At 33.5% G+C, this 275391-nt stretch overlaps 1 protein-coding gene and 1 long non-coding RNA gene across 26 annotated transcripts; one reads left to right on the plus strand and one right to left on the minus strand.

The window, feature by feature from the left end:
* Positions 1 to 22127: 22127 nt before the first annotated feature.
* On the minus strand, positions 22128 to 166756 carry LOC140439960 (heterogeneous nuclear ribonucleoprotein Q-like). Of its 25 annotated transcripts, none has more exons than XM_072530159.1 (13): positions 166446 to 166754; positions 121215 to 121413; positions 116617 to 117048; positions 115571 to 115812; positions 96769 to 96904; positions 83313 to 83524; positions 79773 to 79916; positions 78844 to 78989; positions 77783 to 77883; positions 64779 to 64927; positions 54729 to 54785; positions 43372 to 43531; positions 22128 to 24559 (listed from the first exon to the last, which is right to left on the minus strand). In XM_072530159.1, the coding sequence occupies exons 3-13, from the start codon at positions 117044 to 117046 to the stop codon at positions 24396 to 24398; spliced, it is 1941 nt and encodes a 646-aa protein (XP_072386260.1). In that variant the 5' UTR covers positions 117047 to 117048; positions 121215 to 121413; positions 166446 to 166754; the 3' UTR covers positions 22128 to 24395. The 25 variants fall into 25 exon arrangements, 19 of the variants coding, with proteins under 19 accessions (XP_072386260.1, XP_072386259.1, XP_072386262.1 ...); XM_072530158.1 differs by lacking the exon at positions 166446 to 166754 and adding an exon at positions 165270 to 165414; XM_072530161.1 differs by lacking the exon at positions 166446 to 166754 and adding an exon at positions 165270 to 165398 and having other exon boundaries at positions 121215 to 121338.
* LOC140439964 (uncharacterized) lies at positions 164584 to 225176 on the plus strand. The gene is made up of 3 exons (XR_011950770.1): positions 164584 to 165063; positions 191079 to 191348; positions 224598 to 225176. It is a non-coding gene; the product is annotated as an uncharacterized lncRNA (long non-coding RNA).
* Positions 225177 to 275391: the final 50215 nt, after the last annotated feature.

Here is a 275391-nt window from a genome sequence, read left to right on the forward strand (position 1 = left end):
CTGTCTAAATGAAACAATATGGAGAAATAAAAATATCGGGAAAGAAACGAAAGGCAGAATTTACAAAACAGTCATCAGACCAATAATGACATACGCGGCAGAAACAAGACCTTACACAGAGAGGACAAAAAGTAAGTTAGAAACAGCAGAGATAAAAACACTTAGAAAAATTGATGGTAAGACACTATGCGATAGAGCTAGAAGTACAGATATACGACGTAGATGCAAGGTGGAGAACATCAAGAACTGGGTAAAAAAATAAAAGAGTAGAATGGAACGATCATATAAGCCGAATGACAACAAATAGAGTAGTAAAGACGGCAAGAGACTGTTCCCCAAGAGGAATACGATCAGTAGGAAGACCACGAAAACAATGGAACGACAACTTACTGGAGGCACATTGAAAAACAGACAAAGTCATGTCTATATAAAAATAAGAAGAAGACTTCTTTTTATACATATCTAACCTCCAACCCACGTGTTTATTTTCAAACCGTATACAGTTAGTATCTTTGATATAATTTAACTAATTCATGCAGTAATAATTATATTCATTTTATCATTACCAATTTGCTATTTTTCATTTAATGTTTTAATTATCTGTAATTTTCATATGGTAATGAAATATTTAAAAAGTTATGATGTTTCTAACACAAGGTTTATTATTTTAGTTTTTTTGGTCATTCATTTTTTCGTGTGCACCTTTTGGTGAGAAATACCCTTACCACATGGGTGGAAATTCCTGAGCCTCGTGATAGGGGAGAGTATTGTACATTTGTACAAATTTCATGTCGTTTGGATCAAAATGTTTAAAAATTGCTTTATAGCTACCATTAAAGCATACAGAAGTAGATACAACCTTTATCTATAAATGACAAAGTATAGGTCTATGGATTCGTTTCAGTTACCTTTTAAAAAAAATGAAATTTTTTTGACAAGTCGTCCAAAGGTACGACACTGTGTTGTACCTTTGTCCACATTATTTGGTACCTATGGTCAGAGAACAAATTACCTTCGATTACAAATTACCTTTTAAAAAAAATGAAATTTTTTTGACAAGTCGTCCAAAGGTACGACACTGTGTTGTACCTTTGTCCACATTATTTTGTACCTATGGTCAGAGAACAAATTACCTTCGATTAAGAAGAAACAACACAAACGAACGGAATCTTATTTATTACATGAATTATAAGATGACAGACATGATTACTTTACATTGTATGTATCAAATTTAACATTAAAGGACATCATATTTTGTTGACGTTGTGATGTTCCAACCAAATCTGGTGAAGGCAGTTTTTTTTATTATGTCGCCTTTGGAGACACAAGAGACTTCCTCATCTGAATAGACAAATTTATTGTTTCCAATAACTGTTTTTAAATATTTGACCATGTATTCGTCATCTAAAACCTCAACTATCTTGGCAACATAGTGTGCAATATTCTTTTTACTGGCCAATTTTACGAGAACAAAATCACCTCCTTTTAATTTAGAAGAGCTCAGTATTTCGTCACTTTTCTGTTGCTCTAATGAATAATTGTTATTTTCGTTTGCCAAAAAAGTTTCTAAATCCTCGTCACTTGAATCCTTTGTTATATTTTTTATCTTTTCATCAGATTCATCTGAACTATCGCAGGGAACCTTCCTTTTTAATGACTTTGGTTTTTTCACCTTACTTTGCAATAGTTCCTCTTTCTCCGGGGTGTCTGTCAAAATTCTTGTTTTATCACGCTTTCGTCCCTTTTGAGAAGTCTTTCGAGCTACGGCTTTGGGGAATGGACGCACTACAAACGGGCTTTTGAAGTCGTTATTTGCCTTGTTGTCATTAGACTGCAGTGGAAGTGCAAGTGGAAGTGGTGTCAAGTTTGATGTTGATGGATTAGCGGATAGTTGAAGGCTAGATGAGCAAGATGCCGTATTAGGATTCTCTTCCGATTCTGGATTTGGGCGATCTGTTGCATAGGACGACAGATATTCGTGGTCGCCAAATATATTTTCATTAACAGGCCATATCCCTGTTGTTTTCAAATCCTTTGGCAATGTTTTCAGGGGTAAATGCTTTTGCAAATGTCTTGCCTACGAGTTCAGTTACGTCATACAAGCTTACATGACGTCCAGGATGGGTCATCATCCACGCATTAGCTATGGTGTTGTAGTAGGTTTTTTATTGTCCAAAAACAGTCCTGTCCGGAGGTTAAGTTCTGTGCGAGGTGTGTGTTTACAACGTTAATAGCACAATATTATTTTCCTTCGCCAAATCAATCACGGAAACTGCAATATGGGACTCGTAAATATCGAGTATTAGTAGCACTTTTTCTTGCTCTCTCGGCTTAGCGTGGGCTATAAAATGCTGCAAGTAGTGTAAAAAAAGCTTCTCGTTTGACCATCCTGATGGATTTGCGCCTCCAATTGAACCCGGTGGTGCACCATATAACATGTGGTCCTTGAAAAACACGCGAGGGAATATCAACATGGGCGGCACATGGTTACCGATGACATTAACCGCAGCAATCAAAGTTACATTGATCCCTCTTTCTCCGGATGTCATACTACCCAGTTGCTTTACACCTTTTAAGGCTATTATCTTAGGTGGGGCATGGACTGAAGAATTCCCGGTTTCATCTAAATTATAGATATTGGCAGGGAAAAACTCATAGCGTGATATTACTGTTTTAAGATTGCTGAAAAAAGCTTGGATATTTTCTTTGTTAAAACTGGTTGACCTTGCCAGACTTGTAGCCTCGGGTTTCCTTAATGACAATGATGGATGCCGATTCATGAAGTATATTAGCCATTCTTTGCCTGCAGTTGCATTTGAAGTCCAATTGTCTAGTGTTTTTATCTTGTTTTCACGTGCGTATTGAAATGCTAAGATTCTTGCATCTTTTTTTTTGTGAGCCCATAATGAAGCGACGCTCCCTGTGTCAAGTACTGCTGCAACTGTGACTCTTGTTCAAGTGAAAACCCTTTTTTAACATCGTTGTTCGCATTGTATTCGAATGTAGAACGTTCTGAGTTTACATGAATTCGAATATGATTAGATAAGGTTGATCGACAAATATATTTTTTGGCAGCTTGTCAAACCGGAATCTTATTTTCGAGGACGTCTTCGACAGCTTTCTGCAAAGCACCTACGTCCACTTTGTCTCTTTTTATTCCACTTTTGCTTCGTGGCATTTTTTCTGTAAAGAAGTTTGGTGTCAGTTTACTTGTTATTTAAATAAAAAAGCAATAAAGTTCAATTTTGTAGAGTTTATTAGCCGAGTGCAGTGAGGTTAATAAATCACATGTGCGATAAAAATGGCCTTAATGCCGCGGTGTATATTAAAGCAAAAAGACCACTGAGCTTCCTCTGATTTGAAAATTATTTATTGCCTATGCATTAAAAACACACGTCAGTGCCGATTTCGCCTTACTTTAGTGTCTACTTCCAGTGAAATTACAGATAAATTAGAAAAAGTAAAATTTTTTCTCTTGTTGTACCTTTGGCCCCTGCCAGTTATACCTCTGGCCACGCCAAAGGTACAACAAACGTAATGTTTCAAAGTACAACAATGTTTACGACTACCAAAACACATTAATTTTTTAAGGTTATGTAAACTTTATGGATTGGTGAACACAAGTTTTAAATAGCAAACATAGTATATTTCTTACCTGGGAAATTATAGATGAAACCAGCCACAACTTTGTAACACCCCGAATCTTTATGTTCTCGCTAATTATTTACTTTTAACACGAAAAATTCACAAGCCTGACTAAATTACAAAGTCTGTATATTTATGAAGCGAAACTATTGTACAGGAGAAAACAACAATTTTAACGACAGTGTCCAGAGGTACAAGCGCCCAAAGGTACAACACTCTCCCCTACCACACAGGAACTTTCTGAAACACATGCAATAACAACTGCAGCTGCTATTCAGAACTCAATGGTCACCTGAATATACATACATGCCAAACGCCAGAGACAAAAATGCCACCAAACCTCTAAAAATCATACAAACAAGCTGATTTTTGCTGAGAATGTCAATTTTGGGACCCCAAAAAAGATGCAAAAAAGTTTTCCACTCCTACCCCGGGAAGAGACCGGCGATTTTAAATGTTAGTTACGCGCGTGAATTCAATTTTTTTTATTTGTATCAACACTGCGGTAAAAATTCGATATTTTTTATCATAGTATGTGTAAGTAACTAGGTTCAACTACTTTTAATGTTTATCACTGATGATGGTCCGACTGGACCAAAAACATTTTGAAGATTTGTAACCCTTTTGGATAATTACTATTTAAATGGGAATAAGCCACAATTAAAGATTAAAGTACCTTTATTGACGTTTCAATTTCCACTTCGGAAATCGTTCTCAAAATACAAACATGAGTGATTGTATTTTGAGAACGATTTCCGAAGTGGAAACTGAAACGTCAATAAACGTACTTTAACCTTTAATTGTGGCTTATTCCCATTTAAATAGTAATTACTTTAAAATGCCACAAGAAAATAGCTTCAGAACAATATTAAGAAACCTTTTGGATATTTTTTTTAATTTATTTTTCAATACATAATATAACATTATACACAAGAAGTTCTGACTACTGTTCAGTGGCGCACCCAGGGGTGGTTTTGGGGGTTAACCCCGCCCCGCCCCCCCCCCCCCGACCCTATTCCGACACTGTTATTTACACATTTTAAGGACTCAAAATGGAGGTAGCATCATAAAAAAAATTCGGTGACCAACGAAACCCCTCCCCCCAGAGGTAAATTCTAGGTGCGCTACTGCTACTGTTTAAGTTTTCTAGAACTATGGTATACAGCTAACCACTGAGATTTTCCCCTTTTACTTTGTTATCTTTAATCCTGTTCTTTCAAACAGAATGCTAAGTGAGTCTCTCATAAAAATTGTATCTTGTAAATGTCATCCGCAAACCTCATATTAATCTTTCTCCATCTATATTGATGCACATATCTTGTCATTAAAGTGTTCTTAAATAACATAACAAAAACCTACATAAGAAATACAGTGTATAATAAATTCAGAATTGAATACATATTGTGTAGAACCTGTATAAGTTAAGATAATATAACTAAAATCTTTAAAATAGCCCGAATTTCACTATTTTTTAAGAGCGGCTGGTTTACAATTTCTGTAATGTTATATCTTGAATAAATCAATAACGTAGTTCTAAAAATATTAACCTGTCACATATAGATGTCGCTGCAAGTTGAATATTATAGAAGGAACCATATTTAAACTAAAATATATAAACAATTCATTTTATTCTTCTTTAAGTCTTATTTCCGTATTTTATAATAATTTGGATCTTGTTCTAAAATCTATATATTTTCAAAATAAAAATAATACCTACTTCTAGAAATGTAGTAGTTAGTTTACCTATTAATCTATTTTATATAAAACATACGGTTGGCCACGGGATTTATTTTCAGAACCAGAACAGATATACTAACAAGAAAAAAATTGCACAACTAAATCTTTCAAGAAGATAAATTTATGAAGTATCTTGGAGTTTAAAAATGACTAGTAGGTGGAGCAGTCTACAGTGAAAACGGGCTATAAGAAGGAGTGGAAACGATGGTGTGCCTACTTTTCAACATCATATTCAGCTTTCAAAAATCGCCACTAGAGGCGTAAATGTTGCAAAGGGTGCTACAAATACATTAGTGCCTTATAAACTTATTTATTATTAAATTCATGTTTTTAGCGTTATTAGACATTAATTTTTTGGTTGATCAGTGCCGAATATGTTTTATGTCATAAATAAATTATTTCAATATTAGAACATATCGACGTGTAGTCAAAAGTGTATTATTTGTATGCCAAAGATGGAGATGTGAAATCAAATTTAAATTTGCCATTAGGTACTCTAATTTGGGACAGCTTATTTTGAAGCCGAAATATTTTGTCACATGTCACATTATTATCTAACTGCCTTATTTATATAACAATGGAATTTTAACTGCAAATTAATTTTTATCTTAACCAAATTATATTTTTTCAGTAGCATCTTCGTCTGATTTTGGGGATAGGTAGTTATACAGTCAAATCTAATTGATATTTCGTTATATTGATTGACGACGGCTTATAGCAATACTTTACACTTTCCTGTAAGCATCCAATTGCGACTTGAGCAAATTTACATAAGTACCTACCAAGATTAATAAGTAAATCTGAATTTTTACATACACACTTTTAATTTTATAAAGGGCAACGGAAATGGTATATACAGGGTGTCCCATAATTAATTGGACATTAGCTAATGGGTGATAGCTGACATCAAAATAAAGCGTTTGAGCTCAAATTGCTTAGGAAAAATGTTGCTAGTTTTCGTTCTACAGGAAGATTCATTAATATTTTTTTTATATTATTTTTATGGATATATTGAAAACTATTCAACCGATTTAAGTGAAATTTGGTATCTTGCTATTATTTAGTATGCTTAATAAGAAAATGATATTGGTTTTACCATTGACACTAGGTGGCGCCACCTACTGTAACATGGTTACTACACTACTGTTAACTGGTTCATTAATGGGGCCATAATTTTTTTGTCCGCCCTGTATAAACATTCTAGGAAAAAAACATGAAATAACATTCAATTCTACACAAAAAAGGTATTCTTGTTTCAAATCAAAAAAGTACACCGTTTTCGAAATAAACGTATTTTGTTTTTCGCAAAACAAGCAGGTACCTAGGTATGCTGTGAACTTAATGGCAAAGTCAGGGCGTAAGTACGAATTTGTTGACTATTTGTTGTCAAAGTGCAGTGCGAGTCTATTATTAAAAAAGAATATGTGTGTACTTTGTACGCAGGTAAGAAGTTATACTTCTATTATATGACTTCAACGAAATTAATATATTTTAAACAGTTTATTTGTGTTTTATTTAAATATTAAACTAATTTTTATACTTACAAGTTTCCTAAAAATTTTCTTAAATAATACCGAAAATAAAAAAAAGTAAGCAAGGCAATAACATGACATGTTATGTTCCTAAGCGGTCACCCATCCAAAGTTTGATCCCGGTAGACACTGCTAGTCCAGTTACTGTGGCATTTACCCTTTAAATTTTTTATAACTGCACCGATTTATCTGAAATTTTTACAGTGGGTAGTAAATTACTCAAAAAATATAAGTTATATGGTGCCGATGTGTTCTTCTACCCCTGGGGTGGTTGGCACCCCATCTAGGAGGTTGAACTTTTTACACTCAAAATAACCCCGGGTATTGATATAGAATAAAATTTTAAACAAAAAATGTCATATAAATTTTTTTCGCTAAATTAATACTTTTTGAGTTATACGCACTTGAAAAAGTAAACTTTTCGTAAAAAAGAACATGTTTTTCAATGATTTTGTACGAATAACTCAAAAACAAAGCGTTTTATTGAAAAATCTATAATGAACAAAAATAAAGCTTATAAAAAAACAAAGAGATTGTTTTTTATTAAGTTTTATAAGTACAATACTAAGCGATTTATAATTGTTTGAAGATGACTTTTTATTTTTGGGATACTATACTCGATGCATTTAACATCAAATATCGGAAAATGGACATCTTTTTTGATAAAAACTCATACAACACTTTTTAAAGAGCTAGAAAAAACCTATAAAATGAGCTATGTTAAAAGCCATTTTAATTAAAACAGAGCGAAATACGAAGGAAAGAATTTGAATTACTCTAGCGTTTTAAAAAAAAACGAGCAGTATACGTAACACTATTTCAATCAGAATTGAAATTAAACGTATATCTTCTACAATTCATTTTATTTTAGTGTTATTTATAAGTTTTAAAAGTTTAGCCTGTTTAAAATGCGTATTTTTTGAAAAAATCATGTTTAAATTAAAAAATCTTTTTTTATAATTATCTAAAAGTTTACATTTGTTCAAAATAAACCGTGATACGTGAAAAATAGTTATATACCAAAATGTAGTTTTTTTCTTAACAAAAATTATGATTTTTTTATTTTTGTTGTAGCTCGAAAAATAATAGAGATATAGCCAATTAAAGTTTGAGATACAGCGGCTGACACACCTGTAATCAGCACTTTGGCCCTTTACTATTTAAAAAGAAAGAATTTTAACATATTTTAATCTACTTAGTCTTGTAGCTTTTGAAATTACCTTCAAAATATTTTTTTAATGGACACTGTAGCTTAAAAATTATTCTAAAAAAATTTTGGAGCATGTTATTTATATTTTGGAGCATCAACTTATTTTCTGTATATATAAATGTTTTATTCAAGTATATTCTAAAAGCTGGTAACAGACACACTAACACTCACACAAATATGTATATAATACATACATATATATATATATATATATATATATATATATATATATATATATATATATATATATATATATATATATATATATATATAATATATATATATATATATAATATATATATATATATATATATATATATATATATATATATTATGTATATAATATAGGCACCTCTAAACTGAACATTTGCTTCAGAGAACTAACGAACACAGAGAAGCGACACTCCTTTGAAGTTGCGTGGGCAAGCCGCCAATGACAGGAGTACCTACTTCAGATCTCGAAGACATTTTAGAAGCTGGGAGATACTGTACAATTTTGCTGTATGGCCTTGCCAAAGACACCCACATAAACAAAATGAATAAGGTCGAAGATTATTCATCATTACTTGAACAAATGCGATACGAATCGTTTATTAAAGCCACAACTAAAAATAGTGCAGTTAAATTATCATCTCGTGTACCAACTGTAAGTGCCCTGAATGAGCATATCAAAAGAGTTTATTTACAAACTCAGATATGGCTTGGAAACAAAGAGATTGATATAACGGATTGGGGATGGTTCAAGAGTGATGATATTTTACAACCAATAAAAATGAAAAGTTCACCTGCACCAGAAGAACTATTGAAACTGATTTTTTGCAATTGCAAAAAGGGTTGCGGCTCAGCGTGTGGCTGTCGTAGACTAGGTCTATTTTGCAATGCTACGTGTGGAACATGCTCTGGCGACAATTGTCAAAACTGTCCTGCAATAGACGAAGAGGTGGAGTTGAACACGACGAGAATGACGCTTCAGACAATGAATAATTTGATATATTGTAAATAATTTTTATTTTTGTAAATATATTTTGTATACTTTCTAATGTAAAGTATTTTCATGCATAATTTTTTACAATAGATACATCATGAGTATACTTAATTTTTTTATTTAGACATTTACCAAAGGGGAATTTGTTTCGTGAGCATAGAGGTGGTTTTTAAGGGTTGAAAATAAGCAACCAATCAAAAAATATTTTATTGATAAGAAAGGAATTTTTGAATATAAATGTACATTAAAAACTTTTGAAGTTGTTGAAAAAGATTTTTTTATATATTTTGACATAGGGGGTAGTTTTTAAGGGTTGAAGTGTTGCAATCAACCAAAATTATTTTATATAAGCAGAGAATTACATTGTAGATGATATAAATGCACTACAAAAGCGTTAGAACCTGTTAAACGATTTTTTACAATAATTTTTAATAAAAGGGGTTGTTTTTAAGATTATTTAAGGGTTGAGAATGTACAAAATTACCATTAATATAATTGACAGTATTTCAATTACCTAATTTAACACGATTTAAATCCATAAAATGCTTTAATATAAATTTTTTTCATTACTTTCAATAAGGGGTGATTTCACCCCTTAAAAATAAAAAGCTCACCTATCGCATATATAACTTTTGAAGAAGGAGGTAAGATAAGCCTAATTCCAAATTATTAGCAGAATCGATTCAGTTATAAAAAATTTAGAGGTATTGACCTTTTTTCATCCACAGTGACTGGAGTATGCTTGACTCCCGTTTTCGAGCGACAACTGGTGTAGCCAGTGTGCTATGGCCGTAAAATTCATACTAAAGTAAATTATTTTGACAGATTATATCTACAAATAATATTAAGATTGCCTTTTAATCTTCTTATCATCATATTTTAATATCTATTATCCTATATCCGACGAAGACAAATTCAAAGACACAAAAATTATAAAATATATTTTTTTCACATTTTATTTGCACTGATACATACGTAAATTCAAAGATTTAGCAACTAGCACATTTTTATAAAAATTCACTCTCAACATTTTTCCCAATTGCACCTAAAGAAGTATAACTTCAAAAACATGAACTAACATTCAATTCTACACAAAAAAGGTACCTAGTCTTCTTTCACATAAAAAAAGTACACCGTTTTCGAAATAAACGTATTTTGTTAATGATGCATGTCTCTATTTAATTTTTTGCAAAACAAGTATGCTTTGAACTTAATGACAACGTCAAGACGTAACTACGAATTTATTTATTATTAGTTGTCAAAAGTAACTACGAATTTATTTATTATTAGTTGTCAAAGTGCAGTGCGAGTCATTATTTGTCAAAGTTCTATTAAGTTTTTTATAAACCACTTAAGATAAAGGAAAAATGCCACGTTATAGTGAATTTTCTAATGTAGAAATGCGCGATATGATCTGTTTGTATGCCCAGGAAAATTTTTGTTCTCGTAAAGCAGCTGAACTCTATTTCGAACTTTATCCCAATAGAAGGCAACCAAACCATAAAACTATTAGATCATTATTCGACAGATTAGGCGAAACAGGGTCATTTGATCCCAAAAACAGGAATGCTGGAAGACCGAGAGTAATTGATGCGGATATGGAGAATGAAATTGTTGTGCGTGTTGCACAAGATCCAGAAACCAGTACAAGGCTTGTTTCTGCGGCCACTGGTATAAGCAAATCTACGGTGTCAAGAATAATATGGACAGAAAATCTGTATCCGTATCGTTTTACTCCAGTACAGAATCTTTTACCACAGGATTTTCCAGCAAGGCTCCGATTTAGTCAGTTTATGATGGGGCGGCATTTAGACGATCCAATGTTTTATAATAAAATTTTATTTACCGATGAAGCCACATTTACTAGAAGGGGTGTATTTAACTGGCGCAATAGCCATACCTACGCGACAGAAAATCCTCATGCATTTCAAGAACATCATTTTCAACACGAGTTTTCCATAAATATCTGGTGTGGCATATTTGGGGATTGTATTGTAGGACCATTCGAATTACCAACTAGGCTTGACGGAGTAACGTATCTAAATTTTTTGAGAAAAGATTTACCAACTCTTTTAGAAGACATACCTCTAAATTTAAGACGGAACTCTTGGTACATGCATGATGGTGCACCACCACATTATAGCCTAGAAGTTAGAAATTATCTAGATGAAATTTATCCTCAAAGGTGGATTGGTAGAGGTAGTGTATACCCATGGCCAGCACTCAGTCCCGAACTAAATCCCCTAGACTTTCACTTGTGGGGCTACCTAAAGTCACTTGTTTATAAAAAAAAATAAATAACCGTCAAGAGTTATGGCAAAATATTGTAGAGGGAGTTAACGTAATTAGGGCCCAAAGAAACTCATTATTTAAAATAAGACAAAACTTACACAAAAGATTTAGATTATGTAGTTTATCTAATGGTGCACATTTTGAACACTTATTGTAATTTTTTTTCGTTTCGTTTTGAATTATTCACTTTGTTAATTGTTTTATATTTACTTTGTTATATTTACTACATTGTTTAATTTAATTTCTGATTTTTTTAAAATTTGTTACTGAGTCAAAGGTTTAATAAAAATAATTGTTTCAATCATATGCATTTTGTTTGCAAAAATTATCTACTACTAATACATTTAATATTTACTTTTATTTAAGACCTTTTGAATAATGTTTGAATTTACATAGTTTTTGTAAAATTTTTTTATTTTATGCACGTCTCTAAAAAATACGTTTATTTCGAAAACGGTGTACTTTTTTTATTTGAAACAAGAATACCTTTTTTGTGTAGAATTGAATGTTATTTCATGTTTTTTTCCTAGAATATTTATACAGGGCGGGAAAAAAAATTATGGCCCCATTAATGAACCAATGTTATAGTAGGTGGCGCCACCTAGTGTCATCGGTAAAACTAATATCATTTTCATATTAAGCATACTAAATAATAGCAAGATACCAAATTTTACTTAAATCGGTTGAATAGTTTTCAATATATCCCTAAAAATAATGCTAGCTGTTCCGAAATTATATGGTTATGGTAAAATAAAATTTGTATACAAATCCACATGATATAATAATAATAAAATTTGGTTTTATCATTAACTTTGAACCTATTTTGGAGACTTCAGAATCAGTGCCAGAACACTTAGTATCAACTGTTTCAAAAGTATTAGAAGATGATGAAGCAACCACCAGTAACTCGGGTAAGGCGTATTTAAATTTTTTGTAACGAGGCTAAAATGCAAAAAGATAACGGTGCCTTTACAAATGGTAACTAAAACAGGACAATGACAAATAATTTTTGTTATTTCTTTTCAGATCCAAAACAGAATTTTAAAGATCCAGCCCTTTGGCAAGGTTGCCATAATTATGCAGAAATGATTCTAGAAAAATGGGTCGATCAGAATCTTACAGATATGGACGGAATGTCAAAAAGAAATTTCGGAGAACAAAATAGGTATGCCAGTAAGCAAATATTTTATAAAGAACTGGTTAATGGAGAAGTGGCTCGCCGCGATTGGACAATTTACTCCGAAAGCACTGGCAATATATTTTGTCTTAGTTGAAAAAAAAGAACCAATTTAAAACAGGAATTCATTATGGAATAAAAGTAAGGAAAGATTTGACGAAGATGAAATGTCCAATCATCATATAGATAATCTGAAAATTTATACGACTCGCTTATTAAAGCAAGGAAGAGTTGATGTAGAACTCGAAAAGGAGACTAGCACTGCGAAAAAATATTGGGTTAAAGTAGTAGAAAGAATTATAGGTGTAACAAAGTTTCTGACTACCAGGGAATAGGAATTTAGAGGTACTCATGAAAGAATTGGCGAAAAACGGAATGGAAACTACTTATTGGAACTATTCTCAGAATATGATCCATTTGTAAAAGATTATATTAATAAACGAGCAAATTTTTGAGATGCTGCAGCAACAAAGGAAATCCCGTGAAAAGATTCGTGGGATTCTATAAAAACACTGGGCATTGCTCACAATAACTTGAGAAAACAGTTATTGGGATATTAAAGTCTTTGAAATTAGATATTAAGAACTGTAGAAGCCAGTCTTACGACAATGCCAGTAACATGAATGGCAAGTATTCTTGTTTACAAGCACGTATTAAAGTTTACAATGATTTAGCTTTCTTTGTACCATGTGCTACTCACTCTTTAAATTTGGCTGTCCAAAATGCAGCAGATTGTTGTTTGGAGTCAGGGCAGACACCTAAAAGAGTGAATACAACCCGTTGATCTTCTCGTTTTGATGCCACAAAAGCGTTAAAAAGCAATTACGGTTTGATTAAAATATGTTTGATTGAAATGTCAATGGATATAAATGAGAAAAATATGAGTTGAAGCAGCTTCTCTATCGGAAAAACTTGATTTGTTGGAAAACGGAATAATTTAATCATCTGGTTTGACGTTTTACAAAGGGTTAATGAGGTTAATAAATCAGTACAAAAGGAAAATATGGCTTAATCGCAATCGCTCGTTGTTAACAGGCAATGAAAATTATACCGAAAAAGAATTATCAAAAAAAATTGCAATTAGAATAAAAGAATTCGGATGTAAGTTTAGGCCAAATATAATATAAGCCAAATAAGAAAAAACAAAGAAAGGAAAGCGATAAAAAGGAAATACCACTATTATTAGGTAAGTAACATATTTAGGATACATCATTATTTATATTTTAAAATAACATACATAAAAATCAGAGTTTGGTGTTAATATTGAAAGTAAACTAAATGTAGTCCAAATACTTACCATGTCGGGATAGTATCGCGAGGTTTTTTCCTGATTTTTCCTCATGGTTTACTATGGTACCACTAAAAAGAGAATTTTACTGTCATCGTTGAATATGGTTGTCTGTTTAAAGACAAATCACTTGCTATGATTTTTTCTGATGGGTATTCGTAAGCTAAAGTTAATTTCATTTAATCGAATGAACTATCTTCTAGTAAAGTCGCCCCAGGATCGCAACTCAAATATATTGACACCATAATTTTAATCATCATAGTCATTTACTTTAAAATGTATATGTCTAAATTGTCAATAAGAATTAGTCAAATAAAATTAAATTATTAGAAGAATTTTTTCATCAAGTAACAAAAACAAAATTTGTTTAATTTATTAATGTTTTATTAATGTATTTTGAGAACGATTTCCGAAGTGGAAATCGAATTGTCAGATAAACTTATATTAAAATAAAATTGTGGCTTATTTCCAAAAAAAAATAGTAAAATACATTCTAACCATGTGGCCTTACCATCGCACCTGCGCTTCAATGTTCATTTCAATTGCTTGTACTCAAGTTCTTATTACCTCTTATTACCTCGTTCCGAATTCTGTCCATTCTGGTTATACTTTCCTCAGGTACTCACCATCATTAATAATTTAATATAATATACCATTCAGAGTTTATTTTAGAAGCATAGTCACGCCATGGGTAACATGAAAGGAACCCATGGGAAGATTGCAAGTTTATTTTTAGTCTAAAGCAATCAAGCGTCCCCTGCAATTTATTTCACTATCGGATTGCCAAATAAAACGACTGATCAGTATCCAACAGTGTTTTTCGAAATCAACCTTGGTCGTGATAAACTAAAATGATAATATAAAAAATATGAGAACTGTTCGTTGAAATATTTCATGATTAGTATTGAAGTGCAATTTTTGTTAGGCCACGCATAGACATATCTTGTGCCTTTACTTGCGAAAATAATGTCGAAATTCACACTTTTTGAGATTAGGATGTACAAAATCATCTGTGTACAAACCACTAATACCAAATTTGTGTTCCAAAGGCAACCACTTTCAGTGGTTCAGTGAGAAAATTTTGGAGATATTAGTTAGACTTTTTGGTTTGAATCGGAATCAGCTCGAACGGCTGACGAAGTAGAATTACTGAAATAACTTTTATATCGTTCTATTGATTACGATTCAGACGTGAAAAAAGTAAAGTAAATGACTGACGTCGATTACGATTACTTAATTGCGGATTATAACACTGTCAACCACGAAAAATTGTAGTATAAATTATAAGATGGCCAAGGATTTCGGTTTAGTGTACTTGTTAAAACGCTTTCTTCAAAACCCTCCATTCTACGTTACCTTGCAATCTAAGGAAAGTCGCTGGAAGAATAAAAAATGATCCACCTCAGGAGGGTGTATGGGTACTCCACCTTGAAACAAACTACGTATCGAGTAACTCTGGAACGCGATGATTCATATATGCTGACGATACGGCATTGTCTGCCCAGGGAAAACGTTTCAATGAAATAAAAAAAATTTGCCGGCCCCTCCAGAAAAGCTAACAGAGTACTATATCAATAACTGTCTAAAACCAAACCCTTCAAAAACTTAAGTATTCGTTTCAGGACCTCAGCCCTAGCTTTGTGTTTCTCTAAGGCTTAGCTTCAGTTTGATTTCGCTCTGCCCACACTCGTCACGATAATCACGCTGTTAAACTAGCTAAATTATATTGGGGTGTTTAAACAGATTCCAGTGTCGTAAGATATACCATATAATATAAATTTCTCACCCTAACATCAGTTCAACAGTGATTTTTTAAATTGAAGAAACAAGGTTTGGAGGAAAACTTTGTTCGTTGGTGTCCTAGATTACAAAGAACTGGTTGCAGGTTACCAATTACCTTATACCAAATGGTACACCATTGATAGGCTCGGAACCAGCATGTTATTACGATCCCAAATTTGAAACGGTGAGAATACTACAAGATGACAGATGTGTAGGTGCCTATAGTTTTTACATACTTGACACAAGAAAAACAAGGGTTTGCACTTTATGGTTTACTACACACATAATGTTTTCCCTTAAAACCAGAGACTATGTTTTAAATATTATAAATAGTGTATTAATTCCCACATGTTCAATTACTGGTTTGGAATTTTCTAAAAATCCGGTAAATGAACACTGTGTTCATTCACTGCATTTTACACAAATTATTTGTTTAAGCAAAAGTCGGCTTTAAACATACCGTAAATAGAAGGGAACTGGCTTAAACTATATTATTTTTAAATATATGCTGGCAAACCAGTAAATGAACAGCATTCATTCAACGGTCTTCATTAAATACACGGAGGAAGCTTAAAACTTATAATTTAAGAAATAAAGCTTCTTCTAAATATGCCATACCGAAATCCACTTTACATAACAAATTACCGGAAAAGGTGCCTTATATCCGAAAAATGGGACCCTCTACCTACAGTCATCAAGTTCTTATAAGGACAATAAATTAGTGAATTGGATGTTGGCAAAAGCCAAATTGTGATTTCATATGTATCCCAATAAGGTCAGGGATTCCGTGCAAAAGTTTTTAAAGAATCTCCCAGACAAAATAATTTTACTGATGATCGACCAGGAGGTAAATGGTTAAAGCCGTTTCTTCAGAGACACCCAGAAATTTCAAAACGAAATACAGAAATTATCTCCAAAACTCATGCTTCCGTCACTGAGAATGGAATTAAGTAATGGTTTTCAGAACTTAACGGACACAAAAATATTAGATATGATGTCTGACCCATCAATCCAAAGATATGAAACAAAACTCAAAAACTCAAATTATACGACATAATTTAAAGTGGATATTGACCAGGACCGTGCATTGCTCACAACTGATTATACGATCCAAAAATCAAACAAGTTTGATCGTCTCCATATCGAGTCTTGAAGAGAATTTTTAATCTTATTTCAGGAATGTACATTTTTACACGGAGCATGGTTTATGAAAGCGTGGCTTACGTTCATGATTCACTACCAATGTCAACGAGGCTTAATGCGGATGAAACCGGCATAAACATGTATGACGTCGGGTTTAGTTCTGGGAGCCTCAAAAACGTTTAAAAGCCTCTATGAAATCGCAGGTGAGAATGAGAAAGATTCAATCACAGTACTGTGTAATTATGCAGCTAACGGTATGACAGTCTCACCAATGATTATTTTCTCCTATAAGAGAATTCCTAAAGAACTGGCTCTTTTGGGTCCAAAAGGATGATCCATTGGAAGGTACGATTTTGGTTGGATGAGCAGTGCAACATTTTTTGAGTATATTGCAAATGTATTTTATCCCTGGCTAGTAGAAAATAGCATACTATTTCCAGTAACTCTTTTCCTAGATTGACATAATTCCCACTATAATCTGGACCTTGTGAGTTCTGTATCAAACACACAATCATCCTTTATTATCTGTACCCCAACTCAACACACATACTACAACCTTGTGATTTCAGTATATTTAGACTCTTAAAAGTAAAATGGAAATCAGTGTGCCGCCTTCATAAACACAAGAATAGTACACCAAGTACTCGCCACAATTTTAGTAAGCTTTTTAAACAAGAAAGACTTTTGAGATTTAATTTTAATACAAGGCCTCTGCCATCCGCTTAGGCGTATGTAGACCTTCTTAGGTCTCCTCACTTTTTTCTCCTCACAATTTTATTTAATTTTTTGTTTTTATTTTATTTAATTTTCTTTAATTTTATTGAATTTTATTTAATTTTATTTAATATTTTTTAATTCTAATACTTTCGTTTAATTTAATTTTGGTAAAACATTAACATATTTTATAGCGTTGTTGTTGTTGTTGGTATATTATTACTGTATACCGCAAGTATAATATACTGTATATTTTGTATATTACTAAATATGATTTCGGGCCCAAATTACTCTTAAATCAGGACACGTATTTCATTTTAGAGAGGACACTTCAAATTGTGGAATGCGATTCATTATACATAGTAAGCACACACAAAATATAGTTGAAATTATTAGCGTAAGCCCGAGGATTATATATCTAATCTTCAAACTAAATGCAAGCTATAACCTTAAGGTAATCCAGACATATGCTCCGACGACTACCCACTCGGATGAAGAATTTTATGAGGACCTAGAAACAGCGTTACAAGCCACGTCAGCATGTTATACAACAATTATGGGCGACTTTAATACGAAAATGGGATTTAAACAAGATGATGCAGAAGTAGCAATGGGTAAGTATGGCTATGGCGAAAGAAATGAACGAGGGCAAGTATTGCTGAACTTTTTACACCAGGAAAATTCATCCACGATGAACTCTTTTCCGATAGAAATCCTCAGTGTAAATGGACATGGATCAGCCCAGATGACAATAACAAAAATAGAATAGAAAGAAAAAAGATGATCTTAAAAACAAGAAAAAAGAAATGGATTCCCCCAGAAAACAACGACCTGTATGAAAGTATATCTTGTTACCTACCAGGTTTTGTTACCTGCAAAACGAAATAGAAGATATAGATCAAACAAATGATGGCATAACAAAAGCTCTAAAAGAAACGGAAAGGAAGTGCTGCTCGACCGCTCTGACCCATAAAGAAAAACTAAGCCAAAATACCAAGAGCTAATAGGTAAAAGAAGACAGCTGACGGAAAAATACAGCTCCAACTACACAACAATGAAAAAAATAAATAAAGATATCCCCTGATCAGTCCGAAAAGATATAAGAGAAAACAATACAAGAGAAATAACTAAAATAATTCAAGAAAACAAAAGTTTAAAACTTGAGGCGAGTAGTGCATCTACCAAGGAAAAACTACATCTTAATGGAACAATGTGTCCGTTATTTTATTACACACGCAAGGAAACAACAGATCTAAAAAAAACTACCGTCCTATCAGTTTGCTTTCACACATATATTAACTTTTCACAAAAATTATCAAAAAAAGACTGGACCTAAGTTAAGGCCCGTTTTCACACTACGTCTTATTGTACGTTTTGTGGGTCATATAAAACGTACGACAAAATGTACGTTTTGTCCAGTGTATACACACTACGTTTTTCCTTCCGTTTGCTACCTCATTTCTAATTCAGAGTCTTGAGTTGTGTGAAGTTTGTTTAGTGTTTTTTTTTTATTATGGAGGAAACACGGCTGCTTTCTTTTATTTTTTCAACTATAAAGATACTACGACTGAGGAAAAAGGGGATGGTCAAGAGAGTGGGCTTCTAAAATAATATCCAAACCAGCGTTAAGCCAAATAATTCCTGAAACCTGTAATGCAATCTACTTGGTTTTAAAACAGAACTACTTAAAAACTTTTATACAATTCAATAAATTCCCCGAGAAAATCGTGGATGCATTGCCGCAAATCTGACATTATTAGGCTTTTTTTGGGAAAAATGAAACGGACTGCAGTGGAACTAGTCGTCAAATAAGTCAAGATAGGACGACTTGTCTGAACATGTATTTTCACGTAACGTTTTATCCTATCAGTTCTCGCAAAACTATGCTTCTCCCATCATTTCTACGATCTGACCTTGGATTTCATTTCGATTCGACCGGACGTACGTTTTGCTGTTTACATGCCACGTTTTATTGTATAGGATTTGTCCTATCCAACAAAACGTACAATAAGACGTAGCGTGAAAACCGGCCTTTAGAGTTCTATCAGCTTAGAGAACAAGCTGGATTTAGGTCGGGATACAGCACTACCGACCACTTACTAGTAATAAAGAACCTGATAGAGAAGTCTGCAGAATACAATAAAGGTCGATTTATACATATCCGTACCGTGTCCGTCGCTTCTCACTGCTGAGTCCGGGTATTTTTAATGTTATATTTACATACAACCGCGTTGTAGCAGTGTGCGTACCGGGCCGAATAGAGAGGAAAACGTTATTACATATTTCTGTGTAAAAGATAGTAGAAAATATGGCGGCTTGGATAGAAGATCTCACCGTGTTGGCATTATTACTTGATGAAGAGCAAGAGCAGAAAAGGCGAAAACAAAGATGTAGTGTGCATTTTATGTGAAAAAAAAAGACAAACCTCATTAGAATTTAAAATATACAGAGAATTATTGGACGATGAAACAAAATTTCACAAATATTTTAGAATGTGTTATATATAACATGTGTTATATTATATTTTAGAATAATTTAAATTCTGTAATACACATAAAAAACCATAACACACTAACCGCATAACATCTCCTGCTTGTCTGTTTACCAGCACTCACGTTCACAAAACAATAAAACGGAACAAAAATATCGTTTGGTATTAATTTGACACTTGACGGCACGGATATGTATAAATCGAACTTAAACCATTGGCACTGATATTTATGGACTACGAGAAAGAATTCGATATCATAAGCTATCAGAAAATGTTAAAAGCTTGACAGAATGCCGAATAGACCATTGCTACACTAACATAATTAAATATATCGGTTGAGTTTACCGAAAGTACAAGCTGAATATAGCCGCAAATGTCAACCAAGAATTAAAATATTTCGGTTTGGCAGTGTTGGGATATTTTTAGAATGCATCTGTTGTATTCTTCAAATAAAAGAGAGAAAGCTTTTATGCTTATGAATTCTGCAATTTTTAATTTATATGAAACAATAACCAGTAAATATTTGTCTGTTTCGAGATTATTTACAAATATCTGTTGCAATCTAACAACTGCTGATTTGACGATTGCCAAATCTATTCCCTAATATATCAAAGGGTAATTGCCACAAAAAATTTCTAATAATTAACTGCAATTAATCTCCAAAGAAACAAATATTTACTCATTCTTGTTTTATATATATCAAAAATTGAAGAATTCATAACATAATATAAGCAAAATGTACTTTTCTAAAGCTTTATCTTTTTATATTTGAAGCCTACAGCATCTACATTATAAAAACATGCCAACACTGCTAAACCGAAATTTTTTGTTCCATGTTTAACATTTGCGGCTATAATCAGCTTGTACTTTCGGTAAACTCAACCAATATATCTATCAAAATGCCACAGCTAGCGTAAGAATATCTGAACAAGAAACTTGTAAGGAGGCACATCTGAACTAGCATGGTATCAACATAAATGGAGAGAAGCTCAGTCATTTGAGATTTGCAGATGACATCATCCTTATAGCCGATCGTATGGATGATGCAATAATAATGTTTGAAAAATTATATCACGCTTCCTTGGAGGTCGGACTAAAGATTAATATGAACAAGACGCAAATAATGACTAATCTGGTGCTAAATCGAAATATTGCTGTTGATGGAAGGGATATTGTGCAGACTGCATCGTATAAGTACTTAGAACATGAAATTCGGTTGGGAAGAGATAACCAGACATGTGAGCTCCCACGTCGCATAGGATTAGCCTGGGCAGCGTTTAGTAAATTAAACTATGTATTTAAATCGGACCTACCCATATGCCTCAAAAGGAAAATCTTTGACCAGGGTGTGTTACCTATACTCACTTATGGAGCGGAAACATTAACACTCACAAAAAAAATAGTGAATAAGATTTGCGTAACTAAGAGGGCTATATAGCGCCAGATGTTGGGGGTATCTCTGAGAGACCGAATCCCAAACGAAAAAACGTCGTAGAAGAAAAACAACAGATGCCATCAAAAAAATTGCGTCGCTAAAATGGAATTGGACAGGAGACGTCGCCAGATTATCAGACAACCGATGGACAAAACGTATTGTCGAGTGGAGACCAATACAAGAAACAAAGTAATACGGAGCAGAGGACGCCCAGAGACTAGATGGACTGACGACCTGAAGCGTGTTAGCAATAACTGGATGCAAGCCGCACAAGACAGGGACAGATGGAAAGAGCTGAGGGAGACCTATGTCCATCAGTGGACGCATACAATTACAGGTTGATGATGATAAATATTTAATTAGACGGCTATATTATTAAAACTTAATATAAAATCGACAACCCCGCTAAAAGCAATAAGTTTATCATAATTTTTAATGTTCGTACTAACAGAGTAATGTTTATACTTTATCTTTACACAATTATTGGCTACTGCAGGTCCTCTAATTGAAAACTTATCTAATTTGTTAATTGACTGGTCGAGTGACCCATCTGTAATCTTAATAATTACAATTATTGTGGCGTACTTCCAGAAAAAATGTAGTAGTCAATTGTTTAACTTTAAAATATATGTATTTAAGGATTGTTGGTGAGGAAATTCGAAGGAAGGGTATCGGTCTAAAAATAAAAACAAAGAATTAGTAAAATTGTAATACACATACAACTGTTTATTGAGACATTATAAATCATCAGTCCTCTCATAATTGATAGATGATACAAATAACAAAATGTCTGAAGCAGGCAAGGGGCTTCGACTAAATTATACCAATAATGAAATACAGTACAGTATGAAATTGCATAAAACGCATCTCAGGAACACATTCAAAGAGCACCACTCGTACCCAAAAAGAATTCATTTTTGTCCAGATGTAATTTTGCGCCCGATTTTAGAAAACTTCTTAAACACGAGGGTCTTCTGCGAATGCTTGGACTCTTTACAGTAGTATGGTTTTGTGTTGTATTAAAATTGCAAAAACGTGTTACTATTTAGGCATTTATGGTACAAATATTGAAAGATTAGCTACTTCACACTAAAATCGAAAAAATAATATAACTGAAAGTTTCTTAGTATTAATGTATCGGAGAGGGACAAAATACCAAAAAAGCTTAAGCAAAAATGGATGTAAAACCAGAATTAAATTAATATAATAATTATCGTCATAAATGATTCTATGATTGCAAATGAAAGTCTTAGCTGTAATCCTCATCGGAGCCTGCGACCGCTTACAAAAAATAAAATACATGACAATATAAAAAAAGGTGAAATAAGTAGCTCCTATTTTGTCCCGTTGTTACCTACACATTACTATTGCTTTGCTTAATAAAAGAAGATATAAAAAAAGATCAAAATGGGAACTACTTTACTTCAAGCAATATCGCTATTTTAACTTTATTAGTTAACGTTACTAACTGTGCCGGAAAACAGAAGTATATGCTTTGAACTCCATAAATTACTGCTAAAATACAATCATCACAATGCAAAAATGCATTACCAAGAATAAAATATATAATTATATTATACATACAATAAAACTTACTCTGTCCATGAGGAACGATCTTAATGATGCAGGAGAGACTAAAATAGATTGCAAATCATTTAATGCTTTCCGATTTATCTGAAAATTTATATTTGTATACGTTTCCTACAAAACCAGCAAGTGCTCGCTGTTTTAATCTGTCCTGCATTTAGCATGAACCGAGTAGAGTCCCTCTATGCCAGTTAGAACAGTCGATTCTCCAAAACAAACAAGGAACAATAGACTGTCGCCAAAGTGCCTCAGTGCCAAACCCATGCTTTTATCAGTTATTAACGAATTCAAACTATATAATAAAAATTAAATAATAAAATTGACATATTAAAGAAAACGAAATGACGCAGTGATGTGACACCTTGGAATACATTAGACCGCTCGTTTTAATTCAGTAGATAAAAAACATTTAAATACGGCGTAAGACGGGGAACAAACCGCTTAGCCGTTTATAATATAAAAATAAGACTATCAACGAATAGGCACATGCGCCCCGAGGTTAATTATAGTAGTCGCCAGAACAGGGGAACGCACTTGGCCCGATAAGTCAAAGATTTTTAGAAAATTTTTAACAACACCCTCGAATCAAAGTCACAAAATTTGGGTTATCTAAATAATAGTTCCGTTCTAAAAATCTCCGACCCCAAAACAACAAACACATAGTAAAACATAATGCCAAGTAACTTAATCAATTTAATTGAATAAATTTTAATTCCAAAACAACAAACGTACAGCAAAAGAATTTTGAAAGTACCAATAACAATTCAAAAATTTTAAAATTAATAAAAAACGAATGCAGAATAGGTAATAATTAACGTAGTATTGGGGACACCATCAGCTATCAGGCTGGCGCGCACTACAAGTGCTTATCAAATCTGCCGCAATATGACTCCTCCTGAATTTTTGTGGCATCTTTTCATCAATAAATAATTTTAAATATATTTTCGAATAAATATAGTACCTAAATAGAATTTTATCATTTCGTTTGGTCTTTAAAAGATATAAATCACATCAATAGTACAACAAACTTTTTTAATTTCAACAAAATCAAACGTTCCATTAAAATTTCAAGTGATATTACTAATAATTTAATAAGAGAGGTATTTTTAAATTTTTAGAGACCAATCTACCTCATGCGAACAAATTTTAATTAGATTTTCAAATCTAAAACTGCGTTCAAACGCTACATCATTTTAAATTTATCGATCACCATCCTCTTTAAACAAAACTCGTTGCCCAAGAATTCATTTGGAGTTATATTCAACACCCTTCTATAGCAGGCACTAGAGGGTGTGCTCTGGCCTTGTTTATCGCCCTCCTTTTTTGACGTAGGGCCACTCACACTCAGTCCCACTGCGGGCGTTTAAGTCCTATCACTTAGCTCCAGGAGCCGTAGGAATCCTGGTACCATGCCTGCTGTTCACCGTTCACGTCCGCCCCCAGCGGCTGTTGTGAAAGGGGCTGGCTCCCCCAGTTGCTCTGGTATCGGCGCTTTGTCTCCCCCTGGTTCTGGTGACCCCCGTCAAACTTTCGCTTACCTGCTGAAATATTAAAATAGTTAATACTTATTTTTCAAAATAAATTTCCGAAATATACAATTGTTTTGAATTGTGTGATCTTGGGATTTATGGGCCAGTCGGAAACTATAAAAAATAGCTCTTAACTTGGTTGTAGCGAGTCTGACTTTGGAATTTTTGTAGAAATTCTTTTGGAATATTGTTCTGAAGCTATTTTCTTGTGGCATGTATAAGTAATTACTATTTAAATGGGAATAAGCCACAATTAAAGGTTAAAGTACGTTTATTGACGTTTCAATTTCCACTTCGGAAATCGTTTTTGAAATGGAAATTTCAATTTTGGAAATCCAAAATTGAAACGTCAATAAACGTACTTTAACCTTTAATTGTGGCTTATTCTCAGTTAAATAGTAAGTTCTTCTGGAAGTTGTACAACCACGATTTAAATATTTTCTAGGTGAAAAAAATTTGGAAAATTCAGAAAACTATCAGAACAAAAAATTGACGCAAAAACAATCTCTAGTTTTTAACTTATATTCCAAAAATATCTCCGAAAATGTTATATTTAACACAAAATTGGAATAATATTAAATGCAAATAAAATTTGCCTATGAGAAATCGGTAAACTCTGAAAATTTAGTATATAAAATTTAAATTATCTGAGAGGATGCTAAGATGTAGCTGAGAGGATTTTGAACAAAAATGCTGATTAGCGCTTTTTGTGAAAAATTAAACTCGACGGCAAAAATTTGTTATCTTTTGATCAGAGTGTCCTATCGTCAAAAATCAAAATGCGTTTGAAATGTGAAAAAAGCAGGTTTCGTGTGCAATTTTTGCATTTTGACGTAAATGAAGTCAGTTTTTATAAAATTCTTAAATAAATAAACGTTGTGAAATTTTTGCCATTTTTTATAATTCTCATAAGATCAATTTCAATCATCATACGAGGGAGTTTTAGAGGAAAGTTGGGGGTAGGAATGGTAAAATTCTTTACATACTTTTTGCCCAAAATTGATATTCTTTGCCTAGGGAAAATCGGCAAACTCTAAAATGTCTGAAACTTAAGGAAACAAAATTTAAGTTATCTACAAAATAATGGCGTAAAGAAAAAAGCGATACATTTTCTCTGTTTTGGCATATTAACCTAACAACCCAGCACTCTCTGGAATATTTGAGAATTTTCTGCATGGAAAATTCGTTGTTATATAAATCGCTGTTTTTTGCATATAGAAATGCAAACAAACTTTCAAACCCATATGTTTTTATTAAAATCGGATATTTAGGTGAGCCTGGTGTATTTTTGATGACAATAGGAGTGACACTGTCACACAGAATGAAAATGGAGTTTGTCGAACCACATATTCTCGAACCATAAGTAGAAGCTGCTATCAACAGCATTAATAAGAGAACAGCCACAGGGCTTATAAAAAACATTAAGGAGCCATCTTCTGAAAACGTTTTTAAAAATTATGTATAAAAGAATATATAAAAATTAAACAAAAGAATAAAATCTCGAGATATGACGAACATGACGAGAATAAAACATAAGGAACTAATGGAAATATTAAAATCTCTTGGTCTAGACACCAGAGACCGCTGCCACCGTATAATAAACAATATCTATTACGAAAAAACTGCAGCTGGTAAAGTTGGAATAATTCAACAGGCGGCATAATCATAAAAAGAAGTGTGCGACAGGGATGTATACTGTCCCCATTATTATTCAATGTATATTTCAGTACACTATGAACTTGGCATTAACTGAACAACATAAGATACACTGATAATACTGTCATTTTTGCAGAGAGTCTGAAAGGTGTGCAGATGCTTGTCTCAAAGGTACAATAGGCGCCAGTTACGAATATCCAGCGCAAATCCTTATTTTCGTACCGATATTATATAAAGGAACAAATTATTAGATCATTTTTAATTAATAATTTAGTGTATAAATCATTGATCGTCTTAAGAAATTTGAATAAAAAAACACTACCACTTTTATAGTTCCTTTAAAAAATTGTTTAGGCTAACCTAATTAACCGATTTTTGTTCAAAGTGTGTTTACATTTCTGTACGTCAAAACAATCAGCCATTTATATAACGGAAAATTTTCAGCAGTTTTGAAAATTTCCGAATTTTAAAATTGCTGTGCAGGAACAAAAATACAAATATACAAATGCATTTGTTTTAACTTCATTCGTTTGAAGATAACTTTCAACTCTTCACACCTTCAGAAACTACAGAGTTGTTCAATTTCCCAAAACGTTATTGTTGCAGTTTTTTTTGAGAATTTTCATTTTTTCCTTTTTACATTTTTTTTGCTAATTACACAAGCACCTTGATAGGTGCTTTCTTGATATAGACGTGGCACTTTTCGAAATATTCAGGAAGACGGAGGGATTTTTCGTTCTAAATTTTTTAAAGAATTTTTACAAATGTTTGTTTACAAGCAGTTTAAAGTCCGACTCTCTACAACCAACCCTAAACAAATCCCGACTGAGATTTAATGGGAATATAATTAATAGGAAATGTAATAATATTCTCTACTACATACTCGGATTATGATAATAATGTGTTTAATAATTACATCAGAGTATGTTGTAATATAAATGAAAAATAAAATAAGGCCAGTTGCGTAAATGCTCTTAACTTAAATAATAACATTATGAAGCACAAATGTTATCTTATCATAACACTGGTTATGGGATTAGAAAATAACAATCACGTTGTGAATAACAACAAAATATACTGTGACTGTGATTTCGGTCTTATTCTATGTCTGTTGTTCTTGATCACTAAAACGTGATGTATCACGTTCTCGTCTCACTCGCAAAGTTATGAAATGAGAAACGTGTAACAGGATAACAAGGAACGAGATAGAGGTAGTCGGCGCATCGGAGCTATTGTGAAATCTCTTTCTAATGAGGAATGCAAAGGCAAAAATAATTATATCGTCGTTGCAGAAATATGATTAGTGTAATATTAGTACGTAAACAAATATTTGAAGAAAATGAAAAGGGTATTTAGAATTTCAGTTTATTGAGTTTGTGTAACTCGTCGTATTTGTATCGATATTCAATAATTTTTATTCTCATACATTTTGAAAATGCCACCAGTGCCAAATAAAAAAAGAAAAGTTTAACATACGCATACAACTATTGCGTTGATCTGTTAAATCACAATCACAGGTAAAAATCACAACGAATAAAGAATCACGATCACAGTTATACCTGTGATTGCAGAATCACAGTTTAGCCCATCACTAGTGGGCTAGGTATTGGGTCTTTTTTTCCTAATCGTTATTATAAGTTCTAACACTCTATTTATGGTATTTATGACTGAGCAATTTATATAAATTTATCACAATGAATAATATACTGATGGTCAAAAAAAATTTGTATACGTTTATTTATTTGGATCCAAAATATTTCTTTATAAGGTCTATCTAAAAATATATATGTGATAAAGCTTTTATCTCTATCTCTTCTTTGTTATCTCTTGATATTTTTAGTCATTCGGCATTGTTTTTGATTGATCCAAAAAATTTAAAATGACTATGACCATGAGTTCGTGGTCGTCGGTAATTTGTTCATTTAAGCGACCTCGAAAAAGGACACATTGTAGACATGAAAGAGGCCGGTTTTGGTTTACGGGAAATTTCACGAAGAGTTGAAGGTTACCCATAAACAGTGTTAAGAGTTTGAAGGAGGTAGTCCAATGATGAGACTTATCGGCGTGGTGGAGGGTCCGGACGTCCTAGAATATTGCCGTGATTTGTGCCATCTTAGACTTCTTGCTTTTAAAAATAGACAGGGAATGTACATCAAGTAAGAAATTATATAGAACGGTAGTCTCAAGAAAAACAGTTAACTAAAGATTACTTGGAAAGGGACTGAGAGATTACCGTCCATTTTTGGTTTTACTTTTGACACCACAGCATAAGACCCCACGCTTAGAATGGTGCAGAGCTCGGCAAAACAGAAATTGCCAATGGAATTTTGTCTGCTTCAGTAATGAATCTAGGTTTTGTTTGGGTGGCTCTAATGGGCGCATAAGGGCAAGATGTTTTCGAGGTGAGAGACGAACTATATAGTAGAGGATCGGATATAACAAAGACTTTTACCGATCTGTTTAAAGAATAAAAATTATTTGACACGTAATTTAGTATGTTAAAAATTATAAAAAACAAGGTGCTTGATGTAATTTTATCCAGACTATAATTAATTAAAACATGACCTTTTTTTAAATTCTGCTAGTGAGTTTAACAAAAAAATGTAACACTAACGGTAACTACAAAGCATGAGTACTCAGCCATAAAATATTATCAACTGTGTAAGAAAATATTGGATTAATTAATAAAGATTATTAAATCTTTGTAAAAAAGCAAAATTCAAAAGGACACAAAAAACTTGGATTGTGTCATAAAGGGAATAAAAGAAACGATGAATCCATTTGATGATACAATTAATCACCAACAGTTGTTTAATATTTCGACTGGCAAAGCTACATATTAAGTTGCCGATTTCCTGCTGAACGTCAAAGAAACTGGCAGTCAACAAAAATTAGAGTATATTTAAAATTGCTCTTTAACTCCTGGAAGATTTGAGAAACCTATAAAACTTAACAAAATCATCAATTTTGCTTCTCAAAACATCACAAAAGTTCTCATGACCAAAGATAAAAATAAGAAGGTGTTGATGAAAATGAAACGAGACATCTTTGGACGACTTCTGTCAGTTAGCGTACAAAAGAAAATTGATCTAGAACATTGCTTGACTTTTCCACTCGCACCCATGCCGCCTGCACTTTTTTCATTTACTGGTGAAATGTTGAATGAAAACTCATAAAGCAACATTTGCGACAAAATTAAAATCGAATACCGAAATGATTGAGACCAAATTTATTAACGTAGAAATAATAGATGGCTTTTATTGCCTACACTTCATTGGTGACTCTATGCACAAATATTTGAAAATATTACAGAATCAATACTAATAAAAATTTGTTCTACAAATGCTGTAGAAATACATTTAATATTTGACCGCTATTTGTCACCCTCAATCAAAGATTCTAAACGTCAAGCTAGAAAGGAATTCGATATTCCATATAACTTTCAGGACCTCAACAGGATATGCCTAAAGATTTTTTGCAAAGCCTTAAAACTATCGTTTTAAAGAGGCACTGGTACGCTTTTTGGCTGATTATTGATTAAGTAATAATTTTGCTTACAATTATCCTAAACAAAAAAATATTTTTTACCGTTGATCATCAGTGCTATTCGTATCAAGATCACAATAATTACATTAAAAGAACTGAAGAAGCTGATTTTACATGTTACTACGAAGAAGCGGATACTTGGATTGTTTTTCACGCTCATAAAATTGCACCTTTTAGAGCTTCGGATACTGACGATTTGGTGATTTTACTGGAAAATATGCACAAAATTTCACAATCCTCAATTTGGCTAGCCTCTTCAGCAACTAAAAAGTTACATAACCAACACCTTCAGTACATCAACTGCATCGATTTGGCTCTGAAGTTGGGTTCAAAAGTATAAAGTTTACCTGCTTTCCACTCGTATACAGGCTGTGCTTACACAGCAGCATTTTATAATAAAGGAAAAATCAGACCATTCAAAATATTGGTTGAGTTTACCGATAGTACAAGCTTATTATAGCCGCAAATGTAAAATATGGAACAAAAAATTTCGGTTCAGCAGTATTGGCATGTTTTTATAAAGTATATGCTGTATGCTTCAAATATAATCAGATAAAGCTTTAGCAAAGTACGTTTTGAATTGTATTATGTTATGAATTCTGCAATTTTTGATTTATATAAAACCAGAATGAGTAAATATTTGTTTCTTTGGAGATTGATTACAGTGAATTATTAGAAATTTTTTTCTTGACAATTGTCCTTTGACAGATTAGGGGATAGATTTGGCAAACGTAAAATCAGCAGTTGCCAGATTGCAACAGATGTTTGCAATTAATCTCGAAAGAGACAAATTTTTACTCGTTATTGTTTCATATAAATTAAAAATTGCAGAATTCAGATAATAGTATAATCAATATGTACTTTTTAAAAGTTTTCTCTCTTTATATTTGAAGCATGCAACATATGCAATATAAAAAAATCCTAACACTGCCAAAGCGAAATATTTTATTTTATGGTTGACATTTGCGGCTATATTCAGCTTGTACTTTCGGTAAACTCAACCAAAATGTTTTCTCAGAATGAGGTAGGGTAAGCGATACAGTTGTTGGCCTCCATACAGTAATTGGCCGTTTCACATTTAATATGTATTATTAAGAATTCCCACTATACCGCAGATCTGGCAACCCCTATTTCAACTTCGGCAATTTTCCTTGCAACCGTCGCCGAAAGAACAGTTCTCAGTTTATTGATAACATTTACAGGAACGTGTTCTATGTCGAAGGCTGTTGTGTATCAGTGAAATTTGTGCAATTTTTAGTGAATCAGGTAAGCGAGGAACATTTAGTATCATCCTTTTAACGTAATATGTAAGGTAGTACACTTGAAACAATTGTTAATTTTAAGAAACAATATAATAAACTATTAGAGGAGCTCGTATTATTATGTAAAATTTGGCGCGAAATTATTTATTTATGGGGCCAATAACTAATACGTAATAAGAACACAAAATGCAGTAATTGGCCACCCGGTCAACAACTGTATTTTTACTTTTCAGTTTAACAGTACTTGCGGATAATAATTAATTAATTCAGAAATTTATTTAAACAGTAGTTGGCCGGGGCCAATAACTGTAATAAAACAGGGGCCAATCACTATAAATATATGCTCTGTTTTCTATTAGCTACCTATTCACATTTACAAAATCAATGTTTTGAACAAATATATTTTTTCAATCAACGCTTTAAGTTCGTGCATACAGACGTTTACTGAATTTTTTATTTTCGTTTCAGAATGCCTAAAACGTCTGAAAACGAGAATTATGTTAAAAAATATACAGAACAAAGTTTACAAAAAGCGATCGAAGCTGTAAGAAAAGGATTGCCAAAAAGAGAGGCGTGCAGACGATATAAAGTACCAAGAGCCACTTTGCAGTTTCGACTAAGTGAAAAATTTGTAAAAAAATCACACGGTCCTCTTCCTGTCTTATCGTTTGAAGAAGAAAAACGATTAGTGGAGTGGATACTCGATTGCCACCGCAAAGGATTTCCAAGAAGATCCGAAGATATCCAAGTATCAGTAAAACAGTTCCTAGATGAATCATCTCGTGAAAATCCTTTTGTAGACAACTACCCTGGAACTGGTTGGTATAAAGCATTTATGCGACGACATCCTGAAATATCTCTAAGAAAATCAGAAGCCGTAACAAATGCATCGTCTAAAGTCAGCGAAGCTGATATTAGGAACTGGTTTAAACACATTTATTCATACTTACAAGAAAAGATGTACACAGACATTTTAAATGATCCGCAAAGAATATTTAATGGCGACGAGACTAATTTTCAACTTTGTCCCCAAAACAAAAAGGTATTGGCGACCAGGGGTGCCAAAAACGTGTACGAGGTGGACTGTGGAAAATCTAAAACTAACCTTACGGTTCTATTTACATTTAATGCTTCTGGATTAACTACTCCACCGTTAGTCATATATCCGTACAAGCGACTCCCAAGTGAAATAGCAGACTCTATTCCAGAAGGATTTACTATTACCTGCAGTGATTCAGGCTGGATGAAGACTGAAATCTTTTTTGGATACATAGCTAATTGTTTTTACCCTTTTGTCAAGAAACAAAATATAAAATTTCCGATTATTTTATACGTTGATGGGCATAAAACCCATTTGGACAAAAAATTAAGCGATCTTTGTGCAAAACTTAAAATAATTCTAATTGCACTTTATCCAAATGCTACTCGTGTTCTTCAACCAGCTGATGTGTCAACATTTAAGCCCCTAAAAGATGGTTGGAGAAAAGGAGTCATAGCCTGGCGTAGAACTCATCCCGACGCAGATCTAACCAAAAAGGAATTTGCGCCTTTGCTCAAGTGTGTTCTGGATAAAACAATAAAGCCTGAGATAATTATTAATGGTTTCAGAGCTTGTGGACTTTACCCCTGGGATCCTAATTTAATTGACTTTTCAAAGTGTTTAGGAAAAAATAAGGGTGAGGAAAATATCAACAGTAAAACTGATGAATTAAACAGTATAGGAACTTTTGACAGGAAGAAGTTTGAAGAAATAGTGGGCAAACAAATAATAGATTCATTTAAATTGGAACCTATTTTGGATCCGGATAGTGATCGTTTTATTATTTACAAACTGTGGAAGCAATTTAATTTAGAAGTTTCTCGGACACATCCTACTGAAAACAATGACGATGTTTCATATGATGAAATGTGGAGTATACGGGATAATGCTGTGATTGCTAATAACAGCAGTCAACTTATACCAAATTCCGACAAAATATTAATAGAAGTGATAGAGCAACAAGAAATTCCACAAGACGATAACATCATAGATATAATGAATATTCCTATTATATTTAAAAGTGATGAACTAGAAACCTCTAATACAGTACCTGAACCGGATGGTACAATTGCTAATTATTTACAATATTTTAATACACCAGAAAGGAAAGGTGTGAAACAGACCGATAGATCATCTTTTATACTTTCTTCAACAATGTGGAGAGAAACCCAGGACAACAAAGAAAAAGAAAAACAAAGAAAAATCGAGGAACAAAAAAACAAAAGACGAGAAAGAGAAAATAATAAACAGAAGAGAGAAGCCGAAAAACAAGAAAACAAAAGCCGAGAAAGAGAAAATAAGAAAAAGAAGAGAGAAGCTGAAAAACTTGATAAAGAAAATCAAAAGTTTAAAAAACAGAAACAAAACAAAATACAAAAAAATAAAAAAAAGATGAAAAATGATTTAAATGAAAGCAGTAAAGTTCACATTTTATCAGATATTAAAATTAACAAAGATCTGTGTTCTGAACTAAGTAAAATTGACAAAATAAAAAGAAACTTGTCTTTTGATTCTTTGGAATCTAGCATATCCAAAATTGCGACTCCAAATGTAAATTTATTATCTTATCAGTCTTTTGACAACGAACCTTTAAATAGTGGTTTGTGTTTTTCATGTGTACTTAATATAAATTTGACATTACTTGGTATCAAATGTAATTCTTGTACTAGGTCTTATCACCTTAAATGTATCGAGAAACATGCGTTGCACAAATCAAACGTTAATATTTTTACATGCAAAACTTGTTTAAATAATGCTAAACATATAAAAAATTTACCTTTTTAATTTAAGTCATTAAAAGGATAAACTGAAATTTTAAGCTAACCGCACGTAGATAGGTAGGTACCTACTTCATCTTCGATTTAAAAAACTAGGGTTAAAAAAAAAGAAAGTTAGGGTTTGGTTCATTTTAGTTAGGTGTGTAAATTTTTTTAAGAATTTCATTTATTCTGTTTAGCTTTGGTATCGATAATATTATTAATAAAACTTCAATAATTAGACATTTTGTTTGTATTTTCTTCAACTTAACAATTATATCGATAGGGCCAATAATTATAATATTTGGTGGCCAATATCTATATTTATGGGGCCAATAACTGTCAAACATGCATTACTTTATAAAAGATGTTTTTTTCTATTTAATAAATGAAAATCAAAAATAAGCGATATTAGATGTAGAAACTCTATAAACTTGTCTAGAGTTTGATCTAATGTTTTTGTTGCTAAACAATAATATTATACTTTTTATAGCTTCTTTAAGAGAAAGAATGCCTTAAGAGGCCAATAACTATATCGTTTACCCTATCAAGCCGTTTTTATGACGTTAACTGATGAAGCCGACATATTTATTAATGAAAAAATGAATGTTGTTTTAGAGTTTGCAGCGAAAATTAATGCAGTGAAAAACTGCAACAGAGTAAATAATGCAAGAAATCTCATTTTTATGAAAACGTATGCTGCGAAAGAAGATAAAGAACAGTTTTTGAAAAAAAATTAAGTTTTACACCATGCTGGAAATCTTAAAACAAAAAATTTTAAGAACTATTGTTGTTAATTCCATGTGGCTTAATGAAACTGAGTCGGAATGTATAAAACTCCAGCCTGAAAACTGTGGTTGGCGTTTAAATGATTATATAAAACTAACAGAACTTATTGGGGACCATACGCCTTTGAAAGTACAAGACATTCTCGAAATGACGGAAGATGATAGCTAAATGTAGCGAAGGCAATAATGAAAATTTTAATTCCGATGAATCAGAAGTAGAATAAAAATCACTAAGTGGAGTCAATGTTTTACAAAGATAATATTTATATTTATGGTTTAGAATAATAAAATTTTTGTACTGAATAAAATATCGTAAGTCATTGTCATAGTTTGGACAAAATTATATTGGGCACCTCTTATTTTTTATAATTTTTAACATACTAAATTATCTATCAAATAATTTTTATCGACTAAACAGATCGGCGTAGGTCTTTCTTATATTGTATTTTAGCCTAATAGACGTGGCTGTTGAACGTCATACAGCAAGACAACCAAGCATTATGATATGGGAAGCAGATCGCCTCTAGTTCGTGGTAACGGCACTCTAACAGCACAAGGATATATTGGTGAAGTACTGCAACCGGTTTTACATCCCTAGTCATAAATCATTCCAAATGCGATCTTTCAGCAGGATAACGCAAGACCTCATATTACCCATACAAGAATCTAGTATAGAGACTTTGAAGTGGCCATCAAGATCAGCTGATTTGTCACTACTCGAACATGTGTGGGATATGGTAAGTCAAAACCTAAATAGATTGCCACGTCCTCCAGCAAACTTAGAAGACCTGTGGCATACCATATGAAGAATCTGGATGAGTATTCCGCAATATGATATACGTCACTCAATTTTGAGCAATGCCACATAGAGTAACTGAGTGTATTGGAAATCAGGGAGGAGCCATTTATTTTTAATTTTTTGACGAAAATGAAGTTGCAAATTTGTTTATAATGTTATCAAATAATAAGAATATTATAATGTATACTTCTATAAATAAATATTTAAAAAAATATTTGTCCTTCTAGGTGTTGCATTTTTTTGGCCATCAGTATATATGTGATCACCTGATTTAACATATTTTTCTTAAACATTTAAGCAACTGGCATTGATACTGTATTATTATAAATATAAGGATTACATACATACTGCATTATGAACAAAACTACATTTCTCAAACTTCAGAGGAAAGAAGGATGGGAGCTGGGCAATTTAGGCAACTGCTAACATAACTGAAAATTTAAAATAAAAGATAAATATTGTACACATGTTTTATATACTGTCACTTGACGGGTAGTCATGAATATTTGCGTATTATGCTATTATATAATATTTTTTAACAAATTTCATTGCACGTTATGAATAACAACATTATATTGTTATACAACTAAAATTTTGTGAATTTACTTGTGACACTAATTTGTAACAAAACAATTTTGATAATTTTGCGACAAATGTAATTTACTATTTTTACTATGAATAAGCCAAAATTTAACTTCAATTATTTTGATGTTTCGATTTCCTTTTCGGAAATCGTTCCATTTAAAAATGATTTTCGAAGTGGAAATCGAAAGGTCAAAACAAAGTAAAATTGTGGCTTATTTCAAGTAAAAATAGTATTTACTGTGACAATTCTTACGAGAACCATAAGGGCATAATGTTTGACTATAAGAATATACATAAACTTTCAAAAAATCGTATCGGCTCCGGACTGAGGTGGCAGCAACGTGTTAAAAATATGTACTTAGGATTAATTCAGTAAAAATAAATTATTGAAAGTAAGTTTTGAAAAAAGGTGGGGAATAAATAAAGTGATGTTTATTGAAAAAATGTATTACTGTTAATGGCTAGTTATGGAGTTTTTATGAGTACACAAGATATTGTATTTAAGTACATTACAAAAGAGCCACGAGAGCGACAATGACACAGAATATCAAGAATAGAATTAGTCATTACGAGGTCCAATTAACAAAAAGATTTTTTTAATACGATACGATAATCTACACGATACATTTTAAACCGCAGAAGGTGAAAGGAACACATATAAAATAGCTAAAAGAAGAGTAAATATACCAAAAAACCGGGATATGGTACTCCGGGAGTGACCGAGGAGGGGAAACATAGCTTTTTTATCGTCTACGCACGAAGAGATGGTTTTTTATTTAATTTAAATTTAAATTAATTTTAATTGAAATCAATTCAATTGGATTTTATTCGATTTATTTCGATTCCACTCGATTCAATTATATTCAATTCGATTCAATTGTATTCCATCGATTCCTTCGACGGCATTCGATTTCATTCGATTCGATTCTATTCTGTTCGATTCGATTAGATTTTACTTTATTTCAGTTTAGTTTATTTTATTTTATTAAGAAATACGCATAGGACTGCGTTTAGTACTCCACGTAGGTGTGTGGTCGCACGATTTGCGTTTCCTTTTTTACACCTCAGCGATTTTCACTGATCAATGCATTCCATCCGTAGCCACCGATAAAAAAGCTATGCTTCCAAAAATCTTAATCAGGTTTAACTGAGACGAGAAGATAACAAAATACTAGTGTCATGTCTGTCTGTATTGTAGGGAAAAGTGGACGATAACAAAGGTAAACGAAGAGCGACTACGTATTTGGGAAAGAAAAATCCTAATGGAGATCTAAGGATAAGAACTAACAAAGAGATCGAAGAACTATATCCAGACGCTAACATAATAAAAGAAACACAGTCCAGAAGACTTCAGTGGGCAGGACACCTTAGAAAATATTCTGACGAAAGAGTAGTAATGCTGGTATGAGAAGAAGCCCCAACTGGAAGAACACGACGTGTACAACATCATCGACTTCGGTGGCGAGATAATATAGCAGGAGACCTTAAAGCTACGGGCGCACATAGGGGTATTTGAACGATTTAGGCGGCCAAAAGTCGATTTTTCAAAACAATAAGTACGTCTACGAAAATATTTGCATGAAGTACAATAACCTTCCGCGAATAGTACCCAAGCCCTTCCGACCTCTGACCTCCACTCACATTCGTGCACGGTCAGTCTGAATTAGATCTTGTCACCTCGTGTACGTGTATCGGTTCTCAGCGCTCCTATAAACGTTATTTACAAAGTGATATTTTACTTTATTAAGTTTGTTTGTGTAGAAAAAAATCATGGATTCTCAAACAAGAGGTTAGTAGCTTATAATATATATTAAAATCTATTTGATTTATTGGTTTAATAATTCACTTTTATCGCTTTGAAATTAAGTTGTTTTTGATCCAAATTTTCTCAAAAAAAATTATTTGTGTAGTAGATATTTATTTCTATCGGAATAGATCGGGCAATTATTTTTGTTACTATGTATAATTCAATGTTATAACTATTAGAAATTTAAAAAATTTGCCACGGATAATCCCGGATAATTAAAAATTTTGTACTTTGAAAATTATAAGATAATGAGAGAATTAAGGACTTAAATTTTCCGAAAATATTCTTTATCTGTTTTTGGCTTAAACGAAATATTTGTTGGTTTTAGGTTCAGGGGGTACATCTGGAGTGAAGATTGTAACTAGAAAATACTTGTTCGATCGCATGAGAAAAGAAAATTTACCTAATTTAGAAGAAAAACTAAATTGTTTAAAAAATCAACTTTTGTCTAATGAAGACTACACTAATGACCAAATCGGAATACTGAAAAGCAATTTTGCGCATTTCAAGTCAGAAATGAAGAAAAGATGGACGAAAGCCCATAATAGAGAAGATGTATTTCTTAAATATAACGATTCTTGGCTCGAGGGGACCTTTGCGATTCCTGTTACCGATAGTACGGCAAATCGGCCAGGACGACCTCATAAAACTTTTGGAGATCTCAGTGAAAGAAGTAAACGAAGGAGAACACAAGATATTCGCTCCAACTTCGACGAAGATACTCTAGTGCATGCTGCTCAAGTCAAGTTACAGGAAAGGGGAAAGAGAGACGCTTCCAATGTACTCAAAGGAATTATATGTTCGCCAACTCGCGCATCAAAATATAAAAAGGCATACAATCGCACAAAGTCTTTGAGAGATAAAATTAATCCTTTGAGTATCCAAGAAGCCAGCCAAATGTTCATAGACGCAGACCTAACACGAGCACAATATGATATAATAAGAAGCACGAATAAAAACTTCTTTCCGTGTTACAGTCTGCTACAAAAAGAAAAAAAGAAATGCTATCCGCCACCTGAAGCTTGCACTGTAACTAGCACTAGTGCGGAAGCTAAATTGCAGCCTTTGATCAACCTAACCGTTAGACGATTATCGGAGTACCTAGAAGAGGTTTTACTATCGTTAAAAGAGAAAGAACGCGAAACTCTAAAATTAATCTGCAAATGGGGCTGTGATGGGTCCCAGCAATCGCAGTACAAACAAAAGTTTGATAGTGATGAGGACAGTGATTCCAATATATTTCAAAGTTGCTTTGTTCCTTTGAAATTAGTATGTGGACAAAAAAATGAAAAAACTGTATGGGAAAACCCCACACCCTCTTCTCCTAGGTTTTGTCGGCCAATACGGTTTAGGTTTGTCAAAGAGACCAGTGATACCACTAAAGAAGAAATTGATTATATCAATAATTCTATTAACTCGCTTGTTGCAACCGATTTTGACTTATGTGGCCAACAATTTAGAGTCAAATATGAATTCATAATGACAATGGTGGACGGAAAGGTCTGCAATGCTGCCACAGGAACTACATCGACAAGCCGATGTTATATTTGCGGGGCTACTTCAAAAGATTTCAATAACTTAGACAGAGCAAATTGTGTTCATGATGGGGCAATTCAATTCGGACTCTCTGTATTACATGCCAGAATAAGAGTATTTGAAAGTATTCTGCATTTGGCGTACAAATTGCCAGTGAAAAAATATAGGGCAAGAAAAACAGAAGCTGAAAAACAATTGGAAAAAGAAAGGAAAAAAGAAATCCAGGAGAGATTCCGCAAAGAAACTGGATTGCTTGTGGACATGCCAAAGGCGAATTTTGGCAATACAAATGACGGAAATACAAGCCGAAGATTTTTCGAGAATCCCCAAGTTGCTTCAGAAATTACAGGTATTAATTTCGAATTAATATACAGATTAAAAGTGATTTTGGAGACTATTTCAAGCGGCCACAAAATTGACCATGATAAATACGATAATTACGCAAAAGAAACTGCTCGTTTATATATAGATCTCTATCCATGGCACCCCATGACGCCCAAATTGCACAAAATACTCATACATGGTGCAATAATTATAAAAAATGCATTGTTGCCAATTGGGCAGCTCTCTGAAGAAGCCGCAGAAGCGCGCAACAAGCACTTCCGGTCTTATCGCCAAGATTTCGCACGGAAATTTTCAAGAGAAAGCTGCAACAGGGATATTTTCAATCGCCTACTTTTGAGTTCGGACCCTTTGATGAGTTGTAGAAGGCAAATAAAAAAAAGAAAGAAAAGTAGTTTCTTATCTGAAACATTACAAATGCTGCTACCTACTGATCCCAACCCAGCTGGATACTCTTCCGGAAACGAAGGAGAAAATGTGCCTTTAGATGGTCGTGAAAGTGGTACTAGTGATTCTGAGTGATTATTCTTCTTCAGTATATTTGCATCCGCTGCTGGACAAAGGCATTCCCATAAGTGTTTAATTACTATGTTATTAACAGCAATCATAACATATACTCTACGATAGTAAGTTTTATCGGATTAGGAATATTGTTAATATTTTGATTTCAAAATAACAACAAAAGTATTAAAATAAAGTATTTTTTGTTAATAAATTTTTTTTTTTAATAAAAACTATCCGTTCGGCTTAGTAACATTTTTTAAAATACAATACACTATAAAAATAATTTTGGCCGCCTAAATCGTTCAAATACCCCTATGTGGGGCGTGAAAAACATGATGATTGTTCAAGACAGCGGAATGGGGGCATGTTGTCAAGTCGGCTAAAACCCACGAAGGGTTATAACGCCACGAAGTAAGTAAATAAGTAAATATAATAAAAATAATTAAAATCGACAGATTGAGATGAGTGGGCCATGTCTTAAGGATGAAAGATGAAGACCCGCTCCGAAAATCGATTTTTGAAAAAACTCTGTGGGACAGTAGGACAGCACAAGTTCACAAAAACGCGAATTCACTTAATTAAAAAAATCTTTTAAGTCAAGTCAACGCTCATCAAGGGTTGTAGAGCTATAAAGACCTCGAATGTTCTAATGATGTTAAATATAAGTATTCCTTACGATATTGTTGTTGCGTCGCTTGATAAAGCTTGTTTCACTCTATCCACGATCACTGAGATTTAGTAGGTACTGTCACTGGTGAGAAAAATGTTAATTTGATGGAAATGTTAAAATACTTTTTTTATTTGAAGCTATTGGTGCAAGATACGAAATCAATTATATCCAGTACAATAATAAAATGATGACTACAAGATAACTAGTCCAATTAGAAAACTCGCTGTTCAGTTAATGTCAATTGAATAGGTATACAAGAATAACTTTTATCAGACCTAACAGTGCATAGTATCTTGGTAAATTATTACTCCTGATAAAACCCATATCTATTTTGTTACACCAATTAATATTAGAAAACTGGACACCTAACAATCTGATGATAGATAATGACATAATTGGGACCTAACAATCTGACATTTTTGTTCCTATTTGCTTGATTTATCATATACAGTCAACTCCCGTTCATCCGCCGGATGATCCGCGAGCGGATGATCCGACGAGCGGATTATCCGTGAATCTGTAGAAGTCATTTTTAATGTTAACGAAAATTTATTAATGATTAAATTCAGTATTTCCGAGAACATACACTTGACAAATGATTCCGGCTACTTTTTACCAGTTAAGACGGGTGACTTTGGATGACTAATTTCGTTATGGGTGTGTTATATTACGTTGTTTGTCTGATGTGTGGTGAAACAAAGACCATGACTACGACTACCGGACATTGGCGGAAGGGGGTTATGAACGTGCTTGTGTTGTGACTCAGCATTAGTTCGCAGGTTGTTGTGTTGATCTTCTCTTGTAAGATAGTATTTTTATGTATTCTAAGCTACAGTTTTTTATTGTTTTATGTCCAACAAAATATAAAAGGTTGTGTTGACGGTTAATAGATAGTTAGAGCTCAATAAGTAAAATTTAAAACTAAGCTCTCCGTAAACTTTTGTGCCTTTTTATTTGCGTCAATGTCAGAAAGATCTTCTGACACGAAGAAAATAAAACAATGAAACCTTGTCTTACATGGAATTAGAGACGGCGTTAGTATAATGAATAGCCCAAGTTCATAACATAATTACACCCATGTTAGGTTCAATAAATGCTGCAATAGCAAAAGATTTTTAACGCATTGGTCTTAGGAGATTTTCATGCATCATCCGGTGGCTTAGTAGCTTTAAGCAACACCATGGACTAACGGAGAGAAGCGGAGACCAACAGCAAGCTGAGACATTTAAAAGTGAGTTAGAAAAGTTCCTTTCTTCAAATGATTTGAGCTAAGAACAAATTTATAACACATAATAATCGGGGCTATTTTGGAAATGCCTTCCAACTCGGATGCTGACTTTTGCAGGTGAAGGTAAAGTAGGGGGACATAAATGCAGAAAGAACGGATCACGATTATGTCAGCAGCAAGGCTACAGGAAGTTACAAACTGTTGGTTGACGGTGATTGTTAAGGCAAAAAACACTACATTTGTTCAGGTCACTAGAGCAGAAAGACTACCTGTTAAATACTTAAACCAAAATAATAGATAGATAAAAAATATTTTAATGGTGGTTTAAAGCTAAATTTGTACCAAAAGTCAAAAAATATTTAAAAGTACACAATTTACCACAAAAGGCTATTTTGCTGGTCGCAACAGCCTTTCAGAAACGCCCATTCACATCCTGAAACGCATATTTTAAAGTACATTTAACACGCTTAAGTTTGTAGGCGGCAAAATGTTTGTCAAATATTGCCCCCCAAACACGACTGCGTTAGTTCAGACTATGAACCAAGACGTCATTATTACTCATCTGTGAAGAGAAACTACACACCAAAGTTACCTTGCTTAAAAACTAAAGAAGAATATGACTGGCATGAGTTTTGGAATTCACTCATTATTTTGGACTGCATTTATGAAATGGCATCTGCGTGGGAGTCTCTTAAAGTCTTCAACAATTGTGAAGTCATGAAGAAAACTGTTACCGAACACCGAAAATTGTGAAAAAGTAGTAGTTGGAGAAGATTAAAACGAACGCTAGACCTTACAAGTTTAGTGAACTCAGTTCCTGGCAGAGAGAATATGGACGCAAGAAACTTTTACGACTGTGACACTGCCGACCAGGAATTTGCGAATCTAACGGATGAAGACTCCTAAGAGAATGCCGATGAGCGAACGAAGAAGAAAGGGATGAAGAAGACTTGCAACTGGGGGTCAAGTGTCTCACGAAGAAAAGATTCTCAAAAAGAATAAAAAAAGTAAATATACATTGAAAATTGTAAATAAAAGCTTTTATTTTTTGCTTTTATTTGACTTCCTTTAAACAGTTAGCAGATTATCCGCGATTTTCGTTATCTACAGCAACCGTGACAATCAACCCCAAGGGTAAACGGGAGTTGACTGTATTAAATAATTTTAACCTGGTTCCATAAAAGCACTATATTGGTGTTAAAAAAAGACAGTATTAAAGCCCAACAGTATACTTAGATGCATTTTTCTACTGCTTACCTATCTCTTTTTTAGAACTAATATTTTTGGTTCTCCTAGTATCCTTACCTGGTAAACTTGCCTTGGCGCGGCCCACTCCACGAGCGGCTTGGCGTGCTGCCCCACGGGCCCCTGTTGCTCCGCCCCGGCCCGCTCTGTTGGCTGCCGCCCCACGGGCTGGGGGGCCACCTGCCCGGCCACGTGCCACCACCCCACGCCCACGGCCAGCCTATATGAGACGCAACAAAAACGTTATTAAATCATATAAATAAATATCTCATACCCGAATTACAAGGTTACAATTAGCTGCAGAACTATCATATATGAGTAAGATGAAAACTTGTAATTCAAATATGTTTTAAAAATCACAGAAGATATAAAAATATTAAAGAAAATATAGTTAAATAAATATTTAGGAACACAGTGTTTTAAACTCCTATTAATCCTTTCTACCAATACCACCTGATTTGGATAAGGAATGTGGTGGAAAAATTTACCTTCAACCTTGGATCATATTGGCACTTCCATAAAATACGTTAACGTTATAGTACAAAACGATAATTAAAACCCCACTCAGGTATTTTAAAACATTGCTGACAATATAGAGATGTCTCCCATAACATTTTAAGGGAAAGTGATTCCTGGTAAACTTTAAAACATTTGTATTAAAAAACCAGATCATCTTCAATTAATCTTGAATGAAATAAAAAAAGTGATCTAGAAATTCGGCTTATATAAATTTAATTTAAACAATTTTCATCACGATTACAAAAAAAAATACATAGGAAATATATTTACATTTTTCTTCTAAACTGGATAAAATAAATTAAAATAAAATCAGAAAGGGCAAGGAATGCATTTAATAATATGGATAAATATTACAGAATATAAGTTACTCCAAATCATATTGGAAAGTAAAGTACAGGCAAAATATCAGTAAAGACGCCAGAATTCGTGAATGAAAAACCCAAATAGATGGTTTCATCGCTCATCCGCAGACAACTTTCGTGCAGCAGTTTCCACAGCTTAAATTGCCATTTGGATCGCCAGCTTTCGAAAGCAGACGACGCAAAGAGATTACAGAATTGAAAACTGAGTTTCAATTCAAAAGATGTATGTAATGATCAAACAATGTTTGAATTAAGTTAAAGAATTTGAAATGTAAACACTAAGAGACATCTAGTATAAGTGATGGATTCGACCGATTCAAAAATAGATCACATGAGAAAGGCTGTAGTGATAAGAATTTCTAATAAATTTTATGGAACTTTTGAAAACAAAAGTTTTCAGTGTTTTATTTTTAGACGCCTAGTATAATTATGTCAAGATAAAAATTATTATTACCGAATATTTGGTTCCAGTTACTTAAAAGAATGTAATTATATCTGGATAACGCCATTAGATAATAAAAACAAGGGATCAAAATAATTTCATTATAACTAACAACCGCCGCAGGAGTTGAATACACGGTACGGTTTAAGAACAACCAGGAGTTGATATCCAGTCAGATCACAATGCCATGACTAGTGCACTAAATGTTAATCACTGAATATTTTATACGACACAACAAATGATAATGAACACGGGTAACACAATTCGAAACATCTAATGTTCCGTAAACATGATTGTTTGACCCACCCAATTTGAAAGAAAGGTAATTTACCAAGAGCACATGGATTTTAAATGATGGAAGAACGCATAACCAAATAGACGATGTGCTCATTGATGCAAGACACTCTTGTAGCATTATTAATTCGCGCAGTATGAGAGGAGCGGACAGCGATAGTGATCACTTTCTGGTAAAATCTAAGTTGAGAACACGAATATCAGTAAAGAACCTGGAGCAACAAGAACAAAGAGAAAGATGGAACATAGAAGCTCTTCAAACACCAAATAAGGAATTGGATTATCACGTAGCCCTGAGCAACAGATTCCAATTTCTGGGGGGGGGGGGAGAGCATATTGTAAATTTAGAACAAGCAGGGCAGCGAGTGTTATAGCATGCATCAGTTATAGAACAAGCAGCGAAGGAAACCATTGAAAAAGAGTCGTCCAAAACAGAAATGGTTTGACAAATAATGCGAGGAAATACTGGAAAGAAACACTCACAAATGATTGAAAATGCTACAAAACCCTACAGATCAGAACAAAGCAGATTTTTACAGAAGAAGAACACAGACAAGGCGACTACTCAGAACTAAAAAGAGGAACTACTTAGAACAGCAAATACGAGAAATATTTTAAGTGGTGAGAGGAATCAAGTAAGGAAATTCTTCAGGGAAGTGAAGACAGTCACTGGTATTTGAAATGAAGGTCTCAGAATATTTGGCCCTCAAAGAGATGCATTGACAGGAGACAGGAGAGTGGAGAAGGCGTCGCAATTCTGAATTGGTTACTCTATATGGTACTGAAAACATCGATAGACATATAAAAGCTAACTGAATAAGATGTGCAGGTCATGTTGTAAGATCAGAGTAAGAAGTGCTAAAGACAGTGTTTTTTGAGAGACCAGACGGTAGAAGATCAGTAAGCCGTCCCAGAAAAAGATGAAAGGATGATGTTGAAGCCGATTTATCTAGGAGTACGGTACAACAATGGGAAATGGAAGCCCGAGATCGAAGACGATCAAGGGCTATAGTGGACGAGGCGAAGACTCACCCCGAGTTGTAAGGCAATCAAGAAGAAGGGGAATATTTTATACAGATTCCAATTGAATATAACATTTGTAGATTTTATCAATTATATACAATTCTTAAATAAGGAATTAGAACAACTTTCGGATTGGAAATCAAAACGACAAAGGTGTATTTTCGCATGCAAACATGGAACAAGTAGATAGTTTCAAAACTGAATATTACAATGGACAAAATCCTGGTAAAGGTAAAGAGAAAACGAATTTTTGAATGTTTGAAGAAGTGGAAGAAGATGTAAAAAAGTCAATGTGAAAAACAAAATCAATGAAATACCAGGACGACCAAATAAGGTAAAAATTTTATGTGACTATTAAATGGCAACACACTTGTTTCACTATATTTAAGATATGATTGGGGAAAACAGAACTGCTTGAACTTCCGAAACTTAGAAGTCCAACAGGACCGACTAAAGTCTGCCTTGGTACTAATAAAAAAAAATGGAAGCCAACAAATTGAACAACATACATTTGATCAGTCTAATGCTGAAACTGACGTTCAAAATCATACACCACCGAAAAAGAACAAAATGTGAACAAGATGTGAGTAAGGAATAATTTTGTTTTCGACAAGAACTGTTAATTCGGGAGGCACTATATCTTTATAATAATGTATATACCACGTATATATAAGAATGTATATACGTGGTCTATCGACAATGAGAAAACATTTTATACAGTAAAACACGAAAACTGAATAGATTAATAAGGACCAAACTAATAAATGAAACACGACAGAATTCATAGAAAATTTATATTGAAATCAAGTAGCTTCAGTTCAGGTGGATAAAGCAGCACACATGAAATTAAATAAACGTGGTGTCCATTTTTTCTCCAAAACTCGAATATTGACTGATCACTGTTCATTTGACAACCCTCAATATTTCAAAAATGTGACAGAAAGAAATGCAAATACATGTCGATTTTTAAATTTAGTTTTGATTTTATTTGGGATAATAGTCTATATTAGTCTATGTTAAAGAATTTCTCATCAATCTAAAATATTATGGGAAACAATGCGATTAATAAAATATAACAGAATAAAATGCTGGGCAATGCAATGTATGCATTGTGGATTCTACTTCGCTACTTCGCTGCTACGTGTTTTCGGTCTTACTTTATGGTGTCGAATCTTGGACTGTGAATAAAAATTATCTAAATCACCTTGAGGCTTTCGAAATGTGGTGCTATAGTAGAATTTTGAAAATTTCTTGGGTGGAGAAGATTCAAAGCTCAAAAATACTAGAACGTCTCAGCAAGACTACTGAGATTATAAAAAGCATCAAGAAGTGAAATCTGGCGTACTTCGGACATTTATTGAGAGGTCCCAAATGTAGATTGCTACAAAATATTATACAAGAACTTGCAAGATTGGTATGGTATTGATATAAGCATGCTATTTAGCAGATTAAGATAGCTAGGATGGTAACGACAGTTCTGAAAGGATATGGTACATGAAGAAGAAGAATGTAATGTATATAGATGAGAAGAAAAATTTTAAAAATATAAATTGTGCAAACTAAAAGGCCAGAAAATGAAAACTTACCATGGAAAAAGTGGAGAAGACTGTTCAAAATAATTAAAGCTGACGTGATCTTTATATCTTGCACGATTACATACAATAGGGGAAAGTTTAAAACATTATCCAAAAAAAAGAACAATGATATACCAAAGAAATCATGGTAGGGTTAGGAGTAACTACGAAAAAGAAATATAAAGATATATGAAAACTAGATGCAAACGAAAAGGATAAATAAAGGATATTGCCATTGTATTTAAAATGAATGGAAGAACATTTTAAGACCACTTCTGATCCAAAATATTTCCATTCTGATCAGTCGCTCCGACTGATTGCACTGTTTTGTAAAGCGGTCTCGTCAACAGATGGCGCCAATTAAAGGGAAATCCAAAATTATAATATAATGGATTCTTAATTTAAGTTTTATGGAGATTAATTATATAACTTTCCTTGCCTGTTTTCAGTCAGTATTTCTTGATAACATACACCATAGAAGCGTACTAAGTGTAATCATATTAGTATCGAGTTCTGTATTTCCATCGGATTTGTTCCACTTGAAAAACGTATGGCACACTTTTCGGTTGAAACAATTTGGAATAGTTAAAAACTTTGATTAGTATCATATAAGCTTAAGAATTGGGTTATGCATTAGGTGCAGCAAGCACGACTTATTTGATAGTGAAGTTAGTGAAAAATCAGTTAATTTAATCGTGGTTTCGTTTTTCGCCAATATTTAAAAAAGCTTTGTTATATCATAATGTACATTCATACGGTCTAAATTAGATCTAATAAAGTGTTTTTTAAGTTTATCATTGTATATGAGTGATCCGTTTAAGAATTCCATTCAATTGTTATGTTCATGTGGGATTCAGCTAAAATTGATTGTAATGAAAATTATATTTTATAATTATTTGACTTTCGATGTTTCGATTTCCACTCCGGAAATCGTTTTCAAAAAGATTATTTTGAAATAATGAGCAACTGTTATTATAACTAATAGTTGTTTCGTGGTTATTGTTTTCCAAATTGGCAGGTGACCTACTTGGCATCTGAACTTATTCTCCATTTGGATCAGAAACATTGAATACGTTTCTGATGGACATCCATAGTAAAGAAGAATCAATCATCAAATTCACCACGGAAAAAGAAATCAATAACTCACTTGCTTTTCTGGATGTGTCCTAAAAGAGGATGTAGGATATGCAACCAAGGTTTACAGAAAACCAACCCACACTAACAGATATTTAAATTACCACTCAAACCACAACATAAATATCAAAAAGGGAATTATCAAATTATTATTATCATTTTAGAAAAATTTCACAAGATTGAAGAAAGTAAATTAACAAAACATCATAAGCAATCCAGAAACTCTCATAAGAAGGGATTCAAGTAACAACAATACGATAAGTGAAGGGCTTATCAGAAAAATTAAAAATAATAGGAAATAAATATCACAGCAGCATTCAAAACAATCAAGACACTGAGATCTAATTTGTCCAAAACCAAACCTATCAACATAAAAGTGAGATGAAAGAACTATAAAATGCATCTATAAAATACCCTGTGAATGCAATAATTTTTATGTGGCCGCAAGACCACTAATTGCCAGTATAAAACAACCATAAAACATACATCAAAAACAGAGACTTCGACAAATCACAGATATGTAAACGTGTCATAAAAGAAACAAACATGAAAAAGAGAACAGAAATCACAGAAGCCACTTCTATTTTACTGAAGAAAAATGTGTAACAAACCCATCAGCAGAATGTAGCAGACTATAGTTGCCAATACTAAAAGAAGTCAGCAACAAGAATATACCAACATTCGCGGATTAATAGAAAGTCAAAGACTTTATATCAACGTGAGGATACAAAATACAAACACTCCCTCAGAATTTTCAACTAAAAGCATGGCTATTGCCTACAAGATCGAGGCCAAGAATCACCTGTCAATTTGGAAAACAAAACTCGGCAAACAACTATTGGTTATAATAACAATTGCTCAATATTTTAAAATAATGTAAATAAATGTGTACCACTCAATGTTTTAAGCGCAATCTCTTGAATGTTAATTTTACCTTTTGCTTAAGGTACTGTGACAGATAGTCCACTGTTTACCCTCAACTCCCGAACCAATTTTGAGTAGTAGTTATTTTGAGGCTAGATAAAACGGAATAGCCTAAATTAGTAAGTTTAAAAGTTAAAAAGTTAGTGATTACACTTAGACCAATAAAAATTTAGCTTGAAGCGAAATCGGAAACCAGAACTAAACAAAGAAAATTACCCACCATGTATTAACCACCATATTACAGTACTTACATAAAAGTAATTTTAAAATAGAATCTTGGTGTACGTTCTGGCTTTTTAATAAAAAGGATTGGTACGCTAAAATTAAACATGACATTAAACAGTTTTTAATAACCAATTCAATCAGCAACTAAAATGAAGGAGTCCAAATCTGCATCAACCGAGAACCAAATATCCCGATGGAAGTTTCATCTATATTAATAACGTTGGCGCCGTCGGAACAGTCTGGAAGATATACTGTACATGTACTTGTGTTAAAAGTGACTGTACTGTTAAAACTGTACTCTTTCTTCTTAAATATATCAAAAAACTGTAGATTTAAAAAAGATAACTAATCGCTCCATTGACTAACGCGGCATTGTCTCTGTAAAAATATAAAAAAAGTAATTTTTAATTGCAGAGACTGAATCATTGCAATTTTCGTGCCTATAAATCTAAAATAGTAGTGCGAAATTGAATTGTGTGAAAGTGTGAATCACACGTTTTTTAATTGTGAGAATCACTCACGACACATAAAGGAATTAATCAGCAGACTTTGGGAGCAAACCGTATTTCTACATATCACTGCTCCACACATACCCAGATCCAAACTAAGACTAATTAAGATATTTGTTTGCTCCTGTTGAGACCTTTCGGTTCTCTTCTACTATCTCTTGTTTGTTTTTGTATTATTAGTATTATTTTAATTAGATTTAACTTTATTCTTCGATTATACAATAAATAGTACTTGTAAGAATTGTCAGTTTTCACTATATTCCTTCTTTCAACCGTTCTCTCCAGACCTTTCTGCGAATCTCCCATTTCTTTTGTACTAATGTTCTATTTATAAACCTAGGTCGTCTTCACCTTGTGCAATAAATATTTTACAGCGAAAGTTAACGTATACATGAATTCCCATTCTTCCACACTTTTATGTCTGCAACACTCAGATTCTGAAACGACAGATTTTATGGTCTGCAACATTCTCTTGGGTTTATTGGCTGTATTTATCGACCATATTCACGGTTTATTGGCTGTATTAATTGGCCGTATGCCGTATCATTTTACTGGCCGTATTATAAATATTTATCGAATCTATTGGAGGACCTAACCACTTAATTGGGACAACACAAAAGCAGCCCATTGGTGCCATCGTTGCCTTAAGTATCACCCTCACTATATTCATTGTTAAGCATTGGCAGGGTTGATTGTTTCCTGTTTTTAATAAATATGATTAGTTAAAAATTGTTTTATTTGCTATCAGCTAAGGGTTCAAGTTTGATTCCTAGTTTAAGACATGACGAACTCACACTTGAGATACTGAGCTAGGCGAAGTATAGAAGCTCCCATGGTTGATTGAGGTATAACTTTTATAATAGTATTTCAATTCTCCTTGGAAGTCTTATCGTTACATATTGGTTTTATGTATGAGTATTTTGAACAAAAGCATAGGATGTGGTACAGCAGAGTAGATAAAATAAATATATGTCATTGCTTGCATTAAGCGTGTTTGTAGATATGTCTAGAGATATGTGGATTTATCATTTTCCAGGAACTTCCGCAAAATGACGTAGTTTCGCATCTAGTTAGTAAAGTCGGAATTAGTTCGAAGAAAGTTCTTCTTCTTCGCCTTCTATTTCATAAGAAGCATTTTTTAAGGTAGTTAGTGGGAAGGTCCGTTACGTTCCTTATAAAATCTGTACTCTACCTCGTTTATAAGTGGTTGGCTGCTTCAGTTTACAATTAGAAAAATATTGTTTATTGTTCGTGAAGGCATTTTTTATAAATTTCTAAAAAAATATTGTAAAATTTATTTACGTATTTTTGATCTAACTATTTATACATTTATACATATATTATTTTTTCCAGCATTTTGGTGTCAATGATTGCACAAGATTCGGGTATGTTTACTATTTTAATTGTTACTTAAATGTAAGGACAAAATATCCATAAGTTTGTACACTTAAATTTGAATTAAATAAAGCTATTTAGTTTAGAAACTCTTTTACTTCATCGATCAAGTCTTTATAATGTTATGTACATTTTATGGTTCCTAATTCCATCATAGTTTTTCAGTTTATTTTTATCTATATAACAAGAAAATATTTAGCCACCTTGGCATCTGTTTAGGTTTGCTTTAGTCAATAGGACCATAGATTATTGAAGAATTCACAGGGACTAAATTCCTTTATGCCATGTATCACAAAATTTTTTTATTAAAATCCTTTATATAAGGTATATAATTAAAAAACCCAATGTCATAAACGACTATGTCGTACTTGTCTTTATGACATAGCCCGATTGGGTTTTTTAATTATATACCTTTTATAAAGGATTTTAATAAAAAATTGTCTCCCGAAGGTTGTTTATACCTAGAATTTGAACATACATACCTTATTTAAACATTTTATCCTGAATATCTAGGAAAAGTATCAAACAGAAGACAAAATTTGATAAAAAAAATTGTTTATAATTAAATTACATTTTAAAAATTATTTGTGCAATTCGTAAAAAACTGGAAACATCGCAAAAAATTGTAAAAATAACGTTTTGAAATTTTTCTTAGAGAAAATCGAAAAACTCTGAACTCTGAAAATTTGGTATAAAAAATTTTAACTTTGAATCTACAAAACAATAAGCTGAAGAAAAACGCGACACATTTTTTTCTATTTTTGCATAATAATTATGCAGTTGTGTCCAAAAATTTTTTAAACGTGTGGAAAATTATTTGTTATATAAATGGCAGACTTGTTTACGTGTAGAAAAGTAAACGAGCTTTCGAACTCTAGCTATAAAAGTATTTTTTAATCAAATTTGATTATACGATTAAAACATTCATCATCTAATTTTTCTGTATAAACATTAATAAAAAAATTTCATATTGCTAAACATTGTTTAAAAAGTTATATTCTACAAAAATTATAAAAATTACTTTTGAATTGAAAAAAAAAAACATTTTTCACATTAAATCAGTTATTTGTATCTGTAATTGGAATTAACCACAATTTTAGTTGAAAATGCGTTTACTTTGACGTTTTGATTTTCACTCCAGTAATTGTTTTCGAAATACAAAAACAATTTATTTTCTTATTTGGTAATACAAAAAAATAATTAGTATAATTTAATTTTATCTGCCTTATTCATATCGACATTTTTTTAAAGCATAGCAAACCAATTTTAGCAGTTTGAAAAACGATTGATGATGTTTATACATTGATAGATATACAATAGTTATATCAAATTTTGGATATGTTGATCAAAAATTAAAATTAAACAAATCGAAATCCAGTTTTTTGTATTTTCGAATAGTACGTATACGAATTTTTTCGTATAGGGCGACACGAATGAGTATGAACCATTCGAATTTCGATGCTAGTATACGATCAAAGTAATTGTTGTCATTTCAGTTGTCACTGGGCCTGTGTAAGTCAGATAAAATTTCAGCTGATAGTTTTTAATCGTTGTTTTAGATTGAACAATACAATAAAATTTACATTAATACCACATTTTTACATTGAACTTTGTTTTTAATGGGTGGTTTAAATAATTTTTTAATAGAAAGAAATAGTTAACGCCCTTGCCGAGGCGATAATATTAGCGGAACGAAGAGGCAAGTTTACCAACCCATTCTTAACCCTCTAGAGGACTATTCGGATGTACAATTTCAAAAATTGTACAGATTAACAAGGCCCCTCACAATGGAGTTGAGAGACTTGATAGAGTTGATAGAATGGCTTTTTTTTGTTCGGCCGACACTGAACCACCATATTTCATGCCCTTTTTTACTTCTTGTTTTAGATAACAAATTCACCATAGACTAGGTTAAGTAAAACTGTCAATTATTCTTCTTTTTTTATTATTTAAGTTTTGGTTGTTCGAATTTGCAGTATTGCCGGTGCAAATTCTTTTAGTATACGTATAAAATTTCGAAGGACGTTCAAAAATACAGATTCAAATTCGTATACGAAATTTTTCTTTCGAGTTAACTCATGTACGAAAAAAATCGATTGAATTCGAAAATAGGACCCCTGGATTGCGAAATTATCATGGAAAAACAACTATCCCATTTTTGTTATACCATTGTTTTGAATACATCTTTAAATTTTCCCCATAAGCATACTACTAAAACAATATTTTCACAATTTTTTTTGTGAATCTTCATTTTTGTACATTGATTTTTATTACTAATTGCACAAGCAACTTTTAATAAGGAATTTAATTGCAAAGAATTTACCCTTTATCCAGGATAAAATTTGATCAAAATGTCAATTATTAACTAATTGTTCATTGAATTTTTTGTGGCATATATTTAAGTTTCTGATCTACCAAGAAGTAGTCAACAAGTATGCTGTAAGTCGTTAGCGTGAAGAGTATTTATCATTATTTATTTCGACACGGCAAATACAATTTTTCAAATAGCCAGTTATCTTCCAGACTGCAATTTCTTGATATTCCCAGTTAAACATTTTGCGGTTGAGGTTTCCACATTGGAAAAACGGTTAATTTGGAGAAAGGATTTGTAGGGAAGGATAACACAATACAGGTAACATTCCTTTTTGTGATAAATTGTTTAAAAGGTACTTAAAATATCGGTTCTAGTACTATCTTCCTTGAATAGTGCCAACGACTGATGATATTAGTAAAAGTTAGTTAATTTAAAGACTGGTGATCAATAAATGTCATGTTACATTAACGTGGAACAATATATTGGATATTTTTTATTTTATATTGGTGCCCTATCAAAAATGAAAAGTAAAATACATACCTTATACTGAACCTAGTAACCGTTTACTCATACCACTAATATTATTCCACGGGTTAACGTGTTAAAAAAGATAGTACTAAAAAACCTTGTATAAATATTAGATATGATGGAAAAGGATAAAACATAATCTCAACGACGATTTTGATAGAAAGGATAACAAACCTGTGTTCCACTGCTAAGATCGTAGAATACACCTGACGTGACTCCTTCATCCAGTTCCTAAGTGTCAGTTTTCAATAAGTAACCCAAACGATTATTATTTGTGAAACACTTAGACCTGGTAAATGGGATTTTTTATGATAGTTCCATTATTTTTTTAAAAGGCCCTTCTATAAAATTTGGGCCTATTTTTACAAAAACAATTTTAAAGAAAATCAGTCAATCTTGTCTTTAATATAATTAAGTTTATAATAAACTGTAGAGGGTAATTTGAATTTATTAACTGATCAATGACTAACAAATAAAAAATTATCTTGTGTACATAATGATGTATTTTTGAGACATCCATGAAAAATCCCACTTGTTTAAACATTTAAAAATATAAAACATTTAGTATATTGGCCAACTAAATAGTAAGCAAAGCCTGTGGCCAATATAAACTAGTTTCCTTGGGCGACCAACCAACTAGACTTATATAATAGAAGCAGCTGAAAAAAGAATTGGAATCATCTATATTTTCATTTCAATATTCAATCAATATCATATTATTTACGTCAATACAATGTGAATATATTGTATAGGAAATCGCAATGAATTTATATTTTAACTTTGAACACTTTCAAATTTAGTTTCTATTTCTAAAACACATTTGTAAAATGGCTTTCTATAGAGAAGTCTATAAGATTTTTTTAGAACAACGTCAGATATTAGATTCTTAATAGGTTCTATTAGAATTTAGGACAAAATTATACGCGAGTAGTCCCGCTTATGTCTCCGTTTGGAAATATCTAATAAAAACAATTGAAAAGTGAAATCAGATGACGTTTAACCTCGCACCACAAGCATTATCATACTAGAAACAATAAAAAATACAGCCACAACAAAGTAAAAATTGCTCATCGTGCTGTTCCAGCTTGAGGTGAAGATATGACTTGGACCAGGTAGACGGTTGCCACTGGATACAAGAATAGTAACACGCAAGATAAACTCATTCACAAAAACTCACAAAACTACTTCCAATAAGAATATATTCATTTATACAAATAGATGAACGGCTAATTTGGCTGTAAAGAATCCACTCACCAAATAAAAACTGGTAAGGAACTGCAAAGATGTCCTCAACAACCTGGAAATAAGTGTCTTTAATATGGGTGCCGCGTCATGAAGGGGTGCATGAGAAAGAACGAGATGTATTGGCAAACCAAGGCTTCGACAGAAACTTTGTAGGCCTAGAACCATTGTGTGGAATCACCAAAGATGTTACAAGAAAGGAGGCTCAGAAGAGGCTGATAAATCATAAAAAAATGAAGAGCCACTCAATGGCAAATCCAGAATAAGAAAATATTCAAGAATATTGATAAAATACTCTCGGACAATTCGATGAACCTCAATAAACAAGCGATTAAAACGGTCACCAAAATGGTGACTGGGCATTGTCGTTTTAAGAAAACACCTATAAAAATTAGGTAAGGTGAATGGAAGAAAGGTGAATGAAAGGAAGGTGAATGGAAGAGACTGCCATATACATCCCATGCAAATGCAACGTGCTGGGTGATGAAAGGCAGGAATTCGTTAGTCAACTGAGACCTGAATCAGAAGAGATCCTTAAACTACCAATGAGAAAACTGTTGGCCTTCGTTGAGGAGTTTAATAGGAAAAAACAAATATGGTACAAGGGCCTTATGACCAGCTGGCAGGGATTGAAGTATCTAGCTTGAACTAAGAAGAAGAATGTATAACAATCTAAGAAAAAGAAAAGTCTCCAACCAGAAACCAACATTAGAAGGTGAATTGCATACTCTTACACAAAACACCGAGAAACTTAAAGTAACTCGGTACTGAGCATCAAGAGGTCAAAGCAAGAAGTTCGGCAACATAAAGAAGCAAGCTGTTGGGACTAGAAAGGTGGTCACACCACCGTAACATTTAGCTCTTTCTCAGTGGAAAACTGATGCGACACAGGCTACTAAGCGAAATGCCTCTATCAGCAGCACTCCCAGAGAAAAGCTCTAGAAAATTACAGAAAAGAGCTGTAACTTGCTTCCCAAAAGATTGTGATGGTGGAAGTTGCAAAACTGATCTAATGGGAATAGACAGCAATAACTATTCCAAGAACTATTCGGACAAAAAAATGCCTGAGAATAAAATAGAGAACATACAACATGCTCTACCATGGATGGGTACATAAAATGATATTTACGCCACTTGCGGACATTAATGAATCAAAGCCTTTGACAATTACTTCCACGTAAGAGACCGAGGAGGAAACCATGCAGACAGAAGAAACCTCTTATGGATAATAACTTAAACATCACAAAGATTAGTGGGCTGCATTTTAGAGGATTGGAGCTTACTATATCTATACCAGACACCTAGATACTGGCTTACCAAGCTCGGGTTCGATTCCCGACACAGACACCAGAAAGTTTTCAATTTCTAATTTATCTGAGCCGCCGCCGTGCATCGGAGGGCACGTAAAGTCGTCGGACCTAGCTACGAAGTAATCATGAACACTAAAATCTGAGCCAGAAGGTTAGGCTAATCGAAAATGTACAATAATAAAAAAACCAGACATCAGTATATCCAGCAGAAATTCCGCTCAAGACAGTTGACGCCTTTTATCTAGATCACATGCCGTCTGGGTAGAGTTTAATGAAAAATATGGTTTGTTACCGTGGTATCTCTATCGACCTTTGTTCCGCTACAAGAATCCCAAACAAATGACTATAGATTAATCAGATTAATGTCACAATTATTGAAAACATTTTTAAAGGTTATACATGCAAGTATATTCAGAAAGTGTGAAGCGGATATGAGTAATAGACAGTTTCTCTTTCGTAATGGCTTCGGCTCTGCATAGATTCGCAACTCTTGATAAACAATGTCGAGACCAACAAAAAGATCTTCCCGTCGCATTTATAGACTATGAGAAAGCTTTCGACAAAGTTAAACATAACATTGAGAAAGATCTGCAGACGCTACTAAATATAATTTGTGATACTGGGGAACAGTTTGGTTTAACAATAAACATAAAGAAAACCGAAACCATAGTTATCAGTCAGAGGAGTAAAGTTATAACAAGGGTCCAGATAAAAAACTAAGATATTGAACAATTGGCAAAAATTAAATACTTAGGAGTCTGGATTACTGAAGATCTAGATCTGAAATCAGAAATTCTATTAAGAATAGAGCAATGTAGAGCAGCCTTTTTGGAGATAAGGAAATTTCTGAGTAACCAAAGACAATCTGCAAATCCGATATCGGATATTTAGAAATGATAAGTACGAGTTGTTGAAGCTGATTATGAAGGGTAACATCAAAGAAAAAAGGCGTCCTGGTAGACCAGGACCTGGTAGACCAGGTTAGACAGAGACCCTTTTAAGAAAAGCAGAAGATAGAGACGAATTTTCAATGGTTATAGCCAATCTTTATTAGTGGAGTCAGCACTAGAAGAAGAAACCAAGGTTTCTGGTAACCTGAAAACCTCTGGAAACCAAGTGTCAGAGTAAAGTAGTATCTTGTCTGAAGTAAGAAGAAGGCGGACTAAGATCAAAGATCAGAAGTAAGCATAAAATAAATATGATCTAGAAATATTATCTGAAATGCTAAACATGTCGAATCGCTGAACTTCTCGAACCGTTCAGAGTGAAATAGTAAAACTTAAATGAATGTGACATCAGACTAGGAAATGTACTGTCAAATCATAGAATAGAGCTTGATAAGCTATGTAACCAGGGTTTGGTGGCCAATAGTTTTCTCAAACAGAAGAGGTGGCCTGAAAAACTATTAGTAATCACAAGTAAGGCGCCTTCTCATTGGTGAAACAAGGTTGATACATAACTGCTACAACAGAGTACTGAATCCAATTTTGGATTTAGGGATGCCAAACTTGGACTTGCAGAGACATTATTCGGATTTGATGTACAAATTCATTCCTGGATATCAATCAACCAATTTATTTCAAATATATTTATATTGGACTAAACCACAATTGATTGCAATAAAAATTATATTACGTTTGTTTTAACGATTCGATCTTCAATCCGGAAATCCTTTTCAAAAATGATTATTACTAAACAATTTTGTTTTTTGAGATATTTTAACCTGTAGTTGTTTATTAATTTTTAATTTTTAATTAATTTATTAATAAGAGCTTTGTTTCATTAAATTTGACAGGTGACTTACTTGGCCTCGATCTTATTATGGGCAAATAGCCATGTTTTGGATTCAAAATGAGCGTAATGTACCCTCGGATTGATATCAAATTCTGATTTTTGGTGTGTTTACACAGAAATCAGAATTTGATATCAATCCGAGCATCACCCTCAAAATTTAAAGTCAATTATTGGCTATTTGCTTATATAGCTACAGGCCAAGTAAGTCACCTGTCAAATTGACTGAAACAAAGCGCCAACTAATAAACAATTGAAGGTTAAAATAACTTGGATTTTCGGATTGGAGATCGAAAAGTCAAAAAAAATGTAAAATGTAACTTTTATTACAATAAATTGTGGTGTAATCCCATATAAATATAATATTTAACTTATAACATGTCACAAGAAAACCGTTCAGAACCTCTTCAACCACTTTATATTTGTTTCATCGATAAAACTAACGCCTTTAATAAATTCGTTATAATGACCTCTTACAACAACTTATGAGTCAAACATAGGTAACATACGATACTTACTAGAATAATAACTCATATCTATTTGAGTCAAACTGTCAATGTCCGAATGGGAAAAGAATTTTCTGACATAGGGAATAATTGAAGATTCCATACCAATAAAAAATAATTCGCAACATTACTTATGAAATAATGATTAGAATAAAGGATAATTGCAAACTTATGAATTGGGTATGCCAATGACAGTGTAGAGACGATACAAGACTCCTGGATCGGGTACATGTTAGTGAGGAAAGTATTTGGACAATCGAAAACATTTAGGCGGATAAAAGTTCATTCAATCTTAAAACGAAATTTATGACAATTACAAAAACACAAGATACTTTAAATATAAAAGAGTGAAAACATTTAAAAATACAGATATCTAAGTACAATTTTTTAAACGGGAATAACGATTATACAGAAGAAATAAGCATAAGAATTAGGTAGAGCAATATTTAACAAAATAAAAAAATTTGTTTAATCTTTTAATTTTTGTTAATTTATAATTTTGAATTCAAACATTGAAATTATCAAATCAGCCTTGTTATCATTACTATTGCCTATTAATTCTCAAAATAAAAAAACTAAAATAAAATTAACTTTTGACACTTTCTATAGATGATTCGAAATTCTCTTTTCACTTACATTGTAGAAGTAACTCTCAACAGCAGTCTCTGGTTGGTCTCCTTCAGTAAACTTCTTCCTATCATCTAAATATGCGGAAGCTCTAGAAAAAGGGTTATCCAAAATATTATAATGGTATATAAAAAAAGCTCGGCAAAAACATAGCTCTGGATTGCCTAGAGTTGTCTAAGCCAAGCAAATAAAAGCAAAAAAGCAAAGCCTTACTAAAAAGCACTAAATAAGCAAAAGCAAAGAACAAAAAGCTTTTTATATGTCACTATCCACGACCAACTGGTTGTGACAAACAACATCGACAGACACACAAGCTGGCTATTTCCTAAAAACTTTGCAATAGAAAGCAAATTAAAAGAAAATAAACACAAGATTGAAAAATAAATTCAATGGACTCCGTATTTACGAAGTGTTTGATGAGTGCATTTTCCAAAAACAAGTTAAAATATTACCTAAAACACTCTGGTGTATTTTGTATTTACAAGAAAACAATATATGTGCACAAGACTGCAAACTTTTAACTCTCTTAGCTAAAATTACGTAATGTCTATTAGATTTTCCAAAGACCTATTACACTTTTATCGCTGTAAATATGTGAATTGTGTCGTTAAATTAAAATTGCTTGATAATTTATACATGTATTATGATTTCAGTATTTAGTTTTATTTTTAGGATACGCTCTTTTTTTTATTATAGTATAGATTTAATTGTTTAGTCGATTCACTCAGCTTGGGAATATTTTGACATTCATTGTCGAAAACATACAACACAAAAATTCCTAAAACACCTTATTAATATATGAAACAAACTTACTATTGAAAAAAGAAGATTAATCATCAATAATGGAAATGTATATTCATTAATTTTTATTAAAATCTTTATATTTGTAAATACTAATCTATAAAGGACTAAAAAATTCAAAAATAAACATGTAATCCTTTGTTTTATTTGATGCAGTTTTATGTTCGTATATGAATATTTTTTTCCTTAAAGGTACAATTTATATTAATCCATTCACCTACAGTTAAAGTCAAAATTTGTCTAATGTCAAAAAATGAATTACTAAATTTACTAGAGTTGAGACTAGGTTCAGTGAACAAAATATAACTTGGAGTTGATCAAGAAGATGTAGATATTAAAGCAACTTGTCTCCCGTCATCCCTGAAAGACACGTGAATGAATTTGGACTTTCTTATTTTTATGTTAACCTGTATGAATTGAGCGTGTAAGAGCATGTGAACCTGTAAAATCTGAATTAAAGAGCGTGACATAAACTTACATACATAAATCGAAGTCACAGCTATTTCAGTCGCAACGTGTCATTCCCAGTAGTTGGTTAGAGATGTATTTGATAGTTTATTTTCTTTACTAAATAAGATTAGCATTGCTGTTTATTATTTTTCCGCAATTTACCAATTTTTATTAGTAAAAACTTTTCTACACAAAACACATATGGTCTGTAGTCCATCAAATGAGTCGAAGAAAAAACAGCAAGATCTAACTCTGTGATTTACTTAAGAACGTTGTGGCGGAATTTTTGATGGTCGGAATCTCAGGCATTTTCCTTTCGAGACGCAGTTAAAACCAATTTGGCAGATATAAACATTATGAACAGCACTATATGTTTACGTCTTATTGGAAGATCCAAACATTCTATGAATTCGAGCCCTGCCCTCCGCAGTAAACCTCTCGGTTCGTTATGGTTTGTGGTCATTCTCCTCCACGATATTTCTTGCGTCCTGATTTATATCAACCTTCTGTGGTTTTTTTGGTATCTGAATGGATCTCTTCCCCTGCATATATGAGTCTCAGTACCTTTCTTTCAAACATGTCCATGCAGTTTACAGATTTTTGAGTCAACATCCAAGTTTCACATCCACAGCTTACTATCGGTTGGATTATGGTCTTGTAGATGCGTATCTTAGTCCTGTGATGTACGTCTCATGAATTAAATATGCGTATCTTAGTCCTGTGATGTTCGTCTCGTGAATTAAATATCTGGTCAGTAGCAAAGTATGCCGCATTGGCTATTATGATTCTTCTGCTAAGCTCTACATCGTTTATATCGTCCTTTGTAATGTTGACCCCTAAACAGATAAAGCTATTTACTTTTTCAATTTGTCAACTGTCAGGTAAGGTGGTATTGCTCCCTCCGGTCGGATTTGTACTAGGATTTTTGCTCACGATATTTATGTCAACTGCATATACTGCCAGTTAAACTTTTTATGCCATTTATATAGATAAGTATTGTTTCTACCTTCTGACGTTTCCAGTGCAAAATTAAGCAGTATTGGTGTCTGTCCATCACCCTGTTTTAGTCCGTGTATTATTTGAAATCGATCTGTGATCGCCATTCGAATGAGCCTAACTAGTTTGGACGGTATAACAAATGAACTTTTTATATAAATGTGCCCTGTTTATCAAGTCATATTATACTTGTTTAAATTCGACGAAAATCATTGAGTCGCAAAATGTTGACGGACAATAAATTTGAAGAATTAAGCGGGTAGAATACCCTTTCCCGATTATTATTTTTCAGGAATGATACATAGAAGCATTAAAAAGTGATAGTATGGTGTATGGACAAAACAGAGAGGGCGTTTTTGCAGTATTTACAACCGACTACAAAAACACCCCATGAATTTTGTCTGCTAAGCACACTATCAAGTTTGAATACGTTTGATGAAGCATTCCTAAAAAAGTTCGAGTGATATTAATGTAGGAAACTAAATATACTACTAGTGTCCTATACATAGGACACTCGTATGTATGGATAGGACACATGTAAGGATTTGTCTGTCAAGATTTTTCTCGCATTTTCCACTTATGACGTTCATTGAGAAAATGTCTCTTTTCGATTGTCGACAAAGTCTAAAATGAAAGCACCTTAGTTTTAGATTATTCCACATTAAAAATTGTCCTCATGGTATACTTAACTTATTTCCAAAGTTGACGCTTGTTGTTTTCTCTTTGACTCCGTAGACTGATGGACTAATTAATACCTATGTATGTGGTATACGAATACCAACAACTATCAAAAATTTATATTTATCACAGCTATTTTAAACCCAAAAACCGCAAAGTGAAAAGACTCTTTTAGTGGTAATAAAAATATTGTTTTTTAAAAATGCACTAAAAACACAAGGTCGTACGAGTTCATTTATGTTAGTGTATCGGCGTGGCGGCATCGAAAAAAATCATCCCTCTCCCCATTTTTGGATAACCCTGCAACTAAGAGCACATCATATCTGAGCCAGCCACTACTGCCAGCGGCTGGCCGTTCTCGATAATGACAATGACTCGTAAGGTGTGGCTTGTGTCAGATGGACTGATCGTGTGTCGGGGGTTCACTTTTCCCGGCGGCGCTCAATTTTGAAGTTGGCTCAGATATGATGGTATTTTTGAATGTGGCAAGTGTACATAAAGTTAGTACTGTTTCCTCTGTATGAGACGTGCAAGCATTGGTAGGGCCGGGCTGTTATTTAAATGTTAGATATATATTAGGTTAGCTGTGCTGTTAATTAGTCAGGCAGACACTGTGCCACAATCAAACTACCGCATTAGATCAATTAAAATATAAACTGTTTCAGTCAGAATGATAGTCACGGATAAAGGCAAAAGTTTACGCGGTATGTTAAAAAATTTAGTTCATCACAGAATTTGTACTATTAACTCTATATTTGCAAAATATATCATTTTAAGTTATAAAACCGTTAAAACAAGTTCTAGAAAATATTAACAGCTTCCTTAGCAAAGAAATACGACGATTGTTGTTTAAATTTGGAAAAATGTGTATTTTGCATCGTAATAAATATTTTATTTTTTTATTTTTTAGTATCACATAATTACTCTAGGTTAATTTAAAGTAATGCAAATATATTAAGTGAGTGTTTGAATTTGAGAAGTTTAAACTTTAACATGATATACATATGTTTCGATATAGATACTTTAAATTCATTTTAAAGATGAAGCAAGTTCTTGATAAGAATATAAATCAACTGCAATGTACGTGAGTTGCACAATACGACGATTTTGCATAAAAATCACATAATGCATTTGTTAATTCGTTTGCATAGTTTGTAACTTAACTTCCTTATGGTTTCTGTAACGAATATATCATTTTAGATAATGGATTATACCATGTATCACGGGAAGTAACGGAATGTCTTATTTTAATTGTTCCCAACGTTTTGATTACAAAAGGGTGTTGACATTTAATATATTTCGTTGTGTAATTTCAGTTTTATTCAGTAAATGTATTAAGATCATTCGGTTTTAATTGCTTTCTTTTCAGTTTTACTTTAATCACAAATAATTCGAATGTTAATAACGTTGAACATGTGTTCAGGTGATTGTATCTGTGCATTGGTTGATTAAACTATAGCATCTTTTATATAATAGCAGAGCTAAAGACATATTAAAGGATATTTAATATTTACTGACTAGATTTGTTGATAAAAAACAAAATATAATTTGGCACAACTCGCGGTATGCTTTTATAGATAGCTTGAACATATTCAGTAGAAGAATCTTTTGTAGCGCACGACTATAGTTGAATCTATCACTAGACTATATTTTTACGTGAAATCTTTGTTAGGTAAACTGTATTAAAATCGTAGATTTCTGTTTGAAATTCGTGATGAATATTTTTTACGCGCAGAGCATATATTGCCACGAAAACTTTTCCCGTTAGAGCCGCGAACACCTGACTGCCTTAACGTTTAGAAAAATTTGTTATTAGCCCATACCGGTGCTGGTTGCCGACCCCTTCCTCTAGCTGGTGTTGGGGCCGGCTGATAATCGTAATAGTAATCTTCATACCGGTAAAAATCATCATAATAGGGATCACTGTAGCCGCCTCTATAGTCCCCGTAACCGTAATAGTCGTAATCGTAATCTACAAAAAGACAATAAGTCCCAATTTAGCCAACTAAATTATCCAATTGGATTGCCTGGAGATTTTTAAGTTACTACAAAATAGCATGCCGGGAAAAGAGTCAAGTAACGATTCTCGTCAAAATCTATTCGGCTTATTTACCACATACACTAATTTTACTAACCTCTTTAAATAAAGACTAATCTATTAATAAATTTGAAATATACATATATATTTCAGAATAGTTCATTACTTATGAAAAAATTGACCAATATTGAAACTTAAAATATTGTTATTTTTAGTTATTTAGGTTATGTCTTAAATAATTTTTTGTCAACTCGCTCCTATACACAAAGTGCATGTTGGCTTGATGTGAAAAATATATACTTCACTAAAAACTTTCTAAAATAAAAGATATAATGTTACGGAAAACAACATTTTAAGTTCAATATCAGCAATGGATTCGATAATATTTAATGAAACACCTGATATGCATGATAAATGTTACTCAAAATGGAAAGCTGACAATACCAAAGAGTTTTATTATATTCGTACTCTATATAAAGAAGTAAAAAAACAATAAAAGATATTAAAAGTATTTTGTATGCCAACTTAGACCAGATTAGTTTATAGATGATTATTTGTAGAGTAAGGAATACGGTCAGCTCGAGAAAGAATTCAAATGGAAATTTATTTCGTAGTTTATTCATTAAAAACTGCAGAATGATTTGAACATTTAGATTGGAATATACATAATGTATATACAGTAGAATGTCACTAACTCGTCAAACGTCAAACTCGTTACGTCAAACAGTTTAACCTCAAAAGTTATCAGATGCACGTGCGTACATATTTACCTGCTGTTTTAGGTGATAATATTGTAGTTAAAAATGTCAAGTAAACAGAAAAACAGGACTCTAGCTTTGAAAGATAAGTGGTCATTTTAATAAAGTGAAGAAAACATGTGCAAATTGACAAAAGAATATGAAGATGGTCGTGCTACTATACTCGATCTTAATAAAAAAAAAACATTATAGACCACGTGAAGACACTGGAATCTGGAGCTGAAAAGCGAAAACCATTAAGAGTTGGTGAATGTCCGAATATGAGAAAAGCTCTCTACATGTGGTTCATGAAAGAGCGTTTTAAACACATTGAACAAAGAAAAATGATTCTCGTGCTAGTATTGGGTGGCTAGATAAATTTAAAAATCGGTTTGTTATCCGTCTGTTAACTACATCGGGTGAACAATTGTCAAGCAACGATTCTGCAACGCGGCCATTTATCTAGCATTTTTAAGAAAAATTGGAAGAACTGTGGTGGTCTATTTTTGGAGACTGTTGTCCAATAAAACATTAGTATCCCTTAAAGAAGCGAGCTCACTAGGTGAAAAGTGAGTAAAGATAGAATACCGCGTTCAAATACTACTGGAACAAATTGGATTTGTTTAGTGATTGGTAAAGCTAAAAATCTCAGAGCTTTCAAAACCATTTATCTGTCAGTCTGCAAAAAAAACAAATTTAAAAGTTGGGCTGGGGGAACTGTTTAGTGAATGGTTCTATAAAGACTGTCTCAACGTGAAGGAGGTTATGAAAAGATCCAAGTTGTCTATAAAGGATTTACTCGAAAGTAAAGTCCTTGTATTTCTCAGGATGATACCATACCGCAGAGCCTCAACAAAATTTAATTTGAAGGATGTTGCATTCTCTCTCGTTTACACATGGAGCTCTTTTTCACATGACTTAATCCAATGCTTTATTTTATTTATCATGAATTTTTCCATACAATCCAGAAATCAGAACATTCCAATAATTCAACACAATCTGCTTTTTAATAGTTCCGGAGTAGTGAGATTCTACTGAGATTGATACGAATGTATTAGACAAAGCATATAAAAAGATGTAATCAAAAACTATTGAAAGGAAATAAAAACCAACCCAGAAAAGAATTAGTAAAGGACACAAGACATTTAAATCTATAACTTCTTGTATATTTCCGTTTTTATATTTAATTAAACATCTTTGGTAAGAATCAGTAATCACTTTTGAGTTATATCGAAAATAATATAGAGATTTATTCTGAACAAAAAAGTCCCTACACCACAGCACATACTTACCCGATGCTCCTGGCTGCAAGCGAAACATTATTACAAAAAACAACAAAAAGTCCATGAAAGAGATCGGAGGAATACATGCAGGTTTTGTTAAGAGTCGGAGGCGCGTGCAGTGCTTTATACGATGCCCTTCTGCCTTGCTGCGGTGCCCCCGGCTACATCCATTCGTTCATTCACTAACTAACTAACTAACAACTAACATTAAAAAATACTAACTAACTAAATGGACTTTTCTCAATAAAGAACACTTGAAATTGATAGCATGCTGTTTCCGGTTTTGGACTGTACTGGTAACATGTTTTAATCTTCTGCGGACGTAGCCAAAGTTCTAGTTTTAAGATTTAGTCACTACTCAACAAATAAAAGTGGTACATACTAAAACAATGTAAAATATAGAAAACTATACTTCGTTCAATTCAACCGTGATCGGTGGGTGTGTCGTGTCATAGCAGCTTGTCATCGGTTAGCACTTAATTTCTAAACAATGACAAGATGCGACGACACGATACACCTATCGATGACATGTCTGAAACTGTTTTCTAGCTTATCTTGAAATTGCACGAAGTATAGAAATAGTAGTATATCAAAAAAATATAAAGCTATATTGTGTGGTTATATACAGGTTTATAGGCTGGAGCAATTAGTGAACTAATACACAGGATACAGTCCAAAATAGAAGACGCCTAGTTTAGAAATCTGTATATAAGGAAATCTAAAAATTGTGTTTTGCATAATTTCAATTTTGATTTGAGAGCTGAATCTTTTGATCTTCTATGTTACCTTAATTAAGTATTGTAAGCATCTTGATATTGCTCCAATATATCACACGTCCCAATGAACAACAAAATGAAGTGTAAAAAAGCGCTTTATTTTCTTGAATAACATATACAATTGAAAATCGAACAACCAGCCAGCCAGCTGAAGTCGAAGAACTGAACACACACTATTTTACATTGAATGTTATGTACACATTATACGTCATTTACGACCACTTATAAAGAAGTATGTACATACAACAAATTCATGTCGAACTAGAAAATTATTAAGCCACATAATTTGATCTGGCCTAAAATTTGACGAGACGACATCAAAATCGTATTGTGTTAATTTCGTAAAGCGTAAAAATATATTTAGACAAGTTGAGATTTGTACAGAGAAATGTTTATAAACAAAAACAAAGGTAGTGTGACAATGAGGTCCTCACTACAGGTATATCAATCTGTTAGAAAGTACCTTCGTTACATGTGTAAGAGTGAGAACGATATATTTATGTTGACGTCACAATAAGTCGAAGGAATCTACATTACCGACTGTCATAGTTCAACTATTATCCGCTAGTCGTCACAAGTCATCCGCCATTTTTTAATCTAAATTAATTTAAAAATTATTTTTTTTGTAGTTCTGCTATGTTCACCTGTCAACGCCAGTAATTCGCCATTACTGACTTATTACTGACTGTCATAGTTACACTATTATCCGCTAGTCGGCCGCAGCCATTTTTAATTCAAAATTAATTTACAATTTGACAGAGAACATGGCATAACATGCGACATTTGACATAAACCGTGACATTTGACGGTTAACGTAAAACGATACACTTATGTGACATTTGACACAAAACGTGATTTATGTGTCGTTTGACATAAAACGTGACATTTGACGTAAAACGTGACACTTATGTGACGTGACATTTGACATAAAACGGGGCATTTATATGACATTTGATATAGAACGTGCAGTGTTTTTACGTAAAACGTGTTATTAATTTTTTAGTAATGTCTTTGACAGTACAGAGACTAAAGTTGCAGAGTTTTAAGAGAAACTTATTGAGTTAAGGAAAGATATTAAAGTATATCAGGATTTAAGAAAAATGATCACACAATTAGAGAACCTGCATATTAGTGATATTGAGAAAAATTGGAATCCTGAAATAATACAAAAATAATGTATAAATTAATTTAGATTTAAAAAGGCTGCTTCCGACTAGCGGATAATAGTTGAATTATAGCAAGTCAGTAATATTTATTCCTTATGCTAAATGCACGTTTATCGTTACTATCTATCAAATATAGCAGAACTACAAAAACAATTTGAAAATTAATTTAGATTAAAAATGGCGGATGGCTAGTGAAGACTAGCGGATAATAGTTGAACTATGACAGTCGGTAATATAAATTCTTTTAACGTAATGTGACGTCAACTTATGTAAATATATCGTTCTCACATATGACATAGAGACGAAACGTGGAGTGGTATAGGAGAAGATATATAATTGAAGAGAGAAAGAATAGAACTTAAAAAAAAATAGAAGTAATTTTAAATATTAAATTAAATTAAGGTGCAAAGGGAATGATCATTAATGATTGTATTTCTAAAATTGCTGTGGGTTTGTCAAAAAAAGATCTACTATGTCCACATCTGATATTCAAACAAAATTAAATTTAAAGAAAAAAATGTATAACAAAATTGAAAGTGGCGGTTTTTCGTAATTCTTATTTATATTTTTAACTGTATATCTTAAAAAGGATAGTAGCATCAAATATTTCTGACTGAATAAAAAAAATCAAAACTTAATAGTATTAACCTAGTTTATTTTAAAAACGAGTGTACGGCGCGAGTTGAAATATTACTTTTACAGTTACAGCAGTTAATGTACTTACAGAAAATTAAAATTAGCACGTCATTTATATCGGTCACGAAAATAAAACATAAATTCTCGCTAAAGTCCCGATCCAATTATATAAAGTTGCAATTGGAATACTTGCAATATTCTACACGAAGACTACCTATTACACTTTTAATTATCTAGTGGTAAACATTTCATGACGATCCATACTAAAACACTGAGCCAATTAAATTAAAAAATAATTATAATATAAAATATTTCTAGAGCTGGCTTATGCTTATTACACTTGTAGTGTTTCTTGTCTGGATGTATCCCAGATCAGCATCAAGCAAAATCCCCAAACAACAAAGGAACGGGGCTATAAAATCTAAGAAGGCAATTAAAATATGAATCTAGAACGTCAAAACCATGTAAGTGGTTGGCAAAATACACAATGTCATCATGGAAATGAATAGGATTAAAATTGACATCCTATTGATGCCTGCGAAATGTAAAAACGGGCAATAAATATAACACTGCACAAAAGAAATAAGATGTAAGAATAAATTATAAGTAAACACATAAAAGAACAGGGCACTAACTTTGGCCCAATATCTGACGTAATAATGCTCTTCCAAACGGATTTATTCCCAGTAAAAACCAATATAATCCAAATATACGCAGCCAAATCAGACATTAAGTAAACTAAAAATAAACGAAATAACATTAGTAATGGGCAAAATCCCACAAATTTGATAACATCCGTAAAAATATACCCTAGAGAGAGGACCAATCATTCGGAATACAACCAACTTGTCGGATAAGATATCGGGATACAAGAATATATTGAAAGCAACCTATTTATCTTAAATAAAAAAACTACAAAATCATTACAGACATAAACCAACATATACGAGCTAAACAAACATAGAGGAAAAATTATGGATGAACGAAAGTTTACTAAAGATGATGGATATAAGAGAACAACTCAAAGGAATTGACAACGCAACATACCAATAAATTGATAAAGGATAAAAGATCAAAGGGGCTAAAAATGACGAATGAAAGAACAGTGGGAATAAATGAAGATACTAGAATATAAAGGCTCAGAGATTAACTAAGTACTCAAAAAGTCATTTCTTTCAATTCAGTTCCTCTTTCAATAATGTAGAAACATCAATCGCGAAATATAGGCTTTGCTAGGTAGTAGAAGGATACTAGGTATCGATTCGTGAAAACATACGTATATTCTATTCTCTTATATAGAGACATGGATAATGAACCTAAGTGCTGCGAGAACGTTGGAGGTCTTCAAGATGTGGGTGTTTAGAAGACTCGTGAAAATACTAAGGACAGACCATGTCACTAACTAGGCAGTTTTGCGTAAAATGTGACGTGACAGAGAACTTCTTAATATTATCAAGAAGCGCAAAACCAGTTCTCCAGGACATGTGTAGCGGGAGGAAGACGTTATTGAGCTCTTGAGGTTATTGATGGAGGGAAAAATTAAAGGAAGCAGAAGTCCAAGTAGGAGAAGATGTTCATGGTTGAAAAACATTAGGAAGTGGATGATACTCAATCCTTATTGAGAATAAAACAGGTTAGAGAAAGACTTGTCAGAATTGTTGCCGACCTTCAGAAATAAAAAGGACACTCTAAGAAGGAGAGTAGGAGAGCAACTAACGCAGGATATAACAATAAAAGGAGGCGTATAGCAGAGCCCATTACTATATAAATGGTGAAAGACTGAACAACATAAAATACGGAGACCACGCCGCCGTCTGTATGCATTGGAATAGTGGAGATGATTAAGGCATCCATGAAAAAACTCAATATATTCGGGAATTGGAGCTATAAATGCATATTAATGATTTCTTAGATGTACATAGTCACTAAGGGATGTTGAAAAGAATAAGGAAAGATTAGAGTAGCTATAATACGTAACAAACCCCGATATAATCTAGTTCTTACCATTCTCTAATGCAAAGTGTCCAGAAACAGAAGTCCAAAAAGAAGTAGGATATTTTGGCTGCACAATATATGAAGATGGTTTAACTGGACTACTAAAGGATTTTTTAGGCAGTCAATAAGGTAATAAGGTCGGTATAGTTATGTTAGCGTTTAATACCCAAAACGTTTAGGCACTACAACAAGATATATATTTATTACTTGTGCATAGGGAAGGCAGACAATGTTCTATTTCGAATCATCTTGTATTATATCTTAAGGGGAAAATTGTATAGAAATGTGTTCATTAAATCTATTTACTGTTGCCTCATTTAGGTGTTCTGCCTCAGGTACATTATTATTCTACATTTTCCAGAATGAGTATATCTGATTTATGCAGAATGTTTTTTAATTCGATACATTCGTTATATAAATTCTGGTTATCCATCCATCATATGGCTCTACAGTCTAATTCGAGGCCTGGCCTTCCTCAGCAAACCTCTCCATTCGTTACGGTGAAGCCATTCTTCTCTACGATCGACTGCCAAGGAGATTTCGTGCGTCCTCAATCACATCATCCTCCCATCACTTTCTCGGTTTACCAATAGGTCTGCTCCCCTCCGTTCTTGCACCAGTTTTTTTGGAAATTTTTTTTCTTTCATCCTAAATACGTGGCCAGTCCACTGAAGATGCTGTAGGCGAACATACTAAGATAAAGGTGGTTCTTTATGTACATGATATGTTTCATAATTGTATCTGAGTCTCCACCTATTGTTCTCATTTATATTGTCTAGTATTCGTCTCAGTTCCTTTCTTTTGAAGATGCCCATGAGGTTAAATTCTAGTTATAGTAGTTCGTAAAAATTGCTGACCGTATCTGCTACCTATTTATTTCTCTATTTCTTTAAAAATTTTGTTATCCTGGCAAAGGGTCAAAGGCAAATTTATGACTGTCATTGTTTATCCATTTTTCTGCTACCTTTATAATGAAAATTCAATAGCAAACATTCCTATTATTATAGCAGACACTGAGATAAGTTGATAAACATAATTGATGGCTGTAAGTAAGAGTAAACACATTGACTTAATGTTAAAAACATACAGTGGTTCCGCTGGTTTAAAGTATTTGATTTAAATATAATCAAACGCCAAGGGGTCTCCCCATTTTACTTATATTTAGCTTTCACTGTCTAGGTAATAGCATTTCACTAAACATTAGGTGTCGATAAAACTCTTAATGTTTCATATACAGTGCTAGCCAAAAGTCTCCTCCCCTTCGTATCTTCTAAACGGTTATACTTATAATAGTGAAATTTATAGGGAGGAAATAAACAAAACTAGCCTTCTTAACTAGTCAAAAAAAAAATACAAATATTCTGTGGCAAACAGACAAGTTCTAATGCCATCCACTATCATGTCCATCACTATGTCCAATCGAATTAACCAACAGCCAGATTACATAAAAACAATTTGTTTTAGTGACGAAAGTACTTTTTCCCTCAATGGAAATGTTAACACATACACAATGTGAGGTATTGGAGTGACACAAATCATCACTGTCTTTCGTGAAAAACATACTCAATTTCCAGAAAAAGTAAATGTTTGGATAGTTATTTTGGGAAACCACACAGTTGGGCCTATTTTTGTCAATGCTAACTTAACCTGTGAAGTGTCTGTAATGTTACAAAACGCAATTGAGCCGTTAATTCTTGAAATTCTGGAAGATAATCCAGATAAATTCTTGCAAATAAAGTTTCAACAAGATGGTGCTTCTGTACACTATTAGGGTGCAGTAAGACGTTACCTAAATAAGGAATATCGTGGTAGATGGATTGGGAGACGAGGTTCGATAGAATGGCCAGCTCGGTCACCGGACCTCACACCATGAGATATTTTTCTGTGAAGGTACTTGAACTCTAAGGTTTACGCTATAGCACACGACAGTATCGACATATTAAAACAACGAACTGTTGAAGAATGTAGGGCAATTTCCCCCGACACATTTGAATGAGTACGGGAAGAGTTTAGCAATACATTTTGAAGACTTAAGAACTAGTTCTTAAATCTTTATTAATTAAATGCGAAACTATAATTTTAGTATTTATTTAATTTGTTCAACAAAAGCAGCTTAAACCGAAACAAAATTCGTATGATTGAATAGGTATGTTCAATACCTTTCAAACGATATATCACTTGCCATAAGATCGCATTTAAAATTATCGGTCACAGTGGCTTTGTAATGTCATCTATCACTATTGTGTCACCTCACCTGACACCTCTCATTATTATATGTATAACCGTTCAAAAGATATGAAGGGGGGAGAGGACTTTAAGCATAAAATATATTTTATGATGTTTAATTATAACAATATACTGCAATTGCTGAGAAATGTGGAAAAATGGTTTTAAGTGGAAGACGGTTACGTCTTGAGATATGGACGCAAATGATTGGGTCTTTCATTCGGCAAAAGCGCAGTTATCGGTTGATTCTATAAAAACAGAGCCCAATATCTCAAAATTCGTCCACTCAATCCCTTCTTAACCACGTTTCCAACTAATATCGTGTTTTCCTGTCCACTGTCATATGGTGAAAGCCATAAGTTAAGACAATAAAACTAAGAAATGGATAAAATTGTATTAATATAAATTGATGTGACTATGAAATCAATCAATATACGTTAAAAATATCTAACTTTTGAATATTTTCCGCAACCAATTTCATATTATAATTAGTTTTATTATTAATATTTTAAAGTACTTCTTAAAATAGAAACGAAAAAGTGTTTAAAAAGAAAAAGTCCACTTGCATCATACTACCATTCACCCTAACTACTGCTAAAATATTTATAAAACTACTGCATACACCCAATTTGAAATGTAAGAGCGTTAATCAATAAAACTTTCAGACCTGCAAATAACTAGAAACATGTTTACGAAACGATTTAAAAATATCAAATAGTTCCTTGTCGACTTGCAGTCAGATCATCGTAGATTTGCTTCAAAATGTACATTAATAAAAACACATGAGACATACAAATAAAAATGTTAGTGCAAGAAAAACTGGGTTATAGTTGTTGAGTGTTAAGTCTCGTTCATACTAAAGGAGTTAATTTGAAATTATTGTTAGAAGCGTCAATTTGAGCAAATAATACAAATGTAATGTTTTTGAAAAAGCTTTTTAAAGTTAATGCGCTGTTTTTAATATTCATTAAGAAAAAAGTTTCTAAGAATGTTCAATTTGTACTTAAGTAAAATTGAACATATTTTTAAAGTACTTACATGTCTTAAAGTATATTTGTTTAATTAAATTAAAACTGTTTCTAAGTTCCACAGAATATATTAGCTGTTAGAAAAATCTGCCCCACAAGATTTGTAAATTTTAAATTAATTATTGGTTCGCTAAATATCTGTATTTAAATATGGGCAATTTAAACGATTTTTTGAAAAACTCTTCCCACCATTCTAGAAATGGTGCTGTGATGTGTCTTGGAAAATCCCAAATTTATAAATTAATAATAAAACCAAAAGTAAGTTCAACCACTCAAAACTTTTACAGGCCGACAAAAAATTTAAATTGGTAGTTCATTAAAACAAAGACAAGCTTAAAGTACCTGTTTTTTTTTTACTTGAGAAACGAGATTCCAACACTTGATAAAATTACATGAAGTAGGCATGGATTATCCAAAATTCTAGAGAATCTAATCTAATAAAACGAGAGGACGACACGTCACACTGAAGCGCAGTTTGTCCGGGACGATACTTCTAGCGCCACCTAGGAAATAAATCTGACATTTCAACCTTAATCCGTCATTGTATATTTACTCACCGCACAAAAAAAAACAAAAATATTGTTTATTAGAAAGTACTAAATTGATTCAACATTAATCTTGCAGAATATTTTGTAGTATTTTCCTTTGGAAAAGGAAAAATAGACAAATATATTATCACCTAGCTGAAACTGGATAAGTACAGAATACACTGCTTCTAAATATTGGCAAGTGGCAAATATTAAAAGTGGAAGGCAGGAATTTTTTGAAGAGATTTCGACAGCTCGAAATCCGTCATCAGGTAAAGGAAAAGGACTTACTGCGTACATTAATAGTTTTGAAGGTTCTGTACAGGATAGATTATTAATTTTTATTTCAACACTTACGGCTGAATATCAAAATATCAAAAAGACATTAGTAGGAATGCTTTGAGGAATGGCATGTTTAAATATTAAATCTGATTCCGAAAGGAGCTACCACTGTTATGGCAAGCCAGTTATGATTCTAGGTTACAAGAAGCAATGTCAACAAGAAGTTGGTCTAAAATATAAACATACCCAAAGATCATCTAATAAAACAGCTTTTCAATGTAGCTAAGATTCACGATACTTTTAAAAATTACGTTGTTACTACTTTTAAAACAGACGATGTTAACCAACTATTTCGCAATTAGCTACGTAACTAAAGACAGCTGAAAGAAATATATTGATAACTTATTCCTAAAAGAAAACTTCCCAGTGGTTGCCTGTATACCATAGTTTAAAAAAACTTAAAATAAAGTAAAAAATTCTAGTTTGTTTGGTATATTTATAAAAATTAACAAAACTATGAAAATATCCATATTGACTACAAGTTTCAAAACGTTTTCGGTCCTATTAGACCACCATCAGTGAAATCTAAAAGTAAGTATTCCCACTTTAATTTAATGAACAAAAGGGGTAAAATTTCGATTGTTAATATAAAAATAGGTAGTATGATTCAATTTTGTTCAATTTTTTACATTCGAAAAACAATACTATATTTTTCGCTGTATCAATGCCTATAATTACCAACATCAATTCCAGAACGATCACTTAATCCAACCCTGAGTAACAATTCCTACTCCCACTCTAATCCCACTCTCAAGAAATAGACATTTCTTATGAGAATCCAAAAGAAAATAGCTCTCTCTTTGAGGTTTGTTCCAGTAGCAACCGGACGTATTTTTCGCTCGCTCTTGACTGTTGACTTCTGTAGACAACAGACGCTTTTTCGCACCTCTTTCTGATATTAGTTGAAGTTCGTTTAACAGAAGTGTTTTCTGCCTATCTTAGTGATAAAGACCAGTACACAGAAACATTACACACGTAATAAAAACCGCTAATTCGCTACAGACAAACTCATGAGAATCCACGCGTGTGAACCCTGCTTATATGCCGACTACCATTTCGCGAGTGAATAAAACAGCAATGTTGGTAAGACTTTTATAAACATGATTAGCTATTGTCTGTCTATATATATTTAATAACCTCTCCTATTTTAAACCAGCCCTATTGATACAGTTTTTAAAACTCTGAAATTATTTTAATAATTTCGCATATGTACATGCCTTAGCTGTACAAATACTTGGTTGAGGATTTACAAATAGCTTCAAAACGGTAAAAAATCTTTTGATTTTCATTTTAAATCATTTAAATATGTTTTTGAATTTTACACCGGTCACACAGTCAAAATTGTACCCCTTTTGTTGATGAAATTACAGTGGGACACCTTACTATTTACATAATTTTATTAGTTTTTATAAATATACCAATTGAACTAGAAGTTTTTACTTCACTGTAAGTTTTTTTTATAAAAGAAAAAGGGAATATGTGGAAAATTGGCAATATTTGTGACAATTTAATTAAAATCGTTATTTGAATAACTAATTGAAAAATTACTAACCCAAACAGAGATTGTTCTTCTCAGTCTGATTCATGGAGTTGATTCTTAATGAAGTAGATATTTTAAGGTGGGCTTTGCTTTTTCTAGCAGGCACTAGGAAAGTGAAACCCGCTTTTTTAAATACAGATTTTTAGCATATAAATAGTTTAAAAACTGTTAATTATGAAACATGAATTCACATCAAGTAATCAATACTATAAACAGTATAAAAATTATTCTAAGTTTGTAGATATACATCCTAAAGATTGGCATGTCCAATATATGACCATCACAAGTAACATTTTTTTTTCATAATAAAGACGCATAACACAGTTATGTAAAACTAATAGTCTTTCATTAAAATTATATTTAAAAACCTTTCTCTTAATGAATCGTTTCTGTGGCTGAAAGAAAGATGAAATATCGAGTTCTTACTTTTTTGCATACTCTTTTGTAAATGGAATAGTTACTTGACTAACAAGCAGACTAAGGACCAATATTTTAGAACATGAAATAACGTAACACATTAGCCAAGTACTTACCGTAATCACCCCTTCCCATCGGCGCTGACCTCATACTTCCTGCTCCTCTTGGGCCTGAAGTTCCAGGGGGACCCCTCATGGGCATAGTTCCAGGCATCATGCTAAAAAAGTATATTTTGTAAACATATAGAACACCTAATGTATAAAAAGATAGTAATGATGAGAAAGCTATTACTCGTGCTGGTAAAAAACCAATATTTTAAATAGAACTTTAGGTTCCAAGGTAGAGACAAATACAACAGAAGGATCGTCCAGAGACGTGAAAACCACCTAGAGAGAATTGCAGACTATAATGACAAATGGAAGATAAAGATCGGCATAGAGAAGACCAAGTTTATTATCTTTACATAGCAAACCGTGTCAACGTAGAGCGGTGATGTTATATGCAACCCCATTATGGAGTTTAACAGCGGAAACCAACTGGAACAAGCTTGTAAGAACAGAACCGGCATGCTACAGGTTAATAGACGGATCTTCATGACAAGACAGTGTTTCAAACGCAACAATCCAAGAAAGGCTCCAGTAGACACCACTGAGGAAGCTGGCCGTGAAGAGGACCAAAAATTCTTCCACCAGAAAACTCCTTAAGACCATGGATATTCTCGCCAGAAAGAGAGTGCAGAGGATACATCGTGAAACTAATAAACTGATTGACCATCTAACCAGGGTCTAGCCAGATGGTTGTCGAAGACAGCCATGCAGTGAAGTAAGTACGGGGCCAAAAATGGTACCTACAGAATAAGACTATATGTAGTTCGGACAACTAACCTAGAATCGATTAACTATTACAGAGTATGCAAGTTCAAGTATCTCACTAGTAGTCAAATATAATCAAAATAAATTTGAGGAAAGTCAATTTTGTATCATTTAAAATTAAAACAAATAAATATCGTTAAAAATGTGCGTTTTTTATGAAAGGAGGGCATGAAAATATGATTTAAGAATGGTATACAAAATCAAGTACATAAAGACTATAAAAAGTTATGATCTAAAGTAATCTAATGAGCTCAAAATCTGCATATTGGAAATTTTAGATTATATAGAATGTACAAAGAACTTACCCTCCTCTAACTTGCATCATCTGCATCATCCTTCTTTCTCTGGCTCTAAGTATTTCTTCTTTTTTCTTTTTATCAGAAGGAGGTTTGGCTAGTGACACTTCAATATTTGAACCCCCTAATTCTTTAGAATCTAAGGCTTCCATTGCCTGACACAAATAACAGACATTATTAACAATAATACATAAATAATTTTTATAGATAAACATGATGACGTGGACATAATATTGTGCTGAAAATTGACATCCGGTTCGTCAGTAAAAACGCTAGAATTTCCTTGTTCGGTGCCTCTAAGGATTCGTTATTAGATCAGATGGTAACCAACTTTTTAAGTAGGGGGATTAAAACGCCAAGCAGTGCAAATGCGTTTAAAGACTCTTTTACTGTTACCGCTAAGAATGATTATCACCTCAATTTTTTTAAAAGTATAAGGAAACAATTTCACTCGTTTGGAAAATAGACTATGGTTCTGAAACTCAGAGAGAGGACCAAAGAGTTTGTCTTCATGTCAGTTGTTTATGCCCAATGAATCGTAAAGCTTGATGGTTAATATATGGCGAAGATTATTTCTAAATCCTTCACGATGACTTGAGTTTATGTTAATTGTATTCATAGAAATTTCAAAAATGCTTCCCACGTAGGCGAAGAATCGGCTGAATTTCCAAATGAGGTATTCCATCGATTTGGGATAAATCTGAATTAAATAGGAATAAATTAAGAAATTAATTAGTCTGTATACAACAAAATTATTTCTTTCGTTGGATAATGGAACATTAAACTGGATATGTGCAATTATGATACAAGTTTTCAGTTTTATCTATCGACATACTACTACACTAAATGAGACCGAGTTTACCGAATTTACTAAAAACCGCTGCCTCTTACAATATTAATATAACTAATGGTCTTTCAGAAATATGATTTTTACTCACCTTAACGGCATTATCCCTATCTTCAAAATGTATAAAAGCGTAATCTTTGATTTTCTTCACCCTTTCCACCTTGCCGTACTGTTCAAATTCTTCTTTTAATTTTTCTTCACTTATTTCCTGTGTTAAATTTCTTACGTAGAGGACCTTTAAATGAAAATTACATGAAAATTACATGAAAATAAATGTAATACGCACAATTTCATAATAGTGTTATAAAACACGATGAAATTTGATTTTTAAAAGACGTTTTCCCACAATCTAAAATTTATGCTATGAGTAGTTAAATAATATCCAAATAGTACGTTGATCCTTTCAGATTTTCTTTCTCACGTAGTCATTTGTGTTACTCAACTCTTAAAAATAATTTTGATTTAATATGGCTTACCATCTCATTGTGCGTTAAAGTACTATAAAGACTTTTATATTGTACCATAAAGATTACCAAAGAGTAACCAATAAATGATTGAATGTTTAATAAATTCATTTTACATAAACCTTAGCCACAAATTTAGATTTTTTTTATACTTGGAAATTCAACTTGCAGGTTGCATCCCGAATTCACTCTCATTTCGCTTGTTAGGCTTCAGTTATTTCTCAGTTCTCAGGTTATTCAGTTGTTAGGTTATCAGTCGAAATGGATATTACAAGAGAAAAGTATGTGCTCCATTATTATTAGAGGAAGATGAAAAAAATGAGATATAGATTAATGTTGCAAAATAAAAAAAATAATAAAATAAACGATTTATTTTTAATTCGATCAGCGGAAGGCACATTTGAGTTATTAATGGAACCTTAATTATATACCGATCTAAGACAATGTCGGGAGTATACTTACTCGGAAATTTTCAATAACAAAGGGGGTCGTGTGGTATCTTGTTAGAAAGGGTAGAAAGGGATTTTAGTCCTCTATTCAGCAATATAAAGTTTTTTGAGTTTGTGCAATCATAACTGAGAAATTTGATTTTTAAAATTAAATTAAATGTTCAATTTGACCACCATTATTCACTTCTTGACAATAACCGAGGCGATTTTGGAATTCTCGTACATTTTGTATGACCTCGTGGGTAATTTTGTTAATTTCTTCCGTTATCCTAACTTTTAACTCAGCAATACTACTATTAAAACATACTTTAGAAATAATCAGGTATTTTCATATGTGTTCTTCTAAACATTAGGGAAAAAACTTTGAAGATAATAAAATATTAGTCAAAAAGCCAAATAAACAATTTTGATATGAATCTAGTAGGCTGCTGTAATTTAGGTATTTAAAGTTACTAAAAGACGTCAGTATAATATTTGTACGGTATTAAATTTAATTATGGCTCATTTGTCCGAGACTCAAAGAATAGACATTTTAATTATGATTGGAAGTGGTAATAAAACAAGAACTCAAAAGGAGGTTTGTGAAATGTTTAATAATAAATACCCTGATCAACTTTCGCAGTCTACAGTAAGCAAAATTGAAAAGAAGTTTCGTTTTACTGGACATATAAAAAATATTGAAAAACCAGGTAGAAATGTTTTAATTTACTGATGAAAAAAAGTTAGATGTACTTCTAGAGATTGAGGAAAATCCGCATAAGACAACTCGAGAACTTTCCGCCGTCATGATGTAAGTAAATCATCTATTTTGAGAGTTTTGCATAAAGAAAAATACCACCCTTGCAAAGTTCAGTTGGTTCAGGAGTTAAATGAAGATGATCCTGATAGAAGGCAAGAATTCTGTAAAATGATGATGGACAGAATGAACCCAGATTTGCAGTTCATAAACAAAATAGTTTTTTCTGATGAAGCGACGTTTCATTTAAACGGAACGGTTAACAAACAACACTGTAGATATTGAAGCGGAGAAAATCCTCACTGGGTGTGTGAGACTGACACGCAATATCCTAAAAAAGTTAACGTTTGGGCTGGTATCATTAACAATAAAATTATTGGTCCTTATTTTTTGATGGCACAGTTGATGGTGAGGTTTATCTAGATTTTTTGATTAACTTTTTAGTGCCTATATTACGAAGATGTTTTCCTGATGTTAATCATCCAAATGAGATAGATCGATCTATTTACTACCAACAAGACGGAGCTCCGCCGCATTTTGCAATAGGCGGATTGGAAGACGTGGAACGATCGAATGGCCGTTTAGATCCCCCGATTTGAATCCTCCCGATTACTTCTTATGGGGTTATTTAAAATCTAAGGTATATTTTAATAGACCTAACAGTACGGCTGATTTAAAAGTTAGAATAACGGAAGAAATTAAAAAAATAACCCCCGAGGTCGTACAAAATGTTGTACGAGAATTCCAAAATCGCCTCGGTTATTGTCAAGAAGTGAATGGTGGTCAGTTTGAACATTTAATTTAATTGTAAAGTACATTGAAAAATACGTTCTAAATATTATGTGAAATTATTATCTTCATTCAACCTAAGTTTTATGACTTTTGTGTCTTGTGTGAGATAAACATTATCAAAATTTTACATCTTAAAAATCAATGTTCTCAGTTATGATTACACCAAACAGAGGACTAAAATCCCTCTCTAACAAGGTGACATACGACCCCCTTTGTTATTTAAAATTTTCGAGAGGGTGCTTATAATTCAAAGGGAGTGCTGGAGGGGTATAATATTTTCACACTGTAAATTGTCAATTTAAGAATAAAAATCAACCTGTTTCAGGTTTTTTTCACATAATACATAATACGATTCGTGGGATTATTACAACTTAATATAATTTCGATCTCCAAATTTACCTAAGACTGAACAAGTTCGACAACGGAAACCGAAAAGTCAGCGGAATTTTCCGTCGCTGACTGCAGCAGAGCTTAATAAATCGCCACCAAATTACTTACAGTGGAGCGTTAGGTTTCCGGCAACTAAGCCTGCTAGGAAACCGCACCTTCGCTAGATAAATTGACAAAGAGTTATAGACGAAAATATGGGCACAAAAAGCAAAAATTTTCGATTTTTTTCAGATTTTGTTATATAAAAACTTAAGCACTAAGTTTGCGACTGGCGCATATTGTAATTATTAAAACCCATTATGTCCATTATGGTCTGCTTTTCAAAAGATCCCGCCTGGACAATATTTTAAGGCATAAGACAATTAGTAAATGGACGGGAGTTACTGAACCTAATTGACGTTTCGACATCCAAATTCTAACTCGTTTTTAAAAAACAGAATCTAAAATCCAAATTCGTGAAAAAACTATTTCAAAACATGAGATAGCTAGTGAATGGAAAGGGATAAAAGAATAGAGAACATACAGGTCGAAAGAAATTGTCGTTCGTTATCAAGTTTAATTGATAATGCAAAATAAACAGGACCTTTGGCACTAGGTACAATCACTTGAAACGTTAACTTTTTCGTTTGATTCAGATCCTTGAAAAGTATGAAACCTAATATAATTACTGGTGTGTCCTTTCTATATATAGAATCAACATATTGATCTGCATCGATGTAAGGTCTTTTCTAATTGGTCACCTATGCCAGATTGTATGCCCGGCTTAGCTAAATATTTAATATAAAATTATATTAACTTACCTTGACCTTAGACATAGTTTGCGCATCTGGTTCTTCTTGAGGATCAGCCCAATCTACTATAATATCGCAGCCCCAAACTTTAATCCTCCCTGTACCCAATCTTCGTTTCGCTAAAGATGCTGCCTTATGTGATTCATATTCCAAAAAGCAAAATCCACGATTTTTCTTCTTATCGTCGGGCGACGAGTAAATAATAACTTCCATCAGGCCGGCTGTATACATAAAGCTCACATTAGTATTTAAAGAAAAGAATTTTGTGTTCTTAGTGTTTTTGGATGAGCACCAAAGTCCACTACGCTAGAGTTACTAAGAAGCATGGGAATGCAAGAGGACGACATGGTGCGAAAATTTTATAATATATGACGTTAAAAATCACAAACTGTAAAATTGAGTCAGAGACCCACATCTAGAAAAATATATAAACCATACTTTACATTACATTAATAAAAATATTGAGTATCAAAAAATCCATTCAATTATTCAATAGTAAATTGTAATAACTGTCTAGTGGTATATTAATCACTCCTTCATGAATATGAATTTCATTAAGTCATAATGATAAACTAAATAAAAACATCAAGAACAAGACGGTCTAAACCATGCATATTATATTATCATTGTAGCATTTCCGCCAATTTTTTTAAATACTTTATTATATATGCGATTTAATGAAAAAATATATTCAGAATATTAACATGAGTAGACCAGGAAAAAACAGAAAATTGGCTTACTTCGGCCACATCATGCGTAATGATAAATACCGACTTCTACAGTTGATTCTACAAGGCAAGATTGAGGGTAAGGTAAGTACTGGCTGGCCAATCTTAGGAAGTAGACTGGTCTAACGTCAACTGATCTACTTCGAGCTGCTGTGAATAGAATAAGATGGGTCAATGTGGTCGCTAACATCTCTAGAAGACCAGGGAAATAAGCAAAAAAAGTACCGTGTTTGTACTCTGTTAGTGATACTGAACCGGTCAGGCAAACGACAGTTGTTTTGAATAGTATGGACCTCTACAACAAGAACCTATATGACGCAACATTGTGTGTAAGATAAAGGTTATAAGTTTATTTTAAAAAAAGTTATTAACATTTATAAAAAACCGAAATTTTTGACTTATTTTGCAACTGTTTAAGCAACAAATAAGGATAGGAACGTTTAGAAAACGCCATTTGAAGGTTTTTATATGACTTATAAGTTTATTCTCATCTAAAATTTGTTTCAAACCCTTTAGTTTTTCCTAATGGACGAAAAAAGCAAAAATTTGCCGTTTTTTGACCTTAATTTGCTAATAATTAATTAAGTCCAAAAAATCGACTGCTGGAAACATATAGGTTCTTGTTATAGAGGTCCATACTACTCAAAACAACTGTCGGTTGTCTGGCCAGACGAGTATCACGAAAAAAAGCTTATTTCCCTGGACCACAGGATAAGAAAGCCGGTTTAAAATATGGTAGATAATATACAAAACAATTGAAGATCCACAACTAGTGATTTTTTAATGTTTTCATCGGTCTAAGCAAAACCGGACTACAGAAAGGAAATAGAGTAGTGTTCACTGAGAAAAAACCTAAAAGCATAAATGTTTATTGTGGAAAAGAACAAACCCTAATTTCATTCTTTGTTAAACTGTCATACTAAAAGCAGTGTCAGAACACCAGTAGACGCATTAAAATGTAAGCGGGTCTTTCTAAAAAGGAACTATACAAAATTCTGGACGGTTTATCAGAAGCAAAGAATGGTGGACACAATAAATCCTATAAATTGTTGGGTGATTTCTCACATCGGAAAAAATAAATAACACAAAAAAGTATTTACTAAATATTCGCAAAATTTAATAATTATTTTTACGTTGGCGGTAGAACATACTTATTTTAAGATATTTGAGTAAATAATAATTCTTTGTGGAAATTTAAAACAGTAGTTTCAAAGTTTTAAGTTTTTCAAAATCTATTTCCATCAATTATTTATCAAAAGCGTTTAATACTATTAAAATATGTAATATTTTGTTCATTTCAAAAACACTTATTATTGTGACCTTTATTCTGAATATATTTCTTCATGAAGAGCCTGAGATCAATGGTCGCTATACAGGGTCTTTAACGTAAACCGCAAATTAGATTTATCTCAGAAAATAATCGGATTTTAAATCTGAAAATATGCACTTCCGCATAGCTGTAGCTGATCTACCATAAAATATTAACAGCCATTGATGTTTATTAAAAATGACAAAGTGGATGGCGACTTTTGTTTTTACTGGAAGCGATAGCGAGTCATCAATATTGTAGACGGGTAGATTATCTACAGTTATGTGGAAAGATAAACTTTCAAATTGCGAATCCAATAGAAATGTACGATTTACGTGAAACATCCTGTTAACTAGACAACATATGTTCAGTAATACTATGACTAAAAGTAATTATCACCGGTAAATAGTGTCAATAATATAATGTAGTAGATGCATTTTTTGGACCGTAATAAATTTTGGCGGTATTAGATTAACTAACTTGCTAAATATTAAAAAGTTTACTTACCTCTTTTGTAGGGAAGAGACTGAAGTCTACATCGCAATTTAATATAATTTTATACCGTTTATAAAAATAAATTTCATAATCGGTTATAATTACCGTTTGTAGGATTTTAAGACTTATTTTTACCACAAAAATTTAATAAAAATAGTTATTTACATATATTGTCGAATTCAAAACAAAATCGTATGATGTACCAACCCCTAACGTCTTTCACTAACATGTCGTTTAAACGTGTATCATTAATATGTCGGTAAGGCGATATAAAATTCATATTAAAGCAGGTCGACAATTAGTCTTAAAGCAAAAAACAATGAGTCTCTTAGAACGATGGTAGTACTATACGTGCAATCCAATATAGGGATAGATGGAGAGAGTGTAAAGAGCCATACGAAACCTGGAAAAACCTCAACACTCATATTTCATGTCACGATGTACGGATTGGAATTAGGATTATACGGAAAACTGAACCCGATTGTTGAAACAATTTTGAGAGATAATAAATGTGGTTTCAGGTGTAATAGATCCACGACCGGCCAGTTTTTTCTATAAGACAGATTTTAGGGAAGTGTCATGAATATATAAAGCATGATTAGATACCTATATGAGACATTCATGATGACATGAAACACAAAAGAACATATAGAGATCTAGAAATAATCATGAACTTTACAAACTATTTAAAGAAACACCTACCTCAGAATTCGACAGAGACTTCGATGGAATAGTCACGTAATGAGGATGGACGACAGACTGGCCAAAAGGGAGGCTACTTAAATGATGGGAGAGTGAAGTGGCAGCTGACGATTTTCTGAATGTGAGAACCTCGATGCGAGCGGCACTGTGATCCGCTGCGGCAATGTAAGGACCAACTTTATTGGAGCAGAAATTACAGGAGACAAGGCGGCTTCATTTAGGCTCTAGCGCTATGTGCAGCACTTCAGAATGGCGTATGACACAATTAAGAGAGAAAGATTTGTGGATGTGTTGATATCAAAATTATTGTTAGGTATGACTAGGTTAAAGTCTGTAAAATACACTTCGAATTAAAATTAGAGTGGGATAAAGACTAATCCTGTATCTGAACTAGCACTTGAAAAACATTGCGGGGTAACTCGGACGGCACATGTTTGAAAAAAATTAGTTCAATGTTCAATATGTATGCTGATCACATAGCCGCTGTAAGGACCATAATCTCCTTGGACGTTATATAGTCATTAAAAAAGTAACTGAGAATGTAGGGCTTTAAAAACATATACATTGAAAAAGTCATAAGAGAAGATACGTACAAATGCCATACAGAAATATCATACTGGACGGTGATGGCTTCGAACACTGTTCCAGTTTCAAATACATGACAAGAGTTCAATCAATGAGGAAATAAACGCAAGGATAGAAGCTGGGAATAGGCGTTTCTTTGCACTAAATAATATTTTTTAAAGTGAGCTGTGAGTAGGATATTAAAAATTAAAGTTAATAGAAAGTGGTAGTGAACCATGTGGTACTCTATCGGACAGAAACTTGGAAACAGAAGGCATCGATGAAAGTCTCGTCTTCACTGAATGGACATGGTTGAAGAACGCCTTGTAGTAAATAATTAGTAAAATTACAAACTTATCGATATGTGTTTTCTTTCTAGAATATGAAACCCTTTTTAGATTCAAGTATATTGTGATATAATATGATTTTCTACAAAAATTCTAAAAATCAATTCAAAAATTCTTATTGCTGAATATATTTTTTTCTTTGTTTTATTTTTTTGAATCTTTTGGAGTTTAATTTTTTGTTGAAATAAAAACTGTTTTCCTTCCTATGTGTTACCTTCACTATTACACAATGTATATGTAATTCAATAAAGGTTTTTTGTTCCGGTGATTTACTGTAAAAAACTATAAACCTTTTTACATAAAAGGTAACATAATTCCAATATTTAACAAAGAAACAATAACATTGACTTTGCATAACCTTACATAGGACAAACATATAAAAATATACAGATACAGATACCAACAAAAGTTGACATATTAACGCTTATAAGTAGCGATTGCCACAAGCCAACATCAAACACAAAGAACAATTAAAAAAGCGTAATAATGCACAAGAGATTATTTGAATAAAAAGGACAGATATTTCGCATTTTACACTATTGAAAATAGCCGTTAATTAATAAACACAAAGCCTTATGATCAAATACCCTAAAAGACTTCATTCCTTATGACCAACTTAGAACAAACAGTTTTTCCCTCTTAAATCAGTTCACATCCAACTCATATACTAAACTCAAGGTACGAAATAGTGGCCAGTGAAAATTAAAAGCAAATTTTTAAGAACGGCCTAAGATATTCGTAAAGTGAATAATGTACTGCCTATTCGATGTGTGCAAGTTCGGAAAAACGACATCTAGTGTCATAGATCAGCGAAATTAATAAATATGCAAATAACCAAAAAGGACCCAGGCCCTTTTCTTATGTAAAAGTGGTTTCAGTTAAATTAACTTCGGTCATGCTGATCAAAAGTTCTTATTGTCCCAAGACTCAGAAATCAATTGTTTCTGAGTCACAGAGGTTCAAAATGTCCGTTTTTAGTCCATTTTTCAAAATAATGAATTTGAAAACGAAATTCCACCGAGATATCTCCCGATAAAAATGATTTTTAATTTGAAATATCTCAGTGGCGTACCATTTTTTTCTTTAAAAAAATTGAGACCATTACCCGTATGCGCGCCAATGATGAATATAAAATTCTTAATTATATGTCAAAAAATGCGCAATAATCAACTCTTAAAACCCACCAAAACTAATTTGCATATCTCAACCGGTTTCAGAGCAATAATATTATATGAGTTCGTAAGAAAAATTTCAACACCCCGTATCTCAGAAAACGAAGCATTTGCGGACATTTTTTTTTTACTAAAGACACAGAAGTGTACTTACATTAAAATCTGGTCAGTAAGACCAATTATCAATTTGTTTCTAACTTAAATTACTAATGAAATCTTAAAATTAGGTGTCTACTCACTAGTATCTTTCCTATTATTTCTAATAACTAGCATTAAATTTAGCATGAATACTCTCACAACACTTTACTCTGCTTTTCACTCACTCATTATACCAGTTCAAGAGGCTTTGTTCTTTTGAGCTTTCTCTCTAGGTTCGTATTGTCGAGGAGCTGGATAGCCTCGACGTTTACATGATGATGGAGTCGTTGTTCATGGCTCCCTGCAAATTTCTTGATTATCTGATTGACGTCTTCCATCTTGAGGTCCCGGTGAAGGTCGTTGTTCCTAACGTACCAAGGCGCATCTACGATGTTCCTCAGCACTTTATTCTGGAATATCTGGATTACTTTGATGTTACTAGGCTTGGCACAGCCCCAGAGTTGGCAGCCATAGGTCCATACTGGTCTCAGTATTTGTTTATAGATTAGGAGTTTATTATTTAGAGTTCGTAAGAAAAATTTCAACACCCCGTATCTCGGAAAACGAAGCATTTGTGGACATACGTTTATATATCAAACTGTCATTATTTTTTTATGCAGAATCATTCCTTTAAGTTTGTTGTATTTATTTACTAACACCCTCTATAATATTCAAAGAACTAAAAACCGACACTTTGAACCTCTGTAACTCAGAAACAATTGATTTCGAATTTGAGTCTTGGGACAATGAGAACTTTTGATTCGCATGACCAAAGCTATATATCTGCAAAGTTTCAGCCAATTGAACTAAACCACTTTTACATAAGAAAAGTGCCGGGGTCCTTTGAAGTTGTACAGACTAGGCACTGCAGTTGCAGTTGTTTCTGACATTGCTCTTTATAACGCAGAGTAGGTTTCAAAAATTCACTAATTATTGCATGAAACTGACCTTTTTTACCCAAGCTTCGGCTATAAATTATATTAGAAAAGACATTGTAACTCTTAAGAAACTATGTATGATGTTAGTGTCAATTATTTCGTACTTCGAGTATTGTATATATGTTGAGTTATTTCACTTAGACAATAAGAGGTTTTGCTACCGAAACAACTGTCATGTACAAGTACTTTAAGGAATTTATAATATGATTTTGTTAAAAAATATCGACTATTCCAAATATATTATCCATTTCAATGTTTTCAGGTTCAGCTATGATTTCTTCATTTAGACATATTTTCAAAAAAAAAACAAACAAAAAAATATAACAATCATGCAAAACTAAAACATCAATGATTTTTTTCCATGTACATGAGCAAATTATTAATAACATTACGACAGTGTCGATCCAGTTTAGTTCAGAGAAACCATACTAGTTCCACAGCTCAGTTGTATTCACCGTTTTTTATGAACATTTATGCTAAATATTCAAACTACAGTAAACATTTGACAGTACCCCGTTGAACTTCATTATTAGCATACTTACACGTCAATACATGTGTATCCAACAATGTACAAGCAAAATGTATAGAAATTTTCTAATGGAAAATGTTACCAATGTTTAGCTTGTCTAGCAGTTGTGGTATTTTCATATTTTTAATAAGTTTAAGGCGTTGAAAATAAAAACAAGTGCCTATCATGTTCATATATTTTATACCAGTAGAACAATAAGTAGGGGTAAACCAGATTATGACGAAGGTATGTTGTGGACGCAGGCGCGAGCAAGATCGGCGCAGCAAACTAGCATCGGTTAGCGCTGAACAGAAACGATTGGCTAAATAGCCTGGGGAAGGTCAAGGCTCAACTACGGCTATGGTACCACTGATGATATTGATATATGATAAATTTGTAGAAAAAGTAGTCTCGATTAATCCTACAAGGTCCATGAAATCGACTGATTGAAGAAATGGTTACAAAAATTTAACGATTTAAACAACTGTATTGCCATCCTCTGGTGCCAGAGTCACAGCGAAGTACATGAACTACAAAGATTCATACGACAAGCATATGAACAATCATGTTAAATTAGCAAAAATAAAACTGGAAGGGATAGAAACAGTAATGAGTCTGGGTAAAACACTCATGTAATGATAAGATCTACAAGGAGTCATGGAATAAAAAATCTTGAAAGATATTAACGAAAAAATATCGGAAAAAAATAAAAGTGATAGCTGAAGCAGAAGGTATCTCTCATAAAGAGAAACATCTACATATCTACTACTCAGATGTTTTGAAAAATAACAGTACATAACGTTTTGGAGATATAAAACAGAACATAATCTTCCAAACATGAAGCCAAATACTATCATAAGTTTTTTTCGAAAATCATGTGACCAGCAGATGTTCTATAATCCACAAGAGTTCGTCAAAAATGAGAACACAATAGATATCAATGGTCGCAATGTGGTGATCTTTCTCGCTTTTTAGACATCCGTTAGAAATATTTAAATAAATATTTTACGTATCGTATAGGCAACATCAGAATCGCCCTACATGTTCTAAGTTATCTATTTATTGTCGAAGTTAATTTGAAAAAGTTTGACACCTTAGGTGAATAAGAAAACTGCATGGAAAAAATGCACATCTTTCAAAGCAACATTCAAACTGAAAATCTCATAATAAAACCATATGATAAATAGAAAAAAATACCATGACTGATACTACTATTCTGACATGACAACAGAAGAGGAAATCTTGAGTTAGATGTAAAGTTAGGTCTTGCCCTTTATAAAAGTCTGAATAAGATTGAAACTAGTTTACCTATTGGACACTGCTTGCTACTAACATCTGATAAGCATTATAAAGTTGTATTTTTTATCACAATCAGAAAAGGTTACAAAAACTGTATATGGCTGTTATAGACACTATATCTTTCTTTATCGATATGATTTATTTATACACAAAAATTGTATCCTATACTGTGTTGGTATCACGTTCAGAAGTTGTTTTTTTTTTCTGTTAGTAGGAAAAATCGTTTGCGTTTCGACGAAATATAGTAGTGTTTGAGCTTTGCGTGAAATCAAAATTGTTTCGTTGGGTGTCTGCATTATTGTTACCTTTGTTATCTTATCACGATGTAATAGATTAAAATATTTGACAGTTCATAGGTGCACAGTGCTCGATTCCGCCGATCTGTTTTCTGAGGTACAGATTTGTTTTCATGTGAATTTCGAATATTGGGTTTGCTTGAATAGTGATTTAGTTACTTAAAGATACAAGGCGTTGTCTCTATTGTTGAGGCTTCCTTGTGGTTCTATTCCTCTGATTTACCCTATTGTTTTTATGTTGTAGTATGAAATAGCTACATGTCTGCTACAAAACTAAAAATAAGAAAAGTCGTAGAAATACACTCACAAGCATTCTTCAATAACACAGATGACGTCCTAAACATTGAATCAGTATGGAAATCGCTAGTTAAGAAAAACCAAAATCGAAATTCCCAACAAAAACAACGCAAAAAAAATGAAAGACAGAGGTGAACATTGTACACCAACCAAAACCCGCATGTTATTCTCTTCGAGCGGGAAACGATAACATAATGCAGACGCAAGACGCCTAACGAAACAGCTTCCTTTTAAAGTAAGCTTAACTTACAAACGCTAAGCTCAAATACTACGTAGATTTCCTAGTTACCGGAAAAACTAATAACTTTATTCATGTCGTTAAGCTTTTTAGAAAATATACATATCGGTAGATATTAATGTTTAGAATTCGACAATATTTTAAATTTTATACAGTAAACTTTTAATTTCGCACCAAGTCATCAGCGCTTGCGGCAAACAGCAGCGATTTGGACCTTGTCACCCCTCCATGCTTGTAGCGGCCCTGCCCTACCCTTTGCTCAGGCGCAGACTATGGCATTCCAAAAAAAGAGGGGATATAAAAGGTTATATTTGTGGTGTTTTTGCTCAACTTACGTGCATGTTTGGAAAATTCTTCCAAAAGATCATCTCGATCCCGGTTCTTTGGAATATAGCCCACAAATAACCGGTGATTGTTATAAGAAATGGTAACGCCAATCTTTTTGCCTTTCCGTATTTCATAATCATTCAGCTGCAAAGACAGTGGAAGGGTAGCCAATTATGCCTTGGGCAAGGGGGTGGGAGGGGCTAGGGAAAGGACTGAGCCCGGCAGCCGGCCGCCACTATTCCCGAACGTTTTCGAGACAACTTTTAAGCAGGACGTACTCACAATAAGTTTTAGCCAATTTTTAATACGAAATTTAAAAAGCAAAATGTTCCCAAATAAAAATTGTCCAAGATAATAAAACAAATTATTAGCTTTAAATAGATTACTTGAATGTTATGTTGAATTTCTAACAACTAAAGTAGTCAAAATACTTATTATTTAATAAAAATCAAATATTTGGTTTAAAAATAACTGCATTAATTAATAGTAATGTATCAATGTATATTTAACATACTAATTTATATGATTAAATTTATTATACTATTAGGAAAATCAGTACATACAGTGGTAGAATTAAATAACCAGAGTTAACTTAAGTACCTTGTACGTTAAGTTAAGAATTCCTCAGAAATGGTATGAGTATAAGGCTTTTGAGGAAATTTAGGTATAATAAAGCTCTCTCTAACAAATGCAAACGGTTTGGATCTCTGTAATCTCTATTCCAGCTTGTTAATTCCTGAAGGTCCTAATAATCCACACAAGACGACGCGTCACAAGACTTACAATGAACATTCAAAACTAAAACTAAACCCAGCTTATTTTTTATTGGATTATTTTTGTAGTTTGTATTTCGATTTTTTATTTCTCTTCTGAATAAAATGTGTAAAAATCTCGCACATTTGGATTTATCACAATTTTTTCTCTTTTCTTCAAATAAGATGTAGTAAAATGTCACTGGTAGTGTTCCAAAATAAAGTATTTCAAAATAAAAATTGTAATTTCTATGTTCGTTCAATATATCCGCACATTAGTTTTAATCTCAAGTAGTAAGTACCTAAAACCAGGCAACCAGTAATACGTTTGTATGTTTTTTATTGGTCAAGACCAAAAAGTAATAACTAAATGGTATGCACGGTTTATTAAATGTAAGCTACTGTTCTAGGTACTGTGAATTTTTCTGAAGGCTTGATAGTTTCTAGTACACTATATAGGGTGATCAACTTTTGTGACAAAGTCTGTTATATCTGTTATTATAGGAGATAATAAATTTACAAAAATAGCAGGTACCTGTAAGCTTCAAATTATAGGCTTTTGAATTGGTAATAAATATACAGGGTCTTTAATAACGCTGTACCGCATCACAGATACGTTTTTTTAAAGAAACACTCTGTATTTTATTTCAAATTTAAAATCTTCTTTACTTCCTCGTTACAAGAGTAAAAAGTTGTTTTTGTTATACAGAATATTTAACTGTCAATGAAAATCGTATCAAGTTTAACGCCCTGAATAATTGAAAAAGGAGTACAAAAGGATATAATGACCTGTTGTAGCCATAGTTTTTAAATAATTGTTAAAATTCATAAACATGATTGATTTTGCTAATACCCTTTAAATCTAATACAGAAAGTCAAAAACCAAATTCATTATTTGCTCAGTATTTTTAAATGCATCATCCTGTATTTTATATCAATATCATAAACTAAAGTCAGTAGTTTAATTTGTCGTAACTATTTCTTAGGCCTATACTTTTAATAGTTTTGAACATATGTTAAGTTGTGGTGGAAATGGGGTTATTTCATGAATTAAATTTGTTTTTCTTTATTTACTTTACTTTTTACAAATATCTTAAAGCAAAAAACTAAAATAAAAAAATAAAATTAAGAAATTGTTAGTTGTATGTAAATTGGCAAAAAAGTTGGCTAAATTTACATGAACACAAACACTTTTCTGCCATATTAAATTAAATTCATGTGCATACCAATGTACATAAAATGCATAAGGAAAATCTTTTCTTATAATACTTTGAACGCCACCTTCCCTTCCCGACATTCCAGCCGTTCCAACCTACTAGCTCATTTACGGAAATATTAAGCAGTTCCAACCCTTTTCTAATTTCTGTGGCTATGTTAATAGCACTATGTGAAACAGGTTCTAAAAATTTCCAAAAACGTTCGTAAATTTGGCCATTCCGCTCATGTCTTAAAGCTCCTAGTTTTCTAAAGGAAGCTCCTCGCCTACATGAACTTGCAAATAATCTTTGATTTGTAATGTAAAAAGATTTTTTTTTAATTGATAATTTGTATTGCCATTTTTCGTATCAATAAACAATAATAAACATATTAATAGTTACCTTGTTTTTATATTTTTTTCAATTTCATGCCATGTTTTTAATTTTCGCTGAGAATCAGAGTACAACGGATGTGATAAATCTTAGAGTAATTTTTCTTTTCGAACGCACTCCGTTTGTTTTTCATCCTTTATTGAAAATTTCAACGAAAGTGACGAAGCAAGTGACGAAAATGTGGTACAATAACTAAAAACAGGTGGCTGACTGACTGTGTCCTATTCACACCATCCCGGCAGTCCGAACCACTCAAGATCAAGTTACAATTTTGTGTCATCATAGGGAGGTTAGGCTTTCACAGAGAAATAACTCCATATCAGCTCCCTAGGTGCTCTACAGAGGACTTCGACTCTGTCTAATCGAAGTTTCCTCTGCGTTTCTATCCCAATTTGGTGGGTTAGGGTATTTCTCACAAATAAAACGCAATTTGGTAGCAGAAAGGTTCTAGCAAGGGTATAGTGAAAGAGGCTCCCAGGATATAGGAGACCCTATATGGGAGCCGGAACAAGGCTAGACTTTACTACCCATGGTTTCGAAATTGAACCCTTTTTTCTTTCTTTCGTATCGATATGTGCATTTCCAAGTCCATCGGCCAATCGTAAATTGAATATGAGGTAAAAGGCATCGACGTGCTCATTGGTCCACAGACTAAGGCACGCGATGACATTTGATAGCTGGCGTAGCGACAGGACGGGCGGTGGTCTTGACTTACCGTGCCCGGGAGTGGGAATTACCTCTTAGAAAACCACAGAAGCAATCTTGATTGTACCGTCTCTGACTGTGATTCCATCTTGCCGTGACTGTTGGTTTGAATCAACTTCTATAGGAGCTCATTTCGAACACCTACCATAATGAAAATAACAATTTCTTTACTTTTTTATGTGTTACTTTAAGATATTTGTAAATAGTAAAATAACTACAAATAATAAATTTAATTCATGCAATAATTTTTCCACTACAATTAAAAATATCTCCAAAATGATTAGGCATAGAAAATACTTGGGAAAAATGAAACTACATTAACTTTTAAGTTTATGATGGTGATAAAATACAGGGTGATGCATTTAAAAATACTGAGCAAATAATGAATTTGTGTTTTGACTTACCTGTATTAGATATTTTACAGGGTATTAGGAAAATCAATTATTTTTATGAATTTTGACAATCATTTAGAGACTTCGGCTACAACCAGCGTTGCTTTTGTACCCCTCTTAAATTATACAGGGCTTAGCTTTTAATGATTTTAATTGAAATTTGGTTTTAACTTTTTAAATACCCCGTATAACACAAAACTCTGTATTCTTGCGTGGAAGTGAAGTGGATTTTAAATTTAAAATAAAATACAGGGTGTTTTACTTAAAAAAATATCTTTGATGCAGTAAAGTATTATGGAAGACCCTGTATATGTATACCTAATTTTAAAATGTGAAGCTTACAGATACCTCTTATTTTTTTAAATAACTTTTTTTGGTATCTCCTTTAATAAAAGATATAACGGACGTTCTCACAAAAGTTGATCATCCTGAGTAAAGAAAATCTGTAAAATGAATGTAAAAAATTAAATACTGTTCAACAAGACTTACTAATAATTCAAAGAGACGGTGTTTAAATTATATATGATTTTATTTATTTAATTAGTGGGTTTAATTTGCCAATCAACAATTAATTTCGTGAAATTATTAAAAAATATATCATGAGTTCCGTCCTGCTACAAAGTAAACGGAATAATTTTGAATTTTGTTTTTAGAATCGAAGAAATTTACCTGTCAATTTACCAAATTCGTCCAAGATCTCCTCTTTGCCTTTTGACTTTGGAATGTTTCCGACGAAAAGACGTAGATTTGGCACGCTAATGTTAATTTTCAGATTCTTTCCAGGTTTGATTTCATGATTATCCAACTGTGGGTTGAGAAACAATGCCAGAATTTAGGATTTTGAATGTCTAATCTTAAATTTAGTTATTGACCCAAAAGCTGGTGAACAATCTCAACAAGGTGTTTTACACCGACTGGGTTTTTTTATACAATCAATACATATACCTCATGAAGCAAGAATGAACAACTTTGTAATGCAACCACCAGCACAAGATTGCTTTTAGGTTTAAAAAGTGTTTGTGAGACAGTGACTTAAATTGTATCTTTTAAAAATTTAATAAGATGATTCAGACATTCATACAAATCTGAAAAAAGTCTTGTAGTTCGGTCGATATAAAAATTTTAATTTTAAATTTTCCCTTACTCTCTTGGATGTGTTTTATACGAAAGTAAAGGATTAACATTTTTGTACCAATCGAACTACAATTTTTTTATTGAAATTTTTAGAGTTTTATGACTGTTCGAACCATCTTATACCTTCCCTAATGGCTTTTATATCGCTTCCGGGAGCCATGAGATCTTGTTATGTTGTGAGTGACTTCGGTCGTGGTAGCTAATTCTGTTAGGTATGACTGAATTAAGATGAGGATCCAACTCCGAATGTTAACCGATATTCAGGTTTCATTAGCATTATTTAGGCTTTTAGGGAGTTACTATACATTCCCTCGCCTCTCATGAGTAAGCATGTCATACTACCGATTATGTTGAAGATCTACTGAAAACTAGTTAGAAAAAATGCGATGAAACTTAAGAAGGATCGAAAAAGATACAACATGAGAGGCACAGTGAAGAAAAGGTTTAAGCGGATGTTAAAGTAAGGTGTCTCACCGCCAAGGGAGGCTTGAGAGCAGTTGTTAAAACATATCCGAAAGCCACAAATATAGGTTTCAAGGATATTTTAGGTCAGAATGTGGAAATGTCTATGAGGTCAAAAACCCCTTTATCTGCAATCTACAATGTCTTTTATACCACAAGTAACGTATGCAATCTATCGAGAATTTCGTGAAAATGATGTCTACAGTATGAAGACTTGAATTATTTTAAGGTTGTGAAACTTATCGAGTAGTTTGAGTAAGCATAGCCAAAACTAAAATACATATTCGAAAGCCGATATTACATACATGTTATTTGTTTTTATTGTATTGGAGCAGAAGTCTGAAAGTTAGAAAATTAAGTTTTAAAACAGGTGAGAAGAACCTTCCAAAATGGAAACTGTGCTGTATCATTGACACGCAATACTATTCGATGATTATTATTTTCATAATGTGTTCTGATATACTTTTAGCAGTTAATGTGGAAGGCTATTTCTAGTGAGTTAGTTACTAGGCCCCTTTTGTGACATGTACAACCTAATCTGTATTCAACGATTAATGTGGAAGTAGCATAAAAGGGTCATCTTGTGTCCGAAATTGAGTTGACAGATTGTTAATTTTTAATTCATGGACATATTTAGTGTTTGTAAAAAAATTAGAGGTATAAAACAAAGAGTCAAAATTGTTCGTCAGTTCTTGGGTAATATGAAAATTGCTAAACAAAATTTAGTTATACCAAAAGATACAATTTTTTCAACCTCTTTAGGTTAGCCGGTATTTGTGCATTATTGAAATTTGATGTCGCACGCTTCTGTTCCCAAAAAAACACGTATTAAATGAACAAATAATATAAAAATCAAATTTCAATTTCCGTCCGGCTAACTAAAATCAAAATCGCACAATTTGATAATACTAACAAATTTTAGAAACAAAAATTATACCAATCATACTAACTAAATAAAAATCGTATTTGATTTTATTCATTAAAATCATATTACAGTTGGATATATTTATATATTATAAATTTATTACACGTAACCCAATTAAACTAGAAAGCTAAATAGAATCACACACTTTTAAGTACAGTGAAAATACCTCAAATTAAATAGAAATTTAATGAAGACTTGAACATCCTTTAATTAAACGTAATTTTGCAATGATGGTGATAATTTGATATATTAACATGATCGTATTGTATACTCCACAATTTAATGTCTGGTGCAACTTTATCTTCACTGTCATTTTAAAATGTCTATTTTAATAAGCTTCTTATCTTTAGCACCTATGTTTATCGGTTATGATATAGTGGATAGATTCTAGTACAAAATATCTTTGAAAGTGTGAATTTCACTATGATATAGTCAGCGATAAAATTCTTCCTGCTAAGGAAATCGTCTTTCAAGTCTGTTTGTACCCAAGAATGCATGCATTTTAGCTGCGTTCCCGTATGGATGTAAATCAGTCATATTTTTAGATACGTTCATATTATACGAGGGCTGTCCGATAAGTAGGTACTTAGCTTATAAAGGAAACGAAAATTTGGAACAGTGGCGATTTACTTCTCAACATAGTCTCCTTTTAGCTCGATACATTTGACCCAGGGATGCTCCGCGTTCTTTAACCCGTCTAAAAAATAGGTTTTTCCGTCTGCAACGTAGATCTCCGTGGCGGCGATAAACTCATTTGACTTAAATTTCTACCTTGCGAGTGACTTTTTTAAGTTTGGAAACAAAAAAAATTCGTACAGGGCCAAATCTAAAGAATATGGTGGATGAGGCTGCAGTTTGGCCATGGCGACGGCGACGGTATGAGCCGGTGCGTTGTCATGGTGGAAGAGAACTTTTTTTCTTCGCCAAATGGGGCCAGTTGTTTAGAATTCAGCGTCGAATCGGCCCAATAATTTGGCATAGTGGAGCCCATGACCGTTTTGTCCTTCTCTAGGTAGTCGATGTAGATCACACCAGAAAACTGTGGCCATTACCTTTCCAGCCGATAGGACCGTCTTCGTTTTATTCGGAGCACGTTCGCCGGATGAAGTCCACTGTTTCGACTGTTCCTTAGTCTCTGTATATACCAGTACATCCATGGGTGGTCGACGGTCACCAAACGACGCAGAAAATATTGTCCGGAGTGAACAAGGCACCCATCGCGCCGTCAGCTTTCTCATCTCAAAAATGTTATGCAATATGACCCACGCGGTCTTTTGAGATGCCTACTGTCTCAGCTATCTCGCGCATCTTCAATCAGCGGTCTGCTATTACGAGATCGTGGCAATAACTCGTTACAACAATAACAGGAGAAGAGTTACGGTACACAGCATCCAAGCGCTCTTTGAATTCGCTGCGCGATTTTCCTTCCAAAAACAAGAACCGAATCAACGACCGAAATTTTGATATAAGTCGTATATTACAAGATAGTACATCGGGCGATGATTCTAAGTCCTTATCGGACCGCCGTCGTATTAAATTATAATTTTTAGGATAAGTGAATATCTTGTATGTCTCATACATAGTTATGGTTCAAAATATCGCAATGTAACGTTGCTTGCATCACTTGTATTAAATATCAATAGAACGATTAGAAATGTAATGTGAGATCGCATTATATTAATATTTTCAATATTAATTTCTATTATTTTATGATATTTAAATGAAAACATTTGTTTCCAGAAAGAGTCAAGTGTTGTTTATACCTGAATTTTGAAATGTTCTCATTTTTTATTGTCGGTATTTTATCATAACTCACTCATTACACGTTGAGTCTCATTACAATTTTAGTCGCATTTTACGAACTGTACAGAGTGCAATTGCCATATTTCCTGAATGAATGTAACAGTGATGTTTTTAAACAATAGATCACAATGACTAGACTATCTAGACTATTAGAGTAGTTTTAATCACCAGAATAGTTTCAAAATGTGTTTTGTTAAATAAAGTCTGTAAAAAAAATTACACAGAGTAATATAAAATATGATGATTAAGTATCCAAAACATCTCAAATGTATCAAATTTAAATTTAAAGTAAATCTTTCATATTATAGTTCCACCACATGAAGGATGTATTGGGAAAGTGTTCTTATTATTAAAAAATAAAGTAGAGTAATTAAATAATTGCACAACAGTGATGTGTCTATGGGAATAAAATAAAATGAGAAATTCTTACCGCCAAAAATAAAATAATATAAAGGTTGAATATTTTGAAGAACTCCCGAACGTCCAGAAAGTCCCTGATGAAGACAATGAAAACGATGGAAACAACGCAAAAAAATGAGTATCAAACGGTCGATATAGAAATACCCTCACCAAGTGTAGAAGAAATTGGAAATGCAATAAAAACACTAAAAAACGATAAATCACAGATATATATAATATTGAAGCAGAGTTAATTTGATCAAATATTTACTATTAGACAAAGGATTGAAAAGTATTGGGAGTATAATCCAGACCTACATGAGATATTTATAGATTTTAAAGAGCCTTATGATTCAATTAATCGTCTAAGACTATGGAATGCATTGGTTGAGCTGGGCATGCCTAAGAAACTAGCCGCGGTAACGCAAACACGTGTAAGTAACTCCTTTGTAGAAGTAAGACGAGGAGGGAAAACATCACAGAGACATCCGCTGTACTCATTGTTGTTTAACCTGGCATTAGAATATGCCATACGAAAAATTCATCCTAAACTCAAACCAGACATAGCTGTCGAGGAGCAAAGATCATTCTCGCCTTTGTCGATAACGTAGATTCTCACGAACTTTGAAGAAGCTGTACTAAATATCGGTCTAAAAGTAAATCAAGATGATAAAACAAAATCATAACTTCGAGGTGGTTAAAGAAGTTAAATATCTAGGAGCAACAATCACCAATGAAAAGAAAGTAGAAAGAGAAGTTAAAACGGGAATACTGGCGGGAAACAAATCTTTGTTTACACTACAATTTCTAATGCGGTTAAAACTTCTTTCACGAGGTACATCAATCTAGATATACAAAAAAATAAAAAACCAGTAGTCGGATACTAAAGGAAAACAAGGACGCTAACAAAAAAAAAGTAAATAAATTGGGGTGTGAAAACGTAAAATCCTTCTGAGTAATCCTAATAAAGCCGTCTTTGCCCTTATATATATACAACAACGAAGTAGAATTTTCCATCGGAAAGAAAAATCTAGTGATATAAGACATGTGATACGCAGTAAAGACAATCGCCTTATAAACAACGTGTTTTGGGAAAGATCGACGGGAAATCATCTGTAGAACGGCCTAGAAAATGGCCGTTAGGGAATGAAAGACCTACAAATGGAAAGACCTAGGAAAGATGCAGTCAGAGACTGTGTGGAGAAAATGGGAGAGATATAATGGGAAATAGTGCCACAGGACCGACAAGAATGATGATGATACTCAATTTTGGGCGTAGGTAGAACCTCTCTTCTGCACATATGTGTTGTATCCAATTACGACGAATACAAATAGACACACTTAAGGGAGGCCTACACTCGACGATAGATGGACACAATCTAAACGATTTAAGGGACGCTTACATCCACCGATAGATGGATGGAAGGATTGACATAATCTGAACGACTTACGGAAGGCTTACATCCGACGAAAAATGGATAAATGGGCGCAATCTAAACGATTAAGTGTAAAGGAGATGTACTAGAAATATTAAAAATGCATGGTTTGTTAGGGCCTTCGAAGCGGCGACTTAAGCAATGCTTTTTGATCTTTGTAGTAGGAATCGAACCCATATTATTCAGCACCAAAACCGGACACACTCATCTGTGAGCTACCATAGCTAAATTAAATCATAAACAAAATATTTTGGTACAGTTATGATATTACGTTATACAATATATACTACAAGACGAGTGATGAAATAGAGGCACAGGAACTATAAAAGAAGCCGAAGACGACCACCAACTAGATGGACCGACGACGTAAAAAGTTTAACGGGAAACTGGGTAAAAGAGCCCAGTGTAGAGAACACTGGAAAGAACTGAGGAAGGCCTATGTCCAGCAGTGGACGCGACTGGCTGCTGATGATATAGATACTATATATAAAAATTCGTAATTCTTTTACAGACTAGATTTTTTATATCCTAAAGACTTGTTTTGGATTTCAATATTCTTTTACAGACTAGATTTTTTATATCATAAAAAGTTATTGTAGATTTCAATCATGAATTTATAATAAAGTGCCAAATCGAAATTTCGTACGAGTATGAATTCTATTTAGCAAACTAGTGTTTTCAAAATAAACGGTAAATTTTTGTCTCATCGATTGGCAGATTCCGTCCGCTAAAAATCACCCATAATATTCAAACATAATTTCCACACTACTGTAACTCGTCTACCTAAATGGAATTTAGAGTCACTTTGTCCGGTCTCAATTTTGCCCATAGATGTGCGCAAAGAGGAGACCTGTAAAGTTGAAACTATAAATTTCCAAATAATTTCCAGCCAAATACACTAAATTCTACGAACTGTGAGCCAATTTACACACCTGCGATTATATTTATGTACTGAAGGATTTCCTTGAAGTTATTTATGGACCTAAAAAATGTAAACCCGTCCAATGCAATTTTTTACATCGTCTTTTAATATCGTACGGAAAGATTTATTATACATATATATTTCAAGTCATAATATTTCGATAAAATTGCATCATTTTATCGAAACAAATTATTTATACAATACTTTTGTGTCAATTCCTCCGTTTATTGATCTGGTATTAATAAAGCAGTTTAATATTGTTCGATAATAACAATGCCGTTTTCAATGAACGCTTTGTTTTTACTACTTTGTAATTTAGTTTAGTTTACTATGGTATCTGTAGTACTTGTCCTATTCATCACATTATATTAAAAGATGTTGTGGAGGTTATGCTCACTAAAAAACATCAAACATGTATTAACAACAAAACTGGTATAAAAGACCTCTCCAATATATATTATAAATTAATAAATTAGTTGTTAGTAGATTTACTACGACACTTTATATCTTGTACATACCCTGTATACTTGTCAATAGTATAACATACAGTTTAAATTTAATATAGTTATAGTCATATAGTTTAAGTAAGAAACTAGCCTCAGCCTGGTGTGCAATAAGATCTGTTTCAAAGGAAATCAATTTAGCATCTTCCAAAATAACATATTTTTCTTTGTTCGAGTCTCATCTTCGATATGGCCTTCCTTTTGGGGGTTCTAGTACAGCTGCACAATCTGATGTTATTTTTAAATTACAAAAAAGAGCAATACGGTATCTTTTTGGCCTCAGTCGAATAACACATTGCAGAAGCTACTTCAAAAATCACGGGATTTTAACTCTTCCCTCTTTATATATTCTAGAAAGCTAGCTGTATAACCTACATGTTTCTCCAGCAAGACCTAATCATGACTACTTCACCAGAAATTCAAGCGTTGATGTGTATTTACCGATCCCGTCGACTGAGTTAGTAAAGAAATCTATATTATATTTGGCAAAAAAATTATACAGCCATCTACCTTTGTAACCTAAATCTACAACTTCTTTCCAAAAGTTCCGTAAATTGACAAAAGCTTATCTATCTTCTTCTTCCTCTTTATAAGCAATTGTGCTTTTTCATTGGCGGATTAATACCCCTATGGAAGGTTGTCAGTCCATCTTTTGCGTGGTCGTCCGATACTTCTTCTGCCGATTGGTGACTTATCTCTTGCTACTTTGACAATCTCTTATCTCTTATCTCCGTTCGGCTCGCGGAGATAAGAATACTGCCGAGGCGAGAAGGCCCTGCCTGTCGTAAGAGGCGACTTATGGGTAGGAATCGAGAGGTGGAGAGCCGTCGCTTGAGATGTCGGGTTTGTAGAAACGCACACGGACGCTTAGGCGTCACGGTCACCGGTCTACATTCCTAGTATCCGCGACGAGACTCTCGGGCACCACTCTACTCTCATTCCAAGAGAACCAGGCGAGGTTGAACGAGCTGGGCCCGTACACACCTCTTTTGGCCTTGTGTCAATCGTGGTGTTGGTGTCCCGGCACGTACCCGCCAGAAGATTTAAGAGTGGTAGAGGAGAGATCCTCGGCGGCGACCTGTCTACGTGCGAGGTGGAAATTCCTCTGCCTGCGTCACCTATCCGCCTATGGGAGGGGATAACGGGTAGGTGAGGTAATCGCAACACAGGTACTACGGGGAAGGTGAAGCCCCACGAAACGTGCCTTGTGTACGTGACGTGGCACCTTCATTTTGGTGTCGAACTCGTAGGGGCAGTGGAGGCGCTAACGGTCGAATAGCCGAAAGGCCAGGTAGACCAGGGTCCTGCCAAAATTTATTTTGGAGGGCACAAAGCATTGCAATGCTACTTTGACAACACAATGGGTCTCCTCCATTCTGCTTATGTGGTTATTCCATCCTTTTTTTTTTCTATTTTGTGTCCATTCATTTATACAATGTACGTTAATTTTTTTCACTTCTATTTCGATCTCCCATCGTATTACCTGTAATTCTTCTCAGTACTCTCATCTCTGCAGTTTCCAGAGTAGCCTTTGCGTTGTGGCTGTGTCGGGTCTTGTTTCTCAGGCATATGTCTATCTATGTGAAAGACCATATTATTCAATGGAAAAGTTTCTTAACGAATAACTAAGAAATTACAGTACGTTTAGGTACAAGCAACTAAAGTATTTATATATATATATATATATATATATATATATATATATATATATATATATATATATATATATATATTGCAATGGATTGTATATTTTATTATCTTTTATTTTGTGATATTGATGATTTATATAATTTTAGTAAATTTTAGTTATTGTTATTTTTTTTTACTTTTTGTAAACTTTGTCCATAAAATTGTAAAATTTTCAGTGACAATAAAGCATATTTCTATTCCATTCTATTATAAAGTAGTAAAATAAACTGTTCAATGAAAACGGTAGTTCGCCGAAACGTTTGAACAATATTAAAGTGCTCTAGTTAATACATATAGAATAAATTATTGCTACATAGAAATTGTAATTTCTAAATCATCTTATCAGATAAAAGACAGAATTTTAAACAATGAAGACTCTGAATTGAAGTATAGAAAGTAACCGTTGTATCTCCTATGAGTATACGAGTTAAGAAAGTAGATTAAATAGAAAGACCGAATAAAAACAGTCAAAACATATTTATATGTCGATGAAAAATTATGTATGTACTAAACACAGGATGGTTGAAAAATAATGAAACGTAATGTTCATTGTTGAAATTAAAGAAAGAACTAGATATTCATGAAATGAATAGTTTAGGTGATTTATACTAATACAATTGTGAAATGGCTGATATGTCAAACAGTCATTTAAATGTAAATTCCAAAACCTACTCTAATTACAAGTTTTCTCGATCACTTGATATATTTATGTTTAATACAAAATAAAATGGTTAACATTACGTTAACAATGGTTACATTTCGAAGGAAAACGTCAAGGAAACTATCAGTACAATTCGCTTTAATCAAAAATTGCAGGGTATATAACGAAAAGCAATTTTGTATCATCTTGGGCTCGTGAGGAAAACTACAGGGAAAGAAGAGAGAAGAGTTTCAGTGTATGCTCCGTGTAGTCAGAGCGGCTGCAACAAAAGTTGACACTAAACAATTGCAGGCTATGACAACAGTTGGCACACATCACTATAATAGAATCTGCCAATTAAACACACAGAGACTTGACAATCTGAATAAACTTGCAACTGAATAATGTTTGTATATTCTTGAAGAATGTTCAGATTGTGTGCAAGTCTTTATTCCAGCAGACCATTTGTAAGGATATTTAATACAACTTTTTATTGACAAATTAGTACAGTACCTTTATCCAAAACTATATATCTCATCAATTTTTAATTGAAATAAAATTTATTAGGATCAATTGAAAATTTATCCAACGACATTTATTTAATTTTATATAATGGTATTAATATTTATTGTTTGGGAAAGTTATTATAAATATAGAGATAACTGAGCCAAGCTCTTTATTTATCTCTGTCTGTTTTTTGGTAGTTATTACTACTTCACCGTCTACACTTTTAATTTGTTCCCCATCGACTTTATTTTTAATTCATTTTCAAAGTTTATATATTGCCTGGTGTCCTCTAAGCGTATTATTTAACCGTTCCTGTGAGTGTATCTGGCTTGTGTAACAGTCAATATGGTTTACAATGTATAGGCTAATAAAAACTGTAGATGATATTCCTCATAACATGGCCAAAATTTTTTTTCTAAATTAACTTTTAGCGAAATTCCTCTGTACACCTACATTTTGAACGCCCCATGAATTCTTGCTTGTTGCCTCATTGTTTATTTTAAAGAGCAATCAAGGAATTTGGAAGTTACTCTCTAGATAATGTTTTTCACTGTGGCTCTCTCCTGAGAATGAACAGACTCATCATTTCCTCCACCATTTCGTCTTTGAATTATTTATTTTTAAGTCAACTTTGGAGCTTTTGATGACGTCCGCATATCTTATGCTATTAGTTTTAAGTTTTGTAACAAATAATACTGTTAAAAATTGTTTATATAGCATTAAGCCACAATTTATTGTAATGAAAATTGCATTTTTTAACTAAAAATTTGATGTTTCGATTTCCACTCCGGAAATCGTTTACACAAAGATTATTTAAGAATTTATTTAAAAATGTGTATGACCCCCAAGTTGTTGTAGAGATTATTTCTTTTTAAAATTGAAAATTGACTTACTTTGGCACGGTGTTGTAGACAACAGTCATGCTTTGGCTGGAAAGATGTTAGGGTGGACTTTTTGTCTTACGGAACTTAAAATTCTGATTATTCTCTGTGTTTCTGCTTTATTTGTATGTGCTTTATGAGTTTCTATGTGTGTGAGTGTTTGTGTATTGTGTTTGTGTATTGTGTGTTGCATATGTATTGTGTATCGTTGTAGACGATGTGTCGCTATCTTTCTTAATACGCTATTGTTGGTATATTCTTGTTGAAATCTTCTTTTAGTAGGTTTTGGCAAATGATTAGGCTGCTTCTTTGATTTTTCTCTTTTTCATGTCTGTTTCATTCATAATTATTTATGCATCTTTATATTGTACTATGTGCTCATTGTTCCAGGATGTTTGCATATCTGTGATTTATCGAAATTCCTGATTTTGATGTACGTTTCATGCTAATTTATCCTGACACTTAATGGTCTTGCTGTTTCTCCTATATAGAACTTGTTGCACTCACAGTGTTTTTTATAGATGCAGTTCTTTGATCTCTCTTGTGTGTTGTTAGGTTTTGTTTTGAACAGGATAGATCTGAGTGTATTGGTTGTCTTGAAAGTTGTTACGATGTACCTATTTCCTATCCTTTTGAATTTTTATGATGAGCCTTTTACATCTGGTATTGTTGTCATCGCTGAATCCCTTCTTGTGAGTGTTTTTTCTTCTTCCTGAACTGCCTTTTCATTAGAGCAAATGTTTTAGGCTCTATCATATGATGATTTGATAATTCCTTTTTTTGATGTTTACGTTGTGATTTTAGCCGTAATTTAAATTAACAAATTACTAATTAACATAAGCAAACTCATCAGTAAAATGTAGCAGGCTATGGTTGCTAATTTGAAAAAAAAATTAACAACAAGGATATACCAGCAATAGCGTATTCAGAAATCTGAGACACGTTGTCTACAATCCTACACAATACATATGCAACATACAATACACAATACAAACACATAAAACACATAAAAATAACGCAGACACACATAGAGTGATTATTAGAATTTGAAGTACCATAGGGCAAAAAATACACTCACTTTTTTTCAGTCAAAGCATGGCGGTGCCTAGAATACCAGGGCCAAGTATGTCAAATTTCAATTTTGAAAAGACATAATCTCTTTAATAACTTTGGTGATTATACACCTTTTTAACCTAATTCTTCTTAAATATGGAAATGAAAAATCAAATTTTTAGTTATGGTAATCAACTTCAGATAGGTATTTTTCTGATCAACCTGGTTCCGATATCAGTTAGCAAAATCGAGTATGTTTTTCATCTAATCCCATCTTCTTAAGAATTGCCATAAACTTTTCATGCTGTACCATATCAACCGCTTTTTCATGATCGATGAAACAGATATAGAAATGAATATAACCTCACCACAGCGATGAACTAAAACTTGCATACTGAATAAAGCTTCGTGTGTTCCAAAACCATTTTCGACTTGGGTTTGGAACCCTTAATCAATCGGAATCCGAAACAAAATTATTATATGTCTCATTATATTGATTTGCATTCGTTTTTTTTTTTTAGCAAAGTTGAAGTGGACTTAAACCAACCATTTGGTATTCTCTTCAATCTGTAAATACTATTAAATTGATTTACTAATACAGAAAGAACTCACACTTCTGCAAATATCTTTACACCGCAACGTGAATACCAGAATCTAGACCAGAGGTTTTTCCGTTTTTGAAGAATATCAATACTAGTTCGATTTTACGTCTCGTAATATCTGAATTGTTATGATTGATGATATGTAACAGTTCCTTGATCATTCAAAATAGTTTTAATGTAGCTATATATTCCTTTAGTTTTTTCAGTTGTTATAAATATGTTGCCACTACTTTCTGTTAAAATTCCAATTCATCTGCCTCTGATTAAACCAGCTTTGTTTGACTGTTTTGTGTAGAAGTGAATGAATCGTACATTGCATTTCGGTGCATTCTGCCAATAACCACTCTACTCTAATTTGTCTTATTTTATTGCCAATGTGTGTTTATAAAGTATTATTTTTGATTTCAATCATAATTTTTAAAAATCCATCTACAGTCCATTGGGCCAAGGATTTGATCTGACATCCATGGCTTAATTTTCACCCTATCATCTAATGTCAATTTTCTTAAATCTAGAGTATTTATTTCCTACTTTATTGAATACTAAATTAACGAGATGGCAAAATTTCAAATTATCTCAACAACATTCGAAGATTGATAAAGGTGTATGACCCTTCAGGTTTTGATATTGTGTTTAGGCACTGTAATTTGGAAATTTACAAGTGTCTTCTTCTAGTCTAGCTCTCGGACTAAAAACTATAATAGAGAGGGGAATTGAGTATTCTGCAGCATTGCAAAATGTCTATTATGTTTAAATCTAGAGTTCCCATCCCATATTTATATATACGAATATACCAATAAAAACAGTTTGGGGATGATGAGAGATAGAGACTTGGCAAATTGAACTTTTAGTTTTAAGGCTTTTGCTAATATTTTGTACTCATTTTGCTTTCTAATATATTTTGTGGGATATTTTGGCACTTGCACTTGCAACAGATGCCAAGAAACTAGTGGTTGACATTACTTTAGATTTGTAAATTTTGAAATGTGTTTTAATATTATTTTTCCAACATAGTAAATGTTTGGGTAAAGGTAACATTTTAATAAAAACTGTACATAGTGATAGTCATTATTCATGTTTATTGTTAATAATATTGTTCATTATCTATTCTATTATGTCGATTATATCTATCACATTATATTGTATCTGCGTATACTAGAAATGTTTATGCCCAATTTTATACTGTATGTGTTTACTTACAATGGTCTACTGAAACAAAAAGTAAATTTCTTTAGGTATGAAAAAAGGTGCAAAGGGTACTAATTTCACTAAAATTTAAAGCCAAATCGATTTATAATTTTACCAAAATTACCAATCACCGATCTGACTTGTTTTTCCCAAAAACTAAATTTAGATTTTTTTTATCTAGCTACAAGCATTTCGTTTTACTACTAATACTAAGGTGGGGTACTCAACGGTTTCAGTCTCTGATGTTGAACCAAAGTGTAGTTCTGTACTACACAAGAAAAAAATTTATTTAAAAAATAAAACGACATAAAAAGTTGCACAGCATTTAAATGTATGATGTGTATCAACGTTTTAGATGAAACTAAGGATTAACTGAAAAAGATGTTATGAATTTAGAAATGGAATGAACAATAGTCACCTGGTTCGAATAGTTCTGCAATTCATAGACATTTCAGCTAAAATCTTTGAAGTAACCCTTAATTATCCTCTATAATTAATAGACAGAAAAACAAAAAAAGTCGGTTAGTCTTCCCCAGCGTCATGAATTGATAGTTCCCGAATTTACCACTGTCGTCTTTTTCATCATCTGAACTCTCTTAATTCCTCCAATATTTTTTAAGTCTTCTTTTGGTTCTACCCCTGTTCCTATGTTAGACATAACCGATATTCAAACTGTTCACTGCAATTATGCTTTATGTTTGTGTAGTTTTTAACTTTATCAAATTGCACATTTCGGTGAAAATTCATGATATCTATATTAAGCTGTTTCATTTCCACCCCGTTTAGACTATTTAACTTCCAGCTACTCTAATAATGTCTGTTTGCACTAGAGTATAGTATTTTGATATATATGTTTTTATGTTCAGTATCAGTATCTTTTAATAGTAGTGTGGAGATAGTTGTGCGAATCTCTCCGCTCCATATGCTATTTGACATATTTCTTATAATGTTTATAGCTGTGTCTGTTTATAAGCTATAATAAATCTCCTATAATCACAATGTTTTATTAGGAATCACTGCCGTTATCTTTACAGAAACCATCATATTGTGGTTATAGATAATATATTTGAATCTATTTTTGATTTCAATTCCTTGCATTAGTCTTTTGGCTCTGTTTCCATAGGGATCCATTTCAGGAACTTTTTGATGGCATAGTCAGATTTGTCATTCAACAAGTTTCATTATAGGAGTTGGTTGCATATTATATTCGACACATTTGGTCATTCTGTATTATCAGATCTGAGACAGTTTATTTGAACACACCTAATAATTTCTTCGAAGATAGATCTTACTTTGTATTAGGTACTACGCTACAATATCTTTATGTGTTGGATATTTCAGTTCACAATTATTTTTTAATTTCATTATCAAAAAATTCATTTGTAACTGTTCTAAAATCTTGCAATTTGTTTATTACAAAAGAATTAAACAAATTATTTCCTTTTATTTCTGATCTTGGCTAGAAAGCTTAATTGTGATTTTTTGCCTATTTGTATTATGAAATAATTATTATTAGTTTTAAAGCCAACAAATAAGTTCATGAATACAATATTCACCAAAATAGATCCTCTAAATAATACTTTATACATAGTTTTTAATGAATCTGATATATTTTTAGTACAAATATTTTAAAAATTTAAAAACGGTTTATTTGTAAGGTTGTATTATAAAAAATCTTGATAAATGCATCCAGATACTACCACAAACAAGAAAATTAAAACATTCAATTTGTCATTACTGTTTATGTCTTGCTGACCCAATTTCTTCAGTTAATCGGATTTTCTTTGTTTTTGTAATTTAAGCTACCGAAATCGCAAACAAACATTTCTATAATTTGTTTTGTCTGACATTACAAGTTGAGGTCATTTTTTCTTTTAGTATAAAAGTATATAAGAAAAGTATAATTTATTTAGTTGTTAGTGCTTTTGGTGTCTCTATATGCCAATAAATCAGACCATAAAAAATATGACGAATCACTCGAAGGAAATCAAAATTCGAATGGAGGAAGAAAGATAGAACTACAATTAGAATTCAATCTCATAAGAAATACACTAACATGAAACATAATGTACAGGTATGAGTGAGGACTCTTCGATGATTGTCTTCTAAGATCGCGCTGAAGTCTGACTCAATGACGATTTGCTGTAAATGTATTCGCTGAAAATCGTTAGGAATGTGGTGTTGTTGCTGCATGCTTAGGGTATCTTGTGACATATTGAATCACGAATAATTAGTATAATGAGCGAATTGGAAAAAAACTAAAAATCTTGACATTCTTGAAATGATAAATATAGACTGCTACAGTAAATACTGTCGGGTAACGGGAAGAAGGGGTGGAGTTCGAAGAATATCACGAACCACGACAGAATACTAGTTAAGATAACGAGCACAGTAACAGCAATGGTTCCCAAAATAACAAACGAGGAATTTGCATAAACACATAAAAAAATAGAGAAAGGTAAAGCAGTTGAAACATATGATATCCCTGAAGAAAAGTGTGGAAAAACAGGAACAAGTTGGCTAACATATTTGTTTAATTAGAATTTTGGAGGTGGGACAAATACCAGAGGAATGGAGAAGCAATATATTATTATCTTGTTTGTGAGTGGTGTGTTGTGTAATAGAAAGATTCCAATAGAACTGAAACGAAAATTCTACAAAAATGCTATAAGACCAGCTATGCTGTATGGAACTGAAAAAGGATAAATTTAACAATGAGAATATTGGGGTAAATATAGGGGTGGCACCAATTAATGCCAAAATAAGAGAGCATAATGTTAAGATGGTTTGGATTTCTTGAACGTTCGAGACGCTAATCGCCCAATACGAAGAACTGTTGATGTGAAATTTAATTAGTAAGTCGTCCACGCATAGGGGTAAAGGCAAAGAGAATGGTGATAAGTATGATACAATTAATTGAAATGTCTTTAATACGGAAACAGAAGCGGAAATACTGTTAGATGTACGATATACAGAAAGACCTTTAAACAACGAAATAGATAAATGGTAAAAGAAATTAGCTTTCCGCTCAGAATGGAAGAAGCTGGTCAAAATCGATATAGGTTGAATGCCGTGAGATGAAGAATATAATATGATGTTGCATTTGTAAAATGTAATTCTTTACTGTCACCTGTTTTAAGTATGCAATATTATACGACTTATTTTGTAAATTATTCACATAAACTATGCAGAACCTCTTCCAAACTCTAAAGATACAACTATTACCATTTTGGAACACTTTCATAATGAATATGATGAGACGATTGGAGGTTAAGAAGAATAGAATCATACAACAAGAAATTAAGTTATGAAATTTTGTCAAGCGACCGTGAAGTGTATAATATTTTTGTATAAACTGCTTTTATAACCAAATATTTAAGTCTTTAGGAAGTGCTGTGTCAGGATCACTGTACCTGACCTCGTTTGATAAGAAGCAACAACAAAAAATTTCTATTAGGTAGTGCCTATTTTGGTGAATACTGCATTTTTTCTAACAAACTTTCTATCATTTATTTTCGTTTAAGAGGTTGGTAAAATAATCTTATCTAAGTGATTCAATTTAGGTCTTTGTTCAATTATAGAGCTCATTCTTGGTGCTATATTAAGCTTTATATCCCTTAATAAAGGTTCTGCTATCTATACTCTGCTGATAAACTGAATCAAATTCATGCAATATGCCGAATAAGAAGCAACTATAAATACAGTGCTCTATTAAATCACGTCCTCTATTAGCATGTTTTACAATCAATATTTCAATTTTCTTATTTACATTAAGAAACATTTACATTAAGAATCTTATCTAGAGTAAATACTTCATGTAGTGTATGAAAATTCCTGGTCCTATAGAAACAGGTCCGCATTTCATACTAGGCCTTGTTCTATTCCGGATATTACCTAGTGTGCCATTTCAGATTTCTTTAAAAATGCAGCCCAAATAATTATACTGAATGAAAATTCCTGTTCTTATTGAACCAGGGCCACATTTCGAACTAGATTTTTTTAAGAGTGCAGCCCAAATATCTATATTGCTGAATAAGTTTTATGAGTTTTCCGTCACATTTCTGAACATCTAACACGTTCGTTTACCTGTTTCGTATTTGTCACTAGGTCTTCTTAACGTTCAACTGGAGCCCGATCTCTTCACTCTTCCAGTTTATTCGCAAGAAGTAAAATATCAACTTTCTATTCTCGAATATCGTTTATAATTATTGTTATGATACCGTATTTATGTTATAATACCGTTACGAGTTTCCTGGAAGATTTCTTCAGATAAAAGAGAGTAGGCAAGAGCAGACAAACTTGTCGGACTTCATGATTTTTATATCTTCTGGTCATATCTGGTGTCTAATGTTATATTTGCATTCTACTGCCAATACTCATCATCTTTGGCTCTACAACCCAGTCTGAGTCTTGGCCTGTTCAAGAATTAGTCTCCATTCCCCCCTATCTTTCGCCCTGGCTTTCCAATTTCTGACCCCTAGATTCCTCAAGTCATCTTCGACTTGAGTTTTAAATATAGATCTTGGCCTGCCTCTCTTCCTGGTCCCTACTGGCTCTTGATATAATATCTGTCTTTGGGGGCCTGCGCCATATCCCGCTTTCTTGTACTCCTCCGTATATGTGCCTAAGTATTCTTCTTTCAAAGCGGCCTAACAGTTCTTCGTCGCTTTTTACCATAGTCCATGTCTCTGACGTGTATGTCAGGACAGGTTTAATAAGAGTTTCATATATTAGTATTTTGGTTTTTCTGCTAATTATATGAAACCGAATATTGTATAGCCCATGTTATCTTCGCTTATGCTGCATGAGTTGTTTATTCCGCATCTTAAGCTTGATCTTTCTTTGCTGGTTTGTTATTGCATTCCACGCAATATATGCATTCCATGTTATTTCAAAATCAGTACTACGTAAGTTTTCGTTGACTATTTATGAGCTTCTTGTCTGCTCTTCTGGTTGTTTAGTACAGACATATTAACTTTGGAACAACATAACATATTATTGGAACACCTAAGGTCGAAAATCAACAATAACTGTAATTTAAGCCGAATCTAAAATGAAGATAAAGTACCTCAGGAACATCATGAATCAGTAAGTATGAATGAAATTTAATCCCCACGAATTTCTGGACAATATAGTAGTGTCTTAAAATAATTGACGTTTTCAATTCGATTTTCTTCAAGTTTAACATTAAAATACAATGCAACCAGAACTTGTATTATTTAACATAGAACTGCAGTGAATCGAAAACTGTACAGAACAACAAATAAACATTGCAATATTTAGATAAACTAACTACCAAGAGCTACTACTAACGAGTGCATACATACCTTTTGGACGGCTATTTGGGCTGCTTCCCGATTTGTAAATGTTACAAAGGCATATCCTCTATTGGTACCCGTCATTGGGTCCATCATTAGTCTAAGGTCCCATATGTGGCCGCATTCCTCGAATAATGGAATCAGCTCATCTTCGTACATGTCTTTGGGAATTTTGCCGCAAAAGACTTCGCATCCCGAACCCGGCGGCGCACCTTCCCAGTCTGGTGGGGGACCACCAAATTTTCTTTGACCTAAATCATTGTGTTAGTTAGTTTTAAATAAGCAACTCTACAAAGGATTCACTCGAATGTGAATATAACATAGAAAAGGTACAGTTCTAAAAATAGTAAAAAAGTAAATAGTAAAAAAATTATTGTTTGTGTCCCAGTATTCTCTCAGACCCCAGAAATATACTATATTTAACAATATATTCTTAGAGTTCCTCGTAAATCAAAACATTGCCACTCGAGTCTGACTAAAGTAACATGTAGTAATATGTCCCATTTTATGTAATCATATGATTTTAAATATAGCTCTCTCTATAATTCGTTATTATTCTCTATTAGGTATAATATACCTAATACTATTATTCTCGAGGTACCTTGCTTACGTCATCAACGAAACATGATATTTTTTGGAACCATCATATAAACCATATTAGTCATTAAAAAGAAAACAATATTAACTATTAATCAACAAGTTTGAAAGATAAACCTGTGCAGGTATGATGATTTAACCATGTCTGCAAGTTATCGCGATCAGCTGGCTTCACTAATTGTGATGTCTATAATGAAACCATAGTCAGCAACGAGGAAGTTATATAAAATAAATTGTATCCGAGTGGGACCAAATTATACCCATAGGAAATGTGAACAGTATTTCAAGAAAATTGGATAATTTGATATCGCACGATAAACGATCAGTATTGACTTATCGAGAGGAAAATCAGAAAAGCATAGTGGTAGACAGATTAACATAGCAAGATTTCTCAAGAAGATTGACACTTTTATATAAAGAAATGAATATTATTACTAAAGGAAAAAGAAAAAACTTACCGGTAGTAACATCTAAAGCATATCCGGTTCGGTCTAATATTTTTTTGATCTTATCATGGTCGGGTCCCTTGACGGGCGCTGGCGCGGGAGTGGCCGCACCCGCCGAGCCGCTGGTCCCCGCTCTGCTCTTCTGTCTGTAGGTCTTCATGACTCCGCATAGGTACGCCGATTTATTTGACACGTGCTCCAAGTTGGAATCTAGGAACTGACCTAAAACATTGAGCGCCCCATCTACAGGAAATTCTTTTAAGGCGTCAAGCGCTCTTTCGTCTAGGTCAACATGTACTAGCTTGCCAGTCTTATAGATCTCATCCAATTTTGCGGCAACTTTCTCGTCAAGGCCATATTCCAGCAGCTTCTGGTAGTCTTCAGTACGTTCGACGTCGATCTTCATTGATTCTTCCGGTACCTCACCATTACCTTCTGCCATAGCTAAAACAAAAAAAAAACTTGTATTATATTGTTCAAAATATAAATTGCTTCATTGCAGTGACTATTCTACAACTATACGCAATTCAATACAACTCCTGCTATTTTTTTACTTACACTACACAAATATTTATCCAATGAATACTCAATTACATTAATCTCTCGGAAACAATAATTACCAAAGTACAAAGTTTACCAACTTTAAAGACAACAGTATTTAAACAGTTATCTTTTGGTTGAACATAAATATAGAATTTTGAAAATCTAAAATATATGACAATAAAAACTTTAAATATTTTATTAAAATACTGACACAAATGCCACTAATGTCGCTTTCGGACCAATAGCGAAGCGATTTGATTGTGCATTTCATGTTTTATGAAATATAAATGAGTCGTCAGCACTCATTTAAGAGAACGAAAGTAGGCATCAACTAAAGGGGTTAAAATAATTAATTTTTTAAATGTTTTAATAGAAATTAAACGGAAATTTGTATTGGGCGTTATCAATAACAAATACAATAAATAAAGAATGATATGAAATTTTTAGGGACAAAATAGAAAAAGAATACAAAAACTATAAAGGAATACAATGTGGTTTTAGAGCTGGCAGGTCATGTACCTACAGATGAAGTGTTTTGTCTCAAAGAAGTTATTGCGAAAAAATTAGCAAAGTGACGGACCAACACATCAAATTTTTATAGATCTACAAAAAACATATGATAATGTTTCTATCAATCAACTGTGGGAATGCGTTACAAAACTTATACAAAGAGATGAAATGAATTTAAGAACTACCTTTAACTTAAAAGGAATATACAACACATCGAGAAATAATGAATACAGCAAGGACAATAAATAAATCGATTCATAGGGTATTGTAAAGAAGGACGGTAGGCACACAAAAACTAGACAATAGCTAGAACATCAACATTAGAGAGAATTAAAATAATAATAATTTGGGACTTTCTCTAATAAAGAAATATTGATCTTCGTAAAGAGCGATGTTTATCACGGCCTCGTTGAGTGATTTTTGCAAATGTACAAAACTATTGTTAAAAAATAAAAGCCAATACTGTCTACACTACCAAATATTGCTATATAAATCTTAAATATAGACAATTTTCGTGAGAAAACAGGTATATGGATGTGCGAAGGGTTGTTGTGCCAAAACCTGTTCATACTGTATAGGGGACATTCCCCTACTGCAAATATAGAAATGAGAAAACAGATGTTACAGAATCATAAAATAACAGTATATTGCAAAATTGATGCGACTTATTAGCGAGCATGTGATATATAGAATATATTTTTGCGAAATATACAAGTATATTGTATACAAAAATTTGGTAGTAAATTAAAAATATTTGATTTGCCAGATTAGTTATTAACATGTCAGTTTCGTTTTAAAATTAATTTAATCTATTTTTAATTACGTTTCAACAAGATCTGATTTAAACAAAGGTAGATTTTCTTAAGCCATTAATGCATAATAATTTATTTGAAAATCATTAAAAATTTTAGAAGAATACGCAATTATCAGTTGACCATTTTTTATTCGGAAATGTGTGCACATATAAACAGTATTATAATGTGGGAAAAATATTTATTTCGTCTGACAGACAAGCTACAGCTTGGATGTAAGAGTACAAACATCAGCAGAAACAAGAAGCGATCATAAATTGGTATTGTCACAAATCCAAATGAAAACACTTATCTATGATAACAAAACACCAGAATACACCACAAAAATAAAAGTCGAAAGCTTACAGGACGACTCCACAAGATATCTTTTCCAAAAAAGAATAACAGACAGAAGCAGAAACATATATATCACAGAAAGTGATGGAATCGAAGAAAGAAAGCTGGAAAATTCTTAGTATATAAGAAAAAATAAATCGTTGCCAAGGCAAGCCATGGTTTTGAACATATGTGAACGAAAAATGTAAATAAAAGAAAAAGCATACATACATAGTCAACCAAGAGACAAGAGACATACGATAATTATAAGACAATAAGAAACGAAACATATGCACTTGTAGGAAGAATAAAAAAATTATCACTGAGAACGTTTTTGGAAAAAAAAAATGTAACATGATTTTTATGGCCTGCAAAAGGAAAGAGGACTTTATAAAACGTCAAAGAACCAAGGTAAAGGAACTAATAAAACCAAAACACATAGAAAAGGATAAATGAATTGACTATCTAAAACAGCTCTAGGCACAGGAAAAAAATAATGACACTAGAACCAGAAACACAGGAAATTCATACAAACACACACAGGAAGTTCGAAAAACACTTGAAAATCTAAAGAAGAGAAAAGCTGCAGGTAAAGACGGAATATCAAACAAATTACTAAAATATTGTGGAGCAGCAATGACAGAATAATTAACAACATTAATTAACATAATTAACACAATAAAATACCCGAAGAATGGAGAACTAGCCAACTAATTCTACTATTCCAAAAAGGAAATAAAAAACAGCCAGAAATCTACAGAAACTTATTAAATACTACGCTAAAACTTACAACTAAAATTTTACAAGAACTAATGAACCAGGTTGACAAGTTTAGCAGATGAACAACAGGGTTTTGGTACTGGAAGATCGTGTACTGATACAATATTCGTCATAGAGCAAATTACTGAGAAATCACTAGAGTATAATAGACCAGTATTTCTATGTCTGATTGACTTAAAGACAACATCATCATCTTACGTACATCTTTGAGTAGAAAGAGTCAGACTCAAAGTCATCAGTATTAAACAAGTAATGGAAATAAAATACCTTGGAATTACACTATCCAGCTATTAATATCTGGACAAAGAAATGAGAGATCAAGTACAAAAAGCAAGTAGACTGGCAGCATGACGAAACAGACATATTAACACTAAGATGAAGTCAAGAATTTATAAATCCAGTGTAAGACCAATAATGACATATGCATCAGAAACAAGACCAGATGCAGCCACAACATAAAGACTACTGGAAGCGACCGACATGAGAATACAACAAAGAATTACAAGGCAGAAGGCAGAAGAAAATGTAACGTAAAGTGTATAAACGAATGGACACTAAACAGAAAAAAGAATGGAATAACCACATAAGCAGAATGGGGGAGACCCGTGTGGTCAAAATAGCAAGATCCACAATCGGTAGAACTATCGGACAAGCGCGCAAAAGATGGAGTGATAACATTTTATAGAGGTATCAATTCGCCAATGAACAAGCAGAATTGCTTACAGAGAGGAAGAAGACAGACAAGTTACACTAAAGGCTGTGAAGTATATAACTTGCGAGTTCATAACAACTTGGGAATCCAAACAGTCCCTTAAGCAATTGACGAATCAGAACAAACAAACAAAATTATGGGTGCCAGAGAAGGAACTAGTACCCATTTTATCGGACCACAACCATTCTGTGGTACATCAACATCAACAAGCAGCATAGTCGAAGTTGTCCAAAAATGGATATAAGATCTTAGTGCAGCCTAATGGGAATAAGACCTTAGTGCAGCCTAATGGGAATAAGACCTTAATGCAGTCTACTGGGAAAATATTCCAGGCCAAAGTCAAGCAAAAAGGTTCCTAAAACCTTCTACTCGCTATACAAATCTGAAAACTGAACTAAGAGTAATAAGTGTTGTCACTGGACACTGCTCAATCAGTTATTATATCTAAAATGGACAAAATAGACAAGACATAATATGCAGAATCTGCGAAAATGCCGATGAAACAGCGGAACATAGCATCTGCAACTTCGAGCAACAGCTAGCCAACGCTAGAAGTGCCCGGTAGTGGTCTTTTCAGTACCGGATACTTAACAAATATATAAGAGGTTGGAAAATATACTTTAGTACTTAAAAAAAAACTAAAACTACAACTTATAAAACACAGGATTTCTTAAAAGTCTAGATCTTTTGGACAAAAACGTTAATGTAGGGTATGCACAAAAAATTATCTCTAGGGCACCAAAATAGAAAAGTCTACGATACTCTTGAAGTTTACAAACTGCGCTTTTTGCTATTATAGGTATGAGGTCAAAAGATATGAATAATTGGTATCAAAACCCTACTAGTTACAAATGATTATAATAAAATGCAGATAATTGTGATTTTTAAAGGATTTGGGTAGGAAATAACACATGGGCAGAATTGTGGACATCACTAACCTTAGTAGTAAATATGGAATCCTCTTATCAGCAAGTAATTGGTCTTATACTAGATGGGTGGCATTTTCGACATAATTTTTACAAATGCCTTGATTTTATATCTTGTCGTGAAGCTATTAGGTATCTACAAGATCGTAGAACGATTATTTTGAAGTTTATGACTTTATCCGGTTGAAAGATAATCAAAGCTGCATAGGCCCTAAAAATACATTGTCACTAATTTTTTGATAAATGAAATATGTATAAAATACTACATTTAGTCATACACACTGAAATTAAAAATGTGACATTTAGTGACATTTGTAATTTTAGTAAGGTGTTTTCTTCTTATTGCTTAGAAATTTAAATCAAATGTGGACTCTTTTACTCAAAAATTGTTTCTTATATTACGGCCCTTTTCTACTAACAGAACCGAAAACCATTCAATTAAGTCGCTGGTGCCAATACACCAAATAAAGACAGTAATCTCTCTCATTCGTAATGTTTAAATTTTAGGTTCATTTTCATAAAATGAAAAGATATTTTCCCTTTAAAAAAAATGTTATAAATACTAACTACTAATTTAATGCCTTAATGTTCGATTTTTTTGTGGTGGGTACATATTATTTATAGGCTAATCATCATCATGCAACCTCTTCTGTCCACTGCTGAACATAGGCCTCTCCCATTTTTCGCCACTCTTCACGATTATGTGCGCCTTGTTGCCATTTCTTGGATATTCGTTTAATGTCGTCCATCCAGCGTGTTGGTGGTCGTTTTCTGCTGCGTTTGTCTTCTCTTGGATGCCAGTCAATAAGTTTTCTGGTCCATCTTGAGTCTTTTAGTCTCGCTATGTGACCTGCCCAATTCCATTTCAGCTTGGCTGTACGTTCGACGACATCAGTGATACCTGTTCTTTTCCTTACGTCGCGGTTCCTTATTTTGTCTTTTTTTGTCACGCCGAGAATCGATCTTTCCATGCGCTTTTGTGCCACTGGCATTTTTATTTCTGTTGTTTTTGTGAGAGTGAGAGTTTCTGCTCCCTATGTCATAATAGGAAGAACGCATTAGTCAAATGTCTTCCGTTTCATAGCTATCGGGATGTTACTCTTAAAGATGTCTCTTAGTGAACCATACGCCGCCCAAGCAAAAGTTATTCGTCGTTGAAATTTACAGGTCTGATTATCCTTGCTTATTCTTATTTCATGACCGAGATATATGTACTTTTCTGTCAGTTCTACCACTTGATTGGATGGTTAGGTGTTCGCTGGGAACCAAATTTGTCATAAATTTGATCTTACTGATGTTCATTTTTAGACCTATTGTTGAAGATACGTTTTAATTCTTGTAGCATTTGTTGTGCTTCACGCAGATCTTCGGTAATAAGTACTATATATTTATAGGCGTATTCGAGGATCGTTATAAATAATTTAGGTGAGAGAGTGTCGCCCTGTCTCACATCTCGCTTTATATGAATTTCTCTGGCGGTATCATGCAGTTTTACACGCATTGTGTACAATGTTTGTACTAACTTTGTAAGCCGGTAGTCTATTCTACTATTGTTCAGAGCAGTTATAATGCTGTCTAACTCCACGGTATCGAAGGCTTTGTTAAAGTCTACGAAGATAAGTACCAGTGATCTGTTATATTCTATCGATTTTTCTATTAAGGTTTTTACTGTTTGTAGGTGATCTTTGGTTTCGAATTTTGAACGGAAGCCAGCTTGTTCTCGGGGCTGGTAGAAATCAAACTTTTTTTCTAGTCTTGTAATTATTCGGGTAAACATTTTATAGATGTGGTTCAATAAGCTGATTGGTCTATAGTTTCCTAGGTGCGCCTTGTCTCATTTCTTGTGTAGTAAAATTGTTACTGCATTGTTCCATGCTTCCGGTATGCAACAATCTGTTAGGCAAAGGTTAAACAAAATTTTTATTTGGTTGAGAAGGGCACGTCCTCCTATCTTTATAGCTTCTATTACGACTCCATCTTCTCCTGGTGTTTTGTTGTTTTTCATCTTTTTTATTGCGTCTTGGATTTCGCTTAGTGTGATCTCTGGCATGAGCTCTGAACCCTGGTTGATGATTTTGCGTGATGCGGCGGTTTCTAAGTTCGCTTGGTCTTCTCTTTGACTTGTGTATAGTTTTTGATAGAAGTCTTCAACTATGTGTAGTAGTTCTTCTGTATTTGATATAGGGACTCTTTCTTTATTCTTTAGTTTGTGTATTTCGCAGTTTCCATTGTTTAGTCGTCTTCTCAGGACTTTCAGACTTTTATTCTCTTCTATAGTTCGGTGGACCTTTTCATTCTTAAATCTTTCCTTATAGCTTTTGATACTTCTTTATTTATTTTTCGTAGTTTTTTTTCTAAATGCTTTCGTTTCCTTTGATTTCTCTTCTACACTCGCGATCATAAAATCCGGGTCACCTTGAAAATTTCAAGTTTCTTGAATATTTTTGCCTCTGGTGCAGTAATAACCTTTTTTTACGCTAATGTATTTTTTATTTGTCATCAATGTTTGTTTTGAAAGAAAAAAAAAAACGGTTTTTATTGTTTTTATTGAAAAAACAGAAAACAAACCAAATTGTTGATAAAACAGACATACGAAAAAAATGGAAAATACAGAACGTGGTAAAATATCAGTGAAATTTTAATGACTAATATCGTGTATTGCCTCCACTTTCTCTAATAAACTCTTGCAGACGACGGGGCATACTCTCAATTTTTCTCCGGATTACATGTTGTGGTATGTTATTCCACTCTCTCACTAACAAATCCTTAAGCTCCTGTGCGTTGTTGGGAGGAGATGTTAGGGGTTGAATACGTTTTTCAAATCGTCCCAGAGATATTTAATGGGATTCAGGTCCGGAGACCTAGCTGGCCAGGGTAATCTGGTAATTCCAACCTCGTCCAACTATTGCATACCGATCGTGGCAGCGTGCGTTCGCGCGTTGTTCTGCATAAAAAAGACGTCTTCTCGAAGCCCTGCCATGGTATGCATAACATGTACTTGCAGAATCTCCGTTTTATCTCTCCGTGCAGTTAAGGACCCATTTTCGATGAAGGGTAATTCTGTGCGGAAGTCGGAAGATACACCTCCTCAAGCCATGACCGAGCCTTCACCAAATGGCATTCTTGGAGCAATGCAAGTTTGTGAAAATCATTCACCGGTTCTCCTCCAAACTCTTACATGCCCATCGGATCCAGTTAGGCAGAAACGGGATTCATCTGAGAATAACTCTTTGCTCCAATCGTTAATTCTCCTATGCGCGTATTGTTGAGCAAAAGCTAGTCGTGCAACTCGATGCGCCAGGCGAAGTGGCGGTCCTGTAGCCATTACCCGAGAAGATAGTCCAAAAGAACGAAGTCTTCTCCTGACTGTTACAACGCTAACATTGCGATTTCGTACTTCCTGTAGACGATTTCGATGCGTAATCGCAGTTGAGGTCCGGTTTCGTAAAGCCTGAAACACAAGAAAACGACCATCTCGTGCCATAGTCGTCCTTCTTCGTCCAGAGCCAGGTCGTCTGAATAGCAAACCCGTTTCCTGAAAGCGTTGAAGCACTCGTTGAACCGTAGAAAGGCTTACGAAAACAGTTCTTGTGACTTGCCGTTGAGTGTGACCGTCTTTCACAAGCGCAACAATCTGTGCCGTTTCAACAACAGTCAAGGGCATTTTTGGCAAAAAATAAACAATAATAAACACTAATAATGGCACTAATAAACACTAATGGTGGCAATAACAAACGTTTGTTCGTTGCGTTTGAACAGAAAGTCGAAGCACAAATGAGACATTTAAAAAAAGCGGCAGTTACAGGTACCGTTCATTTTGGGAAGTGTGCACTTTTCCGCGAAATCGGCACTATTGGAATTCTTTGTTGCAAAGGAAACCGCTAAGCCGACAATAATTCTCAGAAACATGCATTAGTTTGTATATGTGTTATTATTATTTACGATAAAGCTCGTTAAAAATGAAATATCGGTAATTTTCAAGGTGACCCGGATTTTATGATCGCGAATGTAGTTTCCATTAGTTGCTTTGTTTTAATGATTTTTTCGTCTTGGCGTCTTTTAGAGCAGCATTTATAGGCTAATAACAAGAAGTAAATTGTCTAAATTAACATTTAATTATTTGATTTTGTCTGTAACTGTAACTCCGCACAAGGAAATTAAATGAAACATATATGATGTCGCAAATAAAATAATATTTACACAATTTGACGAAATGATTTTTTCAGTGGCTATTATGTTAATTATTTACAGTTTTCTAAGTTCTGCAGCATGTGCTGATTGTGTAGGAAACTGAATTGGAAAGCAAAAATGAAGAATTTTACGAACCTTTTTCATGTGTTCAAGATATATCATATCTAAAGATGTTTGTTTATCAATGTGCTTACCATTCAATTTTTTTTATTCAAGAGAGTAGCGTCTGTTTCTTTTGTGCAAATAAACCAATGCTTTGTAGACCAGAAAAAGTAGAAGTCCTAAAGGCATAACGACTAATCGACGTGAGAGATATCAAATGATAGTACGGAATATGCACCAACAAAGCAAGTATCAATTTCTTTTTTCAGGAAATTTTATTAAACAAGTTTTAAACAACCTTTGAAAATATTTTACATCAATGTATGTTGTGAAAGATTGAAGTTTGTGCTATGTACATAAATCGGTGTTCTTTGATATTTTTTGGTGAGTTTTTAATTTTGACACATATACTTAGAAATAAAGACTTTGTGTTGTTTATATTAGTAGGTACTTTTCAGCAGTATTATTTATTATGTTTTTTTAGTTCTTAATCTCTCAAGTTGGAACTGTATATAAAAAGATAAAGAAATTATTGTATTTACTGACATTTGTCAGCATCTCCTTAAACTAATTGTGATTTAAATATAAAATGGATAACAAACGCAGATCTTTAATTAAACGAAGAGACAGCCAGCACTGCTGCTTTAGGGGCTAAATTCATCCATAAATATACCAAATATTTATCCGAAACCAATATTTATCCGAAAAAAAAGTAAATTGTAATTATTGCATACATTACTGTGTACACTATGGTAATATAGTAATGATTGAGAAGTTTAATCTATACAAATTATTTTATATTGCAATTATCCGATTATTTCGATATCTACTAAATTAAATCGATGAGTAATTAAAATAAAGACAGACACAATAAATTACATTCGTTGAAAAAGACACATAGGTACTGTCCAAAATTCTCTAGAATTGCATTATAAAAACATCACAAACGAAATCCATTTTTTCATCACGAAAAAAGAGATAATTACAGATATTAATGAATTAAATCTGTTTATTCCAATACTCACATATTAGTAAGAAATAATGTCATAATATCGGTTGACACATAAAGGCAAAAAAAAATGAAAAAAAAAACCGAAAGTGAAACAAAAATATCGAGAAATTTGAACAATATATTCAACAATCATAAACACGACATTAAAACATTTTAGATAGAATAATTTGAACCGCAGTATTATAGATATAGACGAATAAATTAATAGACGAATACTAGCATAGGTAGAAAAATAGAAAACTGTAGAAAATGATTATAATATTCTAAGAATGGACATTAAAGACATAAGTAGGTATTAAAATTCTTGGGTTCTGGTAAGTGGCGAAATTATAATACTGTAATGTACTTGTATAATATGTACAGTAATAAAAATTTACATTTTTTTCTTTCGAAAATTAGTTTCATAAACAAAATATCTTAGCTTAGGTGCACGCTGTGAAAAGTTTCCAAATATTTACGGATGAATTTAGCCAATATAGTAGCAGTACTGGCCTGATCAATAAAAGATAAAGTTGTATTGTAAGCTCATAGTTCAAAGTTTGTTAGTATGATTGAAGCAATAACCTCTGTGCTGAGGTACATTATTTGTGAGATTATAAATTGGGGATTTGAGCTCATTCGAGCGCAGTCTATTGTAGAAAGTTACATAACCATCATCTTTAGTGTAATTATTAGTAACTGTCAATAAAACCATAATTTTTACTCCAAAACTTCAACGTTTTATTGTATTTACCATCGTCGATCGAGAAGAAGCGGACAAAGAAGCATTACAAACGATTAGATCCTTATATCTACATTCGAATCTGTCCAATATTCGTTTAATTATCCATTTTTTATTTAAATCACAAATATTTCAACAAAATGCTCACAATTTTTTTTTGTCAATAAATACAATTATTTCTTTCCCTATTAACCCACAACTGAAACTTTATGAGAAATATAATTCTTTGAAAAAAAAAACAATAAAGTTTAATGTAAACAAAACAAAAACTATATTTCTCAGTACAATATTTTATTTTCATTATTAATTTTTTGTGCAGACTAAAAATTTGCTAAAATTTAAAACTACAAGAAAATACTAACAAACGCCAGTTTATGTACGTAGTACAAACTTCCCAAGATATGCCTGACGTACAATAGATTGTACACCACAAATATCATTTAACTTGATTATCTATGAGGATCATATTTCTTGATATCAGCGTAAATACTTTCAATAGTAGTAATCAACCATAGTTATACTTGTGAATTGCTGGCTTTGAAATATTTGGCGATAATTTGGTGATAAAGTTTTTCAGTTTTTTTAATATGGCTGAATATGGAATACGATTTGATAAATAAGTAAATATTTGTTATATGTATGCAAAAAAATATTATTTTTGTGTTTACTTATAGAAAACACATATATATTTCATTTTAGATTTATAAATTGGATAAATTATTATGTTGTAACTACCGTTACGCCATTTGATTTTAGTGTACAAAATATGGTGCGACAGGAATATACCATACCATTTATTTTTAGGAGCTTTTCACTGGAGGATGCGCTTTATGCGTATGTTAGAAGATGATGAAAATTTAGTAGCAATTTAGTAGTCATGTAGACAGTATTACTTTGATGCTTCCAATAAATGCATGTGACGTCCTAACAGACGAAGACTCTGGTGATGAAGATATAAAGTTGATAGATGATTTACCTGGGTCGCAATTACAAGCTTCTGCTGAAATAAATGTGCAAAATAATGACGGTGACGCATTATTATCCGATTCTAAAAATAATATTTCATTACCAGAGCAAGGAGAAAAAAGAACAGTCAGAGTCCAAGAAAAAAAATCTACTACTGGATAAAAGAAGACATTCAGATGGAAAACCAATGTAGCAAAGAAAACGAACTACAAAACAACATGATTCTAAGGGTTCCCTTGAATCGTTTTTCCTTGTTTTTTTTTATGAAGAACTTATACAGCTGATATCGTCAGAAACGAATCGATATGCTTCACAGAAGAATCGCCAACAAGAAATTCGAGAATATGAAGCCAAGGCTTTTCTGGGAACTCTCATATTGAGTGGTTATGTGAACATCCCTCGCAGAATAATGGTAAGTAAATCGAATGTGCAAAATTGAAAATTTTCGCCCAAGTAGTGTAACAGACGAGGTAAGCTTGAAAGCTATTGATGTAAAATTCAACGACTGTTCCTATCGAGTCCAACGGGGTGTTAGGTACTTAATAGGCACATTAGTTTTCAAGGTTACCGGCTGCTAAACTATTTAGGCGAAAATTTTCAGTTTTGCACATTTGTTGGCATTCTACCTACGATATGTTTATATATGTTTCACGTGGGACAGCGTGACAGGCTCTTGTTTCGTCCCGTGTTCCGCACTTTTCCATCTGTCCCGTCCCGCAGTTATTTCCGCTGTCCCTTCCCGCGTACCGTCTCGTGTCCCAAAGTTAAATTTTATTTTTTCACAATAAGTAAATATATTTTTATAGTATAAAAGGGTATAAAGACAAATTTATTATTTATACTTTTTTCTGAGCATATTTTCTGTTTACAAATTGCCTTAACAATTATTAATAACAAATTAACAAATAGTTTTTAACAATAACAGCAACCCATTGTTTTATAATTGTTAATTACGGTGTCAAATCCACATCTATAAGATATTTAAGGAGCTATAATTTCATAATATATTATATAGGTATACGATTTTGTGGTCTAAAAATAATTTTTTTAAACCTACTAAAAAACTGATTTCTTCAAATTTAATAAGAGTATATGGAAAAATTGTTTATAAATACCAATTTAAAAATGTTTATAAATAACATATTTAAAATAATTATATTTTAAACAAACAAATAGAAAAAAATAAAAAGGCGTATTAAGAAAAGATGTGTTCATCCCGTAGTCATTAGCTGCTTTGTTTTGGATAGTGTTGCAATGAAAATAAGATGAATATCATTATTTTAACGTTGTACCTACCCTAGTTGAAAAAAAGAATTTGCAAATTTGGTCCAGTAGAAACCGAGACATGTCTTTTTTTTCTGAGCGCTTTATTTTGAAACTGTGATGGATTTTTATTGAAGAGCACTGTGCTCTTTGTTTGCAACACTCCTGTTTAAACAATTTTCAATAATTTTGTTTACTAAAAGTTTCGTTAAAAACTATGAATTTTCTTATAAAATAGTGGTTCATTTAAAGAACCATGCTATCTTGGCTCCCAAGATTTGTTGAACCTTTTTTCTTTTTTAGAAATTTGTGTTTTATAACCAGCTTCCGAATATTTTTTGCCATTTAATTTGAACTAAATTCTACGGAGTTATTGTAATTGTTTATAAGCTTAAAAAGTGCTATTATTACTTAGTAAATCATTTTGTGTACATAATAGTATATTATATAACGAGAGTTGTAAGAAGCTTATTACATGCGAGTAAAAAAGTTGCGCGCGAGCCGCGTAGCGGCGAGCGCAGTAATTTTACAAGCATGTAATAAGCTTACAACTGAAGTTGTGTACTATACTTTTTCTACGATATTTTCATTTATAAAAATAAAAAGTATAACAAGTAACTTTTATTTATTTCACAAAATTCGGGAACAATTTAAATTAAACATTTATTTATAATAATTAATTGTAAAATTTTGGCAATTATTTATAACTATATCGTTATCCGAGTTTGGCGGTTGTTCAATAATACGTGGTGAATGGTGAGATGACGTATACTGTACGGTGTGTTCTTTTTAAACATTGGTATTTTCAGTGTATGTAAAGGTCTGTAAATTACTTTCAATTGAATTTATAATTCTATTGGCTGTTGACGTCTTATTATTTATTGGCTCATCGACATATCCTTCGGCCGTTGTTAAAGATTTCCATCCGTCATGTCGTTTAAGAGCCATTAAATCACCACCGGCATCTACCAAAATAGTGGCAGAAGTTAGTCTTAAACAGTGACCTGTGTACATTTTGGGATCTGGTAACTTTAAATATTCGGCTATTTGTTTAATCCTACCACCTGTTTCGTACATTTACCTTTTTGATAATTAAGAAAAAATTGATTTATTTGCGGATCGCTAATCTGTAGTCGAATTTCTATATATTGTTTGCAGATTTTATAGAAATTTCCGGAAGTAACGAAAGATCTACATATTTTGGTTTTTGTATCAGGAATTTTAACCAATAACATGGTACTTAAATCATCAATGTCACAAATTTTAAGATTTTTTAACTCTTGTTTCCTACAAGCTCCACATATTCCAATAATTGCAATAACCTTAAAATAAAAGTATTACAAGTAGGCCCATTTATGTTATACTTTTAAATAACATACCTTTATTAACAAGTACTGTACATCAGGAGCTCCGATGTACAGTACAAAAAGTTTTATTTCATCAGGATGTAAAATTTTAGATTTTTTGTTTTTAAAACCTTCTGATTGTCTTTTTAGATAAGCTCGCAATTTCGGGTAATTTTCAATATTAACATTTTTCAAAGTTATAACACTTAGCATAGAATATATTGCCCATAATGAGGATGGTTTAAATTTCTTAGCGATTTCTCCAAAATAAGCCAAGAGTACGTTTTCAGAAAATGAATTTACATTATTTGTTGTACTCCAATCCATAAATTGCTGATATACCTTTTCATATCTTCCTCTAGATTTTTCTGGTAATAGGTTCTCGGTAGCGTTCGTAGCTAACTGCATAATATTGGGTGGTGTGCTACTAAATTCATCTTCACTATTCGATGAACTCATTTTATTTATCTGTATTTAAATTACCACTATATTTACACTGACACATTAATAATTTTTAATATGTCAAAATAACGTCAGTTAATTCGTTTCCATTGTAACTCGACCAACTGACTTACAAGGCTTATGTGATATTACACATATTTATAGAACTGAAGCGTAATTTTTTTTATTACGTGCTAGTTATTACGTGTCAGTATCTGTTTTGATGTATTTACTTAGCAATTAAATAGTAGGTAATATATGTACGATTTACTAGTAAGAGAGTAGAAAAATGTAATTTTTTTTTAAGTTTTTTTCCATAGGTTAATTGTATGTCTTAATAAAGAAAATAAGCGCAGGATTATTGAAATTGTTTCAATCAACTTATCTGGACCAGCCATAGAAATTAGCTCTTCTTTTAAATCTTACAAACAAATTAAATTTCGCAAAAACGATTTAACCAATCTGGACCATCTTTTGCACACAGTTAAAACAAATAAGACTCTCACGTTCAGGTATATTTAAACAAATTTTAATAAATATTAAAAAAGTAATATTTAAATTAAAAATTGTTTTAAAAACAATATTTAAAAACAACGATTTTGTTGTCCATTTTGCAATAACTTTTTTGTTTATTAACCGATTTTAATTTAGCATATCTCACTTTATGTATCTTTTTTCTGAAAAAAGTTGCCTGACTCTAAATAGACAAGTTTTTAAGTTGTGAGCAAAATAATGAGTTTGGCGTTTTGATTGTTTATTTAAAAATAGTTCCATTAAATAATTGATGAACCCCTAGATCAGTCTTATTGTAATATCTCATACTACACATTCTAACTCTCAAACCCGTCTATACAGTTGTGTCTAGTAAAAACTTAACTGGCTTAATAGATAAAAACGTATTTCTTGCCTATTAACTCACAAAAGACAATTATCCCGATACATAACTCTATATCTAATAGCAGTTATCCTTTCATTCATAAGAATTATCTACTAAATAAGTGCGGTCATCAAAACATATTCCGCCCCATGCGAAAACTACTTAACCACCAAAAGGCGTGCTTAGAACCATACAGGTCTCATAATATCACTCATTTCTTTCGCCCATACCAGTATATTTTCATCGCCCAAATACCCGTACGAACGTAATCTTATCCTGTTAGTAACAGACAAGGCAGCCAATTTTGAAAATTCCAGCTACTGTGTTTAATTGCCTAAAGCAATCGGCACGCTCGCTTCTATGCCCTTAGTGCTACATGTGTAACACGTTTTCTAAACCTTAAATTAACCTAAAGCACCATTCTTCTGACAGACTAAAGACCAGTTACTTTTTTTGTAGCTTATTGCAAAAATCTTTGTTTATTTGTGAAGCATTATATGTTCTGCTTTTTTTTGCAGTTACTACTCTGAAATGGTTTTAACATTCTCGTTCATTCTCGTCCTCCTCCAAGCGTGGTAGGCTGCAATTTCCGTTGCTACAAAATGCTCTTTGTGATACTAACGACACTTTGTGATTTACCCATGACTTGATCATAATCGGGTAACACAATAAGAGCAGTTTTGTTAGACTGAAATCCAATTTCGAATGTCATAGAAGAACCGAAACACAAACGTTTACAGCTAAGAAAGAAGAAACAAAAAATATTTCCGAAATGAAATTATCATTTCCACTATAGGAGGCATGCTTTTCTACAGTACTTTTAAATTAAAAATACACAATCTCAAGAAATAGGCGGCCCGATAAGTTTTTTGGTAGTTTGGTAGCAGAAAAATATCCTGGCTTAAAATTGATTGATATAAAATGAATTGTTATTGTCAACTAGAGTTAAATTTAGAGACGTTGTCTAGAAATTAAAAATATACAATAGTTTAAATTACCCAGTAAATTATTGAGATATGTATATTAATTATATAAGTAAAATGGAAGAAAATAGTTTTAGAACAATGTTAACATCATCAGAAAGGCAAATATTAAAAACTAAAATATAATACCCTGAAAAAATGAATGTCTGAATTCAAAGAAAAATATAACTAAAGTAAAAACATTCCAAAAACTGTATGTAATGAATTTTCTACAACCGACAACATCGCAAAAGCAGAAATATGTACCGCTAACGCTATGCAAGTTGCTAATCAACTCCCGTCGTATTTCGCATTCTGCATTCTGAATTCCAAGCCAAATATAAATGGCAATCACCTTGAAAAAGTGCACTTTCCGAGCCGGCTACGTAGCAACATGGCAGAATCTGTCGTTCTCTCTCTAAACTACCAAACGATCACCCGATGTCGAGCCTCCACGATTGTGATTCATTCTACTACAAACAAATTCTACCGAGTGAACCAATCTATTTTTAAACATAACTGAAATGTTCGTTTTAACACATGGTTGTTGCAGTTTTACTAACCAAATTGCAAAGCAGCAAAATATGCTGTTGCCATTTTTTACACTCCTCGTCAGAAACCGATTAATTATTCAATCTCAAGCAAAACCTGACTTGTTTTTTTTTTAAGAAAAATTGAAATATTCAAAATGCAACAAATATAATTATCACTGTTGACAGAGACAATATTTGAAAATAAAAAGTTCTAGACAAATTTTGCAAGATTAACTCGAGTTGACAATATTTTTTATCAATACATTTTAAGCAAGGATATTTTTCTGCTACCAAAACTTATCGGGTCCGCCTATTTCTTGACATTGTTATTACACGGTAATTGTGAAATATTCAATCTTTATATAATAGGAAGAAAAAATCGAGTATATACATCTAAAAAATGGTATAGTACATCTTTATGATCTCCCGGATATTTTCGAAACCAAGCGAGACAGTTGTCACTTCCGTTCATCAAATTCGTAATTCACAAATTACCCGGAAATTCAAACACCGAGGTCTTTTGAAGGAGGTTTTTAACTATTAAGAATGTTTACACAAGTAGTGAATTTATCTACTCTTAGGAGTAAACGAGAACGAAACAATAATTGCACATATCTGAAAGTTTGAAAGATAAGCTTGTGGATGTGAATATTAAGATGATAGAGTATGCACTTTCTCTTGTAGATTTTTGAACTACTAGATTTATTTTCATAACAAGTTCAGCTAAAAAAACAGCAGAGCAAGTGATCAGAGGATGCTTCTCTTCGTCAAAATCGTAGACACTTTGACACTAGTCAGAAATTGAGGCATGTCTAAGTTCACTGTGTATACACATAGGCACGTACAGATGGTTGATTCAACATACAGCAATTTCACTCGCGTATATGATACGTCATATAATGAGAGGACCTACGGTCATATAATGAGAGGACCTAAATATCGCTTACTCCTGTTAATCATTCAGGGCAAAATCGAAGGAAAACGTTGGGTCGGAAGAAAACAACTGTCCTGGCTGCGTAACATTACAATGGACAGGTCGAACGGTCGAGGAACTGTTTCATCTAGCTGCCGACCGAGAATCATTTCATCAGCTTGTCAATATGACGATAGCCAACGCTTGAATACAAGCACGGCACACAAAGAAGAACATATGATACGTCTAGAATTTTCTTGAGCCTGTATAAGTTCGAGTTTTTAAGTTTCTCGGGCGGACCTTTGTTTTAAGGGTTTCAAGGGCGCTGTAAACATTTTATAACAATGCTCGTAATGGTGACTTGATACCATTGGTAAAGAGATTTATATATTTCAAAGTAAAAGGGGAAAATTCTAGTGGTTGGATGTAAACATAGTTTGTAAACATGTAAACAAACATCTTCCCTGCTCGAAAGGAAGATGATTTCCAACATTTAGTCAGTTCGTTCGGTTTTAATAGTTCTTCCATTATATCCTTTTTAAAAATTCGCTTTTCCTTTTATGTACATGTTTCTCCTCTCCCTTTACTAGCTCAGAGGTTTACTCATTATCTCTAGTTCTTCCTTGTTGAATAAGTTTATATGCATTATTTATACGTCATCGCCGAACCTGCCATTGCGCGGTGAGGGTGGCGGCCTTCTGCTCCGAGGAAATTATCTGGCCTTTACTTAATTGTTATTTTTAATATGTCCCATTGCTCACTGGATTCCATTCGCTTAGCTCGGCCATATTTTGACAGATTCATTGTCGGAAACCTACAACACAACAATTCCTACTTCTCAGTATTAATAGTTCAAGTATCCTACTATTGCAGACTTCTTTCTTTAAAAAAAGAAGAATTATTCTAAATAGTGGAAGTGTATACTAAACCCATCAAATTTTGGGTAGTATATATTTAAAAAATATATTTTGGTTGTTATAATTTAACATAACTATTTATTATATGGTGCAGATAAATAAATATTGATTGTCGGTAATTCGCAAAGTTTTATTTTATTTACTATTTAGTTTGTTTACTATTAATATTGGCTATGAGTACGTGTGCTTGGTTGTATAGTAATTTCCAGCCACTTTTAGTCTGTCAAAAAATAACTAACTTCGCAAAAAAATAATTACTAAATTCACTAGACAGTTCGGACTGGGAATAGCGAACCGAGTATATCATCTATTGTGTGTTTTAAATACCTTTAATATATATTTTTTGTGTGTAAGGGTTTTCTAAAAGTTTTAAACATAAAAATTAAGACATAAATAATTAGATAAGTCATTGTCATCTATCAGGATGTGGTCAGGTAGACGAGGTAAAAGTCATTTTATGAATATCAAGTCAGTATAAACGATTTTTAAACATGATTTACATTTGACTAGTTTCTTTGGCTTTAAGGGCTGGTTAACATTAAAATTTTAAATTATGCTGTACCTTTGAAAAGTCAAATCTACAATTCTAAAATTAATAATCGAGATTCGTATTGTGTTCGGCAATGATATTATAGGATTCCTGTGGTTTGTTACATGTATACGTTAAACTTTATATTTAGCACTGAATGTGGTTTAATCATATCCGTGTGATAGCTTATTTTTACCATGTGATTCATGATTTTCTGCTTACTGTTCTTTTAGAAAGTTATGTGCCGGTCTTTTCGATTATTTTACTTTGATCTTAACTCGGTAGGGTGCGAACCACCGTAACATTTTTCAACGGCAATGGGGGTCAAATAAGATATCGTTTTAAAGCCCTTGCCATTCTATACATTAGTCTTTAGATTTTTAAATTCGGTCCAATACTTTAATTTGTTAAAAAAATATATATTTTAAAATTAATACGTTCCTTCACATTCCGAAGCATTTGCAGAGTGATTCGTCGGTATTTCTTGACGTAAATCTTCTAAATATACGGGTGGTGTTCTATAAATTTTACTTTTTAAGTGTCCCCATGCAACATAAATCCAGGGGAGACAAATCTGGTGACCGAGGAGGCCAATCGATGCTGCCTCTTCTCCCAATCAAATGCCGTGGAAAATGTTACGAACACGTAATCATAATGCGGAGGAACACCGTTCTGTAGAGAAGTCAAATGATCTTCATCATATTGTTGATCATTTTCAATAATATGAGTAAAGGCAGGATTAATCACGTCTTCCAATAATTGTAAATACATTTCTCCAGTAAAATAGCGAGGTAAAAAAATGGTCCCACCAGTTCCCCGCCACAACTGGGGTTTGAATAAGACCGATAACGGCAATTATGACGACTTACAGTTCCGTTTATAAAAAAGCACATTCGTCGGAGAAACAGACATTTAAGGGAAACTGTGGACCGCGTAAACGGCGGTCATAATCATCCTCATTAAGTTCCTGCATAAAAGTACTGTGTACGGATGGAATTTGCTTTTCTTCAAAATGGCGTGGACGCTAGTTCGGTTGATTCCAGATAATCTATTAGTTGCCTCGTACTTAACGTAGGATCTAGGTGAACATGTGCTAACACCGCAACTTCGCTAGCTTCATTAATTACAGGCCCTTCAGTATCTCGTTTTTTATTACCTACATTCAAAGTTTTCTGAATTTTTAGCTTTAAACTTTAAATACTTCTAATTAAGACTGACATAAATGTTAAGTAATTTTAGACATTTAATGTTTGCAAAAAAATGGGATTTTTTTGCTCGTGTGGGATTCGAACCATCAACGTCCGCGTGAAAGTACAATATCCTCATCACTAAATCACCAAGCTTCGATAATTCTGTATTGACAAGTGTATGCGACGTCTCAAATCATAGTAGAAATTATTATTCTTGATCAATACGTTAATTTTGGATTAAAAAATTACTACTAATTAAACTGTTTTACTTACATTTGCTTAATTGCCTTCAAACAGGTTTTACTTTATGCGAAATTAAAAAAATGTTAATGTTCAGGCCTATAATTATGACTGAAGTCAACTAGCTCATAAGCTAACATCTAAAGATGGGAAACTATCGATAGTCCTAATGTCATGTAATGTAAATTATAGGGTTCTAATAATTTCTCACCTCTACTAGTTTCATCTCTTTTAATTTCACAACGTATTTTGCTTTCTATCTTTTGCGTTTTTTTGCTGGTTCGTAAGACACTCCTCACTGTATATAAAGCAGACAGATTGATAAATTTATAACGGGAGGGATTTATTTTCAATGCGGAGCTTTTGCATATGTAGCTCTGAGAAGACCTAAGAAGGTCGCAATACGTATAAGCGGATGGCAGTGGCCTTGCATTGAAATTAAATCTCAAACGTCTTTCTGCTCTGTCATATAGGTATATTTAGTGATTTGCACTTATGGAAGAAACCAGTGGTAATGATATAATGTTATAAACCATCTTCAATGCTATCTCCCAAGGGTCTGGAAACGTGTTGATTAATGCCGCAAGGTGTGTAAAAAGAAACAGCATGTTGAGACTGTCGATAACCAGCACTGAAGGAGATCTATATTTGAAAAATATTTGAAAGGCAAAGCCACAAAAATACTATATCTTTACATACACTATATATACACTGGAACTGGAAATACATCCAGTGGAACACCTGAGACAGACATGTTCTGAGTAAATTTAAGGCATTAACATGCAAGGACCCAGAACTTTTCGAATGTTGAAATCAAGCCCAAAAAATACTACCATCATCATCATCAGTAGCACGACAACTGTTTGTGCTTTACACGTTTTATGATGGGCTTTACGATTCCAGTTGGTGATTTTTAAGGTTTTTAGATATTGTTCTACCTGCTCCATATATCTAAACCAGGGTCTTACTTTTGGCCATCTTCCCGTTGGTGCATGCCTTATGATTTTCTTGGGGCCTAAAGTAGTCTTTCAATTTTTATAAACGTAGTAACATCTGGTTCTTTATAAGCATATGCAATTCAAAGTTGTATCGTCTTCGCCATACGTTTTTTTCTGTCACTCCATTGTATATACATTTTAAATATTATGTTCAAGAGAATTCTAAAATAATACTATATCTTTCCTTAATAGGCCAGAAGAGGCTAGTATAAGATACTAAGTCGATATCAAATAAAATGTGTATATCAAATTTGCAAAAAAAATCTAACGGTAAACATCACTAGAAAATGTATAGAAGTATAACATCAGGATTTGAAATCTACGAAAAAAAAGATAACGCAGAAAAAAAAAATGTCCAAAAGCTGAGAGATGTAACACTTACCGAACACAAGAATTAGACTGATAACGAGAAACATGAAGATAAGCACACATCAACTAATCCTACCCTCACTGGTTTTCGAAAAAAATAAATTCGTATACCTGGAAGAACTTGCCACCACTGAAAAAAAAAGCTAGTTTGAGATTCTCATCAAATCCTCGAATATATCGAGAAATGTTAAAGTGTAACTCTACACCGCATTTAACACAACATCTTACTACATAAGAACTCTACACATTAATACGCATATGACTCAAAGACTCTTAACAAAAAAGTAATGAAAACAAGATGCTTCGAAAGAAAAGTACTGGGGAGAACGTATGGAATGATAAATTAAAAGGGTGTATGGAGAAAACGATACAACTTTAAACTTTACAGAATATACTATGAACCAGATATCACATCAAAATAAATCTGAGGTGGTTAGAAGATGTAATAAAAATGGAGCAAAATGACCCAGTAAGAAAAGCGTTGCATGATATACTCATTGTGTAGAGAATGGGAAGACTTGTAAACTTAAAGAAAACATGAGAAATATGGGAATTACCTGAAATATGTTATAGGTAAAGTGTAAAGTTAGAGTTGTAAAGCCGAACGATGGCGGCGATAGAATATGCGATTATAATAATTCTACGGAATATCCTAGGATAAAATCTGAAGATAACAGCATTAAGTTAATATATAATAAACCGATCATTCACTACATCTATGTATAATTATCGTGGTTTCAGATTTTTTAAATGTCTGTTATTGATTAATATCGTATTTGTCATGATAAGCTCGTGGCATTGATTGTGTGCCCCTACATTAAGCCCCCGTTTCAGCGCGGAATGACAAAAAGCAAATAAGATGAGATCATAAATATTCGTCAAAATCTAGGAGCATTGACCTCATGCAACTGTTGGCAATTATTTTGCAGCATATTGCAAAAGCTATAAACTTAAAAATAACTAGGTAAATACAAAACATCTCATTTGTTTAAAGATTTGCTTTACAAAGTAAGCGTTACAAATTTCATATTATAATACAAGTTTCTTAATCATTACTGAGAACCTTCAGACAATAGTCAACTTTTGATGTCGATACGACCGATAGTCTCATCTTGTTGAGTTTTCTTTCGTGGATGACTGGCTGTGCATCGTATAGAGATGTGTATATTTCACGATGTGTTATTTTTAAACTGATACATACCGAGAAATTACATATTACAACTGTTTTTATCTCTTGGTAAAATCAGTAATTTTCCAAGAAATGACTGAGGATTCCATGAAAGAGATAATTACTAATGTCCTAGAAATGAGACGAGAATTTGACAACAATATCCTGTCAAATGATTAAAAACAAACACTTTGCTCATTTTGATATTCTTAATACTTTCAAATGAGAGTAGTAAATTAATACCATTGAATACCTATTACATTAGTATTTAAAACAAAACACAGCCGTTATCACAAACTGCGTCAACAGTTTATACAAAAATTCTGTTTTTATATTTACAATATATACCAACGCCGGGACTCAAGAATTTCCAACGGGATAACATAGATAGCAAACGAAAAAATCAAATAAAAAATGCGGTTGCAAACACTGTAACCGCAGCTCCTGATAATGGTTTTGTTTCGGTTTCGTCTTTTCTCCGGTATAATTCAAATGTTCGCAAAAAATGTGTAATAAGTAATGATATTTATGCTTGAGAAGTTAATCGGTATTTTATTGATAATATTTTTATCACTATGCTATTTATTATGAATTATGCTATTAAGGTACCGTCGGGCGCACTCGATCTTCTAAGCACACAAGATATGTTCTTTACTTCTCAGCATCTACCCAGTGTTCCTGATGTCTTCTTATTTGCTTCCTGTCTTGTAGTGCAGATGACAGTCTGTGGTAGTATTTCTTATTGTGACATTGTTATAGCATTTTATCACATCAGTTCTTCTTCCTAATTTCGGAAGATTTTGAAAATTAAGTTTTTTCAGTTATGTATCACTAATCCGGCCAGATCCAGCCAATTGACCGGACCTACTAAAGCTAAAGTAGGTATGTATAAAATTTCATTAATTCAAAATTTGAAGATGTTTATAAATCGATATCGGTTGATCTTGGTAGTAATAAAAATACCGCCATAATAAAAAAAAATAAGGAAATCAAAAGTGGTTTCTCAGGTTCGTTAGACCCGGACCGTATTGGTTTAATACGTCGCGTCTGATTGGGTGTTAAATCACAGGAACGAATATAATGTGATGTAAAAATCACTGCCACCTCTCATCTCTAACAGTGCATTCTACATTTTTTGCGAGTGTTAACGCGGTCATTTTCGAACAGACTTAAATAAATACAACGAACCGCAATTTAAATCGTTTGTTAACAAAACGATGACCTTTATGGTTGACGAAGAAGATATAATGAATCACAAAATTTCAATCAGTTAATCGGTCGATGTTTAACGTCTGGTCGTCTGGTAGCACTAATAGAGTAGCAAATAATTTTGATCGGTAATACGGTTTGGTAATAGAAAAGAAGAAAAACATTCGAGACATAGGAACTTACAAAACCAAATAAATATAAAAAATATAAAAGAATTGTACAAAAAGATAATTGTTTTTAAATCAGCGATTCAGAGTAAGCATATCCAAAGGAATGTGAAAGAGGAGGTCCTAGTAGAAGAAATGCCCAAGAAAATTATGAAGTAATTTAAAGTAACTAGTAAAAATTGAAATTGTTTTTAAATATTATTGGCATCAAAAGCTTCAAATCCGGAATACACGTATATTTGTAAATTACTAGAAACTACCAAAAAAACGAGATATATTAATTTATTGTACAAATGTAACCAACGGTCTCAAAATGCTAGTCTTAAAGCGAAAACTGGAATAGAATCGAAAAAAACTTGCTTAATAATTTCTCAAAGGCAAGATTTTTCTAAGCGATAAAATACAATGACTAGAAATTGGTTATTTCGTTCTACAACAGATTTAATTACATAATTAATCGCTAACATTCGAAACGTAAGCATTTATTAGGATGAGGGGTATTTGTTTACTAACTTAATGATAATTTTGTAACCAAAGATGTATGCAAATTTAATTTAAAACTAGTATGACAACTTTGTATGCATAAATGAAAGCATTTTGTATATCAAAGCTGGTGTAGAACTATAAAAAAAGTCTCAAGCATCTGATGTCCAGCTATAACAGAACTTAAAGCAAATAAATTGCACAGAAAGAGGGAAGCTGGTCGCAACTCTCTAAAATATTTTTTCAAAAGATACGTAAAGCAGACTCCAATGACTTGTCTATATAAACAAAAACTTTCTACCAAATTTTTATATTTATAATTTTAAATATTCCACTTACGGAAATATGTTACAAAACAGAAGCATCTTAAGAATTCCTTAAGAACGTAATAAGAGGGTTGCTGCTTTCATTTCGGGATGTGGTAATACCATAATAGCTATCAGACGATCATATAAAAATTGGTGTAACGTTTGACATAGCCGCTGTGAGTGCAACGTAGCAAAATATAATAATATTAAGCTGTCACAATTACATAATCATTTTACAATAAACAATCATCTAATAAGTGAGAGTTTATTTTTACTTTCGATTTAAAGAAATTGAAAAGGAATGCATCGAGGATCTAAAAACTGCATTTGACGATAAGCACCAAGGACAAATGTCTTTCGGTGGTAGCAAGAATTGTAATTTGGTCGGACTAGTGTAGTGATGAGTTTCGTGACGATCGACCAACATCATCAAAATTAATACTGTACGACACATGCTAAAATAATAGTAGATCCAGATGTAACTAACTTATAGGGAAATTCGATTCGGCATCGATATGAAACTGTCTACACGGGACATGCATTCCAGAAGTTTTAATCGTGAATGAATATAAAAAATGAGAAAATCTTACAACGAAGTAATATGTAGAGGGTAAGTTGGAAAAATAGGAGGATAAATAAAAAAATAACAACATACTCTTTTTGCTAGGACATCGAAACGGGATCATAAACCTCTTCGTAATGAAAACATGAAACAAATAAATAAAAATTTACATGATCACTTACGTGTGAGAAAAATATGTTCGCGTTGGATTCTACACAACACAGTAACATCAAATTTGTTATACATTATAATATATGAGGATCACATGGTGATGAAATTTGGATGCATGCATACAATTCGAAAACAAAAAAAAATAACCAGTTTCAGTCTTCGAAGACAAAGCAAAAGCAAGAAGTCACGCGATATCGTAGAGTGTCCAAGAAAATAATTCCTTTTTGTCTGGAAAAATGAGTATGTTTGTTCCATTCATTAGAAGATCATAGAACTGTACATATACGGAGTGGTATAAACTCTTCCATTTAGCGGTAATTTTCTCATAAATACGAAAAGGAAATAAAAAAAATGTCGAATAATTCTGCATTAAGGTAATGCAATCCCATACAGTACAACAACCTCACTTTTTAATCAATAAAAAGTAAGATTAATGACCAATCCTCCGTATAGTTTTCTTTTTTTTAAACCTCTTCTCTCTATTCGGATTGCCGAATATAGGCCTCTCCTAATTCTCGCCATTCATCTCTGTTGTTTATAAGACGTTTCCTCATCGGTCCTGCAGTTCTTTTAATACCGTCGCTCTGTTTGTAATAATCTTTGTAAAGGTTTTGTAAAGTTGTGAAAGAAGTGAAATTGGTCGATAATTTTTCAGGTCTGTGGTGTCTCCCTTTTTGTGTATTAGTATTGTTTTAGCAGTATTCCATTGTTCGGGTATGTTGCCTTCGAATGGACATTTATTAAGTAGTATTTTTATATATGTGATGGCTTCTTCTCCGCCTTCCTTCAGCATTTCTGCTAGGATTCCATCGCTTCCAGGAGCTTTATTCCTTTTTTTTTTTTCTAATTTTCTTTTTATTTCATTTGGTCGTAATGACCTATTAACGTTTCCAAAAAAGTCAAAATTAATTGCATGGTCTACAAGCAGGGGAGCATTTCAAAAGTTAAATTTTAAATTTATATATATATATATATATATATATTATCAATAAATATTTTGAAAAATAATAAATAAAGGCATCTTTTTAATTCTGAATATTTTGTTTAGTTTTCAAGTTCCACTACAAAATTTTAATCATTCGCGCATAAGTCCTTTGGTCACGAATCCGTACAACACGTTCATGGTTTTTATTAATTTTATTGAAACCTTACACATTTCCTTTAGATATGGTATTTACCAGAACATCTGCACTAATTTCCTGTCTACAGGAAACGTACTACCCCTAACGTTAGACCACACAAACAAGGGAAGTTTTTTCTTTTTTATCCGATATGAATTCGATATAATTGATGGTCTAATAAGTAATCTCCATTAAAATGAACACCAGAAAATTTATTCTTATATCTTTTATTTTATTCGATTTAGTCTCCTTTTAGGTCAATACAACGATTCCAGCAATTTTCTCACTTCTGTATACCGTTTAGGCGTTCGGTTCGTCAATTATCTCTTCGCTCGATATATATTTTTTTTATTTATAAATCATCTCTTCAGATTTGGGGACACGTAATAATCTGAGGGGGCCAAATCAGAAGAATAAGCCGGATGAGAAAGCAATTCGAAGCCCAACTATATTTTTGCCATTGTCATAACGCTCTTGGGAATCGATGCATTTTCTTGGAGGAACAATACTTTTTTCTTCTGCATCTGAGGCTGTTTCTCACTGAGTTTCTGCTTCAATTTGTCCAATAATACACAATAATACTGACTATTGATAGTTTTACCTTTTTCAAAATAGTCAATATACGGGGCCATAATCTTTCCTACCCATTGAGCTGTTCTTGGCCGCTTCGGAGCACTTTTTCTCTGGTGTGTAGCAGTAGATCCTGATTTCATCAACGATTACCATACCAATCGACGCCAAAGCCTCGTAGAGTCCAAATACTGCCGAGACATTTTTTTTGGCCAATAGTCAGCAAACGCGGCACCTGTCGGCGGGACATTTTTTTATACTCAAAACTTCGTTCAAAATATCACTTAGTGCGCTCTTTAATTCTTGTGGCCTCTGCCAATTCACGCATCTTCACTTTACGATCATCTAAAGCCATTTCACGGACTTTCTTCACATTTTCCGGTGTAACTGCATCGTCCAATGTAGATATACGACCACTACGAAATTCACGGGACTAAAATTTTACAGTGTAGTCTGAAGGAACATTAGTCCCATACCATTTATCCAACTTTTCTTTTGTTTCCTTCCCAAATAATGTTTAAAGAGATATCGAAAAAAGCGTTTTTTTCCATATGCGTCATTTTACGGCATGGTAATCGACGAAGTAGGTTACTTATCAGACCACCAGAAAATTTATTGTTTTGGTATCGTGCCCGTATTCAGACGTTAGCCGATTATGTTTACAATTTCCTGAAACTTTTCTCTATCGGCTGCTGCGTGAAATATTTTTTCTACTGTGGTACCACACCATTGTCTAATATTACGCAGCCATGAAAGTTTCTTTCGATCAATCCATCACTTTTCCTCCACTTTTTCTTGTAATATAAGGCGAAGTAGATGGTATTTGGGTCTTCTAATTATATGACCCAAATATTCTGTTTTTCTCGTCTTTATAATGTTTATGTTCTGATTTCATCATTTTAAGAACATCTCATTGGAAGTGTGCGAAACCCACGATATTTTTAGGATCCGTCAATATGACCACAATTCAAACGCTTCTAAAACAAAGCAATAAAATGGAAACATTATTCAATAATATATGATTAATAAGCTTAATGTTCTACGAAATTCGCGATAAATGCGAATAACACCTAGGATAAACTAAACATATCTCAAGAAGTAGAAGATAGTAGTACATAGAATAATATAAATTTTACTTTTTATTGGCTATAGTAAAACAAATGATTGCATTAAAAATTAATTAGCCATTGTTAGAAGTTTATGCAAATTCTGGTTGGTTGGTGTGATCGCGTGGATATTAATTGATATAGACAAATTTTATAATAGAATAAATACAGCAAAACCATTTCACTAAAAAAATAAACGCTGAAGCCAAGAATGAACAAATCCCACAATTGAACAATCAAAATTCGAAGTTTTAGGCTTAAAAATTTTAAAGGCGGGGTTTAATATGTCAGGTTGTCCAGGCTTAATTTTTCGGTCTTTGGGTATGGTAATAGAAAGTGATCCGAAGCGCATACTGCTCCCCTCCTATCCATTATGTTTGTTGAAGCTCTAGGCGCAAAATTTCAGGCCAATGCTTTTAAATGCATTCATTTTTTTTCCGAATCCTGAGAAAACTAATTATTAAACTGATTAAACTAAGTATTTTTGAAAAATTTAAACGCAGAATGAAAGAATACATTATTACCGAGGGCCGAAAGTCCCTGAAAACTTCTATAATGTTTATTTTAATAGGTTAGAGGGGCGAAAAAGAAGAGAAAATTAAGTGTGATTTTTAATTTTAAATATCTCATTCAAAAGAAACTTTTTGGTTATTCTAAAGGACTTCGGCCCTCGGTAATAAGGTAATCTTTCATTCTGAGTTTAAATTTTTCAAAAATATTTAATAGTTTTCTCAGGATTCGAAAAAAATAAATGCATTTAAAAAGCATTAGCCCGAAATTTTGTGCCTACACTCTGATATCATCTTTGTGGCTGTTTTTGTTTTACCACTCGGTGAGAACCATGTGGCCTTATGGACGTCTCATTTGGGGAAACAGGTCAAGCTTATGATCATTCCCTTGCTAGCGGCGAAGTCTATTAGTAGGTTACCATTTTCATTAGTTGTATCATGGATATCATGCTTACCTATTGTTCCCATGTATGCGGTTTCATTTCCATTGCAACAAAAATACAATATAAAATGCAAATGAGCTGTGTCATAAAACTTGTGGTATCAATAATTTTCAAACGGAATATAAACGTGTGAGTAAACGTGCTTTCTCTTTAAACGGAATAAAAAATTGTTTTAAAGCACTTTAACACCAAAATATTGCCGATTTTACTTTGGAAATATATTCAAAGATGACCGGAATTGGAAAATGGACCATCTACCGGTTAAAGCATGAAGGAAATGGTAGAACCCTGAAGCAACCGTAATCATCGTCAGGACGGATTAAAAAATCTATTGACGAAAACAAAAAACAAATAAGAAGAAAAGTACATTCCATCTAATAGATACGTACATACATAGTATGTACTTTAATAACGAATCGAAATTTCAGCTGTACAAAAATTTTGGGTATGGGGAAAATAGATATTCCTGAAATAAGAAACAGGTTTTGGAAAATTGGACGAAAGTTATATTATGTAGGTATATGCAAAATTAAACCATTAAACCATAAATGAAGTTTATACACTTGTAGAATTAAACTGTAAACCGTTCTCGCCAAGCGTGTTTAGATGAACTATATATAGCGGGTATAGCAGGAGGTCTGCACTTCTTTTACAGTGAAAATCTTATCCCTAGCTCATCGATTATCTTTAAAACCGGTTTGATATTCGCCTAGCTTATCCTCCTTGGATAACCTTGGATCCACCTATCAAATTTGTTTAGTCTCTTTCTTAGCATCCTGGACAGTATCTTATAACCACAGAGCAACACATCTATAGTTTTCGCATAACAATATATCTCCCTTTTTGTATATCGGACATAATAATGCCTTTGTTCCGTCTGCGGGCATATTTTCGTCACATATCCTGAATAAGATTAAGTATACACTCTTTGTGAAGGTCTTCACCTCCATTTTTTAGCATTTCCACCGCTATTTCGATTTCTTTTGGCTGTATGTTCTTTTTTACTCGTTAGCGTTTCGTTTCTCCAGTATCTACTACAATATTTCTGATATGGGTAAAAAAAATAAGAATAAGACTTACTCACAATCAATTTATTCTACTACCATTTGTTGGTGGTATAATTAAATTGATTGTGAGTAAGTCTTATTATTATTTCTTTTTACCTATTTGAAATGGACTCACACAGGCAACATAGTTAAGATTTGATATGCTTTTTCAGTCTTTTTAACCTCTTGGTAGACGGAATGTATTTATTTGTTTTGAAGTTTTTCTTCCGTTATATATCGTTCTCACTTTTTTTCTTTAATCTTTGTACATTGGTTTATGATACGTAACATTGGTTCATGTTATCATTTTTGATTGTTGGTGACAATTGCATTATTTTTTTCTTTTCTTCCGGTATTTTAAGGCATTCTCCATCGAACCAGTTTTCTGTTTTATTTTGGTTCTTTTGTGGGACGATTTTATAATTTATTTGCCTTAGTTATCGCCTCTTTTGTACTTTGCCACATTTGTTACATACCTAGTTTGTCTTCCTTTTCTAAAGATAATAAATAGCTTGTTATGTACTTCACTTCTTCTTCTTCTTAAGGCGCCTTCTCCATTACTGAAGGTTGGCTATAACTACAGCAAATTGCTCTCTATCTTGAGCTGTTCTTAGTATCGAATGTGTGTCCATGCCTGTCCAGTCTCTTACACTCTTCAACCAGGAGCATTTTCTTCTTCCTGGACCTCTGCTTCCTTCCACTTTCCCTTCCATTATAAGTCGTAGGAAGCTGTATTTTTCTCCTCTGTAAATATGTCCTAGATAACTCGTTTTTTGATTTTTTACAATATTAAGGAGTTCTCTCTCAGTACCCATTCTTCTTAGCACTTCGTTGTTGGTCACGTGCTCTGTCCAAGAGATCTTCAGCATCCTTCGAAAAACCCACATCTCAAAGGCTTCTATACGACTTATACTTGTAATTCCGAGAGTCCATGTTTCCACTCCGTATAGCAATATGGAATAAATAAACGTTTTTACAAATTGGTATCGGATATCCAAAGATAACGTAGAGTTTATTAGGAATAGTATTTCACTTATATAAATAAAAATAATTATAACATGAACTCCATACATCAAAAAAGCTCTAGAAACTAACTTTTTGAGAGCTTTTTGAGGGCGGAATGAATTTTTCCTTTGAAAACGAATTTCAACAATTTTTGTAGAAAATGTTTTAACAATTTTTCCAACAATAATTATTAAAAGCGCACTTTAATCCTAATGACTTATAATTTTATAATTATCTGCACATTCACAATACAACAAGATAAATGTACTTGGGTGAGTTCAAAGCGATTTTTTAGTAATCACTTTTTATTTATAAAAACTTTATCGGTTTCAACCTTAATTTTTAAACAAAATTAATTTAATTTTAATTATATGTTATCAAAAATATCTCCATATATGAATTATCAAATAAAACAACATAATTAAAAAATCAGCTAATTTAGATTAGTGCATTGTATGTGATTTATAGCGTACTGTAAAAGAAAAGAAAAACAAGCAATAATGGGAGACATTGAGCATTTACAAAAGCTTATGGATCGAAATCGAAAAAAGTAACTTGCCCAACCTAAAGCATTACTTAGTAAGGATGCTTAATCATTTTTATTACCTGAAGTAAAATATTATATATCTAAAGTAAAAAGTCATTTTACTTTTAAATATTAAAACAGATTACCCTCTGGTGAGTATTCGTAGACGATGTCAGTGTAGAGCTCAATTGAATTCAAATCAATCTCCTAACTGAGTCGGGCATCGTTGGCGTTGCTTAGCGTAAGATGGTTTATAATTCACAACATATAGCAACATAGTTCATGAGTAAATGTTTTTTTCTAGTTTTATCGAAACCAGTTGTTACTTCCGGTTAATAAAAGAAAAGTTTTGAGAGAGTTGGTGTGATTTGGCCAACGATGGTCCGTGTATAGCCAACGAAGATATAATGTACATGAACAGAAAGACAATGTTCTCATCAAAGGAGAAGTAAAATATAAAAAAGATATGAGAATACTTATTTATGTACCAAGGGCATTAAGTAGATGTTGACTACCTTACAAACCTGTTGTAAGTCGCCCGAGGGTATATACATTCATTAATGCCCAATTCACAATCTTAATATTTTTAAAAATTCAGAAAATTTATTATAGTGGAGTGAACAATACCGTCGTGAGGGTCATATGATCACACATGAAAGAAGTGACTAGAAGAAGGTTCTAGAAAAATCACAAAAACGAATATACCTAATAATTACAAAGGGGATATTATCACTGATGTGAAGCAGAGATGTCACTGGTCCAATTACATCCAACAACTATTTAATGATGAAAGAGAAGAAATCACATAGGATACCGGACCACTAATATTACGAGAATAAGTCATATATGCCATCAAAAATACAAAAGATGGCAAAGCATGATGCACCCATCGATTTATTAAAGCTCATTGATGAAGATGTTATTAATGTAACGGTTAAACTCTTTAATCCAAAATATTAAATTGTCACAATCCCCGGACAATTGCTTCAATCGACCTTTCGACCAATCGACATTTTTGAAAATAATACACAGTAGAATTGTTCAAACTCTTGAATATAAAATTAGTGACACACACTGTGCCGGCCCAAAGATGCGTGGACATGAATCAGGACATGTATTCATGTTTTGTAGACTTTGAAAAAGCATTTGATAAGGTTCAACATCAAAATCTTGTAGATATTTTAAAAAGCAAAAATATTGACAGTCGTGATATGAAAATTATATTTAATCTATATTGGAATCAAACTGCCAAGGTAAGAGTTGACAACCGGAATACCCGAGATATCAAAATACAGAGAGGATTTCGCCAGGCTTGCGTGCTGTCCCCCTGCTCTTTAATGTCTACAGTGAAGCGGTATTTAAAGAAGCGCTCGCAGATTCAATAGAAGATAGAAGCTGGAACCTATTTTGGGATTTGATATAAACTACATTTTTAAAAATAAAACCTTAAAAATCCCATTTTTCGTTTTTAAAACCTTTCCATTCCATTTGTTGACTTAAAAACGGGACGAGATTCAAAATTAGAATTATGGCCTCTTGTGTTAGGCGAGGCAATAAAGCAGTAAAAAGTCCAAAACTTTTTGCATTCGATTCGTGTGAGTATCGGGAAATTTTGTGAATAAAAATTATGTGGAAATGAAAATTGCAGTATTGAACAAGCAAAATTCATTCTCCAAAGTGCATTTCGAAGTGATGAAAAATGATAAATTTGTAATTCGTAAATAATTGAGGGAGATGAATTAAATATTACTACTCGGGGGGTTTTTGGAGTCGCTGAATACGACTACCATGACGGTGATATTGTGTAAATCCGTGCAAACTCATTACTCGGGGGTTTTTGGGGTCGCGGAACACTAATATGATATGGACGATGGTCTTTGAGGTACCTGATGCCCACGACGGGCCTCTTCTTTACTTTTATGGAAATTTGATACACAATCAGTGAACACCCGTTACTCGGAGGTTTTGGGGTCGCTGATCATTATTATCATAACGGTGATTATCTCCGATGCCACTGGTGCCCAGGACGGTCCTCGTCTCCTGGAGTTTTGTGGAAATGTGATACAAAATCAGTGCAAACTCGTTATTTGGGGGATTTTTGGAGTCGCTGAATGCTGAATATCATGTCGGCGATGATATGCGAGGCACCTGGTGCGAGGACGGGCCTCATCTCTTAGAGGTTTGTGGAAATTCGATATAAAATCAGTACAAACTCGTTACTCGGACGAGTTTGGGGTCGCTGATCACGAATGGTCCTCTCCTGGATACAAGGTCTCTCGGACACCATATCCGACATGATATTAATGTTCAGCGACTTCAAAATCCCCGAGTAACGAATTTGCAATGATTTTGTGTCGAATTTCCAGAAAACTCTATAAGTTGAGGCAGTCCTGGGCACCAGGTGCCTCACACATGATATTTATGTTCAGTGGCCCCAAAAACTCTCGGGTAGTAATATTGAACTAATTTCACTTCCAAACGCGCTGTGGAAAATGTATTTTCCTTGTTCAATAATAACAAAATTACTCTTTGACACTCATACGAATCGAAAGCAAAAAGTTTCATTGACATCCATCCTACTACAAAAATTTGGTAGGTGTATTGCTTCATTACCTCACCTATGTGTTATTTAAACGAAGCTGGAACGGATTTTGTTAAATCTAGAATTAGGTAAAAGTTGGGACAATTTATTACGAGTTAAAGGAAATGGCATATATTATGTCTTACTGCGGTTTTCTACTATTTAATAATTTCTATCAGTTCACGTTCTCTGTTCACTCGATGCAAAACTTTTAAGTTGGTAGTTCGGGCAGTCAAAATTATTCGCAAGATTTGTCTATATACCCACATTGCAAATGCCTCGAGACTTTTTAAGCAGCAAAATTTGGGTGTCCACGCTTCAACCTCTTATAAAAGAGTGGCATATATGTAGTACTATACAAAATGATATTATTGAGCGAAGCTCAATATAGAAGCGCGTCAGTATAGATACTGACCTTACATTACTCTTTTCTCTATAGTAAAATGCGCTGTCACGGGTAGTGTCATAAAATAGCGGTTCTTCACATCAATTCACTACTCCCGATCAATTCGTTTCTAGTCAGTTCTTTCTAGTTTAAATTAAAAACTGTATAAAAAATAACTAACAAAATAAAGACATTAAATGCAGACTAAAAAAATTAAAAGAATATTTGTCAATAAATTATTCGATTCGGAACGACTGTCAAAATTTAACGACGATTAATAACAATATTCAATCATCAGTTTAAATTTTTAAAACACTTCTCGTTTAAGAATAATTTCATATAAATATAATTATTATTTTTAAACATATTATTTAGTTTATATACTTAATGCTTAAATTTACTATTAAATTATATGTATTTATATTTTATTATAATTTAATTATAATTTAATATTTCGTTTGAATTTGACAGGTCTATCAGACGTAAACAACACATGCTTTGTTAATACGTTAACAGATGGTGTTAGGAGCAAACATAATAATTCATTGAATTATTTGAATATAAAATAATTTGTTTAAAATAGAAATAATAAATAAATAATAAAACGACTTTATTCAATTTGAAAAATATTTAAATTTTAAAAATATAGTAAACAGTATAAAGCTTCGCCCTGGTCCACTGTACTGCTTACTATAACATTTTTTTTTTTTGTTTAATATCTACGAATTTTTAAAAGGATTGAATGCTCTGTATTAAGAAACCAAATTGTATTTTACTCTTCTTTAGTTTGTTCTAAACATTTAGGTACCTACGTAAGTTTACAAGTACGAAGGCATAAAGAAAGTAAGGATGAAAATAAACAAGGTGCAACGCAATGAATATCTGCGAGAGAAACAAAGTAAAAATTAAAATACTAAAAGAATGCATAAAATAAAAACACACTGTAAAGTAATAGATGAAAAGAAGTCAAGAGCAATGTGGTAGGCAATACATAGATTTACATGCAGTATATGCAAGGAAAACTTCAAATGAAGTAAAAAAAGAAGACAAAATAACGAGAAAATTTAACCCCAAAACTACACTTGACTTTCATATTATGGAAAGAAAACAACGCGAAAAAAAGGATTATATAGCTTCTACAAAATCGAAATTAACGAACAATTAACATTGCACATTTTTTGTCTTGCTAGACAAATTCAGTTTTTTCTTCTTAATATGCAATGAATAGCGATCTATCTTGAACATGTGTGATGTTTTTATGACACAGTACATACCATGTGCTGTGATGACACTATACAATTCAACAACCCTTCTCAAAGTGACAGCGGTCAGACACATGTGAATATAAAGCAGGACAAAAATTTGACAACACTGCAAAACAACTGTTGCTTTACAGACCGTACAGTAATGAAATGTTAAATATATCAAATATCTTAAATTATTCTAAAGGGAAAAACTCACCATAAAAGCATAAACAGCAAATTTTTCTAAAACCCGTGGTTAAAATCTTATAGATTCTACTTACAAACGTAACGACTTGATCACAAACATATTTAAATTTCAACATCACCGACTAAAGAAACTTAAAGAACACGTAGAGCAAATAAAGAGGCCGATTATAATATGAGACAACGCGTTTTTAGCACCCTAGCATAATTGATGGTCCCCTAGACAGAATCCTTTATTGTACAACATATACTATAGGGGGAAATATCCTTTGATAAATCTTTAGATCTAGATGTGTAAACGCACAGACTACCTTTCGTTTCGAGTTTTAAAAATTTTAAATGCGAGGACTAAATGCCAGACGCGGTAATTAGGATCGTTTTGTTTAAACTGTTTTATTATTTGTAAGAATTGTCGTTCAATTTTGTACATAGCTCCAAAAATCAACAAATTTTTTTATTGATAGGTATCTATTCCAAAGTAGAAGGCAAAAGAAATAGAGGTAGATCTCCCACACGATACACGGACCATATTGTTGCTACCATTGGCGCTCCATTGTCAGAATGTGCTAGAATGGCAGAAGATAGAAAAACGTGGAGGAACATTGGGAAATTTAGTTAATAGCTTCATGATATCACGATACCTGCATCAGGTTAACGACTAAGAAGAAGAAGAAGATCTATTCCACAGTATTTTAAATAAAATTAACTGGCAGAAAAAATTAGAATATTTCAATAAAAAGATTCAATTACGAATTAGAAGAAATGAGAAACGATTAAAACCAAATTAGACTATTGACAGATAAAAAAATGCACAGTTTACTTCTAGATGCAGCCAGACGACAAAAATGGATGTAGACAGTGAAGAAACTAGACTTTAGTAAATCAAGCAGAAAAACATGGTCCTTACTTAGAAAACTTGGGAGTAGCGGACATTGAACTAGAAACAAAATGCCAAAAATTATATTGTAGCAACCTCAAGAGCACCTAGGGATCGTTACCACACCACAAAAGTAAAGCAACCACCACATCTACATCCCGCCTACATCTGAATACTTCGACGAGTTTACTCAGGAAGAAATCACTGCAGCAATATCTGCATAAAATCCATCCAGAATTTTTACTTCAGTTTAGCAAATATGCTAGGAAATAGATGGCTAATTGCTATACTGATATCGTAAAATCAGGAGATATTCCCCACTCACTTAAACTCTCTATATTAAAATCAGGAAAGGCAAATGATCAGCCTCAAATTTACCCACCGATTGCACTACTAAGCTGTATCTATAAACTGCTGGAACGCTTAATCTACAGTAAAATTAGTAGAAACATATTTGAATCGATACCCGTTGAGCAAACAGACCTAACCGCAGTTGCACAGATCAGATCCTATCCGTAACAACACAAATATTGAAGCAGGTTTTAAAAGAAAGCTAAAAACATCCGTTATTTTCATTAACCTATCAGCTGCATATGATACCGTCTGGAGACAAACACTAATCTGCAAATTACTACGTGCAATTCCGTGTCAAAAAAATAACTAAACTTATTGATAGGCATGCTACCGACAGACCCTTTCAAATTATAATGGGCAATTAAAAAAGTGTCCAAATTAAGCTCAACAATGGACTGCCGCGAGGATCGGTGCTGGCACCCTTGCTGTCTAATTGATACAAGGCGGACCTGCTTAGGACAACTTCGCAGAAATTTGGCTATACTGACAACTGGGTCACTGCAGTCAGACATAATAAGATGGATGTTACAGAAATAATACTAATGGATGACCTTGCCATTTTAGAGACTACTACTACTACTAACGAAACCGGAAGTGTGGTGTTTACATCTAAACAATGTTCAAGTCAACAAAAAACTCTCCTCCTTTTATTTTGAAAACAGTTTACTGACTCACAACTGAACATCAAAATATCTTGGGGTAACTCTTGACAGAATCTTGAGCTTTAAAAAATGACCTACAAAGGCAGCAAAACTAAAAAACGCGAAATAATATGATCCAAAAGCAATGTGGCACCACGTGGGGTTTTTCAACCTCCGTACTCAGATCATCCGCTCTCTAACTTGTATACTAAGTTCCTAATTCCTAAATGCGACCGAAATGTTTTAGATTACATTAATACATTATACATTCGTTTGTAATACTCATTTAACGTTTTCTATATCTAATGTCCGGTTTCACCAACGACGAATAGTAGTCTATTCGATGAATAAAGTTATTCGACCAATAAAACTGACACATCTACGTTTCACCAACGTTAAATAAGACTTATTCTATGAATAAACTCAAAATAAGTTATTCGTTCATTATTGGTCAAATAAATATTTAAGTATTCTTCGAATAAAGTGACAAGTTAACTTCACTTTCAATATCTATAATAAAGTAAAGAAATTATCAAATGTATTACATGCAAATATGATTATATTAGACGACGTGAATTTTGTATACATATATATTTAATTTAGATTATTATCGTCATTATTATCTCCTGATGAAGACGGACATGTGCAGCGGCGGAGTAAACAACGCTTGTTGTTGTAGAGAAGAAACCCTTTTATTGAATTTAATAATGTGAATTTTAAAAATAGGTTGTCTTAAAATTTAGTAAATCAAGTATAACACGTGATCGGTGACCAATTATTGCATCCTCTAAGCAACAAAATCAGACTAATCGATGTCCGAAATCAATTGTTAATTATTACTCTTCGTTTTTACGCTACAGATCTTTTCAAATATGTACTGGTGATCACTTGAATGTTTCGAAGGCAGCAGCCTGTCGCATTGTAAGAAAAGTGTCTCATTATATTGCTCTATTACGTCCTCGGTCTATATAAAAGCCCCAGAACATCAGTAAGTTATAAGGTGCAAAACAATTTCTACTACACATCAAGTTTCCGAGGGTCCTTGGAGCAATAGATTGCACACATATAAAAATACAAGCCTGTGAAGCGTACATGACTCAAAATATTGTTCTGAAGCTATTTTCTCGTGGCATCTTAATACAATTAACTTTTATTAATTCACCATTCATCTTCCGAGAAAATATGAGTAATGTAGCTTCCGAGAAACTATGGGTGTTGTAGTTTAAGTATGAAGCTACAATAATTTTTGTGTTTTGAGAAAGGGTGAAGCAATAAAACGTATTTTTGGCGTTGAACTGCATCAATAAATTAAATAAAAACCATATATCAACTGGTCTTAATTACTAAATACATCATTTTTCCTGAAAAGCATAAAATTGATTACAAGTATTTAATAACCAGTAGCGTGAGTGAGTTTTTATACACGTGTAACTAGTATTCCCTATAGTTTGTGTGAATAAATATATGTGACCACTTAGATAAAATCTAACATAGATTATAGTATATTTCACGCTTTTTCAAAAACCTATAACCCTCTTCGTTGCCGAGATATAGATATGCCTATGATAGCTTTACCGTAAGTTAGCATAACAATTGTTTCTCGGAAACGGTTACAGCAATATATTGTTTCTTGGCGTAAAACTTTAACAATAAATTAGCAATCAACTCCTTGCGGTTCGCTTTATGGCCGATATCTCAGTTTTCCAAGAGTATGTTTTGAGCTAGGGGATGATAGGGAAGTTTTAAGGAATTGGTTAATATACTAATCAACAGCAATTAATTAGCAATAAAATATGCCGCTAAGTTGGGCCAGTACTCCCGTTTCCTTGCCCTGATAAGGCTATAGCTATGCTAGCTTTTTTTTCTGCTGTATTTTCTCTTCGTATTAGACATTTAATAAATTACTGAAAAACATCCGAGGCATATTTAATTCAATAGAAATGTTTCTACGCCCAAATGACCTTTATGATACGCCCATTTTTTTTTTTGTTTTCCTTGCAGATTTACGCTCAGTCAAAGTGATTACTTTATGACTTTCCAGGCTTCTGAAACACGTGTTTCTCCTATATATCTTTCGATTTCAGCACATTTATTCTACCATGCTTCGTTTTTTTAATTTTGCTACCTCCTTCTTCACTTCTCTATCACTAGCTTTGTTCGCGGAGTCAATCCATGACTGGTTTCTGACTGCTTCGCATGCGCAGTTTTGTGTTTTCAGCGTTTGCGGTGTTCAAAATCCGGGACTTTGACAGAAAGTTTGATGTTCGCTGAGTTTTTCTAGCTGGTTCATGATCAGTTGTGGATTAGACAGCAGATTTTTAGTCAGCGCAAGCGCTATGCTTACAGACACCGTAAATTGTAAAGTTTTTTGTTTGTTGATCAATCACTAATATACTTAGTTCTATTTTTAACCTACCCATTTCGTCAATTTCGTCTAAAAAATAAAATTTAACGTAAACTTTATGAAAATATACATAGCTACACTTTTTTTTGTATATATAATAGACAGCCATTAGGTAATGTTTGTGAAGGTTAAAAATGTTTGTGTATTTTGGGATTAGGAACAATAAGAAATGTCCGAAAATCGTTCGCGGAGAATTGAAACATGTAAACTAATACAAAAACCGCGCAGGCGCTCGACAATAATCGCTAATTGGTCCGAAACTTGTCGAAAACTAGTCAAGGACTATATCCGCGAACAACCGCTAATAATTTACAACAAAATAAATTATAGAAAGCTACACCAGCAAAAATATTAGTGCTAGATTATGAATATAATTTTTGTTAGTAAACACAGTACATTTCACCAAAGATTAGATACTACTGATATCGGTATTTACCATGGATAAATATAAACTGGTAGATTATAAAAATGCAGTTGAAAAGCTTAACATTTCCCAGACAAAAGTCATTATAACAGTAAACAAATTTACGTAGATATGGAATATATAAGTACCAAAAATTGCATTATATTCAGTAAAATATTAGATAAGATGAAAAAAAAAAGGGAGAAATATTTCAGTACAATCCATACATTTTAAAATCGTCGAAGTTTGAATTGCAATAAACTAAATAAACAATAAAATGTAAGACCTTCATAATATGTACTTAATAACACCAACTACACATATTCAAATTGGATATAACATTATAAAAATAATATTCAGTTACCCAACTACAAAAGGTTCTATGATAACCCCAAATTAGTTGATAATCCAGGTATTCCGATAACCCCAAGGGATAACCTTAGTCATTATGCCAATTGTTGGGGTATTTGTGTTTCTTATAATGATTATTTGGCTTATCATAAACCATTTTAGTAAACAAATAAATCAATGCTGACATGGCAACTGTTGAGGAAATTAGCAATTTCAAATATAATAGTATTTTCTTGTGACAATTTAATTCAGTAATTATTATTATGGGAATTAACTACAAGTTTTAGAATTAACAACTATTTTATTGTTGTTATGACTTTCAGATCGGAAGTTGTTTTTCAAAGTACATAAACCAACTGAATCGTTGAAAAAAAAACGTTCTATATCATGAAAACCATTTTTGCGGAAAACTGGAAAAACTATAAAAATCTGTAAAAGTCATTTAAATAAATAGCAAAAAATTTGGGAGTGTTTTTGACACTTTGAGATGTAATGTTTGATGTTTCTTAATACAAAATAAGTAATACTACTCCAGTCGTTAGAGAATGTCAGTTTTGAGACCCCAAAAAGACGCAAAAAAGTTTGCCACTCCTAGAGCCGTAGATCCCCCTAAAACCTCCCTTGTAGGTGGGAAAGGGGAAAACACCGATTTACCAAGAATCTCTAGGCTTTAGAAAAAATGTTCCAAATAAGAAATGTAGCTGAGATAATGTTGAACAAAGCAAGTTTGAGAACTTTTTTGTAGAATGAAACAACGGTTGAAGCGACTGGCGATTTTGACGGTAAATTATGCACATGAAATCATTTTTTTTTAAATAAAATTTGTATCAACTTGACGGTAAAAATTCGATATTATTTTGATCAGTGTCCTATCGACAAAAATCAAAATGCATTTTAAAGGTGCAGCTGTCATGCCCAATTTTTGCATTTTACCACAAATGAATTCAATTTTTATGTCTATAGTTAAATGATTTAACGCTGCGTGATTTTTTTCATTTTTAACAATTCTCGTGAGATCAATAAAATTTATCACTTCGATTGACCGATCTTTCGATTTTACAGTTGAAAACAAAATGAGAATTTAGAAGAGTTGTGTAAAAACCTAAGAACCATTTTCAGGCAAATATTACGAACGTGTATAAGTTGGGGTTTAGGATGTTCGGATCCACCTTTAGCCACATCGACTTTATAAACTATTTGGAATGAAAGTCAATGCTCAAAACAAAGAAAAGCAGATGACTTCAAGTGGCATAGTTGTTCCAATAATAATTGGAACTCAAACTCAGATCAGAGCAGCAAGTGAGACTGCCGAAGTATAGTCCGAAATGTAATTTACTCGTTTCCGTTCCGTTAAAGGAACGGAAATTTTGAAAAGATAAAAAAAATATTTTAAGAGATCTTAAGAAAAGGTCACGAAAAACGACTTTATAACCATACAAAGAGAGAAGTGTTAGAACTGCTAGATAATCAAGACCTATTCAAATATCAGTTCAAATTCGGACGGTGAACAAAGTCACAACAGTGAAGTGTGCGATTAGATTCTAAGGTGAACCACTGGGAATACCTAGGACAATAAAGTAGGTTCGTTGTTCCTTTAATATATAAAAAAAGAGCTCCCAAGCTCAAAAAAAACAAGAACAAGGAGACGCAATAACGCACCACACAGCAGAACAACTTGCTGAAGAGCTGACATTAGAAGAAACTAATAAAGCATTGAAAATTAGGAATCATACTTCCTATGTACAAGAAGTGAGAAAATACTGCGAAAATTATACCACATAACAGTTTAAAGTGCCGTCTATTATTATAGGACTTACACACAGTCGATTGGAGCCGTTTTCAGAGGAAATAATAGGTGATTATCAATGTAAGTAGTTTCCGCCCAAAATCACCTACTTATAGTCCAAATAGATATACATAAACGTTAAAGATATCTCGTTAACGAGATATACATAAAAAATGTTTAGAGTATAACATACAAATTTACAACCTGTATATCAATTTCAAACAGGCATTCGATGGAACAGATAGACAAAAGATACTAAAGCGATTATCCTTGCTATGCGAATAAACGTGAGATCTGACAGAGGCATTTGATTTTGAAAATGGAGTTAGTCAAGGCAATGCTTTATAAACAGTACTTTTAATCTAACTTTGGAAGCCATTTTACAACGTTAGATATCACCGGCTGTCATGAGCATTTGCACATAAGCATAAGCCACAACAAAATGACTACACAAAATGTCTTAAGAACTTAAATGTAAAAAATGATACCTAAGGATATAAATCCATCTTTTCCTACCTAGGGTCAATAATAAATGACAGGCACAACGTCAGTTGTCTATTTAGTTTTAGTGTATGCTTTTATACATTCAAAGACCTAATGAAAATTAAATTACTGAATCGATAATCCAAATTAAAAACCTACAAAACACATGATATGCCAGTGTTCACATATGGATGAGAAACATGGACTCTCTCAAACACTGATCAAAATCAACTGAGAATCTGACCCATGGTATGCGGACAATTAAAATGAACATGAGCTAGATGAATTAATGCAGGCCACAGACATTGTTAGATTTGTAAAGTAACGAAGATTAAACTGGCTTGGTCATTTAGAAAGAAGGCAGCAAAATCAAGCAGGAAAAGTAATCCAAGGATGGAAACCCAAAGAAAAAAGAACAAGAAAAAGGTAAAAGATTGATAGACGATGTAGAGGACTTAAAGCCATGAACATCAGGCAGTCGAGAAGCAAAGTAGCAGAAGGTACGAATATTATTATCATGCTAAAACTCACAAAGGGTTGTTGCACTAAGAAAAAAAGGATCAGTGGAATGAACAATTAAGAATAAACATTAAAAATAAAACACAAGATGATTCACTGGATATTCTCCAATTAGTGTTCATTGTGACTTGGCAGTGCAACTGGACACAAAATAAATTATAAATAAGTTGACATGAGGACGTAAAATTTAGTACCTACTATATATTACACTTATTATTATTTATTAAATCAAACGAATTTATTTCCTAAGGTTACAGCTTAAGGCCACCAAAGTGTCGCATACTTTGATGTAGTTGATCAGTCTAATAAAGATATAATATTGAATTGAAATTTTCATCTCTTCCCTACTCTGCAACTACTGTGCCAAGAAATCCATCTATTCTACCACATATAACATTTTATTGTTTGACTTCTCGTTAAGAAAAAATTCTTAAGGCCTTCATAGAAAATAGAAAAACATATGCCTTATCTATAAAAGAAAAAACAATTGTGCTTAAGGCATTTAAAACACGTGTAACACCATAATATTGCAAAAAGTGTGGATTATACAGTGGAAAAGATATATGGTTAAATGTAACCGAAATTTGAAAGTCAATCATCTACTGGAGTATGAAGTTAAGAAAGGGGTGGAACCACTAAACAACTCAAAACAATCAGCAGGAATGCATAGAAAACCTATTAATGAAGATGAAAACATATAAAAGCTACAGGGTTTGAAAAATTCTGAGGAAATTAAATTTTAGATGGGAATTACATTATCAAAAATCTCAATCAAAAAAGTTGCAACCAAAATAAGAAATTTTCATATTTTCACGAAAAGTGAAATTATCCTCCTTATTGTCCATAATAAGTAGCTTGATTGATTTTTTAATGATTTACAAACATTTCAGTCAGTTCGCAATAGTGATTACAACTTATGAATGCTGATGTTTTTGAGCAATACTTTGACAAAACGATAGTGCTAATTCAAACAGATTGTTTAAGTTCATTCAAGAAAATTTTAAAAGCACAACTAAGTGGGTTTTGGAAAGAGAAATACTTTTTGAAGACTGTATTGTGAAAAAGAGCTGTAGTGAATGTACAACATTAGTTTGTAAAATATGTTATTGGCAAAATGACAAAAAAACAAATATTTTAGTATTTATGACTTCCATGTTACTTGCTATTAAATTATATTCAATTCTATGGACTCAGGACCTTATCTAACCTAACCTAACCTAAAAGTAAAAGGTTTTGTGACAAGGAAAAGTACCTACAACATACAAAATGGAAGATTGTCAGAAATATTTTCAACAAGCAATTGAAAAAATCAGAAAAGAAAATGTTATTAAGGAACAGCAAAAACTTGAGATCTTCATGAGGTACTTAAATACCTACAATTCTCCTCTTTGTTATTATTATAGGAAGATAGGTTTTAATTCTAAATATTTTTTAAAAAAACAACAAATTCATGTGTAGTCCATGCAACTAATTAGGATAAAAGTTTTTTTAATATCGTGTATAATATCTAAATATCTATATATTATTTAGTTACATATAATCAGAGCATGAAACTTTAGGAATAATAAACAAGAAGGAAATCGCCCTGTTGTCGACTTAACATAATATTCTAAAGAAAAATAGTGCGAAAAACTATTGCTATCTGATAAGAGATTCCATATTTGGCACATTTCACTGTATTATTAGTTTCTTATATATCAAATATAAACAGACCCATAGTTTTACTTTCTAAATTTCAAAACTATTATCAATTATTTCAAGGAATAAAAACTGGGGGAAATAATTTATATATAATTTAGAAAAGCTAATGTGGGTGTCACATGACTTCATACTCCAATATTTGAATTATTCACCAAATGGCAATTGCGCAATAATATTATCTTATGAAAACTAATTCCAAGCGTAACAAACAGATGTACAACTAAGAAGATACACAGCTTATGGGCATATATTGATTATCTACATGATTAAGTATCTTGGTCATGCTCAATCCTCCATACATACTTCAATATTTGAATTAAAGATGCTCAAATCTTTTCCTGTATCCACCAAATGTCAATTGCTCAATATCACTGTCTTATGAAAATCTATATTTCCAATGGATAAAAAAAACTTAAACTTAAACATGCTTAAAATTATAGTAAAACTTGTAAAACCATGTAATGGAATAGGATTCTAAAGCAGTAATGTTTTGCTTAGACATTTTCTAAGCTTATGTGAAGTAAACACCTTAGCATGTAGGTATATATATTTCATCAGTTGTTAACATATCTCACTGTGATTTGTTATAAAAACTTTTATGAATATTACTTAATATGAACACTAAATTATATTTTTTTTTATTTTTTTTTATAATGGGATAATATTATGTTGATAAATATCCACAGAAGTATTTTAAAATGAATAGAAAAAATAAAAATGGCAAGAAATTTATTTTAAAACTATCAAAAGGATTTGATAAAAAGGGCTAAAGATACATTAGGCACTAATTATACATGACATTCCTATGAAACAGGTTGTGGGGCCTTACTAAAATCTAGGCACAGGTGCAATTCATATAACTATTTTTGTATTCACCATCTGCCCGCAACAATAGATTTTACATTTTTTAAGGGGTTAGCCACCCCGAGTGATTTGACCTTTCAAGTACTCAGGCTCCCACCCCAAAATGTAGTCGATTGTGCGGGACATGGTGCGCCAAAAAAACTCATCAATGCACTAGACGCGTTCTCCCAGAGATAGAGATGTGTGATATTTCACGATCTGTGATTTTGTCGCTGATAATAATAGGATACTGGATTAGTTGCTTGAAAATATTTACTTTTACATTCTTTTTTTCTTTTTACAAATTAATGTACATATCAATATATCGACGTTAGTACTTAATCCCATTTTGAAAATGAAATATATCGAAATTTTTGTCTATAACTAAAATCAATTTTATATACGACTTATCGCTTATTCAGACTAACGAAAACAATTTGATTTGTTTTCCGTATCGGAAGATACGGAATTTATTCTAAGGACATCTTAAATGTAAGTAAATACATAAATTGATAAATTAATGTTCTGGTAAAACAATTGACAATTTTGAAACTAATAATGTAAATTTCCAGCCAAATGAGATAAAACGAACACAGATCTTCGACGGTTCGACATTTCTTTTTTTTTTAATGTACGTTATAAATTTCCAATTTTGTATTTATTGAAAAAGTGGTAATAGTTGCTACGTACGTATCAACTCTACGAGAGTATAGTAGACATTAGAATTTTAGCATTTTTATTCTTAGGTGCAAATTTAATTTTAGATTAGAAAATGCTTCATTTTGTGGAAACCTCTATTCAGCATTTAATTTCAAAACTCTGGTCTAACTTTCTTGTAATCTATATTGAGTTTTATTGGAGTTATGAGTTTATATAGATTGATATTTTGTCAATTTTATTATTTTCGCATATATCGGTGTCACTTAAAAATCACGGGCTTGCTCACCTCTACTAGAAGCGTTCTCTGAGATGCATCAGAAATGAAAAAAATACTGCGACAGTCTAGTTCTATGCCGGGTGATTCGATTCTCGGACTCTATAGCGCATGCGGCTCCGAAGAGCGACTTTGCAACCGGCTTTTTGGCAAGAAAATTGACAAGTGCAAGCAAAACAAGTGATTTGTAAGTGCAATAATTGTAAAAATAAAAAATATAATAAACACACACCACTTCATCACATTCGCAAAACATGTTATCAGCAATCACATCCGTAATTTAACTGTTAACAACAACTTTAGGAGATAACAACATTGCCGCTAACTATTTAGATAAACGTTGATTCTATTAAATTTAGGCCGCTAAAGATTAGAAAATTAATGATTGCTTACCCACCAAAATTAACAGGGTATATACACGAAATGTACACACAACACTTAAAATTATAACAAATTCATAAAATTTAAAATGGCGGCCGCCGACTTTAATGGCCAACGTCAACGTGACGGGTAGGATCCGGGCTTTAACATTCAAACGCGCAATAGGAGACCGAGGTTAACTTTTTAAATTCGCGTTGCCATGCTGCCGCAAATTCCATAGAAATTCGCCAACTAATTTTGGATTAAATAACAGTGTTGACGTTTTGATATTAAAATCCATGCTTAGCTAGGCATTCACTGATTCAATTTAATTTTATGTTTATGAGAATTAATAGGTTTTCAGTGAAATTTATAAAATGAAACAAGCATGAAGACTGTTTTATTTTGTGTGTCGCTATCAAAATAGAGTATGTAAACAATAGTTATTAATTATCCACATTTTTTTTCCTGATAAATGGCCATGGCAGAGTGAATTAGCTAGACTAATAGTCCGTAATTGTCCAGATGTTATTTAATTTGTTTTTAACTTTAGTTGATAGTATTGTTCGCAAAATATATTAAATTTTATTGATGAGGATATATGAAGTAAATATGACTGAACATATGGTAAATTCTACAAAAATATTATATCCAATGATTCTTCAATTTTAAAACATTTTTAAAATAAAAAATGAAGTAAAAATAACATCACATTTCATATTGCAACGCTCACGATTGTAAGATTTTTAGTTATAGACAAATCATTGAAGTTAAATTTTCCGTTATAAATTATGGTTATTAATATTGAATATATCGTTCGTATTAGTAAATACAATAATTAACTGTTACAAAATAAATTGAATCATTTATCTAATTCTGATATCTCCCGAAGTCTGTACACTTGACAACCCTGGAATAGTTCAGTCTGTTGTAAATGCATAATACGAAATTTGCCGAACGAATCCCGACATATCGATTGCACTGCAAGCCGTGTGCTAATAAACTGAGCAAAATAAAAAAAAATAACAATGAAACTGTTTAAAAATGATTTTCTAAATTCTGGGTGGTACATATCGCAAAGTATATGAAACTTAAGTATGCATGAAAATAAAAAGGTTGGTATTCACATAATTTGGAAAAGCCGACAGAATGCATGCAGCGTCGTCTTAACCGTTTATTTATTGAGGTATTACAAAAACAAAAACTTACCAATAAGTTAAAAGTTAAGAATCCTTAGTTTAATACACTTGATAAAACACAACAAACATCATTTGTACAATAAAAATCAACACTGTTCAACAATTTGCAGAAAAAAACTAAAATTATTAACATAAAACAGCGATTAAAAAAAAACGTACAACACAAAACTAAAATAGTCAATTTTCAAAGTGTTTCGTAACAAAAAATAAAACAAATTTCGTGGAATTTTTGGTGTAGTACCGACTCCCGCGGTTTATAATGCAGTGTGTGTGCACTCCGTAAATTCCGTTGTTTTGCAACCAGTCTGGACGGCGCGTTTTGCCTTGCATTCAGGTTGTTAGCCGAGTTGCGACGCATGCGCTCTAATTTATAAACCAGTCTGTTCCACCGGCAGAAAGTAGATACTCACCAGTGAGTATAAAAAATAGTAGTCTCATTGCATTCCTGTATTAAAACATTCATACATATAATACCAGCACTATTATTGCCTACCATGGACAGTTTTTGTCGATGCACAATGCACATTTACATTTTAATGTGACCTAAAAAATGTCCCTAGACATGATTTTAATTCCTAGTTCTCTTATGCGGAAATTGGTATCTAATTGCAGACATTGATTAAATGAGATGAAATTTAATTGAAAATATTTTATTAGAGAAAGTCAATACATAATTTAAAAATGTTCTTAGATTTATTTAGTTTGCAATCCCGGGAAATTTGCTTATTTTAGGGAGAAGAATATTTTCAATGATCTATTTAGAATATTCATATTTGTAAAAAATTAAAAATTGTTTAAAGAAACGCCTTTTTACCGTACGATAACGCTGGCCTAATTTCCCTCCCCAAGAAAGTCCAAAATTAAAGAAAACCTATTATTATATTTATGTCTTTTATATAGGAAAACCTATTATTTATGTCTTTTGGTATTATCTTTTTTTTTGCCTTTTGGTTGGTGTTTCGGCTAAAAGATTCGATTCGTAACGATTGTCAAAATTTAATAAAAGTCATATTATGTCATCCGATTAATAACAACATTGAATCATCTGTTTAAATTTTTATAATAATTCTCGTTTTAAAATAATTTCATATAAATACAATTATTAGTTTTAAACATATTATTTAGTTTATATAATATGTAATTAAATTTACTATCAAATGATATTTATTTCGGTATATTGTATTGTATATTGTATAATTGTAATATTTGGTCTGAATTTGACAGATTTGTCATAATTAAACGTATGCTTTGTTAATACGTTAACAAGTGGCGTTAGTAGCAAATATAATAATTGATTCTTTATAAAAGGTATATTAATATAAAAAACCCTATCGGGCTACATTACGCAACGTTTTCGGAATAACTATTCCGTCATCGGGCTATCTGGATTTACATCAGTGCTATCTGGTTGCTATCCTCACAGACACTTTTTCTAAGGGCTACCAACCCCAGTGGAGTCCTACGTAATTGTAACCAATTCCGTTTATATCTTAAACATCCTAGTTTTTTTAACATCAAAGATGTAATGTAAAATCAATTTAACTACATTTAAAGGGTTTTTACCCATGTATTTAGTGGCATCAAACATGTACGTCCAGATAGCACTGACGATGGAATAGTTATTCCAAAAACGTTCTATGAAGTAGCCCGATAGGGTTTTTTTATATTAATGTACCTTTTATAAAGAAATTTTTTTTAATAAATTTTTTAATTTTAAATATATTTATTATTTAAATTTTAAAAATATAAAATTTAAAATAGAAAACATAGTATGAAACTCTGCGCTATTCTGCCGTACCGCCTACTGTTCCACTTTTTTTCTATCGTTTGGTACAAGTAAATGACTGTCACTACCATTTTTTGTTAACATCGAAAGGTGATAATTCTACTTCTTTGGGTATTTGTGAACAAATATATTCGTACTACATGTTTCCTAAAATTTGACGATTCTAAGTTTATTTTTAAAAAAGTTATAAACTTTTATAAAAAACCGAATTTTCTTATTTATTTTGCAACTTTCTAAGCAACAAATAAAAACATTTGAAAAACGCCATGTTTAAGGGTTTTATATAACTTATAAGCTTCTTACTCTTACATTTATTTCAAATGCTTCACTTTTTGCTGATAGACGAAAAAAGCGAAAATTAACTGTTTTTTGACCTTAATTTGTTAATAAGTCCAAAAATTCGACTACAGGAAACATATAGGTTCTTGTTATAGAGGTCCATACTACTAAAAACAACTGTCATTTGCTGGCGGGAAGAGTGTCACGAAAAAAAGCGTATTTCCCTGGGCTAGTAGAGAATAGACCGGAATTTATGTAAGATCAGAAATTAGACATCAACCTAAAAAACTGAAAATATAAAAATGTGAAAATTTATTAAGGAAGGAGCTAGAAAAGCTTTGAAATGTGTAAAAATGTATACATCTGAGAAACTTTGAATACGACCTGCTGGTCTAGAAAATTTCGGGAATTTTCAGTAAATGTCTTCTAAATGAAAATAACATTCCAAAATATTGGCAAATATATTTTATCAGTTCGATGCATAAGAAGGTTATCTAAAAACATGCAGCAATTATAGAGGTCAGTTCGGCGATACATTTTAGAATTTACATAGTCGAGATTTGTTTCGACGAGAAAAATTTTGACAGACTTGCTGATAATATTAATGGATTATTTATCCATACGCGCGTTGGTTGATTCACTTTTATCAATGAATGCATTCAATGTGCAATTCATTGGATGAAAGTAAAAAAATGGATTATTCCCATGGACTATTCCATCCAAAAAACATTTTACTATTTCGAAAAGCGTAGGCGCAAAATTTCGGGCCAATGCTTTTTAAATGCATTCATTTTTTTCGAATCCTGAGAAAATTAATAAATATTTTTGAAAAATTTGAATGCAGAATAAAAGATTACATTATTACCGAGGGCCGAAAGTCCCTTAGAATAAACAAAAAGTTTCTTTTGAATGAGATATTTGAAATTAAAAATCACACTTAATTTTCTCTTCTTTTTAACCCCAGTAACTCACTTAAATTAACAATATAGAAGTTTTCAGGGATTTTCAGGCCAGAAATTCTTTCGATAAACTGAAAAAAGTACTCTACAGCAGGGACATTTCAATTTCTTTAAAGATAAGACTTATGAGATGCTACGTGTTCTACGTATTATTTTATGGGTTGGAGGCTTCGACATTAAAGAAAGATGTTTCGGACAGATTAGAAACCTTCGAGTTATGGGCCTGCAGAAGGATATTAAGAAAAAGTATGAGAAATTATGAACGAGATATAAACAGAAAATAAAAGACACAACTCAAAACTATTGTACCAATACTTAAAACTTGGTAACCGAAAACGGACAGCTAATATAGCTAGAGAAGCAGAAAAATGCAGAAAAAAGAAGTATTTCAAAGAAATACATCAAGAAACGGATAGAGAAGAAGAAAGAGAAACCATAATGAACACGGAACAAGATGAAGAAGAAGAAGAATTTACCTATAGAGAAGTGAAAGTTAAAATATGCAAACTTAAAAGCGGGAAAAGAGCGGGAGAATAATATGTGCAGAACTTATGAAATACGGTGGGGAGGTACTATACAGAAAGATTTATCAACTAATACAGAATATATTGAGTACGAAAATAATGCCCGAAGAATGGAAGAAGGGAATTATAGCGACAATCCCTAAACAAAGAGACCATAAAATATGTAGTTAGATAGTATCAAACGCTTTATGGAAGTCTATAAATGTTTGAACTAGAGGTCTATTGTATTCGATTGATTTTTTAATAAAAACTTTTATGCACTGTAGGTGGTCATTTGTACCGTAGTTGGAGCGAAAACCAGCCTGTTGTCTTGGCTGATACAATTTAAATTTTGTTTCCAATCGATTGGTTATTATTCTGGTGTACAGTTGGTATAAATGGTTGAGTAGAGAAATTGGTCTCTAGTTTTCTAGGTTCATGTTGTCACCCTTTTTATGAAGAAGAATTGTAATGGAGTTATTCTAAGTTATAGGAACTTTTGACTATACAAGCAGATATTGAAGAAGTCTCGTATTTTCTTTAGTAGAGAGGTTCTTTTAAGTTTTATAGCTTCTGTAACTAATCCATTATCTCCCGGGGCCTTGTTGTTTTTCATTTTTTTTTTGTAGTGCATATTTTATCTCATCTTGAGAAATTTCTGGAATATCCTCAGATCCCTGGCTTTGTACCTTTTGTCTATCGTTTTGATTGGTGATACTGTTTATTTGGTTTGTGTATAATATATTGTAGAACTCTTCGACTATTCCTAGTATTTTCTGTCTGTTGTAACATCATTCTTTTTATCACTAAGTTGGAAAATTTCTTTTCTCCTTGTCACCATTTTTCTTCTCATTACTCATTATGGTCGTTACTTGTGCTGAACATTAAATTAAAAAGCGAAATGCAACCAAAATATTAGAGAGGATCACATAATGCATATGAACGATCTTAAAAAATAAGAAAGAAAGTTTATTCACGGCAAAAATAGTAGAGAAAATAAGCTGGAACATGAAAGAAAGTCAGATGGGTTTGAAAAAACATCACAGCATCCCTTCAGGGATATTATATACGCCAAACAAATCAAAGAATCCAAAATAGGATTTATGAACATTACATTTCTGTTCGCAATTCCAATTCAATTTCAGCTTTAGGTCAACATCATCTTCATACAGGTCAGAAAATTGGTTTTTAAAACTCCAAAACCATAACCCCCATCCGCTTCTATAAACCAAGAATTCGAGAAGCCATAGAAATTTAAAAAATGCCAAATTGTTTCAATAAAAAGTTATCTTCGACATGGAGACCTCTCATAAAGAAAATATCGTCCGCTCAATCCGCCAATCAAAATCCTACTGTCAAATGTCCGTGCCAACCCCCGCGCCAATCCACACGATGACCCCTACGCCAACCTCCAACCAAACCACGTCACCATCGAGGGTATATCGACGCGCTTTAACCCGGAAGACTGTTAAGTTTAATATTAATTCGTGTAAGTAGACTCCCTCTATAACGTATGAATATATAGTTTTCTAAAACATTAACTTCCTATAGTGAAGATATTCGGAGCAATATAAGATGCTAAATATTGTTTGAATGGTGTTTTTAAAAAAAAGATGTTTACTTTTATTGTCAATGATATACGTTAAACAAAATATCTGTTTTCTGTAAATCTGTATAAACCGTATTTTCAAGGATAACATAAACTGCAATTGGAAGAAGTCTGTCATTTTTGACTGCTTTAAATTGTCCAGTATTTCATCATACTTTCTAAAGATGTGAAATAGTTGTATACTTTTTAATTTGCGTTTTGTCTTTGGTTAAAGTTTCTTACAACGTTTAAAGCACTTTCCACATCTTGTGTATTTATAACATTCTAACCTTCTTATTATTAGGTGCGAATGGTCAATCCCCTACAATGACACTTACGATTCATAAATTGTAAATTTCCGAAGAAGTTTATTGCGGGCGGCAGTTAAAAAGGGTATTTATTTATAGCCACGGCGGGCCAAAAACGTATAAAAAAACACATTTTTTGATCTAATTTTCTCTCGTTATAACCAAATTTGTCTCGCTCTAGAGGGTTATAGTTCAATTCGTAATAACCGTGTTCGTTATAGAGGGAGTATACTGTAGTATTATTGCTATAGGTTTAATATATATATATATATATATATATATATATATATATATATATATATATATATAATATTACTCAAGATTTTTGCCTATAAATGTTTAGGTAAATGCATTTACCTTTTATATTCCTATCACATAAAACATAATATAAAAAATTGTTGATTATTTATTTACTTGCATTGTGTTAAATCAATAAAACGTTTATGCTTTGACTGATAAGATATTCCATGTCTAATTCTATAAACACCGTTTAGTATAAGGTAGAAGTGCTGATCAACCTTGATAATAACATTTAACTGGAACCTCGTAAAGATTACAACCGTAATATTATTATTGTAGTTCGTAGTGTCAGTGACGTGCCATAATGTATGATACAATGGACGTTCGTATGGGAAAAGCGAAAAACTATAGGGGAGAGGGGGGTTAGTGTGGACATAGTTAATTATTTAAAAACTCGCATTTAAATCTGCCGCCCAGTCTTTTCAGGAAGTGACTATTAACGCCACCGAACACCACGTAAAAGTTGGTTGAAATATTTTCTATAATATGGCCGCCAGTGACAGAAAGTGATTTTGTGTATTGTATCCATTTATTTCACACGGTAAGTAAAATTATACTAAAATTGAAGGTATTGAACTAATTGTATACCTAAGTTAGTGTATGGCTTCTGGAATATTTAATTACTAAATTTGATATGGAATGAGATAAAATTATCATTTTTCGAAACGTCATTCCATTGTTACTGTCAAACATGGCGTTCGGGGTTAGTGTGGACAAATCATCAGCTGTCCACACTAACCCCACAAATGATTATATTTCCAAAAATCATGTGATAAAAATCGCTTTTTTGTTTCAGATGAGGACTTACAGTAGAAAAACGGCGAGAGCTGATATTGATGAAAAAGTTGTAGAGCGTGCAATAAAGGATATCCTAAGAAAAAAAGGAAGCTTGAGAAATATTGCAGAGAAATATGAATTGAAAAAAAGTATGCTTCACAAAAGAGTCATTTTGGCTAAGAGGAACCTTCAAGATGCTAATATACCCTCTGGTGATGATTCAGGTAACGAAGATGAGTTAGAAATTGTTAGCTTGAATGTTTCTGACGTCAATAAATTTCGAGGTCGCCAAATATTTTCTGATGAACAAGAACAACACATTGTCAATTATCTTAAGAAGGCGTCTCGATTACATTATGGCTTGACTTACAAGCAGGCTTGTACCCTAGCTTTTGAGTATGGTAGTGCTCTACAAATAGAAATTCCTTCGAATTGGACTAAAAATAAGATAGCAGGAAAGGACTGGATATATTCATTTATGAAACGACATGGAGATTTATCTCTTAGAAAACCTGAAAATACAAGCATAGCACGAGATGCAGCCTTTAACAAATCCAACGTGGATTTATTTTTTGATAATTACATTGGAGTTTTAGATAAATTTAAAGGAAGGCCAGAAAGGATAATAAATTTAGATGAGACAGGTATACCCACGGTCTTACCACCACCCAAACGTATAGCTGAAAAGGGAAAAAAACAAATAGGAGCTGTGGCCTCTCAAGAACGCGGTGAAAATGTTACAATGTGCGGAATTATAACAGCCACTGGACAAGCAATACCTCCAGTTTTCATATTCCCCAGGAAGAATATGAAATACCGGTTCTTAGATGGTGCACCAATAGGGAGCATTGGTCTGGCTATATGACTGCGGAATTATTTTTAGAAGTACTAAAGCACATAAAAATGCACTTAAGTGCTTCTAAAGAAAACCCTCTACTGATATTAATGGATAATCATTTAAGTCATATAAGTTTGGAAGCTATAAACTTAGCTAGAGAATCTGGAATTACTCTTTTATCGTTTCCGCCACATTGTAGCCACAAACTACAGCCGCTAGATGTTGCAGTATATGGTTCTTATAAAGCTGCATTACGGGTTGCAATGGGAGACTGGCTTCAAAATCATCCAGGCAGACCTATACAAATATATGATGTTGCTCAACTGTGTGGTATTGCTTTTCCTGTGGCATTTACAATGAAGAATATAACATCTGGATTCAGATCTGCTGGTTTATGGCCAATAAATCGTCTTGTATTCACCGATGAGGATTATGAAGCTGCCGAAACAACAGATAGGAATCAAGAACCACCAACAGCAATGAACCCAAGAATTCCTGAAGATCCTGAGCGAATATTAGAAGTTGCTTCAATCTCCACAAGACTGCTACCTGTAGCTCCCATTACGCTTTCACCATCAGTAGCAACTACATCAACAGCTGTAATTACTCCTGAGAGCTGCCGCCCTTTTCTAAAAGCAGATCGCTCATCAAACTCCAAAGCAAGAAAAAATAAAAAGTCGACTATTTACACGAGCACACCAGTGAAAGATCAGTTGGAAGCTGAAAAAGAGGCTAAAGATTTGAAGGAAAGACGTGCGCAAGAAAGAGCTGAAATGCGAGAAAAGAATAGAGTGAAGAAATCTCTTTCCTATGAACCAAAAAGGAGTAGGAAAGAATCTTCCTCTTCCAATTCTTCTACAGAAGTAATACTTGAATCAGAGGATGAAGGCTGGATGGAAGATGATGGTCAGGACAACGATATTTTTATGGACAAACAAATGGAGAAAAATGATTTCGTACTTGTAAAATTTATGGGTAAAAAATCGGTAACACACTATGTTGGCCAAATCGTAGATATTCGAGATGTGGAGGTACAAATTAATTTTTTAAGGAAAAAAGTGAATAATTTCGTATTTCCCGAAGTTGAAGATGTCTCAGTTGTCGACAAGAACGATATTGTCGGAATTTTGGAGCACCCAGTAGACACTGGCACGAAAAGGCAAGGAAGATTATTTTCATTTAATATTAATTTCAGTTCTTATAATGTATCGTAGTTTCTTTTTGTTAACATAAAGTTTTCAGTATTCCTGTATATGTTTTACTATGCGTCCACTATAACCCCATACTCTGTCCACTTTAACCCCACCACGGGGTCATTGTGGACAAATTATTGATTCCGATTTGAATCAAAATATTTGTTCTATTAAGAAAGATACAAATAAAATATTCACATCGAAAGTTGAGTTGATGTTTACAGTAAATATGTGAGGTAAGTTCAGCAATAAAAATCTTATACATATTTTTTAATTTGCTAATAAGTAAAAATGGTCCACAGTAACCCCCTTCTCCCCTACCGCGAGGGAATGAGGCTTAACAAAATAAAAATACTGTTTGTATAATTTTTTTTTATTTAATTAATGGCTTTGGATAACTTGATCCATTCAGCCACGATAATGTATTTGACTACTTGAATTTGTTAATGATGTATTGACCTATTGCATTTGTTAACAAAATAGTACTTCGCATAGAGGTAGATTAAAAGTATAATGTAAACGTCAGTATCACAAGAATCAGTAGATTGATAAAAAACCATACATTCATTCGTTTCATTCAATGCCCTAACCAACTTAAAGTGAATATGTAGAACCAACAAGGGATTACATAATGTAGGGATACTTTTCACGCTAAGGTGCCTTTCATAGCGACTTTATTACAACACAAGACAGGCAAGTTTGTATAGTTGAAAAATTCAAAATGTTCTAAGGATTTTCTAGAAATAAGCAAATTCGACCAAATTGTAAATAAGTTTAATTTTGATTTAATGATGCTTAGTGCAGAGGTTCCCATTTTTTTTTTTTTTTGGTTATTATCATTATCTTTATCTTTATCCCATTGCCCGGCTGGTTTGCCTAATTCCTTCATAAATTTTAAATTTTTCTCTCGTCATACCAATGACGAATCTCTTTTACCAACATGTCCTCCTTAAGCGTCTTTTTAAAGTCTTTCTTTCCTACTCCTTCCAGAAACTTGCAGATTAGCCATTCTTCGTATTGGATGATTACCATATTGACGCTGAATATGCCCTAACAATCTTAATCTACGCTTCTAGACTTTCCCTAATACACTGATTGCAAAAAATGCAACATCTAGACAAATATATTTTTTTAATATTTATTTATGGAAGTATATGTAATATTCTTATTATTTGATAACATTATAAATAAATTTGCAACATCATTATCGTCAAAAAATTAATAATGAGTGACTCCACCTTGACTTTCTATACACTCAGTTACTCTAAGGGGCATTGATCTAATTAAGGTCTATACCATATTGCGGAATATTCATCTAGATTCTTCTTAGGGCATGCCACAGGTCCTTTAAATTTGCTGAAGTACGTGGCAATCGATTTAGGTTTTGACCTACCATATCTCACACATGTTCGATGGGTGACAAATCAGCTGATCTTGATGATCACTCCAAAGTCTCTATACCAGATTCTTATATAAACTTCATGGTTTCACGAGGAATATGAAGTCTTGAGTTATCCTGTTGAAGGATCGCATTTGAAATGGTTTGTAGATAGGGATGTAAAACCGGTTGAAGTATTTCACCATTATCTCATCGCTCTGTCAGAGTACCGTTAATAAGAACTGGAGGCGAGCTGCTTCCCAAACATATAGCACCCCATACCATAATGCTTGGTTGTCTTGCTCTATGACGTTCAACGGCCAAGTCTATATTTGGCTTAAGTCCTCCTCAGTTGTACTGCTGCCTTTTATATTTAATCATGAAATTGTCTATTATATCGAACCATTTCAATGTAGGTTTATAAATGTCTTCAGTTTTTATTTTCATACATTCCTGGTTGTATGTGCTCCTAAGGTAATTTAATTTTTGTTTCAACTTAGCTACGCCAAAATGTTCTTTGCACATTTTACGAACTATTTCTTCATACGCTGCATCTCTTTTATGTTTAAATCAAAAGTTGGAAAACGGGAAGTATTTTTGAAGCGTGTAAAAGATTTTAATTCCTAGCTGAGCGCTTCCTGCTTACTCCTCTTTCGGAGCTATGGTCAAATATATAGTATCCTACTATACTTCATTTCAGATGTCCGTGCAGTAATGGAATATGCAATTTCCGTTTGAAACCAGTATTTAATAGGCTTCATAGTAATAAGGACAATAGTTAATGAGCTTATAATGGTTTTATTTACAAGTGTAAAACGTACATGGACGTACAAATGGGTTTCACAGGATTTGTAAAAGTTACATATGAAGTTGTTCTAAAGCTATTTTCTTGTGGCATTTTAAAGTAATTACTATTTAAATGGGAATAAGCCACAATTAAAGGTTAAAGTAAGTTTATTGACGTTTCAATTTCCACTTCGGAAATCGTTCTCAAAATACAAACATTAGTGTACTGTAATGTTATGTTTTTTGGTCATTTCGTCTACGACATGCATTCTTGATGCGTGTGAAGGTATGTGTTGCCTAGCGATTTGCAAAAGCTCTAATTTTAGAAGGTCATCTCCAAAGGATATATTTTTATTAATTAACCACTGTCTAATATTCTCTTTCTTCCACGCTGTTGTAGAAAATTGTTCACTTTGCCGTGAATGATATTTGACATTGTCCATAACAAAAATCGAACCGTCTGGTATAAATTTCAGCATTTGTTCAAAATATTATTCAATTTTCATATCCTAGTTCATATCCTAGTGGTAGTCGCCCGTTTTTTTTGGATTCAAATAGGAGCAACTCTTCTTTAAGAAAACTCTCAGAACTCCCAAGTGGGTAATTATAAGCCTTCTCTCTTTTCCCGGCGGTGCTTTAATACCTGTGGACAATTCCTCCAACACAGCTTGGCAGTTGCTTTTAACATTTTTCTCTTGCTATACCTTGGAAACCGTATGGTCTTCATTTATCCATGTCTCATCTAAATAATACATTCTTCGGTTTATTTCTCTGTGCTGTTTAATTTTTCGAAGATACTGCCTTCTCCAAGAAACGATTTCCGGACTGTCCATTAACATTGATTTTCTGTTTGGTTTCCCACTAAAAATTTAATTCGTGAAGTATCTTCCCCAATCGAGTTCTACTGATGCCCAGTACATCATCATCTTGAAATGCGGCATGAATTTTTGAAATTGTTGGAATTTCATTGGCAAAATAAAAAAAAGGAACCTTTCTTCGAACTACACTTTTAACATTTTCATTAATTTCCAGTGGCCGTCTTCCTGATTTTACAACAGGATTCGTGATAATCCCTTCCTTGTGCTCCTTTCTTAAATTATAAATTGACCTCTTGGAACATCCACCTTGGTTTCCAAGGTATGGAAAGACAAAAATGTTAAAAGCAACCGCCGAACTATATTGGAGGGATTGTCCACAGGTATTAAAGCACCGTCGAGAAAAGGGAGAAGGCTTATAATTATGCACATAGGGAGTTCTGAGGGTTTTCTTAAAGAAGGGTTGCTCCTATTTGAATAAAAAAAAACAGGCGACTACCTTGAGGATATGAACGCCGATGACCTTCTAAAATTGGAGCTTTTGCAAATCGCTAGGCAACACATACCTTCACACGCATCAAGACTGCATGTCGCAAGTAAAAGGGGACGTGGCAAGAAATAACACCACTTACAAACTTGCAGACGTTAAAGAACATTTTAAACACGCTTTACACAATGTCACTGCCTTAAACTGGAACAAATGCATTCAACATGTGATAAAAGAAGAAGAAAAAATGTGTGACTTGGACAACATATTAGACATCCTGGTGGAACCAATAAATATTAATGTGACTGCTGAAGACACTTGATACTTCTTATATAATTAATCTTTTAGCTATTTAGTATAATTTGAAATTTTTATTACAGCAATATGTATTATTTCCATTACTTTTAATAAATTTTCAAAATTATTACAATTATGTACAAAATAAAATTTACTTCTTCTTCATACGTAACTTTTACAAATGCTTTGAAACCCATTTGCACGCCCATGTACGTTTTACACTTGTAAATAAAAACATTATTAGCTTATTAACTACTGTCTTGGAGACTATTACTACTACTACTACTTGTCGGTTTATAACGTTCTCCGTCGTTTTCCGACTTCCAATCGCCACTTAGACCGGTTGTTCCATAGATCTTCTTCTATGGCCCTCTCTCTCAGTTCTTTATTTATTCCTTCGCTCCAACTTTTTCTCGGTCTACCTCGTTTTCTCTTTCCTTCTGGTTGCCACTTTAGTATTTCTTTTGGCATTCGTTGTTCGTCCATTCTTTGTATGTGTCCGAACCAGATAAGTTGTTTTGTTGTTAGGTCATCTGTGATTGTTCGTTTGATTCCCATTATTTCTCTAATGCGTTCGTTGGTAATCCTTTCTTTTCTAGATCTTCCTGCGGCTCTTCTCCAAAAATCCATTTCCGTCGCTTTCAGCGTTGACAGTGTTCTTTCTTTCAGTGGCCATACCTCACAGCTGTATAAAGTGATACTTTTTACTATAGTCTCATATATCCTCTTTTTATTTTCTTTGCTGATGGATTGGTCCCATAAAATGGTGTTTAACATTGTGATGGCTTTTCTCCCTGACGTATTTCTCTCTCTTATGGCTTTGTCTAATGTTCCATCTTGTGAAATAGTGATACCTAGGTATTTGTAGTCACAGCAGTGCTTTATCGTAGTGTTATCGTCTAATATGAGATCTTTTTGTTCTGCTCCAATGCACAGGTATTCGGTTTTCTTTTTATTTACTTCTAGACCCCATATATCATACTCTTCAATTAATTTTCGTGCCATATAGTTTAAATCGTCATAATCTTGAGCCATTATTACTTGATCGTCTGCAAAGTTAAGCGTATATACCATAGTATTGGTGAGCGGTATCCCCATTGTCCTGCATTTTTGTTTCCATCTTTTTAAAGCACTTTCGAGGTATATTTTAAATAAAGTGGGAGACGAGCAACATCCTTTTGATGTTATAAATCCTGTTGTTACTTGTGTCCCTGCTTTTATCTTTGTTATTGGTTGGTTGTATAGCACTTTGACGGCTTTTATTAATTCTATATTAATATTCGTGCTTTCCATTGATTGTCACAGCTTCTTCAGTGGAACGCTGTCGTAGGCTTTCCGCAGGTCGACGAACAACATACGAATCTCTTGATTTCTTGCCATCTTTTTTTCTATTATCTGGGTTAAGGAGAAAATGTGGTCAATAGTGGATCGACCCGTACGAAATCCTGCTTATTCTTCTGCTTCATAATCTAAGTATTCTCTCTCGATTCGGTTCTTTAACACCTTTCCATATATTCGACTCATAGATCCGGTTACAGCTATTCCTCGGTAATTTTCACAATTATTTTTATCACCCTTTTTATGTATAGTGCTGAGGTGATATCTTCCAGTCCGTAGGGATTTCGCTTGTTTTTATGCATTCTTGAAAAAGTTGTCGAAGACATTCGTACAATTTGTTGTTTTGATTTCTATGTTCCTGAAATTCGACTCTATTCTCTACCAAAAGTCCTTTGAAATACTCTTCCCAGTCTTCAGGTTTTATGCTCTGTAGTACTTCTTTATTCTTTTCTTTTGTCAATTCTTTTATCAGTTGGAGACTACTTAAAACCCTTATTACTATAGAGCCTATTAAATACTAGTTTTCAAACGGAAACTGCACATGCCTTTACTGCACAGACATCTGAAATGAAGTATAGGAGAGATCATGTGGAAAGCAGAAAATTGTTGGTTCTACTTTTCTTTTCTTTTTTAACTTTTTTTAACAATGAAAAAATGAAAAAACACACAAAGGACTGTCCACTTGGACTTCACAAAAACCATTAAAAAATTTGGTTATGGTACGGGTGTGAGAACCCGACCATTTGTACTGGAGTTGAAGCAGCAGATAGAGTGAGCAAAATCGAATGCCTTTAAAAATATTTTTTTAAGGTCTGGAGTATTTTCTAGCCAGTTTTGATAAAAAAATTCGATTTTTTTAAAATTATCTGGAGGAAACTGACCTTAAATAATTTGTTCCTGTGCTCCTGAAAACTTATGTATGTGTTGTTTTAATTTCAAACATTTAATCAGCATTATGTATAGTTAAGAATAATGACTTCCCGTATTTTTCGATATGATTAACACATTAATAATTTTATCACGATATTTTAATCATCTAGTAATTAAATATCTTCCAAATTTGTTGCGATTAATTTTGAAAAGATTAGTAACCAAAATTACAATATGACATTTGACTAAAAAGAGAGTTGATTAGAACAGCTTCAGTAAGTTTCGACGGAAAGGATTCGACACACTAAATATTGATTATTACTTCCTGCACCATGCCCGTCATCTAAATTTGATAATCATATTGGAAATAATAATTTTGTTTGTAACAGCTTGAAATAAATCAACGGATGTCTTTTGTGATCATTCTGGAACCAGGATATTCTTCTTCGGACTGAACCTCTTTCTCCGGTGACCTTCCTCTGGACTATGTGGTGTAGAAGATAATTATTGTCTATATGTTTCATCACTTGGCCGAAATATTTCGGCTGACTCCAGTTGATTCTTTATCGTTTTGATTATTTCTAAATTCTTTTTTGTTTGATGTAAAATCCTTCCTTCCTTGCTTTATTATGCGGTCCATCCAGCTTACCCGTAATATTTTCCGATATATCCATATTTGGAAAGCTTCTAGTGTTATGTTCCCTTCATACATCAATGTGGAAAATATATAGCAACATGCTAATCTGTTTTTAGTTTTAATATTCTATGAGTATATTTATTCTATAGTATATTTATCTTCAACGTCAACGTGGCAGGTCTCCACAGCGATGGGCAAACATCACGAAAAAGCTTCTCAATAAGCAGTATACTGAGGCAGTACATGTAACAGATGAGCGCGACCAATGGAGAGGTATCATTGATCAGACTATCTGAGCTCAATGATGAACCACAACACATCTGCCCAGAGATGTTAATGACTATTATAATGATCGAGTTTTCAATGAGTATTCTTATTTCTTTGCTCATATCTCAGTTCTCGTTTATATTGACTTCCAAATAGGCAATGTTGTTGATTTTTTCTAGTTATATTGTGTACGATGTGACCTTCATTTGCCTGTCTCTTACTGACAACTATATATAACAGTAAGTTTTAATTTTATTTGTCACATATTTCGGTGACCCTGTCTATGAGTATCTTTAGGTATTCTTGGTTAGTTATAATGTTTTTCATTCATTTTAATACCTCGTTACTCGTTCTATTTTAGCCAATGCTTCTTTAATTTAATAGATACCTTCCATTGTCTTGTTAGATATCTGGAAAAGGTCATCTCGCCAACAGAAGTGGCATTATGTTCTTTCACAGATAGAGATGGCTTTTGATAATATTTCATTGGAGTCTATTAACCTGAAACAACAAGAAAAGGTATATTACCTTCCATCGTCAAATAAGTCAATCCAACCTCTGTTAACATTGCTGCTCTAAAAAGCTGGTTAGACGAGCAATTAAACCAGTATCTGAGATTGCGCAGCCATGACATTCATCTTCTTCCAACGGCACGCTTTCCTAAAATCTATTACTGCATGATACTCTGCAGAAGCTAGTATTTTGTTTCTCTCATCACTTGAGGACCCTTAAGCTAGCGAGGACAAATGAGCGGAATCCAATTTAACCTACGTAATATTTTTTCACTAATTTTTCACTAATTTATTACCACCCTAATAATTTTTCACTACTACCACTCCTCCTTATAAGAAGTCAATAATTCTGTTGGGTTAATATTTAAGGTGATAAAAAATCTATTTTTACAATTTTATTGTACTCTTCTTGTAACTGAAAGTATAAATTGCTTGCCAGGTTTTGACTGAATTTTATCCACCCTCATAATTTTTAACCTCGTAAGCCACAGTTAATGGGAAACATTCAACAAGCTACGCATTCACGATAGCTAAACGCGAAATCTTTTTGGAAATACAAAAGCGCTCTACTAGATTTTTACTATATTTTTACCAGCCTAGTCATTGTTTTCTTAACTACCCTAATTAAAAACATTCTGAAATGTTACTCTGTGCTAATAAACTAATATTTATTTTTTAAATGTTTAAATATTGAAAATATGAAAATACCTTATTAAAAAAATTATAAATTTTAACTGTTTTGGAAAATTGACTCTGATTATAGTAGTGAGTACATGGCTAAGAGAAATCGAATCGTGAGTCCCTTTTATGAATATAAAATAACTGAAATCAAGTTGAGTTTTAGTAAATACTAAAAATCAAATTCAAATAATTTTATTATGTCTATTACATTAATTACCTTATTGTAAAGGAGGGTCGGGACACCTTGCCCCCCTATTGTTAAAAGATTAAAAGATTTGTATTTATTGGGTACATCCATAGAGCTGAGCGAAGTGTACCGCCAATCAAGGAGTAGGGGCTGCAGTCTTAATCGGATTTAAGATTGATACCGCCCTCTTCACTATTATTTAACTTTGGCAATAAATTGCAAATATAGCGCCTCTGTACTGTCCCTGAGTGTGTTTTATGCTGAGTACAATAGTTTTTAGGTAATTTTTAATAGTAAACACCAGTGCACATTCATCTACGCACGATCACGGCTATAGTTGATTTTTTTTATACTACTTTACGCCCCCAAAATTAGAAATTAAAGTGCGGAATTTATGCCCAGTGTGTTAAGTGAAAAATATGAAGATAGCAAAAAATAGTAAAAGGTTGAAGTAAAAGTACAATACAAAAAAATATTAAAAATACCTTTTATAAATTTGTTTTGTCTTCTTATTGGCTATATATAGCTTATATAGAATTATTGGCTTCTTATAGAGGGGTAAACAATTATAAAGGTGGTAAACGAATTGGAAAAGCTTTGTAGCACACAGTGGTATTTAAAAATTACGTTTTTATTTTAACCTAAGCTACCACGGGTCAGTTGAGAGGCGAAAAATTAGTAAAAATCGAGCAGAATCATGTGGTATTTCAAAATTTTTATTTGAGTTAGCTAGCTTAATATTCGAGCTTCCGCTTAATAGCTTAATATTGACTTTCCACAAGGAAAAGCTAAGAAGTGAAAAATTAATAGGCTGGTAATAATTAGTAAAAACCTATCAAAACACTGTGGTACTTCAAAAATATATATTTTTTTAAATTCTGCTGGCTCGAATATTTAGCTAGCGGGAACGTTGCCAAATAAGATTGGTTTAGGGGTGAAAAATTACCATAGTGATCAAAGTTTAGTCTAAACTTAACAGAAAACATTTTTATTTCAGTTATAAGTAAAGGAGAGTGAAATTGTAAAAGAATATTTTTTCACCTTAAATTTTAAAATAACAGAATTATTGGCTTTCCATAAGAGGCAGGTGATGGGTCAATAAATACTAGGGTGGTAATAAAATTCGTTAAAACCTATCAGAACACTGTGGTATTTCAAAAATATATTTTTTTCTAGCAAGCGATCAAAACCCTCGAATGGGGTGACAAAGAAATAAATGTGGACGGAGAGATGCTACACCACCTAAGCTACGCAGACGATATAGTCCTGATTGCAGACGATTTGGTATGATTTTGGACGATCCTGCGGCAGCCTTATGGACCATCACTGGATGTGTTCCGTTGCATGTTTTGGCGGTGGAAAGAAAAGAGCTTTATGAGAGAAGAGGTCCAAACCTTACTGTGGCCGAGAGAAGACAAGAAAGGGAAAGGTCAGTTGAAAGATGGCAAGAAGAATGGAACAACACGGAAGATGTGGCACAGTGGACGAAAATGCTGATCCCGAACATAAGAGATTGGGTGGACTGTGGCCACAGGCGACTGGATTATTTCCTGACACAGGTGCTCACAGGACACGGGTGTTTTAGGGCCTACCTCTATAGGATCGGAAAGGCTGGTACAGATGAATGCCTATACTGTGGATACTGGGAAACTGTGACACATACGATGTTAGATTGCAGCAGATGGATAGTGGAAAGGAACAGAATGGAGAGAGAGGCAGGTGTGAATTTTATTACAATGAGAGAAATGATTGAGAGAATGATTGAGAGAATGATTGAAAATAAATTAGTTTGGACTAACATACACAGCTATATCCGTGCAATGATCAAGAAAAAGGAAAAGGAAGAAAGACTGCTGGACCAACGCTAAAGGTAAGACTGAATGATTCTGAAAGGTGAAGCTAGAAAAATGGGTCACGCTGTATGAGTTAGAATACGTGAGTCAGACTGTGGGGAAGGAGGAAATGCCCATCTGGGAATGATGCCGAACTAGGAGTGATGAGTGTCTTCTACGCGCTACCTGGAACGAGACAGGGAGCCTCCTTGCTTATGAATAGAGTGTGGATGTGTATGAATGGAGAATGAATGAATAAAGGTAATGACAGAGGAGGATCTGGTTTAGCAGGTAGGCGTTCGGCGTAGAGTCGGCGACGAGAGGGCATTTTAAAGTACCTCGGGAACTATCGCCGGGAGTACTAAGAACGAATCCTGCACTAAAGTTAGTCTGGCGGCGTCCTGGACTGAAATGTCTTTTGAAGATTCCAGACCCTCCCTCTATAAAGAGAGAAAAAAAAGGTATTCTAGTACTAAAAGGTACTCTTACTCTAAGTCGATAGGATACACCGTTGTTCAGAAAAGTCCATTTGAAAATTTTTCGTTTTTAGTCTTGAAAGTTAAATTAATATTTTTTTGCACTAGTTGGCTTTGACCTGTCAACAGAAGTATAACCTACGTTTTTCATTGTCAAATTGTTGTCGGTTCGCGAAGTTTATGTTTTAGTTTTTTATTTTGTGGCATTCAAATATATCAATTTTAATAAAAAAAAAATGGTTTTTACTAATGAGAAATACGCTGATATACTTTAGTTTATGAGTGTAACTCTCGAACAGCACAACGTAGATACCCTGAAAAATTGCGTAATCGTGATCCCACGATTCCCCACTCAATATGTATAGCCCTTTATCAACAATTAAGAGAAACAGGTTCAGTGGTCCCAAAAAATAATTAAAGAGGACGACATGATTATGTAACAACAACACATGAAGATGTTATTTTAATGGAAGTTGTGGAAAATCCAGAAATTTGCTTTCAAAGACTATCTTCCAAGTATCCCACAATTTTAAAACCTTCCGTAGAAAATATTTAAGATAACGAAAATTTATATTGTTTCATTTTGCAAAGGTACAAGTACTGTTACAAGGAGATTTTTCTGCTCGTGAAGAATTCGCTAGATGGTTACAAAATCAGAAAAATCAAAATGATAATTCTTTTCAGATACATTTTGTTTTAGACAAAGCAACATTCACAAAAAATGGAATTTTTAAAGTCGTATGTTGGTGACAATGCCCCACGTTGTTCAAGAATTTAAGCATCAGCATAGGTTTAGCATAAACGTCTGGATAGAAGTAGTTAACGATTATCTACTTGGGCCTGTGGAATTGCCTGCCTGATTACTGGCATTTGGGGTTATCGTTATGTTTAATACTGTGTCATTTAGATTTACACTGTCACTGAGAGTATCTCCCGCAAGTCGACTTGGCAGGTGAATTAGATAGGTTTAAATCATGAATGTGTTGCTTGTGTGAGTCCATTTCAAAAGGTGAAAGAAATAATAAGTTAGACTTACTCACAATCAATTTAATTTAACTAATCGGACGACCGGTTTCGCTTTCTACAATATGCAAAGCATCTTCAGGTCACGATACACTTCAAGTATATACAATTACAAGATATAACTTCAAGTTTATACAATTGCACACCCACACAATCTATACATCCATTCCTATTCATTGTCTTACAACTGTCACCTTCCAGAACAAAACATAAAATCTCAATAAATAACACATATTTCATAAATATATCTCCAGAATAAACTTAAATAACTTTAAAGAAATTAATGGTATAGAACATTACTTTCATAAAACAAACAATACATTCCACTTATCTCTACTTCATTGGATAAAATCTGTCTCCTCAAGAACTTCCCAGTTTACTGTTAAACAATTACAATAGTTAACCTGAGTTCTCCAATCAACAATCCAAGATAGTTTGAACCATGTTCTTTCAACCATCAATTAATAGAGTACCGGCATGTAAGTAATGTTTATTTAGTTGTTCATTTATTTATTGATTCATTACAGTTTAATAGACGATGTTACCAATTTGTGGGTCTTACCTTGTTTGCTTAAACATTTTATTATTATTATTTTTATTCATTTATAAAACCACAGACATGTAATATTGGCATAATTACTGTAATTTATATAATTTGTATCACCTACCTATGTTTTTATCTTTATTAGACAACACCCTAATATGGGATTATTGTTTTCAGCATTTTAACTTTGTATTGTGACCTGAAGATGCTTTGCATATTGTAGAAAGCGAAACCGGTCGTCCGATTAGTTAAATTAAATTGATTGTGAGTAAGTCTAACTTATTATTTCTTTCACCTTTAGATAGGTTTAAGTTTTGCTTGTGTTAGGGCGTAAGGGCCAGCTCTTAAAGTAGGTACTTAGTGTGGTTAGTGTTCTTCAGACTGTATTGTGCTGTAAAATGGCAACCGTGTCAATGCTGCCAGCTTGCCTAGGTGCCATTGAAAGAGAGTGTGTAAAAAGATCTCAGCGTGAATGCATGTACCTAGTTGTGCATTTATTACAATTTTCAAGTAAAATACAGTCCAACCATTGTTTTTCTTTTAAACCATTGAACCAGCGAAAAGTACACACAGTTAGATCTTCGTTTACAGCTCGTTCTAATGCTTATTTTCTTTTATCTTGGAAGCCAATAGCCAGGTCGTCAGGATAAATGAATTTTTTTATTTTGTTTCAGGTATGTCAGCTGTATAAAGGTTAATTAACACTGAACCTTGATGTAAGGCGTTGTTTAGTTTTTTAACGTTACTCCGGTTATCATTGATTCGCATTAATTCAAATACGGGGTGTCCTAAATTTTAAGCATTCGATACACTCGATTATTAAATTTTTAGGTATTCTAGTACTAAAAGGTACTCTTACTTTAAGTCGGTAAGATACACTATTTTTTAGAAAAATCGTTTGGAAAATATTTCGTTTTTTCGTCATGAAAGTTAAATTAATTGTTACCTTAATTAATTTTGTAAATTATATTTTGTTGTCAATAAATGCAGCACAGAATTCGTAAAATTCGGCGTCCTTGCGGGCCAAGCAACTGGAAGGCCTTTTTCAATCCAATGGTCTTCGTAGTTATTATCAAGAAAGTCTCGTACATTTCTGCTAAAGTGGGCCAGACAGTCGTCATGTAGAAACCATAAGTTTTGCTGAATATTTAAAGGCACATCATCTAATGAATCAGGTAAAACATTTTGCAGGAAATGTAAGTAATCATAAATGTCTACCTTACTAATGCCTTTTTAAAATAAGAAATCGAGATTCCTTCAAATTGAATTCAATTATCTGCTCAATAAATATGCAAGTCCAAACAAATACCTTTAGATAATCCAATAAACCTTTTTATAAAAAGTCGATAAAACGGTAATTGACTTAATGCTTTGCTGTATAATCGAATCATGAAAAAGGGACTTTCTAAGAATCCATATTGTTTCTTAGTTGTTATTAGATTAGGTGATCGTTAAGTACCAGAGAATATATATATATATATATATATATATATATATATATATATATATATATATATATATATATATATATATATATATATATGCAGTGAGAAAATAAAATGTTCCTCCCATGCGTCAGTTCGTTATTTTAAAGATAAAACCAAATCGCTCGGATAGGTCAATTTTGAAACTTGTTCCAATATCTAACGGTATCAAAGTTTCGGTATTTCGATGAACCCCCATCACGATACAGTCACAGCTACATCACAGAACGGATTAACGGATATCAAAAGCTGATTCTAAAAATATATGACACCAATATTTTTTTGCTTATTTATGAACCTGTATTCATAAATAAGCAAAATATGGATAATTTTACAAACCAATATGGATAATTTTTACCTGTACTATTTTTCTTTAAATACATGGCCTATTATTTATTTATTAAAAAGCTGTCAAAACATAGAACGATTGTCAAAACCCTATTATTAAATATATGTTTATGTATAGTCCAGTCATCATCGATTTACCAAGAAATGTAGCTGAAATATTTAAAAAAAAAAATGTTAATTAGCTATTTTGAGTAGAATAAATCGTTCTCTCAGAAACAACGCTTGACGCGATCGGTGATTTTAAATGCCAGTTAGGCGCGAAATCAATTTTTTAAATAAAATTTGGATCAACTCTACGGTAACAATTCGATACCTGTTGATCAGAGCGCCCTATCGACAAAAATCAAAATGCTTTTTAAAGGTGAAGAGAGCAGCTTTCGTATGCAATTTTGCAAATGAAGCCAGTTTCTATAAAACTGTTAAATAAATAAACTTTCGCGATTTTTTCCATTTTTTTACGATTCTCATGAGATCAATAAAATTAATCACTTCCACTGTGATTCCAATTCCACATTTCAATATTTAGTAAATAGAAAGCTGATCTAAGAGTTGAGCGTCAGTAAAATATAAGAGAAAGTTCATAAATGAATAAAAACAAAAGAAATTGAAATAAAATAATGATTTAAAGAAAAATAACAAACGTGTACGTTTTTAACGTTACATACTCCTACCGCTCATGAGAAAAATTTCAAATACAACTGAGAAAATTTTCTCAAAAAAAAGGAAGAACACAATGTTCCACACAGGAAAAGGGTATATTATGTAGTAGTAATTTGTAACAATAAATCAAAAATAAATGCTTTAATATTCAAAATAAAGTAATTATGAATTATTAATTAAACAAAATTTAGAGTATAATTTAGGGAAACATTTCCCAACGAATTGTAGTATCCGTCAAACTAAAATTGTTTAAATATTATTTAAACAAAAACAAATTTCAGATGTTACTATGGGGAGATACCACCAATGAAGGTCGTCAACAATTAATTTTGTTATCCACAAGAAAGCGGAATTCCTGTAGTTGGCTGCATACCATATATCACAAAAAATTCTTTATCCTCGTCTAAGGACTGGCAACCCCAGGGAGTCCTACGTTACCATGTGACCAATTCCGTTTATAACTTAAACATGCTAGTTTTTTAATACCAAATATGTAATTCAAAGTTGATCCAACTACATTTGAAGGGTTTTTACCCATATATTTAGAGGCTTCAAACATGTAAATCCAGATAGCACTGCACTGATGATGAAATAGTTATTAGATGGAATAGATGGAAAACCCTTAGAAGCAACCCTTAAGTTGTATCTTTCCAGCTTAACATACTTTTTACAGTGCACGTTTCTATTTGTCTTTTGACTTTTCTGCAATCAGAAGTATTGCACCGGGAGATTCTCAGCACCCCTGTTCCATCCCGAGGACCACCATAACTCCAGAATTATTGTTTAGGAAGAATAAAATAGAGTAGTCTTCCTTTGTTTTCTACACTAGCTAGCAGTAGGCGTCAGCTCATATTTTGTCTTCCAGAGGAATCTGCTGTTTCACCTACCATGACGAAAAATTAGTGTTCTGCTACAATTTTTCTAATGGAATTGATTACCTCTATATATACGACTTTTACATAATTTTTTCGTAATGTACTTTTTTCTGGTACGTTTGGTTGACAATATTTTTGTAAAAATCCGCTGATAATGGGCTTATTTAATGGTATATTCGCTGCCATCAAGGCTGCACACAGCTCTGTTTAAAGTTGTTGGCGTCGCTTTTTAGAGCTTTAATTAATGTTTTTTTTTATTAGCGTTAAGAGCTTCTTATAGTGAAGGAGCCTGTAGCTTAGAAGCAACATGCAGCCCAAAATAATTAAATTCATTATTAAATTGGTGAGATTTTGCTACTTGTTTGAGCACTTCTACAGCGTTATCCAATGATTTTTCAAATTCAGTTTTTGACTCTCAAATCTTTTCTTTTGGCTGGCGACAATAATGGGAGTTTGGAGTTCATTATCAACTGACGGTGGGGCATAGTAGTTGAACTGTGCGCTGTTATTTGGTGTCTCAGAAAACTCGTTTTCCACAGTTTCATGTTCAGCGGTTTCCTGCAATAAACAAATTAAACTAAATCTTTTGAGCTAATGTTTTTATTTATTTTGCAGGTACCCAAATGTGAAGAGGACTGAAAATAAATTGAACCAGGATTCAATGATACATGGTAATTTGCAAACTGTATTGATGGGAAACACGTATTCAGTACCCATCTAACCAGAAAACCATTTTACTTTATCAACATCGCAACAACACAACATAGAAACTCTCTTGTGGAAGCTAGAGAAAAAAAGGTCAAGTTAGCTTCTTATTTTATTGATAAAGGAGTTGTTACTTGGCAGGATAAAATGATATATTAAATAATTATTGGGTGAATTATGGTTAGTAAGTAAATGATTAAAAATAAAGATTGATTTCATTTTACCTACCTACTAATTACGTACTTTTTTTGCCTTGAGGGTGGGACTATAAGTTTTTTTTTATGTCCTACAGCAGTGGTTTTTTACTACTAATTAATGTACCTACATTAAAATAAATAGATGACACTTGCCAGGTTTGACTGTGTTTATACTATAGTTCTTATTTTTAGTTTTAAGAACTTTTATTGATTCTAGCCCTGATACATCCAAAGAGGCCTTTTCCGCCGCATCCCGCTTATTTCGGTTTTTTAAAATCAGGGTCAACTTTGACCCAGAGCAATTCCTTTAGATACTCCACCAAGAACTCATATGTATTAAAAACTGTCTCAGTCTCAGTCATTTTATTCAAAATACTTCAATCAAATATCAACAAAAACTATGCATCAACAATTAATTTACTATTTGCGTATATACACCTGATGACAGTCTCTTTGTCAACCATTTTCCATCCACTCCTGAATGTAGGTCTCTCCCAATTGCTTCCATCTTTCTCTATCTTGCGCCAATCTAATCCACTGTTTGCCTGCCACTGTTCTTATGTCATCTACCCATCTTTTTTGAGGTCTTCCCGTGCTTCTTGTTGTCATCCTTGGTCTCCATTCTAGAATTCTCCGTGTCCACCTGTTGTCATTATATCGGGCTACGTGACCTGCCCAGCGCCATTTCATTTTTGCAATTTCTTCCACAATATCCCTAATCTTCTTTCTACGTCTTATCTTGGTGTTTCTAATCTTGTCTCTTAGTGATATTCCAAGCATGATTCGTTCCATTGCTCTTTGCGTTGTTTCTAATTTTTTAGCAGATAAGTTTACAGGAATGGAGGTGTTTTTCAAGATATATGCTAATTTGCCGAAAGCGCCCCATGCCAGTTGTGTTCTTCTTTTAATTTCAGCATCTTGATTTGGTTTTCCTAGTTTGATAACATGACCTAGATATACATAATGTTCAACATTTTCTATGGTATGATTTTGTATTGTTATATTTGTCTGGTCTCGGCTCAGTATTTTTGTTTTGTTGTAGTTCATTTTTAAGCCTACCGCTCCTGAAACTGCATTTAATTGTTGTAACATATCATTTAGTTCTTGGATATTATCGGCTATTAAAACTATGTCATCTGCGAATCGCAAGTGGTTTAAGTATGATCCGTCGACGTTGATACCCTTATTGTTCCATTCTAGTTTCTTAAAAATGTCTTCTAGAGCAAGGGTAAATAGTTTGGGAGAGATGGTGTCTCCTTGTCTTACTCCCCGTTGTAGTCTTATGGGATTAGTTTTTGTGCTTTCGTCCAGCTTTATCTGCATGGTGGCATTTTCATATATGTTTTTAATTATGTTAGTGTATCTTGAATCTATACGTGCATTTTCTAGAGATTCAAGCACTGCCCATAATTCGATGGAATCGAATGCTTTATGGAAATCGACGAACGCCATATGAATTGGAACATTATACTCGGTGCATTTTTCTATCAGTGTTCTTACGGTGTGCAAGTGGTCTATGGTACTAAAATGTTTTCTGAATCCAGCCAGCTCGATAGGTTGCTAGAAATCGAGCTTATGTGTTAGGCGCTTGGTTATGATTTTAGTTAGTAATTTATACAGATGTGACAGCAAGGATATTGGTCGGTAATTCTCGATGTTTGCTTTGTCTCCTTTCTTGAATAGTAAAATTATTTCGGAGTTGTACCATTCTTGAGGAATCTTTCCTTCATCAATTACTTTATTAAATAAAATATTTAATACCTGTTCTATTTTTCTTCCACCGATTTTCAACATTTCGACTGTAATTTTATCCTCTCCCGGACATTTATTCGTTTTTAGTTGATTTAGGGCCATTCTTATTTCATAGTCGGTTATGTCCGGTATTTCTTCTGAGCCTCGCTTATTTCCTTTCTGTCTCGGACGGTGACGTTTTTCTCATTTTTTATTTCTATGATTTTTCTTGTGCCGTTTGAGTTTTTTGCTTTGAGTACTTTCATATTGCAGTTATCTTGTATTATATTTTTTATTAGATTGTTAGTATAGTTTCTATGATCGTTCCTAATTTCTTTCTTCACGTTTTTGTTTAAACTTTTGAAGCTGTCCGAAGTTCGATCTGTTCTGTTTCGTCTTTCTTTTAGTAATTTAATTGTATTAGGTTGAAGTTTAGATGTTTTGGCTGTTTTCGTGTTTGAGCATATTTTCTTAACCGATGTTGTTACCGTTACTTTTATTTTATTGGCTAGTCCGTTTATATCCATTTGTCTCAGTGTCTCTACTGATTTTAGTCTTGTGCTTAGCTCTTTTTGGTATTCCGTTTGTTTTTGAAATAGGACATCGGTGGTTGGGTATCGTTCTCGTTTAATAAGTTTGTTTCGTTCTACTCTCGTCTGTATTTTAATATTCGCTCTAACCAATCTATGGTCACTTCCGGTATAGAATTTGTTTAGTACTGTCACGTCGGTGCATATGTTTTTGTTATTGGAGAGTATATAGTCTATTTCGTTCTTGGTTTTCTTGTCTGGGCTGATCCATGTCCATTTACGTTGTTTAGATTTTTTAAAGAAACCGTTGAGACAAAATAAATTTTCGTTGTTTAAGTAGTTGTACAACATCTCACCCCTTTCGTTTATGTTGTCCAGCCCAAAGCGACCGATATATTGTGTGTCGCCCTCTTCTTTTGTTCCAATTTTTGCATTAAAATCTCCTGTGATTATTACGAAGTGTGATTTTTCTTGGTTCCTTGCTGTTGTCAGATCCTCGTAAAATGATTCAGCTTCCTCGTCTGTTGAGTTTCCTGTCGGTGCATATCCATGTATTATCTGTAAGCTGTATCTGCTGTTCAAAGCGATGACAAGATATATGACTCTGTTTGATACTGCACAGAACTTCGTTACTTTATAGGGAGCTCGTTTGTTTATCAGGAACGCTACACCGCCTATGTGATGATTTTCTACGGAGTTTTTCTGGTATAGGTGGTGACCAGATTTTAAGATGGTACATACTTCTCCTGGTAAGCGAGTTTCACACAGTCCAATTATATCTCATTTGATATTTGAGAGCTCTTGTTCTAGTTCGTCAAGGTGTTCTTGGGTCCTCATAGTTCTTATATTGTAAGTGGCTATACGAAGCAATGATGGGTAGTTTTTCTTATTTGATTCAGTCGAATATTTGCCTCCCCCAGAATCCATGAGGCTGACTGATTGTTCAGTGTGAGATTCTGAGTGTTTAACTCTACTCACCTGGGGTAATTTCGTATTGATACTCGACATCTTCAACTTGGGAGGTTTTAGCATATTTAAAATGCCACGCTTGCCGAGCGGGTTGGCGAGTGATTCTATACAATCCCTAAAATCAGGGGATTGCCACTTCCGCCAACCACGCCGTACCGAAGGTATTCTTCTCCGCCGTGTCTGCCGTTGTGGACTTCATCCGTGACCCTGGATAAGGGACCCTAAGCAGGTACTAGTTTCCCGGGTCAGGAAACCCCTGAAATCTGTGGAGGGCAGGGATTGATTCATTTTCCCTGATAGGACTATCCAGAGGAGTTCCTACCCGCTACCCTTCTGATGACAGTAATAATACAAAAATGATAGTAAACTGTCAAAGTAGTGTGACAGTTCCGTACACACCATGGTATTTCAATTGACTGTGGCAGCACATTCATGATAGCTCTGTCGCAAAATTAAATTATTTTGATATTGTGACAGGACAGTACGACGACTACGACGGTGCTACCTCTATAGTAAAGTTTGTTCTCACACGATGACAGACTTCTGTCATCGTGATAACTAGGCTTAAGAGAAATACTTTTGTGACACCTCTCTCATTGGCAAAGGTAAGTGCAATTATTATTGACACTCATTTAAAACAAATAAAAAAATGTTGATTTTTTTACAGTTTAGACACCACTACCACTAGAATATTACAGTGACAGTTGACAGTGATTATACAGAGTTGAGAGTGCCGAGCATTTAGTCACTTTCCAGAATAATGCCCTTTATATGAACTCTCAAATCTAAAATGGAATCATTGACAAGCTAAATTTTTTACAATTCTCGCTGACTAGACGACTGACATTCCGCGTAAGGAGCAAGCCTCGCTATGCTTGCGATATACTAATTTAAAAAATGTTAAACAATTTAAACTTACGGAGATGTTCTTAGAGTATATTCCAACTATTGACGTGACAGGATCTGGTGTTACAGATCTCATTATTACAGTCCTGAAAAAACATGGACTTGAATGTTCCCATGTGGTTGGTCAATATTACAATGGGGCTGAAGCTATAAGTGGATATTTGCACGGTGCCCAATCGTATATTCTTCAAGATTGTCCTCCCGCTCTTTATATACATTGCAGTGAACACTATCTCAACCTTGCTATTGCTGACTCATGTTCACAACAGATGTGCGAAATTTCGTTGGGATCGTGCAGTCTGTTGGTTCCTATTTTAGACATTCGACTGAACGCACTGCCATTCTGAAAGAAAAAATTCGGAATCTGTTACCGACTAATTAACAATTATTATTAAAAAACTTGCTTACGACGTGCGAAACACAGTGGGTTCATAAGCATGATGCTGTTATAAGATTCAAGGAAATTTATTCAGCGATTGTGCATGCTCTCAAAGAACTCCAACCTAGCCAAAATAAAGAAACATCGCAACAAGCCGTCCAAATGCTTAACACACTTCGATCTTTGAATTTTGTTATGTGTCTTGTAATTCTTCAAAGCAGAACTTGGAAGTGTGTAAAGAAGCTACGACTCTCACCTCCCCTACTCCAAAATCAGCTTTGGAATGCTCAAACAGGTGCGACTAAAAACTATATCCAAATATTTACACATTGTTGCAAATATTGGCCACTACACTACTACCCTAGAAAAGACTTTTTGAAGCCTAAGAAAACTTAGAAACTACTTGCGCAACACAACGAGTGACAACAGACTGAACGGATTTACTATCATCAACATCCACTATGGAATAGAAATTGATGCTAATGAAGTAGTGGATATATTTAAAAAGAAAAACAGAACATTAATTCTGTAATGCGTACCTTTGTATAAGATAGACCATGTTCTTACCTTGCTTAGGCTTGTGACTCTTCAAGGGAGGGTGCTCCATTTTTTTGTGTAGCCAAGGGGTGTGGTAAACGTCAGGGTGATATGCGTACGGTGATTTTGGTGGTGGAGTGCTAGAAAGTTGTGGTTCAGAAGGTGTCGCTTGTGTTGAGAAGCGCGCAAGAGGAATTGTTGGTAAGCCAGACAAACCAAGGGGAGGTACTTCAAGGTGTTACCACCCATACTAGGAACGGATCTTAATCAGCGTTTTTGGCTTGCAGTTGTTAGCTGCGATATTTTAGGGGGATTGATTCTGTCAAAATACTCATCAGGAAGTTCGTTTCCAGTGTCATGAAGAAGTTTTGCTGGAGGGAATGGAACTTTTCTTTTGGGAACCCTGGTGACTATTTGCCCTCGGTGGTGGCAAGAAGTTTTAAGTGTTCGCTTGACTCGTTAGTTTGAGCCAGCTATAGTGCGAAGGCCATATCTCTTGCTGAGGGTTAGGATTCTGTCCTTAACTGATGTTATGTTGCTACTTGGTGGATGAGTGCTGACGGGTAGTACCTGCGCTTCCTCGCGCAGAATCTAAGTATTTTTCTTTCTGTGGTCATAATGGTGTCATATATACCAGTAGGGATTCCGATCTAGCTTGAGGACGGGGGATGTCACTGTTGTAGACTGTGTATAATGTTGGGGCTAGAATTGAGCCCTGAGGCACTTCAGCTTGTGGAATGAATGGTGAGGATAGTGTATTGTCAACTTTAAACTGGATAGTCCAATTAGAGAGATAGGAATTTATTATTTTAACAAAAGTTGTGGGCATTCCAGCAAGGTAAAGTTTTTCGATTGGTGGAATGTTTTCTGTACGTCTAGGAATATGCCTATGACGTGTCTTTTTTCGTTACTTGATTGTGAAATGAAAATTGCTGCTTTAATCAATGCATTTTGTGTAGAATGCATGTCTATGTATAACACAACCTTATTTTTTTATTTATCCTATTCTGTCCCACTGCTCAAAAAAAGGACTCTCCAAATCCTTCCAAGAGGTTTTTTCGGTTTTATTTATTTTTTACATAATTTAATATTTTTCTTATGAAGATAAGGGTTATTATATTTACTTTCAGTCGTTTTATTTTCTTGAACCCTCTCTGATACTAAAACCTGGCTACTCTGTTTAATTTTTAAGCTTTTACAGAAAAGCAGTAAGTTTTTTTTTATTTTCGAATTGTCTTTGAGGCTTTTCTTCAACGTACTTTGTTAACTGAAAGTTAAAAGTCCTTAACAAACAATAATGATCAATCAGAAATTGTATTCTCATTGTAACTAAAATAGTTGTAACAAACTGTCGACCAAGACTTGGCAATGTTCCCAATTTGCTTAAGACGTGCATCTCCCTCTGTACTTCTTTTTCTATCACCTGCGCACTTTGCAGCTCTTCGCTATTTTGGACTAGTGTACTGTGATCATATATCACTTGGTTTATCTTAAATCCTAACTTCAAAACAAGTGACAAATAGGTACTGTGACGTATTTTAAAAATAAAGTTGAAAAAAAAATGGTTTTTATAGTAGCTTCAGATGTGCTTCAGATCTAAAATTCAAGTAACCGTTTTCCGACCTATAAATAAAAGATAATCAATAATTGGTTATTCGCTACGTTAAAACTGCAAAGAGCTTGTAAAGTGTTCTGTCAACCACATTTTTCCTCCTTTTAAAATACGTAGAGTAGAGTAAGCATCATCGGTATTTTTCTAAATATTTACACCTCGCACAATTTCATATATTTTCTATGCTATTATAACATATTAGTCATTCATAGGATAAAGTCATATCATAGGTATTTATTTGGATAGCAATTTCTTTAATGCAAAAAAATAATGCAGAGTGTCATGATTTTACATTATTTTTCAACCAACGAAAAGCAAGTCTGATATTATTATGAATGCACTTTTCACTCCTAGTTGAGGTCATTTGTTATCTATTTGTCAATATATTTGAATTATGTGTTTTAGTTGTTATTCGCCTTTCGAGTTGTTTATTTGATATATTAGATATTTTTTAACGAGAGGTTCATTTGTTTTTGTTTATGCTGATTGCGTTACATTCTCTTATTTGCAACAAATATATAATAATCGATAAGCATTAGAATCAGAAACTCTCATATTAAAAGGTCATTCATTTATCGCCAAGTATATGATTAGGACGATCCTAGAATAATCTTCGGTTATATTATAAATACCGAAGATATTATATAATACCAACTACTATAACAATACTCTAAAATAAGAATGATTCATGAGTGTCTATTTAATCTAATCCAGACTCGGAAAGCTTGTCAGAATCATATAATGTACTATAAAGAATTTATATAATTTTGTCTACGAGGTACGCAAACCAAGTCTGAAGATTCTGATGTCTTGACAGCATGATATTCGTATTCGAGTTCTCTTGACATCAAACGCCACTCCATTTCGTCTGAGGTTTGCCCCTTCCTTTCTTGTATTTATAGTAGTGCATATACTTTCTCTTTATTCATTCTTTCATCATTTTTGGACTAGTATGAACTGCAACGGAGCAAGAAATGTGCTAAGATTTTTTGCTAAGAGTACCTATATCTTTTGCATATAAAAGCAACACACATATAATGGCAGATATAATACGAACCCCTTCCCATATCAGTTGGCCCAATGTGAGATTGATAAGAAAATTAAATTTTATTACATTACATTTTTGAATTTCCTAATTATAGAAAATATTTTATAGCGTAATGAAAACTATTAATTAAACAGAAAATTATACATTAAAAAAACCGCATAGAATATGTAATTTAACAAAAAAAAATGTGAAAGTTTACCACTGAGTTACATCCCCTTTATTTTTAATGACATCCACAATTTTTCGAGGCATAGTTTTTACCAAGCTCTGAAAAAATTCTAATGTAAGCGAGTCCCATATTCCTTGCAATGTTTTCCTCAATTCGTTGACGGACCTGGCAGGATGTTTTCTCAAAGCTTTTTTCATTTCGCGCCACAAAGTCTCTATTGGGGACAAGTCGGGACTGTTAGAAACCCATTCCAGAAGTGGTATGCCATGGTCTTCAATCCATTTTAAACTCTTTTTTGAGTTATGACAACCTCCGCCGTCCTGTTGGAAGACAAAATCTTCCACTGATGTTAAACGGTGTTCCATAATAGGTAAAAGAGATTCTTCTAAAATATTAAAATATTTGTCCGTGTTTACAATCCCATTGATAAAATGTAACTTTTCCACACCTTTAGACGGCACGCTGCCCCAGATCATGACAGATGCAGGAAATTTGACTTTTCTCTTCAGACAGTCGAGATGGAAATCTTCATTTTTACTGCGAATGGCGCGACTCCTACTGTTTCCAACACACACTTCAAATCTGGACTCATCACTCCATTGTAGTTAATCCAATTGCGACTGAGTGCAAGCTTTATGCTCTTTTGACCATCTTAGTCTATTTTTCTTTTGTTGTAATGTTAAAAGTGGATTTTCCTTAGCCTAAAATAAAATGAAATTTATTAAAAACAATTCGTACTAATTTTTTCAACTATAAAACTTACTTTGTAAGTACCAAATCCTAATTTGTGGACCTCTTGGTGACATGTTAATCTAGAAACGTGTCTTCCAATAACGTCACTCCATAAAACGCTTAACTCAATATAATTTGCTTCGGTTATTTTACTTTTTCGTACATTTCTAGGTTTTTTGACGATCAAACCTGTAGTTTTGTATCTTCTGATTATATTTCTTACACTATAGCGTGACAATTGCAACATAATTAAAAAATCTAATAATGATTGAACAAATTTTCTTATCGATAACTTTACCTCGACCCATTATACAATCCACAAACGGCATTTAGCAATGCTTTACAATACTACAAAATACATTTGATATTAACTGGCACAATTATTTTTTTGATGTCATTTTTCCATAGCTACCTCTGGATTTAATGAAATTATGAAAAAATCATCATATGTTGACATAAGTGAATACAATGTTGACGTATGTTGACTCATTGTTGAATCATATATGTTGACATAAGCGAATACATAGCCAAGGTTTAGTGAATTTTTTTTATTGTTGAAAGTAAATAAAAAACCATAAGGGTAATGTTTTTAATAAATACTAATAAAAATGCTATATTAATTAATATGGCAACTTATAAAAACATGCAGAGTATAATTTGTTTATGGTAATCGACTTAAACTGCAAATTCCATAGGTGGGCCAACTGATATGGGAAGGGGCTCATAGGCATATTTTACATTTTTCCAAAGATTGTAACGATCCAATGAACTTATATTTTTCCCGATATAACTTACTAAGCCTTAAAGTATTTCTGGTGATTAAAATTGTGCCAATTGTCGATTATTGGAAGATGGCACAAGTGTTTTATAGAATCTTTCTTTTATTGGTCGGATTTGATCGAACGATTTAAACTGTGGCGTAATTCCGACTGTGATAAGCTTGCTTCGTAAAGAATGGCGCGTCATTATATTTCTGACCAAGGAGTGAGAATCACTTGTGTTTTTCTTCCCGAAAATGTGTATCAGGTACGCGTAATAATTTTTCTATAAACTGTGCTCTACCTTTGTTAGTGTAAATAGGTTATTAACAACTTCTCTCATTTATTTTCAGAAGCAAAAGGATGACCGCGCAAAAGATGGAGTGACCTCATTCCATAGAGGTACTAATCCGTAAATGGCAAACAGAATTGCTTATAAAGAGGAAGAAAAATAAGAAGAATATTTCTGGTTTAGCTCTAGTAGCTATCATCTTATAGTTTGTTTGTCTTTTTCTCTCTCCAATTTGATTGTTGTTTGTGTACTAGTGGGAAAGTCCTAAGGACCACTCACACCTCCACATCTCCTCCGACTCTGAGCATTTTGTGTGGCTCTAACACTGTCCATTGTTTGTTATGTTACAATATTCAACTACTTAGTTTTGCTGATTACTAACAACGTAACTTGCAAAAAAGAGGTTCGAATGCAAATTACTAAAGAGTACTAGACCTGTCTTCAAAACAACAAAAATGCGAGTAGTAAAAACATTTCTGTATGGTGTCGAAACATGCACCCTTCGGACACAAGAGCACCAGAAGATAGATACATTTCAGATATAGTGTTGAAGAAGAATGTTTCAAATACCCTGTACTGACCCTCGCACAAACGCTTCTATTTTAAACCGACGTAATAATTTTTGACTGGTATGAACTAAAACGGAGCAATAAATGTTGAGAGTATTTCTTTTGCATATAAACGCAACACAAATATATGGTAGATGTAATGGACATATTTCACATTGTACCACCAACAAACCTCTGACATTTGCATGGGATGGTATGCAGACTCAACTACTAAGGTTTGATGATTACTAACAATTCAACTTGCAAAAAATAGTTCAGATTGATGTTTTCACTCAGAGCGAGATTATAACGAAAAGGAAAACATGGATAACATGGAATTCGAGATAATTAAAGAGAAAAAATGAATTAAATAATAGAAGAAACTGTGGCAGTGTAGAAAAGTCTACGCAACCAATGGACTCCTTTAAAATCTACATTCTTCTTTTTCTTCTTCTTCTTATATAGACATCACTCTGTCTGTTTTTCAATTTGCCCCCAGTAAGTTGTCGTTCCATCGTTTTCGTGGTCTTCCTACTGATCGTCTTCCTATTGGGGAACCGTCTCTTGCCGTCTGTACTACTCTATCTGTTGTCATTTGGCTTATATGATCGTTCCATTCTACTGTTCTATTTCTTACCCAGTTCTTGATGTTCTCTACCTTGCATTTGCCTTTCGTTTCTTTCCCGATATTTTTATTTTTCTATATTGTTTCAGTCAGGCAGCTTGCGACTCTGTTTGCTCTATTCAGTTGATCTTCCACTTCAGTTTCGAGCTTTCCGTAGCTAGATAATCTGATGCCTAGATATTTAAACTCCATCACTTGTTCTATTATCTGACCTTCGAACTCCAATTCACATCTTAGTAAATTTGCTGTTGTAACCATGCATTTTGTCTTTTTTGGGGAAATTAATATGTTAAATTTTCTGGCGGTTATATTAAATTGGTGCAGCATACGTTGTAAATCATCTTCACTTTGAGAGAGTAGTATTGCGTCGTCTGCATAGCAGATTATTTTAAGTTGTTTTTCTCCCATTTGGTATCCTTTTTTAGTTCTTACTTTTTTTATTATTTCATCCATAATCAGGTTGAACAATAGAGGGCTCAGGGAATCTCCCTGTCTTATACCATTGCCAGCTTCAATAGGGTCGGCTAGTTCTTCTTCTACTTTTACTTTTATTGTATTGTTTTGGTAGATATTTTTGATCGTTTTGATTATTCCTAGAGGTATCTCTCTTGCGTACAGTAGTTGGATAACGTCTTTTAATTTGGCCCGGTAAAATGCCTTCTTAAGGTCCACGAAACATAGATATGCCGGTTTGTTGTATTCTAATGATTTCTCTTGCACTTGCCTCATTATAAATATAGCGTCGGTGCAATCTTCCCGACCTAAAACCTTCTTCTACTAGTATTATAATTTCATTCAGTTTATTTGTTATTACTTTGGTTGTTATTTTTAGTGTTGTGTTTAATAAATTAATACCACTGTCATTTTCCGGGTCCGATTTGTCTCCCTTTTTGAAAAGAGGTATTAGGACACTTGATCTCCATTCTTGAGGAATTCTGTTTTGTTCTATTATTTTTTGGATTAGTTTTAATAGTTGTTTGGTCAGATCTGGTCCTACGTACTTTAGGAGTTCGTTCGGTATTCTGTCCTCTCCTGGTGATTTTCTATTTTTTAATTTCCTTAATGCTTCCTTTACCTCTTCCTCCTCAATATTTATTTCTTCGTTTGTCGTCACCTGTGGTGTTCGTTCATTATCGTTACCTTTAGCAAATAGGGATCGAAAGTAGTCTACCCATGTTTTCTTCTGAATGTGTTTCGTTTTTATTAGTTCGTTCATATCTTTTCTTTGCCCTCCTTTGCCTATTCCTTTCATTTCTGATTCGTTTATAGTGGTTGTATGCCTGTTGTGTTAGTTGTGTTCTGTATTGTAAAAAGGCTTTCTTCTTTTCTTCACATTTTGTCTTCACTTCCTCTCTAAACCATGGAGTTTTCTTTTTTAATATTTTAGTGTTCGTTACTTTTCTCTCTCCAAGTGATTCTGTTGCTGCCTTAAATAGTTATTTTTGAGTTTTTCCCAGCTTTCCTCTATGTTATCGTTTTCTAATATTTCATTCCTACAATCTACAGTGGAAAAATAAAGACATATAAAAATTAAAAGATCCGAATGATATGTGCTTAGTATAGCAGAATATTCCCCAGTACTACTTTTTCTTAATAATACTGTGTCCACTCGTTCTTTTGACAATGTAGTCTTGTCAAAGCAGCTTAGATATATGTCACAACATTTGCATTCTTATTTTCTATCTGCGATTTACCAGCTGGTGACATGGAAGGTGTTTTATAAGTGAAATTACGGTACTAAATATTATTTTTTATTTCCCAATAATTTTCATTCGTCTCCTAAACCGTTTTAACTTATATAAAATGTGAATAAATTATCTTTTATCAATTTAATCTTTACACCAAATGAAACTACATTGTTTTTCTAGTAAGTTAATTAGGTCAGTTCAACAACATGCATGATGTACATTAAGTAGGGCCTGGAATCGAGTTGTTGAGTTGTTAAAGATTGCTGTATATTTAAGAGAAAGGAAGTGGTAATTGAGTCGATCTTCGAATGGAAAGAATGAATACGTAAATAGTTTGTTATTCATTTTACATAATAAAATAAAAAATATATTCTAGTTTTCAAACTAATTTAACAGAAATCACTGGCGAATATTCTTATGCAGTGTGAACAACAAAAGAAAGTTAAGATTTTCTCATATTTTTTTAAATGTACAACCCTATATTTTATTTTTTCAAAATATTTCATTTATATTATTCTTTCATTGTTATAAAGCATTCCCTATACCTAAACTCATTACTTTCCAATATATTTTTAGTTTTAACAATATTAATGTGATATTAAGGAAATAAGTCTAAAGTATGTGTTCAAAATGTCCACCTTCAACGTCTATACAAGTTTGTAACCGATATTCAAATGACCGAGCCACATTTCTTATCATTTGTAAGTCAATAATATTAAATACTTCTCTTATTATATTTTTTATATCATCTAGCGTGGTTGGAGGCTTCTACATAAGGTTTTTGTGTAAACCCGCATAAGAAAATAAATTATTGACAATTCCGGTGATTACGGTGGCCAAACAGTTGGCCCTCCTCTATCTATCCATCTCGCTGGAAAGTTATTAAGATGATTCTGAATAAGAGGTGTGTGATGAACTGCAGCACTGTCGTGTAAAAACCACATTCGTTATCGAATATATAAGCATTTTGAAATATCTTTTCGGAATATATATTGAATAACAGTGGAGAAAATAAACAGCCCTGACGAACTCCTACTAGTGATTTGACTTATCTCTAACTGAAAATTTTCGTGAATTTGGGATAAACCATCTATGATTTCTACCTCTATTTTTTTTACGCCTCTCCTTTTTCTCTTCCTCTTCTTGCCCACGCTTCTCATTTTCCGCTTTCTCTTCTTGTCTACGCTTCTCTTCATCTTCTTTCATTTTTAAAAACCATGCAGGGGTCCGGACGTATCCATTTCTTTGTCAAACTCAGTGGATCTTGTATTTACCATTAACAACTGCTAAATATTTCTTTATCCCACCGCTGTCACCAATGTTACCCTTTGTAATATACCCTTGGTTAGCGACTGAAATACGGCCGGGAAGACCGCTGTCGCCACTGTAATATCCTAGTCCTATATAGTTAAGGGAGACTTAACTCTGCGAGCGATGGCAAGGCTTACTGGTCCAACTAGTCCGAATGGTCGTGATTCCCTTGTACCAAGCCCCATACGAAATCCAAATTGATTGTCGCTCAGGTTTCTTTCGCATTCTGTGTATATTCGTTGATGTACAATTTTGAGTAAAATTTTCAGAAAATGGCTCATCAGGCTAATTAATCTGAACTGTGAGCATCTATTTGCTTTATTTTTCTTGGGTATAGGTATAAATGTCGATATAAGCCAGTCTTCTGTGAAGATTCCAGTGGTATATATTTTGTTAAATAATAGTGTTAACGTCTGAAGATTTTCTTCATTGGTAAGCGTTATCATCTCTATGTATATTTCATCTGGACCTGAGACTTTTCGTGGCTTTGCCATATTGATTGTTCTGTTCTCTCGTCATCAAACAGATCTTTGATGTATTTTTCCCAGATATCTTCTACATTTTCTGAACTAGATACTATTTGGTTGTTATCATCTATTAAAGTTGTTGTAGTGATTTTTTTCTTCATATTTGTGACTTCCTTAATCGTTTTGTATGTATTAAAGTAGTCATGCTTTTTTAGTAAATCTCCGAGTTCCTCACAGTTGCTGCTCATCCATTCTTCTTGAACCAGATCTTCCCTGGTCTAAATACCCGTCATAAAAATCAAAACATGTGATTTGAGTTTAAAAAGACAACCACATGCAATGATGACAGTAAAATTCTCCTGTTAGTCATCCCATAGTAAATCATAAAGAAAAAACCAGGAAAAAAGGTCATGATACTATCCCAACATGGTCAGTATTCGGTCGTACATTTAGTTTACTCTCAATATTAACATCAGACTCTGATTTTATATGTATGTTATTTTAAAATATAAATGATGTATCCTGGATATGTTATAATAATAATGATGTTTATTTAGGAAGCTTGCATAGTTTACAAGAAACAAAAGCGTACTAAATACTAAATAAACATAAAAACTCACTGAAGTAGAGCTACTATAAAAGTAGCACCCCTTGTGCGTGAGACCTAAAAATATATATATTCAAACAAAAAAATATTTACCAATAATTGTATAAATATAAATAGTATGCGTACTTACATTAAATACATTAATTTTATATTTAATCTAGCATGTGCTACAACTGTGAGTACACAAATGTTAGTACATGATATTAATTGCAGTAAATTCAAGAAATGTTGTAGTTTTTAATGTAAGTTTATTTAGATATTTATTATTATTGTCCATTAATCAATTTTTCATAGAATTCTGTTATTTTAATTTTTAATTGTTATTGACTTACTAATAGTGGTACCTATTTTCTCACTATTGGTTTCCTCTTTTAATACGGGATAGTGGAAATATTGGTAATCGAAAAAAACATGAAGGTCAAAAATAAACTTATTTTAAAGTAAAATTGTGGTGTATTCCCAGTAAATTGTATTAAGATGTCATTAAAAAATAGCTTCAGAACATAATGAAGGAGAGGTAGGTACGAAACAAAATTTAAAGACCAAGTGGGGAAAACTTAAGAACATTAGAACTACGAAACTGGAAAACCAAGTCAAATCATAATATAGGAATGGAAACTGATCCTGGAACACGACAAGGTCAAAAATGGGTTACGGAACAATGGATTTATATGTAATTAATGTTTCTGATTTCTTTTTATTGATTAGGTATTTTTAAGTATTTTTAATAAGGAATTTTAGAAAATAGAAAAAATGGAATACTAGAATAAAGAATGCCCTGAAAGATTTACACGAAACGATCCGAGGAACATAACAATACCACATATAGAAAGATTGTTAGAAAATTTTAATTGAATTAAAAGGATAGGATATGAATTCAATATTGCAACAACATTTAAAACAACCAAATCTATTTTACCTAAAACTAAACCTCCAATGAATAAGAAACAACAAAAGGTTGTGTTTATAAAAACCCATATAAATTCCCAAAATGTTGTTCCTTAGTATATTATAATTATATTTATAACAGATTGTCTAAAATTTATTAACGAAAAACACAGACATTCAATACCTGACAATGTAAAAGCAGATTTTAGGATCAATTGTAATTTTAACGCCTATTTAATTAATATTCTTAACAAATTGTAAATAACGTTCTTATATCAATTTTATAAAAAGTTACAGTACATCTAATAACCGAATTGGTTATGGTATGTATAAACAGAATAATATATATTTTCCCTCAACAAAATTAAAAGAATAAAATGAAGTGTATAAAATATATCCACCAATGGTCTCGTGGGAGTTATGCTGTTCATAAATACTATACAATCTAATTCATCCCCGAAAAGAAGACGAAACTAAGCCTGTAATCCTAATCAATTGTTGCAAAGACGCAAAGAGCAACCAATTTGTATTGGGTCAACGCCGTTTCCCACGATATATCCCATACAATCATTTGTCTGGTGGTGGACGAAAAGAAAAAAGGTGTTGATTTAAATTTCGCAAGTAGAAATAGTCTCAAATTGCAAACGTTGTTGCTCTCTCTTTAGCTCGGTGATCGTCCATTTGGGGCTGCCGGGTAGATGTACTCCGTTCCCGCCACATACTTTTTAAGATAAACAGGTTATACGAGATCCCTGCCCCGATGGCCGTAACACATAAAAACGCAATTTCAAAGGGGCGGAGGCGGTTAAAAATCTCGAGAACGGGTTTCTTTCTCTTTACTACATCGGAACAACAGGCACGCATCGGCTGGGTTTATGCAATGTGCCTTGAAATATTCCCATTTTTGCACTTTCATCTACTACAAAAAATATCCACGTAATCTTTTAATCCCAACATTTCATTTAACATCTGTTTTGATATTCCAGTTTTATTTTTAGAATATTTTACCTGAACAATATTATTTTAAATGAAAAAAATTAAATATGTGTATGATATAATATAATTTTATAAATTCCACAATATTTCAGATAGATTAAATCACAATAATACAATAATAAAATGATACTACTACTGAAATGTTGCATTATTTTTTTCTTTTCTTACCATTGATACTATTTGTTTTATCTTCAATATAACCAAGAAATGATCTCTATAAGATTTAACATCTGTTAGGGAGGCTGCCCATCGCTTAGATATTAATATATAATGAATTTGATAAAATTTATTAGTACCAGGTATCATCCAGCTTCCTTTATGTATATTTTTCTAGGGGAAACACGTACTAACGTACACGTACTCTGAGTTTATGTGCCATTGCCAACTGTGTCACTCTTATACGGTTGTTGCTGGTAATATCATGTCAACTATGCTTACCTAGGGATTCCAAATATATTGGCTCTTTTCCCAACTCTCTTTTCTTAACAGGACTATAACTGCATCTCCCTTTTGCACGTTTTCATATTCTACTTGTAGTTGGTCGTAGAATTGATCGGTTACTAGTTTATCTGCTGTTTCTGTTGGGGCATGGATATTAATCATTGTAATATTATGAAATTTGCCCCTAAGGCGTATTTTACATATTCTTTCATTAACTGGAGTGAAACCCAATATCGACCTGAGGCATTTATAGTTTACCATAAAACCCACTCCAAGGTCTCCTTGTCTTTCTGCTCCACAGTATTATAAACTATAGTCTTTTTTATTTATGCATCCATGCTCTTTAAATCTGATTTCTTGGAGAGCGGCCATATTTACTTCGTATTTCTGCAGTTCCTGGTCAATACTTTGCATTTTGCCTGCCTGCAGCATGATTTGGATATTTCAGGTTCCCAATCTAAATTCCATCATTAAGTAATTATTACGTAGGTTCGGTCGTTGTCCATCCAGTTTGTACATTGTTTTTAGCATTCGTGATAGCTGAGTTTAAGGGGAACAGCTTATCGGCCTATTACACCTGAGTCCAGTGCCAGGGCTGCTGGCTATAGCTTCTGAACCAACATCGGTTTACCTCGGCGTAGCGTCTTAGATTAAAAAATTTCTTCTTCGTACTGTTCTCTATAGGGATATATACTTGTTCATCCGATCGACCGTCGTTTACTTGATCTTCCTATTGATCTTCCAGCCGGTGATTTATATCTTGCTATTTAATGGTAATGAGGTAGCTCATGGTTTTTTTAAGAAGGAGTTAGTACTATATTTATTGATCCAGAGCTATTTTACGGTATCCTAAAAAGCAGCATCGAAGTTATTCGGTAATGGGAAAACGGAATTGGTATACTGGGAAAATATTCCACGTAAGAAGCAAGCAAGAAGTTATTACTAGATTCAGCTTGCTACGCAAAGATATTCTTTGAGTTTTAGAAGACTAAACTCAGACTATACTAAATATTCTTCCTGAAAACTGTTTACTTTGATATCATCCCTGTAAAATAGACAAAGCAGACAGAGAAACAGGCAGATTTTGCGAAAATGCAGGGAACCTTTTAGAACATGATCACTTTACAAACATTGTTCCGAAACGGATAGCAGACTTTTAGAAACCTAGATATTTATATCTTTCAGCTCGCAATGTGGAAAGAAAATCTACAATGTTAAATTATTTATACCATAATATCCGTCTTTAGTTCTTTTATTTAAAGTAGAAGAACCAAGGTATAACAAAAGGTAATGTGATATGAAAATTCAATACTAAACAAAGTGTTTAACTTGTTTATGTTCTAGGTATTTCTATTCGCAGAAGTGTTTCTATTTAAAGAGAGAAAATAATAACATATAATCCAGAATAAGTTGTCTTACGAAAACTGGACTCCGATTACAAATAAACCACCAGGATTACAAAATTCTATGAAAAAAATAAACAAAGCGAAATACACTTAGTAAGAGAAAGCCGCAGATTTAGAAATAAAAGTTTTATTTTGAACAAAACTTTGTTTGATGAAATAAGAAAAATAGAACAAAAAGGAAAAAAACACTAGAGAATAAGTAGAATGACAAACGACAGAATAAAATGGAAGACGAAAAAAGAAATTAACAAACCGATAGCCGACTCAGAAGAGTATAAGTATTATTGAAAATATTGAGTTTAGCACACCCGAAAATATTGAAAATATCATCGTCAAATCTAGGCATTACTAAGAACATAGTTTTAGAACTATCGTCAGAGGCGGAAGTTACTTGAAGAACCTGATGGATCATCAGACTTTTTTAAGAAATAGACTAACCTGAAGCTTGATGCACATTTGCGTCTTTGCAAGTAGTGTACACGCTACGTGTGCTTGGCTTGTTTGTTTCCCGTCAATTCACATTGAGCGGTTTCTCGGCATCTTCAGTCTTATTACGCCACCCAAGCAACAAAGATTTCATTTTTTCTTGGTCGACTTTCTCATTAAATCGCTCTAAGATCTCCTCACATAAGATGAACCAGAATCCTCTATTTTTAATCCTGTCTAAAACAGTTCTATATCCACGTTGAAATGTGTTCTCGCTGATTGCCTAGCACAGCCTGCCATGCCGTCCAAATTGTTGTGGAAGCCGCACGTCTTTCCGGCCCACGCTGCTTGCAAGTCGCTTGTTAGTAGTTTGCACTCCGCTCGAGTGTACAACGCTTAATTACAACTCATGTGCTGCTGAACCGCCAGCGATCGCACGCAGCTTACCCGTGGTCTGCACGCTACTTGCAAATACGCAAGTCTGCATCGAGCCTAGGACATGTAAATATAAGGCTACTTGCTATATCAATACAGCAGGCATTGATCTTTTGGATCTGCTCCTTAACCTCCCTCTACACCGCATTTGTAACCGTGAACCGACTTTTATGGGTCCCTCGGGCATGTCGTCCGTCGACCACATCGTATGCACTTACGATGTGATCGACTTATTGGATGACGAATGCTTTATGCGACTCGATTACGTCGGATCACCTACCCCTGCTGGTTAAAGAACCGATATTTAATCCTTTACCTCCCAATCTTCCCCAAAGAATAAGAGACTACAAACGCGCCAACTGGGACCTCTTCAGAGCCTTTTTATCAGTCAACACTCCTCAGTTAGGCAACTTAACACAGCCTGGTGATATCGATTAAGATATCACGGTTATTAACGAACTGATAAATCAAGCAATTAAGATATCAGTACCCAATAGGGTTGTCAATCCCAGTAAACCACCTCTACCTCAATACATTGTTGATAAAATAAAACGAAGGAGACGACTCCTCCGTCAGTTTCAACGTACCCGCAACCCCTTAGTCAAAACAGAATAGAACCGCCTGTCTGCGGTAATCAAACTATAGGTAAATAATCTGCAAGCCAGACAGTGGATTGCACCTTCCTCTAGTCTTGATTATCGAGATGGTGGCGCGTTCTGGTCTAAACTCAAAAAAATATCTACAAAATATCCTACTCACCCCCAACGATCCTAGAATTAACCACGCTTTCCTTGCAAGGATCTACAGACACATAACACGACGACACGCTAACCATCTACACTCTTATAAGCCGATTTCACTTCTAAACGTTCTAGCTAAAGTCTTCGAGAGGATCCTCAAAGAGAGACTCATTGACTTTACCATCGAACACAATATCATCCCAAGTCTAAAAGACGACAAAGTCTCCTTAGGCATCTTCCTCGATGTTCAAAAAGCCTTCGACCAAGTCTGGCATGCTGGACTGGCCAGGAAACTGTTGAACATCGGCCTGCCCCTCTCCTTCGTTAGACTTATCCATTCATATGTCTCTCAACGTCTAATCACGGTGAAAGTGGCAGGTCACTTCTCCGACTCTTTTACTCCTACAGCAGGAGTACTACAAGGTTCAGTGTTGGCTCCCATATTATACACAATTTACAACAGTGACTTCTCCAACCCACAATACACCAGTACAACCACTTAACTCTACGCAGATGATACCGCTCTCGTAACAACATCACGAGACGTAGACACAGTACTTAGGTATGCTCAAAATCACCTTAACCTGGTCGACAGGTGGTGCAGGAGATGGAGAGTAACACCTAACCCAAATAAAACACAAATGATTCTCTTTAGACACCCCAGTTGTAGCAGATTCATCATACCCATCATATCCGGAAGAAACGACCTTAGACTTTGGGGAGACCGACTGCAGCTCCGCGACCAGATTGAGTACCTCGGTGTGGTGTTTACACAAACACTAAACTGGAGGACTGATCTGGACATAGCCTGTAACAAGGCTAGGAGCAGAGTCGGTCTACTCAATGCTCTTTGTGGAAAGTTTGGAAGGACACACCCACGTACACTCATGAAGATGCGCGGCCACCTCACACAATAATTGCTGGGACTGAAAATGGGAATCTTGCGTAGAGTAAACATCAAACGACGCAACTACCCCTCCGCCCTTATTCATCACCTGTCGAATATCCAGCCCATCAATGAGAGGCTCTTCTCTCTGAGCAGGAGTTACACAATCAAAACCATCCGTGGCCAAAACTTCAGAGCCTAAAACATACTGAGAACTACCTGCTCATCCATTGGCAGTGTATTCAAAAGAAAACCTAAGCCCAAACTCCTTTTCCTACCCACAATATTACTGGCCCTTGCCAGCAACGACCTCCCTGATGAATACGTTGACATTCTGGAGGCAAATCCCCTCTACTATCGTCGCATTAACCAGTAAATGCTCACTTCAGCTGGTCTTGACAGGGAGGGATCGGTTTTTCTGTGGTTTATCGATACTTGTCTACAATGATACCCGTCTATTGCAGAGGATACAGCCACAGCTGCCCTCACGTGAACCCCGATTCAATACATTTATTAATTATTAAATTGTATACATAAATTCACATAATCATAAATATATTTTTTTAGCAAATAAAATTCTGAAAAGGACCGTTAACTCAACATCCCTTTAACCTCTGATTGTCCAGGACGCTCCTCCGCTGACAAGGCCACGAAACCAACCACCAGTGAAACCCACGCAGCCAGAGAAAGCAAACCAACCAATCAAAAACAAACCACGTCCTGAAGAGGTGCAAAACCTATAACAGGACACCAAAACATAAAACAAGGAAAACCAACCCACAACAGCAAACACCGAAATTATGCGACTATATCAATACACTATTTTAAGTATACTTTTATAGAGAGCAGAGACCGCCGTATAATAAACAATATCTATTACGAATAAAATGGACCTTTTAAATTTCGGGATCATTTAACAGACGACATACAGATAAAAAAGGTGTGCGACAGCGCAGATGTACACTGTCCCCATTATTATTAAATATGTATATTTAGAGCACATTATGAACCTAGCGCTAACTGATATAGACGAGAGAATAGTTATAAGTGGAGAACGACTGAACAATATATAAACAAGATACTCTGGTGACATTGTCATGTTTACAGACAGTCTGGAAGGCCTGCAGACACTTGTCTCGAGTCTAGCAGAAGTAAGTAGAAGGTTTGGACTTGATTTTAACATAAAACAAACAAAATAAGTACATGGTTATAAGCAAAAATAGATAACATCGGGACAAATATTAGTTAACCAACAATCATCAACTTTTGCTATTTTGGTGCAAATTTAAACGGATAGACAAAGTTAACAACGAAGAAGTTCTTCACAAAATGGGTAAAGAGCGCGAACTAGTGATATCCATAAAACGTCTTAAGCTGCAATACCAGGGCCACCGTACTTTAAATTAAGGGTCATGGAAAAAGGTCAAAGTAGAAGAATATCCTGACTTCATAACCTACTGAAATGGTTTAACTTGACCACTACCGGACTTTTTAGGGCAGCAGACAACAAAGCCAAAATAGCCATGTTAGTGTCCAACATCCGTAACGGATATGTACCATAAGAGGAGAAGAAAATATATTTTACTGTAAATTTATATCGTCCATTTTAAATACTTGAATATTTAAAAAAAAATGTTTGCCGGTGTTCACGTAAAAATAGTTTGATGTAAAATAAAGGAATAAATGCTAAGCAGTATATTTGTAACACATAATCTACAAAATTGCCTGTTAAGTTAAAATATGCTAGAATCTGATGTAATGAGAGGGCCCTATTACGATAATTATGTAGTCCCACTTTTAAATTTTTATCAGTTGAGCGTGTTGAAACCGTAAAACCCGGCAAGTTCCTGGTAAACCAGGTCGATTTTTCCTAACTATGTACGGTATATTCATGATAGACACGGCAAAACATAGTGACCTAGGCCATTAACGCTTCATAAATTAAATAAGCTTTCCCCATATTTGAGTCGAACACGCAAATCAAATTATTTGGGTTTGTGGAATAGTTACTATTGTCATGCACTGCTGTTATGTCCGAAAATTCAAAATGGCCTTGCATCATAAGTAATAAAAACTAATATAAGAAAACAAGTTACAATATATTTTGTCTACACTGTGTCTTCCAGTGTTTTCAACGGTACTTAATTAGTCTCGTTGCGAAAAGGTAGCGATAAAAACAAGCAACTTGGTTTAAGCTGTAGATCAATTCAGCAGTTTCTTCCTGTGGAGTTTAAGGCTATTCCTGACTACACAGCTGATATCTACAAAAGATTCCGGTTCCAATTTTGCTCCTTCGGCGTTCCTTCTCCCTGAATAAATGCCCTCCACTGTCCAGCGTTGACATAATTGTCGCAGGCTTTGCTTCATTAGTGTTCTCATTTTAAGTAAACGTCTCCAAGTGTACAAACCTAGCACGATGGAGTTGGTATATGGGCAGCGAACTAATGTCACCATATGATCTCTAGTTTTGGTCGTTGGAATTTACGCCGCCACACATTTGGATTCAGGGAATTCTTCAGCCTTAATAACTAACCACCTCGTTGTTATAAATGAGCCTTCATGATGTTTTAGATTTTATAAAAAAGCCACTAAAAGTAGCAGAAAACAGACTGATGATCTTAAAACAGCCCTTAGTACATGTAAACCCAAAATATCCGTCTATCAATCGACTTCCTTCATATCAAGTAGCAGATGGATATTTATTATGGGCCCTATTTCCATCTTGGATACAATTATGTTTGCATATTTCTTGAGATCTCTGCTCTCTTGATTACCATTAAGCATTTTCTTAAATTTCACCACCACAATGTATTGGGGAGGAAGTTGCATCTTTGCTTTTTTTGGGGATTTTTGGGTAGATGCAGTTCCCTTCGCATCCTGCATCTCATCAGTTCCCCTCGAGAAGTAATTAATGAGAGAGAAGAATGGAGCGATCCATGTTAACAATTACTCTTCGTGGCAAAATAAAAAACGAAGTGATCAGGAAAAGAACCAAGGGGACTGACGTCGTCGAAAGGATAGACAGAGTAAAATGGAGATGGGCAGGACACATAGCTATAATGACGAATGGGTGATGGACAAAGAGTTTATTGGAATAGATACCAAGGGAAGACAAGAGAAGCGTCTGTCGACCACCTACACGATGGGCTGACGATTTAAGAAGACAAAATAAAAACTAGATGAAAGTGGCGCAAGATATACAAGTGGACTTTTGAGGCTGGATAATGATGATGATAACCTAGCTGATATCAACGCACCCCCTCATGTTCCTAAGCTTCCTTCTTTGACTTCCAAAGTATTTTCGACATACCTTTTTCTATAGGGAAATTTCTGTTACTGAAAACACTAATGTTTTGTATTTTGAGAACGATTTCCGAAGTGGAAATTGAAACGTCAAAAATAAACTTATTTTAAACTTAAATTGTGGTTTATTCCCAATAAAAATAGTAATTGCATTAAGATGCCACAAGAAAATAGCTTTTAAACAATATCCATGGGGAAAGTTTTTCATTTTTCTGTAAGAGTTGGTTGTTATCACGGTGTGACGATTGTGACTCTTCTTCAGTGTACTGGACATCCTTTTTTAGAGTAGTTTTGTTAGTTTTTGGGTCGATTTTAAAGTCCCTCGTTTTTTTTTTTCATGACGGTTCTTTTTGGACCCATAACTGCCCTACAGGTTTTGGCAAGATCCCTGGCAGCAGTATGTCTGGCTCATGCTACATCACCGTGTCAAGTTAGAACAGCACGACGCAAAGAGAAAAGTCCAATACTTATAATAAGAAGGACAAAACAGAATATATAAAATGTTCAAATAAAGGTGGAGTTACTATTGCAAATCTTCTTCTTAAGGTGCCCTCTCCATTACTTAAAGTTGGCTATAACTACAGCAAATTGCTCTCTATCTTGAGCTGTTCTTAGTATCGAATGTGTGTCCATGCCTGTCCAGTCTCTTACATTCTTCAACCAGTAGCATTTTCTTCTTCCTGGACCTCTTCTTCGTTCCACTTTCCCTTCCATTATCAGTCGTAGGAAGTTGTATTTTTCTTCTCTGTAAATATGTCCTAGATAACTCGTTTTTCTGGTTTTTACAATATTTAGGAGTTCTCTCTTAGTCCCCATTCTTCTCAGCACCTCCTTCTTGGTCACGTGCTCTGTCCAAGACATCTTCAGTATCGTTCGAAAAACCTAAAGCTTCTACACGTCTCATACTTGTGATTCCGAGAGTTCATGTTTCCACTCCGTATAACAATATGGAATAAATGAATGAATAAGGTAAAGTTTATTAGGATTTTTTTCATTCTTTGAAAAGCGGACCTAGCATACTCTATACGAGCACGTATTTCAACTTCGTAGTGAAGATCGTTTGTTATCCAGCAACCAAGATACTGGATTTTTTGTACAGGTTCTATCTGTTTGTTGTCGATACGAATATTAATGTCGGCATTTGTTTTATTTGTGTTTATATTCAGCCCCAAGCTATCTCCCCCTCTGGTTATGACATTCAAAAGCCGTTGCAAACCCTCAGCACTGTCCGCAATAATGACGGTGTCGTCTGCGTATCTTAAGTTGTTTACATATTCTCCGTTGATTTTTATTCCTTTTTCAATATTTTCGAGTGCATCTTTTCGGAATATATATTAAACAATAGTGGAGAAAGTACACAGCCCTGACGAACTCCTTTTTTATTGACATTTCTGCTATCATACGATTGTCTATTTTAATCGACGCCATTTGATCCCAATATAGGTTTTTAATAAGTGCCACCGTGTTAGGGTCTGTACCATGTTGTGTTAGGGTTTTTATGAGTTCTGTGTGTTTTACTCGATCCAACGTTTTTTCGTAGTCGATAAAACAGAGAAACACGTCTTTTCGTTGATCTTGGCATTTTTGTAGCAATATCTGGAGGCCAAATAATGCCTCCCTCGTACCAAGCCCCATACGAAATCCAAATTGATTGTCGCTTAGATTTCTTTCGCATTCTCTGTATATTCGTTGATGTACAATTTTGAGTAAAATTCAGGCTAATTAATCTGAACTGTGAGCATCTATTTGCTTTATTTTTCTTGGATATAGGTATAAATGTCGATCTAAGCCAGTCTTCTGGGAAGATGCCTTCTTCTTTTTCTTATAGTGCCGTACACCTATATTGCGTTGGCGAATTGTCTTAAGCCAGTGTTATTTATGCCTGTCCAGTTCTTTATGTTCCGTAGCCACGACATTTTTTTGCGACCTACTCCTCTCTTGACTTTTACCTTTCCCTGGATGATTAGTTGAGGGATTGCGTATTTTTTTCCGAGGATATGGCCGAGAATATGGCCGAGGTATCCAATTTTTCGCACCTTGATCAAAGATAGAATCAAATGGAAGATGCCAGTGGTATATATTTTGTTAAATACTATAAGTGTATAGTTATAAGTTATAAGTATAGTTTTATAGTGTTAAGGACTGAAGATTTTCTTCATTGATAAGTTTTATCATCTCTACATATATCTCATCTGGACCTGAGGTTTTTCGTGTCTTTAACGTATTGATTGTTTTTGTAACTTCCGACGTTAATATAATATCAAGTATTATGTCTTGTACTATATTCATTTGTGGTTCTGTTCTCTCGTCATCAAACAGATCTTCGATGTATTTTTCCCATATATTTCCTACATTTTCTGGGCTAGAGATACTATTTGGTTGTTACCATCTACTAGTGTTGTTTTAGTGAATTTTTTCTTCATATTTGTAACTTTTGTATGCATTGAAGTAGTCATGTTTTTTTAGTAATTCCCTCAGTTCCTCACATTAGCTGTTCATCCATTCTTTTTTGGCTTTTCTGATTTTCTTTCGGATAGTTCTCTCGGTTTCTTTATATTTTACTTCATTGAGGTTTTTATAAGATCTTCTTACGTCCATCAGTTCTAGGATTTCTTCTGTCATTCATGTATTCTTTGTTTTTCTGGTGTTTTCTTGTAGTTGTTCTGTTTGTATAGTTGTGATTGTTGTTTTGAAGGTGTGCCAAATACTTTCTACTGATTCTTCTGCTACCGCGGGTGCTTCACTGAATCTTTCTTTGAGTGTATCATTGAAACTGTTACAAATAAGATGATAAATTTGGATGAAGTGATTTCACAAAATAAAAGTTTTAGATATCAAGGATCTATATTACAGACTAATGGGGAAATAAATGAAGATGCATGTATTCGAGTTAGGACAGGTTAGACGAAATGGAAGCAAATGAGTGGTGTATTGTGTGACTACAGCTCTAACAAAACTGAATTCTAAATCCTATAAGACCATCTAAAACTCTACGTATTACAACTACTGCCAAAATGACAGAATATGGGTTAAGATGGTTAGGACAATTTCAACACTGAAATTATTATCATTTGATACACAATATCGCTGTGTCGAGCTCATGGAAACAGTAAGAGAATAGAGCCAAAAAAGAGATGATGATGGGTGTTAGACAAGAAATGTCTGACAAGAAAATAAAGGCTTAATATGGTCCAAGATGGAAACATCTGAAAATATGCAATTAGGAAATCGGAAACCCGTAGTGATACAACGAAAAGAGCTGGATGATAAACTATATTATGTAGATTTGGTTATTCAACTATAAATACCTACGTACTGCTGAAAATTTATAGAACGTTTAGGTCTTTATTCTGATGTCTATATCATCTTGTAAAGATATTTTTCTTTAGCCTCTTACATTTTAGCAACATTACAAGTTTTCAAGCAAGTTTTTCATAGTTTTAACTGATTGAATAATTGATTTGATATGGTCAATATTAATATTTAGTTTATTATTTTTCAGTTTGAAGTGGACAAACAAATTTTATTAAATTATTATATTGTCTACTTATCCCCGGTCTTAAATTGATCATATAACCAACTGATTAATTAACTTTTCTAATTAAACTCTATATTTCAAATGCCTTGATGTGGCTCATTAATTTTACTTATTCACATGTTATTACCGTATAGCAGAATTGGATATACATATTTACGAGTAATATATTAATAATCATATGAAATTTTAATAGAAATTCTACCTGTGATATTTTACATGATTTTTTATTTCATAAAAAGTTGTTTTTGCCATAAAAATTCTGCATTCAATTTTATTCTCTAATTATTCTATACATTGCTGTATTATATATTTAATTTTATTTTAATGCTTAGTTTACTCCCCTATGCTCAATACTTAAAACTATAAAATCTTCCCTGGAACCTTTTATTATTCTTGAAGCTTTGCTCCAATTATTTAAACTTTGGTTTTGTATTCTATACATTCTTTTGTCTGTCTTTAATGTCTATTTGTCATGTGCTTCTCTTTATTTACGATATTTTTGTTCTACGACTCTTCTATTTCCATTATTTTGTTCCTTTTGTAACAGTGGATCTCGAAATACCTTCGAAATTAACAGTTTGCATTTTGCTTTAAGGTTATTGTCTTCACTTTTAATATACAACCAAAAAAATATTATTTTAATATACAGAGTGTTTCAAAAATACACTTCTCCAAGAAATTAACGCACCACTTTGAAATATTAAAATATTTTATTAGCGTTAATAAAAATTTCCATTGTAATGTTATATTTTGCAAGCCCCTTGTGTATGCTATTCGTACACTCTATATTTATTGACTGTGTTTTATCGCTATAGTTTTTTTTTGCAACAAAACAAAAAGAAGCAAACAATGTACTTATTCTATAAATATACTAATTTCCAAGTGTTCAACGAATTTTATTCGGCTACTGTTTAATTGTTGATTATTGTTAATTGTGTTTATTATGGAGCGTCAATCACGTAATTTAACCCAAGATGAATATGCCCAGGCAGTGATACTGTCGGAAGAAGGTTAGAGTTACCGGAGAATTGGTTGTCGGTTTAATGTGTCCCACATATCCGTCTCACGGGTGTTAGAAAGACTCCTCGACAGGGGATCCTACCCTCAGACCAGGGCAAGGACAAAACCGGGTAACTACCCCTATTCAAGATCGATTTTTAAGAATTTCTGCTCTTCGACAACGTTTTGTAACACATCGAAGTCTACAAATTCAGCTTCGAGACGTGCATGCTGTACAAATTAGTACTGAAACTGTTCGCCAGCCACTTAGGGAATACAAATTAACACCTAGGATTGCCGTCCGGGGTCCTCTATTAACTGCAGAGCATCGAAGGGGGAGACTACATTTTGCCAGAGAACACGTTAATTGGTTAGAGGCTGACTGGGAACGAGTGCTATTTACTGATGAATCCCGATTTTGTTTGTACAATAACAACAGACGTGTTCGTGTGTTGCGACCACCCATCGAACGATATGCTCAGTGTAACTTCTCACACACCAGATTTTTGGTGGAGGATCCGTTATGGTGTGGGGTGGTATTTTTTTGACCGCACCTACGGACCTAGTGGTCATAGAAAATGAAACTGTTACAGCTGAAACGTACATATTGGAGATCCTGGAGCAATATGTATTACCATTCGCTCCTTATGTCGGTGAAAATTTCTTACTAATGCAAGATAATGCCAGACCTCACGCTGCACATATCGTCAGAAATTATCTAGAAGAGGTAGAAATTAATACTATGGAATGGCCAGCACATAGTCCGGATTTAAATCCGATTTAAAATCTCTGGGATATCCTTGGTAGGCGATTAAGAGCGACACCGATCCAACCAAACAACTTACAGGAAGTGGGAGAGAGGCTGATCCAGATTTGGAGAGAACTAGACCAAAATGAAATACGGCAATTAATTTTAAGTATGGGCCAACGATGTGAGGCTGTTATACGTACTCGAGGTGGAAACACTCGTTATTAAGACTTTTTTCATATTTTAGTTTACTTTTGTTATCATTTTTTTTTAGAATTTTCCTTTTTATTTTTTTTTCTCCTGTACTTCAACATGTTCTGATGATTAGACAAATTGTTATAATTACTAATAAAATGTAGAGTAGATCTGGTGAAGTTTTATTTTTTATTCTTTGCCTGTTTACAAATGAAATTGAATTATTGAAGTGGTGCGTTAATTTCTTGGAGAAGTGTATATGTCATAAATTAAATCACGCATTTCGGGTACAAAAATAAATTGATTGAATCCAACTTACCGTAGTACAAAAGTGTACACAAAAAAAGTTACAGCGCTTTGAAGTTCTTTTTCTTCTGGTTCCTATCCGTTTCGGATGTTGGAAATCATATTGGCAATCATGACCTTGCTCGCTGCGGCTCGAAACAGCTCCGTTGAGGTTTTCTTAAACCATGTTCTTAAATTCCGCAGCCATGATATTTTCCTTCTACCGGGTCCTCGCTTACCTTTGACTTTACCTTGCAATATAGACTGCAGCAGGGAGTAACGGTGCTGATTTCTCATAACGTGTCCCAGATATTGCAATTTTATGCGTTTGATCGTAAACACAATCTCTGGTTCCTTCTTCATTTTTTCTAGAACTTCGTTGTTCGTGATCCTTGCTGTCCATGATATTCTCAGCATTCTTCTATAAAGCCACATCTCAAATGCTTTAAGTTTTTTAATAGTGGTGTCTGTAAGCGTCCATGCCTCCGCCCCGTACAACAACACAGAGAAAACATAGCATCTCAAATGTCTCATTTTTGTATCCAGGGATATGTTGTGACTTTTGAAGATGGCGCTCATTTTGTTAAAGACCGTTCTTGCCTTTCCTATGTGGCACTTTATTTCCTGTACATTGCTCCACTGTTCGTTTATAATAGTTCCCAGGTAGTTGACTGTACTCGTTTATTCTGTCCATTAGCCTCTGAAGTCCCTCTAAACTATCTGCTATCACCATGGTGTCGTCGGCATATCTAACGGCTTTGAAGTTACAAAATAAAAATTGTTTTTTGCATTATCTCCTAAACTACTTGACATTTTGTAATAAAAATGGACACGTTACTTTCTTGTTCTGAAAACATTTTTCATACAAAAGAAACAACAAAATCTAAGCGCACAGAAAAAATTTAAGCATTAAATCTCCCCAAACTTTTGAGTACGTTGAAATCAAATGAATTTTGTGGCATCATTAGTTTAACACATTATTTTTAAAACATTTTTGTCTCTTATCACTTTTTCGAAAAACTAGTTTTTTGCTAGTTGGCCATAAAATTACAATTAGTTTCTACGGATACAATAATTACAAAGAGTTCCATCAATAATAGTCAATAATTTGAAGGTATCATTTATTGTGTGAATAAGATTAATATTAAAAATTTTGATATTACAATGGCCTACACATTTCAGGAAATGGCAGATATGCATTTAACTTTGGGTAAGTTGTATCAGATTAAATTATGATTTCAATAAACTATCGGGAATATTGTAGGTAAATATCAAGGAAATGGTGCAGCAGCCGCAAGGCGTTATGCAGTAAAATACCCCAATCGAAATACACCCGATAGACGATTATTTCTGACCATTGATCGTCGTTTACGGGAAACGGGTACATTCCAACCGCAAGTTGCTGACAATAGTGGTCGTCCAATAATGGATGCAACCGATGAAGACATTTTAGAAATCATTGAAGAAGTCCCTGGAACAACTACAAGGGTAATAGCTGCTCAATTAAATGTTCCTCACGTAAGGATTTGGAGGCGTTTGAAGCTGCTTAAACTCTATCACTTAACAACGGTTCAAGAGTTATTAGTTGAAGATGATCCTAAAAGGATTGGATTTTGCGATTGGTTGTTAACGGAAAACACTCGAAATGTTAATTAAGTTACGAAAACATCGTAACGAGCACATTTGGGCCGACGAAAATCCTCACGCCAAAAAAACGACTCATCGCCAAAGGACTTTCAAAGTTAATGTTTGGGCAGGAATTGTGAATAACAATCTAATAGGCCCAGTATTTCTTCCTTCCCAACAATTTAAATGGTGATAATTATTTGCAATTCTTGGCAAACGATTTACAAGAGTATTTAGAAGAAGTTAATATTACAATAAGGCAAAATATGTGGTTTCTACAAGATGGCGCTCCACCGCATTACAGTAATGAAGTCCGGGAATACCTTTGCAGGCAGTATCCTGGTCGGTGGATTGGAAGAGGTCGTGACACACCTATTTCTTGGCCACCCAGAAGTCCAGGTCTTAACCCCATGGACTTTTGCTTTTGGGGGTTTGTGAAAGAGAAAGTGTATTCTGTAACAATATAGGACGCACAACAATTGAGGGTTAGAATAATTGAAGCTGCAAATCAATTTGGTCAAAAATTATGATTTTTCAGTGCATTCGGTTTTCCTTATTAAAACGATCCCGAATGTGTATTGAAGAAAATGGAGGACATTTTAAACATTTATTGTAATATCATATTTATAGAGGTTACATAAATATAAATTTTAAAGGTTAATGAAAATTAACGTAAATTAACTCAATAAAAATTGTTTTTTGAAAAAAGTGATAAGAGGCAAAAAAAATTTAAAAATAACGTGTTAAACTAATGATGCCACAAAATTCATTTGATTTGAACGTACTCAAAAGTTTGGGGGGATTTAGGGCCGCACACCCCCTTAAAATTTTTTTGTCCGCTTAGATTTTGTTGTTTCTTTTGTATGGAAAATGCTTTCAGAACAAGAAAGTAACGTGTCCATTTTTATTTCAAAATGTCAAGTAGTTTAGGAGATAATGCAAAAAAACAATTTTTATGTTGTAACTTCAAAGGGCTGTAATTTTTTTTGTGTACACTTTTGTACTAAGGTAAGTTGGAAAAAATTTTTTTCACTAAGTAACAAAAAAACAAAATTTGTTTAATTTACTAATGTTTGTATTTTGAGAACGATTTCCGAAGTGGAAATTGAAACGTCAATAAACGTATTTTAACCTTTAATTGTGGCTTATTCCCATTTAAATAGTAATTAATTTAAAATGCCACAAGAAAATAGCTTCAGAACCCAGTATATAATAATGGTACATATATTTTATTACTATAAAATTATATTACTTCTTTATTAATTTATGTCTATTAGCTTTTTAATAAAAATATGCAGATGCCTCTTCTGCAAAAGTAATGCCTATGTATATTTAAAATATTTGTAGATTAATAATCTATATCATCCAATCTCTTCCAATAAAATATCTAATTGTATTATTTTCATTCTAGCGACCAAAATACCAATCCAATATGCCGAGTTCCGTCCCTGTAGTCGGTCATCAACAGCAGATAAAAATGGCAAAGGCGAGCTAGAAAGGGACAGAACACTTGGCATGGGTTTGCCAGCTGGACTTGCAAATTTCCCCCTCTTGTACCTCACCTCTCGACTGCCCAGAACTTGCACTTGCCAAATGTAATCGCTAGGTGCGAGAGACAAAGGACAGTTTGCGATCCATTGGCGTGCTCAATACGGATGCAAATATTTTATTTTTTAAATAAATTACTCTAAATGGATCATAAAATTTAAAATAGAGTGAGTAAAGAGTTTTTATACTTGGGTATACGACTTAACTTTAATAACTGCTACATGGGAATCAGTGCAAACAAAGTTGTTACATATGGATTTGTAAAACATTTTGGAGAATTTGTGGAAAGTGAACTTTAGTTTTTTCCCCAACAAGTTTCGAAATATGGTGAAATATATATGTTTTGGAAGAAACTGCCAAACAGAATCTACATCACAAAATAACAGAAGTCATTTTCAAGTCACAAGCCAGTTAGAACTGACTAACTCTTGTTCGGCGGTAATGTCAGCGAAAAAGAGCAAAATTAAGTCACTAATGATCTATCATTCTGAAAACCAATGTACAGCTGGTTCCTAAAAAAACTGATACGACTCTTAGTAAGATTTGATCATTTTGAGCACTGTATTTGATTGGTCTGACATTATATTATATTTATTATGGCAGACAAATAATAAAATAAACAAACAAACAAACAACAAACAATTGATTACATATGTTAATTCATAAATTATTGTAATAATTATTAAGGTCTAAATTTTATTATTATTTGGAATTCCTGCATTTTATAAAGAGTTATAAATGATAGTTTTTACATAAAATAGGGTTGTTGTTATTATTTTTATTATTATTAAGGAATAAAACAAACGACTAATTCAACAATATATTAAAACAAAAATTGTAACCAAATTAAAAGATAACTGGACACTATCAGAGGCAGCAAAACATTTTAACATAAGCAGAACCACAGTTTTTCTATTAATAAAAAATGGAGGGAACAAAAAACTCTCGAAAGAAAGCGAGGGTCTGGAAGACCAAAACTATACTAAATTTAGGTATGTAAAAATAAAATTAATATTTTGTAATATCTCCATCAGCATTGATAACAGCTTGTATTCTTCTTCGTTCCATCTGCGTGAAAAGAACTATGAAATTGTCTTCTTTAGAGAGCTCTTCCCAAACCTGTTGTATACCATGCCACAACTCTTCAGCATTTTGAGGTATAAAATGTCGCCGATACAACCTTTTTATAATAAACCCCTCACCCCACACACATTCTTGATTGGGTTTAAATCTGAACTGTAGGACTGTAGCTGGGCGATGGTAAGATTTCGATGTTGTTATTCTGGAGCCACTGGTTTATTATATTTTCAGTGTGAACAGGACAATTATCTTGTTGGAGGATAAAATTATTTCCTGGCTACAACTGTTACAACACTGGGAACATGATGCTTTCTAGAATATTCAGATAAGTCTGCCCAACAAACCTACCATCAATACGCCATACCATTCCCATTCCTCTGGATGAAATTTATCCCCATACATTGGCGCTAAAATTGCCAGCTGCTCGATATCTATCAACATATAGAGGATTAAATCTATTATGATCTGGTCTATACACCTCAATTTTGTCCTTTTTAGAAGACTGAAAAATTTTCTCATCTGTAAATATTACCCTTTCCCAAAAATCTTGATTTTGTAGCTAATGGTTTAAAGCAAATATAAGTCTTGATTGCTTCTGTTGTGGTGTAAGAGCTTGTTTTTTTGCTGCAGTTCGATACCTAAGACGCGATGCTTTAATTCTGCACCAAGTTGTTGTCTTTCTTATCCGAAACTGTGTTTTCGGAATCTTTTTGTTTATTATTTCCTAATAACCCGTAAAATGTGCTCAATGGGCAGTAATAATTTAATATATTTAAATAATTCTGTCCATCCATTCGTCCTCTTTGATGGCTCTATTTCTTATTATGTGCCGTACATTTTCTTCCCAGGCAACTGAAGGCCTTTCCCTTCTTCTTTGTTGTCTCGTTTCAATTCTGTCTACACTGGAATATACAGTATTTGTCCTCCTAATATCTTCATTCCTGATATGATATTTTTTGGATACACCACACACTCTCCTTAGAAAATCCAATTCTACTACTTCTATTCTTTTTCTATCTTTTTTCGTGATCTTCCAAACTTCTGCCCATAAGTCATAATAGGCTCTACCAAGGTTCGATAGGTTGTCAATTTAGCTTCTTGTCTTATTTTTGTTTTCTTTTTTCTGTTTCTTTTTTTCTGCTGCGTTCTGTTTTCGATGTCTTTTTTGTTAGTTATTTCTTTAGATATTATAGATTTGAGATATTTATATTCATTGCATGTTTTTATATTTCTAATTTCTAACTCCGGATCTTCTTCATCATCTCCTATTATATGATACTCTGTCTTTGACATATTCATATTGAGGCCCCATTTTTTATATTCTTTCTTTAGTTTTCTAAACATGTAGTCCATGTCTTCCTCATCATTCGCTACGACTACCTGATCATCGGCGAAAAATAAAGTTGTTAGACATTTACCACCGCCTATGTCTATTCCCATTCCGGATACTTGTTTCCTCCACTGCTCTAGCGATGGTTGAATATATATTTCAAATAAGGTCGGAGATAGACAACATCCTTCCTTCTTTAACGACACTTCTTGCATTTTTGTATATATTTGCGATAGCATCCACATACTCTACTGGGACCTACTTTCGTCAATGTTTGAAACAGTTTTTTCAAAGGTACCGTATCGTATGCCTTCTCTAAATCTACAAACAATAGGTGGGTAGATAGATTCCTTGCCTTCCGTTTTTCGATTAGCTGCTGCAGAACGAATATACCATCAGTGCACGATCTTCCTGCACGAAATCCATTTTGTTTCTCTATGTCTTCGTATTCTGATTCCATTCTTTCTTTTATTATTCGACCGTACAACCTCCCCACTGAGCTGATAACAGTTATTCCCCTATAATTAGAGCAATTGCATTTATTCCCTTTCTTGAATATTAAGCTGATATATCCAACATTCCAATCATCAGGGATATTTTGTCCTTTTAAGCATTTGTTAAATAGTTGAACCAATTTTTTAATTATCTAAAATAATTATCACCATATTCTTCTTGGTAATCTCCTGAATCTTTCATGCACCATTGTGTCTTGTCATTTCACTCTATTTCTTCAAGAAGTCATTCTCTTTTCATATCCATGTGAATGTTGAGATTACTTCTTTTGTAGTCCTCCTCGTTAATTCTTTGTACTAATGTTTGATTGTATTTTTTTTTTCTTTTCGGTTGAAAATATTTTTGTAAAATATTTTTAACTATAAAACAGGCCGACAAAATTTAACCAATATTCAGACCCAAAGATCGGAATAATATGTCTATGGGTTTTGGATGGTTTTTGGCTGTTTTTGGCTGTTTTTTTATGTAGCATCGTAATATAATTTTTCTCCCAGAAACTGTTATAAACATATTAAATAATGTCCCAATATTGTTTATTCAAGTATCTTCTTTTTTTGCTGAGATATCGGATTCTAAAATTTCTTAGTTTTAAAAAATCTACAAACCATAATGATTATAATCAAAATTTGATCAATATTCGGAACCAGAGATCAGAGTATACTTTTAAGAAGGTTTTTTTGCGATGAATGCGAATCTGAGCTGCAAATTCCCAAAAAGGCTCTAATTTCTGAAATATTCAATCCTAAAATTGCAAAAATAGCGGTTTACGCATCGTAATATAATTTTTCTCCCAGAAACTGACATAACTATCTTAAAGGGTCTCAATCTGTTAAATGACGTTGAGTTTACTCAGATAGCTTCTTTTGTCGCTATCAAACCGATTTCTATTCGATAAAGAGTAAAAAAATTATACAAGATGTAGAAACAAGTGAGTAGATCATCCTCAAATGAAACGATTGTTCTGTATTAAGTACTAATTAACAACTACACATTTTAACTAAAATTTGCATAAAACAAATGTTAAATATATATTTTATTAAGGAAAACTATAAAAAATATATAAATATATAAAAAATATATAAAACAAAAACAGAGGCAACATATACATAAATAGAAAAATACCTGATAAAATAATTACTTCATTTTTAGATAAATTGTATTTGACGTACGGTTTCATATTGGGAAGATTTTTCAGAAGAATTTTTCTAATTTATTTTATGTGGTTTATTCCGAGATAATTGGTAAAAGTTCATACAAGGGACAAGCACAGAGTTTCAGAAAGGTATAATGTACAATACGTTCAAAATATATCGTATTAGGTATGTTAACTATCACGGTGTAGAATGACCGTCTAGTTATGGAAGAATAATTGCGTACGCCAATGTATTATGCGATTTTTCTTTAGTGTTGTCCTAACGGCTGAATATTAGGGATGCTCCTGTCATCCGTGGTGTCTTCTTTCATGCCACCATCATGTCGAAGACGAGTAGTATTACACGGACTAAACAACTTGTTTCGGAATGGCCATTGGTCATTTAAATTATTGTTATCAAGGAGATAGGACTAAACTAACCAGACATAGAATAACGAGCAAGTACCTAGGCATTTACAATTATTGTATTACAGCATAGCAACAAGATAGGAACACAACTTTTACTTGAAAATAAAAAAAAGTTACAATATCATAGATCAATTATTATATTGAAATAATATAATATTCCATATTTTTATTATATAATTGAAAACATGTTTCTTGTTAGTTCCTAAGAATTCCATAAATAATTGAAATCTTTATTACTTACATCCATCAAAATCTACGTAGGTATACCTAATAGATTCTGTGATAGACGAGATAAATTATATATTAAAAAATATTGTACGTAGTTTCTTAAAAAATTTTCCAGGCAAACAAATAAGGAAACGAATCCATAACTATAATTATACATAAAAAGGTGATAGGTATTATTTGAAAAAATATGCCTAAAAACGCTGTTCAATGATCTTGTACAAGTTACTAAAATATTAACCACCAGACTATCGACCAAATTTGACAAATACCAATAAAAGGACCAAACTGATTGTAGAGAGTGATTTAACACTGATAATCACTCGATAACGATGATTATAAAAAACTAATGAATATCATATTCAAAATTACAAAACAATTCGGTTGTGCATTTAAACATAGATGCATTATAAGTTTTTGTGTACTGAAAATTTCATATAAGCAAAGCAAAAAGAAAAAGAAATCTAGGGTTGAACCGGGTTTGTTTTTCTGAAAATCGAATTTAACTTATTTTCCACAGATTTTCCAAGGTATAATTTTTCGTTGCAGAACATGCTGTTATGCTATTTTTTGCAGGTTCTTTATCGTAAAAACTACCAAAAATTTCAAGTGACATGAAGGGGAAAATCACGGACACTGACCTTTTAATAATATATATTTAAGTCATAATTAACACCCCTAGGGGACCAGTAGCCCTTATGCCAGAATTGTTAAAAATAGAATCAATACTCCTCCATCGATTTGTAAAATGACATAAGGGTGAAAACCGCTTCCGAGGCTCGGGCTACATGTTCTGCTTACTGCAGGCGGTTTCGCTTGATTATACTGGTAATATCTTTTCCACCAAACTTATGCTTGTAGATATTCTGCAGTTCAAAGTTATATCTACGCCTCTATATGCCGTTTTCACAGATTGCTGCGAATATCTTGCTTAGTACCTTTCATTCAAACATCGATAGAGAGGATTCATCTGTTTTGCTTAGTGTCGATATTTCTGATCCTGATTTCTGTCGATATTCTGTGAGAACGGGGACTGTCAGTGTTCTTTACAGTCTTATGTCTTTAAGTATATGTACAATTCTAATAGCTGATTCAAAAACAGAATAATTAATAAATGCTTAAAGAATTACATATGAGAATATTTGAGAATAAGAAGAAAATAACTATAAAAGAAATAGTTAAAACACTACTTCAACTACGTCAACTGCAATCAATTTTATACGACCTGGAAAGAAAAGTAGACAAAGCACTCCAAAAAATCAATAAACTGAACTGACGTTTTTTTATGGGAAGGAGGTGATAAATCAACTAAAGATCGTATCAGGCTGTGCCCCGTTAAGGATGACATGGCGTGTGTTGGATTCAGGGTGGAAGAGTCCATCCGCACGCAGTCTCTCCAGAAAGAGTCGTGCTCACAGGTACACCCATACCTCCCTGCTTACCAACTAAAGTCCACCCCCTCATCCGGACTACTCATGTGATAGGTCCTCTTTAGACCAGTGCATCACATGAATAGCTCGTCTTATCTCCCCCTCTCACTCTTTCTGCCTCTCTCTCTCTATCTCTCTCTCTCTCTCTCTCTCTCTCTCTCTCTCTTTCTCTCTTTCTCTCTCTCTCTGCCTTTCTCTCTTATCTTTACAGCAGATTACTCTCTAATATTTCCTTATTTTTCAGTGTTAATGTGTCTGTTTCGCCTTATAGTGTTATTAATTATAACTGTATAATATATAATTATATACTGTCAGTCTATTTGCTTTTTGTACTTGATCTCTCACTTCTTTGTCCAGGTCTCTAAAGATGGACAGTGTAATTCCAAGGTATTTTATTTCCATTACTTAAATAATTACTTCCTACTCCGTTATGCTGCTAGTCCTAGCTAATATTTTCTCCTGCTTATCCTTCCCGTAAGTTTCCGCCCTTTCCTTCACTATTAAGTGGATGGATAACATACCCGCGATCACTTGTATGGCCACCGTTGATGTTATTCTATATGCAACCTTAGTAGTGCTTTCCTTTGTGCTTTCTCTAGCATTCTCCTATATTTCTTGACGTTAAGCACTTGTTGCCAGACCGGTGCCACGTAGAGTACAGTATAGTGGACCATTTACATTAAAATTCTCCTTTTGGTAGTTACTGGTCTTCCCACATTGGGCATAATCCTTGTCAGTACCGAAGTCATCTCCTATGCCTTACGAACGACGTATTTCACGTGCTCACTAAAAGTTCGCCTCGTATCTAGAACTACTCATAAGTACTTCACTTTTTTGGCGCGTAAGATCTTTTCTCACTCCAGGACAAAAACTATATGGTCTCTGACCCTTGACTCTTAATAATCATAGCTTAAGTTATCTCAGCCATCAGCATGAGATCCTTGCTTCCCATCCACATCTTCGCTTTGTTGAGGGCTCGGTTCCCTCTATACACGATTGTCCAGTTTTCGTTGTACTCCACTAGCACCACCAGGTTATCCGCATATGCTATTGCCTGTACACCAGTACTTAGTTAGGCCTTCAAAATCTCGTTGTATAAAACATTCCAAAGCAGTGGCCATAGTACGGATCCCTGCAGCACTGCTACTTGGTCCTCATAGAGTTATCCCCCGCAATGTTGATACATCTATCTCTGAAGTAGTTTCTAACCAAGATCTGCAGATAGGGAGATATTCCCAAGTCGCCCAGTAGTCTGATGATAATTTTCCAGCTAGCACTATTGAAAGCATTTCTTGTGTCGAGGAAGAAAGCCACCATCCATCTGAAATTGAAATTGTAAATTAAACTGAATTAAACAACCATTACGTGTTCCTAGTGGCATTAAGAAAAGTTGAAGATGTTAGTCAAATTTATGGTATCAGAATATTAATGCATCCAGTAAAAAGCTCAGGACTGATACCAGAATGCAAATAATGTCAGGTATATGAACGCACGCAAAAATATTGGCCCCACAGGCCCAATATGCCTTAAGTGTACTAGCAAACACTTGAATCAAGGCTGTATTAAATCAAATGCAGAAGATCATACCGTTGAACATTGAGAAAAGCGCAATGTTAATTTTATAGAGGATGTCATGTAATCAAGTAAGTACAAAAGATAGGAAATCGAAGATACCAAAAAAGAATTTTACCGAACGCTCCAAAAAAAATTAATTTAAGACAGAAGAAACTAATAGGAAATGAGCTCATGTAGTTAAAAATAACGCTAGCAATCACAATATTAATGCAACAATAGAAAAGGAAAAGTTTAAACGACATAATGAATAAGAATTAACAACACTTCGGCTAATTCTGGTTGAACTAAGGAAACTAAAGAGATCTAATGAAGATTTGTGCCAAAGAGTAACTCGTCTGAAATATAGCTCAAAATGTGTTAATCCTAATATCATAAATGACAAAGAACTTTGGATAATGGAATGGAATTCAAATAGACGTCTGCAATATCAAAAGAAGTGACATAACTAGGTAGAAAAACCTTGGGTTTGCATATATTAAAACTTATTTAAATTGAAAAATTGACATAATGTCGATGATTAAAGATATTAACTAAAAGAAAACATCTAGAAGCTTTACTCGCAAATGGCGATACCGAACCGTGGTGGACCAGAGCTACAAGCCAACTGACCATCAGTTTTATCTCAAAAATATTTTAATTAATAAATTAAGTGTTCTTATGAATTGTCGGATATAACCTTATAATAAAATGGGTACAACGGTTTCTGTTCAAAATCAATTTTTCCCAATAGATACTACTTTAAATGATTTCAGTTTCATGTTCGTTGAACATAAAACAATGAATAACAAACTATTAGGAGAGCTTGTAGGTAGCGGGAAGATACACTGTACGATCCCAGTAAAGTCAGGTCTACTGCCTACTCGAGCAGTGGTTCAGTCTAACTACGTTTAACCGAGAAGATACCCCGTTCCATCCTATCATCCTTGCCGAAGATATCAAATTTCCTAACCCATCCTAACAACCTTTTACCAACCCACACAAGGCCAGCGTGGTAGAGCAAACGGACAGGAATCCCCATAAAATTAGAAACAAAGAAAAGGCAAGGCCCTCAGTCTCCGGCAATCCTTTGTCTGGGAGGTAGACATACAGAGGGTGCTAAAAATCTCGTGAGTCGACCAGGCTGCCATCACAAACGACAACGACAAAGAAGACGAAAAACTTGTGGAACTTGGAAACGAGCTAAAGCGTATAAAATAGAATATACATGGCTCATCAGAAGTAGAGCGAAATGGTGAATAATAAATTGCTTTGTAGAGGAGGGTGTTCGAATGTTGGCGTTGGATTTATGGTAAATAAAAATCACGTCAAAATTCGATTGAACATCATCCAGGTAAACGCACATATAAGTTCCCATACGGACGAAAAAGTTAAATAGTTCTATGAACGAAGTTAACACTGCGATACAAGAGGTAACCGCCAATTATACTATACTGATGGAAGACCTAAATGGCGAAATAGTGTAAGAAATAGTAGTAGAAATAGAAAAGTTAGAGCGACGATAGTCTTGACCGAAAAGAAGGAAAGGAGAAATATGGTAGCAGGGACTAAAATGTCACATTCACTGCAAGTACTATCATAAGGGCATTAGGACGTTTGCGCCTACATTATTAGTCCATTGTATTTTCTCCACGGCCAATCTAAACTCCTCTATCGATGTTTTGTTGGTTCACTGTTCTTAATTCAGAAATTTCGTCGCCTTTTCGGTAGACTTCTACCTTTGATATTTCCTTTAATGACAAGACTGAAATACTACGTCTATTCTTGTCGATAACCAAGGTCTTTGGTTTCATTCCAAAGTCTCCACAAATTCTTACTATCTGGTTCATCAGTCTTTGTTGTGCTTCTTCGTTATCTTTTAATATCACATTATCATCTGCATATAGTAAATTATTTATTCTTTTGCCGTTTATTTTTATGCCATCTGTTTTCTTTCTTTCTTGAATATTCCCTTCTTCTTCAGCCTTTTTAGATCCACTTTTGAACAAAGGCTTCCCTATAAGTTCTTCGCTCTTCTCTGTTTTGTGCTATTTGGTGTTAATTTCTTCCCAATTTTGTGTTTCAATTCCGTTTGTTCAACATTCGGTAACTATCTAACTTATTTGATCGTCAGTTGGTAATTATTTTGATAAACAGTTTGTACGTATGTGGTAACAGGTTTATTGCAAGAGTGCCGCAAGGACATCATCTGGTTCTTTATCTTTTTAGACAGCTGATGTTTCTATTCTAGGAGACGATACTATACCAATATTCACTGATGATAATTACATCCTAGTTGTAGGCTATTAATCAGATCCATGACTGATCAAGGATATGGCAGAATGAAAATGTTCAAAACGTTTTATTCGACACAAAAAATAACCAAATACCATACTCAAATACTTCAAAATAATTGGGTGTGACATTGGACTTCGCTCTAGGACTTATAATAAATAGAAAAAATAACTGGGGTGAAAAAAAAATACAGAAAAATGTATTGGTTAATTAGACAAAATTCCATGTACCTACAAATCAACCTAATATGTAATAAATGCTAAAATCCACAAGAACCTTAAGGTGAACAGTAAACAACGAAATAAAGAAGTTTGTAAGGAACCATGAACCTAGACTCCACCAACATGTGAATCCTGAGGCCATCTAGCTCCTTGATATCTCCGTAGAGCGAATACAAAAAGACGAAGAAGGTTTGGTTGACCGTATTTTAATTATATAAAAGCACCACAAATAGGTGTTATTTAAAAAAATACTACATAGTATTTTTTAAAATCCCAAAAAGACAATTAAAATAATTATATGTAGAGAAGGTACCTACCCGAAAAAATATTTGGAAAAGAAAAGAAATAGTCCACAAATTAATTGTGTAGTTTGTGTATGGTATTTTCTATATAATGGTATTCATTACTGAATATATTTTATTTTAAATATTTAATAATGCCTCCACTAATGTGTGTAGGAATGTAGGAATTCAAAAAATAACATTAAAATGACTATTTCAATGCATTGTATAGAAGATTGATTTAGAAAGTACCTTATTTAAAAAATGAAAAAAGTTAAAACGGGGTAGGTACATACAGTATGTGGTTCTCAACTCAAGCCAGACAGTGAAACTAATAAAGCGAGAGAGCGTTGTTGCCAAATCTATTGGAAATTATTGCACTACAACTTTAAATATTTAAAATCTGATAAATATTAACATAGGTTAACATATTAACACTGAAGTAGGAGATGTCAAAATAAAAAACAATTATCCAAAAACAACTTATATGTACTTGTATTGTAATGTAGGCTTGCACGTAAGATAAAGGAAGGATATGAGCAGAAAAATAGAAACTACATCAATAAATGAGATAGACTAAAATATAACAAGAAAATATATAAACATCGTTGGCAAGTTCCTCATTACACACAATATATAATTATAAAAGCATGATTAAATTCTTTTTACTACAAAAGGGATTTTAGACGACATCACGTATAAGAAAGTTTTGTTTAAATTCTGCTCTTCTTTTACCAAACTATTAAAATCACCATGTATTATTTATTTGATGAATCCTCCTCTATTATTCATTTGGTTCAGATATGAGCCCACCTCAACTGCTGATGATGATACAACTGAATATTTTTTCAAAGAGCTGGAATCATATCTCAAAAATATTCCAAATAAAAAATCCCTATCGTCATGGGCGATTTAAACCTAAAAATCTGTGTTACTATCTATGATTGACGAACATATACGAAATGTTGTGGGCAGATATGAAATAGGTGAACGTAATCCAAGGGGAGACCGCCTTATCCAGTTCTGCGTTCACAATGATTTGGCAATAATGAACTTTATGCATAAGCACCATCTCAGAAAATTGTACATCTGGATCTCACCTAATGGATGACACCGAAATCAAATCGATTATCGATTACATATTGATTAAACATCGCTGGAAAACATCTATTAGCCAATATAAAACACGACCTGGTGCTGACTGTGGTTCTGGTCACCAACTCCTTTTTGCAACACTAAAGCAAAAATTCAAATCGTGTGCTAATGTCCGAAATAAGAGGTTACCACAAATAAAAGATACACAATATATTTTTTAGCCAATGTAATCAAAGATTGGAAAATATTTTACCAACCATAGCACTCATGATTCCAAAAAGATTTAGCTATCTTTTAAAGATACTTTGATACAGATCTAGATCTTGACTGGAACCGGACCAAAAAAAGCGTTAATGTCTGCAGATACCTTTGAACTCGTTAAAGAACGCAGAAACCAACATTGCTGCAACTGAGAACCCTCTTAGGCATTCCCAGTACCGACAGCTATCTAGAGCTATTCAGGCTGCTTGTAGAAGACACAAGAACAAGCATTTAGAGAAAATCTGCAGAGAAATTCATCAACATGCTGACACAAATAACACAAAAGAACTCTTCGTCAGACTATTCACACGTACATTTGCACACGACAGACGGATTTGGGCAAGGTTATAAATATTTGGAAGGAGTAATGTAATATTACATCGATTGTGTAATGAAATCTGGCACACAGGCGTCTGGCCTCAGGATTGGAGAAAGACCATAATCATACCTCTACATAAAAAAGGTCCAAAAAATAATTACTTTGGAGAAGGGAGTAGCCAAGGATGTGTTTTACCCCCCTTATTATTTAACATCTATACAGGGTTCATAATGCTCAGAGTTTTGGTTGGTTGGAGGAAGGAGTAAACCTAGGCGGTGTGAAGATATCTAACTTGGGTTTCGCAGACGACACTATACTTCTAACCTATACTCTGTTATTTCTTTATTTTGAATAATAGATTACGAAAGATTGTTAAATAGAAGTTAGAATCTATAGGGGAATAATCGTCCTTAATACAATATACACAATATTTTCTAATGCTCTTGATGGTCGTTTAATTGCGTAGTCGTTTAAAAACAGATCAGAGCTTTGTATAGATACAAATAATGGAAAAAAAACCAACGAATTTAATGTCAACATGTTCCATCTTTTCAATGATTTTAAATCAGCTCATGATAGCGCAATATAAGCATAAGATGAAGAATAATGCATGCATAAAGTTATAAGCAAAGTTCAAATACAGGTAGAATGTTCACAAACGTTTAAACACATAATAAGACAGGAATATGCATTGGCTTGTCTTTTTTTTTTTAATACAGATTTGGAAAAAAAGTTAAGATGAAAATTATACAGAAGGAAATTGTTTTTAACAAGCCTTCGCAAATTATGGCCGCATATGATTTAAACTTATCCGCCCGTATAACACTCTATTAACTTCTGTTTCGATTGTCTCAGAAAATACGGACCTGCTAAATAATCAGAAAACCAGTGATGATCTCAGCATCCAAAAAGATCCAGAAATATGGATCATAACTTCGCCGTCAACAATTCTTATTTTGGGGTTGTAGATGAAATAGGACTACGTAGGTAAGTGACAAATAAGAACTCTATCTCTCAATATTTGGTGGCATCTGTTAAAATGATATTTGGATGAGTACTATATGAACTATATAATAAATTCAAAACGTATCTCTGATAAAAACAGAAATATTGATATAAAAAGGGTATAACAAGGGAAAAACCTTCAGACGAATCCTTATATCACAGTCAAGGGAAAATACACGTAGAGGTAAGCCAATAATTTGCATGAAAGTATGGTGATGCCTAAGGATGATGTGAGTAAAATCTTTCGTCTAAGAATATGCATACCTACATCTCTACATACATCCTTCTACATTTAATGATATACTTACAACGTGATTTGAATCAACATCATAGTAGCGTGACCAGATCACGAGAGATATCAAAATGCTGAAAATGAGAAACTACAGGAAACTACAGGGAACTATGAACAAATGAGTGGAAGAAAATTGTAATGAAAGCCAAGTCATACAACAAACTAAGACAATGCCCAAAAAGAATGCGGAGTGATTCACCGCAATAAGCGAATCTAAGTAAGAGCGGCAAACATTTCATCAGGAATGAAAGGCCTTGATGATGATGGTAGCTAGTTCTTTTTACCAGCTTGTGCTGCTGGTCGATAGAAACCTAGCTTTAGCGTTAGACTACTTTTTAACATCAATAATTTTGCTGAACATCTTATATAAGTAAGATAAAAATAATATAAGTGTATTATTTTCTATTTGTATTTTACCTCTTTGGGACTACTTCCCCCTTTACTGATTTATTAAACACAACCTTAATGGCATTTTGTCGTACAGTGCTACCATATTTGAACATTTCTGTTTGTGATTTGGTGTTCTCCTGGATATCTGTTATTTTTCACTTGTTTTAGAGCCACTTTTACGTTGTCTATGCTAGTCTCTGAAAGGTATTCTGATTCAAATTTTACTATCTTTCTTTGGTTCCTTCATATTGTAATCAGAGGAAAGAGCTGTACATATAATTTCTCGATGGTCTTAATAATTTCTTTTTTTCTCATCATCAGTACGTTCTTCTTATTTCTCATTTTGTGGTCTTTGTACATCCTGAAACGACATAGTGAAATGTATAAGAAAGAGTAGACGCTATGAAAACTAACATGTTAGCAGAATGGCCACAGATAACTTGGCTAATATAGTATGGAACCAAAACCGGAACCAAGCGGGCGTCGTCTTGTTGTATTTCTTTGTTGATTGTCGTTATAATAATAATCTATTCTAAGTAATTACTTAAAACCTATCTCTCACCTGAAATCTCGCGCCCTTTGTCGTTGTCATCAAGTTGCCAACCAACATCACTTAAAGTGATACAAGTAATCTATGAATACAGGACTTAACATTCATGAGCTATTCAGTCTCATGAAATCTTTCCTTCCCAATAAAACATAGAACTTCTAAAATATTCTAAAATAAAGTCTAATAGTAATACAGAATGAGTTGAAGGTTAAAATAAGTTTATTGACGTTTCAATTTCCTCTTCGGAAATCGTTTACAGGCCGTTGATGTTGAAGGTCTGATTGTGGTTACTCTGATTGTGATCAAAATTATCTCCTAGGTTTATATTATGTTTAGGCATATTACTAGATGGTCTTAAATGATGGCTGTTTCTTCTTACCAATGTCCGATTTTCTTTCTCTACAACATATGATCTTGTCTCTTGTAAACATCGTCTGATCATAGCAGGTTTCCATTGGCCATTTTCCCTTATATGCACATTATCCCTGTTTGGGAAAGTATGTACTATTTCTTTTCATATTTTTACTATTAATATTTCTGTTACGGTGCTGTAATGTTATCTAATTCAATGCTATTCTAACGACTTTCGTAAAATATTGTTATGGAATACTATGCGTTTATTTCTTCTCCGGACTAACTCTTTGTTTTGGAATTAAACAGAATATATTGACATGTATAAATTTATTATATTAGAGGATGAAAATTACACTCTGCTTGTTATTTCTTAAAACTATGAATATATAAGTTCTGTTATCTACAATTATTTAACGATGTTTCTGGATGGATTTGAGTACAAGAGATTGGACTCAAATATTAATATTAAAATAGCAAATACGGATAGCTTATCGAACAAAGAAATAAGAGAAATAAATTATTATTATTCCATAGATACGAAGTATTAGGTGAATAAACTAGCGAAACTTATTTATTCTAAATAGGAAAATATTTATGAAGAGTATTGATTCTGATTTCTAACAGCAAATAATTATTAGTGATTATACATGAGAACTTTTCATAATTGTAAATAACATATACCAGGTGACTAAAAACTATATAGAAATACATAGATACTTTAATTATCTTACATGTGAGTAGGTAGGTACATTACACCTCCTTTTGTAAGAATGAAAATAATTGTAAAATGAATTTTCATTTAAATGGTATAAAACATTTGTATACATTATTATTTTATTTTAACACATTTAAATAGTTTCTTTTAGTCTCGATAGTCTTTCACTTCGTCTTATCGGTGTAGTCTCTGTGAAACTAGTCTCTTCACACTTTTTGGATTCACTATAATTATTGTCTTTATTATGTTTACAATCTATACTTAAATCTGTCTCATGTACATGTTTTCGTTTACTTTGACATATATTTAGTGTTAAACAATTTGTAATTTGTTGACAACTATGTGACGGATTTCTACGAAATCGTCGGTAAAAATATTTAATTATCCTGTATAAAATATAAAGTAACATACATTTTATCAAAAATAAGATTGCATAAGTGAAATAAGAACTATTTTTTATTGTGTCTGAAAAATTAATATTTGTTTCTGAGGTCATTTTCTCTAAATTATCTAGTTTATGGCTTGCTAAATTTAATGCATCTCGATCGAGATTATTTAATTGTAAGGGAACAAGGTGTAATTTGGATTCATTATTTATCTTAATATCATCACAACAGACTTCTGGAAGGGATAAATCTGGAATGATAGACTGAAAATTACTTTCTTTTGGATTTGAGACAGATATCAAAATAGTTGATCCGGTGTAAGTTTTGCAATTATTCGAAGTAGAAAAAATACCTGTGTTTGAAAGAACAATAGATATTGGCGTACTAGTCTGACAGCTTAAAGTTAAATCTGTTGGTTTGGGTAAAACATATATCCAAGAATTTGGTTTGTTTAATTTATGCCAAATTTCATATTCTGTTTGAATTATACGAGTATCGCAACTAGATGGTATGTTTGTTATTGAAGTTAACAATTCAGTTTCACAAATTGGATTAGTGTGTGTAAATCGGAAAGTATCAGGATTTTTGCAAATAAGTTTTTCTTCATCTAATGAATAACAGTCTTCTAATGTATCAATAGTAACATAAATGTTTCTATTTTCTGAAAGAACAAGATATTTGACAGATGGAAGAATAAAGGTAAGTCTCTTTAATGTTGGATGAATTATAGGAAGAGATATTAGTTTAAAAAGAGAATAAGGAGTATTACTAACCAAAGGTATACTAACCGTAATTAAAATCTTGTTATCAAAATATATATATTTAAGTAAAATGATATCGAAATATTTATGAGCATAATCGATAGTCAATGGAAATGGATAAGTCGATGTACTAGGTAAATGCGTTACCGTTTTAGATAATTCTTGAATTAGTTGCTCAGGTGTTATAACAGAAGGATGAAGGTTATTATTTCTTGCAAATAGAATAACGTTTATTAAAGTAGAATATTCTTGTTGTAATTCTGTTATAAAGAAAGTTAGTAAGGTAAAATGTTCTTCAATTTTTTGTTTTAAATCTAAATTAAAATATTTATTATTCATTTTATCTGTGTAATTGGTAATTGATTCAAAATTTTTATCAAAAATCACTTTGTTTCGGTCTAGATTTGTAATAGAGTTATTAAAATTTGCAATCGTGGCTTTTACTACATGAATTTGTTGTTTTAGTAAATCAAGAAGATGATTTTCGTTACTTTCAGCTTTGTTAATAGCATTATTGAAATTTTCAGCATCATCACTGTCTAAGGTACCGAATAAGGTCCTGAAAACAGATCCAATTGCATTAAATAGAGCGCGTTTTGGTCTAAAATGTTCATGCAGAATTATGTTTTTTAAAGTTTGTTCATCTTGAAAGAGTCTAGGTATGATTTGTCCTAAGAGTTTTAGTGAAGTATCGCATAATCGTAATTCAATAAGAACTGGTTTGTTTTGACACAGTCTTAATGTTTTTTGATAGGTGAGATCTACAAAATTTAATTTGTCTGTAAAAGGTTGTAAAGGAATATGACTTAATATGTTCCAATGAGTTTCAATAAATTGAACATTTTTTATGTGTTCGTAATAGATTCCAGGTGATTTGTTGATAGGAGTATTGGTATATTTCTTGTGAATTTGTTCACTATTTGTCAGCCATATTATTGCATACCTGAAACAAAAGCATGTTTCAATCTATTCATGTGAACTTTTATTGGTTTTTTATTTACTAAAATTGTGCAATTGACAGGAGAATTTATCTCTAGAATTTTATAAGGTCCATTATAATTTTGTGTAAGTTTTTTGGTTTGACCCTTCTTTGTTTGCTCATTTTGGAGATATACTAATTGTCCTTCTAAGAAAACGGTGTCATTAATCTTTTGGTCATAATATTTTTTACTGACTACTTTAGATTCTAATAGATTCGTTTTTGCTAACTCATGAGATTTTCTAAGCTTAAGTGTTAAATTATCTAAATAATCTTCATATGTATATTTGAGTTCTACTGGTCGTATTATACTGCTAGGTAGATTAGGTGTATATCCAAATATTAGTTCATATGGTGTGAATTTGGTTGAAGTATGATTAGTTGTATTATATGAAAACATAGCAAAATCTAGCCATTCGTCCCAATCGGATTGATCAGCTTTAATATAATGTTTAAGGTAGTCTGCTAAAGTAGCGTGACTCCTTTCTAATGCAGCATTTGATTCTGGATGATAAGCAGTACAATTTATATGTCTGATTTTAAAAAGCTTGGCGATTTGAGAAAATAATTTGGAAGTAAAATCTCGGCCTTGATCAGTAACTATTATATCGGGTTTTCCAAACTTGCAAATAAATCCACGAACCAGATTTTCAGCGATAGTCTTGGTTTCATGATTCGGAATTGCATAAGCTTGAGAAAATTTTGTTAAGTCATCTTGTAATGTTAATATGAACTTATTACCTGACTCGGTTAAAGGTAAAGGACCTACTATATCTAAAAATATTTTTTCTAATGGATTTGAGCTTGTTGTTGTTATCTCCATGGGCTTTACGAATTTTTTTCTAACGAGTTTATTTTTCTGACAAGATTCACAGGTTTTTATAAAGTTTTTAATATCATTTTTCATATTATTCCATTTGAAATGTTTTTTTATACGATTGTATGTCCGATGAAAACCAGAGTGTCCAGCCGTAGGACTAGTGTGATTCTCTTGTAATATTGTAGTTATTTCCTCAGGTTCAGGATTTGTTAGTATATCATGATAAATGATAATAGATATATCAGTTTTTCTAAAAATAAATCTAATCATAGATCTAATTTTTCCCCAACTTAATTTATCGTAGCTAAAAGTTATTCTGGGTAGGCAAATTTTTAATATTTTATCGTTTAATAACCAGTCTCTTAATTTTATTAGGGAATTAAATATATCTTCATAAGAGGTATTGTCCCAATAATTATTTTTTATAAATATGTAATAAAAGTTTTTATTTTGATCAGAAATATATATAATGTCATTTAGTCTTGGATTTTTGGCTTTCAATTTTTCTATATGACTGAATTGTTTATTTATTTGTTTCTGAACGATCTCATTAAAATTTAAATCTACGGAAACAAACAATGCTAAATTTTGTGAAAATGATGTAATCTTTTCATTTGTTTCTTTTATATTATCATTTGTTATTAATATAGTTTCGGATTTAGATAAGAACTGTGAATAAGTGTCATTATTTTCTTTACTCATTTTGTTTATTTGTAAGGTGATTGTTGCCGGGTTTTTGTTTTCTTCGCAAATATTTGTTTCAGATATGGTTAAAGGAGGACGACTTAAACAATCAGCATTTTGATTTAATTTACCTGGTTTATAAATAATTTCATAGCTATATTCTTCTAATGCTAATCTCCACCTAACGAGTCTTGATCCGGGATCTTTTACATTAAATAGCCATGTGAGTGGTTTATGATCCGTATAAATGAAAAATTTATTTCCGTACAAATATGGTCTAAAGTGTTTAACACTCCATACAATTGCAAGTAATTCTTTTTCTGTTGTGCTATAGTTTGATTCCGCTTTGTTCAAGGTACGACTAGCATAAGCAATAGGTAAATCATCTGGTACTTTACCTTGAGAAAGTATGGACCCTATTGCATAATTACTAGCATCCGTTGTTAAGACAAAGGGTTTGGTAAAATCTGGATACTGAAGTATTGGTTCTGAACAAAGTATTGATTTCAGGTTCTCAAATGACTGTTGTTGAATGCTTGTCCAATTAAATTCAACATTTTTCCTCAGCAGTTTTGTTAAAGGTTGTGTTAAAGCACTGAAATTTTTTATAAAGCGTCTATAATAACCAGTGAGACCCAAAAAGCTCTTAATATCTTTTTGTGTTCTGGGTATAGGAAAATCTGTAACAGCACATACCTTTTTTTCGTCCGGTTTGACACCAAATTCAGTTATTAAATGTCCTAAATACATTACTTCGCGACGAAAAAATTCGCACTTATCTGGTTGTATTTTTAAGTTGAATGTAGACAATTTTTCGAATACTTCTTTTAATCTTTTATTATGATTTTCTAATGTATCGGCATGAATGACTATATCGTCGAGATAGACAAAACATCTGTAATTTTGTATTCCTGAGAGGACAGTATTCATTAGCCTTTGAAAAATACTGGGAGCATTTTTTAATCCAAATGGCATTCGTGAATATTGATAATGTCCAGACGGAGTTGAGAAAGCAGTCTTTGGAGAATCCTCAGGATCCATTTTGATCTGGTGAAATCCTGATGTTAAATCTATTGTTGAAAAATATTTTGAATGACCCAATTGGTCTAATATATCGACTATATTCGGAAGTGGAAATGAATCTCCTATAGTAATATCATTTAGTCGTCGATAGTCTATAACAATTCGCCATTTCTTCTTTGCTGAAGCATCGGCCTTTTTTGGCACAACCCAAAGGGGCGAATTCCATGGCGAAGTTGATTCTTCGATAATACCTTGATCTAGCATACCTTTTATTTGAGTTTCGACTTCATGTTTGTGTACTTCAGGATACCTGTATGATTTAGTGCTAATAGGTACATTAGAATTTAAAGGAATTTTGCAAGTTATGGCATTTGTACTGGTAAGTTGATCTCCTTCCAGATAAAAGATATGATTGTACTCCTTGCAAATAGAAATTAAAGATGATTTTTCTTCACTATTTAAATGATCTGTTCTCAAGGCATTTTTTAATTTAGCAATTCTGTTAGAATTCGTATTATCTTTATAAGAAGACATTTTTCGTATATTTGCATTGTTTTGTAAATTTGGAATTTTTTCTATTGCTACTTGAATATCGTTTAATTCAACATCCGTTTCAGTAGTGTTTACGATTGAGGTTAAAAAGAAATCATTTTTTACTTTAACAACACTAGGACATAAAAATACACCTTTAAAGATTTCGCGTTCGGGACATAATCCTTCGCTTAATTCATTATTTATTACTTTAATTTGAACAATTGTTTCAGTTCTTGCGGATAGAATAGTTTTATTACTTCTTGAGTTAGAATTAGAGTTTTGATTTAGTATAAGATCGTCTGAACAGGATTTTTCTTCTGAACAGGATTTTGATTTATGATTTCGTGAAGAGTTACAAGTTTTATTTGTGCATATCTCAGTGGATTTTACACATTTTGGACTTGAATTTTCTTTGGATTTAGAGTTAGATTTAGATTGAATTGGATTGGATAGTAGTTCTTCACTACTTAAGGTTATTTGGATATCATTGGTTTCTAAATAAGAATGATCCTCTATGGATTTAGCATCATAAGGAAATATTTCATCGATATTAGAACTTGTCTCGATATTTTGATCTCTCAGAAATTCGTCATTGTCATTGTTTAATGGAGATTTTATATATTCGATTGAAATAGAACAATTTTTAAAGTTTAATTTATTTTCTTTATAATCAATTTGGCATTTATTTATTTCAAAAAAATCGCTACCTAATATACCGTCGAAATGAAGAGGAAAATCGTCTTCTACGACATAGAAAACATGAGTTTGGACAAAATCTTTTATCTTGAAATTTACGTTACAACTACATATAGTTTTATTTGGATTTAAGACATTTTTATCAATGCCTCGTAGAGTAATAGACTTAGAATAAATTTTTGGAATGTTTAGTATTTTTGAATATTTAATTAAAGAAATATCTGCGCCTGTATCGATTAGAAACTTGCAAGAGGATGGATTAGAATTATTTACTAAGGGTAAATCTACATAGGAAGTGACTGAGAAGTTGATGGTTGTGATACGGCCTGAACTGAACGAACTCCTCGAGAATCGACCGTTGGTTGTCGAGGATTCTGGAAGTTTAAAGAATTTGTTGGATTTTTGTTTTTATTGTTAAATTCGCGTTTTCTACATTCTTCTATAACGTGACCTGGTTTTTTGCAGTATCTGCAAAAACGTTGGGAAGTGTTGGTATTTTCTTTTCTTAAGTTTGGAGGAAAATCAGAATTGGAATTTGAATTTGAAGGTTTATAATTTTGATTTTGAGAATTTGACCTTTGAAGATTTGAATTAGGATATTTTGGGTTTTGAAAACTAGAATTTTGAAGATGTCTAACATTTCTATCTGAATTGTTTTTATATCGACAGTTATTTGAGGAATGGTTATTTCGTTTGCAAATATTACAGAATGGTCTGAAAATTTCTTGTCTTGATAACTGTTCTTGTTCTTCGGCAATTGCTATAGCAACAGCTCTTTCTAAGGAATCTGGATTTCGGGCTTTGATTAAAATAGAGAGGTCTTTGTTTAATCCTCTAATAAAGACATTTAGTGCTTGAGTTTTTAAGAGTTTAGTACATGCATTTCTTGCATCTGGAGATAAGTCTGGATCAAGTGTATTTATTAATTTTATATAGCAATTTTCAACTTTATTTGCAAATGACATTACATTTTCACTGGGCATCTGACGTAAGGAATGTAATTCCAATTGCCACTGACCTTCAGTTCGGCGTTCAGAATAAGCATCTAATAAGAAGTCTTTTAAATCTTTCCATTCGTCAAATGTTCTGTTTCTAGTTATGGCCCTAGCTTTATCGGTTAATTTAGTTTCTATAATGGCTAATAAGATGGGTTTGGATTGCGGATTTACTAAATTGTATGCTTTATCACAATTGTCTATGAATTCGTATAATTTTGATTTTGTACCATCAAATCGAATGAGAAGTTTTTCAGCTATTTCAATTGATACTGACATTTTATTTGAATTAGAAGTAGAAGAATTTGAAAGAGAATTTGAGTCGGGAGAAGGTATTTGTTCGTCAAATAAGTTACTTATATCAGGATATAAAGTAGACATACGTTTACAAGATTTTTAAAATATGAGACAGAATTTAAGATAGAATGTACTTACAAGTAGAATATTGTTGTTGGTCGCATAGTCTATTATTCCACGGGTTCACCTCTACTTCCGATGGAACTACAATTGGGTTATGACTGGAACTGGATTTCGAACTGGATGTACTGGACCCCAATGTAATTAGTTGTAGTGGCGATTTTTCCACACTGACAGTTTTTTTTTGAATGATTCCTCGAAGGAAACAAGTCAATTCAAAAATTCCTCAGCTCTCCTTCTATCAGCAATCAGAGGAACTCTGCTACTAATATCCCACTTCTGACACCAAATTTTGTTATGGAATACTATGCGTTTATTTCTTCTCCGGACTAACTCTTTGTTTTGGAATTAAACAGAATATATTGACATGTATAAATTTATTATATTAGAGGATGAAAATTACACTCTGCTTGTTATTTCTTAAAACTATGAATATATAAGTTCTGTTATCTACAATTATTTAACGATGTTTCTGGATGGATTTGAGTACAAGAGATTGGACTCAAATATTAATATTAAAATAGCAAATACGGATAGCTTATCGAACAAAGAAATAAGAGAAATAAATTATTATTATTCCATAGATACGAAGTATTAGGTGAATAAACTAGCGAAACTTATTTATTCTAAATAGGAAAATATTTATGAAGAGTATTGATTCTGATTTCTAACAGCAAATAATTATTAGTGATTATACATGAGAACTTTTCATAATTGTAAATAACATATACCAGGTGACTAAAAACTATATAGAAATACATAGATACTTTAATTATCTTACATGTGAGTAGGTAGGTACATTACAATATATTACTTCCTGTAAAATCTGGTTGTCTCATGTATTATGTTTAAGTACGAAGAATTTGACTCCTTTTGTGTCGCCAATATAGAAACGTGTGTACGGTTTCGTATTACAGTCTCAATTAACTTAAAGTATCGCATTCTAAATCGCAACACAATAGGGTGATTTATGGGTTTGTCCTTTTGCCACCTCGAAGCGTGGTCAGAGGGTTGTTTCTGACCGTCTTAAGTCTCAACTCAAGCCACTTCATCTCAAGACATCGAACAAAACAGACCTAGTGCGTGATAGGTTCTCCGCCATCGAGCGCCGGCCGGCACCCCGACGGTACCAGCGAGATTTCCTTGGCTACGACATCAATATTTCAAAAGGTAAGTCTATATTCTTTGTACAGACAACAATAATGAGTAAGACCAGTTTCTTTCCTAATTTATTGACAGTTATATTTGCTATTTTTCGCTAATTGATTTACCAACAAATTATTTCATTTTTTCGTTATAATTATTTATCGAATATCATTTAACCAGCGACCTCATTAAGTTTTATACAAAACATTTGGCCACTTCGACCGGATGATAAATAATTTTTTTGACTTTGATTCAATTCATTTCATTGTGTTTCAATTAATTCATTTCAATTAATCGTTTTTTTTTCTTTTCAATTTAACTTTAAATCGGTCCTTCGGCATTCTTTTTAAATTTAATTTACATAATTAAATTGGATCATATTTACACAGCAATTTTTAAATTTATTTCTATTTTTATAATTCATAATTTCAATAGGTAAAATACTTTCATATATATTTTGATTAATACCATATATTAATTATACATATATATTACATTTACCATTTATTGTGTTTTATTGTGATTTATTTACATTTTTACATTGTTTTGTGTTGATTTTTATGAATTATTTTTGTTCTACTTGTACAATACTTTCCAACTCATTCTGTACGTCTTGTTTGTTAACTTAAACACATTTCTTTCGATTTTCTTTGTTACTATACCTTTCATTACTTACCTTTTTTATCGATATTCTTACTTGTCTGCAATTGATTTTGTTTAAAACCGTTCACTTCTTTAAATCTAGATATTCTCTTCGTGTTGATTTGTTAGTTTATGTTTACATTGTCCTCTCTTTCGTGCTTGTATCTTACAATGCTCAACAAAATGAACAAATCCAACTTTTCGCGCCATACTCGGCATTCTCTAGATTCAAGGAGGACTATGAAACGCATTCAAGTATCAAAACCACACGCCTTCATGATTATTCGTAGCCAGGGTAGATTTTCATAAGTCTCACAATCTTGTTTCGATTGAATTTATTGTCTTCTTCTACTCGCTTTCGATTATCGCTGTCTTATTTTAATATTTCGATCAAATCTCCGTTACTTGTGGTTTCATTAGTGCCACAAAGCACCCTAAGGTAACTAATCAAGGTGTTAAATGTGTTTTGTGTTCTGGTTCTCACTATTCATGTAAATGTTTGTATTTTTTGGGACTAAACGGTTTCAGGAAATTTTCTCGTTGGTTAATCCACATCATTCTTGTGTACGTGGCCTGATTCCACCTCATTCGAAACGACGAATTGCACGGTTAGCGAATCACGGTCTCGAGTTTTGCTTCGTTTGTTAACCAACGCTCGAATTTATCTTGTTCCTTTAGACAATCACTTCTTCAAATACTAACATTTCTATTTTGCTACACAACCACATTTAATGTCCTCATCTATTTCTTTCCACATAGTTGATACAGATCAAATATGTTTTCGCATCATTCTTATAATTCGTATCCTGCTAGATACAGGCTCCACAGCCAATTTTATTTCCGTGATCTACCAAATCACGCATTTTAGTAATCAGATCTTATAGACATACTCATAGGGTTGAATTGGTTTTCGTTTCTTAAATTTTGGTCAAAATTCTTGGCGAACCAAATCATCCTGTACTCTTAGAAATCATTTTCAATTATGTTCTATAAGGGCGAGTCTCTACGACTTAGTCTATATTTTATTTCACATCTTTCGTTACTTCTATGTATACAAACATAGATATTTTCTACAAAGGTTTTGAGAAGTCGAAAAGAGTAGGCACCTGTTAGTTTTGTCCCAACACGACGAAGCTCGTGAAGGATATTTCTCAGTTGTTGATTTTTCGATTAACATTGTTGTTGATTTCGATTTCGACTAAATAACAAGCCGATTTTCTGTTATTCCACCGTTTCTACAACCCAATCCTCTTTATTTATCTTTTTCTTTTGTTTATATTCGCTACTTATTCTTTATTCTTATGCATATCTTCAATTTGTATGCTAGAGAATCGCTTCAGGAAACTTCCGAATCTCAAAGAGACATATGTTGCATTCGTGGAAGATTTTGTTACTTATCAACATATGATGCCGGTTTCTGAATCCGATTTTAAATCGATTATTTCTTCTAACTCTCACACAGTTTTCAAAAAACAAACTTTTATTTCGCTTCTTCTATCTAAAATTCGTACTAGCTTCGACGCCAATCTATATGACGTTTGAGGTGTGTCGCTAATCGACGCTTTTGATACTGGTCCTAAAAGGGCATCTTGTTCTTTGCTTAATTTTCGATATCTTCGTTGTTGTTTTATTTGCGATATAAAGCAAACGTATCGACAAATTAAAGTAAATGAGGAATTTTGGAACTATAAAAGGGGTTCTCTGGAGATCGGACTTTTAAACCTCTCCAAGAGTTTTTGCTACGTATCGTTACTAACGGTACTTCTTCGTTTTCTTTCGCTCATAAACTCTACAAGAGTAACGCTTAGTTTTTAATGCTCGATGGTTTTCGGCTAGGCAGTGGGCCAGCAGCCATCTCGACGGACCTACGTCAGAATCACGCTACAAGTGATTCTCTTTGATACTACTCACCTTCTGCAGTGAGAATTTGCTTAGCTTTTAAAGCACGATACGATGGTTTTCCGCTAGGCAGTGGGCCAGCAGCCATCTCGACGGACCTACGTCAGAATCACGCTACAAGTGATTCTCTTTGATACTACTCACCTTCTGCAGTGAGCACTCGCTTAGCTTTTAAAGTTCGATGGTTTTACGCTAGACAAATCGACAACGTCAGCAACCATCTCTAATTATTTTCAGGCTTTGGCTTACGCATTTTGACATGTTGTTCGTTGACAAAGAGGAACCTTTCATTTTTACGGTACTGGGCCTAAAATGGAATCCTACGACTGATTTCTTTTTCCCATTCTTCTTGTCCCTTTGACAAACCGTTCACAAAGCGGGCCATTCGTTTGTAAATCAGTCGTATTTTTGTTGCTATCCTCTTGTTTTTATTCATTTTCCATGTCTTTTTGCAAGTCAAACGTGTTCTAAAATCGTTGTGGTACTTCAATGTATCCTGGGATGATGAAACATCTGAACAGATACATCTGACCTCTGTACTTGTATGTGTTACCTTTCTGGTGTTATTTCTATACAGGAACAGCTATCGTAAGATCGGAGCTCTTGGCAGCTATACTGCTGACGGATCTAGTCACGTTTGTCAACGAGTCTAGTCCAATTTTCATGCTCGCTCTGTCTCGACAAGATTGGAACTCCTGGCAGCCATAATGCTGGCTGATCTAGTCACTTTTGTCAAAGGGTTGTTCGTCCGATCTTCCGATATTTCGATTCCGATATCGACGATTGCGCTCCCTTGAGCTAATTTTTCTACCCCAAATTGGCAATCGTATTAAACACATACAAGAACTGATACCACACTTTACTCGGCATCAAATGCCTTCTAATCAACACCTCTCTGATTGTGTTAGTCGTGTTTTATCACTGGCGCAATTATTAGAATTTTCAACAAACTGGCATTTTCCTACCGTGGAGCTCGTCGAAATATCATTACGCCGAGATTTCGACGCTATTCTTCTTCTTGTCTTTTCGGACCCCACGGAATTCTTATAGGAAAAAGGGCCAACAGTATTGTGTATGACACAGTCTTTCTAGTTTAGTCGGTCGAAAAATTCTACTGATTCGACGCTATTCCTTTCTAATTGAGGGCATTGTACGCGTTGTTAATCTGAGCACAGGGTCAGATGACATCCAACAATGTTCTGTGGTCAAAATATAACCACCGCTTATTTGTCAATTCATAGTTTATTCTTACTTAGTTCTTTATTAGTATATCGATCTTTTCATGTCTATTCTTTATACTTATCTTTTCAGCTGTTCTTAAAAACATTCGTTTTTGGCGCGGGAGAATGTTTGGGAAAGTATGTACTATTTCTTTTCATATTTTTACTATTAATATTTCTGTTACGGTGCTGTAATGTTATCTAATTCAATGCTATTCTAACGACTTTCGTAAAATATATTACTTCCTGTAAAATCTGGTTGTCTCATGTATTATGTTTAAGTACGAAGAATTTGACTCCTTTTGTGTCGCCAATATAGAAACGTGTGTACGGTTTCGTATTACAGTCTCAATTAACTTAAAGTATCGCATTCTAAATCGCAACACAATAGGGTGATTTATGGGTTTGTCCTTTTGCCACCTCGAAGCGTGGTCAGAGGGTTGTTTCTGACCGTCTTAAGTCTCAACTCAAGCCACTTCATCTCAAGACATCGAACAAAACAGACCTAGTGCGTGATAGGTTCTCCGCCATCGAGCGCCGGCCGGCACCCCGACGGTACCAGCGAGATTTCCTTGGCTACGACATCAATATTTCAAAAGGTAAGTCTATATTCTTTGTACAGACAACAATAATGAGTAAGACCAGTTTCTTTCCTAATTTATTGACAGTTATATTTGCTATTTTTCGCTAATTGATTTACCAACAAATTATTTCATTTTTTCGTTATAATTATTTATCGAATATCATTTAACCAGCGACCTCATTAAGTTTTATACAAAACAATCCCCTTCACTGAATTATTTTCGTGTAGCTGTATTTCTATCATAGTACTGCTTGTACGATTTTATGTTATTATCCAATTTATTCTTTTCACGTTTTAGGTCTACCTATTCTGGTAAATATTTTTCATAAATATTTCACACTGGAAGTTTGCGTCTACCTTTACGACTATTCAAGAGTTGTCCTGGGGACTTATCTGATCCTAACAGCGGTGAGTTCCTATATATAAGGCTAAGTGAAGATCGTCACACTAGGGCTAGATGTCTCAAATTTACAATTCTATTCCTTAGAAAATTCTCGACATTCTTAATAGCCAAAAAGCATATTATCGGATACGACTTCTAAAGGAATCCCGTGAATGGCAAACACAATCAGCCACTGGCAAATGGCAGTTATGGAATTTCTCTTAGTATTAACGGCTCTTTAACACTATTTGTCTGATATCTCTCACAATCAACACAAGTTCTAAACAAATGCAGAATTTCCTTATTCATATTTGGCCAGAACAATAACGGCCTCGCTCTTTTCTGTGTCTTTGTAACCCTAAAATGTGTTTCATGAAGCAACTTTAATATCATATGCCGCCAATAATCCGCAAATATAACTCTGTCCCTACAAAATATCAAATCATTTAATATGTAAACGTCATGCCTAATATTAAAATATTCTTTTACTATGTAAGGTACCCTCGAAGTGCATGACGACCACCCTTTTTGACAAAAATCTTTAATCATTTGAAGTTCCTTATCCTGTTTAGTTTCAGCTCTAAATTCCTCTCCTTTCTTCTGTAATATTTAGTGTATTCACTATTTTTGTTGCAAAAGCATCATCCTCTATTCTACATGAAATTCTGCTAGAAGAAATGGTTTAGGTTGCATTGTTAAGATGTAATAAAATGTTATATCCTTGATATCTGTCAAAAGATTTTGTGATAATTAGTCGAGGAGTGTGTATATTTGTTCATTATTAAAATTCTACATGTTTAGAACCATCTATAGATTTTATGATCTTTTTATAGAGTTTAGGCCTGATCTTTTTATCTCGTTTATCGTTACGGCTTATCTGTATGGTATATTCTTCCACAGGGTTAAATCCGTTTGGCATATAATTTTTGTGCTTATCTCAATGCTAACTTTCCAGGAATTAATCTCATGATTAATTTCATCCGGTTATTTTATATATTGTATATAATAAAAATTTTAAGATAAGAATTTGCTGTTACGATTTTTTTCTGTAAATTGCCGAAAATGAATTGTAAATAAATAGATATAGATTGAAATTCGTATCTTAATGTTTTTTTTAATTCTCTTCTAAATTATTATTTTAAAAAGCGATATTAACATAATAAAATAGTTAAATAAAATAATCTCTAAATAAAATAACAATATTGGGTTAATGCAGTTTTTGATGAGATATTCAGGAGACTAACTTGGCACCACTGCAATTTTCGCACACCGCAACACATGCTTATACAAAGTACACCCGACATACACTTCTTACTTCGTCCGTCGTGAATATTCTGTTTTGTAGACATAAAAATGCTTGTCCTGCATTTCACATGACCCCTTCATGTACACGGCTGGGCCAGAGGATATACATATCTGCTTCCTCTTGCTTGAATTACGCACAAAAAGCGGCATATGTTCATGTACGACGACGACGGCCGTAAGAAGTTCGTTTTTATTCTTTTTGTAGAAATTCAATAACCGCTGAGGGGATGTTTTAACTTTTTTGCTTTTCCTGTTCTTTGTTCCAACTTAAAAAATGTCTAGTCATTATGTGCCGTTCTCGAAGGGGTACCGTGGAAAAAGCGGGACCAGTCGTTCGCACTTTCTAATAAACGATCTGGTTATATAATCATTTGAATCAGTATGTTGGTGTAGGTGTAGGTAATGATATAATTAATTGTACGGTGGAGGCCTTAATACAATTATTTACTCGATGATTTATATAATTTACTCTTGACAAAGCTCTCATGAATATCTCAACACCTATTAGGAATTTCTTTAAGATTACAATCTTTACGGATAATTCATCTCATTGGGATATCATACCACTCAGAATAAAATAAATGTCTATATATTGCTTATTGTATTATATACTCGGCTCCTTAATTCTTTGCACGTCATCATTCAAATAAATATATATAGTCGGTTCGCTATATTTACGCGGGTTTCGGATTAACAAAATTATGCTAATGACTCATTGATAACCAGTTGCAGTAAACAACTTCCCAGGAAATTAGGTAAAAACTGCATTAATGGTCATATTTTAAAATACATTAAAATAACATTAGGGTAGGTATAAATTTGTTCAATATTGCAGTTGAATTGGTTCTTTGCCAGTGTTGACATTGTATGTTTAGTGGAAATATTTAAAAATGCCCAGACGTGTGTTAGATGTAGATAGTCTAATTTGTAGTGTATATAAGTATTTTACGGATGAAAAAGAAAATGGCGGTCCTTTAAAATCGGTAATGTTTGTTCAACAACGCGTATGTAATGCTCTAGGAATTAGTAAAACCAAACTAAGAGGAGTATTACAAAATCGCAATAATGAACGGCCGAAAGAAGATCACCGAAAAACTCGCCTATCATTGAAAACGAAAGATATTCCAGATGGAAAAAAATTTGAAATTCGTGATACCATTTATCGAATGCGAGCCAACAAGGAACATGTGACCTTAAATACAATTCTCTCGGAATTAAAAGCTAGAAAATTTGACGAAATTGGCAGAACAAGTCTACGGCAAGTGATACATAATTTGGGTTTCAAATTTCAAAAGGAGGATAACAGAAAAGCCCTTTGTGAAAGAAGTTCTGTTGTGCATAAAAGAATTAACTTTCTAAGAAAATATTCTAAATTAAAAGAAGAAAGGGCAAATTTTATATATTTAGACTAAACATGGATATTTTCTAGGGGTGCATCCAAGAGAATATGGCAAGATGATAACGTAAAGTCTATCAAACATACTGATGGAGAAGGGAAGCGACACATAATTTTACATGCAGGAGGGAAATCGGGTTTTATAGAAGGTGCTGATTTAATATTTTCATCTAAATCAAAATCAAGTGACTATCACGATAATATGAACACAAAAATGCTTGTAAAATGGTTACATGAAAAACTTCTCCCAGGTTTAAGTGAGCCCAGCGTAATTATTTTAGACAATGCACCTTACCATTCTGAAGTATTAAACAAAAGTCCAACGAATTCTTGGACTGTTAATAAAATTAAAGAATGGTTGACAAAGGAATATATACCATTTACACAACATATTTTAAAATCAGAATTATTACGCTTGGCAAATATCCACGCAAAACCAAAAACCTTTGTTGTGGATCAGATTATTGAAAGTTACAGTCATCAAGTTTTACGTCTGCCACCGTATCATTGCCAGTTTAATCCCATCGAATATATATGGGGAATAGCAAAACAATATTATGACAATCATATTGGGCCTAACGGTTATAGCGACGACGCAGTTCGGGAAACTTGGCGAAAGGCACTTTCAATTGTAACTCCAGAAGTGTGGTGCAACTGTATATTCAAGTGCGAGAAACTAATAGAAGATTGGTGGACTCGTGAAAATAAAATAAACGAAATAAGTCCAATCATAATAACAATTAATGGTGATGACAGTGATGATGATGACGATTATGATATTTTTGATGATAATGACTGATTTTCATTTTTGTTGGCAAGTTAAATTTTTTTATTTTTCATTAGAAATTCTCTCCATGGAACAAATATACATAGACCATATTTTCTGTGTGAAGTGTAATATAAAATTATTATTAGGTTTATATTAGCCACATTAGACTCCATTAATGAAGTAATTCTCCTTATTATACTGTCAATTATATAAAAGATTTTCCATTATTATTTAAATAAAAAAAGTTATGGATTATTTTTCATTTCATTTGACCAGTTGATATTTCCCCAAAGAGCAGGTAATTAAAACTGGGTATTTACAATAAAATTTTTAATCCGAAACCCGCGTAAATATATCGAACCGACTATACTATGACATTGATGTAAGAATCAGGTAATTGCTAATATCCTGGTTAAACATTTTTGACTATTTTTTTTAATATAACTAATTAGATTTTGAAAACCTGTCATTTTTACATTTTAAACATACAGGTTGTCCCAAAATGATATGTATAGTACAATAACAAGCCTCTACAATTTCATCAATTAAAAAAAAAGTGTTTTTTGCGAAGTTTAGGATATATATGAGGTTTAAGGGAATACTAGTAATTAATTTTTATGCAAAAAATAAACAAATTTATTCAGTAAAAAAATTCTGACAACAGGTGAACTAATGAAGAACCAACTTGTTTTTGTTTGTTTTCCTTAAATTCTGGAGGCATTTCCCTTTTTGATTTTCTCATGGTTCCGACATAGGTAAGCAGAGGCGGCGTAGGGCGTGGGCGACGTGGGCCACAGCCCAAGGCCTCGTGGACCGGGGGGCCTCGCGCCATGTGGATTTATGTATTACTTAAACCTAATAGGTACTAATGAGTAAGTGACCAAAAAAAATGGTAACAAGCCTACTAATATCCAGAGCCGCTTACACTCTCGCGCTTTCAAATTTTTCAGACACGAGCCATATGTAATGCGAGTTAATAATAAAATTAAGGTAGGAGGTATCGGCATAGTTCGCAACAAAGTAATATATATATATATATATATATATATATATATATATATATATATATATATATATATATATATATATATAATAAAATATGTGTATAAGATGGAAGGCAACATTTCTGACTATTGGTCGTCTTCAGTACGGTGCAGTCAAGTTAGAAAAGGAGCATGTTAACTTGGGAAAGAATCACTACAGGAGCAATGCCACCAATTTGTAGCAATAATGTTCTGAGGAAGAAGACTCTGAGGTTGCCAGAGCAACAACTAACACATCCACGGAGGAAGCTAAGCTAAATTCGTTGCAAGCACTTCGTATCATTAGCCAGAGTTGTGCATGATTTTATATCGAAATGAAATAAACCAATGCTTTTATGTATCTTTGCTGACCAAGCGACTTAATCGCCTCCTCCAATCCAGTGGTTTTTCTATCCAGTATCCATGATCCAGTCAATCATCTAACAAATTAGGTAAAACATTTTGCAGGAAATGTAAGTAATCAGCACCTTTTAAAAGAGAAGGCAATTCCACAGGTCCACGTTGGTAATTGTCAACTACTCCTATCCAGACGTTTATGCTAATCCTATGCTGAGGCTAAAATCCTTAAACAACGTGGAGATTGCCACCAACGTACGAATAATAATGTGTATTATGATTATGTACTGTTACGATAAATTCTGACCCAAAACCGTAAATATATTTATTACTAATATTTTCATTCATTCACGTATTTTTTAGGTAATGCCTACCTGACACACGATGGGTCCCCCTTTGTAATAAAAACAACAATTCGAACCTTCTGGAGACAAGCCGATTTAACCATACCGGTTCTGAGAACAATTCGCCGCTCTGTCTAGAAGGCCTTTCAGCAAAACAGCGGTCTATGTTCGATGTGTTTCGAGAAACAACTGTTTTCATTCTCGAATAACAGGACTTTATATTTATAGAGGAATTTTGGTTATGGAGGGACAGTTAATAAAGAAGATTCGCGCTCGCGATATTGTTGTTACGCTCGCCTACTAATAAATTATTGTATATGTAGTGATAAATAAATAAATATCAGTTATTGTGCTTTTTAATGAATTAAGATAAGAACAAGACATTATAAATTAAATAAACAATTAATAAATTCACAACAAATGGTGGCAGAAGTGAGATCGAACATAAATTAGACTTATAATAATAATACAAGTGAATATTTGTAAATTGTGAAAATGACGACGATTTATGAGCTGACAGTGACTAATTTAAGAAGACATCTTGAAGACAGAGAATTAGCTTCTACCGGAAAAAAGGCTGAGTTAGTCCAACGACTAAAGAACGCTTTGCTAGAAGAAGGACTAGATCCAGAGACTTATATATTTGAAGATGCTGTCCTCTCGTCGATTTCGAAAGTTTCTGGTGATGTAGCCAAAGTTTCTGGTGATGTAGCCAAAGTTTCTGGTGATGTAGCCAAAGTTTCTGGTGATATCGCATCATTAGAGAACAAAGTTTCCGGCGACATCGCTTCTTTGGAAGACAAAGTTTCTAACGAGATTTCTTCGCTGGAAAGCAAAGTCTCTGCTAATATCTCTTTGGAAATCTCTAAAGTAACTTCTGAGATGTCTGTTCTCGACGATAGAATGTCTTCGTTAAAAAACCAAGTTGCTGCCGATATGTCGGCCTTCGAAGAAAAGATTAAAGAGATGGAAAGGAAGATGGAGGAAACAGGGACAGCAGAGAGAGGAAACAATCCAATTACAGTGGAGATAAAAGAAGACGAGACGAAATGTAAGTTGGAGACACGGCCGAAATTTGAAGGAAGTGGAGGTTCTATTCATGTTAAAGTCCCAACTTTCGACGGAAAATCATCATGGAACAACTACATGAAACAGTTCAAATCAGCCGCAAGAGCGAATGGATGGTCTGAAAAAGAAAAGGCTGTAAACCTGACTATCGCTCTTCGAGGAGATGCCTTAGATGTGCTTCAGACCATAGCCGTAGAGGAGACCGATGATTTCGAACAACTGAAGAAGAGGTTAAATATGCGATATGGCCACGAACATTTGGAGCATGTATATCAGTCGCAGCTTAAAAATCGTAGACAGAAGAAAGATGAGGCTCTTCAAGAATATGAAGTAGATATTGCCAGATTAGTACGATATGCTTATCCAACAGCTCCCGAAGACATGATGGAAAAGTTGGCCGTTCAAACGTTTATTGATGGTCTTCGTGATCATGAAATGCAGAGAACACTACGATTAGCTCGTCACAAGACGCTGGTTGATGTCTTATCCGCCGCCCTCGAATATGAGTCAGCTACGCAGGCCTCTGGCGGTTACAGTAAAGTTAGGACTGTAAAAGAGGAAGAAGATGAAGATAAACTTGACCAGCTCGTTAATATGATAAAAAGCATGACATACAAGAAAACGAAGACCATCAGATGCTGGAATTGTGGCGAAATAGGACACGTACGAAGCTCCTGTAAGCACCCTAGGTACGACGCAAATCAAGAAACTCACCATCAGGAAAACTAGAACGGGTCAGCCTTAGGGGGGCAGCTTCGACCCAGAACTTTTCCAAAGACCCTCTCATACTAATAGCTTCTTTGAAATGTCGTGAAGATAGTGTATATGTAGATGGAGACATAAATGGTAAAAAGCATACGTTGTTGGTGGATACCGGAGCGACCAGAACCATTATACGCCCGACAGTTATAAACAGCCGAAAGAAACTGTTACCAACGAGGTTACGACTTCGGACCGCTACAGGTGAAAATGCCAACATTCATGGAGAAATCCAGGTACAATTGGGAATTGGGGCAGAAAAGTTTGTCCATACTGTTATAGTTGCTGACATCGAAGAGGATGTTATATTAGGAATGGACGTAATGAATATGCATGGATTCCAATTGGATTTTAAGAATAAGGTAATCAAAGTTGGCAACGAGGAGGTATTTCTCCATCCACATAATGACAACACTGTGCAAGCAGCCATTACAGAAGATACAGTCGTGCCTGCGAGAAGCGAAACGATCATAGTAGCGCGACTACAGGGAATTGTAGACGAAGGGAGACCTGTTATGATGGAGCCTTGGAACCACGACGATGAGGTTGGCCGTGGAATCATAATTGGAAAGGAATTGGAGACTTCGGCTAAAGAAATTCCTGTGAGACTTATCAATGTCAACGACTACCCAGTGACCATAAAGAAAGAGACAAAAGTAGGAACTTGTGTACCTGTGACATCCATAATTCGTCAGGCGACAACATCTGATAATTCCAACGACAAATTCGACCAAATGGTTGCAGTTGCAGGACAGTCTCTAAATCAGATGGAGAAAAGGAAATTAAGAGAATTTCTTCGGCAGTATCGTGATATTTTCGTACCGAAAGGAGGAAAGACGGGAAGAACTACCGTTGTTAAGCATAAAATTGATACTGGTAATGCTAAGCCAATTCGTCAAACAGCTCGACGATTACCACAGGCGAAGAGAGAGGAAGCTGAAACGATTGTTCAGGAAATGAAGAAAGACGGGGTGATAGAACCTTCTACGAGTCCATGGGTCTCTCCGGTGGTCCTGGTTAAGAAGAAAGACGGAACGACGAGGTTCTGTGTGGATTACCGTTTGCTGAACAACGTTACCAAGAAAGATAGTTATCCTCTGCCTCGGATCGATGACACATTGGACACATTTTCTGGAAGTAAATTGTTTTCTACTTTAGATTTGAAGTCTGGATACTGGCAGGTAGAAATGGACCCAGTCGATAAAGAAAAGACAGCCTTCACCACAGGATCTGGATTGTGGCAATTCAACGTTATGCCATTTGGACTTTGTAATGCTCCTGCGACATTTGAGAGGCTTATGGAAAATGTGTTGAGAGGGTTATCTTGGAAAACATGCCTGGTTTATTTAGATGACATAATCGTCTTGGGGGAGACATTCGAAGATCATTTGAGGAATTTAGAAAACGTTTTTAATCGACTTAAAGCTGCCCAATTGATGCTAAACCCCAAGAAGTGCCAGCTATTTCAAGGTAAAGTCAATTATCTGGGTCATATAGTCAGTAAAGAAGGAGTGGCCGTGGATAAGGGAAAAATCGATTCCATTAAGGAATGGCCAAAACCAACTGACAAACATCAAGTGAGAAGTTTTCTTGGACTATGTACTTACTACCGGAGGTTTATTAAGAAGTTTGCAGATATCGCTAAGCCATTAACGCGACTTACAGAGGAAGCAAGAGAATACCGCTGGGATATAGACTGCCAAAATGCCTTTGAAACGTTGAAAAAGCATTTAATAACAGCACCAATTTTGGGGTATCCACTGCCAGAAGGAGAGTTCATCTTAGATACGGATGCAAGTAACGTGGGAATTGGAGGAGTGCTGTCTCAGATTCAAGGAGGACAGGAACGAGTCCTCGGATATTTTAGTAAAGTCCTTTCAAAACCTGAGCGGAATTATTGCGTCACGAGAAGAGAACTTCTAGCAGTAGTTAAATCAGTAGAGCACTTCTACCAATACCTCTATGGCAGAAAGTTTCTAATCCGAACCGACCATGCCGCCCTTAAGTGGTTGATGCAGTTTAAGAATCCAGAGGGTCAGATAGCCAGGTGGATCGAACGACTCCAAGAATACGATTTTAAGATTGAGCACCGGGCCGGAGTTAGCCACAGAAACGCTGATTCTCTTTCCAGAAGGCCATGCCCAGCAGAGTGTTCCCACTGCAACAAAACGGAATCCAAGGAAGCAGCAGTGCTAAGAACGACGATTGTCAACGACGACTGGACGCCTACTAAGATAAGGGAAGAACAAGAGAGAGATCCAGTTATACAGAAAATCCGAAAATGGAAAGAGGAAAACCGTCGACCACCTTGGCAGGAAATATCAAACCTATACTCAGTAGTTAAGACGTATTGGGCCCAGTGGGACTCATTTATCATCGAAGATGGCTTGCTCAAACGAGTCCTGGAAAATGATGACGGTTCAGAGAAGAGAAGACAGTTGGTGATCCCAAAGAGCAGAATAGCCGAAGTACTTCGTCAGTTACACGACAGTCCATCGGGAGGGCATTTTGGTGTAAGGAAAACCCTTCAGCGAATTCGGGAACGGTTTTATTGGATGAACAGTTCCGACGATGTAAAAGACTGGTGTAAGAAATGTACTATTTGTGCCACGAGTAACGGGCCTTACCGAAAAAGGAGAGCTCCTATGAGACAATATAATGTTGGAAGCCCGTTTGAAAGAATAGCTTTGGACATCGCTGGGCCATTTCCAGAAAGTGAAAAGGGAGGCAAGTACATGCTGGTAGTAATGGATTACTTCACTAAGTGGGTCGAGATTTACGCACTTCCAGACCAGAAGGCCGCCACCGTTGCAGATAAGTTGATCCAAGAATATATCAGCCGATTTGGAGTGCCTTTGGAGATCCATAGTGACCAAGGCAGGAACTTCGAAAGCGATCTATTCCAAGGAATATGTGATAGACTAGGCATGAAGAAAACAAGAACTACCGCGTATCATCCGCAATCGGATGGTATGGTAGAACGAATGAATAGGACAGTTGGCAAGTATTTGACAAAGATGGTGTCCGATCATCAGCGAGACTGGGACCAATACCTTCCGTTCTTCACAATGGCCTACAGATCTGCTGTTAACGAATCAACAGGCCAGACACCAGCCAAAGTCCTATTCGGACGCGAAATGCGACTACCTTGTGATCTAGAGTTTGGGTGTCGACCTGGAGAAGATGTAGCAGGTGAAGATTATGTGATCGAATTACGAAGAAGAATGGACGATGTACATGAGTTGGTCCGTTCCCACCTTCAGATCGCTAGCGACCGAATGAAGAAACGGTACGATACACAAGCCGAAAAGGGTTGCTTTAAGAAGAACGACAAAGTCTGGCTGTATAATCCCAAGAAGCGGAAAGGTTGTTCTCCCAAATTGCAGCAGTTTTGGGAAGGTCCATACCTCATCATGGAGAAGATCAAGGATGTCATCTACCGAATAAACAAGATCCCGAGGGGAAAGCCGATGATAGTACACCATAACCGGCTGGCGTCTTTCGAAGGTGACCACGAAGTAGATGAAGAAGTGGAAGTAAACCAAGTCCAAGACGTGTCTGACCTCACGTTTGAGGAATTCATGGGTGCCTATGGAGGTACCGGTAAAGCAAGACATGGTGTTACCACTGAAGAAAAGCAAGATCTACTCGCGCTCCCCGATGACTACTCGCTGGCCCTTACCATCCCGGCCAGTATCAAAGACGCACCAGGGTTGGCATCCGTCTTTCGAAGGAAGTTTGGTCGAGTTGCAGAACTGCAATGCCAGGTGCCAGCTCCCGGTAAAACCTTGAAACTCCAAGATGCATCACGTTACCTTTTCTACCTGGTAACAAAAGACACTGCCCGTGACCAACCTACCTACCGAGATGTATGGGAAGCCTTACTTCAATTGAGAGAGCACGTACTAGAGTCCGACGTGCAAAAGTTAGCCATTCCAAAGTTGGAGTGCCGCCAATTAGATTGGAGGGTTATCCGAAATATGGTGGAAGAGATCTTTAAAGACACCGAAGTCCAGGTGTTAGTCTGTTGCAATCCGCATAGTTACTGGTGCGGAGAGAAAACCGTCCCTTGTCATTTTTATACAACTGGAAGTTGTAAAAGAGGGTCCAGTTGCCGATACCAGCATACCGTTCCGGTTCCAGTCCTGACAAGGTTCCAGGAGGAACAATCTTTTAAGAGGGGGGCAATGTTACGATAAATTCTGACCCAAAACCGTAAATATATTTATTACTAATATTTTCATTCATTCACGTATTTTTTAGGTAATGCCTACCTGACACACGATGGGTCCCCCTTTGTAATAAAAACAACAATTCGAACCTTCTGGAGACAAGCCGATTTAACCATACCGGTTCTGAGAACAATTCGCCGCTCTGTCTAGAAGGCCTTTCAGCAAAACAGCGGTCTATGTTCGATGTGTTTCGAGAAACAACTGTTTTCATTCTCGAATAACAGGACTTTATATTTATAGAGGAATTTTGGTTATGGAGGGACAGTTAATAAAGAAGATTCGCGCTCGCGATATTGTTGTTACGCTCGCCTACTAATAAATTATTGTATATGTAGTGATAAATAAATAAATATCAGTTATTGTGCTTTTTAATGAATTAAGATAAGAACAAGACATTATAAATTAAATAAACAATTAATAAATTCACAACAGTACATTAAAAATTCCATTTTTTGTGATAGTAGCTTCGTCAAAAAACAAAAAGTATCTCAAAAAATCTTCATTTTAATTGTTCTGATTTTGTAACCATCTAGCGAATTCTTCACGAGCAGGAAAATGAAAAGGATATAAATTTTCGTTATGTAAGATATTTCCTACGGAATATTTTGAAATTGTGGTATACATGGCAGATAGTCTTTGAACGCTAATATCTGGATTTTCCTCAACTTCCATTAAAATAAACTCTTCATGTGCTGCTCTTATATCATGATGTCGCCTTGTTTCATTATTTTTTGGGACCACTGAACCTGCTTCTCTTAATCGTTATGAAGAGCTGTAAATGTTGAATGAGTGGAAATAGGATGCCCACGATTGGGAAATTTTTCAGCGTATCCATATCAGCTTATTCCTCATTAGTAAAAACCATTTTTTGTTGATATTTTTGTGTTTGAATGCCACAAAGTAAAAACTAAAAGATAGACTTCGCGAACTGACAACAATTTGACAATGAAAAATATAGGTTATTATTGACAGTTCAAAGCCAACTAGTGCAAAAAATATTAATTTAACTTTCGTGACGACTTTTTTAATTTTTAAATCGATTTTTCTAGAAAACGGTGTATCCTATTGACTTAAAGTATGAGTACCTTTTAGTATTAGAATGCCTGAAAATTTAATAATCTAGTATCACGAATGCTTAGAAGTTAAAGACAAAAAAGTTATATGTTAAAATAACCGTTGACCTACCCAAAACGGACGCCTACGACCGGTACTAGAAATTCAAAATTAATGGAATCGTTTCAACTGTGGAGGATAAATATTCGTAGCAGTTTTCGTTTTTCTAAAATAAAGCGTTCTTGAGATATTTAAAAAAAAAAAAAAAAAAAAAAAAAAAAAAACTAATTACAAGGCGCCATCTTCAAAGAGCTCTAGCTCCCTTAGGAAGCGTTTTCGGACTGGGTGAATTGGGTTAAATTGTCTTAAAATTATCCGAGGGATCTCCGGTCTTCGTTTGTATATAATTATCATAGTTTGGGATACAGAATTTTTTAATTAAAAACAAAAAATTTTGGCAGGCGTAGGATTCGAACCCACGTTTCCGATGTATTCATCACATAATATGCATACAATATAAAAAAATCGTGAGGCGTGAGTTCGAATCCTATGTCTAGCAATAATTTTTTGTTTTTTAATTCAAAAATTCTGTTTCATAAACTATGATAATTATTATATATATATATATATATATATATATATATATATATATATATATATATATATATAATTATATATAATTATATATATATATATATATATATATATATATATTGTTACGATAAATATACTGGCCTAACTTTTATGACTAATTATTCTGTTTTATTGTAGAAATTTCGGTGGAAGTCTAGAACCAAAATTATGGTGAATGAGCCGGCTAAGCTTCTCGATCTTTCGATGCTGTTCTAGTATATCAGGATTTCGTATATAAATACAACATTTTTTATATGGAGGGCCAGTTATTTCTCAAGATCCGCGCTCGCGAATTTGTACGTACGGATATAATAAATTATTGTCAGATAAGTTAATATAAATAAAGAAATAAATTAAATCCGTAAGTGTTATAAATATTGAACCTTTTAGTAAATTCACAACAAATGGTGTCAGAACAGTGGAATACTTAAGATAAATTGCGAAAATAAATTACAAGTGAATATAAAATAAATTGTGAAAATGGCTACGATTTATGAGCTGACAGTGACTAATTTAAGAAGACATCTTGAAGACAGAGAATTAGCTTCTACCGGAAAAAAGGCTGAGTTAGTCCAACGACTAAAGAACGCTTTGCTAGAAGAAGGACTAGATCCAGAGACTTATATATTTGAAGACAAACATGATGCTGTCCTCTCGTCGATTTCGAAAATTTCTGGTGACATCGCATCATTAGAGAACAAAGTTTCCGGCGACATCGCTTCTTTGGAAGACAAAGTTTCTAACGAGATTTCTTCGCTGGAAAGCAAAGTCGCTGCTAATATCTCTTTGGAAATCTCTAAAGTCACTTCTGAGATGTCTGCCCTGGACGATAGAATGTCTTCGTTAAAAAACCAAGTTGCTGCCGATATGTTGGCCTTCGAAGAAAAGATATGGAAAGAGATGGAAAAGAAGCTGGAGGAAACAGGGACGGCAGAGAGAGGAAACAATCCAATTACAGTGGAGATAAAAGAAGACGAGACGAAATGTAAGTTGGAAACACGGCCGAAATTTGAAGGAAGTGGAGGTTCTATTCATGTTAAAGTCCCAACTTTCGACGGAAAATCATCATGGAACAACTACATGAAACAGTTCGAATCAGCTGCAAGAGCAAATGGATGGTCTGAAAAAGAAAAGGCGGTAAACCTGACTATCGCTCTTCGAGGAGATGCCTTAGATGTGCTTCAGACCATAGCAGTAGAGGAGACCGATGATTTCGAACAACTGAAGAAGAGGTTAAATATGCGATATGGCCACGAACATTTGGAGCATGTATATCAGTCGCAGCTTAAAAATCGTAGACAGAAGAAAGATGAGGCTCTTCAAGAATATGAGGTAGATATTGCCAGATTAGTACGATATGCTTATCCAACAGCTCCCGAAGACATGATGGAAAAATTGGCCGTTCAAACGTTTATTGATGGTCTTCGTGATCATGAAATGCAGAGAACACTACGATTAGCTCGTCACAAGACGCTGGTTGATGTCTTATCCGCCGCCCTCGAATACGAGTCAGCTACGCAGGCCTCTGGCGGGTACAGTAAAGTTAGGACTGTAAAAGAGGAAGGAGATGAAGATAAACTTGACCAGCTCGTTAATATGATGAAAAGCATGACATATAAGAAAACGAAGACCATCAGATGCTGGAATTGTGGCGAAATAGGACACGTACGAAGCTCCTGTAAACACCCTAGGTACGACGCAAATCAAGAAACTCACCATCAGGAAAACTAGAACGGGTCAGCCTTAGGGGGGCAGCTTCGACCCAAAACTTTTCCAAAGACCCTCTCATACTAATAGCTTCTTTGAAGTGTCGTGAAGATAGTGTATATGTAGATGGAGAAATAAATGGTAAAAGACATACGTTGTTGGTGGATACCGGAGCGACCAGAACCATTATACGTCCAACAGTTATAAACAGCCGTAAGAAACTGTTACCAACGAGGTTGCGACTTCGGACCGCTACAGGTGAAAATGCCAACATTCATGGAGAAATCCAGGTACAATTGGGAATTGGAGCAGAAAAGTTCGTCCATACTGTTATAGTTGCTGACATCGAAGAGGATGTTATATTAGGAATGGACGTAATGAATATGCATGGATTCCAATTGGATTTTAAGAATAAGGTAATCAAAGTTGGCAACGAGGAGGTATTTCTCCATCCACATAATGACAACACTGTGCAAGCAGCCATTACAGAAGATACAGTCGTGCCTGCGAGAAGCGAAACGATCATAGTAGCGCGACTACAGGGAATTGTAGACGAAGGGACACCTGTTATGATGGAGCCTTGGAACCACGACGATGAGGTTGGCCGTGGAATCATAATTGGAAAGGAATTGGTGACTTCGGCCAAAGAAATTCCTGTGAGACTTATCAATGTCAACGACTACCCAGTGACCATCAAGAAAGAGACAAAGGTAGGAACTTGTGTACCTGTGACATCCATAATCCGTCAGGCGACAACATCTGATAATTCCAACGACAAATTCGACCAAATGGTTGCAGTTGCAGGACAGTCTCTAAATCAGATGGAGAAAAGGAAATTAAGGGAATTTCTTCGGCAGTATCGTGATATTTTCGTACCGAAAGGAGGAAAGACGGGAAGAACTACCGTTGTTAAGCATAAAATTGATACTGGTAATGCTAAGCCAATTCGTCAAACAGCTCGACGATTACCACAGGCGAAGAGAGAGGAAGCTGAAACGATTGTTCAGGAAATGAAGAAAGACGGGGTGATAGAACCTTCTACGAGCCCATGGGTCTCTCCGGTGGTCCTGGTTAAGAAGAAAGACGGAACGACGAGGTTCTGTGTGGATTACCGTTTGCTGAACAACGTTACCAAGAAAGATAGTTATCCTCTGCCTCGGATCGATGACACATTGGACACATTGGCTGGAAGTAAATTGTTTTCTACTTTGGATTTGAAGTCTGGATACTGGCAGGTAGAAATGGACCCAGTAGATAAAGAAAAGACAGCCTTCACCACAGGATCTGGATTGTGGCAATTCAATGTTATGCCATTTGGACTCTGTAATGCTCCTGCGACATTTGAGAGGCTTATGGAAAATGTGTTGAGAGGGTTATCTTGGAAAACATGCCTGGTTTATTTAGATGACATAATCGTCTTGGGGGAGACATTCGAAGATCATTTGAGGAATTTAGAAAACGTTTTTAATCGACTTAAAGCTGCCCAATTGATGCTAAACCCCAAGAAGTGCCAGCTATTTCAAGGTAAAGTCAATTATCTGGGTCATATAGTCAGTAAAGAAGGAGTGGCCGTGGATAAGGGGAAAATCGATTCCATTAAGGAATGGCCAAAACCAACTGACAAACATCAAGTGAGAAGTTTTCTTGGACTATGTACTTACTACCGGAGGTTTATTAAGAAGTTTGCAGATATCGCTAAGCCATTAACGCGACTTACGGAGGAAGCAAGAGATTACCGCTGGGATACAGACTGCCAAAATGCCTTTGAGACCTTGAAAAAGCATTTAATAACAGCACCAATTTTGGGGTATCCACTGCCAGAAGGAGAGTTCATCTTAGATACGGATGCAAGTAATGTGGGAATTGGAGGAGTGCTGTCTCAGATTCAAGGAGGACAGGAACGAGTCCTCGGATATTTTAGTAAAGTTCTTTCAAAACCTGAGCGGAATTATTGCGTCACGAGAAGAGAACTTCTAGCAGTAGTTAAATCAGTAGAGCACTTCTATCAATACCTCTATGGAAGGAAGTTTTTAATCCGAACCGACCATGCCGCCCTTAAGTGGTTGATGCAGTTTAAGAATCCAGAGGGTCAGATAGCCAGGTGGATCGAACGACTCCAAGAATACGATTTTAAGATTGAGCACCGAGCCGGAGTTAGCCACAGAAATGCTGATTCTCTTTCCAGAAGGCCATGCCCCGCAGAGTGTTCCCACTGCAACAAAACGGAATCCAAGGAAGCAGCAGTGCTAAGAACGACGATTGTCAACGACGACTGGACGCCTACTAAGATAAGGGAAGAACAAGAGAGAGATCCAGTTATACAGAAAATCCGAAAATGGAAAGAGGAAAACCGTCGACCACCTTGGCAGGAAATATCAAACCTATGCTCAGTAGTTAAGACGTATTGGGCCCAGTGGGACTCATTTATCATCGAAGATGGCTTGCTTAAACGAGTCCTGGAAAATGATGACGGTTCAGAGAAGAGAAGACAGTTGGTGATCCCAAAGAGCAGAATAGCCGAAGTACTTCGTCAGTTACACGACAGTCCATCGGGAGGGCATTTTGGTGTAAGGAAAACCCTTCAGCGAATTCGGGAACGGTTTTATTGGATGAACAGTTCCGATGATGTAAAAGACTGGTGTAAGAAATGTACTATTTGTGCCACGAGTAACGGGCCTTACCGAAAAAGGAGAGCTCCTATGAGACAATATAATGTTGGAAGCCCGTTTGAAAGAATAGCTTTGGACATCGCTGGGCCATTTCCAGAAAGTGAAAATGGAGGCAAGTACATGCTGGTAGTAATGGATTACTTCACTAAGTGGGTCGAGATTTACGCACTTCCAGACCAGAAGGCCGCCACCGTTGCAGATAAGTTGGTCCAAGAATATATCAGCCGATTTGGAGTGCCTTTGGAGATCCATAGTGACCAAGGCAGGAACTTCGAAAGCGATCTATTCCAAGGAATATGTGATAGACTAGGCATGAAGAAAACAAGAACTACAGCATATCATCCGCAATCTGATGGTATGGTAGAACGGATGAATAGGACAGTTGGCAAATATTTGACAAAGATGGTGTCCGATCATCAGCGAGACTGGGACCAATACCTTCCGTTCTTCACAATGGCCTACAGATCTGCTGTTAACGAATCAACAGGCCAGACACCAGCGAAAGTCCTATTCGGACGCGAAATGCGACTACCTTGTGATCTAGAGTTTGGGTGTCGACCTGGAGAAGATGTAGCAGGTGAAGATTATGTGATCGAATTACGAAGAAGAATGGACGATGTACATGAGTTGGTCCGTTCCCACCTTCAGATCGCTAGCGACCGAATGAAGAAACGGTACGATACACAAGCCGAAAAGGGTTGCTTTAAGAAGAACGACAAAGTATGGCTGTATAATCCCAAGAAGCGAAAAGGTTGTTCTCCCAAATTGCAGCAGTTTTGGGAAGGTCCATACCTCATCATGGAGAAGATCAACGATGTCATCTACCGAATAAGCAAGATTCCGAGGGGAAAGCCGATGATAGTACACCATAACCGGTTGGCATCTTTCGAAGGTGACCACGACGTAGATGAAGAAGTGGAAGTAAACCAAGTCCAAGATGTGTCTGACCTCACGTTTGAGGAATTCATGGGTGCCTATGGAGGTACCGGTAAAGCGAGACATGGTGTTACCACTGAAGAAAAGCAAGATCTACTCGCGCTCCCCGATGACTACTCGCTGGCCCTTACCATCCCGGCCAGTATCAAAGACGCACCAGGGTTGGCATCCGTCTTTCGAAGGAAGTTTGGTCGAGTTGCAGAACTTCAATGCCAAGTGCCAGCTCCCGGTAAAACCTTGAAACTCCAAGATGCATCACGTTACCTTTTCTACCTGGTAACAAAAGACACTGCCCGTGACCAACCTACCTACCGAGATGTATGGGAAGCCTTACTTCAATTGAGAGGGCACGTACTAGAGTCCGACGTGCAAAAGTTAGCCATGCCAAAGTTGGAGTGCCGCCAATTAGATTGGAGAGTTATCCGAAATATGGTGGAGGAGATCTTTAAAGACACCGAAGTCCAGGTGTTAGTCTGTTGCAATCCGCATAGTTACTGGTGCGGAGAGAAAACCGTCCCTTGTCATTTTTATACAACTGGAAGTTGTAAAAGAGGGTCCAGTTGCCGATACCAGCATACAGTTCCGGTTCCAGTCCCGACAAGGTTCCAGGAGGAACCATCTTTTAAGAGGGGGGCAATGTTACGATAAATATACTGGCCTAACTTTTATGACTAATTATTCTGTTTTATTGTAGAAATTTCGGTGGAAGTCTAGAACCAAAATTATGGTGAATGAGCCGGCTAAGCTTCTCGATCTTTCGATGCTGTTCTAGTATATCAGGATTTCGTATATAAATACAACATTTTTTATATGGAGGGCCAGTTATTTCTCAAGATCCGCGCTCGCGAATTTGTACGTACGGATATAATAAATTATTGTCAGATAAGTTAATATAAATAAAGAAATAAATTAAATCCGTAAGTGTTATAAATATTGAACCTTTTAGTAAATTCACAACAATATATATATATATATATATATATATATATATATATATATATATATATATAATTTAACGTGATTATTTCGACCAAAAAACAATTTATAAATATGTTGGAAATATCGGGTAGAGGTTATATAGACCACATACCCGATATTTCCAACATATTTATATATATATATATATATATATATATATATATATATATATATATATATATATATATATATATATATATATATATATATATATATATATATAGTTATATGTCGAGTGACACTCGACACTCGACACTGAGGAGTATGCAGATTGAGACCTCCATCCAGTAAAATCTGTCTCTCACTCTGGCAATTGTTCTTTTGACTCCAAAATAAACTCCAGGACAGGCTGCTGTGAAGTCCTTGCAACACACTTTAATTGTGTAATTTTGGCAGTACCAATTATTGTTAAACTCTTCGTACTCCATCGGAATTTTCCCACCTTCCGATATAATTAACAAAATAGAAAAATATGGGCGCAAATGAGCGCAAATTATTACAACAACGTATAACTAAGACATCGTCGAATAATAATAAGAACATAGAATAACTTTGAAATAAGGGAGGCTGCACCGTAATTGGAAACGGTTGATAAAGCTGCACATGATGATGATGATGATATATATATATATATATATATATATATATATATATATATATATATATATATATATATATATATATATATATATATATATATATATATATACAGGGTGGTCCTTAAATAATTGTACAAAAAGAAACCGTAGATTCTACACTTTAAAATATTACGATTTAAGCCAAATTGCTTTAATAAAATGTTGATATTAAGAAAGATACAGGGTGTTAAAGTGCAAAATTAAAATTTTATTTTTTACTATAACTTTCATGTTTGTAAACATTTATGTATAAAAATTTACAGCTGGGTACTTTTAAATATGAGAAATTATAATTTGATGCACATTTTGATGTAACTGATAGAGGGCGCCACTTATGCCACATATGTGGTATAAATTTGCACTTAACTTTTTTGCTCTTTAAGTTACCTGTATTTGGGATAAAGAATATTAAAGATACATTATTTTAACAAGAAAAAGGTATACTTGTTAATAACCTCAAAACTCGATAGTTTTCGAGATAATCGCATTTTAAAAATCAGCTGCATAATTCTAATCTAAGGTAAATTCCTCCAGGCAACGAAGAAAAAATAGACAAAAACATTAATACTTCTGAATTTTGGTATAAAATACCTTTAACTAAAGTTAATGGTTAACGAAATATTAAATAAAATAAATAAATCAGCGGGATAATTAATAATAGGATTTGACAAAATAACAGAATACTAGGATTTTACATGAAACATTTTACGTTTTATCCTAAATTAAAGTCATAATCAAAACATTTTGTTTACAAACCAAAATAAGAAATAGTTAAACTAAATAACATAACTGTTTGTCAAAGTAATTGTTCGATATGTCCACCATTTTCTTTAATTCATTTGTTAATATATTCCATAAAAGATCGTCTCATATTAAATAGCATCATTGGTTCTAAAGAAACTGCTGCAGTATATATTTCGTCCCATAGTTGGTTGTCAATGTTTATGGGATTCTTATAGACACGTTGTTTTAATGCGCCCCATACACCAAAATCAAGCGGATTAAATTCGGGGCTACGTGGTGGCTATAATGTATAACGGATGAATATATTATTTTGGATACAAATCCAAATCTTATGGTATATTATGGAACTACATCTTATTTGTCGCAGAAGTTAAATAATGTATTAAACTGTGATGTCTTTCGTTCATGGGTTACTTATATACACACGCAACAACCTATCGATGACATTACTTATTTGTATGATTACGTTACAGCTTACGAGTAACTATAATTACATCTCGAACAAATGGACTATTATGATTTACTAACAAACTAATATTATGCTAAACTAAATTGCCCGTGTGTTTACTATATTTATAACAATATCGGTTATTAGGACAACGATGATGTTTTTGTAAAAATGCTGAGTCTTTCAGGTTAGATTTGTAGCAAAAGTATTATGAAACAGGACACATATGTGTTATTCAATACCTCTGCTCTAGTTTCTATTTGTCCTAATAAAAATGGGCAAACAATTTACGTAATGAACAAGTATTCTTTTCGGATTTTTTATGAATTAAATAATGATATCAATATCTCACCACATTGCCAAGAAATATGACTACCACGACCAATCCAACGTTCAGAAAAGTTGTATTTAAGTATGTTTTAACTGCCTTCTCTCTAGAATGTGGTGGTGTACCATCTTGCATAAACCACATATTTTGGGTTTTTAGTATTTTACAATAGAGAAAAAGTAATAAAATGCCATTATAGAAACTTAAGAAGCAATAGCAAAGGGAAATTGTAAACATGGTGACGGCCAACGTCTGAATACGGACACGGCACCTAAAGATGAAGATAAAATATCTTTTCTCCAATAAGACATTTAGCACCCATAACAAAGCATTTTGTGATATTACATTATCATCTTTGAGTTGTTTTAATAAGAATAAACTATGGATTATGCTTATCTACAGGTATTCAGTGCTTTACCGCAAAAATATCAAACTAAGAAATATTGTGCAGCTGACTTATAAAATGCATTTATCTCAAAAACGGTTTAATTTTCAGGTTACTAACGAGTATACCTTTTCTGTGTAAAAATAGTGTATCTTTAATATTTTTTAGCAAAAATAGAGCTAACTTAAAGAGCAAAAAAGTTAAGCGCAAATTTATGCCACACATGTGGCATATGTGGCGCCCTCTATTAA

Source organism: Diabrotica undecimpunctata, chromosome 4 (genome assembly GCF_040954645.1).
Source record: "Diabrotica undecimpunctata isolate CICGRU chromosome 4, icDiaUnde3, whole genome shotgun sequence".
NCBI lineage: Eukaryota > Metazoa > Arthropoda > Insecta > Coleoptera > Chrysomelidae > Diabrotica > Diabrotica undecimpunctata.

Excerpts from the sequence above, each read along its gene's own strand:
- LOC140439960 (XM_072530164.1), bottom strand. The coding sequence starts at position 117,046 with ATGGCAGAAGGTAATGGTGAGGTACCGGAAGAATCAATGAAGATCGAC. Across the intron at positions 115,813-116,616 it reads TGCTTTAGATGTTACTACCG|GTCAAAGAAAATTTGGTGGT; the intron begins GTAAGTTTTTTC and ends ACAATGATTTAG. Across the intron at positions 92,806-115,570 it reads CCCAAATAGCCGTCCAAAAG|CTGAATGATTATGAAATACG; the intron begins GTATGTATGCAC and ends CTGTCTTTGCAG.